This window comes from Cyanistes caeruleus, chromosome 1 (genome assembly GCF_971803275.1).
Source record: "Cyanistes caeruleus chromosome 1, bCyaCae1.hap1.1, whole genome shotgun sequence".
Taxonomy (NCBI): domain Eukaryota; kingdom Metazoa; phylum Chordata; class Aves; order Passeriformes; family Paridae; genus Cyanistes; species Cyanistes caeruleus.
In genome coordinates this window covers 114,313,128-114,559,105 of record NC_141701.1, presented here as the reverse complement: position 1 = coordinate 114,559,105, position 245,978 = coordinate 114,313,128, and the positions used below count along the sequence as shown (strand labels likewise).

At 40.7% G+C, this 245,978-nt stretch overlaps 2 protein-coding genes and 2 long non-coding RNA genes across 10 annotated transcripts; 2 read left to right on the top strand and 2 right to left on the bottom strand.

The window, feature by feature from the left end:
* Positions 1–7,821: 7,821 nt before the first annotated feature.
* On the top strand, positions 7,822–31,929 carry NR1D2 (nuclear receptor subfamily 1 group D member 2). Its single transcript, XM_086851465.1, has 8 exons — positions 7,822–8,157; positions 11,569–11,829; positions 13,746–13,834; positions 14,764–14,908; positions 16,508–17,124; positions 20,314–20,499; positions 24,295–24,505; positions 28,849–31,929. Exons 1-8 carry the CDS (start codon positions 8,142–8,144, stop codon positions 29,043–29,045), a joined length of 1,722 nt encoding a protein of 573 aa, XP_086707591.1. The 5' UTR covers positions 7,822–8,141; the 3' UTR covers positions 29,046–31,929.
* A 37,532-nt stretch (positions 31,930–69,461) lies between these two features.
* On the bottom strand, positions 69,462–220,985 carry THRB (thyroid hormone receptor beta). Of its 7 annotated transcripts, XM_086851436.1 has the most exons (10): positions 220,897–220,970; positions 190,445–190,474; positions 149,463–149,533; positions 114,484–114,548; positions 84,375–84,475; positions 80,410–80,557; positions 78,768–78,973; positions 75,865–76,011; positions 71,534–71,792; positions 69,462–70,097 (listed from the first exon to the last, which is right to left on the bottom strand). In XM_086851436.1, exons 4-10 carry the CDS (start codon positions 114,488–114,490, stop codon positions 69,856–69,858), a joined length of 1,110 nt encoding a protein of 369 aa, XP_086707562.1. In that variant the 5' UTR covers positions 114,491–114,548; positions 149,463–149,533; positions 190,445–190,474; positions 220,897–220,970; the 3' UTR covers positions 69,462–69,855. The 7 variants fall into 7 exon arrangements, with proteins under 7 accessions (XP_086707562.1, XP_086707540.1, XP_086707547.1 ...); XM_086851414.1 differs by lacking the exon at positions 149,463–149,533; XM_086851421.1 differs by lacking the exons at positions 149,463–149,533; positions 220,897–220,970 and adding an exon at positions 220,666–220,727.
* Positions 161,467–165,125, top strand: LOC147655839 (uncharacterized). The gene is made up of 3 exons (XR_015276630.1): positions 161,467–161,660; positions 162,853–162,882; positions 165,041–165,125. It is a non-coding gene; the product is annotated as an uncharacterized LOC147655839 (long non-coding RNA).
* Positions 220,986–222,085: 1,100 nt separating the features above from the next.
* On the bottom strand, positions 222,086–231,751 carry LOC111923481 (uncharacterized). The gene is made up of 2 exons (XR_015276616.1): positions 227,876–231,751; positions 222,086–224,620 (listed from the first exon to the last, which is right to left on the bottom strand). It is a non-coding gene; the product is annotated as an uncharacterized LOC111923481 (long non-coding RNA).
* Between the last annotated feature and the right edge of the window lie 14,227 nt (positions 231,752–245,978).

Here is a 245,978-nt window from a genome sequence, read left to right as displayed (position 1 = left end):
CTCCCAGTTCAGGGAAAAAAACCAATAAACACCTCCACACGAGAAAACTCCACCAAACAAACCAAACAAAAAAATGAAAACCCAGAAGAAACAGGAATTGTCCTTTTTGTCAGTGTCTGATATCAACTTTTGAAGAAGATAATGGATTGTGTCAGGGAATTCCAAGAGTATTTTCAGTCCTTGGAACTGCATTTGAAACTAATTAACTCTGTTCCAGCCAAAACCAGCACAAGACCCAAGCTGGGAGTTGTGTTTATTTGCTGATGTTCACGTAATAAGAGATGAAGTGACCATGATGATTTTATTAAAACTGCAAGCGCCTCACCAGGAGGTTTTGTTGGTTTGCCTGTGATCACTAGAAGGAATGAAAGAATTGGCTTCCTTCCCTCTTACTTGCAATGGTTTAGAGTCGAAAGTTCTTACTCTGACTTAATGCAGAGAGCCACTTTTGCTGCATGTGAAGCTGGTAGCTGAATCTGACTAAATGCACGTCTGCCTTTATTCACAAGGCTGATAATATCCAGCTCTGTTTCCATCCCATCAAATATGAATGGTCCCTTAGTAGGAATATTGTTGTGTCAGGAGTAATCTGGGCAAGTCGCTGAGGCATAACACAGCCAGACCCAAGATTCAGGACAGCCAGAGAGGTCAGCATTTCCACTGCTTGTACAAGTGCCAAAACTGCAAGTGCAGATTAGTTTGGATACACAGCAATGTTTGAACCCAGAGATATCCCACCAGTGTATTTCTAAGGCCCTACAAATATAATTTGGATCTCACGCTAGTATTTTGGGGTTACACCCTTCTGCTTTCAATAGAGTTATTCCAGATATATTATATCTGGAATCTGAGTTAAGAAGCATTGTGTACTTGCAAAGGCCTCAGATTTGTTTCTAGTAAGCTTTCACTCTTGCTACCAATTCCTTGCAAAGGGTTTTATGAGAGAAACTCCATTTGTTTTAACAGTTAAGTTTTTATAGCTGGAAGCAATTTTCTTTAGTGTAACATTTCAGGAGCCCTTTATGGCTAGCGATATTTCATTGAATGCCTGAAGATTGAGACCTAATGCATGACTTTATCATGTATAAAGCTTATTATCTGACATAATTTGGTGCATAGCAGGCTTATTTATTTAAAAGGTCACAGAATCATATTTCACCCCTGGTAATGGCATTTTTATCCATTTAATAGGTTTATCCTAAAGCATATTTATTCCTAATGCATTTTATTCAGAAGCCAGTTAATAACTTTTAACTCTTTAGGTTCTTAGCAGAATACAGAACCCAGCTTTTCAGAACAAGAGTTTGACCAGTTGGGCCTAATTCAGCAGTATACAAAGTCCAATTTGGAGTCCCATGCATCATCTTTTGATTGAAGTCAGCACCTTGAATCTGTAAGTCTCTTTTGGCCTCCAAGTTAGCCAGGGTGAGACAACAATCAGGGGAAAAAACACTGTTCTGTGTAGAGCCTGGAGCTGTCTTGGCTCTTGAGCTGCCAGCTATCCCTTGGGCAGTAAGTCTCAGGGCCAAAATGCGTTTTAGTTTACTTCCAAGAGAATTTTTTGACTAGCCTTTGTTTTGCCTAGATTTAAAAGGCAGTTCTCACTCTCTGGGCCACTGCACAGGGACTAATGGCACCTGTGATGAAAGCTGTTAATTTTCTACAAACTTGTGCTATTTGAGGCCCAGATGCAAGTCATATTTGCCTCTGTTGGTGACTGAGCTGAGTTTTCTCTGGAATTTTTCTTGTAAAATACACCAGTAATCACACTAAGCTTGTGCTGCTACAGAGGAGAGAAGAAAGGGTGGTACATAAAACCTTGCAGGAGCTGGGGCTATCATTTCTCTCTGTGTGTGCCCTTCATACAACCTGCAGAATTTCCCCTAAACAAGGAGAAGGCATCATTTGCATCTCTGCTCTGCCCAGGGTGAGCTTTATGTTTGTGTCACACTACATCTCTCCAAGAATGAACATAGCTTACAAATGGATAAACTAGATTTATGTTTTGGTGGCCTGGAGGCTTCAGAAGGGGAATGGTGGAGCTGAGCTATGAGAAGACTTCTGAAGCAATGGTTTTGATCTGGTGACAGCAGTGACACCACACCAGGGATGTCCTGGCCAGCACCATATCACGCAGTGCCAACATTATTGCTGCCAGCCTGCAGCTTAGCTAACTTCCTAGAGAGCATCCTAGGTGCTTTGAAATAAGGTGTTCTTCAGGACACTGTGATTTTATAAAAGAGTTGGAAAAAGGTAGAGGAAAATACAAAAATACAGACTTAGAAGGGTATTTATTACAGAAGACATCGGGGTGGGAAATGCAGTTGCCCCTGGAGAGGTTTGGGTGGTGGAGAGAAGGGACTGGCAGCTGTCACAGCATTAGGCAGCAGTCATATGCCTTCAATACAAGAGTGCTGATGCCTTCTCTGAGACAGCACAATGTATCAGAAATCACCTGTAGCTACGCTGTGTGAGTCTTTTTCAGTGGAGACAAAGGGTAGCTCCTTGTACATCCTTTGCACTGTCCATTATGCTTCTCTCCCAAATACCACATTTGTCCCAATCAAGCAGCGTACAGTCTCATCTTTGTCTCATTAGGTGATGATTTTATTTCTGGGTAAATAGACGATATAATGACAGATTAAGGAATTTATAGCACAAAAAGGAAAAGGTGGCCAGTGATATTACTGCCATATAAGATAGGCTTAATTAATGTAGAATTAATGCTTTGTCTTTCTAGACTAAAAGTCCAAGTCATCACCTCCCATTAAAATCTATAGGGGCAGATGAGGCTAGTGGAAATACACCACTGTTGCATGAGGTTTTTTCCCATCAATTTGACCAGCCCAGGCAACCAGTTGTATTACCCAAGTACGTGAAAAAAAGCACACTTGCAATAATGCTGGGTGAGAGAAAAAAGTGGCAGGGTTATGTGCTTCAGGCTATAAACTGACTGCTGAGGAGCTTAATCAGGAAGAGAGTTACCCTATGGGCAAGTTAGTATATGACTGTCTATTATGAGTTTTTATATCTTCCTCTAAGGCTCTGATACCGAGAGACAGGATGTGAGTGCAAGGGGATGGTTTGTGAGCCACATCCTCTGCTTGGTTATACTTAGCTTTGTGACTGCACCACTCCCAGTACCTAAGCTAGCTGCATTTGTGTCATGTAGGCATGTCCTAAATGGGCAGCTTTAAATTATTCTATATTTAGCTTTTGCTTCTTCCTTAAAGCATTCTGCACACATTCAGCCTATGAAGGGATGTGATGACAAGCTGAAGACCTCTGGGACCTCCTTATCAGGATTTCTTTTTGACAGAGAGAAAAAAGTGCACCAACTGAAAGAGTTAGAGATATATATGTTAAATAGGAATGGACAAAAAGTAGGGCAGAGGGTCAGAAAACACTGTGTAGGGCTTGACCCAAGCTGACTCTAATCGATAGAAAAATTTCCACTGGCTTCCAGAGGCTAAGATTAGTTAGATGAGTTATGGCTATTTATATCATTTAATGTACGAAAGAAGTCACAGTTACAGCTATCTTTATAAAGACTTTTAGAGGGCAGTATTTAAGGTAGTAACCATAGATAGCAAGTGAATCTTTGCTTTAAAGAAACTGGAAACGCAAGCATGGGTTTGCTATCAGTTGTCTCACCGAAGAGAAGTGTACTTGTATGAACTAGTTCCATCTGCAGTTTTGGAGCACAAATTATTCAGGACAGACACATTACTGAGGATTTCAGGAAGTTCTTGTCACACAGACTGACCAGAAAGAGTGACAAAGAATGTTACATGGAGGAAAATAACTTATATTATATGTAAGCCATTGTATGCTATAAACAACCAGGGGAGAGAACTTGAACTTAACTGCAGATCTGTGCACATGTCAGCACTGTTCTGAGCATCAGTCAAAAAGACAAATAAGAGGTTAGGAATTTTTTCCTGAGGTAACAAGAAAAAAAGAAATAGAAAACCTAAGGAGCTGTTATGGCATGAAAAAATGCTGCTCCTTGGCACTCTTCAAGTAAACAATTTTTTTCTCTCTGCAAAATTTATGTTTTGATCCAACTAATATTATTGTAAATGTGCCAGGCACTGAAGAAATTCAACTCATCCGAAAGCATAAGTGCCTTCTGAAGGAAAAACTTGTGCATTCCTGGCTGATGTGTGGATGTTTACCAGGATTAAGAGGGCCTCTCCACGGGGACAGAAAGGTGCAGACATTCAGTTCCAACCTGAGGAACCACCAGCATTTCAGGCCTGAGGAAAAAGAGTCATCGGCCTCTACATACCTCTGCTGAGGTGGCCAAAGTGCATCCTGTCCCACCATCCAGCTATCAGCTGCACTTAACATTTATGTCAGCATTAGTTGGTGCAACAGCATTGTGCCATCTCCCATCCAGAGGTAGCACAAATGGGAATCACTCTGCAGCCTCTGGAATTTAAACATGCTGCTTGAGCTGCTCCATGTGTGTGGGCTGGGAGGAAAGAGGGATAAATGTTTGTGTTCCTTCCCAGGGGTGGGAAGGGATTTGAAAAAGCTTTCTGTCCCATCTTCTGTGCTTCTTCCCTTCTTCTGCCCCTTCGTGTTTCAATGCCTCGCTTCAGTCTGTTCCCAGAAGCACAATTCTGCAGACAGCAGCAGCAGAGGCTGAAGGATTCTAAGGACTGACCAAACACACAAATTCCCAATCACTCTTCCACTGATGATTCAAGTGCCTGCACAGCCTTCAGGTTGGAGAGGTGCCATGCCACTGTGAATGCCAGCAATACACTGCCTCTCCATAATGCTAGGATTTGTTTTGCCCTTCATGGAAAACTGGATCACAGTCCCTTGTGAATATCCCCAGGGAATATCCACTGAGTATCACATCTTTAAGGGAATGTTATTTGCAGCTCAGCAAGTAACACTAGAGCTTTGGCAGCCAAGCTAGAGTAAAAGAGAAGCCCCTCAAGAAGAAGCCCAGGCACCATGACTTGGCCAACACTCAAAGCCACAAGTTACTATGCCAGGTGTGTGCTTGTGTGGGTTTGGAAGAGGCAGGCAGAAAGAGGCTTCAAGAAAAATTTGACCCTCTTACTACATTGACAGAGTGGAGTCTTCTTCCAGGTTAGAAGGCAAGATTAAAAACCTTGATGCTCTCTAAGACAGTTTTCTTTTTCTCCAAATATTAAAGTGCCTCTTGTGGTTTATTGTGGCAGTCCACAGCTTTGTGCTGAACAGCAGAACTAGAGCATAGGAGCAGCCAGGGCCATTTCTGAGACGTCCTTTAGAAACTCCAGGACAGGAGTCGCGCTATTTGCATCACATGGCTACCCACAGCCAGCTCGACCTGCTGGTCATTCTCAGGAAACACACACCTTTTGGTGCCCTTGATGTGGACAAAGATCCTGTGCAAGGGGGGTGGGGGGGGCATTATTTGCTTTTTGCTATACTCTATCCCTAAGAGAAGTGCTTGGCTCGTGCAAACCATGTGTGCGTGTGGAGCCACCTCAAGAAAGGAACCAGAAAGGATGTAGTATGGGAGCATAGAGAGCAGTCCTAGGTCTGGATGGGTTATTCTGAGATAGGAGAGAAGCAAAACAAATACATTCTTGATAGATAGATAGATAGATAGATAGATAGATAGATAGATAGATAGATAGATAGATAGATATAGATAGATGGGGGCTGGCTTCAGGACTGCCAAATGCAGCACCGGAGACAAGAGCAGGCTGAAACTGCTATAATGATCCCTGAGAGTCTCAAAAGTAGATGGTAAAAGATATTAGGGGCTGAATCTCTCTGGGAGTGACAAAATCATATCCTGGCAGTAAAGAGGATAGACTGAGATTGGGAGCAATAATGTGATGGCCTCTCCCTATGGCATCCTACGAACCTGCGTACATTGCCATTCTCATTTGTCCCGCCAGGCAGGAGCAGCAGCATTTATCCTTACCCACAAAGGAAGTGAACAAGCAGTCCTTCCCTTTATTGACCACTCTCAGGAATGGAGTCCATGCACCTGAAAACCTGGAGCCTCCCTTGAGCACCACAAATGGCCTGCAGGCCAGGTGGACCTTTGGTCTGAGTGCCAGTGCCTCCATACTCATCTTTGGGTGCTTCCACCACAACCTGCAAATTGAAGCCTTATCCAAAAGCAAAAGTTCTGTACGGTTTTTAAAGCAGACCTGGTGAACACCTGGGGTCAATGACCCACCAATTAATAAACGTGACTCAAACATCTGTTTTGCTAAAATCTAGATACAATATTAGAAATCCCAGAGACACAGAATACACAGACAGAAAAAACTTGCTCTCCTGTTGTTCATGATGTCCAAGCTAGTTTTCTAATAGTTTTCTAATAGCATTCTAATAGCACTAACTTCTCCTTTGAGTCCGTAGGCCAATTTCATATGTTGAGAGATTGTGATGGGCTAATATCAAATACATCTTACTTGTGCTCTGTCCACAAAGACCAGCAGCCAGGCAGAGGAGCGAAACAGAGCCCTGAGCACGGGAAGGGAGGGTGGTCTATCGTGCCCTATACCTGACCATGACCATGGCCAGGGCAGGCAGCACTGCTTGGCAAGCAGTCACGCAAGCAGGGACTATACAAGAGCCAGAGGGCAGCATGGCAGGGCTTAGGAAATGTAGTCTAAAGTTGGTATGAGAAGAACTGGGAATATGAGGAACTTTTTCTGTAGGAAATCAGGGCTGGGGGATGAAGGGTCTGGAGATAGTGATGGATATTGAGTGTGGACCAACAGGAAAGCTGTATGCCTCCAGTTGGTGACCATGCACAGAAAACTGGGAAAACTCACCCTCTTACCTTATTCAAGAAGCAATGAAGCTCACACAAACTGACCTGTTTACCTCATTTGAGAGGAAACTCACCCAAATCAGGAGGCAGTAAACTACATTTAGCCGCATTTAACCTCCACTTGTTAACCTAGTTTAACCCCACTGCCTCGCTCTCAGTCTGGAGGTCAATATAGTGCATGAAGCCACACATCTGCCTCTGAACCCTGCGGTCAGGGAGGGACAGAGCTTCATTTTGGGCTCTGTATTGGCTTAATGGAGAGTATTACCCTAGTTTCTGCTTCCTTTTTTGTTGTGGTGCATATTCTTCGTGGGTCTCCTTCTGGGAGCGGGAGAATGGGGATCCCGGTGGGACACCCCTGCTTTAGGTCCGTTGCGGGAGGTCCGTGCCCAGAGACATCACTGCACGGTATAAGGTATTAGAGGCTGGAATCGCTCTGGGAGTGACAAAAATCACGTCCTGGCAGAAAACAGGAGTGACGGAGATTGGGATCAACTGTGCGATGGCCTCTCCCTATGGCTGCAGAGGGAGAGACTGTGGCTGCAGCGGTGTGTGTGCGCTGCCGAGAGGGGTCTCTCCCGGATATTCCCTTTTCCCGGCAGTGGGAAAACACGCGGCTAAGAGGGCGCGGAGCGCTGACAGTTGGAATTGGGAGCTGTCAGATGCTCGTGTCGGGATAGGGGAGAGCTCGTCAGCTGCGGCAGTCACAGCGGTGGCATTTCCTGCCGGTGCTCGGCGGCGGAGCAGCTGACACGCACCGCCGCCCCTCACCGTGCCCCGCGGCGCCGCGGCCGCGGTGGGCGAGCGCCGCGCCGGTTGCGGCAGCGGCGGTGACCTCGGCGGGGCTCCCCCGCCGCACCGCCCGGCGAGGGCCGGGGGACCCCGCTCCTTGCGCTGCCCCCGCCGCCGCAGTGCCCCCGCACTCCCGCACGCTCCCGCCGCACGTGAGCGGTGCCGCCGGCGCGGAAAGTGTGTCACTGGGTGAGGGGGGCGGCCGGGGGCGGGGCGGGGCGGCCGCCGGGGCGGGGCGGGGCGGAGGCGGGGCGGGGCGGGCGGCGGTGCCGCACTCGCTCTGCGCGGCTCCCCGAGAGCGCTTTTGTTGTAAAGGGGAGGGCGCCGCGGCGGGGACGCGCACCCGCTGCTCTGACAGGAGACAGCGCGGCCGCCTCCCTCCCTCTCTCCCTGCCTGCCTCCCGCCGGCTGCATGTAGGGCTGCGGCGGGGACGCGGAGCTGGGAAGACAACGACCGAGTGGAGCCGCGCCGACCGGTGCCGAGCCGGGCCCGGCGGAACTCAGCGCGGCGCCGCCCGTGCCCCTGCGGGAGGAGGAGGAGGCCGCCATGGAAGTCAGCGCGGGTAAGCGGGGTCGGCCGCTGCGGGAGGCGGGGGGCAGCCGTGCGGGATAGTCCCGCGGGGCCGGGTGGGCGCGGGGGTGCGGGCGGGGGTCGGCCGGGGCGCGGCGGGGCGGGGGGAGCGCGGCGGGCGGCGGCGCTGCCCGGCCCCGGCCCCGCTGGTGGCCGGGACGGCCCCGCGCCGCCTCACATGGACCCGCCGGGCGAGCCATGTGCGCGCTGTGTTTACGTTCCGCGCGGCGCGCCCGCTCATTGGCCGCGCGGGGCGGTGACGCGCGCATTGCATAATAGCGGCGGGGCGGCGGCGCGGGGCGGCGGGCGGCGCGGACACGTGAGGCGCGCGGGCGGGCGGGCGGCCGCTGTTTTGGTGACCTACATTCGGGGCGGCGGCGGCGGCGGGGGCGCGCCGGGGACACGTGGGGCCGCGCCGCAGCTGCGGCGCCGGGCGGCCCCGCCCCCGCGGCTCCCGCGGCTCCGCCCCCGCCGCGGTGGAGCGCGGGGGGGGGGTGAGGCGGGGGGGCCGGCGGCGCGGCGCGGTGCGGGGGAGGGCGCGGGGTCGCGGGGGGACACGCGGTGCGGCCGTGTGCGGCGGCGGCGGCACGCGGCCCGTCCCGATGCGCGGGGGCGATGTTGTGTAACGGGGAGGGGGCGGCCCGGGGGCAGCGTAGGGCGGGCCCGGCTCTTCCAGCCCCGGCGCCGCGTGACCGCGGCAGGGAAAAGCCGCAGCCCCGGTGCGGTGGAATGGGGTGAGGCGGGAGGGCGGCCGCGGGCACGGCGACCGCGCTCCCCGCTGCCTTCCCGCTTTGTCAGCCAGGGAGATCGGCGGTGTCGGGGGTGCCGGCCGGGGAGCCCCTGCTGCCGCAGCGTCCCGGGGGCCCGTTGGATCGCCCGGCCAGTTCGCCGCCTGCTTCGCGCCCCTGCGGCGTTACCGCTTCCCAGATCTCTGTGTTAAATGAAACACCAGCGCGCTGCGGTGCCCCCCGCCCCTTCCCTAAAGTGAATCCCGCCAGGTAGAGCCCGAAGGGTCCTTGTCGCTCAGCCGGCGGTGCCGCCGCAGCAGCAGCAGCAGCGCGGCTCCGCGTAGCCCAAAGGACTCATTTCACCACCCTCCGGCAGGTGGGTTCCCCGAGGAAATCCCCGGCAGTTCACAGAAGCGGGGCTGCCTGCTCCACCGAGCAGCCCCGTAGCCCCTTTCTGCGGCGTGCCAGCGTCCGTGTGCACGTGTACGTGCTCCGTGTTGCGCTCTTTGTTCTGAGATGTCACCCTGTGCTCTGCGTGAGAGTCAACTTCTGACTGCTGACCAAACAAAAACAGGGTTCACGGGGAAGTGTAACTTCTGAAATAACAAAAAATACGGGGAATCGCGACTGTGACGCTGGCAAGACTGCCAAGCTCTCTAGGGTGCCAGAGCAGCCCAGCTGTCCGGGGCTCCTGCAGCTCTCGGGAGAAGAGGGGTGAAACTCCCCCACAGGCACACGCTTTCTGTGCTCCTCTGTGACATTGGCCTTACCCTTGAGGGAAAAGAGCATCTCTTTTATGAGCAGGGTTTAAAGATAATGGGGCGCGGCGGCAGCGTGGAGAAACGCGGAGTTCCCTGCAGGGGCTGCGCTTGCGTGTCCCGATCTGCCCCTGGCCGATAAGGATGGCGCCTGCAGAGAAGCCTGGTGCCTCCCTTGGACCGGGTGAACTGTGAGCTTTGACCGGCACCTGGCAGAGACGCGTGCGGCGCGGGGGGGTGGCACAGGCCTTTGTCAAACAGGTGCTGTCTTAGCCCAGCACGGGTGGCTGATGATACCTCGTTTCTCATGCCGTGGCTGAACCTATGACCCCATTGCCAATCTTCATTTCTCTGAAAACATGATCCGGAATGCGTGCTGTGCTGCGTGGAGGATTTCTTAAATAAAAAAAAAACAACAAACCAAACAAACAGTGTGGGAACAGCCCCCGTGGCAGGGTGCAGGGACGCTGGTGTCTGGGAACGTGAGCAGCAGTCTGTGTGTCCTGCACGTGTCACACGGCCCCTAAGTCTGACTTCTGCTCCCAGGCAGCTCTGCCAGGAGCTCCTGGGCTGCGTGCTCTTTAGGGAACCCTCCTGCAGAAGTTTCCTTGGTAGAAAAAAATGAAATGTTGAAGAGGAAGTGCAGCAGTTTTGTTGCTGCAGAGGTGCTAAGAGGACCGTTATGTCTAATAAAAAGTATTAAAAATTTCTAAGTCAGAATCGTTCCCCGCAAGCAGCGGTGTTTCCAGTGTTGTATAATACCACTGCTCTTATCTGTGAGGAGAGGATGGCTGATTTAAGATGCTACAGCCTCTGCCTACAGTGCCAATTCAGTTGATCAAGGACTCTACAGACACCAGTGCTTTTTTCCTCCAAAGGAAAGCAGTGTGTGGCCCTTTTAAAGTTTTGAATTCTTACCGGTGTGTGGAGTTCCTTGCTGCAATGTCCTGAGTCATCAGTGAAGAGAGTCTACTCTTCAATAGAGGCATAAAATGTAGAACATACTGAGTGTAATTTATTTAAACAGTTTCATGGCTATGGCTTTTGAAATTCTTGTGTGAAATATCAAATGTTTTTATATTGACTTTTGAAACGCTGAGTCTTGGAGACAAGCTCATATAAAGTGCAAACAATTTCTCTTGCTTATGAGCAAGAAGAAGGAGCCTGTGAGAAGCCAGAACCGCTCCCAGGTCTGCCTGAGGACAAAAAGCTGTTTCATCTGCGGGATTCTCAAGTGTGTCAGATTGCAAGAGGCAGCAGGACAGAGGCTGTTTGCAAATAGCAGCCTGGCAGTTGGAGTTTAGCTGCTGCTAGAAACGCTGCAAAAGATTGTAGTTGGACAAACGGTGTTCAGTAGGCTAACCAGACTGCAGTGCTATTTCCTTCCTTTGCCCCCGTCCTTTCTGCATCATGAGCACCTCCCAACCCTTCCTTTCTGTGCCTCTGGCACGTAGCCTGCATGAAGTCTTTCTCTCTGCCCTATTTCTGTCCCTAACCTAGCTTGTTTGCATTCTGGCTCCACAGCGCTGTAAGATCCTGTCTTTGCTCTGGCTCCAGAGGAGCTCTGCTCAGAGGGTGGCCAGGGAAACCCTCTCTGGGTCACTCCATGTCATGTCCCTACTGCCCCATCCTTCCAGCACTGTGGCTTGTTGCTCCGTCTTTTGGTTATGCCATTCCATCTCGGCCTGGACCAGAGGAGGCTGATAAGATGGGAGAAGGGGATGGGGCAGACTGGGAGGTCAGCCGTAGAAAATGAATGGAGACAAGCAAGCTTGAGGGAGAGAGGGAGGGAAAGGAGTGCTCCAAGGAGCACGTAATGGCTGATCTGGTGGTGCTGGGTCACGGTGTGGCTCACATGGCAGCGGTGCATGTCTGCTGGTTATGTCACTACGTGCTGCCTTTTTTTTCTTGCCTTAGGGGGTGTGATAGCTTACATCAGCTCTTCGAGCTCGGCATCTAGCCCAGCCTCATGTCACAGCGAGAGCTCAGACAGCGGTTTCCAGTCGTCTTCTTCGCCTGTACCATCTCCTCCAAACAGCTCCTCCTCGGAAAGCGGATGCAATGGCCGGAGCAGTGAAGGCTCTGACGGGGCGCTGAAGAGCGATCGGCTGGAGGAGACTATTAAAACAAACCAGTCGAGTGTTGCTGGTTTGACAAAAGGCCATAATGGAGTCACAAGTATGTTTGGTGCCAGTTCCTGGAAACACCATTTTCCCCTTGCGTGTAACAACCCTGTGTGTTACAACCAGGTTTCCCTTTGGCTTGTGGTGCAGGTGCATAGCAAAGCCTCCATTTTTATCTTTTGGCATGATATGTGTGGTAATACGTACAGTATTGCCATACAAATGCTAATATGATGGGGGTCCCATTGCTGCCGACTTCAAACAGTCCATAAATACAATCCAGCTTTACTTCAAGTTTTCATTAGTGAAAACTGATCCTAATAAAATCAAACGGTTAAAAAGAAGTGATGAAGTAAAGGTAATATAATCAGAAATTGCCTTCAAGAGTATTTATGGAGATGTCTTGGAAGTCTTGTTTCTCTGTTCTTTCATACTGTCCCCTGCCCCCTCTCTTCACCTTCCTCCCCTACACCCTGGTTGTGAGGAACAAAATAAATAAATTACCCGAGCATAATACTTTTATAACTGTGGGTAGAACAGTTACCTTTTGATTCCAAGTCATAATTCTGTGGATGTGAAAAATAAAATACTTGTAAACCAGAACTAAAGGATGTCCTTTTAAAATACATATAACAATCTATCTCTGCCTATTTACTTCACACTTCTTTTGGTAATCAGAAAAGATCAATTATAGAGAAGTATATTTGAACAGTTTTGGAAGGGCAGGATTTAGAATAAGTACTGGATGAATGATTCAGCAAGCAGTTGGAATTTAGTCTCTTAGAGGCTGGATTCTTTTATTGGCAGAAATGTTTTATTATTTTGGATTGTTAAGAAGCTAGAGTAAGTGTCTAATAGTTCTACCTCAGATAGGGTTTTGTTGTTGTTTTTTTGGTGGCTTTTTTTTTTTTGTGTTTCTACCTGAAGATCTTAGTAAGAGCTTTTACTTAAAAATTCTCTAGTAACTAGGTTTTTGATGTCAGGGCAGAGGATCCTGAAATGAAACCTGTTGCAAACTGTTCAGATAGATAACTTCTTTAGCTCAGTACTGTGTTTAAAAAGAAGAAAAGAACTAAAGTTGTGGTTTGGTTCTTTTTTTTTTTTTTGAAAACCTTAAAAAAATGTTTTAGTTACTTTTCTGGTAGAATATGTTTCTGTGGGAGTATTTCCAGCTGTCTCTGTTGGATTAAGGTAACTTTGTGGTTACTGAACTCACTGGTAGAATTCCCATTGGCTTCAGTGAAAACAATGTTACACCAGCACTTAGGACTTGCAAAATTTTATTGACAAGCTGAAATAAAATAGGTGGGGGGGAAAAACTCAAAAAATCAAAACCATGAGCATTTTTACAGGATTGAAAAGGTATTTTCAAGTTCAAGTGTGCAAGCCATTCTGGATGTGCAGTCAAATGAGTGGTCTCTACACATGTAGATATGGCTGAGTTACTAGTCCTAAATTGTTATCACATAGGTACAGTGTATGGCTAGTGTTGAATATATTATAAAGCGTCCTTTAGTATTTCTGGCTTTTAAGAAAAAGTGTTTCTTCTCTGTTGGGGAAACTGTAGCCTTTCATAGGCTTTCTTGTCCTGATGGAAAAAACAGATTGAGCCTGAACTTTGGTGGCCTAGTTAACTGAATGGTCCTTTTAAAAGTGCTTAAATGTAAGCAGACTTTCTTTTTCTGCTGCTGAGTGCAGTGCTACTCTGTTTGAAAGCCCAGTGAATGTGTGCTTTCTCCCTGTTCATTTTGAGTGCTTCGTGTTTGTCCTCTTTCTCCCCACCCTTGCACTGGTACCTTCTGAACTGTTCAGGGGGTTTGTACATTCATGTTGTCTGTTCTTCTGCTGTATTTTTTCATGTGTTGAACTGACCTGACATACTTCAATTTAAGTCCAGGTTTTAAAAGCTGGAAACATGTTCCTGCAGTTGTCATTGGTTTCTATATCCTTGACTTTTTTGTTTGATTCTAGAATTTAATGGCATGGTTCTTCTTTGCAAAGTCTGTGGAGATGTCGCTTCAGGATTTCATTATGGTGTTCATGCCTGTGAGGGCTGCAAGGTGAGCTATATTTCTGCTCACCTTTCTGCTGGTGAAATGCTCAAGTTCTCCCCATAGGGGAAAAGGGGTGATACTGCCAAAAAATTTCGGTATCGTTCTCTGTTAAACATGAGAAATTTCAGAAACTGTAGGGAACAGGCAAACCACTTAGGAATATACAGCATTTTCCAAACTCTGCAGTACTTTCTGTTCCCACCCCTTGTCCAATCCTGCCTGACTTGGAGCGCACAGCAGAGAACAAGATCTGGAAGCAGAGGTGGTAAGGACCATGTCACGCAAGACATGTGCATGTTAATTGCATTAAGAGATAGTGGGTGTGAGTTGTCACCTGGGCTGGAACACAGAACAAAACAGCTTTGGAGAAGCAATTCTTTACCACAGGGAAAGCCAGAACTAGATATGTATTTTCTTAATCTGTAACATTGCAAACGTTATGTTCTCTGTGAAGGGGCTTGTCAGCATAAAGGGTTGTGTGAAAAAAACACCTTTGAAGGTCATGTGGTGCAGCAGGATGGTTTTGTTGCCAGACTGCAGAGATGGAAGTCAAAATTGACTTTCAAAATGCATTATTTTGACTCCCATCTTTGCGCTTGATGTCATAGGTGTTTGAGAGCATGCCTTAGGAACTGTTAGTGCAGTGATAGTGGTAATATTTGAGACACTTTGCTCTTACGTGCTGACTATGCAGGGAACAACTTAACATCTTCTGTAATTAGAAATCACAGCTAGTTCACATTACATACAAATCACACACAGAGGGGAAGTAAGTCATGAGGAGTACCAAATTTTTAAAAATCTCTTGGGGCTGATGGCTCTGAAACAGCTGATGTGATGCAGTGAGGTTTACTGAGCTCGCAGAGATGAAACTTGGTGGAAGGATTTGACATGTGCTGTAATGATAGTTGTGGGGTTTCTTTGCTTGTTTACAGGGTTTTTTCAGAAGAAGCATTCAGCAGAACATCCAGTATAAGAAGTGCTTGAAGAATAACAACTGCTCTATAATGCGAATGAATAGGAACAGATGCCAGCAGTGTCGTTTCAAAAAATGCCTGTCTGTTGGGATGTCAAGAGATGGTACGTTCCTGTACTGAGCAGGGATCCTCTGAGAGGGAATCTGCTGCCCACCTCAAAAGCAGTTGCTGAGGGTCTTAATGGCAGATAATGCAGCCAAGCCCTTTTGTCAAGGAGAGGTTCCCTGTCTGAGAGCATTTAGTTCAGCTTGTCTTCTTGCTCCATGAGTGTCCTGGGGTGGTAAGGTGATACTGCAGGCAGCCGCAGAGCCATCCTCCCGCCCGTGGAGCTGATGCAGCGGGATGTGCTGCAGTGGCCTGCTAGAGGGATGGTTGTAACAAGTGTCTCGATTTTAGTTTAATGTTAAGACTTACAGCTGTATCCTACCTGAATCTTAACAAGACTCATATTTTTTTTTCTTTTTTTCTTTGTTTTTTCTGTTTTCTTTTGTTGCTATTGCTTTTTCAATGAAAGGGAATTCTGCCCAACATGATAGCTTTAGAGTAGTTACCATAGAACCTAAAGAGTTAGGTTTTGGGTGAGCATGTATCTGCTCCTTTTTTTTCTTCCTTTCTTTTGTTAGAGGGAGAGGAAAGGCAAGGAGGAAATGGCTATGTTGGTCTGTGTCTCTGACCACCTTGCTGTCTGTCCACTCCTCGTGACATTTTAATAAATAATGCTGAAATTGTAGTTCATTTGTCTGCTACAGCTTACTGCCACAACCAGAACTCTTCCTTCTGTTTCACTTTTTAATTTTCTCTGGGTGTTTGTTTCACAAGAACTAGGAATCTCAGGCTGTTAATAATTTAGTGGGTGGAGTGTTAGAACTTATTTTAAATAATTGTTCTGAGTTCTTGTCGTGCATAGGAGTTATTTCATCCCCTAGGCGCTTGTTTGCGCACAAGGTTGCACCTGCTCTAATGAAAGAGACTTAGTTACATTAATGATGGACTACTGCACGAGCATAATTACATCAGTCGAAACTGGTTATAAGCCCTTGTGCGGCTGCGGTTCGACAGGGTGGTAGAGGCAGTTGTAGATTCCCTAGGACAGGGTCAAAAGTGCTGCAGCCACAATGATGCCCATCCCCTTGCCAGCAGAAAATGTCCCTGTCAAGGCAAAGTTACCAAGAAAATTTCCCAAGGTAAGCTTCGCTCAGCATTGATTCTCTTGTTTTGGTAAGTTACGTAATTGGTCCGTGAGGACCTGTCTTGTAGGGCTTTTATGCAAAGACGGTATGAACTGTGTTTACATTCAGCTAATTGTCAGCTCATGAAGTTGTGCTGATTTAATAGATCCAGTCTTAAAGCCTGACACTTCTTCAGTTAACACAACTGCGTGTATAGTGAATAGCCAGGTTTGAGGCAAAAGGGGAAAAGGCATTACAGACTGAGTGCTTTAAGAGCTGCCTTCTCCCTGTGTGCAGACAATGGCATACATTTGTATTCATGCCAGTCCTATGCCCCAGAAGCTCTCTGACTTCACCAGTAATACCCCTGCTGTAGTATTGGTGAAGGCAGTTAAAATCTTGCCTTAAAAGACAGGATTTATATTTGGGCTGTGTATTTAGTGTGTGCATGCTAACACTTTCAGGACTGACTTTGTTTTTATTTATTTTTTTCCCTCCCCTTTCCATCACTATCCACTTCTCCACCTTGGTAGCTGTTCGATTTGGCCGTATTCCCAAGCGTGAAAAACAGAGGATGTTGATTGAAATGCAGAGTGCCATGAAAACCATGATGAACAGTCAGTTCAGTGGTCACTTGCCCAACGAAGCATTAACAGAACATCAAGACCAAGCACCTCAAGAAGATCTTCCCTCCAAGCCCAAACAAGAGCGAGAAGCCATCAAAAGCCCTTCTCCCCCTCCTAGTGCTGACATGGCTAAGGAGGAAGTGATCGGTATGGTCACTAGGGCCCACAAAGACACTTTCATGTACAACCAAGAACAGTCCCAAAACCCAGCAGAGATGATGCAGCCCCAGGGTGGGGAGAGAGTGTCAAAGAACAGCGAGCAGTACATCTTGAGCAGTGAGCACTGTGTTGGTGGCCTCGGTGGCCCTCAGTACCCTGAAAGGGAGCAGCACCTTGGTGGACAGTACAAAGGGAGAAGCACAATGCATTATCCAAGTGGGCACGCCGTGTGCTTCACAAACAGCCACTGCATGAACTTCAGCACTGGTTACACTCAGCGAATGTGTGAGAGGATCCCAGAAGATGGCTTTTCTCCAAACAAGAATACCACTTACTCTTGCAGCACTGCAGGAAGAATGCATCTGGTATATTGATATCAGTTGTTTGATTTGACTTACTGGTGGGTGTGATCCAGCTGTGCCTCAGTAATCAGTGAAGCTGCATACAATTGGCACAACTGCTGAAGCTTTAAAGGGTGACACAAATTTGATAGGGCAGATTGTGATGAAGGACAAAAATGCCTCAAGGTGTGAAGGATTTGAAATTGTACAAGTGATGGCGTTTCTTGGCTTGGTTTTTAGCTAACTGAAAGTAAAATGACATCAAAGAATATTGGTTGAAAAAACATCACGGGTTTTTTATGTGACTTGATTTCAAAATGAAAATAGGAGTTTATAAATTTCCCTTTTCACTGAGTCCTTTTGAAGATTTCTCTCAAATAATCTATACAGTCAGATGTACTGTATTTTCTTTAAGGGTATTCAGAGCAAATTTCTGGGGTCAAACCTCAGGGCTAGGATTTTAAGCCAGTCTCTACAGGCCATACTATGGGTTCTAAAATCTCTTTTGCAGGGCAGGCTGCTTTTTTGGTGATGGGGATTTTTTGATTTGTTCTGTTTTAATGAGGCCCACAGGCTATGTGTCCTTTTCACTGTAGAACATCCTCAGATCTGAACAGAGGCAGGAGGAAGATGCACAGCTAAACCATTGCAGAGAAGTTCAGGGTCTTTTCTGTAGTACTTACACAAGTGAGGCTCTGGACACACTTCTGGGTACCTTAGATGACTTTGTTAGAGCATTTTCTCACTGAATTCCTAACAAGGATGCTTCCTGGTTTTTTGCATATGGTTGTTGGTTTGGTTTTGTTGGGCTTTTTTTGCCTTTGCTTAACAGGTCCCTCTCATTTGCCTTGCACCTGCTGTTTCTCTGCCATTCAGGCAACCAGTTCTGTAAGCCCCTTAAAATAGATTGTCCTTCTCTTTATCACTGGAGCCGCCTGGGATGAGAGAACATAACATCCTCATTCTCATCCTGCGCTCCTGGTGTGAAGCGTGAGCCCCTGACCTTTCTGAAGTACTTGAGCTCTTGGTGTTTTTCTTCCTCCTTCTATTTTGTGAAGATCCTTCACAGGTTCTTGAAGACATCCAAAGGTCTCCATAATGAAGGTGCTGCATTTCCATGGGGGCTTTTTTGTTGGTTTTTTGGGTGTTTTTTGTTTTTAACCTTTCTTTGTCTACTGCATATGTAGACAATGCCATCCCTAGCAGGGTCTGACCTTAATTGCAGACTCCAGGCACTGCAACATGGCAAATAATAATTCCCAGCCTTTCTTTCTTGCAGGGAAAGTATGTGGTGTCACTACAACGTCATTCTTGGCACTCCTGAGAAGCAGAGGTTAAACCTGTCAGTATGGGCGGGCAGGGAGTGGTGCTGCCTTGCAGAACCTCAACCAGTCAGCTTGACCCGTGCATAGCAGCTGCAGGCAGGAGTTAGTCAGTGATGAGGAGACAAAACCAAATCCAGCAGAGCACTGCAGCTCCCTCTCCCCATCCCACATCCCTGATATGGATGAGGGTTTTGCCCAAGAACTCAATGAATTCAGGATCTGACCAAATGAGTCAGCAGCAATAAAGGCAAGTAGGCTCTGAACCAGTAAGGAAACAGATGTTCAGGGGTTTGGTCGTTTTTACTCAATACCCCTGTAACCAGAAAAGCAGAACAGGTCATTCCTGAAGAGGTTCCTCTGAAGAGAACTGGTGACTGTACAAGCTAACTTCTTCCATAAGAATCCTGACAGAGTTCAGGGAGTGCCTGGATGGCACTCTTAGGCATGTGGTTTAGTTTTAGGTGGTTCTTTAAGGAGCATGGAGTTGGACTCAATCCTTATGGGTCTCTTCTAATTTAAGATACTTTGATTCTTGGGCAGAGGTCTATCGAGGGACCACAGACACAGTATACTGGGTGTAGAAGTGATGGTTTCCCCTTGGGACTCAGTGCCTGTGGGTAAGGGTGTGCTGTCATAGAATGAGAAGTTCAGGCATTTTTTGTGTCCATTGCAGAGCAGGGTATTGAACCAGAGATTCATTATTTTCAGAGGGTACTGTATTTATAACAATACCTATGTGAACCATTGCAATATCACAGGCAGAGCAGTGGTTGGCATCTGCTGTCCTTCTGGTTGTGTGCCTAGACCTTTTCTTTTGCCAAAATATTATAGTCTTGTAATCTTAGGACCTCCCACACAAATAATTGCTAGGCAATTACCATATTCAGGATGCTCTGCAAAAACAGCACAGCTCTGAGGAATTGCTAATCTATTTCACTGTTTTCTCTTTGTTTTGCTGACATTATGTAGGATTACATACACCATTTAGTATACTTGTGAGGAATACTTAAAAGGAATTTTTGTCCTTGATGATGACAGGTGAAATGAATATTAAAAGGTTTAAGCTTCATTAAAAGATGTAAATTTTAGAAGCCAGAACTGAAAATATCGCAGAGCTTCTGGTTGGCTCTTGCAGAGGGAATTTATTGGCAGTCAGCCCTGACTGATACATCTGATCTCAATGTAATGGATTCAGACTTTCCTACAAAAAATTGTGGTATGTTTGTGTAAAAGAAAGAGCATTTTGTCATCTTGTGGCTGAGAAATACTGGAATACCAGTTCCTTGGTGATCCTCCTTCAGTGATACAAGTAAAAGCAAACTTGAAGAAGAGGGTTATCCTTGTAATGAGGGTGTAAACCTGTGACTCAGGAAACCAAGGCTGGCTTTCTTGCTCTGGTGTTGACATCTTTTTAGCTTTGACTGAAGCACTTCAGTTGCCTGCAAAACAAGAAAGATAGGAGAATGAATGCCACAGTGACTGTGAGATTGCAACTGATTGATTTTGAAATCACAATTGACTGTGAAATGAGAGAGATAATACAGTCAAAGAGAAATTCAGATGTCAGAGCCGAGCAGTTGAGATCAGAGAAGATAGCATGACCTTGGTTCTGTCAGGTCTTTCACAGTACACAGTGTTGTAGATTCCAAAGTTAAGAAATTTATAAACAGATTGCTAACAATCCCATGGATTTTTTTCTTGTTTGTTTTAAAGCAAGGGCAGGAAATCCAGTTTCTTTGGGGATTGACTGAGGAATACTGATCTTTTTTCCTCTGTGTCATTATTGCAAAGTTTTGTTGAATAATAAACATGGTACTTTTAAGTATTTGTCATTGTTTGGAATGATACCTTTAAAAGTTGTTTTCTGTCTGTGTTTTGCAAATATCAGGTCTGCCCAATGAGTAAGACTCCCCATGTGGACCCAAACAAGTCTGGCCATGAGATCTGGGAAGAATTTTCCCTGAGTTTTACTCCAGCTGTGAAGGAAGTGGTGGAGTTTGCCAAGCGCATCCCGGGTTTCCGAGATCTCTCCCAGCATGACCAGGTCAATCTTCTGAAGGCTGGGACCTTTGAGGTGAGACCACTGTGTGTATATTGCAAACCTGACAAGCTGGGCATCAGTCTGACCCTGTTAGAACAGAACCAAATAGAACTGGGTTACATCAGGCAAAACCAGCTTGTTCATGGATGCTCTGAGCGTTCTCTGAGGTGATGGTGTCCAAGGGATCTGTTTGGTCAGACCTTGGTGACCTCTTCCCTCCTCCAATGAGCTCAAAACCGCTCAGCCCTTGTATCCTTCCCTCTTCCCTGGGCATTAATAAATGCATAATTAGGGGTTTCTAGCTACCTTTACTTACTCTGGGGAACTGTACTGCATTTGGAAGGGTAGATAGATTAGAAAGCTGTCTAGTGACTTACAAGTTTTGTTGAAGAATGTGTTTACTGCTCTGCATGTCCTTCCTTGTGCCATTCTGCTTCCTGCAAAAACCAGAGTATCCAATCCTGACCAGTCACCACTTTGGTGGCAGCTTGGAAGTGTCTGAAGCTTCCATGTCCAGTGCAGTAGCAATGGTAATTACCTGTACTGCAGCAGCTCTGTAGATACTGTGTGCCAGCTGCAGCCTGACTTACTCTAGACTAATCCCACTAGGTCCTCGTGGTTAATTGCATCCACTTGTGGTCATGACGTATATGTGAATTAGTGGTATTAATTTGGAAATGATACCACAGAGCTTGGTGCTGTTTTATAATTAGTGACCTTCACTAGATGACCTTTACATCATGTTTTAGTTGCCCTTCCAGACCCTTGTGTCTATAGGACACCATACACGTTTCATAAATATTCAAATGTGAAATTTGAATAGAGAGGACACAATTCATAAATATTCAAATGTGAAATTTGAATAGAGAGGGTCAGAGGAGCCAAAGTCCCAAGTATTTTATGTTACTGTGCTTTTCTGGGGAGTGTAGCATTGGTGTGATGCCTTTGCTCTTGTTTACTTGATTTATTCTTTCAAGGAGAGATGTGGATTTTATATTTACCTGAAATGAGGACATTTCTCATGTGATGTGTTGAGTCTTCTGTCTGCATTTATACAGCCCATTTCTAAAATGGGTAATTGTTGGGTTGGAAGGTACAAGTTACACAGGAAGTCTTGTTGCCTGGAGTCTGTTAGTTTTCTTGTTTCTTCATTTTGCTGTCATGTATTTTTTCTGTTGTACTTATTCTTGGCCTTTTAATATTCATCTACAACTCCTGTAGTGAAGGGGCTGTATTTCTACTTCACTACTTTCACCTTACACAAAAATGTTGGTTCCTTTCTCTGCAAAGGAGGAAGAGGAGGAGGAGGGTGAAAAATTTGGCTTGAACTGTCCGTATAGCGTAAAGCCAAAGCTTCATGTTTTTAAGTGAAATGTTTTGTCTTGGCCTTGCTTCACCTGAGGCTTTTCTCAGGCCTCATATGCCTTTTTGCCAGTTACAAGCACTGCTGATAAGGAGGTTTCTATATCCAGGGGAATTAATAATAATGTATGGCTGCATGCCTGTCACTGTTCACTTATTTATAAGAAACATTAATGATTCCAGTTAGCGAGCTACAGCTCGTAGTTAAAGGCCTATGTGGAATCTTAGCAACAAGAAAAAAAAAGTAGGGCTGCAGAACAGTGGAAAAAAATCCACAAAAGGATTAATGAAACCATTGTAATAGAGGCAAAAGCATCTTGCAAGCCTGGTGCATCCAAGGTCATTTCTGTTTTCTGGGTAACAGAAGCAGGATATTCCAATGTCTGCATGTTAGCAGAACCCGAGTGAAAGTGCTGCCTCCAAGTCTGGTGTGGCTGGCTTGGCACTGTGCTTCTTAGCAGTTCATATTTGAGGAGTGCCTGTTCTTTGAGGGTAAGAGGACACATGGAGACAGTTTTGGTGCAGAAGCTGCACAGCTATATATATATTCACACACACGTAAGCTAAAAAGGTCTCTTAGAACTGGGAGTACTGGGGAGCTCAGTGTATCGTGGTGGCATTTGCATGGCTTCTTATGAGAGCCAGCTCAGAAACAGCAGTGAGCCTAAAATAAGGAACTCAACTGGTTTTGAGTGGGCCTTCCTCCACCTCCCCTCCAAATGTAGTTGATGGTAGAGCTAATAAGGCCCTTGGATCCCTTTGAGTAGTGACTCAGATTTGACTACAGCTAGTAGGAAAGTGATCAAGTAACCTCCAAGAGTGGAGGTTGAAAACGAGGTTTTTATGTACCTGTATTGCTATGATCAGGTGGTAGGACTGGTCAGGTGTATCCTCAGCGTGCACAAGTATGAGCCTGGTTTCAAGTGTAATGGGATGAATCAGTCCTGTGCTATGCCACAGTCCAAACTGTTCTTCCTTGTTTAGAATGGTAGCATTGATAAAGGTGAGGTCTTTGCCTTAGAATAAGTCAGCACAACTTCATGGGCTTCAGTTTTGAATAGCAGCACTAATCCTGGTTGCTTGTTATTTAAAGATGTTTCTAAAGCCCAGTTCTATAGGGAGAATACCGTTTTGAACTGAAAGGTTGCTGGATACCTGGTGGGTCTGTGCTAATGCACAAGTTCAGCTTTATCTGCCTGCCCTTTGCCTGGTTTTGTTGTGTTCTGATGGCTTCTGCATCTTGGTTTCTGCACTCTGTGCTTAATGTCATCAGAGCACAGATAGCTTAGCTGACAGAAGTGAATAGTATGTAGTGCTCTTGTGTCCATCAAAGTTGCTGCATGTTGTTTGGCTCGTAAAATTTAGGAGCAGGTAATGTAATGTGCATGAACAGCATTTGAATTCTCAAACATTTTCATTTGTTTTGAACACTCCTTCTGTTAAGCTTGTCAAAGGCACTAGTCTTTGAAAACCTGGTTCTCCTCTCACCTGTAGTAAACATTTGAATTAATGCAGTTAATGGGGTAAATGAGAAGAGACAACTGTCACACCAAGAGAATACAGCGAGTCTCAAGTTCTAACCAATGCCAGTTAGTTGGTTTTCTTCAAATAAGAAGGCTGTTCTGTGCAACTTAAACCTTGAAAGTGTAAATAAGGTTGTTGAATGTGAGTAAATGAAACTTTACAAGCCATTCCAGAGGGAAACATTTCACAGTACAACTGAGAAACCACAAGAGAAATGTCAGCCCAAAGGGGTAAGTTTAGCACACCTCAACGGCTCCAGCCCAGGTGCTTGTACCAAGGGGGTATTCCCAGCTGCTGCAGACCAGGTGCCATCTCAAGCTGTGCTTGGCCAGCCTTTTAAAAGCTCTACATGTGGCTTCTTTCTAGCAAGAGCTCATTAACATTCCTGTGGGTACAGTGATGTGGCACGTACTTTTCCAAAGAGTGCCTAGGGGGCCCGATCATCAGGTGGTGTAAATCAGCATTGTTTCCACAGAGCTGCTCCACTTTACTCCAAGTGAGAATCTGCTTCAGTACCTTCATTTTGCTCCTCATGAGTGTGGCCAAGAAAACTTCTCTTTTAATGCTCCTTATGCCTTTGGCTGTTGTGTGGCTTAAGCAAGTTGTCCTACTGCCATATTTATGAATGACATGTCTGTGTGGCTCAGGCTGTCTGAGGCTTAAATTTTAATTTTCTTGCCTTTCATATACTGTAGCCCCTCCCCTGCATCCACTCCCTAATTTTGTCACTTGTTTGTTTCTCTCAGATTACGGGGCTGGAGTTTGCCCTGTGTTTTGCAGCTCAATAGCATGCTGACAGTTTCTGTATAAAATGCTTACAGAATGGTTAATGAGACACTTCAAATGATGTTAAAATGTTAATTTTTTCTTTGGCTTTTCTAGAAATGCACCTATGTTTATCTGGTTTTGTTGTTCTTTTTTTCTTCCTTTTTCTCTTACCAGGTTTTAATGGTACGATTTGCATCTTTGTTTGATGCAAAGGAACGTACTGTCACCTTCCTGAGTGGCAAGAAGTACAGTGTGGATGACTTGCATTCAATGGGAGCTGGTGATCTGCTCAACTCAATGTTTGAATTTAGTGAGAAACTAAATGCCCTGCAACTTAGCGATGAGGAAATGAGTTTGTTTACAGCGGTTGTCCTGGTATCTGCTGGTAAGGAAAGAAAGTTAACTTGCACCTTTGCCAAAAATTGAATGTGACTCTCTATTAAAAATTTTCTGTAAAATACATACCCTGTTTTTGCATGTCTAAGTGCAGTTGAGTAGATTTTAAGATACTAGCAGCCCTGGTCTTTCTAACATTGCCTTTTAAAAAATGGTGATAATAGGCTTGTGTTTTCCTACTGCATTCTATTTAATGCAAAAACAAATTGCTGTCCCATGGCCATTTAGATGCTGTATGTCTGATTCTTCTAAGTTTCACAGGACAGCATCACTGAAATGACTCCTTGCTTGCACAGTTTAAGTCTTTGGATAAGGTGGTATTTTTGCTTCCAACTATTGTCGTTTAAGTCTATTGCGTATTTTACTTAAGTCTAAATCCAACAGTTTGATCTCTGCCTATGTCAGCAAGAAAGCCCTATCATCTGCATCGTGACTTCTTACCACTAAAGGCCTGCCAATCCACTGACATCTTCAGCAGCCTCCTATCTTGTTTCAGTCCCTGGATAGACAGAACACCCTGGCCCAGATTCAAAGAAGGATTAAGCACCTACTTCTGTAGTATTATCTCAAGCCTCAAATTAGGCACATTAGCTCTGCATATAATACCTGGAATGCAAGATGCAGAATCCCTGCTTGCTGAGTAGGAAGCTCTCTAGAGGTAGGTAGCAGGAATGCTTGCAGCACCCACTTGGACAATGAGCAAGCAGCTGGGGAGCGCTGAACTCTGAACAAGTGCACCCCTTTCACATGAGCAATTGACACCCTTGTGTTATCAAGGAGGGGCACCCAGGCATGGTGCTGTAGGCATGTGAGGCCTCTGTAACACGAGGTAGGACAGTTCAGTCTAATGGCTTTGTGCATGGCTGAACTGAAATGTCATGGCACAGGACAGGGCAGCTGTCGCCTCTATAGTTTGTAAGCTGTGATAATGAGCAGAGGGTGGCACAGAGTTAGCAAGCTTCAAGAGCCAGAACGAATGGCACTGTGAAGGAAGCATGGCACTATAATCTGAAGGAAATACAGAATCTGTTGATGAAAATGTTCAGGTAGCAGGGAGATACCTGAGGTCTTAGTTGCATTTCCAGACTCTGGAAATTCTTGACAAGAACTGGAGTCAGCCTTTAAAATAAGGTCTGACAACCAGGTCTCTTCCCTTCTTGTGCACTTCTAACTAGGCTTACAGCCATTCTTCTTGCTTGCTCAGCTCCTGGGTCCTAGAATATCTCATTCTCTGTGCCACCTGTTTTCAGACTAAGTGGCTGTGTCTGTTCTGTTAAATGTGCTTCTAGCACCGTGCCATTTCCCCAGCCTTTAAAGCACTGTGCTGATTGCCAGCTCCCAGCAGGGATTAGTTTAGGGATGTCATGTAACATGTACAGCACGTAGTGTCAGCCATGCAACTGGACAAAAGGAGAAGAATCCAGGCTTCTTGCAGTTGCTGAGGATTTTTCAGATCATATTTTGGGTATTATTGCTGCCTATCTTAGCTACCTCTATGGTCTGATCTGCAGTCTGATCACAGCCTTCCTCGACATCTTCACAGAATTTTATAGGATTTTATAAAGTACAGCTCTATTAGTCAGTGTTGGGGCTGTATTTCAGATACAAGGGTAACCCTGATGATCAGTGAGTCCAGAAATTTTCAGTGCAACTTTACTCTGTTATATGAGACTGGATTGAAATGCTACAGTTTTTACTTTGCTCAACTGAGTAAATGAGCAGGCCTCATGCTCAGGCAGGTACTGAAGAACAAAAGTGGCCTCAGCAGAGTTCCTGGGGAAGATGCTTACAGTGCAAGGGATTGCCAGGAGGAGAAGGTGCCCATAGAGCTGAAGGATTGTGGGCATGTGTTGATTAAACAGATCTTGAAAGACAGATCCTGCATCCCACTCTTTGAGGAATAGTGTAACCAAAAGAGTCATTTCCTGTAAGAGGGGAGGTGGCACTTCGTTAGAGATGAAGAGTTGAAGAACAGGATCAGAGAGAATGACATGGAGATGCAGGCAAAGGAAAAAATGCCATACATGTAAGAAGAACTGAAGGTGGAAGAAAAAGGCCATTATGACTTCTTCATCTCAGAATGAGTTATTCAAGAGAAGACTGAAAGGGAGTAGTCAAGATTTACATCAGTTCCAAAAGCAGAAAGCAGTGTGATTGTTGAATGCTGATTAAGTGATCCACAATATAAGGTTACCATACTGCACTAATTAAAGATATTTTTGAAGATTTTTAGTTGATCAAAGTTAAGAAAAACCAAAACCCACCAATGGAAAAAGAAATTAAATCTCTGAATACTGCTAGATGAGAGAAAGCTTGTCAGAAACACCTCCACTTAACACTGGATGAATAGCCATTCTTAGGAGGAGTATTTAGAATGTGCAGAAGAAGCAGGGGTAGTAGCAAGGACTACCTGTAACTCTGTACATCCTCTCCTTCCCCCACCTCCTTCATGTCATATGGCAAAGAAAGAAAAAGCAGGATGACACTTGGGTGGTGCTGAGGAATTATCTTGGTACCATTTCAGAATTAAAAGAATGCTTCACCTCTGGCTTCAGTTAGCTGGATGTGTTGAAGATGGGGGAGAGGTAGCAAGCTGGGTCATGGCCACTGAAGGAGGAAAAAGCAAGGCGGAAGCAAAGCTGAAAGAATGTGGTTTGTGCAGATCTAGAGACCAGATAATCCCTTAAGTAAGGGTCTTGCTTTGTGGTAGAAGAATATAAAGTACACACCCTCTATTATTCTCCCTTACTGGCATAATACTGGCAAAATCTTCTGTTGGCCACTGGGAGCAACTGGAAACAGACTGAGAGGGAGAAAAAAAGATTTGGACTACTTGAAGTGAGGAGGCTACAGTAACTCATCCAGCCAGGAGAGGCTAGGCTGCATTCTTCCACCTTCAGAGGCAAGGCAGTACTATCCTCACTGTACACAGCTCTTGTGAAACTCTTGTTGAGCATGTTCTGTGCAAATGTCATTGTACCTGCTCAGAATAGAGCAAAGCTTTTGCAGAGCAGGGGGTAGGCAGCAGAAGAGATCATTGAATAAAGGCAGAGAGAAGTCTTCTCACTCACGTTCTCTTGGACAGCAGCTCTCAAACCTAATGGACAGTCTTCACAGAAAAGTGGAATGTGTACTAATAACAATTGTTTAATAGTAATCAGAGCTCCTAATTGTAGAAGATTCTGGAACAATCTTCCTAAAGGAACAAAACACATGTAACTGCTTCGAGATGCATCCTTAAGTGGATTATGTAATATTTTTTCCTATAGCATTAGGGAACTGTGCTGAGTAGTCCAGGAGGACTTCCTAGACTGTTCACCTGAGCAATCTGATTGGATTGACACTGACAGCATAAGGAAGGGATTCCCACTCTGACTGTACGATCTGACTCAGTGTTACTCCAGAAAGCTGTTGTCATTCCATGTCCCAGTTCTGCAAAGTGCTTAAGTACATGTACACATCAAAGCACATTTCTGTTTATGCCAGTCACTCAGCTGTGTATGTGCCCTGCTGAATTTACATAGTGTTTAAGAAAAGAAGCTACAGTGTGGAAAAAACCAGCTACTGTGCATGGTTATGAAGTGAGATGTTTTACTTAAAAATTCATCCTTTCAAGCCACTTACTTAGGTTCCACCTAATGATACCAGGTGTGTTCTTAAATATAGCTGTCTTGAAAGAAATGCTCCAGGCATGGTGGGAGTGCAGTATGAGAGAACATAATATTTGTCTTGATGTTGACATTCTTCTTTTCCTCAGCTGGGAATTTTTGCGTGCATCATGTTTCATTTTGTAAGTGCTTCAGAACACGCTCAGAAATAGTGCCCAGTCTCATGAATGCTTGTCCTCCCTTTGCCCCTGAAAATCCCATTGTGCAGATAACAATTGTGGCTTGTTCTTAATGGGATTTCCCCCTCAAACCTTCAGTTTAAGTTTATGGTTTTATATCTAGCCTTAAGAAATGTTTGAAATTTTTACTTTCATGTGCTCTTTCTCCTTGGGTTGAAAGTTGTGATTCAGCAGCATATTTAAACATTTGCTTCGATCTGTCCTTCTCTGGAAACATGGGCTAGGCATCACAGAAATAGTGATTGAATGCTGCCAGTTTGGCATGAAGTTAGTACTTTGAAAAGTTAATGCTAAATAACCTTTGATTTAAAACTTCTGGCATAAGTATCTGATTTTTCTTGTGCTTGTTAATTTAGTGAGGGATTCTTGCCCTGGTTTTATGTTGCAGGCTACATATGTTCAGTCAATTTTTTTAGCCCCCCTACCCTCCTGTTTTTTAATTTCTCTCTCTCCCTCTCTCCCTCTCACCCTGCCCTTTTGTTTAGATCGCTCCGGAATAGAAAATGTCAATTCTGTGGAGGCACTTCAGGAAACACTAATCCGTGCATTAAGGACCTTAATTATGAAAAATCACCCAAATGAAGCCTCTATTTTCACAAAACTTCTTTTGAAATTACCTGACTTGCGTTCCTTAAACAACATGCACTCTGAAGAACTGCTGGCCTTTAAAGTTCACCCATAGGCCTTTAGGTCTCATTTGTACTTGGACTTGCCTCGTGTTAAACTGTTTTGTGCTAAAATATGTATTTATACAGTTGTACCATTTGTTGGAGAGAGTTCACAGACTGTGAACAGTTGATAGCTGTCCCATAACCATGCAATAAAGCTTTGGCAGGTGCTTTCAGCTGACGGCGGCGCAGCCTGCGGAATCCTCCAAGGCATCCAGGCCCAGCTGTGCCGCACTCCTGCAGAAGAGGCTGCCATGAGCCCGAGTAAATATGGACTCTTCTTTCATTTAGGAAAAAGAACCACCACTGCCCTCTCATGTAAACAGAATGCAAAGTAGCTGTGTATGTGCTTATGGAGCATGGAATGGGGTGGGAACAATTCTGTGCTAATAGGAAAATGGAAGAGCTGATTTAATTGGTCTTTCACTTATCTAATAGATGTATGTCTGTGTCTCTTGATAACTCAATCATGGTTTCACTATTGTTATTCCATTAAACTCGATGGAATGGTTTCAGCCTGCACCAACTCTTCACTGAGCGTGTGTTCATGCCATGTGTATATAATATAAATAGTTAAGTAGTGAGTGTTTATGGCTATATAAAGTACAGAGTTGTGTGTATATATGTGTATGTATATAAATAGTTCTATACATAAAGTATACATATAATTTCTTCACAATATTTTAAACTGTGAAGGAATTTAAACTTAAAACAGAAGGTGATCTATGGAAAGAACCAAATAGATGCACTTTGCATACTGCTGAACTAATTATCTGAGCATTTTTTAGAAAACATCAAATTTGCATTAATATGCTGTGTTTGTTAATTTAAAAAAAAAAAACAAAAAACCAACAACCAAGAGTGGCACTAAAGAGGCAGAGTCAGATTCAACTTCCAAAAGGGTTTCGTAGAGAATCTCAAGCAGAGATGGTTTGATGTGGCACTAATGAGATGGATTGTCCATTGCCACTGAGGTTCTTGTGTTCTGATAAAGGTTAAAGAAGCACCAGATGCTCTTCAAAAACTTCAGCACAGCCAGAAAGAAACTATCAGATGAATAGCAACGTCTGTCAGAAAAAGAAAAAATGGGAAAAATGTATCCATGGTTGCATTTGGGTGTATGTGTGTTCTGTGACTGTTTATTTCTTGCAATACGTCATTTTGCTGCTTCATTGCTAAATGAGAATTGAAAACAGAAATGTGAGATTCCCCAGTCTTTTCACCATTTGGGCTTTGTGGTTCCCATGCCTGTTCTTCTGGAGCTCTCCATTGGTGCGTGTGCATGTGAGCGTGTGTGATGTGCAGAGAAGGTGCATTAGACGGTCTGGATATTTTTATTTTATTTTTTTCTTAAAAAAACACCACAAAAAACAACCAAACAAATGGGACTTTTTTTGTTATTTATGCCAGTAGCAAATTACAAAGCAGATCCACGACATTTAAGATTCTGCTGCTTTTCTGTTAAGGAAAGCAGCTCTCTATGGGGTTTTTTCCATTTGTAGCAGGACCTGGCACCAGAAAAGAGAGATTAAAAGAAGTCAAAGCAGTTGTGTTAATTAGTTACGTTTATGTTTTGCTAATGTGGGAAGAAGATGCTCCATCATCCTTGTTCAGTTAACTTGCCTTAGAGGTAGCCCTCCGGGTCTCTGGTGTTTGGTAAAGCTACTCTTCAGAGGGAATCTGCTCCTGGCAGTCAGGGCCAGGACCCCGGGAGCCTTCAGCCTGCAGAGCTCCTGCCCACACCACGGTGGGCTGAGAGGAGCCCTCCTGCCTGTGGTGGAGCTGCAGCAGAGGCAGACCTGTGCCTGCTGCTCAGCATCAGGATCTGGCATGGGAAGAGGGAGGGCTTGCACCCTGCCGTGCCCCCCTCGCCTTGGGGCTGGCGATTCTGCCTCAGACAGGAGGAAGGGGCTGAGAGTGGGTGAGGCAAGTGCTTGATAAGAGGTGGGGAAAATCCAGCTCTAGCCTTGGCCAAGGAGCAGAAGAGCCCACTCTTTCCCCTCCTCTGCAGCTTCTGCAGGCAGGGCTGTCCTGCTTCAAGCTGCTTTAACCACTGGGTAATGGCCCCTCCGTACATAAAGTTTTGCTACCCTAATGTGCTATCAGGGCATATTGTCCTAATTTCTGTTAACAGTCTGCATCCTACCAGTATTATTTATTTGAGAGCTTCGCTGAATTATGCATCGAACCATTCAGACAGTAGAGAGGACACAGTCACACGGTTTTGATTATTTAGTTGCTGAAATGACTTCTTTTGTAGACCCCATTTTCAAACATGGAAGGTACAGTTAGCCCTTGGTTGTTTTGGGAGGGAAGAAGGCTTCTTACAGAGATTGCCACCCTACAGCTGTGTTTTGTGTTTCGTTTTATTTTTTTTTTCTTCTTAAAACTGTATTACTAAGCCTTTAGGAATGTATAACCAGGACTGAGTAATTACTGCTTATTAAATTTTTTTAGTTAGATTGACCATGTATGCCTATAGATAGATATTCTAACTTGTGCAATTTCATTTGAAATAATCTTCCTGTACATAATGGAAAAACTCACATAACAGAAAAAAAAGAGCCCCAAACAGATTGACTGAACAAAAAGCTGATTAAAGTATGGTTCAAAAGTGACCCATGTATTACAAACCCTAGCTGGACTCTTAAAAGAAAATCTAAATTCATTGTGTTAGCTGTGTATTGTGAGCTCTTCTTTTACTGTGTCACTGGTTATACACTTGTTAAATGCTGAGATAATAGACTTTCATGCCAGGCATTTGAGTACTGTAGATTGGGTCATTGCTGAAAGATTAATGTACTGTATGACTTAAATGAAATTTTTATTCTTGATTTTATTCTTGATTTTGTTCTTGTTTTAAAAGATTAAATATGGGCATTATGTCAGCAAGCTAAACTTGTGTGTCTGTGTTCTTTGTATTTCTCTGTACGAAATCTGGCAGGGAGGACAGCACGCTGGGATGAACAAAGCAGAAGAGATTCTCTTCTGGATGAGAACATCAGCTGCTGTAAGGTCACGGGGCTGTGCTGGGGCACAGCAGCAGGGAGAGCCAGCGTCTCCCTCTGTCCCTGCTGCTGCTCGGTCTTCCCAGGTGTTTGGAGGGGATTTCTGGTGCACTTCGTTTGCTACAGTTACAGAGCTTTTTTTGGCATGTCATTAAAATAGTTATTTTAAACATTGCATTAATATGGAGAATATAACTTTGTAACTGAGAAAAGGATAAAACGCTAAAGAATAAAACTGAAAAAAAAAAAGTACTGTTTGGTTAAGACAAGCCTTTGGATTATAAGAGAGGTAGAGAAAAAACAGAACAGGAGGGGCAAAGATCTGGTTTTTTTTCCAGCTTCATTTCCTACTTTAGAGTGTGCACTCTTTTAGGAGATAAGCTTCTCCAGGAAATCATGTATCTACTGGTATTTTTAAAAATATGCACCGAAAAAAGTTGAGCAAAATTATGACTGTCAACTGTCAGCACTGGAAAAAATAACAGCACAAAAATGCTAAAAATGTGCTTTTTTTTTTTTTTTTTTCCCCCCTTTTTTTGTGGCATGTTTTCTCTGGTGCCTTGTTTGCACATGGCTTTCCTTGCTGCCACAAAGTCTGAGCCCCTGTGAATAGTGCTACAAGGCGCAGGGGTTCCAGGGCCTGGGAGGCCCTTGGAAAGAGCTCTTTTCAGCTCTTGCTGAATTGCTCTGGATGGGCCACAAGCAATTCTTCCCTGTTTGGCTGCAAGAGCCTTACCACAGCAAATGGTGGGGGCAGGAAAGACATTTCCCAGCAAAAACATGATTCTCTTCCCCACTGTCCCAACCTCTGGGGATGGCAGCATGAGGCTGTGCCTGGTGCTGGGAAATTTGCTGGGCTGTGAGTCCGCGGTGCAGGCCTGAGTGTGAGTGTGCCCACAGCAGCAGCCTGGCCCGTCCTCACTGCACCGGGAAATGGTGGATGTCACAAGGGAAACAGAGCTATGAGCGTTCCTGTGTGAAAGTGTAAATTGATGAGGGTGTGGGCAGGCAGAGCCTCCTGTTCTGGCTCATGACCCAGGGGCCGTGCTGGGCGGGAGGGAATCCGCGTTTGCAGCTCAACCGCAGAGCACTTTGATTACAGAAACAGTTCCTACAAGGAAGTAATTGGCACTTCCTCTTCTTTGATGACTACAGCGAGCAGCTGCAAGAGCCTTCATCAGTGAATGCCGCCTTCTTTTTTCCCCCTTTTAATTTACTTTTTGTTTTATTTAAAGTGGAAGTTTGGAGTGGGGAGGGAGGAACATCCAGGTATGAGGAGAGCCTGGAGGCAGCCGGCCCTGGCAGCTGACTGAGCTGCAGTGGCAGCTTGTGGAAAGCACTGCCCAGGCTGTGCTTGCTGGGCAGGAAAGCTGGACAAGGACACGGGCACATCAGCAGCGAGAGAGGAGCTGAGCAGGTGTGTGGAGGCCGAGAGGCTGCACATGCCTGGTTATTTGGAGCAAAAATACCCATTCACACCAACAAACCTTTCCTCCGTGCAGACACTGCTCTGCCACACCAGGTTCCTTCACAGGGCAGTTTATACCTGCTGTAAATGCACACCCTGATTGTTTGTGAATGCACAGCTTGCACAGACACGGGGCTGAGCTGGTCTGTCTCCTGCCTGGCCTGAATTCCCACGGCGGGGTTTGCTCCCCTGCACTGCGCCCCAGGGCTGCCTTTGCCTCTGGCTGGAGGGGGATCCTCAGGGGATTGCTTGTGAAATAACACACTTAAAACTTGATGGGGGGGTTAATCCTCTCCAAGGGCCCTTCTATCTGCCCCCCGCCCCCCACCCTCAGTTTAAGAAGGTTGTAACTCAAATTCCACACAACAGCATGGAGTGCCACTTGTGAGATGGTACAAGGAAGGAAAACAACAATATGTCAGCAGCCCGCCTGGCCCAGGAGCTGCAGCTCAAAATGAAGCACATCTAGAGAGGCCTGCTGCTGGATTGCTGCTGTACAACAGCTCCTCTTCATCGTGTGTGGTGCTCCATAGGCCTCGTGCAGGCAGCCCTGGTTTAGCTGCAGTGGTAATGCTGTATGAAATGAGGCTGATGCTAGTGCTCTCTTGTGTGCTACTTTGGCAGGTTCGGTTGCCAGCACACAGCCAAAGGTTGTCTCTGACCTAGGCTGGAGACTGACTTGGTTCTTGCCTAGTCCCAGAATATGAGAGGATCTTGAGGAGAACCTCAAGTATCCTTTGGTCCCTTTTCCCTCTGCTCAGGCAGAAGCCCAAGGAAGCAACCAAGACCTGTGCACATGCTGATAGCAGACTTCTGTTTCTGCACAACATTTTGGATAGAGAAAACACGTGGGTAGATGGTGGGCAACCTAACATGCACCTGGTTTCCCAGTGGCAGACGGCAAAAATTACTTAACAATTTAACAGTGTTGCACTTCCAGGGTGTCTAAACCAGCACCCCTCAGGCTGGCTTGTGGTGCAGAGCTCAGTCAGCGCTGCATGAAGGATTTTTTTCTTTTCACCTTCTTATCCTTGCCCAATAGGAACCTCTCCAGCCTTGTCTCATGCTGCTTAACATGTGTGTGGCTTGGCAGCCCTATTTCCTACTGTGCAGTGTGCCTTTGCCCTCTGTGTGCCCATGCACAGGCTTTCCCTTGTTGAGAGTTTGACACGGGGCCAAACTGACCCCCTGCACACACACCTGCAGGGGCACATCTGTCCTGTTAGTGCCTTTATGAGAGTATGAGCAAAACTGCCAGGTTAATGCATCATGAAATGAATGCTGGTTCTTATACTTCACAAGGAGAATTCAGTCATGTTTTCCATAATTTGTGGAATTCATGGAAAGCTGCCAGATGGAAAATGTCCTGGGGGCAGGGTGGTTGACAGCCATCTGAACACAAGACAGCAGTGTGCCCAGGTGGCCAAGAAGGCCAGTGGCATCCTGGCCTGTATCAGCAATGGTGTGGCCAGCAGGACCAGGGCAGTGACTGTCCCCCTGAACTAGTGAGGCCACACCTCAAATCCTGTGTTCAGTTTTGGGTCCCTCACTGCAAGATTGACATTGAGGGGTGGAGTGTGTCCAGAGAAAGGAAATGGAGCTGGGGAAGGGTCTGGAGCAGAAATCTGATGAAGAGAAGCTGGGGGAGCTGGGTTTGCTCAGCCTGGAGGAAAGGAGGCTCAGGGGAGACCTTGTCACTCTCTGCAGATACCTGACAGGACAGTGTAGCCTAGTGGGGGTTGGTCTCTTCTCCCATGTAACAACAGGACAAGAGGAAATGGCCTCAAGTTGTGCCAGAGGAGGTTTAGATTGGATATTAGGAAAAATTTCTTCACTGAAAGAGTGTTCAGGCTGCCCAGGGAAGTGGTAGAATCATAATTTCTGAAAGTGTTCAAAAAATATTTTCATGTGACACCTGGGGACATGGTTTAGTGGTGGACTTGGCAGCGTTGGACTTGATGATCTTGGAGGTCTTTTCCAACACAAATGATTCTTTGAGTCTATAATTATTTACAATCATTTGCCCTGTGCCTCACAGAAGTTCTGTGCTACAATGCCAACATATCAGGAAGCCCAGTACTACCACTCAATGGCTGCTTGTTTTTAACACATCTGCATGCAGCAAATGCTGTGATAATACTGGGCACAAAAGTACCATTTTTTCATATGCTTCATTCATGGAGAGGTCCTTCCATTGTTTTCTGAGGCAAAGTGGGGTGTCACTTCTTAACTTCACATATCACTTTTTAACTTCACCATAAAAAGGCCTTTCTTGGTAGCTAAATTCATGTAAGCTCTGCACAGGGCTGTTCTTGCACAGGATCCTCACTTGAGCATAGGTGGGCTGAATTAAAGCACTGCTGCAAATAGCTAGGGGGATTGCCTGCCAGCAATACCAGGAATTAACTTACACCTGCAGCCAAAATTCCCTGGCATGAATGAGCAGGCTGTGGGCTCAGCCTTTGCTGCTTTGTAGGTGTCAGCCTCCCCTAGCTGCCCCAGGCACCACAGCTTCTGATCCACGCTCAGACTGAAAATCTGGCTCTGAGAAACCTCCTAATGCACTGAAGCCAAGACAAGAGCGTGCCTTGTTTGGGGGGTTGGAGGAGATGACAAACATGGGATGGGCCAGGATAATAAGGCTTGGTGACTGCATTCACAGCTAATAATTATTTTCAAATCATGGAGAAGGTCCCTATGTTTGCCTCTTCCCACCCGCCAGGTGTCTGCAGGTCTGTAACCAGGTCAGGATCTTTAAAAATAGTTCTGGGCCTGAAGAGCAAAGTGCTTGTTGGCTCTGATGTCCATACTGTGCTTGTCTGTGTGAGGCTTTCCAGTTGTGGCTTGGCCTTCAAACAGGCTCAGCACAACCCCTGGATGGCAGCTGTGGTATTTGCTCTGCCTCTTCACCCATCTTAGCCCCCAAAATGGCCAGAAACAGTTACAACAGAGTTAATTTTGCCTTAATGTCACAAATTTCCTTGTTTAGCCCTATCGCTTCATTAGAAATAAGAGAAATAAAACTGTAAGACCCTTAGAACCAGGACAGAGCTTTGTGTGCCTATTCACATATGTCTGCAGACATGCATACATACCCTCACTGTCATGTAGTTACTGATCACAGAATCACAGAATCATAGAATCACAGAATCATAGAATGGTTTGGGTTGGAAGGCACCTTAAAGATCACCTCAATGCATGGGCAAAGACGCCTTTCACTAGAACAGGTTACTCAAAGCCCCATCCAACCTGGCTTTGTACACTTCTAGAGATGGAGCACCCACGACTTCCAGGGCTGGGACATCCTGTTCCAGCGCCTCACCACCCTCACAGTAAAGAATTTCTTCCTAACATCCAGTCTAAACCTGCCCTCTTTCAACTTAAAGACATTAACCCTTGTCCTATCACAACACACCCTTGTGAAAAATCCCTCTCCAGCTCTCCTGTAGGCTCCCTCTAGGTACTGGAAGGCTGCTGTAAGGTCTCCCCAGAGTCTTCTCTTCCCCATCCCCAACTGTCTCAGCCTGTCTTCACAGGAGAGGTGCTCTAGCCACCTTTGTGGCCCTCGTCTGGACTCACTTCAACAGGTTTATGTCTTGGATGCAGTACTCCAGGTGGGGTCTCGTGAGTGCAGAGCAGAAGGAGAGAATCTCCTCCCTTGACCTGTTGGCCATGATGCTTTTGATGCAGCCCCGGTGCAGTGACTGCCTCTTGGCTCACAAACTGGCACGGTTTTGGCTCAGTAGCTAGTTCAGCCCAGTGACCCAACCACAGCACTTTGCACTGCACAAATCACCTGGTGTCTGCCAGCTGCTGAGGTTTCCACAGAGGGGAGATCAGCTTCAGCCTCGTCCTGCTGGGGTGCAGCCGTATTTCTGTGCCAGTGCTCTCCCAGCACAGCATGTGTGCATTCCTGCGTGCTCCTGAGGCTGGCTCAGGGACAGGAAGGTGTCCTCAGTCAGGAGTGTGCATCCCTTGGGAGCGTGCATCCCTCAGGACTGCGCATCCCCACCTGAGGCAGCAGCATCAGTGCCTCAGAGCCTGCAGTGCTGCTCTGTCTGGCCAGCCTGGCAGTGGAAGAACCTGAATGAAGGCAACTGCATGGCTGTGGGTCACATTCCTGGTGTTACTGCAGCTATGACTTCAAATGATAAACTGGCATGGTGAAGGCAAGGCCTAGAGGGGAGCAGCTTTAGTCCCTAGTCTGTCCTTTACTCCCTGTGTGCTCTTGGACACGTTGTGTTCCCTCGCTCTGCCCGAGCTTCCCCGGCTGCATAGCACAGTGCTTACCATGTCAGGATACCATGGCCTCCCATCCCATAATGATGGGACAGCTCTGACAGGAGCCTACGTCTTTCCCAAAGTACTGAGGAGCTGACATGCATTAGCAAGGGACCTTCCCGCCCTGAAACTTAAACATGCAGCTGCCAGGGGAGGCTTTGTCTTCTTTGGAGTGTCTTAAAATATACAAGATACAAGACACAAGAAAGAGCTAGACTCCAGGGGCTTGTTAATACAAGAGGACTTTATTGAAGTCTAAAAGGAGTGCCTTGAAGGAAAATGGTGTTTCTTGTATTAATAAAGTTTAATAGCAATAAGAAGAGTATTTGAAAAGGATTGCATAATTTCATTACATTTCCCTTAAATCTGGTGTTACAGTTTCAGACTAACCATATGTGTTCATGCCTCTCTGGAATGAAGTGTGGACAGTATGTTTCCTTCACATTTCTCTTGATGCAGGTACGACCGCAGCCTCCTCTGTGCTGAGAAGAGTTTTAATGTGAAGGTCTGTCTTAGTCTCTGTGTTCTAGCTTCAAATGGACAAATGTTTTCAGCACAAGCACTCCAGAGAGACCTGTATACACTGAGCTGCTGGGGTCAATTCACAGTTCAAACCATATTTCAAGGTCTAAGTCATTTTGTTGCTGCGAAAAACAAACCATTTCTGTCATTAGAGAGTGGTGATAAGGTAAGCTCTATTCAGCCCCCCAAAAAGGCAGGTGAATAAAGTATCATATTCCTCTGTTCCACTCACCTCTCCACCTAGCAGTATCCAGCCTGTGTCTCCCCCAGAAAACACTGGGATGCAATGGCTGGCTGTGCCACCCCACTTCTGCACAAAGGCCAGCAGCTCCCTCAAAATCCATCTTTATCAATCCCTTTAAAGTGAGCTGCCAGATTTTGGTCCACTGCAGCCAGAGATCAGAGACAAGGCCCCTGAACCCTTCCATTCATGCCACCTTGCTGATCCAAAAGGTGTAAGAATCACAGAATCATAGAATCATTAAGGTTGGAAAAGATCTTTAAGGTTAGAGGTTCAACCACTGACCTAATCCTGCCAGCTCCACCATTAAACCACGTCCCCAGGTGCCATATACACAGTTTTGTGAGCGTATCTGGGATGCTGATCCCACCACTTCCCTGGGCTTCCTGGTCAAATGCCAGATCACACTTTCAGCAGAGGAATTTTTCCTAATAGCCAATCTAAACCTCCTCTGGTGCTACTTGAGGCCACTCCCTCTTGCTCTTGCAAGAAGAGACTAATTCCCACCTGTCTGCAACTTCCTTTCAGGCAACAAGGTCCCCCCGAGCCTCTTTTCCTCCAGGGATGCTGCAAGAGGGGCTGTTCCCTCTGTAAGGGACTGGACTGGCCAGCTGAGAGCAGTCTTAAACCACAAAGGGAAATTTGTCAGTGTCAAGCCCAAAGCCCAAAGCCTTGACCAAACAGAAGCCACCTGCTTGGGGTGGAATCAGCTACTGCAAAGGGAAAAAATGCTGTCCTACAGGAGGGTCACCTCCTCATGCACAGCCTGAGCATGCAGGAGAAGAACTCTGTCCCCAGCCCACCACCACTGCAGACCCTTACTCTGAGCTCTTAGCTGGAAGGGTCAAAGTGCAAGTTTGAAAGAGACAAAAAGAAGCACCCGAAGGAGAGAGAAGCGAAAAATCCAGTGGATAAAGGGCATTCCCTCATCATAGGAATGTACTCCAGAAAACTTCACTTCCTTACACATCATTTACAGCAGCATCCTTTTAGTTAATCTCATTTAAATACCTGAATATTAACCTGTGGCTAGACCCTGAGCCGCAGTCCTGCCCGGCTGTGCTTCTTCCCCTAAAGGGAGCTGTGTTATTCCTCAGTATTTCTGGAAGGGGGCACTCTGTCTCCAGGATTGCAGCCCAGCACGCTGCTCTCTGCTGCTGGTTGCTGCTCAGCCCAAAAGGGACACTGTTAGGAAAAAATAAACAGTTCATATCCAGCTTTGAGACAGAGACATTAGAAAGAGAGGGATAAACTGCTGCTCTAGGGACAAAGATAATATAGAAGAGAATTTATTGAAATGTCAGGGAAAATGGGAATGACATAACCAAATAATCAAAAGGGGGAAAGAAAAGAAAGTATCTGAGATGATAAAAAATTAAAATGGCAAACACAGCACGACAAGGAGCAATTACCCTGGGCTGGAAGCAAAGAAAATGTACAGCACAGAGATATACAGAGAGTAGTGGCAGAGCGCAGCTCAAAATGAAAACAATAAAACAAAAATATAATTAAGAACAATTCAAGCCACCCAGATGCATTTGTAGTTCAGCTCAGATGCCAAATTCAGTTAATAACTGCTTCCAGCTGCTCAGCAATGCACAGCCATTTCTCACTGCAGCCTCTGCATCTGAGCTGGGCAGAGCATCAGCCCCACAAACAGGCACAAGCCCTGGAACACAGCAAGGCAGCAGGAGGGAATTAGGGGATGGGAAGAGCCCCAAATCACTGCTGAGCATAATTGGGATGCAGCGTGGTCTACCGAACTCCTCTTGTGGTGGGCATTTGGTGAGGGGAAGCGGGAGGTGTTGCAGCACTGGAGCTGGAGCATCAAAGTGATGTCTCTGTGGGGTCTCTGCCTGTGGTTCCTGCCCCACATCTCCTCTCTTGGCTACTGTTTTGCTGGTGAAAGATAGAGGCTGGTGTTGAGTCCTGTTCTGTACAGGGCTGCTTGCTCTTAAGGCTCACTCCTGCATCTCTGCTTCCTCTGGGACCTGGAAATAATAATACCAGACACCTTTACCTTTTCTCCTTTTCAGTTACTGGTTTTGTGGTTTTTTTGTAATTTTCCTTTTCCTGATTTTCTTTTTTTTTTTTTTCTTCCCAAACCCAGAAAGACACACAAGTTAGTTTTCTCCTGTTTAAACACAGAGATTCCACCTGGCCAGCCACTGAGTGCTCCTGCACACACACACACACACACACACACACACACACACACACAAATACAAACCCTCATGTGTGCACATGCACACACACAGTTCCAGCACCTGGGATTTGATGGAGACCCTCAGCTGCAGGCATGCAGGCATGGACTTGCAGCATGAGCACCTCCTAAGTTTCCCAGGGGATGATGTTGTTGTTGTGTAAGACAAAACAGTCCTCATATAATCAAATAACCTTTAAATCACTTCTGGGAGACATGGAGACCGCCAGCAAAACTGAGAACAAAACAAAGAGGCACAAGGGGGAGCTGGAAAGCATTTTTTTCCCCTCTCCATCCCCTTTTTTAATTACCATCAAGCCTAGTCTGTGATGCTTGAAATGCCTGTGTTTGTTAATCACAGCTCATTTGGTTGTGTAGGAAGGTATAAATAGAGTTTCATGTGTGACTGATGGGAGCTGTGAGCCAGCCCCCTGGGTTGTTTGCACTGCTACCATGAATAGCAGCTCTTAATGTGTTTATATGCCAAGCCCCAACTCCAGAGGATTCTGCTGGAGTTTGCTGTGGTTGGGCTTCAGCTGAGAGAAAGGAATCCAGCTCTGCTGTGTTTCTTCTCAGGTGCCATCTCCAGCAAAATCCTCCTGTCCCTGCCAGATGAGGTAACATCAAGGTTTACGTGGTGTCTTCTACAGCTCATTTTGTTTCTGCTCTGCCACTTGCCGGCCAAGGAGCAGAGACCCCTGCTCTGATCTTCTAGCACCTCCAGCCACACAGATCCCCTCCTTTCCTGACACCCCTCCTCACCTCTAGTAGCCAGCTGGCAGGTGTGCAGCCAGCTTCAGACTCCCTCCCACGTCCTGCTGCGTCCTGCCTGCCTTTTGGGGCTGCCTTCTTCAGTTCAGCTTGCCTGACTCAGGGCTGTTGGAGCTTCCCTGCCCTCATTGACACTTCCCTGCTTGTTGCTGATCCTCTCCCCTTCCCCTCCTTAATGAAAGTGCTCCCTTGCAGCCTCTCCCACCCCACCACCCCATGACACCCTCAAGAATTGGCCACAAAGACAACTTGAATTTGCACTGAGAGCCTGATTTGTGCCTGGGAAGCCCAGTAGCGATCAGTAGCATTTTATTAAAGACAGAGTGATCAAGAAGGAGAAAAGAATCAAGGGGTGATCTGCCATAAGACCAGAAAAATGGTTACCATGCACTGAACAGCGTATGACTGACAGCTCAGTAATGCCAGAGACGCAGCTGTGCCAGCCACAGCTTTCAAGCTATTTAAGCTGTCAACCATTTGAAGTATTTTGGTTTCTCTACCTATTGACTCAACACCAGGCTACTGTACCAGAGATCTCAAAGATTATCTGTTCAGGTGGGAGGGCAAGAACCCAGCTCTGCTCCATTTAACTCCTGCCAAGACAGCAGCTCTGAACCATGGCAGGCTTTTAGAAAAAGGTTGTAAGTGCATTTTCAGGACCAGTCTTGCATTTAAAATCTTCAGACTACATTGATCTTTAGCTGTGGGGAAACCCAGGTCCTTTTCTTCCTTGTTTACATATAACCCTGATTCAGCTTTGAGATGAGCAGTAGGTGCATAGGTAAGTCTGTCCCTCAGACACTCTGTGTGTCCCTGCTAAACTACTTGCACCACTTTGCTGCTGGTGGTGAGTGAGCCACGATAATGGCATTTTCATCATCTCTCATCTAAAGATGGAGAAGGAACTGAATAGACCCTGGCTGTAAATTTCTATTTCTCTGTCTGTGTCATATCTGAGCCCACAAGAAAGATACTTGGCTGCTGTGGGAGAGCTGGGGAGCAGCCACTGAACGACGGACAGGTTATGAATTTAATGACACACAAGGCAGCCTTTGCTGAGAACTTTACTGGTTGCACCCTTCCCTTCTGGCAAGGGATCTCCAAGCTGCACTGTTGTGTCCTTGTGGCTGCAGAATCCTCTGTGGTCTCTTGGAGCCTGGCTGCTGCTGTGTGGCCAGGGGGACAGCATCCCACAGTGAGCAGTGTGAGCTGTTATCTACGGTCAAAAAGGGGGATACTTAAACTCAGCCTCATTGCATGATTGTAGATGAGTATAAGAAAGCCACCAAGGGTTTGGAGCTTACGTGTTCTCCATCTGCATCGTGCTGATTGACAATATCATACCCTAATCCTGTGCCTGACAGAGGTTTTACATCAACAGGAAGGATTTTTTTCCTCCATCATGCCAAAACTATTGTGGACTACCTCAGATATTTCAACGCCCTCAGTGATAAATGTCCAAGTCATGGAGATGCTCAGCTATTTAGCAATATGTGTATGTGGCAATAAAGTTGTACAAGGCTAAGAATTCCTGCCATGTGCTTTTCATCAGTGTAATAGGAAGAATTATGTAGTCAATCAAGACTAATAGTGATTATGCATCTAATTTTTGTTCAGCCAAAACAACATCAAGGACAAGTTTTTCAAGAGCTCTTGACTATGGCAAAGAAGTGCCAGATCCTTTTTTTTTTTTTTTTTGGCTGCTACTCTCATTAATTAACATGATTTGTGCTTGCATTGTGATGAGAAGCACTTCAGAAAGATGCCAAATATAAATATAAAAATTAACAGCAAAGTGAGATCAAACTAGAAGGCACTGGTTGAGGGAGACACAGCTAAGTTTCCCCACACCATTTTTTATTTTGTTGACCCTTCTCTAGGGTCATAAATCCCTCAGAGAAGAGTAAGCCTTATTGCTGAAGCTGCTATTGTGTATGAAGGTTGCTGAATTATCCCTCAGCCTCCTTCCTTATCTGCAGAATATGTAGAACACTTTGAGGGCTGGAGTAGACTATGAAAAAAAGAAAATGCATCTGACAGTTTGGTTTTAAGCCTCTTCAAAGGTAATCTGTTTCTCTGAACTTTCTGAAACAACAGAACTGTGCAGGAATAATATTAAAACAAGGTTCAAAAGCATCCAAATCCCTCTTCAGACTCCAAAGGCCTCTTCAGACTACTGCTTGCATGCCACATATCCCTGAAAACCACTACATAGCTGCACAGGATCACATGCCCCTTGGCATATCCTGCAGCTCATAGTTTGAACCTTTGGAGCTGTAGCTCATCCATGAAGCAGTCTTTTTTCTAAGCCTTCCTGGCAGCCCTTCTGTGTGGCACCCCTGAGTAATGCAAACAACCCTCATTATCTTCATCAAGAAATAATAGATATAAAAAATTAACAAATTTTACTAATTTTATTAATTAAAATTTAATAATAAAAATTTAAAATATAAATTTAGTTCAAATTTAAAGAATTAAAATAGCTTGTTAATATCCTTTTCCTGTTCTCATTCTCTTCCCCCTCAGAAGCTCATATCTTCATCTTTTCAGTCCAGCAGCCTTAGAATAGTTGTGTGTGTACATTTTTTCAGACCTTATTCATTGCTGCTAAAGAGCATATTTTGTATTTGATAATAAGAACATAACATGGGGTGCAAAAACTGTTGAGAATGTTGATAATAATTAGCTGTGAATCCACATAATCTTGAAATGATGCACTTCCACAATGTAGGCATTCATCCTCTTTCTCCCTTTTTTCTCTCTGTCCCACATGGAACCTTTTCTGTGGAATAAGCACCGAGCTTGTCTTTTGCCACAGTAAGGGGAAGAGAACTTCTCCTTTAACCTGAAGCCTCTTATCCAGCACTCTTGAGATTTCAGTTCCTCGAGAATACATCAAGAGTCAAAACTTACTGATGAGAGGGAAGGGTAAAATCAGTGGGGGTACATAAAAACAGAGAGAGAATGAAAGCATGTTTACAGGCATCTTAAGAAACTGGCATTTAAAGAAATAGTGTCGATATGTTTTCTTGTCCTTCTTCATTTATTCATGATGCCTCCATCATATTCCTGGTGTTTTCAGGGAATTAATTTTGCTGTCCCTTTCTGGACACTAGTAGAAACCAGAGAATGGCTCTGGGCTGACACACACCCAATTCCCATCAACACTCCACCTGTCATATTTTTGCCTTCCACCATCTCCATGTGCTATGTCTCACATCAGGCATGAAGATGCCAGTCTCTTAAGGAGGCTAATCTTTTCCTGAGGTAAAACCTGTGACCACAATTTACCCAGGCTCCTGAATGGTTGAACAATAAACTTGTTCTTGGACTGAACTGGAGAGGTTATCTGATGTCTCAGACATCAATTACTGCAATGAGATCCTGAACCTACAACTCATAAGTATTTCTTCCTCAGTGTTAATTCATATCCATTAATGCAACACCCAAAGAAATCACAGACAAAATATCAGTGGAATTTATGTTACATGACCTGTGGAAGAAAACACCAAGTGTAGCAGAGCAGGAGCAAGCTTTCTGTCCCACATGGCTCACTTCCATGTCCTACCTGCCAGGAGGATACTGAAAAGGCAGAATTGGAGGGGTTCAAGACACTTCTGTCTGCCACAGACATAAAAAAGTGAATGGAGAATGAGGACCAGGCAGTTCTTTGTCTGGAAACCAGCAGGTTTTTTACTTCATTGCTTTTGCTCGTCTGTCAGAACATCACTCCCACTTGCAAAATACCTGTTCTTGGCAGAAGGAAAGGTCTTGCCTGCCCTGGGATTCTTTTCACTCTGTTCAATTAATTTTATTAACACCCTATAGACTCAGTCCTCAGGACTTCAGGTGAAAATGTTTCATCATTACAAGTGTTTCACAATAAGAGCCAAACAAAACCTACCAGTGTTGTGTGTGTGTTACTATTAATTACCCTGTCAGAAAGCCTAGGAAGGCTTGATAAAATGAACTGCATTAAATCCACCATCCAGAGGCATTCATTCAAACAAGCAAAAGTGACTCAGGCAATTGCCAGCAGTGTTGTATACAAAGGATGACATCCAATGTGACATATATGGAAGAGATCAGGCTGTCCTGCACTGCTCTAAAAGGTGTAAATATGACTCTAATTATTGTGCTATTTCTATATCATCAGTGCTCTAGGAAGGCAGAGTTATGTTATTTCCTTTTTGCAGACAATTTATCTCAACACCTATGCCCAAGATCATGTGGAAGATCCTGGGCTAAGGTGGGAATGTACTTTGGATCTCCTGAGCTTCAGTTCCATCTTCATCAACCCCTTTCTTGTCTCATTCTACATTGTGAGCAGGGTCTATACCTAAATGGCAACTACAGTGCACCACATAACTCAAGCCAGAAGTCAGAACAAGATGAGGGACAAGTGGCTAAGAGGTGACACAGGCTTTAGCCCTGAGTGTGCCTCCAGAAATGCAGGCAGAGAAGCTGGAGCTCTGGGAAAAGAATTCATTTGGGCTGGTTGAGTCCTGGGAACTGAATGAGAAACACATGAAGAAATCCCTATCCAAGGAACCTCCCACTGAACTACACTTCTAGATTCCCCTTTACAAACCATATATTTGAGACAGAACAAATATCCCTGTCCTCCCCCTTCAGCGCTCATTTTGTGACAAGCAGGTAAGCAGGGAAATGAGCAAGGTCAGCTTGGGAGGTGCAGTGCTGTGGGGAGAATACCTGATACAGGATGCAGTAATGAACATGTACTAAACACACAATGTGCTGTAAGACCCAAGTGCTCAGCTGATGTTCAAAATCTTTGTGGTGTAGGACTCTAAATTTTCACAACTCTCTACTACTAAAAAGTACCAGAGAGATACCAAAAATGTCATGGGAAAAATTTCTCTATTTAATCTAGCAAACCTTGTGAAATCAGAGGGATAAATATGAAGAAGTAATTTCTGAAACCTATTCACCATATAGTCTGGCAAGTTCCTTAGCTTGGAGTTTGGAGTAATTTAGATTAGCTTGAGCCCTGAAGATCCAAAGAAAACAACATAAAAACTCTATGAGCTTCTCAGAGCATTTCTGGAGTCCTCAGAGGGACAACTGCAGGCTTCATCCTACAGCCCCTTCCTAGAGACTGTCATTTTTCTCCTTGTTACATCTTGGCTGAGTAACAAGAACATTTCCAAGATGAGTCAGTAAAATACACAGAGCATTTTGAAGCAGGGCAATCAATCTGTTGAGAGGAATGTAACCAACATTTGTGTCACGAATACTGATGTTAGGCTGACAGGGAGATGCTGGTACCATCAGTCCTGGAACAGATACCAACATGGTGATGATGGGATGCTCAATTTGTCCATCCTGGGTGTTCTTGTGCTGGCAACTGAATGCACACTGAGCCTCCTGGAAACAAGTTGGACATGCAAGGTATGATCCCAACAGCAGGCTTGGCTAATTGTCCTGCTTCAGGCTGTAGTGATAAAGGGCACGTACCCATGGACAGCCGTGCTTACGTCATTATCATCTATTAGGCCTTTTCCCACGTTTCAATCCTCCTTTCTCCACCCTAGTCTCCTCCCAAATAAACAAGAAAACCCTAATTACTTTTTCCTTTTCAATCACAATCTGGCTGGATCCATATCCAAATTATGTACTTCTGATAATGATATGTAGATACTCTTAATCTTGCATGTCTCACCTTGAGTCGTGTGTGCAGTTTTGGGCACTACAACATAAAAAAGTTATTGAGCTAATAGGGAACATACAAAGTAGGGTCACAAAGATGGTGAAGGGCCTGGGGAGGAGGTCTTATGAGGAGTGGCTAAGGCCACTTGGCTTGTTCAGCCTGGAGGAGATTGAGGGGAGACCTCATTGTGGTTTTCAGCATCCTCATGAGGGGAAGCGGAGGGGCAGATACAGATCTCCTCACTCCCTGACAATGCCTGTCATGCCTGGCCTTTGCTGATGTCATGCCCAGTGGTTTCTGATGACCTGCTCAGTCACTTCAAAGGCAGGTAAGAGCACAGTCATCTGCCTGCAGATTTAGAAAACACTACGTGATTTTCAGGCAGCCCATGATGTCCACACCAGCTTGTGTACTGCAAGAAACATGGACCAGTATGAAACAATCCAGACAGAATTGGACTGATATCACTCTGGACTTACAGAAGTTCTGACAGGAGACCAGGTGTGCTAGGACTCATAGCCAGGCTGTATTTCAAAGCAGAGGGACTTTAAGTTATAAATGGTTCCCCGCATCAATGTATTGGTATGTCTGTCACAAAAGCTATTGTTTGTGCTGCACAGGTGCACAAAAACACTCCCAGCTCAGTGAATCGACCATTTGATGGAGAAGGACATTCTGAATGATGGAGGTGCAAATGTTCTGCCCCACAGCTGCCATGGTCTGATTAAGCACCCAGCCTTCTAGTCACAAATCACAGCTTTGAGACAAGGGCAAAGTTGGACTTTCCAAGCATCCACACTTCCACTTCCTTTGCCTTTTCTCTAAAATCAACAGACAAACTACCTGATGAAGAACACAAATTTTTGCAATTGCAGTACTTTTATAGCAAGGATGGATCCAGGAAAGACATCAATAAAAGCAAGTCCAGAGGAGGGCCACCAAGCTGATTATAGGTGTGGAGCATCTCTGCTGTGAGCATCATCTAAGTCTCCTTTGAAGCTCACAGAGAAAAAAAGATGTTTTCTTTATTTTATCAGTAAAATCAGAGGAATTGCAAAACTAGTCCTGAAATAGCCCTTTGGAAGTACAGCACTGCAGTTGCTGGCTCATGAAAACAATTCTGAAACCTGTATTATTAGTCCAGCCTCTTCTCCTGGCCTAGGCACCTATCTTGTCTTGACATCTCCGGGTTAAAATCCTTATTACTGTCTTTTTTCCCACAAAAAAAGAAAACATGGGGAATATTGCTAGCTTGTTCTAGAGCTGAAAACACTGTCATCATGACCAGTTCAGCAGGAACCACACTCATGGGAAAGATGGAGTGCAGGTGCTGTCTGAAGCCAAGGCTAGAGGCAAATCTGATCAGATCAGCACAGCTAGAAATGTGACAAGCCATCATTAGCATTAGGCGATCCCTTAGTTTCATTGCTGATTTCTTTAACAGAACTTGAAATAAAAATGAAATTAAGGAGAATCCCACACCTCACACCCCAAGTGGGCTCTGGGTCCTTTTCTGCCCTGGGTTCAGACCAGCAGCCAAGCCCTGGTGCTGGAGCTGGAGCTGGAGTGCAGTTCCAGCAGCTCCAGGCTCACAGGGCTGTGTGCCTGGCAGCTGCTCGAGGCACCTGCTGATTTCACCAAGGGTATTCCCAGCCCAGTGTGTTCCCTTGCTCTCAGCACAGGGCAGCCAAGGACTTGAAGCCATCCTTGGCTCCCAAAATGGAACTGGCCCAGAGGAGCTTTGATTTAACAGCAATGAGGAAAGCCTGGGGGATACTAGCTACTGCTGGTCAAACCACCAGTGGGTCATTAGCTGCCCACTGTGTCCCTCTTTTGTCTGCCCTTCAAAATGTCCCAAGCCTCACAACACTTTCTGATGTCCCAGGCTGCCCTTACATTCAGTCAGCAGAGTTAAGTGTGGGATGGGACTAACTGCTGTAAAACCTGATATACACAATCCAAGTGCAGGCTGTAGTTCTTTCCCCACACTTTTGCCAGCCATTTCAAGTGCCTTTTTGCTGCACGGTGGTCTGGCAGACTTGCTCTGACACATTCTGGAAGCCCCTGCAGACATCCTTATGCTATTTTTAAAAAAAACCACAGACTTCACTGCTACAAATGGAAGCTGAAAATGATACCCAGAGCACTGGCATCTTTGGGAGCAGAACTATTTCTTCACATCCAGTAAACAAGTTTTTACACACCAGATTAATTCCTCACTCCAGAGCTGCTCTCTCGGTGCTAACCCAGCAGAGGTTTCCCCACGTGGGCACCTGAACTGGAGAGCTTGAAGGGATTCCATTTAAGGCACAGCAGGGATTTCACGCTTTCCCTCTGGCTCCTCACATACAGCTCCTGCCTTTGAAGGCAGCCCCTCTTCCCACAGGCCACGGGGGGAACAAACCCTGCAGGTGCTGCCACAGCCCTCGCCAGGCACAGGAAGGCCGGTGTCAGGAATGTGCTCCCAGGGGTGCAGACAGAGGGAGCTGAGGGAGCTCAGCATCCCTCGGGAAGCTGCCAGCACCTCCTGTGGAAGGGGACCAGGAGCAGGAGCTGGCAGCCAGCCAGGAAATGCCTGTGGGAATCACCGTGAAGCAAGAGCCCAAAACAGGTTTGCCATCTGGGACAGGCCAAGAAATTGTTTTGGATCCAGGCAATAGGCCTGGCTTTATTTCCTGACGAAAATGGAAGGACTGGAGAATGATTCAAAATTGCAAAGGAATATGGGAACAGAGATAGCATCTGAATGAAGAGACCTTTTCCAATAGGTAGTGCATCATGAAACACATTTGGCAATGCAGGAAGTCTTTTTCTACTTGAACTCTTTTGTATTACCCTTACCCAATCCTTCTGTAAAGGTTTTAATTAAGAATATATTTTTCATATATAAATACCTCTTCATCCAAGACTGCATTTAAAGGTAGCCTGATGCACTTAATTTTCAGCTTAATTTCACTAAGTAGCTTTCCTTCAATACTTGCCTCTTGAGAGATGGCAAGTGCACAATTCACATGCCTTTTGGAGCTGCTGGGTCTTCACTTTCAGGGACAATTATGTGCACTCACAGTGCTGCAATGATGAAGCACTTTTGACAACACCAGCAAGTGGCTCAGAAGTTTCTCCTTTTTAAAAACGCAAGGTGTGATGGATCATTATACACTTAGGATGATTCAGGCCAACAAGGATCTGAACAGATTATGTCTGTGAAGGTGCCAGACAGAAAACTCCAGCTCTGTGTCACAGAGGCAACTTTCAATTAAGATTAAATAAACATTTACACTGACACTCTTAAGATCTATTAATCTGCCCTTCCAGTTGCCTCATCCTGGATATATCTTGGGAAAATACTGGAGTTACATTTCCTACAGTGCCCTTCTCTAGCCCTTCCAGTCCAATTGCCTGCCATTTACACAACTCTCCCATTGAAGCTGCTGTCTCTGAATGGTCCAAGACACAACTCACCAAGTGCATCCTGAGTTCAGGGACCCTTTGAACAGCAATGCCCAATGCACATGTTTTTTGGTAGCACACTGTAAATTGGCCTCTTTTCACTCCAAAAAACTACCTCCCAGCTCTGACCCTATTTTTTCCACACAAGAACCCTGCTGCACACACTTATAAATGAAAACAAGCCAAAAAAAAAAATAAAAATAGAGTTTTGATCATATTTGGAATCTGTAAACAACTAGAGTGTTTGTTGGGAGCTTTCTAGAAAGGCTTGGATGGGCCAACATATAGCTACCAAATAATCTCTGTTTAAGCCATCCTCCAGAAAGGAACTCATGAATGTATTGCTGATTGAGAATTCCTCTAAACTACTGCAGTTTGGGAATTTTAGCTGCAGGCCACATCTGTTTTTCTAAATAGGTCTTCTGAATTTTTTACTTTGTAGCAGCTGTTGATTACATAAATGCTAGTCGCACCACTGAACAATGGTTGTCTCTATTGAACTCCTCAGTAGATAATGAAAATAGACTGCAGATCTAAGAAACCCCATCTTCAAAATCCTCTGTTCTGCTAGGCATCTCCATTCAAAAGGTCTATCCTTTACTGACATTAATGTACCCTTTTTATGATAATAAGTGAAAATTGTTTCATGATTACTTCAAAAGCAGTAATTATGTTGTAGAAACAATGCCTAATTTCTACTTAGACTTGTTTACTTTTGTCTGGAGCCGTTTTCATTATGGAAACAGCATTGTCAGACTCTGGCAGACCTCTGAAATAAAATGAGAAGGCTCATTTCTGTTACTATCAACCCTGGATTTCACATCCAAGTGTTTCACCATCCTCAGCAGTACATAGTGGAAATTCTCCAAGGAAAAAAAGTTAGAATTTAATGAATAGCAACATTTTTAGGGCAGTAAACAAGTTGTATTGCAATCAGAAGGATAAGTATATTGTGTAGAATTTTCAAATATAAATACAGGTTAATAAAAGGTACTTAACAAAACATGGGATGACAGAATCATAGAAAAGTTTAGATTGCAAGGGACCTCTAAAGATCACCTAGTCCCACTCTCTGCTGTGGGCAGGGACATATTTCAAACTAGAGAAGCCTCTCATGCATTGAGAAGGGAAACAGCAGTTATTTATGTGGAGCCAGTCCTTGGAAGGACTATATTCTATATTTTTGTTTCTTCAGCTCAAAATCACTGCTGTTGTCTGCATAGCTTTTACAATGGTGTAAATTAATTTATTTTGTTTAACTTATTCTTGATTTACAAAAAAAAAAGTTGGTATTCTTTTTCCTTCTGTCAAGTTTCTGTGGGAACACATTTCATTAATCCAGTGTAAAGACCCCCCTTTGAAATACATGATGATACCATAAAGAGGGACAATCTCTTAAGTCTTCAATATGAAAAATTATGAGCAAATTAATTAATTAAAGCCTCTGCTTTAGTTCCTAATGTCACAGAAAGCCAAAACAGCATTTCAGTTTCTCTTCTTTCCCCTGCTCTCCTGTCTGTCCCCCTGCTCATTCTTCCTAACTCCTCCTAAACACAAAAAGTCCCACAGGCTTGGGGAAAAGAAAGGTTCTGCTGGATGTTACAGAACAAGTGCCCAGCACAGTAAGGGTTTTATGATACCGTGCCATTACCTTCATCCTAACACCTCCTAAACCTTCCACTGTTTTTTACCCCAACAACTGGGCATATCCCCCCAGACAGTCGATACTTCCAGCTCAAGTGACTTTCTACTGTAAGCCGATTTTTTTTTTTTCTAAGAAGATGGTGCTATATTGTATCTGTATTCTGGAACTCAAGCTACACGCTGTTGTGTGACACATGGTGCACAGTTGTGTGTATATATATATATATATATATATACATATATATATATATATATATATATATATATATTACAGGTGTATATATATGTAACACCTCCGTGGACTGTATGGAGTGCTTTTAAGTCAGAAACTTTCTTTTCCCAGCTGAGCAACGAGCTGGATCTGAAATGTCCTGTCCAATGTTAATCACCTGCATTTGTTGCTCCCATGATCAAATTCTTTGGATTATAACTGGAATGAAAGCATTTCTGTTGGATCTTTGTAACGGGAATTAGTAACACAGTCCTTTGTAGAAAAAGATACACAGATTTTTACTACTTTTGGTTATTCACCAATTTAGTGTAAATAGGTAAGTAAAAGATTAATAAACCTTCTCATCTATTTATGGATGAAATTCAAAATAAGAAAATACATGCAGGGGTTATTACATAGATCAGAAACTGTTGTTTCTTCTACAAAACTTTCTTCTACAAAATTTATTATTAATGTTTTAGCATATGCTTGTCTAAGTTCAGGAAAAAGCTAGAATGCCACAGATATATCCTCATCACGTGGCACTGTTTATATCTATCTATATCTATATCTATATCTATATCTCTATCTATATCTATATCTATATCTCTATCTATATCTATATCTATATCTATATATATCTATATCTATATCTATATCTATATCTATATCTATATCTATATCTATATCTATATCTATATCTATATCTATATCTATATCTATATCTATATCTATATCTATATCTATATCATCTATACACCCATTAACAACATTGATACTGTTAATAATTCAGTAGTAACATGTATAATGTTCTTTTATATAGATATATATATGTATGTATGTATGTATGTATGCATGTATGTATGTGGAGTGAAGAGAGAAACACAGACAACAAAATGTATATTTGCACTTCACTTTTTCTGGACTCCTCCATGGAATGTATATCTTTAAATTATCCATTCTGGATGCACACAGAAACCTGGATGCTGGAGGCACAGTGCAGTGCAACAAAGACCAAGAATATCAGTGATAATGCTCTGTGTCCACACTGGCAGCATATGAGTTAAAGGAAATCCTACAGCCTAAAACTGCTGGAGCTAAAAGTTCTCCAATGACAGTTTGATGCACTGGATTTTTGTGGGACCCAGTGCCAGATTTGTATTATTTTAGCTGCAGGTGCAGACCAGCAATCACAACAATTGTCACTTGGTGGAGCCAGATTTCTCTGCAAAGGGAAAACACAAGTGGAAAAGCTCTCCAAGCCAGGATCTTTAAACAACAGATTGGAGAAAGAAAGATGGAAATCAGAGGACTTACGTGTTTTGAGAAGTCAAAATTGTTACAATTCTGCTCTTGGTTACTCTGTCATAGCCTTGCCAGCTGAGGAAACAGTCACTACTACGCGTTGAAATAGGGCAGAAATGAAGTTGAGACACATTTGGGAATTTATGAGCAAACATGTAAGATGCAGCCAAAAGCTGTCACTTTTTCGTTTTGTACAGTTTAAACAAGTTCAGAATGTTGATGTTAAACTGTTGCTAAACTGATATGAAACTGATGAAATCCTGCTAGGTTTTTAAAATATATCTATGATTCTTTCCCATTTCTCTCTTAATTTCTCTTAATACAAGTAAGAAAGGACAGAAAGCATTTTTAGTATAACAGACAGAACAACCTAAGAGGAAAAAATGAGAGGATGCTAAACAATAAACATCTTCTCTACACTGTGCTCACATTAGCATGTCTCTTTTCTTGACCACATGCATGGGACATTTTAATTAAAGAAGTGTGATTAAGCAAAAGCTTCTCTGGCTTCTGATTTTCTGTTATATTTATTGTAATTTCTGTAACAGAGCTCAGGGAACTTGCATTACTCTCTGCCATCTTGCTTTTCAATGATCAGGAGATCATTTTATGATATTTACCAAGAATGGCCTGGGTTGAATGGGTCCTTAAAGATCCAACCCCCTTGCTGTGGGCAGGGACACCTTTCATAGACCAGGTTGCTCAGAGCCCCACCCAACCTGGCCTTGAATACTTCCAAGGGTGGGGCAGCCACAATTTCTTTGGGTAAACTGTTCCAGAGTATATGTTCTCTCTAGCATGTTTGTATCTTCTCATTACATAATTTTTCTCTGCACTGAATTGCTCCAAACCAGTGAGATAAGGATAGATGACAGGTCTGCTTTTGTGGGCTTGTCCTGACTGGCACATAAACAAAGTCTTACCTGTTTTTCCATACCTTTTTCAGACCTGTCAGATCCCACACATTGGGAACAGACTATCAGTTGGCTCCAGCCTGCTGGTTTTCTTCAAAATATATTAAAAATATATTGAAATAATTAAATAGAGCTCTTGGTAAGTGACCTTACCTGCCAGAAAAAGCTGGCTCAGTCTGCCCATGGGTGTATCTTACAAGCAGCACGGAGAAGAGAGGTCAGGGTCCCCCATCAGAGCACTGGGGACTGTGGTTTGGTGCTGACTTGGAAAGCCATCTGCTCCATGACACACTGGAGAAAATGATGGTCATGATTTTCAGACACTGGCCAGCCTGGCACACAGTCTGGTTTTAACAGGTGCTATTCTGTCCTACTAAAAGGTGAGAAAGAACAAGAATTGCTTGTGTTACAGACATTAAATTTCAAGTATACAAGCATACTGGACATTATAAGTCCTACCTTTGCTTTCCTAGGTAGTTAATTTACTCAATTATTTCTGCATAAGTCCCACTCTTTCAAGCTGGATGAGCACATGATCATAAAAACAAATTATATGTGATGAGAAATTTAATTTATTACTATGGGTAGCAACAGAACTTTTATGAAGAGTTAAAAACTACTGAGTTGCCTTTGTCAAGGAAACCAAATAGAACAAATGAAAGTTAAACAACACTCCACATTTTATAGAAAAGCAGAATTGAGTTAGAGATGAAAATTAGCAAAGATCAAAAAATGTGACTATGTGAAATAAAGGTGTGACTTTTCCATGCACAGAAGGGCAGCATCATCTCTCTTAATGCTGGAAGGTGGAGTAGAGGCAAGATGAAAATGGATCATCGGTTCTGCATATCTGAAATAGCTGGAAAGGTGCCCTGTGATGGCACAAGGTAGGAATTAGTATTTTCAACCAGCAAGCTGATGGTTTTACTCTCCCATCACGTGAGGCTGGAGCTGACAACAGGGTGGGGTCTGTGCCCTGGATAGGAGGAACAGTCCCACAATTGGCCATGGAGGCCAGGGAGCCTCACAGAGTCGCCCTTCAAGTTGGAGAGGTCTCCTATTTGTGCTAGGCCTGTTTGGGCTCCCCCACAATTTGGGGAATGTATTTCTGTCTTGGTGGCATTTTCAGAATTGAATTTGTTGAAGATGGAATTGATGAACAGTATTCCTGTGTGGTCCCACGGAGCTGACCACACCAGGATCTGGTGCAGGAACTCCAGACTGTCTCTGTCTCTTAGGTGCAGTGATGGAACGGGGTCAGTGGTGTCAGGTCATGCAGCACATTGAGTCTGGGCTTCAGGTGGGCTCACCTGTTGGACCTGATGATCTTGGAGGTCTTTTCCAACCTCAGAATTCTGTGATTCTATGTCACTCTCTTCTCCCAGCTAACAAGCAACAGGACAACAGGAGATGGCTTTGAGTTGCACCAGGGGAGGTTTGGACTGGACATTAGGTAAAATTCCTTCACTGAAGGGGTGGTCAGGCACTGGAACAAGCTGCTCAGGAAAGCAGCAGAATCACCATTCTTGTGGTCAAAAGACATGTAAAGATGGCATTTTGGGATGGGTTTAATGATGGCCTTGGCAGGGTTAACAGCTGGACTTGATGGTCTTAGAGGTCTTTTGCAACCTTAATGATTCTAAGATCAAAGAGCTGGAGACCTCGGAATGTTTGTGTGTCCCAGCCTTCAACCTGGCTTTGGAAGGTTTCTAAAACCCAGAAAACAATGATGTGTGGCAGTCACTCCTTTCTTCCCAACTCTCCTGCTGCTCCTGCTGCCCCTGCCCATTTTGGTTGTCTTGACCAAGCTGGCCAAGTGCAAACATTCTTGGCTACGGGGAGGGGATGAAGGTGTTGCTCCTTCCAGTGCAATGCCAGATCCTTGCCTCCAGGCTGTGCAAGAACTTAGTAGGAGCCTTTGTTCCTGGAAACCAGAGCCCACATGCTGAGCCTCAGCCAGCCTCCTGCTGAACAGCCAGGTGGGCACTGTGTGGGGCTGGGTGAAGAGCTCAGGGCTGCCCACCACAAACCCCTCAGCTTGGCCTGACGGATGACCAGGGAGGAGGCAGCAAAGACCGAGGCGGTGACAGGTACTTGAAGTCTATTCCCGTGTCTGGAGGGTCTGTTTAATATTCAGAATTCAGTAAATGGACATTTTCTGGCCTTTTGGGAACAACTTTGCTGTTCCTTTTCAAGCTTTAGAGGTCATATGAAACTCAGTATTCCATGGAGTTCCTTAGCTTTTGAAGCCTTAAACACTTTTCCTAGCGTTTTTGCATAGTTACATAATTTTAGATTTCTCCTCCCAAAGTGCAAAATAAGACTTTCAGCTGGACTACTTCTCTTTTCTTTTTTTTTTTTTCTTTCTTTAAATGGATCTCACATTCTCCTTTCTGAACATTCATCATTCTTATTGCCCTCAAGTCAATATTTAGCGTTTTCCAATCAGTGAATCCTCTTTAAACTGAACATTCAGGATTCCTGTGGTGTAGAAGCTTCCTGTTTTTCACTTTAGGCTCTCCGGTACTTTTTGCTACTGGTTTGGGCAAAGCTCCTGTATTTAATCTACAATCTCCCCAGCAAAACTTGTGAAATCAAACGATTGAGGGGAGGAGGCAGAAGGGTAAATATAAGTCAGTAATTTGTGTAACCTGTTCATCAGTCTGGCAAGCTCCTTGACTGGAGGTTTGCTATAGTTTAGATTAGCTGGATTTTTCTTCTTTCTCTGACTTCTGCAGTTTTGGCAAAGCACTTTGAGAAAGAAAATAGTTGAAAGAGAAGCTTTAATTTGGTCTCCCAAAGTTAATCAGGAATGGCAGAGATGCTTTCTAAAAGCACGTGCTGTGGATTCTGTCTCTCCATTCTCCTGCAGGGGAGGGGTTTTCAGAGTTTGGAGCTCATTACACATTGGCATTGTGCATAGAGGCCAGGTGATAAGGAATGAGAGGCAGCCTGGCTAGGGAGATAAGCTTTAGAAGATCCTATGGCTACATTTCCAAAGGCAGTTTCGTTTTGTTAAAGCTGAAGGTGTTAGTTTCTGAGGTTTCACACCCATGCTGAAGTCCCAGGATAAACTGCAATCCTGTATCTGAAGAATACCTGAACGGCAGAATCCAGGAAGTTGATGGAAAGAAGAATGCTTTTACAAAACATCTAATTTAGTTGGAAAACCAGCTCTGTCTCTAAACCGGTTTGAAATGCAGTCTTCCAAGCAGCCCAGTGCATTCACAAGTGAAGATCCAAAGGAAACAACCACCTGTGCTTTCAGTGCACTTCTCTGCCCAGACTCCTCAAAGGGACGAGCTCAGCCTGTCTCCATGGCCCGGTCACAAAAAGTGTAAATGATGCTGGTGTTGTGAATAGGACATGATTTTCAGGCAGAAAAATTTCCTCCCTCCCTCCCTCCTGCATGTGCTCACCAGCTGCGTGCTGTAAGAACCATGGAGCAGCTCAAAGAAGAGTGTGCAGAATCAGACCAAAACCACCCTGGTGTTTACAAAGGCTCTGACAGCAATCCTGGTCCCTCCAGACTGACAGCCAGGGGATATTTCTCAGCAGAGACATTTTAGATGACAAACGGCTCCCTGAATCTATTCATCAGCGTGTCTGTCACACAAGCTACCACTTATTGTCTAGCTGCAAAATCAACATTGACAGCATAATGCACCACCTTTTCCATGTGGGAAGAGTCCTGACATTTTAAACAACAGAGGTGCCAACACTCTGCCCTGCATCACAGCTGGCAGGGTTTGACCAGGCACTCAGTGTGCTAGGCTGCTGTCACAAAATCAGGGCTCAGGAAAAAGCACTTTATTTTGTAGCTTCATTTGTGTATGTGCATTGAACCTATGGTTGGAATGTGGTGTTTCAAGCTGGGTTAGCTAGAAAGTTGGCTTTCCAACCAAATGAGATGCTTTGCAAAGCCCAGTTCCTCTGGGGCTTTCCCCTGTTACACAGGCTCTGAGCAGAGTAAAACTGGCAAAAAAGCCAAAGTTCCCTCACTTTTTGTTAGAAAAGTGTACCACTTCTCAATGCTGTTATTCTCACTTTAGGAAAAAAAATAATAGATGTTTTATTCAGAAAGATTATTACTAAAATATATTTGGGGATCGCTAACTTACATGCAGTATTTCTTTCTATATCCACTTGATCTCTGAACAGCTTTAACAGCTTTTGGGTCTGAAGCCAAACACATCATCATCAGTTAGATCAGCTCTTTAAATAAAACAAACCTTAAGCTATTCCTTCTCTCTCTGCTTACTTGTAGTAGGCTATAGTTGTCATCTGTTGGTTACCCCATTTGCACTGAAAAATCATACTGATGCTCCAATGCAGAAGCAGTAGAAAATATTTCTGTATTGGACAAGGCATTTTACACAGATTTTTATACAGAGAAGAGAAATAGAGGGGTTTTCTTCAAGAAGTGGAATTTCAAAAGCAGCTTTAAGTCTTGGGTCTTATTAGTCATCAGTTTGCATTGTGCAAAAATTATTCCATCCAGTGGGTCTGAAGTGACAGAGTGAAAAAAGAAGGGGAAAACTCGGTACAGACAAGTCAGCACCCATTTCAGGAACATGATGGATGCTTAGAGGGAAGGCAACAGATTTCTAAATACAATGATACTAGGCCAACTTCTAAAACAAGTGCCAAGTGAATTAAAGCTCAGACTATGTTCTTATGGTCAGCACTAGACCACTCCAAATATGGTCCAAGAATAATGCAGTCCTGAGCTATCTCACAGCTTGTAAAAGGAAAGAACAGCAAGGTTTTCATAACTGACCCTTAACTCATGCAACAGGAAAGATCTGCACCCTCTCACAAAGAATATAAGCCTTTGCAGTACTTTTAGAGTGATGGCATTTCCAGTCTACAGAGAGCACTGGCAAGTAGCCAGAGCAACTCTCCTTCTTACAAGCTCTTGGCACCTGACCTCTGATCCAAGGGCAGCAGCTACTGCGGCACGCTGGAAAGGAAAATGCCCAGGAGTCAGCGTGTGCACGTGGGTGACATGTAGGAACAACCATCAAATGGCCAGTGCAGGCAAGTATTCCCTCTTGATCAATCTCTCTGCTTAAAATATACTTTGAATAGGAAGAGAACTTCATCTGCAGCAGAGATAAACAGCTGAGAGGGGCTCCTTTGACATTGAAGAAGTCAAGCATCTTGGCTCTGAGGAAGGCAAACATCTCCTAAGTCTCTTTTGGAGACTTCTGGAGGCCCAGAAGAAGGGAAATAAGCCTTACTTCCTTGATGAAAATTAAAATCTTACTGGGGTCAATCTCCTGGAGCTGTGGATGGATAAAAGTGCAGCATCACAGGTTATACAAATTATTTTGAAGCCTGGCTTATTAGTCCAGCCTCTTCTCCTGGCCTAGACACCTATCTTGTCTTGACATCTCTTGTGTAAAATTTTTATAAACATTTTCCACCATTAAAAAGGAATGGATATTGCAAAGTTTATTTTGAAATTGAAAACACTGTCATCATGCCCAGTTAAGGAAGAAACTTGTGTGGTAATAATGGAGTGTAGGTGCATTCAACTGTCTGAAGCCAAGGCTAGAGGCAAATCTGATCAGATCAGCACAGCTAGAAATGTGACAAGCCATCATTAGCATTAGGCGATCCCTTAGTTTCATTGCTGATTTCTTTAAGAGAACTTGAGATAAAAATGAAATTAAGGAGAATCCCACACCTCACACCCCAAGTGGGCTCTGGGTCCTTTTCTGCCCTGGGTTCAGACCAGCAGCCAAGCCCTGGTGCTGGAGCTGGAGCTGGAGTGCAGTTCCAGCAGCTCCAGGCTCACAGGGCTGTGTGCCTGGCAGCTGCTCGAGGCACCTGCTGATTTCACCAAGGGTATTCCCAGCCCAGTGTGTTCCTTTGCTCTCAGCACAGGGCAGCCAAGGACTTGAAGCCATCCTTGGCTCCCAAAATGGAACTGGCCCAGAGGACCTTTGATTTAAAGGGCAATCAGCACCTCCTTTTGAACACAGGGCTTTAGGGATATAGCCAGGAAATGGCTTGGCCTTGTTTTGCTTTTTAGCCCTGTGTAGAGTGCAAAGTTGATCATATGCACAGAGTCACAGTCTGCAGGGAGCTCAACCCCCTGTGTTTCTGGATGGAAGAACTTCCTCCCCTCATAACCTCAGTTTTCCCTTGGGCCCTGGCAGCAATGCAAAATTATAACTCCAGTGACAGGATACTTCTGATGAGAACAAACAAGTGAATATTGGGATTTTAGAACCAACAGATGACTATTTTATCACTACAGAGTTCTGTCAGAGAGTACTCTGCTCCTGAGCTTTGCAACAGGCTTTGGAGGCCACAGATCTGTCCCTGTTGTCACCACCCATTTCCTCCAGGCAGACCTTTGTGACCATCACTCCATCTCTGTAGCTCAGAACCTGGTGAGTAGAAGTCTGTTCTGGGGTCATTCATCCCATGTCTGGTGTCTGCAGGACTTCCAGAGGAGTCTCATGCCTCTGGGTACATTCCTTCTCCACACATGCTGCTCTGGAATGCTGGATGGATGTCAGGACCTGCTTCACAGGCCATTAGTGGGAGCTCTGGGAGGGCTCTCTGTTCCCTCTGGAAGAGAACAGTGTCTAGGACTGAGGTGATCAACACACGATAGACAAAGCAGGCACTGACTGAATGGAAAAGTGCCTTGTTCACTGTCCAGGCAGTCACAAAGGCAGGCTTCACCTCCAAGGGTCCCAGCTGAGCCAGCTCAGAGCGTGCTCAGCTGTTTCACTCCACGTGGGAGTCTCAGGGCTAGAGCCAGGATTGTGGGCACGGAGAGCAAGGAGCTCACTTTGGCAAGAGGGAGAGGTCAGCAGTTTTGGTGTGTGCTCTGGCATTCAGGAGAAGAACTTACCCTGCTTGCCCCACCATTTTTTGGGAAGTCTGAAAAATTTCCCACCACAGTCACAGAGCAGCCAGGCAAAGCCACCACACTTGTTCCCTGGGCAGGAGGGGAACAGAGCAGTGGGAGGGCAAGAAGACATCCAGGTTATCCCACCTCATCATGGAGGCTTTAAGGCACTGGTACCTAATGTCTGTCAGATCCCTCTGAGTCTGGATTTCCTGCCCAGAAGAAGTAAAGGAACTCCTGGCAACACAATCACATTGAGTTAGATGTTTCCAGCTCCTCCCTGACTCAGTCCTCTGGGAGGTTCATGGTTATGCCTCTTGCAGGCTCTCTGCTCCTCACAGTCATGGGTTCTGACCCACTTCACCAAGAAGGGCTGGTTTTAACTTGTGGGTTATGTTTCTGTCTCAGGTGCCAAACACTTCCTTGTGCCTTTTGTGAAAGCAACAGACAATACCTGTGAACCCTCCTACACTTTACTGGAGCAAGGAACAACTTCACTAAACCACCTCCTGGATTTCATCTTCTGTCATTATCTGACTCCCTCCCTCCCTCCCTCCCTCCCTCCCTCTCTCTCTCTCTCTCTCTCTTTGTGATTTTACTTGGGACATGTTTTCAGCCCTAACCAACTCCTGTTGCAACTTTATATGCACACAAAGACATGACCCAGCTTTCCTTTCCATTTTAAACATTACATCAGGCAGTGAAGCTCTCTGCCTCTATGGTTATCCCAGCAAAGACTTCTTCCCCTTTTTGTTCCTATTTCTGAGCAAGGAAATACCAAAGACCTTGCAGCCACATATTTTTTTCCCCTTTAAATATGGCTTGTGTTTGGATTTTGCAAAACTTCTTTTATTTCTTGTAACTAGAATATTTCTGTTCAGAGAAACACTGCTTGAAGCTACCCCCATACTCACTCAGCCAGCCTTTTGCAAATTCAAATTCCAATGAAATTCAGAAAAGGACTCATTCTGGGTTTTCTTTTGATTTGCTGATGTCCTTCTCTACTTTTTTACACTGTGTTTCCAAATACAATCCACTAAGGATTGTCTTGTTTTCCCTGTAGGTTCCACTCCAGCTCTGCACAGCAGGGTACAGAGGTCAGACCACTTTTCCAAGTTTGTAATTTTTCAAGGCACCACAAGGTCAGGATGACCCAGGAGGCATTTAATTTCTCCCTTAGGGACCTCTGACTCAGAGACCCCACAAACCTTTCATTATTCCTTGACCTTAGCAGCCTCAAAGCTCTCTCAAATGACACAAAGGAGCTTCCTCTGTTTTTTTTCTAGTTTTTCTAAGGGACTTCAGGCATATCATTGTGAGTACTGAGGCAGCTTGTGGCAGCACCTGCAGGGTCAGTGCTTCCACCAGGCATGGGCATGAGAGGAGAGATTCTCTGTGATTCAGTCTGGAAAGGAGTTTTCTCTACCTGGTAAACAGTAAGGAGGGCTGCAATACGATAAAACAGAATGGAGGGACTTTTGTACATACCCTTTTACTTACTTCAAAGGTGATGTGTTTGCAGTCACTTTTAATATGCAAATTTTCATTTTGGAACTACTGATGCTATGGGGAATACCACACAGCACACGTGACCATGAGTATGACACACATTTGTTTGTTGTTAGACTCTCAAGTTCACAGAGAAAATCCTTCAGACATGGCTCAGTTTTCAAAGACGGAAAACCCTCATGCACTGTCACCAAGTGGGCAAACAAACTGCACATGTGTTCACCAACAGGCTCAGGGTGCAAGAGGCAGCCCACAGGGCAAAAACACACTCCTGCTTTAGTGCCAGAGCTCCAGGGGAAGAGCTACCATCTCTTATGTTGTTCTCTGCAGTGATAAACAGCGATAAACATGTACTGAAGCAAATTCATGTGGCTCTCAGAATCCACAGATACCACACTACCTTTTGAAAAACAGATTTCACCACTACAAATGAAGCCTGAAAATGTTATACCCAGAGCACTGGCATCTGTGGGAGCAGAACTATTTCTTCACATCCAGTAAACAAGTTTTTACACACCAGATTAATTCCTCACTCCAGAGCTGGTCCTGGGGGGCCAAAGCAATCCATGTTGCTGCTCGCTTGGTGCTAACCCAGCAGAGGCTTTGGCAAGGCTTCCCCACGCGGGCACCTGAACTGGAGAGCTTGAAGGGATTCCATTTAAGGCACAGCAGGGATTTCACGCTTTCTCTCTGGCTCCTCACATACAGCTCCTGCCTTTGAAGGCAGCCCTTCTTCCCACAGGCCACGGGGGGAACAAACCCTGCAGGTGCTGCCACAGCACTCGCCAGGCACAGGAAGGCCGGTGTCAGGAATGTGCTCCCAGGGGTGCAGACAGAGGGAGCTGAGGGAGCTCAGCATCCCTCGGGAAGCTGCCAGCACCTCCTGTGGAAGGGGACCAGGAGCAGGAGCTGGCAGCCAACCAGGAAATGCCTGTGGGAATCACCGTGAAGCAAGAGCCCAAAACAGGTTTGCCATCTGGGACAGGCCAAGAAATTGTTTTGGCTCCAGGCAATAGGCCTGGCTTCTTCCAGGAGGGAGTGAAAGAACTAGAGGAGAAATCAGAACTGCAATGGAAAGTAAGACTAGAGAAAATGTTTGAATGAGATCTTCTCCAATAGGTAGGAGACCAAGGTACGGAAAGTATGAAAAGATGGGAAGCTTATTGCTCCTGTCACACCATCCCTGTTTAGACTGGGAGTGGAGAAGGAAAGAAAGGGCGTTCCCTTAAAAAATGTAATTGAGTGAGACATAAATCAAGAGTCGGTTCACTGGAGTAAATTAAGGCTGGCTGCTGTGAAGAGTGAGGAAGTGAAAACCTTTGGTTGGCTGCCCAAGGGAATGGAGGAGAGGAGATAAGATATGAGGTAGGTGATGAAAGGGATGCAGATACACAGAAATGTGAACCGGTTAGAGCTGATAAAACATTGTGCTCTAGGTCTTACTTTTCCCATTCCAGTGGCTTGGAAGTGTGAGACAGAGCTGACAAAAGATCCTGCAACAAAGAGACAGAGACACCAGGACCACTTTTCAGTTATAAGCTTTTTCTTTTTTAGAATTCAAGCTTACACAGTTATCTATGCCCACTATATTCATAATTACATTTTAATATCTGCATACAAAAGCTATGTAAAAATTATTTTCTTCCCCAAATATACAAATTTTCTCTTTAGATAGTTTAAAACATTTGTGATCACAGATTTTTTTTTTTAATATATTTTAGGCTGAAAAAATATTACCAATCTAGCATAACTCTTAACACTGTTTGCAAAAAAATACATCATCCAAGGTACTTTGTTTTTTACTGTACGGTGTAATGTTTGCCTTACCCTCAGGGCATGAAACTGATATAAAAAAATAAAACAAATAAGCAAAACCCACAAACCTCACAGACAAAGTAGAAAGTCCTCCCAACCAATTTCATAAAAACAAATAAACAACCCAAACCACCCTCCTCTTTAAAAAAATTATGAATGACTAATTTGATGTATTTATGAGCAAACTGAAATTGTAGAGTGCTAAGGAAGTAGAAAAAGAGAAAAAGAAATTACAGTATGTCAGCTAGTTCATGCCCTGATACTATCTTTACCAACATTAAATGTGTAATTAAATAAAGTGTCTTTTAATGTTTTACATTGTGCTCAGTAATTTACATAAATTTAATCCACACCTGGGTGCTGATGTAGATTTACATTTGATTGTCTTGTGCATAAACAAGGTTAGCTTTTAAAGAAGGTAAACTGTGCAATGGACAGTCACAAACAACTTATTTACCTGCACAATATTGCTTTTTGAAGGCGACATCAGTCAATGTGGATACACACAAATAATGCATACTCTTTGCATTTGCTAACATCTATACTAAAACTTTGTGATAAGGCCAAACCTTTTTTTGTTTTGTTTTTAATTTTAAAGCAAAAATATACCATAGTAAAAAAAAACAAAACCAAAAATGTTCTCATACCATTTTGAGTCTTTAAGTGGAAAATAAATCTCTATCACACTAGAATAAAATTCTCTCTATAAAATTCAAATACAGATCACTTCATTACTATATCAAAAGGAAACGTCTGGCAATCATTTCCAGATGATCACAATAACAAGACACATTAAGAGGTTCTGTTGCCTCTTCCTTTGTGAAAAGATAAATGTTGAACACTTTCAATTGCTCTCACAGTGAGAGGAAAACCTTCCTTGGTTGTGGATTTTGATTCTGTCAATGAAAAAGGTTTAGCCTTAGGAATGCTGGCTACATCTCAAAACCATAAGACTGATTTTTAAAATTTATGATTCATGCAGCAAGAAGTCAATATGACACATACAGATTAGAGTTCCATAGCATAAAAATACATCACTAGCAATGACATGCTCTGCTTGTGATTAACAGCCCTCTCTTGGCAGATTTCTGATATAAATGGTCTTTCTGGACAGTTTTTTTTCTCTTTCTAATACCTGCCTCTGAAGAAGCAAGCAGTCTGCTCAAGGATGATTTTGGACCTGGGAGGTCTAACTCTAACGTCTACATTTTGGCAGAATGTAAACAAAAATCATTAGCACGCACTATATATGTTATAATAAATATCACAACTTAACTGAGATTACACATGAAATGAGTATCTAAATGCACATGTTACTCAGGGAAATACCATGAATGGTGACAATCAGGTTTGACAGAAAAAACCTTCTGTGTAAGACCCACATGTGGACCACAAAGCAAACAAAAGAGCCATGTGGCACCAGCAGAAACAAGACTCTGGACTGCACTGGAAAGCACAAGTTTGTTATTTCACTCAGGAGTTACTACAAAGGGTGCTGCCTGTGGCACTGGTGTCTGCCACTGAGGTGGTCCCTCAATGGCTTGAGACCACTGATATTTAGAAGTACATCTTTGCAGAGCTAAGGTCAGTTAGTTTTGCTCTCACGATCACATAACTCAGCAGTTTGTACTGAGGAAGTAAAGGAAGTGACACAAAGTAAGACTGGTAGGAGATCAGAGGCCATTAGATGTCAGTACATCAGATCAGTCCAACTACGAGCTTGGCCTTAATTTTCAGATAGGGAATACTACTAACTCAGTCTGTTAGTTACTACTAGACTCCAACTTAACCTGAAAAGCTAGAAAAACATATTGATGTATGTCCTTTCTGCTTAGAGCACTGCCAGAACTGTCTAAGTCGGTTGCCTGAATTTAGGCACTTCAGTCCATCTGCAATCACCTACGGAAGGAGGCCTGATTTTTCTGAACCCTGACTAAGCACAGCTCCAATCTGCATTGGTATTTTGGAACAAGAAGAGATGTGATGCTTCCTCTCCTGGGTCTCACCTGCAACACAGTCAAAAGCTTGAATGCCTACTCGAGCTCACATTAAGCAAAAAGGTGAGGTACTTGCACTGGCTTCAGAAGGAATTTCATGCTCAGATCCATGGCAGAACAGAGCTTCAAAAGACACACACATTTCTCTTTTCTTTGCAAGTCACTGTGGGCACAGGCACTGATGCCTAAGCTTTTCATATATTTGTCATAGATTTGTAGCTTTGTAGATTTCTAATACATGGCTGTAGCTCCCAGTACTTTTCCTGTCCCTTTTCCCCTACAGTTTAGACCAATAAGATAACCTTCTAAGACATATTATGCTACATTCCTGAAATATTATTTAGTCTTGCCTCTTTAGCCAAGGATTAAAAAGTATTAAGCCAAGGATTAAATGGAGTCTTATTTCCTTTTACCATGTATCCTAGACATAATAAATATGGGGCTAGAAACTCAGAGTGGCTCCAAACCACTTGGTTTGGTTGGGCAGAACCAAAAGGGGGGGATTACTTAAATAAATGCTCTTCGAATTGGACATTATTGTTGAAAATGCTAATTTGTTAAACTTATAAAAATTGTAGAATTTATAAAACTTATAAAATTGTAGAAGTCCCATATCATGTGTACATGTTGCCATATTCACACCTGGAGGCCTCTAATTCTGCTTTTATATTCCTTGCTATATTAATATTGTCTCAAAAGTGTGTTGTTTTGTTTCTAGATTGTGAAGCCATCAATGTAAGTATGGGATCAGCTGCTTTTCTGAGTTCTCTATTACATGCTTTAAGTCCTCCATCAAGTCACCCCAAATCACGTATCCAAAAAGCCAGTTTCTGACTCTTTGTCCCCAGGACTGTGCTCTACAAGGAATTTGAATAGAGATGTTGTTTAGATACATGCTTTAAGATGGAGCCAACACAGCCAATAAAAGAGGTTCTACACCAAATATTTAAGAATTAATCTCCAATGGTGTGTCTTCACAGCTAGCTGCAAAAGCACTCCTAAGCGCCCCAATGTGTTTCATGTTCTGACAAAAAAACCCCTAAGTGATGACATTAGTGCTCATAGCACATCACAGGTGCATATGATATCAAACAACAGGGAGAACAAGATTCCACATCCCTAACAACATGCCCAGTATCACTCTAAATGCTTTATCAATGATGTAGAGAAAGAAGGGTAGAAAGAATTTAACTCCTGACACACATAAATCGTGTCCCATCTACAAGTTTTCCTGAGTATCCTGTTTTTATGAGGGGATAAACACATAAGATATGGGTTCAGATATGGGCCATGAGCTTTGAAAGCCAACACATCCAGTCTAACAATTTGCCAGGCAAATGGGTCAATAAATAGCAGAGAAAGAAACTGGTACAAATCAATGCACAACATGAAAGAATAGGGCATGAGGCAGTGCAAAAAACATGAACTAAGTCTCTGGTGCCCAGGAAGAACAGAAAGATGTTTTAGATGTGTCATACAAATTCAGAGGATGGTTTAATATCAAGTTTATAAAACCCAGGGACAGCATCCCTGAATGGAGATGGTGACAGAGAGGAACCTCTACCTACAATGTCCTCATCACTGGCCTCCAAACATTTCAGGACTGTGAGAACTGGCTTGCAGACTTCGGCAGCAGGACATTTTGTCATTGCTCAGTTTGGTTCCTGCTAGTGCAGTTAGTGGAAATAAATTAAAGGAATCAAGAGAGCATCTAGCCTAATGAAACACATACAGACACACCTGTAGGAAGGGAGAACTCAGCTGATTCACGCACACACACACAGGGTAGAGTCAGAGAAAAAGAGAGAGAGAAGATAAAAATATGGAAATATGTTTAAGACATCTGCTGAAGATTTGTAATTATATATATATAAAATTATATATATATGTGCATATAAACTTTATATATATATATATATATAAAACAAAGAATTACTGCTGAGCAACACTATCTGTATTACTGGGATAAAGCTCTACAGTCTTGACTGTTGTTAATAACATAGTTGGTTTCTGTCCCATCTGAAGATCACCCTATATGTTTCACTCTCCTTATCCTCATTCTACAGGAGCCCTCATATCCCTGAATAACTCTGAGACACTGCCTGCTATCCTGATAGAGAGCCTTCTCCCTCAGAGTGATGGATTTTCCACACACCTCAGAAAAAACAGACCCCTCCACTATCAGGAGAAGCAACTCAGATCAAATTTCCTTCCTCACTCCAACAAATCTTCCAGTGAAGTTTACCTGGAGTCCAAATTTAGTAACTGAAGATGTTAATATCTTATACACATGGAAAAAAAACCACTCAGTCCCTTCTAACACTCTGCATTATTTTAAGTACTTGATTTATGGGGCACAGTTAAACTCATCTGCAACTGCATCAGAGAATGATGGGAACATGATGATGATGAAGATCCTAAATCATAGTGGTAATTGTTACAATAGAAACAATCACAAAGACCAGAAATTTCATATTATGATTTGGTCAGTTGTACCCTGCAAAAGGAGGTAATACAAGACAGAATTGTCAGTGTCAAATTAACAGCTGTTTTATCCTGAAGGCAAGTTTATTTTTCTGCCACTTCAATCTCTCTCCCCTGTTTTCCAGGCAATAATGGGTGTGAGCTGGTGACCACACAAATGCTGGTGAATGAGATTGGTCTGTTCTTATTTTCACTGTTAAGCTGTCAAAGCACTCACATCAAAAGACTGAAGAACAAATTGCAATAGTCACAAGTACCCGCATTAAAGGGATGTTTTCATCCATGTGTATACAATTGCCCCCCAGTAACCCCAAAAGAAACCCCAAACAAAACCCCAGCCCCGTCTCAAGAAACAGAAGACCACGAAAGAAGAAGACCAAACAGGTGAGAAGAGCCGGGCAACGGGATGAAATGACAGCCAGTAGTGCGACGGGGGTGTAGAGAACCACTTGAGTCTCTCTAATCCTCAAACACTTCCAGGAACAACGGAGGGAACAGTTCTGTGGGGCACTCCACCTTCATGTGCAGGAAGCGGCTGGCATGGCAGGCTCCGATCATTCGCAGGTCTGTCACTTTCATCAGCAGTTTTGGCCAAAAGTGTGCAACATGGTGTTTTCTGTAGTTAATGTAGTGTTCGAACGCCAGGAGGAAACCCTCTTGACACTTTTCTATTCTCTCGACGCAAACAAGGCCTGGGCGATCTGTAGATACAATGCAGCAGAATTATAATTTTTATTTGCTTTAGCAAATGCCTGATTATAAATCAGGAAAAATAGGACGATTCTGATGCTAGGAAAGAAAGGAGAGAGACAGGGGGCATTCGTGGCTCTGCCAAAAACTTCTTTCACCCCAGTCAACTCACTTGTTAGTTCAATCCCTGTTAAAAGAAGAAGAAAAAGAATCCTTCCTTTCTTCATCCTTTGCCTGCTTTCCTCACTTAGAGTGTAGCTGTTTGGGAAGTGTTTCCTTACAGTCACTAGAGCATCAGATCCCTGATTTCAGCTAAGGCTTCTATCTATGTTTTTCTGTAAAACAACTAATAAAGAAACAAAAAAATATTTCCTTGTCAGATACCTAAATTGCAGTCACTTTCTATCTGTTTTCCTACAATCCGACCAATGGTTTGATCATGATTTGATGCCAGGTGAGCTGTTATGGAGCATCAAGGAACAGCAAAGGCCAAAAATCTGGCTGTCTCAACTGGCACCCAGATAGGCACTGGGAAAGCCCCTTTCAAAAGTCACTTCTCAGGAGACACTTCTGGGAAAGCAGGTCCTTTCTGAACTGCCTTCTGAAAGCCCTGCTCCTGTATTACTGTGTAGGGACCTAAAAATAAATCAAAATATTTTGATGGGGAAGATGAAGTGCTGTGTTATGATTAATGTGGAAACCTGTTTATCTCAGATGCAGTTAATGTTGTAAATTACTGATTGTGTATTGTTATTCAGTGCCCAATGTTCAAAGCCATCTTAAAATCTTGCCAAATCTGCCACTGCCCAAGAATGGAATTTCCTCTTTGGGCTGGCACAATCACTGGAAGCATATTTAAAAACATACTCAAATTGAGAAGGTTAGAAACTCTTTGGAAATCATAGGAAGTTGTCTGTGCTGCTTTTGTATCATGACCAGTTGCAAAAGGTCCCATCACAGGGAAACAGCACAACTCGTAAATGCCCATTAGGAAGCAATGGTGCTGTTAAATCGGAAAACAAGAGGGCAAGTCAAACTAAACATATGAGTCTGGTGGAAATGTGTATGAACGCTCAGTGCATGACATTACTCAGGGGAAGAGGGAACTTATCATAAGGACCAATGTTGCCAAATTATCCATTTTGCATTTAAGGCAAACTCTCAGAATCAGAACTGATTTTTTCTTGATGATCATCCCTGGCTCATTCCTAAGTACCAAATTAAGGAAGGTGTGTTACCAAAATAACTTTTATGTCCATCTCTCTGAACACCCTGAATTTTTTTCCTAGTATTCACCAAAATGAGAGGTTTTGAGAGAAAATTTCTCCCACATTACTCTAGTCAGCACTACAAGATTTAACCTACCTTATTTCTTCTATAAAGACGCTTGTAACAAAGACTAAAGAGTTTCAAAACTGTTTGGATCTCAGTATATTTCTGTTCTCACCTGATGACATGAGCAGAACAGCCTGAAGAAGGGCAACCTCGGTGTCATCCAGGTTAAATGAAGAAAGAGACATGCCCAGGTCAAAAATGGCATCAGACACTACGCCAAGACCCCCATTTTTCAGCTGGCCCCTTGTCACCGCCATCTCCCCATTCAGTGTTAAAGTCTCACTCTCGGGGTCATAGCGAACTGCTGCTCGGAGGGACATGATCTCCATACAGCAGCCTTTCAGAAGGATGATCTGGTCTTCACATGGCAGCTGCAGAAATTATAAACAGCAAAGAAAAATGCATGTTTGTCAAACTGAGTGGCTTTTACAACTACAGTAAATCCACAAGCATGAAGTTGCAGTTCACAGCCCAGGACACTGCCCCACAAAGCACAGCTTCCCTCCAAACATGCTGTTCTGCACAAACCCCCAGGATCTTTGTTCCTGCCCTCAGGAACTGCCAGCAGGTTAACATTCCCTGGTTAGCATCCCCACACACCCTCAGGAAATCTAGCAATAACACAGCTATTGGTTCCCTCAGCTTACAACTTATCACAGCAGAAAAAGCTATAATTGGGGCTGGTGCAGACCCAATGGCTGGTGCCATCCCAGTTAAGTTTACTACCAGCCATAATTATTTCTTACCTGACCAGAGGAAAAGAAAAACTTTTGGGAGGGTCTTTAAGAATGGACTGTGTTTTAAATAAAAGGAATTAAATACAGGTTTATATCTAGAGGATATACCTAAATCAGTGAAGCAGTAATTCTCACTGCCCATTTTAACAATAGAGAATTTATTAATCCATTCTTAATCTAGTAAGGCTGTTCTCCCTGAGCTCACTACATTATTGCTGGACAGACAGAAAATCTGTGATATAGTTACAGCTTTTATGCTGGTGTATAAGCTGTGATCTTCAGGGCACATGTCATTTCCATGCCATTTAACAAAGGCAAGCTGTCCAAATTGTTAGATGTAGGTCCTGTATTTACAGAGTATAACCAGGATGATGACACATGAGCAGAACGTGTTCTATAAAGCATGTCTTTATGTTCTCATAGGTTATTCAGTGATAACAAAACACACCAAGGCAATTTTGAGACTGTTCACATACATGAACAACAAGGGTCCCACATATGGAAGAGTAACACACTTCTGCTTGGCTTGAAAGGAGGCAAAAAGCCATTTATTTTTGATTTATATAGAATTATTATACTTACCTGTTTTGCAATTCAAAATGAAAACCCCCATGAACCATAGGTTTACATGGCAACAGTGTACTTGCAAAGCAAGTGCATTGATTTGGTGGGAAATGATGCAGAGCTACCTAATGCAAGTGGAAAGCAGTTCCCTGTTAGAGAAGAGTTTTAAGCAGAAAGCTAGCCATGGTCAGGAAAATGAATTGAGTCATGCAGCTACTTTTCCAACAATGCCAGCTTCAGGTGTGAATTGTTTAATACACAAGAAAATTGACTCATCCTGTTGAGGACAAATCAGTTTCCCTACAGATGACCCTCAGCTCAGCAGCAGTGTGGGGAAGACTGCACAGGCACAGTGGCAGTCTTGCTACCCAATGACAATTCCACTATTTGGCAGCAGAGACTGAAGCAGGGAAAGAAACAGAGTTTAAATAAAACTGAAACGAGAATAGATATGTGAGAGGAACCATGAAGAGATACTGGAATAAGCAATGGCAGTGAAAGAAAGGACATGAAAGAAAGGAAGTGAGAAGGGATAAGAAAAGAGAAATTAAAAAAACACGAAGCCTATAAATAGAAGGATAAATAGTAGAAAAGAAACAGATAATAGTAGAGAAGATATTTTGTGATGTTTCACCCATTTTGCATTAAAACTAAAAGAGGATTTCTCTTTCTGCTTGATCCTTCTTGAAACTTCTTTGTGGTAGTGGTGGTCTGCTTTTCTAATTCTGAAGGATGCATGGGACAACTGTTTCACAGATGCCAGGTCTCAGGTCTTATCTGCCAGTAGCAGGAGTTACCAGAGACAGAAGGCTTGAACATCAGCTCTACTCCCAGCTGTGCAGTTTTTAATGCTACCTACACTCATCACTTGACTGATGCTACCAGAGCATCTTCCAGTAGCTGGATCAACAAGTGTGATTGAAACTCTGCCCTGTGTTGTCCTTTCTTTTTTCTCTGCAGGGAGAAAAAGCACAAGGCAGGAATCTGAGGTGCTCACCCCTGCAGGACACATGTGCAGTGCAGCACCATGGAACTGAGCTGAGCTGAGTGACCTCACAGAGTATTTACACAGCTTCACTCACTGTGGAACCACTGATGTCTTGACATTTAAAACTCACATCAAACTTAATTGCATTCTCCTCAGTCTTCATCTTCTAAGTAGAAAGAAGAGCAGGAAGGAAACAACAGGAGAAATGCTGAAAAGCAAATGAAGTTTTCCTTATAGGTTGATTACTCTGGGATTGGATACTTGTTGTGAGGTAGGGGTCAGTGGGTGCACACACACTAAGCTGGGCACTCACAGTGCTTTGCTGGCTTCTACATGTGTCCAAAGATGTGAAAAAAAAAGGAAAAGTAGCCATGAAAATGTAAGCGACCATGGATGTTCTCTGTCATGTCCTTCTTTCATAGAGATTTACTTCCTTGTCAGACAGCTTCTGGAATTAGGAACTGAATTAATGCTCTGCAGGTCCTATGGAAAAAAGGAGTGTTTCTTTCTTGTAAAAAATCTACAGCCCACACAGCTTTGCATCTAAGAAAAAGATATGGGTTAAAAATCATAATGGAAACAAAGTCAACAGGAGGATGCCCCTTCAAAAAGGAGCAAACATTTGTCATTTTCTTCATGTTACAGCAAATGCTATATGACAATTCGGAGGACAGCTGTCCTATTCCTTTGTGTTCATGAGGAGCTGTCCCTCACCCTGCCATCAGATCTTGCTGTATATGGGCAGGTGTCAGATTTACACAGTGGCTCAGCTGCAAACAAAGCCTGTCCAGCTGAGCCACGTAACATACAGAGGTCATGCTCAATGATGCCTTGAATTCTTCATCCATGATTCCTTCCTAGCTCTGACACAAGTGGGCCCATAGTAGTCAGGAGGGGTAAGAGATGTCAGATGGGCACTGAAGTCTGTGTGTGACTGGCAGAGCTTTCTGAATTAAAAAGACTACCTTGGTATGTCACTGCAATTTCCCACCAACAAATGCCAGATCAGAGGAGACAGATTCCCTCAGATGCTAAATGCTGCGGGGGCCTCATGATCTATGGACATATTCCTCATATTTTAAAATCTTCATGCTTGACTACTATTTCCTGCTTCCTTGACTGATGGTGCCAGTGCAGAGGCTGGCCAGGGTGAGATATTTACACTATGACAACTATTGATATTTACCTCTTCTCATTCTGTACTTGCCAGAGGACATATATAGCTCTCCCTGACTGACTTTAAAGAAAAGTTGCCAGCCACAGGAGATTAAAATGTTATGGCTGCCACACCCTTCCTTCCTAGTAGGGTGTTGACCTCAAAGGGTGCAATGGAAGGTGTTCCTGCTGAGGGTAGGTTGTTGGAACCAGATGATCTTTAAGTTCCCTTCCAACCCAAACCATCCTATGATTCTATGAAAATTATTTATATTATTAAGACTGAAATATTATTTCAGGCTGCAGTAGTGACACCATTTATTAAACTGGAGAAAAAAACCCAACATTCAACCACTGCACCTGGTCTTTCAATGAAAATGATACCTTGGTACAAATGAGATCAGCATAAGGCCTCTGTATCCTATGTGCAACCAAGCCCTTGAGTCTATTTACTGTATATTTACATGTGATTATCTACCTGGAATGACAATCCGTTTTCATAGATTCTTTTATGCAAACATCCCCATTCAGAAAAACCAAGCCTAGGGAACCCAATGAGGTAAATGCTACTCCTGGACCAGGGGTACTTTCCTGAATTTGAAGAATTTCTTACTGCACAGACCCAACTCAACAATACTGTACCTGCCAAGGAACCAAAAGATACATAGGGAACCATGTGCTGGAAGATTTTATTAAACATATCAGCAATGCTTCTAGACAGTATATTTTTGTTCACTTGCTTGGTTCAAGGCCACCTCCAAAGTCATATCTGAGTCTCTAATAAACCACAATGACTTCCAGATTAACAAACTCAGGGTTTCAGTAATCACAGGAAAAAGAAAAGTCATGAAAATCCAGTTTATTCTAGTCCCATCGATTTTGAGTGTCTTTAATTTTTTAATTTTAGACACACTGAATTTTTAAGTTTCATGCCAGAGTATTTTGACTAGTTTTTAACAACAGGCATATAAATTGAGGAGTGCAAGAAAGTCTTCTTACCTCACAAAACATAGGCAACTTTTTGGCAAAATCCACCACTCTTGTAATCGCTGGTGTGATAATTTTTGTAAACTGGCTGAAGGCTTCTAAATCCACTTTCCCACCTTCTGGGGCATTAACTATTGGTGCCTGCCCAATATCTTCTGGCTAAGGATATAAACAAAGATATTTAAAGGAGCAGTCTGTCTTAGAGCAACTATTTTATACTCTAAAAAGTCTTTCTTGGTGATGGAAGATACACTAAAATAAAAAGCAACACTATTTGCTTTATAAGTAAACTCCATTTACATCACAAAGTGTGAATTTATTTGTAAGGCATTTGTGAAAGAGGTGACTGCACAGAGAAATGGGTGACTGGTATGCTTCTACCCATTCTTCATGGACAGCTGGACTGTTGTGCACACAATTTCTTCCTTGTGTCTCCATCTATGTATTTTATGGGTGCAGCATATGCATCTTTTGCTTAAAAAACACAGGCACATTTTTCCTTACAGGAGCTGAAAGCTTCCCTAAAAGCAAAGAGAATTGGAGAGACATGTTACCCCTGAGAAGATGCTGCAAACTTTTCAGAATTAGGCTTTCACCTACTCAAAGCTTGGAAAGTCTCCCCAGGACAGATTGCCAGGTATCACAGGGCCCTCCCAGGTAATTGCCAAGGCCAATTTTCAAAAGGCTAAACCAACTTATGTGCAAAGCTAAAACAACTTATGAGCAAGAACAGGCTAACCTAAAGGTGTGGTGAATAATGCAAATAGAATTTGAACTCATCTGGGTAAAATTTTAATTGAAAATTGCCTGTTGGATGATTTCAGCTCAAGGGTTCTCCAAATGAGAAACAAATCATATTTTGAGGATTTCAATAAGGATATACAATGAAATAGTTTGAAGCAGAATCTGTAATGAGTGTTTTTTTTAATCCAACTGCACTTGAACTTGTTTACCTGGTTTTTATGCAGCTGGTCAATGTTACCATGTATTTTAAAAACAGGCACATCAAAGCTGTTTTGTTTGTTACGTGTGGCTTTGCAATTACAAAACACCTGCCAGACACCATGGAGAGTTTTCATTCTGTTCCCATTAAGGTCAAAAACTAGATAAAATCCAGAGAAGTAGACCTTTAAGACCAATGGGCCCCACAACATTTATATAAGACACTTATACAGGGGAGGTGTGGAAAGTGCTGTCTGTAATGAGAACTGTGTTCAATCCCTTTTTTGAAGAAACACATCATAAAAGATCCTTCCACAGCTCTGTAACCAATCTGAATCCAAATCTAACCTCTTATAAGAAAAAACTCAGCAATGTGCTAATAAAGCAAGCACCAATTGTAAAGGAACAATGAAGAAGACTGGGCTCAATTATGTGATGGTTTCTACTAAAAAAACTCAAATAAACTAATTCCTAGGCTTTCTCCCTCCCTGAATCTTGGGTAACTAAACCACATTGTCTGTGTGCTCATGATAAACAACCTTCATCATCCAAGCAAAAAGACCAAATGCTTAAACCCACATGAACCATTGGTATGGAGAAAAAGAAAGAGCACAGCATTTTCTCAGGAAAGGCAAAGCCAGTCAGGAGAGCCAGCTAAAGCTAACACACTGGAGGGAAGCCCTATCCACCTACCTCAACAGGAGAAGAGGTGTGGACCCCAATGAAGTCCCTGTTGTCAAAGAACCAGCCCCAGCCACATAAGGACAAATCCATAGCTCCCGGGGCAGACTGTCAGCTTCTCCTGCTCTTCAACAGCTCATGTGCAGCCCCAACCTTGAGCTCCCTAGGTTTTGTCCCAAACCAGCTAATACCCAAAGAACAGCACTGCTGTCTAAGCAACCAAAAGTACTACTGCAGCTGCTTCTTGATCTGCTCACACCTTGCTCTGCAACACCCCTGGAAAGTGCTCTCTTGCTTCTTGCCAGTGATGACTGGGTGTGGTTTCCTGACTGTAGAGTACTATGAACATGAGCCATTCATATAGAAATTTAGATGGTGTCACTGGAATTAAAGAACCTCAACATTATAAAAGAGATCAGCTGATCTGAATACATATTTTCTTTTGGCAATTTGACAGTGAGTTGGAACTCCCATGGTGAATTACGCAGTAGGAGCCTAGGCTTGCAAAAAGATGAGTGTGCTCTATTTGATTTGGTATACACTGACTGTTAAAGACCCTTGTGTATTTCTGAAATGCAAAATGTTGTACAAGCACTTTGCATTCTGCACTTATTTCCCTTAAAAATCAATGTAGAAAACTCAAGTAAATCCTTTTTTAAGGTTGAGCATCACAAATTACCAGTTATTTTCTGACCCAGAGTTATGGGATGAAAATTTGTTTTGTAGGCGCAGTCTCAGTGGTATAGTGTATGTCTCATCCTGTTATCACTGAAATTAATTTTCTTTGCCTAATTTATTTTCATTAATGTATCCACCATTAACCAAAACAGGCAAAATCCCTGAGTTATTAACAAAAAATACCAGCTTTTATCTAGAACTTTATACTGTTTTAACATTTAACTTTCAATATGTTTTATGATAGTCCCTAATAAAGACAGCTATCCCTAGATAGAATATATTTTAAAAATACAGTATGCATTATAAACTGCTTCTGTTATCAATCAGGAGTGAAACGATTTTTCTACTCTTTCTTATCCTGGCACAATAAAAGTATCCAGCTGAGTAAGCCTTAACACAGCAACACACTGTTTATCTTTTGAAATACATGGTCTGATCAAACACTGAGGTTCAGGCACGAAAAATGAAGTAATAACTATGCAAAATCATCCTTTTTTCACAAACATCAGTAATCTGGCAATAAAATCTCTTTGGGGTTACAATGCTGGGAAGGCACTGTAGAAGAAAGAACAGAACCTAGATCTAAGAGCAGCATACAAGGCTACAGCCCTTACCAGAAATTTCCTTTTCTGCTTCCAGTGGCTTCCTTGTGCATTGGTGGCCACATGGGCTTCAGTAACAATTTTGATGAGCTCCCATTCCTCATCTGTTGGCTCTGGTTTGTGCCCAATGGTTTTCTGCAGCTCTTCTCGACGTCTCTTCTCTCGATTTTCTTCTATCAGCTTCCTCTTTGCCAACCTCTTGCTGTCATCCAACACCACTAGCAGGGGAAAAAACATAAAAAAACAGCAGGAAGCTCTTAAGACTGTCAGAACTTTGGTCTTTTCTGTGCCTGAGGTACCAGTTGCTTACAAACACCTTAACTAATCAGTAAGGAAGTACCTTGGCAAGATCCACAGTTGAGACAGTTCTCTTATTTCTCCCTTCAAACTTCTTTTTTTCAGAAGCCTGAATTTCAAGGAATGACTTATCCTCCTGGTAATGCTTTGTATACTGCCCTTGCCCTCAAGGGGTTATTCCATCAATAAAACTAAATTTTTAAAATAAATAATAATTTAATAAAAATAAAATTTATTAAAAATAAAATAAAATATGCAAAAGCTTTGTGAGGTGTCCAAGTGCTCCTATATTGGGAAAGATGCACTTCTGTTTTCTTTAAAGTCTTATCAGCATACTTACACTCACTGCTCTGAAGTGTAAAACATGTTCTTGGATGCTAGCAGAAGGTAACATGGACTGAAGAAAGGGAGCACTTACTCACAGAAGGCTCATCTACCTGAAGCATGATACAATCAGATCAACATGCCTTTGGCTCTTTCCTTAGTCCCCACAAGCAGTGTTCCTGCAGACCCATTACTTCCAGGGGCTCCAGATACAGAGGCCCCAGAGCTGCTCTGCTCACCACTTCACTGGTATCCAGCCCCTCTCCTGAAGGTCTATCTGGCCACAGTGAAACAGTCTCCTTTATTCTATTTCCCTCTAGACAGAGGGCACTGTTATACATTACATTAACAATGAAAATAGTAAGTTAGATTATTTTTCTGTTGTTTACTGGGCCTGTTTGCCTGTCAGTTCTTCTGCAAAGGATTATAATGGCAACAACCATGAAGGCACAAAGGGGATTTATATGACTTCTGGGGGTTTTATGTGACTTCCTCCTATATGTAGTAATTGAAGTTATTGGTGTACATCCCTGTGCAATGGCAGGAAAAGAAGACCCCTAAGGGTTAATCTTACAGCCATATTTTCTAGTTCTTTAGAATGAGAGTCGAAATCTTTGCAGCAGATAACTTCTTCAAGGCTAAAAATAAAACAAACAACTGCAGGATGACTCATACAATGACATTCAATTTCACATCCTCCAGAATTTTCTAAACAAGATGTTTTTATCTCAAGCAAAGTGTCCATCCAGATGCATTTCTCCCTCCTCTCCTCCAAAGAGTGAACATTCCTACTGTTATTCAGCTTGGTAAGGCCAGGAGAAGGTGCAGACCGATGAAGGATAAACAAAAAATTACAGCCCTGTGAAAGTGTCTTAATGCAATGAGTACAATTCCCTGGTACAAGTTATTAAAACCAGAAAAGGGCTGGCAGCTCTACTTGACTTTAACAAGCTTCATCAATCAACATACTTTAAGCAAACACAGACATTGAAAAAAAAAATAAAAATAAAGAAAACCAGGAAAATATACTTACAATCTGTTGCCATGCCAACAAAGATACATTTTTTGAAGCGACATTCCTGGCACTGATTTCTTGTTACTTTGTCTATCACACATTTTCCTTCATATTTACAGGAATAGGTTGGATGGAGGTTCTTCTGAATGGTTCTTCTAAAAAAACCCTAGGTTCAAGAAATAAATACATTGGAAAGCATTAGCAGTGAGCAATTTTTAAAAATTGGGAGCTACTTGGTTTGTTAGGCATGTACCTAAGTATGCAAGATAACACACTTCATTCCCTGAAATTCTCAAAGCTTTCAATCCAGTTTTATAGTGTTTGGCATTTCTCTTGATTTTCTGTAATGATTAAAAACATAGAGACATTTTAGATAAGTAAAAGTGCAAGTAATGCTATCTTGAGGCACAAATACAGATGTCCTACATGCCTTCTTGTAGTCTTATGCTTTACTATGTTAAATTTTTTTTGCATATGAAGTATTTAATTTTGAGATTTAATTTTGAGAGCTCTTATCAAGCTCTGCAATAATTTTGAAGGATATTAAAAGGCATATACATAGTTTTAATTAAAAAGCAGCTTCTGCAAATAGTAAGAATGGTGGTGTCTTTGTGCTATCAAAGGCTTGAGGGCGAGTAGTTTCACTCCTTTCTTTCCATAAAAGCCAAATAACCAACCAATGAACCAACCAAATCTGGGCAAGACAAAGATTTTGCAAATACAGTCTATACAAACCTTTGAGTTTGGTTCTAAACTCAAAGGATCCCTAATTTATAAATTATTTGTACTCCTGAGAAGCAGATTTAATTTGTATTTACCACAGAATTTCAAAAGCCCCATCACCACCAAAGATTCATCTATTTATATATGTATGTATGTATGTATGTATGTATGTATGTATGTATGTATCTATCTATCTATCTATCTATTTATCATAATACAGATCTATATGGCGAATTTAAACAGATTCTAACACCATATGAACTAATGCAATCCCACTGAATTCACTCATTTAAACATCTCATAAAACCTCCCTGTAGGTAACGAAGTCAAATAAAATTTATCTCTGAACATTATGGGCAAAATCCTGGTATTAATTTCAATATGATTTTTCTCACTGACTTTTGCAAGGGCTGGATAGACTCCCCAAGACTGCAAGAAATTAATAAGACAGGCTGTAAAGCAGAAAGTTTAGACTTCACTTTAATTTCAAGTTTCACCATTATTTGAGACTGTCTAAATTCAGCAATGCAGCTCAGGATTGATGCAGAGAGCACACTAACACCCTGGTCCTGTTTGACTGAGAATGGCTTTAGTTTTAGTCAAAACAATGGCAAAATTCAAGTGAGATTTTACCTTATGAATAGTCTCTTCAGTTTGGATTTTGTCTAATGAATAGACTCTTCAGTAGGCAAAAGGTCTGTTTTTAAATCATGTTAAATAACACCCAGTAAAATCTTACAGCAGTGCACAATTTCTTTTAACACAGAATGTTGAATTAAAATGTACAGATAAGTCTGTCTTTCAGCTTGTACTCCTAACTCCTGTGAAGACAATGAAGAGCCTTGTCCTCATTAGAGTTTTATCTTACGAGGTTCAGCTTGAGCTAAGAGTACAACTCTTTCTTCCTTAATTACGTTAAGACCTGAAATGTTAATTAAACGGAGTGGCATAAAGCCTGTGTGTGAGCCTTTGCAAGACTGGGACCAGTTGTGTTGAGATAAAATCCAGGAAATCACAGGCAAGATATCCTTATGTGGGGTTTGGAATAAGTTTCATACTCTCATCTTCTGAGCACCCGGTTTTGTTTCTGTTCTCAACTCTGTGATGAATTCCTAGAGTCAGAATCTGCTCCTCCCCTTCCTGAAGACCTAAGATGGCTGTGGACAACCAGGGTGACAGGGTTATCAGTAGTTATGGCAAGAGATGGAAAATCTCTTCTGGATGGAAAATCTACTGAATCTCAGCAAGTGAGTTTCTGTTTTCCAAACCTTGCACGGGATTTAATGTAGCTGTAGCTTTACGATGGCAAGGGTCTCCATCACCTCTGTTGGGACAGCCCATTTCACCTTTTCATTTCTTTGCATTTCTCTGAAATATTTTGCAAAAAACCTTCTTTGTTTATCTCTAGGTACATGTTAAGGAAGCTGCTCTCTATATCTGTCCAAACACTTCACCACAGAAGTGTTATTCTCATCAATAAAAGAAAGCACATTGTATTGTAGGCAGTAACTTCCTAAACTCCTTTACTACGTACCTATATAGCAGTATAAGCAAAGGATAAAGTCTGAAAAAACATTTTGGTGATGTCAGAACCCATTTTTATTTGTGTTTAAATTCCTCACAATTTACTCTTCAGAAATCAGGTGTGAGGATGAAAGCATTGATTATGCTTGTTACAAAACTAAAGTGACTTTGAGTGGAAGCAACTAGTAAACCTCAAATTAATCAAAAATTGTTTATATATATATATATATATATAGTGTATTGATAAAACATAACTTTGTTGATATATCATACAACTTGAAATGTATATGCAGTTCCTCCAAGAAATTAATTACTTTTTGCAAATTGTTATCTCGGTTCCTTGTGCACAAAAGTATTATTGTAAACTGTGCATCAGACAGAAGAACTGTATGTGAAGATAGAAGCAGATTTTTATGCTATGTCTCTAAAATAGCTGGTAGGCATAAAAAGAACTACTTGAGTTGAAGTAACAAAAACCTTAGCAGGAAAGCTGGCAAGAGATACAGCTGTTCAGTTGGGAGCTAAGTATTCTTCATAGTGTCACAGTGCTGTTTACTTTGCATTATATCTAAATTAAGTTGCATCCATCCATATTATGTATTGTTATCTGGTATTCAGGATGCAAATGCATAAGAATCACTTGCACAGCTCCACAGTCCTTTTTAAAGATATATGTAACTTTTTTCAGACATTGTATGTAAGTATATGTATAAAACCATTATATATGTTACCATGAATCTGCAGCATATAGCAGATATTTAGGTCTCCATGCATTTCATAAATATAACTTAGGGCAATGATGTACAAGCAAAGGAACTACTTCAACACAAGAGTTATTGTGATGAGGAGCTCTAAAGCCAATCCAAACCCAAAATCTCAGATTCAAATGTTCCAGACTTTGCAGATGAACAGAATGAGACTTTTGTGGCATAGACTCATGACACTAGTCCAAGACATGTGTGGTCCCATTTGTGTAGAAAAACAATATTTTTTTTATTTTCTGCAAGAAAGAATAGCTTTCTTACAGAATCTCAAGCTATTCAGGCAAATTCATGGCAGGGAAATCATGTAAGATATGCCTTATTCTGTTACTCAATTTTTTTATTTACTTGCCCAAAGCAATCTCTTTTTAAATTTAATTTTGCATGTAGTCTTGGAGATGCATTTTAGGGCTGAAAGCACATTTCAATATGCTTTAGTTAAAGAAATCAAAATTTTTTTGAAACTATTTTAATTGTCAATGTTTCCCAAATTGATGTATGTTACTTTAGTATGAGCATGTGGAAAGGATTTTGATTTTTGCTTCTTCACCAGGATAGTGAGAGGCACTGGAACACTGTTAATCACTACAGACCCTTCATGGCCATAAGCAGAATCTCAGCTATTGCATAAACAGCTTCAGTGGAGTAGTTGGGAACATGCTGATGTACTCTGGCTGAGAACATGGCTACAGAAACATTAAAAAATGGAAATTCAAAAGCTAACTGTTAAACAGCAGCAACGACAATCTAAATTTCTTGTTTTCTTTTCAGAAGCTAACACGACAAAAACCAACTATATTCCTTATGCATATAAAGAACAGCAGCATGGCCAGATAGGGCTTATCATCAGTACTGGATGTTCTTATTAGCTTCTAATCTGTCTTTATTTGATTTGACAGCACAGTTCAGGAAGTCTGTATAATGGAGGAGCTGGAGAGCTATTTCTGATTCCCACTTTCCCACCGTGCCATTTACCTTGCAACCTTCGCAAGTGATGCAGCGATAATGATATCCGGTGGCTTTGTCCCCACATACTACACATAGCTCATCCTTGTCTAAGTAGCTGGGTATATACCCTGCAAAGAAAAAGAGGATGTGGCATGTAAACTCCATACAAAATTATATGATTTGATATAAAAAGATTGTATTAAAAACAACCACAGATCTTGTCTACCAGTGCCATACTTCTGAACTCACTGAATTTCCTGGATAAAAGTTTGTACTGTGTTACAGAGTATGTATACTGTCTATAATATTTTATATTATAATTCTAATATAAATTATATAAATTTATACAAATATAAATTGTTATATAAATTATATAAATTATATAAGTTATATTATAATATAATATTTAATATTTACAGTCGATAATATTTTCTATTCTACAGACTGATTCAGTGTCTACTGGTCAAGAGGGAAAAGTTGGAACATGATTTCTTTCTCTTGAGTGAAATACTGCTTCAGAAAATATTCATTACTTCAAAAGATTTGATGTAAAATAATAAAATAGCAGTGAAAGCATACAATATATTTCTGTTCTATATATCAGAAAAACCCCAGGTTTCAGTGAGACTGGGGGACTTGGTAGTAAGAAATATTTACTGACAGATGGTTTGTTTCAAAGCAGAGAGGTACTGGCAACATATAGTCCAAGTTATATTGATCATGCCTGACCTGGACATGTTCCTCAGAATAGTTAACATAGCCTGAATTTAAAGTAAAATACATGGACATTCAAATGTGTGTGTGTGTGTACATGTATGCGTTAGAATGAAATTTTCTCTTCTGAAGTGGTTCACCAGATCCAGCCAGTGAAAATATTCCCGCTGTGAAAAAAATTGGCAATGCTTGGTTCCTTTCCCACAATGACATTTGTTTTGAAAACACAAACATATTTTCAATTTGAGCAAAAACCCAAAACAATTCTGATGGCAAGCAAAAAGTAATCGTAACGACAACTTTCAAACGGTAAAATACAAACCTTTCAAATCAATGTTTCCATGACAAATAACTAAAGGAGTTAAGGTTCATAACTTTACCTTCTGAAAATATCTCGCTGTGAAGATAGAGATCACAGATTCCCTTTGAGGGAAGTGCAACTATATGTATAACTGTGTAAGACTGTGGAGTGTAGTGGAGTGTAGTAAACAAAATCCCACAATGGCTGAGTTTTGAAGTCACTTTTGGAGGTCAACTGCTTCAACGCCCCTGCTCAACACAGGCCCATGCCCAGACAGCTTTTGGGTATCTCCAGGGATGGAGACTCTACAACCTTTCTGGGCAATCTGTGCAAGTGTTCTGCTTTGTCACCTAGTGAAAAGAAAATACTATTTTATTATTCTCAGAAGGAATTCCCTGTACTTCTATTTGTGCTCATTGCCTCTTGTTCTGTCACTGGGAACAGCGAGGAGTCTGGACCTGTCTTCTACAGTATGAGGAATCAGGTGTTCACACACACCCTTCTCTGCTCCAAGCTGAAGAGTCCCAGCTTTCCCAGTTCCTCCTCATAGAAGAGATGCTTCATCATCTCTGTGGCCCTTTGCTGGGCTTACTCCAGGATGTGTGTGCCTTTATCCTATTGGGGAACACAGAACTGGACCCAGCACTGCAGATGTGTTTCACTAGATTGGAACAGAAGGGAAAGATCACATCCCTCAAGCTGCTGGTAATGTTTTTCCTAAAGCAGACCATATGCCATTTACCTCCCTTGCTCCAAGGACACACTGCTGGCCTATATGCAACTTGCTGCCCACAAGGACCCCTCAAGTACTTCAGTGCAAAGCAGTTTCCTGCCAGCTGGGCCTCCACTGCTGCATTTATTTCTCCTTCCGTGGTGCAGAATTTGGCCTTTCCCTTTGATGGATTTCAAGAGATTCCTCTCATCCCATTTTTCTAGCCTTTATGGAGGCTGGTGAGTAAATCAGGAGAAAATAAAGAAGGCATAAAGTATTTGCATGGCCTAGTTTGAGTATAATTATGAGAACCTCAAATGATAGAAGAACACATCTCCCTCTTCTCTGAAACAAGGAAGCAGTAGTGCTGTGAAGCCATTCCTGGATACAGGCATCTCAGGTCTGCCAATATTCCTACTGATATCTGAAAGGGCCGTGGGGGAGCAATCTGAGATCTTAATGTTGTATCAAGCCAGTCTACAAGACAGCAAAAGACCAGTTATATTCAGGCTCCATTTCTCCATGATGAACAAGTTATGCTTGGCCATGTGACATTGAGGGACGGGACACAGCAGGGTTTCAACTCTAATTACATCACTGACTCCTAATAGACACTATGCCAGCGAGGGATTAGCAGAGGCTATTATCTCCATCCTGCCCCCACTCTGCTCACACCTGCCTCTGCAACACATACACAACACAAAGCTGACAGAGTGGGCAGAAGATGCAGCAAAGGGATATAGAATTTTCCCCTAAATTTATCATGAAGATCAATGGCTTCTTGTTATTGCTGGTAACTGGTATTCATGAAATAAAGTCTTTGCATAACATAAATAACATCCTCAAAAATTCAGTATCCCTGGTTAGCTTCCTCAATAATTGCTTCTGAATTAAATGTCTTGATGTTTGATTAGTTACACAAGCTAGTTAGTGCTGTTTATGTAATGGCAGCTTGTTCTACTGGAGGACCAGGAGGCCACTTGTCTAAACTGCTTCCTTAAATATATACAGTAGGTCCTGCATGTGACCACTGCTGTCTACCTCCTTCCTGGAGTTTTGTGACTTTATCCAATACAATAAACAATTTCCAGTCTGCCAGAACACACAATCTCCTAGGGGCACTCCTAGTCAGAAATTAAAAATGGTGTCTTTACATTGACAATTTTATTGCATCAGATGCATTAAGTGTCACCCACCTAAACTATGTAAATATTATGTTCAGTATTTCTGCAGATTGAGTCCATGTCACAAGGGAAGTACACACATGGAACCCTTCTAGTGATTGAACAGGAAACATGAATAGAAAAATCTTATTCCAAGAAATCACTGGCAACAAAAGTGTGCAATACACATATCTTTTCTATTACAGTTTTCTATATTTTTAACACTTCCAACAGCTAATAGGGTCAGAAGCAGCTAGACTGGGAAGATTGGACCTTCAGTAGTATTTTTAGCAGATATAATTCAGACAGATATCGCTGCAAAAGGAGTAAGTGGATTTACATTCAGTTCTTACAAACACTAATGTCCATTCTAAGTAATTTCTAGTAGTTGTAAATATCCTGTATGACCTCTGTATAAATTCAATACAATTTAATTTGAAAGACGTGCAGCTAAACAGACTCAGTACATTTTTTCTGCTTCTCAGAGTTAGAAACAGCATTAGCAGGAAAAAATTCAACACTGTTTTTCTAAACATGGTACCAACGTGGAAGAAATTAATAGTGCAGTGGAGATTCTTGGGGAAGCCATGGATGGCAGGCAGCAGAGTTCTCTGCTGGATGTTTTGAGGAGGGGAAGAACAACAGACTTGTCTCACTCTGAAGCAAAGATAAAAATGCCTATGCGGAAAAGCAGATGCTCTCTGGACAGAGTAACCTTGCTGCTCTCTTACTAAAGAAGAATGTCTGGTAAATCTCATGAGAACTTCAGGTAGGTACCTATTTCAGGTGGTCATAATTTATCTTTTATTTCTTGGTCAAAACCTTTTAAGTAAATAGCTAAGAGGAACTGTTCAAGAGCAACACCAACCTCACTGAATTGCACAAAAACCACCAATATTGTCCCTTGCTGTTTCAAGTCTGTCTGCTGTATTCAGCATCCTCATGGATTGTCATTTGTTGCATCCCGTATGATCCTCCACGTTAATTATCTGTCAAGAATGACCTAACATTGTTTATCCCAATGCCCACCTTGGATCTTTGTTCTGAGTGGAGAATAATGGCGAATGACCTTGATCCACCATGTCTGGTGTTTCCCCTGTAGCCTAAAGTAACTCCTATGGTTCCCAGACTCCCACCTGCCAGTCTGCCTAATCTTACTGTCTTGGCAAGGCTAAGCACACAGCAGGACCAGTTGCCCCTCTCTAGTATGCCATATAATCCATTATAGCCAATCTTGAGAGCGATTTAAATCACAACTGTAGCTTTGTAGAGGCATGGCAGAAAACAATTCCCTTCAACAGGAAAATGCACAACATGTCTGCCCCAAGCAGCCATAAGGATGGAAGGAGATCTGCTAACCTATGCAGTCATCTGAGGTACTCCTCCATTAATACTGTATGTATGCACTCTTGAATTACCATTTGCAGGAATGATGCCTTAGAGCACCATATATTACCCTCCACAGTGTAATGGGATGGAGAGACACAAAGAAGACACTCAGTGGCTATTCCTCCATGCAACAAGGCAAAGAAAAACTATTTCAATTATAACCAGCTCCAAAAAGTTATAGTGTTTCTTTTTCCTCTGTACCTGGTACACAGTAACAGCAACAACAGCAACTAAAAGCATATTTTGAGAAAAGTAAAAGAACCGATTTCAGTTTTGTTAAAGTATCATTGCACATACTTTATATCTCCAGGTCTGTACAGATAATGAGATACTTGCCTAGGGAATTAAACCACACATTAAAAAAATCGTAAAACCAAATGGTATTTGACTACCGAACAGGGATATAAGTAACACCGATGCAAACAAATTATGCCTGTCTGCCAGATGTTCATTATTAGCTTGTTCCTAACCCAACACAGATTTATAGCTTGCAGGCAGAAAATGCCATTTTTTTGCTATTGCAGGAAGACAGTTACATTTCAAGACCATTATTCAGTATTTTAATTTTCACTGTACACTGTCAGAGTCATGTATTAAATATATTTCCTGAAATGTTTCTTTCCCCCATCTGGTAGGCTTTTCATGACTAGAGACCACTCACTAAAATGAGGAGCTAGGATTTATCAGTAAGCTGGTATTCACTTACTAGACACTGCAGTATGAAAATGAAAAAGATTAAATTAATTACTACCTTGAGAATCCTCAACTATATAAAAACTGAAATGTAAATTTGTACTGCTGTTCTACTGCTTTCATAGTCACATTGAACTCTTTACAAATTATAAAAAATTACAAGGACTAGCCATACATCATCCTTGACATACTTGTGCAGAAAAAGCTTAAATGGAGTGTTTGTTGGTGAAAGCATAGAGCCAACAGAGAAAAAGCATACTCCATTCTTATTTGTGCTATTATCAACATTGATCTGAAAGGCTGGGCAGATACACTGATCCTTGTTTCCCACTTTCTTTAAATTACTCCCACCGAGAAAAATGGCTTATTTCTCCTTTGAACTTGGAAGCACTGAGAATGTTGCTGAGCAGATTCACACTTTTCTTGTTAGCTAATTGGCTTGCATGTCCTCAATTTTGATCTTCGTTGACATTCTTTGATTTATGAAATTACTAAAATTTAGCAAAAGATTCTGCAAAGATCGAATCTAAAACATTTTATAGTCCCTTTTCTCTCAATGACTTTTCAGTTCATTTGCTGTGTTCCTTTGGCTGAGTCAGAAACCTCATCAATAACTGTGCTTTTGCAGAGAATGTGCTGAGAACATTTTATCCCAAACTATGCTGTCACTTAAACTTCTGTGATCAGTACTGTACCTGCAGCCATTACCAGCAACAGGTTGAGGTTGACTTTGAGGGTCACATCATGCAGTTTTCCCAGCCCCCAAATTATTTAAATGTTTTTAGAGACAATATCTTAGTATTGCAAGAAAGTTACTTGTTTAGAAATCAAAGCTTTACTGAACAAAGCAAAGTATAACCTACTTCACTTTCTCATCCTTCATCTGGTTGTGGAAAGGTGATGAAAACACATTATTTCCATTGACTTTTGTTATGAAAGAAACGCAACTCCAAATGCATAATGATTTATGCAACGGATTATGCAATTTTTTCTTAGTTCTATTTCCTTAGATGGGTGGTCAAGAGCAAAATGAGTATTTTTAAGCCTCGAATAATCGTTAACATACTGGGAGCTGCTCTGCTGCAAAGGCCAGGATGACAAATTCTCAGCGTTTCTGTAAATTGATTATATCCACACACACTCCCTGCATTGATGAGGTGACATTTTGGCATAAACTACACGTTACTTTTTCTGAGCTATTTAGAAAGTACCCTAATGTTCTCACACTGCTGAGAATTCAGTTTGAGCTAATTCAGTTGCGTACTCTAGCACTCATACACTACATACTCTCAGCTGCACGTTAATTGCCTGAGAAAATATACAGAGAAATAATTGTGGCAAATAGAGTTATAAAAACAATAACAATAATAACAGCTTTCAAAGCCTCGTTCTCCCACCATACCAAGAGCCCTTCAAAACCTGGCATTAACCTCACTGGTATCTCACTGTTATCTCACTGTGTATCACGGTATCTCACTGGTATCTGGGAAGCAAGGTTAGCTGCAGGGATGAGAAGCCAGCTCTGTTACAGCCTAAACTCAAGAAATGCCCCCTGCAAACCCTTGGTTTGGGGGGCAATCTCTGCCTACTATTCTCTGCCCCACAGAATCTAAAGCTAAAGTCTAGCCTCACAGACACCTGTGGACATCTTTCATTAACATCGTCCAAGAAATTACCATGCAAAAGGGAAGTGAAAGCAAACTCTCATCCCAGTTTTAAACTTGCAGACATTCCTCCCATGCTGTCCAAATGTCCAAAACACTGTGCAGACACCAAGTGTGGGGACACTGAGGTTTCTGGATTTCTGTACATATTTCTTTTGTACCTTCCTAGCTGCATTATCTCTGCCTTGTCACTGGGTATGTCTCCTCACAGTATAGGTGGTGTGAGGAGATCCAGGGATATTTTTGCCTGTCTGCTCAGCCTCTGCATCGGGGCAGGGGGGGTGCAGGCTCCCCCTGAGCATCACCCAGCCAGCGGGCACTGCTGCAAGCTCACCAGGACTGGCAGCACTGTATGAGGGGAAAAATATTCCAGTTTAAGTTCTCTGCGACACAACTGAGAATACCACCTCGTTCTCACGACGATGAGCCTGTTCTGCTTATCAGGTTTCACAGCATTATGCAGAAAACAAAGTGTATCTGGCTGCCTGTTTCCTAGGGCAGGATCAGGTCTGAAAGGGCTTCCTTAATAAAACAATAAGTTCTTGCACAAATGTTGTGCTGTCACCTTTTAACAGCGTACACCAGAGAACAAAAGGTAATGGAGCAACAAGGAGATGTAAAGCTAAACCCACATCTCCACCTCTTGATTTTCTGGACTAGGATTCTTTTCTTTAAAAGTTAATTCTTTCATCAGCATTTCTGACAGATAGTCAGGAAATAATAGTTTTTAATGTACTGTAATAACTGAAGCAGCTTTCTGGTATTTAGAATAACTGGCTATGCTTTATAAATGCTTATGTTTTTTCCCTTAGCTACACATTGCTGGGGTCTTTGGTTGTTGTTTTTCAAGTTATTTTCTGAATTCTTTCAAAGTGACATAAAAATGGAGAAGTAATTAAATACCCTTTCACAAATTATAAGCTTTCCAACACATAAAATGCTGATTTTTTTCTTTCCAGAGGGAAAACAAGACTTTAACCATTTAGTAACTAGGAAAAGTTCTCATAGGAAATGAGTCCATGTGCTACTGTAAAGTACAATCTGATTTGAACAGCATATTATTGAGATTATGACAAATTTCAGGGGACTAACAAAAATACCAACTGCAACAATCAAGACTCCTCATGAACACCTGTTTAGGGACTTAATTTTGCTTTAATGGGCTATTACCAAGGCTTCTCTAACAAACTCACTCACTCCCCCAATCAATTCTGGATCAATACAGACACACATGCCCTGTGAAAAGCCTTCTGTTCTTAGGACAGGATTAAAAGATTCGTTAGTTTTACGATAGCTTGCTTAAAAGATAGAAATTAAAAAAAAAAAAAAAAAGAAAAGAGAAGATGCACATGTTCCACACAGTTTAGATCTCTTCTGCTTAACAAACTCAACATTTGTGAAGGTTTGACAGAAGGGAAGCCACTTTTTATTGATTATCACAGTAATAAGGCTCTAAAGAATCCCAAAACACGTTGCTCAGTCTCAGTGAATGATCAATTAAAAGCCTGCTTGAGAGCCGGCATCCACAGAAATTCACCGCCATTTCTTAGGGAAACTGAGATGGTAGAAAACAAGGGCATACAAGCTGTTTTTAAACACAATTCTGTAGTCTTTCAAACAAACAAGTTCAAAAACTTTACACAGGGCAGATGTCAGGTGTCTAAATACTGAAATGACTTAAAGCTCTGATCTAGGTGAACCAAGTATTATTCATAACCTTTAACATTATAAAAAATGTATTCCTTCAGTGACTTTGCAACAGCAAGTCTGTATTTTTTCTAAGTTAAGCCTGAGATAAACTTTTTCTTTACTCAAAAATAAGACATGGAAAAGTCTACAAAGGCTATGAATTCATTAATTAAAACCCAACAACAGATAAACAGCCTTAAAAAACATTTAAAATGTTGCACAACACAAAAAACATGCTTTATCCTCAACTACATTTAGCCTACAATTTGATCGTGTTGTTACAGCTTCCAAGAAGGATTTAAAAAATCATTTTCTTTATTATGAAATATGATGCTGTTCAATGTATAAAATTAAGACATTTTTCCATCAATGATAGAGGTTTGTTGCATCAAGGGTTAGTGAATATTTTCTGCCCAAAGGAAAATACTTGAGTTTTCCATGCAGTTAATAAAAATAAACAGTACACTTTTCACTACAAAGATACTTCAAAAGTAGTAAATGGTGTTTTCTTTATCTCTCTAGTTACATCAGATTCATCTGGATTTCAGAAAACTGCATACAGAATATCTGGTCTGATCAGAAAAGGACATTATTTTGCCATAACATACAGTTTATTTTTCTTCTTTAATAAAGTGATTTTAAAGACGCACAGAGAATGTATACTTTATATGCGTCAGTTTGGTTGCCGAGTTCAAAACAAACAACACTGAAAACATTTCCAAGTGTTTGCTAGTATTTTGGGCTCTTTTTAAATCTCCTTTGATTACTTGAAAGCAAAAGAATAAATTCTAAAAACTGACAATGATTTAACCCCTAGGGAGCAGACAGTGCACTTGTCTCACAAACATATTGATTAGATCAACCTTTCAGATGCAAAGTCATCTTTCTTGCATAGATATATTCTTGAATTTTCAGTCTTTTTTGCTCTGCCTGATCAGAAACTTGTGGTTTTCACTTAGAAGACAGTAACTCAAACACAATCATTTCCCGTACATATTTAGAGTCCTATTTTCAAAATCTTTCACCTGAGTTGCTGAGCAAACAGAGTTCACATTTACTGAAAACACTGACTTACACAGTTTGTATGTAACCAGAAACATAGCTTTAAGATGCAGAATATATAATGACGACATTTCAGGAGAGAAACTTTCTTATCGAGCTCACTGGTGAATAGCAAAGGAACTTAATAGCCCAGGAAAGCAGAAAAAAAAAAGCAATATACTTGCAAATGTCTCTTATATATTAAGAAAAAGTGCTTGGAAATCCTCATCGCTCACTGAAAACCTTACAATCACCTAGCAACCTATGTTACTGCTGCTTTCAATTTTGAACAGGCAGCCTTCACATTCAAAGATGCATCTGAGCCAACTGATGCAACTGTAAGTTTAAAGCAAAACAAAAACAAAAACAGAGATTATTTTTTTTTTGTTATTTAAATAAAATGCCCCTACCTTTCTTCTGAGAGTACGATGGCGATTGCACTTGAGAAAAAGTAGGTTTTTCTTCTGTGAAAAATTCAGGTTGGCTGTACTGATTCAGGGCCATGTCCATGTCAGAGTACTCGCTTTTAAACACGTTTCCAGGGTAACTACAGGTATAAGGCTGATTCACCGCCCAGGCCTGTTCCATATATATGTTGTTACTGTGCAGGACCTGAGCATCACAACTGCTGTAACCCTGATTATCTTCGATATATGTGCAATAATCAGTGGACTGCATGTAGCAATTGCTACCAGCAGCTGGGTGCACTTCATATATTTCTTGCATACAGTAGTTCATTTTGTTAGCCTATCTCAGCTTCTACTTTACGTACACACACACATGCATACACACGCAGGCATGCATACACATGGATCGGGAGAGGAGCAATGAATATACACCAACAAAGTCGACTGCAAAACAGCCCGTTTTACTTCGGAGCAGCACCTGATGTGCTAAAATCCTATTTATATTGGGACGGCTTGTGAACTCCCCTGCCAGTCAAACATATTGGGAAGCAGATTTATGACAGTCAAAGGTCTTAATCTGTGACTGTAAGTTAATTCCAAGGGAAGATGGCAGTCAGGTAGCAATGACCACCAGACAAAGAAGCGACATCCTGACAACCCTCCTGTTCCCCCGTTTGTCTGGAATAATCATTTTATAAACCATTTCCAGCCTTTTCCAATATGATTAGAAAACGATTACTAAGGCGAGGACACAGTTATGTCACTGTAGTTGTCAACTTAAGTGTGAAGAATTATAAAGACTGCTTAAGAACTCCCAGAGGGGATACGCTGAAAATCCTAAAATCAATAATCCTGTTTTTCAGCATTAAACCATAGAAAATCCAATAGTGCTGTGCTGATGACCCAAACAGAAGTCTTGTTTTACAAAATTTAGCAACTTAATCTGTCATCAGCTTTATTGATTTTGTTTTACAGAATTATATGCATGAATCTCCCCAGCCTTCCACACATACACAATCCTCCCCACTGCCTGGTAATGAATTTACGGGAAAGAGGCTTTTCTAAACTTCAGTGATTGCAAGAAGTAATTTCTATTGAGTTCAACAGGTGGGAAACTTCAAAATAATATAATCAGCAAAAAGAACACTGCTTAAATATTATCAGTAAGCTAATTGCTTTGCTGTTCTGCTTTGTTATCTTTTCTGTTTCAGTAATGAAGTATTTTTAGAAGGGCTTTTTTCTGATAATAGAATGAGGAAAGAAGGAACATTTTTTGCTCATTTTGGCTCACCTAGGAACTATGAACATGACAATGTCACTACAACAAAAACTGCACCATATTTTAATTGCTTAATGCACCCCAAAATTCTATGTTTAATACACCTTCTTTAATCAGTCATTCTTTTTTGATCTAAAAAAATATTTTACTTTTAACTTCTGTTAAAAGAAGTATTTTTTTTTAACTAGGAAAACCATGCTTTTCTTTTACAGCACAGCAAGTCAGTAACAAACTATCCCTTTCTAATATCTGTTCTTGTTATTAGCGAGCTGAGTTACTACTGATTTGATGAGAGCTTTCTTATTGCACTTACTTTAAACTATAGGATTGCCAAAATGACCGTGTAACTTGGCCCTTTTTCTTCTAGGATCTTAAGTATTCATCTAACAATCTTGATGAACATACTCTTAAATAGTCCTCAAAAGTTCAGTGCAATAGGTAAGAACTGGACATGACATGTTTGTATTTTTTTCCTATCTGATATTGCTAAATATTTCAGACTAATAAAACCAGCCAACAGAGAAACATGTACCTTCCAACATACACTGTATCTAACCTATCTAAATAAGCAGTTAGTGCCTAATTAACTACCAAATCCAGGACAAATCCTTCCAATGATCAGAAAAGTTAAAATTCATACTTGGAGTTCTTCTTCCCCCTCTAACTATAAAAGAAGCATCTTTAATGTGCATTTCTTATTAACTTCCTCATAAAATAATAATACATTTAGTAAGTCAAACTGAACTCTGTTGAGATCACTGCTATGGAAGTTAATGAAGTTGCCTCTAAAATGAACTTATTTTGCTAAAACTCTAATAATTTAAACATTTTATTTCATTAAGATCACAAACAGTTGTTGAAATTCAACAAATAAGACCCTAATGAACCCTCATTCATTTACCATTGTCTAACACAACAAATACCACTGTAAAATACAGTGTGAAAAAGCACACAATAAAAGTTAATATTCATTTTTGTTCAGTCCCATAATCTAGATTTTACAAACAGTGAGTTTGTCTGTGGTAAAAAACATGTATCATGAAGAATCTGATTTTTAAAATGATGGATATTCAGCACTTCATAAAAAATGCCTGTTTCATTCCAGAAATTCTACAACAGTTGTTTATACCGAGACCCCCAAACCATTCCCACTAAGGTGATGGGTTGGTAATACTGTAGTGTGTGTAACACACAGAGCTTGCTGAGTTTACTTCTCCACACTCCCAATAAAACATTCCCAAGTACAGTGCCTGGTTATTCATTTACCATAGAAAGATCCCCAGTACCGCCAACAGGAATTTATGTAGAGCTCCCACAGAGGTGAGGCTGTGTTTTACAGGTTAGCAGAGCACAATATCTCGATACTTTTACACCACTCAGAAAAGCTTTGGAGAGCTGGACTTTAAATTCTTAGTGAGAATTTTTACCATGTGGATTTGCTTTGTAAGCAAAGTCAAAATTCCCATTAATCTTTTCTTCTCTTTTTTTCCCCCCCTCTGACTGGATTTATGTTTGTTTCTGAAAAACTAAACAGAATTGAAAAACCTTGTGTAGATAGAGTTGTTCCAGCCAGGATGGCACCTGAGGAAATAGTAATTCAACATGGCGCAGCCTGTGACTTACTTTCTGTTCAAAAAGAAATCCCTCAAACATTTCTTATTTTCTATTGCTGTATCAATAATGCTTAGAAATGTGTCACATGTACTATTTTTGTCAAGAGTTCCCTTAATACCACAAGGACATGAAATTACATGAAACTGTGAAGGATGAGGAAAAAATGAAAAATGAATGTAAGACTTTTCCAACAAACAAAAAAAAAAAAAAAAATGAAAAAAGATGAACACTGCCAGGGAATGGGGATTCTTTACCTGTGATATGCTAATATTAAAGAGATTTATAGCTCTGCATATTGTTCCCTTGGAAACCAATCATTTCAAAGAATACTGCAAAGATTTTAAAACCTGAAATATTCCTAAAATATTTTCATTTTAATCTTTTAGAGTCCAATCCTTTAAGTTCATTTCATGTACACCTTTGAATTAAATTGTCTGATACAAGACAGTCAAACAGTGTCTTTATCAAAAGTTTGAAAGTGTAGTAGAATTATATTAACAGTTTTGCTTTCTTTTGTATTCTGATTTGAATATTCGTGTCTTTACATCATGTCATGTTGAGCTTTTGTTGCCTCCAGCAATTTAATATCACATTTTGAATTTTATTAGTTCACACATGTCTGATTATGTGAATACATGGAGGTTAATCACCATCAGAATAAACCCTTCAAGCAAACAGGCAAACAGGGGTAAAACAGAAATTTTGATACTGTAACAACAGAGGATCCAAAGCGTGAACCTTTCACAGTCTAAGGTGTTAGTCCATTGCTCTAAAAAAGGCAGGTATTACTTTTTGAACATGTGTCTGGAATGCCCCAGAGGTTTTTATATACTCACCCTGGTGTAAATCAGAAGTCTAGCGCAGTCAGTGATATTAACTAGGTAGGCAGAAATCAGGCCGAGAATGCCTGAGAGAGGGCTTCAGCAGAAGAGACCACCTTACACTACACCATTCAGCCCTTCATTAACTCCTGTTTTACAAATTATGACTAAGACTTTTAATTACAAACAATGAAATACCCCCATTAAGATGCACTTACTTCTCTAGTGACTTAGCTTGGTTACAAAACCCACCAAAATGAACCCACAGAAATGTTAAGGAAAGACAAAAATCCTGTGGATGACACTACAGCCTGGACACTACAGCCCAACCAACAGAGGTCCCTGAAAAAAAGAAGTCTCATGCAGTACAATTTAATCTGCTGTGGCATATTACCTGCAAGAGTCCTATTCTCCTGACTTTTTCCAAACTGTGCACCCCTGGTCTAGAGTCCTGGGTATCTCAGTGCTGCAGACAGGGCCCCTGCACGCCGTTCTAAAAGATTCGGCAGTGTCGGTACGTGGGAGGTATTGCAGAGCATTCAAATCAGTAAGGGCAGAGTGCCACTTCTGAAGGACCAAATGGAAGGATCTTACATTGGTTGCTGTTCAGACACTTCATGGATAAAAATGAATTAAAATATAGTAAAAAAATTTTGCACATTTAAACATGTACTTGCAAAGATTAAACAATCTGTTCTGAGCTACTCACAGTTTTGTATGCCTGTATTATCAGTTCCGAGTTTTGTAAAACAAATTTTTACACATTACAAAATAACCGTTATATTTCCTATTCATAGATTTTATTGTTGCCTGAATTGTCTCAGCCACCTCTGATGGTTTTGGGAAAGAAAAATGAAATAGATCACTGCTTTTCTGAGCAAACACAAATCTGCACTTTCATAACATGGGCTACATTCCAGACTGATCTTCCCATATCATAAGGAAAATACACTGAAAACTGCAACAGCTTTTGAGCAAAACTACTAATGTGGCTATTACAACACACGTAAATTGTCAAATACCACTATCTCAGTGCCAAACAATGAGTTACCATCTCTCTTTAATATATGTATTTGCACCACCTTATTCATTCACTTGGCACACTCTTACCAAAGATGCAAAATGGTCTCTCAGAAGTAAGGCTGTGCAAACTCACTGTTAGAGATTAAGCTAAGAAAACCTAAAACATCAGAATCCAAAATAAAAACAAGCATTTACAAAAACAGAAAATTAACTCCTCATGGTGTTTATCTTCTTTTGAAAACTCTACTTGTGACTAAATCATAAGGTATGTAGGATTATGGAATTCTAGTGCTGAAAAGTCACAACAGCATTTGACAGTTCCTGGAGTATGTCTCAGTGGAAGATAATACATTACAAAAATCATCATTTTGTCTATGCTGCATTTATAGTAGCAGTCAAAGGAAAAAAAAAGATAAATCTTTCTGACATAAAATGATTTCCTTGGGTTTGCAACAGATGCAGGAAGATTCAAACTAGTGGTACAAACCACAGGAAAATATTAGACAACAGCACACCTCTTTTCTCCACATGTACCAAGTTAGTTATTTCTCTAAAACTGTTCCTCTCACAAACCCCAGTGCACCTCGGTTATGACATGACACTAAATTTGTCTGTGACTCATAAAATGCCAGTATGATGTGCCTTTTATTGAAATACTTCAGACTCATTAGTCTGCTTGAATAACAAAGAATGTCATAGTTTATATTTAAATGTTCAGATTCACTACAATTCCAGTTATCCCTCAAAATATTTTCGACACCTTGAATAAATTTAGTGAAAAGAGAATGGAGCTTGCTCTTTTCTGATCAGGACTCCTCCAAGGTTTGTGCTTGCTTCTTCTCGCACTATTCCCGACATGGATAGGTAGCGCCCAGTCTCGTCAGAAAGGTTTTGCTGGTTGAGACGTCGGCCAACAAACGGGCAAACAAAATTCTTGAATAGTTTTGACAACTTTTAAGATGGTCCCTGAAGAAATATTACTAAGAGTAATTATAGACCTGTGACCCAGACAACCCAGTTTGTTAAGCCTCCTCATATATCATAATTGGAAGACCCTGTTAGCAGACATCAGTTAATTATAGAGCTTATCTCTTGAGAAAGTAATGGACAATACTTAAAACATGTACCTTTTCTGAGTCATTCCCTGCCTCAACTTCAAATGAAAACATCAAGTTAAGAAGTTTCATTTGCTCAGAAATAAAACCAAGCAGAAAACAGGTTAATTTAGCTTGGCATAACATAATTAGCAGGCTCCTGGATAGGACTGTCTGGGTTTGGTAGCCTCCTGATAGCCCTTAGTAAGACGTTAAAGCGATCAACACCTGACATCTGTTAGCAAAGAGGCATTCTGAGGTAAAGCACAACTAAATCTAAAGAAATCAGGTACTTAGACCAGTTTAACTTTTTCATGAGGTGATATCCTGCCTGACACTGTAATCTCTCTTCCTGGAGTGACGCAAAACTTAAGTAAAAGAAAACAACTTGTAATCCCCACCTCCCAATATAAAGTAATTATTTTTTAGGCAAAGAACAATGAAGAACTATTTATCCAAGTTTAAAGAGGAATAACTTAAGCGCTTCATTTGTGTTAATACCTTAGTAACTGTGATTCTTAAAAGGAATTCCTTCAATGCTGTGCTGATGTGAACAAAACAACCTACCTCAGAGAAAATGGTTTATTCTCCTGAATAGTGAGGCAGAGAATATTCCTAACAAGAAGTCCCACTTGAGCTCTATACATGCACTTACTGAGGCTCTGGGTATGGTTAATAACAAGAAAGAACGCAAACAACACAGTCATAGGTGAGAGCTGAACACCCTGAAAGTAGAAAAGAATGCTTTCTTTTGTCTTTTCATTTTTAATATATCAAAGATATGCTGTATTAAAAAAGGCCAGGTTCAGAAAAGATTTTTGATCAGCTTATAAAGATCATAATGAGAGAAACAAATGTTTTTTAAAAGCTCAAAAATAAGAGATATTATTTTGTATTACGCATCACACAGAAAAGCCGAGTAAGTACTAATAATATTGTCATAAGGGCTCTTCACAAAGCTATTAAATTAAATAGAAAACTAAAAACCACAATTACCACTGATGAAAAAAAAAAATTAAAAAAATGGTAGCATGAAAACATCCCCACATAATAATGCTTTTACCAATGGCCAAACCCCTGACAGTAAACAAAGACATAACCTGGTTTTGCTTTGTCTTGTGTTTTTCTAAATACAGCATTTTCTGTGCTCTGCATGACAATGTCAGTTACCTTTACACTTTTTTTCTTCTTTTTGGTATTCCTGGGCACTTGACATGATTTGAAAATTTGCTTTTGTATGGCCTGGCTGTAAAATTTTACTAGTCCAAGTTGAAGCATGTAGACATTGCGGAAGCTGCTGTCCATTCCTCTGGATATCATAATTTTTGAAGTGTCTTTTCCTACAGAAACGATTTTCTGTGCCCACTACATTCCATTTCTGATTTCTGTCAGGAAGGTGAATCAGTCTGTCCCACAACAGGAGGCCACGTCCTGGATGTTTGGCAAATACTGCAGGGCTACGAACTGTAGGCTTTGCCAAAATCTTGCTCAGGTGTGGAGTTTTGGAATGCAAGTGGTTCCCCAGCTCTCTTGATGCTGTGGTATTCTCGCACATCTCCACTGGACTGCACTGATACGATGCAGAACCTTTCAGCCATGCCCATTCAGCCACCATAGTTCCCCTTCGGTAAAAGTGAATATAAAATTTTCCTGTCTGAGAATCCTGAAAAAGCAGGCAGATCTATGTGGACAGGCTAACACTAGATGTAACTTTCACAACATCACAACTACAACGTGGGCCCCAGGGCAAGTTACCACAATTTATTGCCTTGCTCATATGATCATTTGAGGTCTTGTAGGTCGAGGCTGGTCGTGAACAATTTTCAGATACTTAAAACACAAAACATCAAGGATTCAGCCTTGTTTGACTTTGCTCTTATCGTAGGCTGACCTGAGGGACACTCTGTTACCTAAGTGTGACATTCTTATGTGGGCATGCTTAGCAGTTCCGCTTTTGCTACCTACTGCCTTTCTCTGCCTGTGGTCACAGTGGAGTATCAGAGATGCTAATTTTATCACAGGAGCACGGACACTTGGCTCCAGTGTGGATAATGAACACTACCAAAGCTGCATGATTTTATCCAATTGGTCATTGCTTATTGTTTAGTATAGAAGAAACTGAGATACCATTAATTGACAAATTTGTAAAACTAATATAGCCCGATTTTTGTTTCTGGGCAGCAAAACTAATTCAGTAGAAATTATCCATTAAAGATCATATTCTGTATTGAAAAAAATTATTTTATTTTGTATTATATGTAACAAAATTCAAATACAAAACAGCTGTTTAACTTCTATAAAGAAAATAGCACATTCCAGACATTTGCTGAAAGATATCCACAGTAGTTTTAATCATAGTAAGATTCTGCTGTTCTAATCAACCTAAAAGTTAATTTTACATACATTTCACTCAGTAAAGTAACATATTAGTAAGTAAGTGCATGTCAAGTCATTAATTTCCAGAAAAAAAGGAATCAAAGTAAACTGTGATTTCAGTTACCAGATCTATCATAATATTGCTGTTTCTGAATCCTTTGTCTTAGGATTTCTCTTAAGTGGAATATTGTTAGTACAGGACAAATTCAGAAAACTTAATCATGGTTAGTTTTAAATACTGTTATCCTATGTTAATTCCTGTATGTACAGGATATATATATGTTATTTAGTTTTAGATGTAAACACCTTTTTTCTGCTAGGAATACAAGCTCACCTGACATTTGAAGCTACAATTCCATTTATTCTACTCTATTTCAGCTGGACATGAATAACAAAAATTTGAGAAAGTACCTGGCATCATGGACTTCAGTGCAAAGGGCAGGTAAGTTACCTACATAATTTGCCCTTATCTACTTCCTTCTAGTTTTATAGATTCGCTTTAATTCAGACTTGATTTTCTAAGTAAAATTAAAAACTAACTCTAAATGCAGGTAATATGGCAAGAGAATATCACCTGTAGGAGGATAATCAGTTTAAAATAGAATACTGAAAGTAACTCAGAAGTACTAGGCAATTTAAAAAAATATACAAAAGAACAGAATAAAAAACTTTTGTTCATAATTTGAACACTGATATTCTCTTGACTTCACAAATTTAAGCTCAGAGGGAGAGATAGGATTTCTTTGGTAAGACCCTCTGGGAACTGAGAACTTCCTCTAAGATCTGAACTTTGATAACTCATTTTCTGTGGCACAAAGGGGAACTATGCACTACAACCCACCCTTCCTCTAGACTTTGCACAACCTCGAACAGCGTACCTGGTTCAGTACAACACTACTCTCCCTTGAGTTCCATCACACCCTAATTATCTCCCTGCATGGACGATAATTCATCTTCACAAAATGCATGTCAGGCATGTGAAATATATATTAAAAATATAGGCATTTCTATAATACACTCATAAATAGATCCATGCTTTATCAGCTACTTGAGCAGGACAGTGATGCAACAAAATTCTTGATCTTGTTTAGAAAAGTCAGTTATATATCCTCAGGTACTCAGGTCTTGCTATTAGTCCTCTAGATCAGAGATTCATAATCCAGGCTGTTGAACCTCATCAGGCAAAAATATCTATATCTTTCCCCAAATTTATCTTTGATATTAAGGGCCATCTTTGCTGTCTTTTAGCCTATGAGGATGTGTGTTACCTTTGATTTAATTAAACCCCATACATTCATGACCATGGTAAAAATACTGTTCCCCTAGGATTCAGAGAGGGTTGGCTTACAGATTTTCACCTTTAGCAAGGAATTTAAAAACCCTTCATAATTTAAAGAATAAAATCAAAACATATTTTCCAATTTCTTTGTTTGCAAAGCATCTGTGGGACGTTGAAATATGATTATACTCACATTTAAACTATGAGGAGAAATTGATTCTATTACAGTTTCCATCATTTGGAATTTACCCAAGCAGAGTTTACCAAGGCTAGCCAAACATCAAGAAGCTATATCTCTCCTTTCCCTTTAGTTCCCTCTGAAATTTGTCTCACTATTTTGTCTGCCATGTTAGCTACAGTTAATTTATTTTTACAAGTTTCCATTTTATTTCACAAATTCTCCTCAGTTACCAGGGGCTGAATTTCATATTCAAGTTTTGCTAGTCAAAGATTAAATTGCAAGGAACTACCACTGAGGGCTCTTTTCTTGCACTTCATATACTGTGGCACAGCATATGTTTATCTCTTAAATTACCATTCATCTTATTATAATGTTAAATTAGTTTCATGACAGGACCACATTATTTATTCTACTCCATTGGTTTTAAGATATACTGCCTGAATTTCTCAAAGTATTTTTAAATTTTTAAAAAAAAAAAAAAAATTAAAATTTTTTAACGAAAAGCACGGTTGAAATCTCCTGCATCTGCTCTTGGTCTTGTCAACCCAAAATCTTTGATAAAGGATGGTAATGTAACTTTGTCTCCACTCCTTACTTGTAGGAGAAGCATCTCTCTCTCCCTCTAGCTACTGTTAAAATGTCTATAATCAAGGCAGGAAGCAGTACAGCCTACTGGGTTGAACCATGACTAAAACCACAGGCCCTGTTTCAGAGTTAAGAGGGACTAACAAGCTGAGCCAGAGCTCTTCTCATCAAAGAATCATCAAGCAATTTCAAAATGCGCATTGTAGAAATAACAGGCATCCCAGCAGTCAACAGGTCAAAAGATTTCCTCAAGCTCCCATCAGAAGGTTTTTTTAAAGGGAACTTTGTTTTTATAGAAGGAGAAAGGTTTTAGCAGATGAACTGCCCATTAAGCTTTAACTAAAAGGATAACCAGAATTCTTTTATTACAGGCCAAAGCAAATACTCCTTAATAGGTTGGCCTGTTCTCAGACATGCAGTGTTATCTGAATGTCAGTATATAAAGGACTATAAAAAAATATGGAACAATCCATTTTTCATCTCAATTATATGGGTTCTTTTCCCAATTCTCTACTAATATCCGCCTTCAGCGATCAAAAGAACAAGATATAAAAAGCTCTCCCATTTTTAGTACAACTCAAATGGAGAGAGGCATTAAGTTGTTTCTCCAGAAAGATGGAAGTTGGTGGCCAGCCAGCCAGGAGGACAGTGCTTCCTGCTGGAATGAGCTGTATACTAACCCTGAACTCCAATCCTGGTAAAAACTCAGAGTGCACAAAATAGGACAAAAACCACCCTGAAAGAGTGCCTCTTCCCCATGCTCACAACAACTTTAGAGGCACTGCATTAAATTCCCACTGCTGTGCCCTGAGAACTACACTAATTTTCCTTGCTTGGGATCTGCCCTGTTGCAATCAAGGCTGGATTTGCATTACCATTATTACTATTACTGCTTTATACCACAGTAGCTCCAGTTAACAGCTAGATCCATAGGTGATGAAAGCTGCTGTGACCACACAGGCAATCAGTCCCTACTCCTCAGAGACTGACTACAATTGCTCACACTTTTTGGGGGAGTGCAAACATTTATTTTTCACCCTCAGCAACAGGCTGTCACTTAGGCAAAAGGTAAATTAACAGTTCTGGGCTGTCAGAGGATTGCTGTTTTCCCAGTTACAATGAGACTTCCTCTAACAACAAAAAGTTATTTTACCTTCCAAAACTGCTCACAGCAGAATTGCCACTGAAATTTCTCTCTATACAGTATTTCAATTTGCAGCTGATCAAAATAGTGGCAAGTAGGAAAGCATCTTAAGAGATCTCTGAACTGTCATTTACTTACTTGATTGCAAAACGTACATAATAAAGTTTTGCTTTTTGGGTATTTGAGGTTTACTAAAAAAAAAGAGCAGCAAAGACAAAAGCACTTGTTTGGATTTTTTTTGTTTTTCCATTGAAGTGTGCAAGCATATAAGGACACTGAAGTGGGTTGGCTTCAGAGAGATCAACTAAGGCAAATGTAATCAGGATTAGGACTGAGGGGTGCACAGTAGGTTGATGAAGCAGCCTAGCTTTGTATGGACCCAGTCAAATAACACTAGAGGATTTTTACTTGATGATTTGATGAGAGGAAAAAAGAAAAAAGCAACCAAGCTACAATTAAAGGACATGTCCCCAGCAAAGTTAACACCTGATTCATACTTTGTTCCAGCATTTTAAACCACACAAAGTGACTATAAGTAAAAGCGCATAAAGTTTTCATGTGTTTGTGCTGGGAAAGACAAAACCATCTGTGCAAGACAAGGCTAAGGTTTCATTTCTTCTCATTAATCTTGCTGTCAGTTCACAGCATTTTATTTTTCTCTCATTTATTTTGCATCTTCTCTCCTCTTCCTCTTTTGTCTCCCACCCCTCCATTTTCTCCCAAAAAAAAAGCACAGCATTTTCTCCTTACGCTTCCTTAAAAAAGAGGCAAACACCTCACAATCGAGTTTCACAACTTTTAAACTAGGCTCATATGATCACTGAATAAGCAGAAGGATGGAGCCCAGCTCACACAGACTAGCCAGACTCTTCTTAAATATGCAAATTCTGCCTCTGTAAAGGTGCTAAATAAAACCTTTGAGAACGTGTGTTTTCTTTCCTAAATTTTTAAAATAAAAATTACAGTAATAAAAATTACTGTGCCTATAAGAAAAAAATTGTAGCCAGAAAGGAACTGTAGCAGGTGGAACTAGCAATGTCTACTGAAACCATTAGGTGGTTTTCAATATTTCAGAAACATGTGCATATGTGTATGTTTGTGGAAGTAAACAGCCAGGGTTATTTAATCCAGGACTGTTGTCCTGCTACTTGCTTTAGCAGTGGCAATATTATAAAATATTTAAATATTACATTTAGAATATGGATTTCAAGATTAAATTTCAATATTTCCAATCTTTTGGACAAGTGTTAAATCACCATGAAAGAAAAGCATGCCGATAATTACAATAAACTTTGTAAACAGTTTCTAATGTGTAAGAAAAGGCAATATTAGGAAACTTGTAATAAACAGTGCAATAGCTTTATCCTTGATCTTGATATATCTTAATGAGCTTCTCTGTGAATCAGTGCACTTTTTGAAAACACACTAAATGTCCATTAACTTTTAAAGTAATAGTACACATATCAAGAGCTGGGGTTGACATTATGCTCAAATTTCTAAACAAGAGAAAAAATTAATCAGAGAAAAAGAACACCCAGAAGAACACAAAAGTTCATCTGTAAGTTAATCAGAGGCATGTTCTGAGCACAAAAAAGCAAATGGTTCAGAGTTCAGGGTTTTGGTATGTAAAGAGCTCTCTGAAAATCCATCCTTTGAGAGATGAACAGGAATAGTATAGACCAATATAAAATCTTGTAGCAGCTACAGATAAAACAAACTCACCAAAGGAAATGAATGAACAAAGCTATATAGGGAAAAGCAGCAAAATACCAGGACACATCATGGAACTAGAACGGTGGTGCTAACCAGTACAGACACATAGATGCTAAATGCATTCTTCTCTCTCATAGTTCTGCATGACACATGGGAATCAGTTTTTCTGAGATGAAGCTATACCTGAACCATAGGGCTCACCTGTCTGCTGTTCTCCAACAGGAGTCATAAGTGGATACCCAGGGAAGAGAAAGAAAAAAGCAAGCACATATGAGAGTTCTCACCAAGAGTATCTCAATCCCCAGCTACTCCTCAGCCCAAGGGACTGCCTGAGCCCTTGTGGCCTTTCTAAAATGTAGCAATACCCAATGGATCTCTCTTTGAACTACAGCCCAGTCTACCCTTGTGCACATTTCTTGTATTCACAACACTCTCTGGCAAGGAATCCCAGTCTCTGTCTCTTCATGTGCAGAACCACCTCCCTCTTTTTGTTTTAAAACAACATTGATTTAATTCCCCACAGACAGCAATCCACCTCTCCAGGGCTCATTTTGCAGACTGCTGTTTGTGTGAATATGGGAATGTTAATGGATGTTTACTCTCTTCATCTTGTGTTAGACAGTTCTTGTAATGCCTGGGAACCTACTAAAATAAATGGGAGAAGACAAACACCATTTTCAGAATATGGCTCAAAATACATAAACCAGATCTTCAAAAATGAGTAAGTTACAGTGAAACCATTTAGGAAATCACTCAAACTACTTCCACAAATCACTTCAGATCACTGCCACCTTTTTCTAAAATCCTGATTTGAATATTATTTTCCTCAAGAGCTTTCAAATCAACTCACATAGTCTTCCTGTAACCTCCCATTAGACCTTCCACTTCTTCCCATTGGGGAGTGGACAGCATATTTGGCTGCTGCTTGCTAACAAAACATTGGGGATATATGCACATAATTGATGCTCTTTCTTTTTTCAAAGTGGTGAAACAGTTTAAGTTATTTTGTTTCTAAAACAGCTTACAGAGATAGCCAGTATCTTGAAATAACACCTCCCAGTGAAGGACTGAGGTTTGAGTAATGGCCAGGCAAAACAAACAAAGGTACTTAGCTAGCAGTCTTTACAAATATGTAATTTGTAAAGACAAAAAGGTAAACAAACAAATTTTGCACAAACAATGCAGTCAAAGCTTCTTCAGAAAGAAAGACAAACTTGGATGTGAGGAGAGAATTATTTTAACTTCAAATAAATTCAAGCTCAATACAGGTCTAAACCATTTTCAGAAACACAACAAAGCAATAGTGAAAGATGTTTGTGTACAGCAACATTTATACATTTCCTTAAATATTTGTCTTCTTTTACAATAAGCACTCTAGCAAATCTGATGCTTTTAAAAAACATAATGAGAAGTGCAATTAGTGAATGTAAAAAGTATTTTTATACGGAAATAACTGGAAAATTCCCGATTGGATTGATCCCACAGTTTACCCACAGCTTTACAAAAAATTTTTTTCACAAAAAAAATTACAGTCCTTTCTATAGAGCCTCTGTATAGGGATCAATAGCAAGGACAAGCATTGTAAGCTCATTGCTCTGACATACTGTTATTAGAACTAAACAGCAGCTGTGGTCAGCTTTTGAAGATCATAAAATGGCAGACTGCAACTCCTATTGGCAAGCAGAGCCAAGAGCTTTATTTTATAGGTTATTGGAGAAGACTTAGGAAAAACAGAAGGACATTTTACTCCTTCTAAATAACTACTCTAAAAGCTTCTTGCCTGCAAAATGAACAAGTATTTTCTATATTGACAACACTTTGCAGTCCTCCTAACCTGATGCCAGTAGTGAAACACAGCTGCACAGTCTAAGAATTACACTCAAAATTTCAAACACAACAGTCTGCTCCCACCAGAAATAACGATCAGAAAAATTAGTTAACCAAAGAAACAGGTCTGGTTTAAAACTACTATAGAAAGGGACTAAATATACTGCTAGATCATTAAAAACAAAATAGAAAAAAACATATTAGCATTAACATAATGAAATGTACTTAAAATTACTAGCAAATGCTACAAAACTAAAAAAATACTGCTACTACAAAAAAACCACAACTTTTTCTCTCTGTTCTTTGTGAAATGTAATCATATCCCCCCCTTTTTTTCTTTTTTTAGTGTGTCATCTTTTGTGAAAAAAACAGCAGGTATTCATAAGTTGGAAAGAAAACACAATATATTAAAGAATTGCATAAAATTTGAAACATTACAAAAAGTCTCCTAGACTACTTTACTTTTATATTTATATAGCACTTTTACAAAGCACTTCCAAAAATATTAAATTTTGAACAAAAAAAAAAAAGTAAAATTAACCCAGTGTCTGTAACCTAGAACTTAGCAAGTGTGGTATTTTTAACTGCATATTCAGAAATACACTTCTAAGTAATAAGAGCCATCATGGAGTGATTCATAGCTTCATGCAAAAACATCCCACAATATAAATCTTGTTAACCTTTTGAAAATCCCCAAAAGATCATTACAAAGCTGCTGAATCCTGGCATTACAAAACCTTATATTAAAGTATTTACTGCCCTCCTAAAAAGTCCATTACTTAAAAGAAATAATACACTTGAGTTAGTTGGATTTTATCATGGTCTGGCAGGCAAGGAAGTGTCAGACAGTGATGTATGTCAAATTAAATTATCCTAGGAAAATCAGTATAGAAATTCAAGAGAAATAATTTCTCAGCTGACGTAAAACAATAAACTGTTCTCCACCTGAATTAATGTCAAGCTTACAGGTAATGAGCATTACAGTGAAAAGACTCATGAAGAAAATGTGGTACCTTTCCTATTCTATTACTTTTCCCAGTTCTTGGAAACTACGTGCAACACCCTTGGAGACACTGGCTTTCAAATGGATTTGTTGCACGAAAGCTGATTAATTTTCTTCTCCAAATGAGGAACCTGTTTCAAGAAACGTTGCATATTAAATTCTACTTACTGAAAATATGCATTTATGACATTTAAATTATATTCCCCAATGTAAGCACTTAATTTTATTATAATTCCTATCTTGATCTAACTTTATAGTCATTACCAAATAGAACAGTGTGGATATTTGAGTAGAAGCACAATGACTGAGTTGATTTTGAAGCTTCCAAGTAAAAGCAGAGCAAAACCCCAGCCTTACTGAAACCAGTGAAAGAACTGCTGCAGTTTTTACTGGAACCACTATTACACTCTTTACCTTCTCTCTTCATCTGCCATGAAGGAAAAAATTATGAGATTTACTGAATTCTACAAACACTATTTTCTAGATTTTAAAAACCATTCTTGAATTTCCTGTTCAGTTTTCACTCTAGTAAATAAAGTAGAGTAGAAAATATGACTCAAGGTTTGCCCTGCATTTTGGGAGCAAATATTCAGAAGGAAGCCTTCAGTGATAGCCATGGCCAAGTGAATAGTGATGCTAAACCAGAAGCTTAATTACAGTGTTAAAATAGAAAGAAACTTTTTAAATTATTTTACATATTTATTAATTTGGAAGTACTATTTTCTCAGTGAGAAAATAATATTACTATTCTATTGTGCAAATGTATGCACACGAAAGAACTTGTTTTATTGCTAAGATAGTGCTAATTTTATAATGCTGATGAAGTTTTTTTTTTCTCAAACATTACTCTGTGGACAGCAATTGTGGGTGTCAACTGTAAAACTGCTGATGAACTGTTGTTGCAGCCCAGAAAACAAATCATACCATGGGCTGCATCCAAAGTAGCGTGGTCACCAGAGCAAGGAAGGAGATTCTGCCCCTCTATTCCCCTCTCATGAGATCCCACCTGGAGCATCCAGCTCTGGGGTCCTCAGAACAGGAAGGACATAGATCTGCGAGTCCAAAGGAAGGCCACTAAGATGAACACAGGGATCAAACACCTCTCCTATAACAAAAGCTTGAAAAAGTTGAAACTGTTCAGCCTTGAAGAGAGAAAGCTCTGGGGAGACTTTTTTGTGGCTTTTTAGTACCTGAAAGAGGACTATAAGAAAGACGGGGACAAATATTTAGCCTCTTGCAACAGGACAAGGGGTAAATTTTTTAAGCTGAAAGAGGGTCACTTTATGTTAGACATAAGGAAGAAGGTTTTCACAATGAAGGTGTTAAAACATTGCAACAAATTGCCCAGGGAAGGGGCACCCCAGCCCTGGTAACACTCACATCAGGCTGGATGGCCATCTGAGAAACCTCATCTAGTTGAAGATGTCAAGGCTCATTGCAGGGGGGCTGGACAAGACCACTTTTAAAGGTTCTTTCTGACCCAAGCCATTCTGTGATTCTACAGAAGACAACCCACGTTTAATAAAAAAAATGTTTCAAAACAGAAAAGCTAAACTTTCAGATTTGCTTTGTTGCATTTAAGTGTGTGATGGCTCATCTGAAAACTATTTACTTTACCAAGGTTCAGTAAATGAGAACAGAATGCATCTATCTCAGACATAATACTTAAAGACATACTATGTCCACTTCTCCTGAAGCATCCCTTTATATCAATGTTTGGTCATCATCTATGCTAGTTGTAAAAAAAAACTGGTTAGGTAAGTCTTGACACCTCCGACTGGCAGAGGTGCAAAGGCAAACTGATAAAAATTGTCTACAAAGCCTGTAGGTCCAGCTTTTCACTTGTCTGCTTCTTAGAACATGAAAAACCCAATATTAGTTTGTTCAGTAACTATTGCTGGGTGAACTCTGACTGCATTCTCAGGAAAAGGAAGAATAGCTTTGATTTCACTAATTTAATATTTGTGTTTCAGTCTAGCTTTTTGCATGAAGATATTTTACCTCATACATTCACTCTGCTTTTGATTTTTAATTTTATTAACTTTTAAGTAAGGACTTCTATAATTCTGAAATCCTTCCATAATACTCATAACTTTGAAATTTCCAAAATAATTTTGGCAAACTAGAACCCTCTCTATTAAGACTGTATTAAAAGCTATAAGGACATAAAATAATCACATCAATATGTATTTTTAAAGATGAGATGTCAAAAGATTCAAAATATTTTTCTTATGGAAAATGCAAACGTACTAAAACCTGGCTTTACTGTCAAGGTCAGATTCTACAATTTCTCTAGATTGCACTAGAACCTGAAGGCTTTCAGGCAGTGCCTACAAGTGGAAAATACATACTGCAGTAGAAACATAACATATGGGGAGAGGAATTATCTATCAAAAATACAGAATAATACAGCCTGTTATTTTAGCCAGCTGGTTTGGTTTTGTATTAGAGTCTGCTCCCATATTCCAGTGACTCAGTAACAGAATCTCAACTTCCATTATCATTCATTAGAAAAGTACCCTTGTCTAGCTCTGGATCATGGTATTTATGAAGTTTTTATAGCGTTTGAAAGATTTTCACTGCATCCATGCTTGTCTTCACATTTACACTCATGTAGGGAATGTCATTCCTATAATCAGAAACAGAAAATATGAACTGCTCATAAAGAAAAGTGCTGGACATCTACAGCTGTACAGTCATCTCCATCTCAACCTTTTTTTTTTTTCCCTTGATGAAAATTTTCTTTGCACATTTTGTTCTGACGACTTCTGTCAAAAGAAATGCAGAAAATATAGGTCCTTCCAATTAGGCTTTGTGTTTCTCTGAGCTTAGCAGAGCTGCCCTGCCAGGGTCAAGTCCAGGGAGACAGGACTGATTAGAGTGCTAGTGGAAAATCTCCACAAACCCACCCTCCACAGGAAGCCACAACAGATAAGGTGAGGATAAAGTGGGTACACTGCGTTTCCTTCCTCATCTCTTGACATCACACAGCAGAAGCTGTTAACTGCTCCCTCCAAAGCCACAGCAATGTAGTAAAATGCCATAAAACACAGTTTAGCATGAGACAAGGGAGAGCACAACACAGAGCTAGAAGAGACAAAGTTGTATGCCAGTGCTTTAAACTCTTCCAAAACAGGTATTTGCCAAATGAAATCACCATGCTTAGAATGCCTGCAGGACAGTGCAAAACTACTCTAGCAGGGCCTGCCAATGCAGCCTAAGGACAGTAACTCCTTCCCAATCCTCATGTGGCAGTGATGCTAAGAGTCTGGCACACCAAACAGGGGTCAGTATTCCACTTCATTCCACAAAATGCCTCAATGCTCTCTGCTTCCTTCTTTTATTTGTCTCTGCTTCCTTGGTTAGCAAAGAAACCATAAAAAGACATACCTTTTCATATTAACAAATAATACATTTTACTATGAAAACATGTATTTACATAATACTTAGTTTCTTCCCATGAATTTTACCCTCTACCTCTTATCTAGAAACCTAAAGTCAGAAGACCATCTTTGTGAATGCAGCTGTTACCCCTTGCTGGCCAGTACAAATGGATGGGAGCCTTCTAGGAAAAAGGAAAAGAAAATTCATCTGCATAGTCAAGTAAAAATAAAGTGTTCCTTGGGCAAAACACCAATACAGGAATACAGTCTTGTTAGTGATGATTTTTCCTATGTAGCACATGCTGTTTTTTGCAGGTTTTTAAAAAAGTCCTATTTATGCATTTGGCTGTTGATATACACATTGACAAACAGTATCAATAGAATATTTTCTCAGGCAAATTGATGAATACTAAAACACATTCTGGAAGTCTGAAATTCTTTGGCCTTCTACATCACCTCTACATAATAAACATGTCTTTCTAGACACCCTGTTCTGGGATTAGATACATGGGGGGTTCTGACACAGCTAATTTATGTGTAACCTTCAGATGCTTTGTAACTGGCTGGGATAAGACGGTTAAGCAGGCTTAAAATGGTTAATGGTCAACTCTGGATCTTCAGCCCACTTGCAGACCTAGTCAGTAATTCTCTGAAGTGTACTTGGCAACCCATATAAAATAAGTTTGACTGTCTCATTTGAAGCTCAGGGGATATGTCCATGTTACAAAATAACTTACACCAGGAGCTCAAACTGTCCCTGTGCTGGCAGCCTCAATAGGAAGGGTGAAGTTGGAATGTGCATTCCAAACAAAACACAACTAGGTTCTGGAAGGCAAACCAAGGACAATGAAAGTTTCATAAGTGTTGGGGAAGATTCCTATGTGTCCCATGTCTCTATGATCTGGGTGGAGGAAAGATTTCCATTCCCAGCACCAATGAACTCAGAAATTGTTAAAGAAGCATTTTTCAATAAATATTTAGCAATAATCACTCCAGAAAGGCAAGAAATATTGCACAGATGTTCTTATTAAATATGATTACCTGACATACTGCTGGGAGTTATGGATATGTAATCATTCTCGTCCTTCTTCCGTCACCAATGTCACCTGCCAAAAAGAAGGAAAAAACCCCATGTAATATGTTCATAAATGCTTGTCTGCAGAATACCATTGACATTTAACCAAGACGGAACCTTCTGGATCTTGAATAGCATGGTCCATGTCTGATGGCTTAACGCATTAAATTCAAAGCACTTTCCTAAGCTACATGAGATACCAAATGTAAATCAGGTCCAAAACATGGTGAACTGGAGGGGCTGTGGTTAACAGGGACTTGGAAGCAATGTCTAAAGGCTTGTGCCTACTGATGCTGAAAAAAAAAGCTTCTGCCCACTTCATGGAATACTTTACGTAATTTTTTCGCAGAAGTTCCTCTAAGTCTCGTATGTGACTTTAGGAGCTAACTGGTTTCTGCTTTACAGTTTCTAATGATATATGCCCATTACTCTTGGGTTCAATAAAAATCGAGGACTCAAAGGAATTAGAAATTCTCTGTCACCATTACACTGATTCTTACTCAGTCATTTGAAACCCAAAAGTCTATTGACTTTTACAAAGTCCTGAGATGTAAATAGCAATTTTACTCATATGGTAGAAAACTAATCTACATGTACTTAACTCTTAACTTTTGAACAATGATGTCTTCTATTTTATTAACAAGACATCCGCAGCTGTGAAGAACTGAATCTTCACACACACACACTGATATACTAACTATTCTCTTTTTCTGTTTGGTAGCAAAGATCGAAGCCCTGCAAGCTAATTTGGTGCCAGGAGAGAAAGCCATGTATACCAGTTATGACAACATCCTTCAGCTGTGTCAGTATTTATACCAGCACTCACATTTTTCACACAGAAGCATCACAGGCAGCATGCCCTTGTTCAGCCATCCCTGCCCAAAACACAGTGCCCAGCTGGATGATCCCAGCTCGCTCCCTAGTTTAAGCACCAACAATCCAACCCAAGCAGAGACAATCCTAAAGGTATTACTCCAGAATAGCGACAAGATCTCATTAGAATTTTTAAGCAAGAAATCCCGGGTTTACAAGTGACCCCAATAATGCCTGTGGAAAACTAGTCTGCGAACAGTCACGCTCTCTGGAACATGGCCCTGTACTCAGCGCTGGTGAGGCCACACGTCAAACACTGTGTTCAGTTTTGGGTGAGTTCTACCTCACTTTTAGAAAGAACATTGAGGTGCTGCAGCATGTCCAGAGAAGGGTAATAAGACTTGTGAAGAAAACATGTCCTAAGAGGAAGGGCTGAGGGAGCTGGGGTTGTTTAGCCTGGAGGAGGCTCAGGGGGAACCTCATCCCTCTCTACAACTCCCCAAAAGGAGAATGCAGTGAGGTGTGACTGCAGTGAGAGGACCAGAGGAAATGGCCTTCAGCTGAGACAAGGGCGATTCAGAATAGATATTACATAAAATTTCTCACTGTTATGGTGCTCAGGAATTGGAATAGATGACCAGAATACCCAGAGAGGTTGTGGAGTCACCATCCCTGGAGGGGTTTAAGAGGTATCTGGATCTGGTGCTGGATGATGTGGTTTTGTCGTTACTGTGGTAGTTCTGGGCTGATGTTTGGACTGAATGATCTTAAATGTCTCTTTCTTGCTGATTCTACGAACAGAAAATACCGCTCTTTTAATGTTAGTGTGGAAGTGACATTTTAGAGAGGAAGTAGAACCTCTCTTAAATTGTCCTGATCATCATTTTATGGTAAGAAACTGGTCCTTGTTAACAAAATTGTGTATTTTATTTCTCTCCATCCATTCAGTGCCACAGCCCTGTCTCTGCTTCCTCTTGGCCACCGTTTCCTCACACAGGGAGCCTTTCCCTTGAAATCAATATCCTCCCCTAGCAGCGGGCTGAGCGTCGAGCGCATCTGCTGCGTTCAGGCAGGGGTCAGAAGGAGAGAGCAGGTGAGCCGCAGCACCGAGTAACTGATGTCCGTGGGATCACCTCAGCCCAGCGGCCTCCGCCACACCTCAGGCCCTGCTCACGTACACGCGGCGTGGGCGGGACGCCACTCGAGACGGGGTGTGAGGCACGGCGTGCTCCGCGCCACCGCGGGCTGGCGGCGGCCCGGGAGACACAGGGCATTGCGGCAGGGAAGGGGCACAGGGAAGTGGCTCAGGGAATCGCGGCAGAGAAGGAGCACGGCGAATCGCGGCAGGGAAGGGGCTCCGGGAGAAGCCGCGGCCTCCCAGCCCTCCCACAGGCAGAACCCGCCCGCGGCGCGGCAGCGCCCCCTGGCGGCCCCGCGGCAGCGCCATCCCCGGGCTTTTCCATTCACGCCGCGCCTCCTTGCTTTAACCGGGCGTATCTGCGTATCGCTTTAAATTAAATTAACTGCAACTCCAAAGGTCGTAATTCTTCATGATTAAAAAAAACCCAAACAAAAACAACAACAACAAAAACCCTCAAAAACTAAACCGAAAAATAAAGAACCAAAAGAAACTCCAGCGAATAACAGCACAGCAAACATCCCCACAAAGACACAAACACACGTACATCCCCCTACCAAATAGAAAAGTAAGTAAAAACCCAAAGAAATCCATAATCATAGATCCAAATCAATCCAAATCCGGAGCTGGAAGGGCGCCTCCAGGATAGTCAAATTCCAGCTCCAGGCCAACTCCAGGAATGGGATCCTGATGGGTCCCTTCCAGCTCAGCAGGTTCTATGATTCTGTGATTCTGCGGATGGCACCACGTGCCCGAGAGCATTGCCTCGGGCTCCTGGAGCTCTGGCAGGCTTGGGAACATGGCCACTTCCCTGGGGAGACAATTTATTTTGTCCTTTCTAATTTCCTAGTAATCTGAAATGATTTCTCCCTCTAGTATATTATATTGAATGGAAAGTACTGACTTCAGGATAATAACGTTCATTCTATTTGACAAGTAAGCACAATGCAAAACTTTAGTACTGAAGTTTTACAGAAGGAACTTCTTTATATGAGGGATGCAGAGCACTGGAACATGCTACCCTGGGAAGTCATGGAGTCTCCCTCTCTGGAGACATTTAAAATACACCTGCACATGTTCCTGCGTCACCTGTAACCTGCTCTAGGTGACCCTGCCTTGGCAGGGGGGTTGGAACAGATGATCTCTAGACATCCCTTCCAACCCTAACAAGTCTGTGAACTGGAAAAATATCCTCCAGCATATTGTGACAATGTGGTTTTTTTACCTTGTGTTTTCTCCCAAGAAAGCCACCTGAGACTTCATCTGGGCTCCTAAAAAAGATGTAATCTCTCTTTAATCTTATAAGGGAAGAGCAAATACTCTGCTTGCTATTTGCCATGTACAAACCACACGACCAGAAGGGACAATGCAAGGTCTTTCTTTTTGCTGCTGACATCTTGTGGAACTTCAAAATCCTTCACAGTCTGCCAATCCAGATTTGAGAGGATACAAAATTAGATCAGGCCTCCAATTAAAATCAGACTCTGACCCATCCCACCACGTCATGGGATGTCGTGAATCTCAACAATAAGCCATTTCCCAGAATTTAATTGTGGTTTGGTGACTCAGTGACATACTTGAAGCAAACAATTGAGTGTTTTAAAGAAAAATTCTGCCCCTCCTGTAAATAATTACTTACTAAACCTAAAATTATTGGTTTTGCACCAATCTATTAAAAGGGACGATAAAAAAAAGGATAAATACAATGTTCTTCAATGAATTCTGTATAAAGAGAAAAATTCTAGTTATCCTGGGAGTTTTGCCATTTTCCCTGATGAGACTAGGATCTGGCATAAAAGCAGCTGTCACTTGTGTAAAAAAACTAATTACAAAATAACTGTAAGAAAAGCTGGTCTTTAGTTTTGAAGCATTACACTAACATATCTGGCTTTGGCAGTCTTATTGTGTGCACCAGTTTAAAATGGAGAGTGTGCATCCTCTTTTTCCCCTCATACCTGCCTAGAGATAAAGTTTCTTGGAGCAGGTCTTGAAGCTGCTGTAAATGTACAGCATCTTGCCCATCTGGCATCTCCACTAGGTCAATTTAGCAACCGCCAAGAGATACACAGTAACTGAGCCCATTTGTAATAGCTGCTTTGTGATGATGATTTCAATTATCATTATCATGATTATTTAAACCATTAATTAAAATAATAATAAGTAATAATTAAAATCATAGTGATAATTAAAATATTTTATGATTTTAATAACCTTCCCAAATGTCTTGGGATCTTTTCTAAAGGATGCTTTTATACTGCATTTTCTATGCCAGAAGTAATTTCCTATTTTTCTTTCCAAGGAATGTGGCCCATAGATGGAAACATTGTGGAAATACAGAACTATTTATCCTTTTTGGCACATACATAGCACAGTCTTCTGAAGGCACAACACAGCTTCTGCTTCACATGAGGAAGAATATTAAGTGGCGTCTACATTAATTGTAGCCAGCTCCTCTTGAAGGCATAATTGTGTAAGATGTGGAGGAAATTGGGTTCTTTTTAAGAGTCTACAGCTAAAAAGTCCACGAGCAGGCACAAATGGGAAGGATGCGAATGAGTCACAGATGAGTCTCCACTTCATCAGGCCAGTAATGTCAGGGGGTCTTTATGGACACTGCAGAGTAAGATTCTTTCTTGCCAGAAGTGACACAGTTTTTATGGCTAAGCTTTGCTGACGTCACAGGGAGCAGGGAGCAGGCTTTGTTAGATGATCTTTTGTGTGCTGAGCACTTACTTTTTTTTCTGCCCACAAAAGAGCTACCCAAGGTCTCATGGTTCTGAGTCACAGTCCCTGAGCACGCAGCATCAATTCAGAGGGTGCTATCTCACATCCCCCATGACCTCCCTGCTAGAGTTGCAGCAGCAGACTGGGCACTGTGCTCCTTCTCCATCACTGACGTTATACCCTACTTTTTCTTTTCTTTTTTTTTTTCTTTTAGACAAGGTAGTCCTCATGATCATACTTGATATCTCAAATGAAAGCAGCAAAATGCATACTGCATCCTGATACGGAGTTTTGTTTCAGATCTACAGCCCTGCACCAGGAAAATAATATTCTTTTACTGCCCCTAAATAAATTTTTACGAAGAGACATCTTTGGAATCTTCAGCTCCTCTGACCTGAATAGGTATTTGGAATTAATTCTCAGGCTCTGGTCTCCAATACAGAAGCACTGTCTAGCCATATTGCCAGTTGCTACAAATCCTTACTTTTTCCATAATGAAAGGTAATTAACCAATTAGCATAATCAGTGTAGTTAGGTGTTTTCCCACTTTCACCAAGTGTCTCCTCCTTCACATGAATGCATTAAATTAACCAATGACTATGTAACAGGAGTTTGCCGTCCAGGGGAAGAGGGTGTTTTTGACTGTATTCTGATGCTTCAGATTTAAATGGTGGCTGCCAGTCTCCTCTGGGCCAGGGCCAGGGCAATTTTGTGGTTTGAATCCTGGTTCCTGTCCATACCATGAACCGCATACTTTCTGGAAGGCCTCAGGCTTCCCTTCCCACTGATCCAGCAGCTGCACAGGGTGGACAAGCACTGCTGTCTCCTGTCTCTTCTCGAGGCAAGAACAGGTGGGAAAAGCAATTTTGCACCTTTCAGAAGCAGTGACAAGCTGCCCAGCTCCTTGCTGGACTGCTCTTTGACATCCCTTTTCAGAAGCCAGAGGAAGGGCCATGGGGCAAGCTGGCTCATTTGCCAGTCCCTCCTGTAACCCTACCTGCAATTCTCCATGTCCCTGGCTTATCCCTGGCACTTTTACACAACCCTTGCCAGGAGCTGGGCTGCCTCTAGGGAGGGAAGAGGGATGGGCTGCTGACAGACCCAGGGACGGGGGGAATGCCTGTCCAGGTCCTGGGAGCTGATGAGGACACTAAGCAGGATAGTAGAGCATGTAGGTTTTGGAACCGGGCACAGGGGGAATGCTCCATCAAGGAGCAAGAGCCCCAGGACACCAGCCCCTCATGCCCTGCCATTCCAGAAGTTATGGCACTTCTTTTTTTTTTCTTGGGAGCTATCTTGGCTTGGGGGTGTTGAATTATCTGAATATATTGTTCTGTAAACTCCGTGGAAGTTGCTCTCACTTTTAAATTCATCTTTGGTGAAAAATCCAGAGTAGCAACTCCACATCAGGAAAAAATACAAAGTAGCCCACAGGCTGTTTTGATGCCTAACTGAATTTTTAAATTTGTTTCAATATTGAATATTAAACAGCAAAGCAAAATTAGTATTTTGGAACAAGTTATACAGAGGATTTTGCAAGTTATACATATTCAGTATATAATGTACCAGACCATTGCTTACGGTACATGATATATTTATCATGAGCAAGCAGTATTTCCTCCCTTGCAAAACATAATGAACAACTGTGCATTGCATGAGAAATAAAAATCTGTCTAGTTTCCCAAATATGCTTAATGAAAAGCACCCATAAGAACTAACTTGTAGGCACAAGCTCAGAAGTGGGCTTTGACTCATGCTTTTTATTGCTAGTATATCTCAACTCACGAGGACACAAAAACATGCAGCAAAGCATAAAATCAAAACCACAGTGCACTATCTGTATAAACATTTGCAGTCTATCCTGACACATAAGAACAAAAAGGCAAAGAGCTATTGGGCTTTTTAGTAGGAATGTCCAGTAATTCTGTGTAATATCCTCCTCACACAGATTCAATTCATGCTCGGCTCTGTGCAGGCATCAGCAGATTTTTTTACAGCACAAAAGCCAGAAAATTACTACATGCAGACAATAAGTGTCATAAAAGATAATGGTAACTTCCCTGTTTAACAAGTTTTTGAAATGTCTTGTGTTTCAATAAGCAGATCTGCAGGATAAACACTACTGAATTAGACAGACAAACTGATTCTTTCTGTAGTCTCATTGTAGTAAGGCTTTGGATTTCACATATGGTTTGCAGGACAGCCTGAATGATAAAGTTGTTGATTTGAACATAGCTACAAAGAAAAAGAACTGGCACCGCAAAATAAAGTAATGCAAGATAGAAGTTGTTTTTGTGATTTCATCAAAACTTAATGGCTTACTGTACTGGGGTAAATATATCTTTATATAAGTGAAAAATATAATAATGAATTATTATGCATGGAAAATATAATAACGCATTTCTTCATAGGCAAAAAAGGAACAGAATTTTAGTGTGTCTGTTGGTCTCCCAGTAGCCTGAACAGATTAGAAAAGCAGTTTCATAAGTATCATTGAAAGAACACAGAGGGAGATTGTAATATTACCTTTAAACTACCTGGGCTTCAAGCAGAAAATGGAATATGTAATTCTCCTCTTGCCCTGTACTTACAGAAATGAGTAATTTTATCTCGTTTCCAGGGTATCTCAAATCACTTATTATCACAATCTGGAGCTGCTGACTGCCTCTAAGATGTAAAGGCTCTAAGAAATCTACTTACATTCAGCTTAACAGTAGGTCAGCATAATGGGCTGCAGCCTTCACTTTGCTTCCTCCCCTAGCAGAAATGCCAGCTCTCCAGCACTTTGCTTTGACCTACTACGTGTGTACACAGGAGGGCATGAGAGGAGCACAGAACTGGAGACAGCCCTGTTGAGCCACTGTTCTGATAACCAGGGTCCTATTGCCTGTGAGTGATTTTCTTAACATGAAGTGTTACTGCCTGAGCTAGCCAGCTTTTAAAACAGCATATGTGATGTTTATATCATTAAAGATTTAAGCCTTAATTCACTAAGACCTCTACCAACTGAAATAAATACTCACTTGAGTGAGGATCCTGGAGGGCCGAGAATAATAGAAAAGCGAAGAGAGTGTTACACAAGAGATCTCTAATTTGAGTGATAATTTTGTGGTTTTGTGAGATACTTCATGGCTTTTGTGTTTTTTCTCCAGCACACGGGTGTTCCATTCAGACAACAGCTTTGACATAAAACTTTCCTTGTTTGTCTGTTTTGTTCTGTCGATTCAGGAAATATTAGCCCTCCCTGAAATTTCAACAAGGGACAGTTTATCTTCGATGCTAATTTCTCTTATTACTCGCTTAGAAGTGTATATTAGATGAAGGCTGTCTTGAATTACCTACCTACTCTGCAACTGACTGATGTTAGTTAATCCCAAAGAAAATAAATTTCAAAGACTTTTCCTTGAAACTGGTGAATTTCCCCCCTTATGATGGAATATATAAGGAAAAGGAATATATTCTAAATGTCAAGAGGGGAGGTACCTGGACGAATCTCATTAACACGAATGCATTTTGTCAATGCATCTTATATATGCTGTGCCTAAAAAATCAGTGAAGCAGAAATTAGTATGTTCTAATCTACAAATGTCACTCTGAATAGGGATAAGTATTACCCTAAAGATTGGTACTGGCATTTGTTTGAGCTATTTTCAGGGATTCAGATATGAACAGCAGAATTAATTCAGCTTTAGGCCTTCTGCTTTTCTTTAACCAGAGCTTCAGAAAGTCACCACTTAGATGAAAAAATAAATTCCGCAATGAAGAAAAAATCTAAATGAAAAATTGTATTGCAGGCTTCGAGTTACAGTATGTAAATATATAGAACTTTGCAGAAAACTTTGGAAAACAGAGCAAGAGATGCTTTTACAGCTATGGATTTAGCTTCATGGGTTTTGTCTATTGTGTGACTTGATGAGTTTCCAAATTTGATTCTGTTTTTCCTAAAAACTGATAGCTGAATTGCCAAACCACCGATTTCTGAAATGTTAGACACAGATTCCAGACCTGAAATATATGGCTTAAACTCAATTATAATTGGAAAAATTTTTGAAGGAGTTGATTTTCAACAAAATCAAAGTAACAGACCAGAGCAAGAAGTAAGTTGTTTTCTGAAGTCTATATCCCTAGCCAGCAAGAACTATGGTGGGTGAATAAAGTCTAGCTAAGAATCTATGCAAGATCCTTTCCATGAGTCAAACTGGCAGACCTGGAGCCTTTGCCTGCCACTGCAGAAGTGCCTCAAGGGAAAAGGGCGTCAGAGGGCTGCTGACACTGTGACACACACCAAAAGAGGACAGTGCATCCCTGGATGTGTAGGTTCAGGCTTTATAATCAAGCATTAAAGCAGAAAACATCCCTGAGGCACACTGAAAGCACACCAGAGACATAAAAAAGTATGACTAATAGAAAGGGAGGGACAAACATGTAAAGTTAAATGATTGTGGGGCTGGACTGACAGATATCTGTTCAGAGTTAACTATGGCTTGATGAAACGATGAGGAAGTGAACACAGGATAGCCATGCTCTAAAGAGAGCAAGGAATGATGGAAGAATGTGACTGCTATGGGAAATTTGGTCAAATTACACTAATGGTTACTGGTGGACATGTAATTAGGTTAGCAGGCAGCTATATTTAAAAAGAAAAAATCATGCCTGGTTTTAATTGATATTTTGAAATGGAAAACTTCATATTGCTATTTCTGAGGTTCACCCAAAAGCTTATTTTTCAAAAGAAAAAATTCAATGACTTCAGTAAAAATTAGACTCAAATTGGAGAAAGCTTTCTGCAAACATTCACTCTGAAATTTCAAAATACAAACCATATGTTTCATAGATACATAAATACATTTATAATTATTATAAATAAATAAAGAGTTTCAAGTTACCTGGCAATAAGCTAGTGGTCATAAAATATTACCATATTAAACTATGTAAATGACCATTTGCTTCTGGTTTTGGGCAGACAAAAGTCATGGAGAGAAGGAATACTGCTTGTAAAAATGAAGCAGAAGCTCTTGTTTCACTTTTTTTTTTAAACAGAAAATTGCTTGTACCCTCTGTAATGGCTTTGTCTGTATAACCAGCACTGCATGTAGTTATCTGGATTCTGGATTTCAGCTGAGGATTTTCACAGCTCAGAAGTTACCATATTCAAAGTCCTATTCCCTTTGAACTTTTTCTTTCTTTTTTCTTTTTTTTTTTTTTTTTGGTGAGCAAACACATTATGGCATATTCCCAACTAAATAATTCACTGATTTAATCCTTAAGGCAGGCAGACTTTCCTAAGAGTTGTGTTCTAATCTCTATCACGTCTTACACCCTTTTTTCAGACCTCACTGGGGGCCCAGTGCAGAATGGAGAGGACAACTACTTCTTCTCCAAAGAGGTACATATATTTACATTAAGTACAAACATCATAGATGTGTGCCTGCTTTTGTGTGCAGATTGGAAATAAATCACATAGCCTAAGTGTTAACAATGGCCTTTCAGTATGTCTGATAAAACAGAGATTTCTTCTTATTTTTTTAGGCCTCTCTTCTTGTTTGCTGCCTCATTTACAGCTAACAATAATAGAATTAGGCCCAGAAATTAAAAGAAAAAGTTTAATCGCTGATGATTTTGCTATCTCTCCCAAGCAAACAACAAAAGTCCACAACCTTTTAACCTTTTCCATCCTATTTGCTAATTACTTATTTTCTAATTAACCCATTATGCATCTGTCAGTGTGTTTTAAATTAAATCACTTTAATTGCTAGTAAGTAGGGTTTATTTAGTTCCTGGTATGGCTGTACGGGGTCATGAGTGGGGAGCTGTTGAACCACTCTGAGTTACAGGTGGCTCTGCAAAACTGCTGAAGTTGCTGAAGATAAAGAGGAGTTAAGCTGCTTTCCTTAGGTGATCTGATTTTAATGTCTAGTGGCATATTTCTAATGGATGAAAGTTTACTGCAAATACAGGAGGGCATTTTTTATTCCTAGTATGTAGATCACATTGGGCATTAATTTGTTGCTTGAAATAATTTTTAATAAAGGAATAATTATGCTAATAGTTCTTGAAAATGCCAATACCACAATGCTTACTTTGCTGTATAGCACAACTCTTTGAAATGCAACACAACTATATTAACAACCAAATTTCAAAGTAAGAGAATAAAGAAGGCCTAACACATGGGATACAGGGAGTTTTGAGTATGAGGCTGACAGTCAACCCATTAAAAACCTTAATGCAAAACACTATAAAAACTGGTGATAGCTTTAAGGATAGACATAATGTTTAATTAGGACAGACATAAAAGATTTTGTTCTCAGTAGCACAGCCCCCTTCTACCCCTTGCATGACCTGACTCGCTTCACTGACCCTGCAGAAAACACCCACTTTTTGCTGGGTTAGTTTTGTGCTGGGTTAGGGAGCTGAATTATCTCTGTGAGGTGCCTGGTGACCACCACAGCTGGCACCAAGTGGCAGGAGAGCACAGCTGCTCGGAGGCAAGGGGAGGGAGATGAGGTTCACCCTGCCTTAAAATGGCATGCCAGAGGAACACAGGATGGGTTGATGTTTTTTGTAATAAACAAGGGTATTTATGACTCCATGCATTGAAATTATTTTTTAATTGTTCAATTATTTCTGAAGCTTTCTGAAATACCTTTGAAGACTGTTAAGTCTTGCACTGTGAAAAGAAAACCCCTAAAGACAATGTAATTCATTAGAAAACTTTCTGTGTTTAGATCCTTATACACGGAAGAAAGGCACTTTTTAAAAAGTGCTAGTTGTATGTTCTGGAGAATGACAGTATGAACTGGTAAGGTCAGTCTTTCCTTCAGCACTAAGTAAAGCCATAAATCTAGTGCTACTGAGACATGAGAATAAATTTCCAACAACAACCCAAGTCCACATCATTGCTAAGTTACCTAAATGAAACAGTGGGTCAAATAAATAATAAAGACCACACACAGGAAAGACTTATCTTACAGAGTTAGCTAGCTGAACTTGCCACACAAGCTTTGTTCTGAAAATTTGTGAACAACACCAAAATCCAAGGCCAGCCTAGATGTTAAATGTTTTCTTCAGTATTTCTATCAGAAAAAAGTAAATGTATGAAATCAGGAATAAAATGAATAAAAGTATAGAATAAATGAAGTAGCTTATGGACACACCTGAATAGTAACCCATCCAAAAGACAATCTTTCTGAGCAGTGAGGAAGCTGCAATTTACCTCTTCAGCTTGCCATGTCATCTATGTATTTCACCTTTGGCTATAGGCTACCAAGATATGGCTGGAAGATTCTTGTGCAGCATTTTGTTGCTGCCAGATTTCTACTACTGCATTGACCCTGATGCCCTCCTCGCTGATCTCAGTAGCTCCACACCTCCACAGGCAGCATGCCTGGGAAGCTCACCTTGCCAGCCCCCAGTCTTTGTGCCACTCCTCAGCAGAATACCCCATCCCTGCACTTGCTGTGACAACACTTCCACTGTGAGATAGCTCACAGATGCAGAGGAGCAACATGAGGGGCTGCAGAATGATGTAAACAAAAACAGGAGACTTAATTTTGTAACAAGGAGCTTTTGGATGGCCTTCAGGGACAGCAAAGCCTATCTGAGAGAAGCCAGGAAAAGCTCCACAAAATATCTGCTGTACAGAGAGTGAGGATACAATCAGAAAGCTTACATTTGCTTATAAAAGGTAAAGAATCAAAGATGCAGCAACAGAAGTGCAGTAAGACTCAGAAAGCTATTTCTAACATTCTGAGCATGCTTTAATATTATATGACCCATCATAAAATGATCCATATTGACCTGTCCTGAGGTGATGAGCCTTTGGGAAGGTATTCTAGAAGCTTAGACTGATAGAGAAAGCCAAACCACCGAAAGAAATGACAGCTTTAAGGGTGGCCTGCTTGTAGGTGCACAGAAGCATAGGTCCATGCTGGAGACAACACACAAGGAGTCCGAGCCTCTGGAAGGCAAGCATGGAAAAATCAAGCAGGGGAAATTCCACTGTAAGGCCCTGTTCAGCACCACCTGCTTCCCCTGAGCTGTGAGTTGCACATTTGAAGCCATTTTGCTTTCCCTGGTTTGTCAGTAGTTGGCTTAGATTTTCCAGTTTCACTATTGCCTGAATTTAACCCCTATTTATGACTTAGAGCATGTATTTATCAAAGCAGTAAAATTAGGGGTCTTGAAAGGGCAGAGGGAGGTCAGTATGGAAGCAGCATCCGCCCAGTGTTTGAAGCAAAACCCTCGTTTGAGCAGATGCACTTTCCCCAGAAAGCACACCAAAAATCACATGCAGAAATCTTATCCACCTCTTTTATTAAGCTCATGAAACTCTCAATATTACAGTGCTTCATGATGGCTCTGTGACTGATACACCAAGATATCAATCCTGAGTTTGTTTGCTCTCCTGAGACAGTGGGATGAGCCAGGCTTTTCTTTGAATACATAATTCTCTCCTTTCTCCTCCTTTCCAATTTTCCAATTAATCTCACCTTCTGTTCTAATTTCACGTCTTGTTTGTGTAACTGTGCAACAGGAAAACTGGATGTTGCATTTCATTCCTGAGAGGCTCCACTACCAAATGCCAAAGCCATGGCCCTAATGACTCCATCTCTGTGCTGCTCCTGTGCATCTGCTGCCTGACAAACAAACAGATCTTGAAGAACATAGCTGCAAGCAGTGGAAATCACCATTCAAGGAAAACTTTGTTTTAAGACACCCAGCAGAGATGACTTCAAAGGCTAGCAGGAAGATGCTGAATCCCACCTGGTATGGAGTGCCAGGGGCAAGACCGTGATGAAGCAGAGAGTGCTCCCAGAGGTGCAGCACACTGAGCAGTTCCAAGGAACTGAAGAGTTTTCTGGTTAAAGCCCTACATAAACACACTGTAGTGGTAAGGGATGGAAGATACAAAGGACTAAGGATTACCCAATGAATTTTTGCTGCTTATCTCAGGAAAGATTTCCCTGAAAATAAAGACAATAAGGAAGTCAAAGAGAGTCAAGAGAGAAGCCACAAGCAAAATGAGTCCCAAACACAAGGCAGATGCAAATCACTACTTTTCCAGTAGATTTCAGTCCTCCATTTAGCACCATTTTTATTTAACTAATACACAGTTTGATTTTAGCCAGACACTCAGAGACAGTTTTTATGCCACTCACATCAATCAGGAGAACCAGAATGGGAAACCATCCTTGTATTGCTGATACTGAGGCTTCCCATGATTTATCTTAGCAGCATCACATGGATATTAAAAAGGACAGTGAAAATACATGATCTTAGAAGTGATATTCCACATACTTCCCACCAGGCTTATCTGGAAACATGCTAAAATAAGCATCAGAGATTTTATTTTCCTGTTGCTTTCCATAGTGTCTCAAGCAGAAAAAAATTGTGAAAAGCAACACACCAGTCTAAATTAAGGATGTGGGCATTTTCCCATCTAGTAATGGGAAGGAGCTATCCTATCACAGCAATTTTAGAATTAATAAGTTTCATAAGTATTAATAGATAGATCTAATCTACATTCAATGGTATCCAAATTACCTTGTGCTGAAAGAACAAGTTCTGTATAATGAAGAGAAACAAACGAAGCTCACAGAAAAATAATTAAAGCTAGGGAGTTGCAACGGGAATTGGAGTCAGCAATGCCTCATGTTGTGTGTTGAAAATTTATTCTTACAGTTACCCAGCTTCCTCACCCATAAGGTGGAGATGATAATACTCGCTTCAGTTCCAACAGTATGCCAGTAAGATCTACAGATAAGCCATCAGAACTGCTATTATTAATATCATATATGTTTGGCATGCATTTTTTACTTCAAACATGCATTTCTAGTCTACTCTCAGTATTCACTCTTTTAGACTTCAAGAAAGTTATTCTCAATTTATTTACAACATTTGGGCATATTTCTTGCCCTTTAATTCTGTTTTACAGCTTATTAGTTTTATGGGATTCTGTTCTCTGTATGATGTGAGAACACAGGAGCGGAATGATTCAACTAACATCAGTTTTACCAATCAGCCAGATTTAACAGGCTATTTCTTGTTGTATCCTATAAACACAGTGAGCAGCCAATCTGATAGTTAATGATGCAAACCATAAGCAGAGGTAGTGTTTTGTGCCAAGTTCCAATATGTGGAGATTGCAAAAGCTCATAGTGAAATTTCTGTGGAAAAAAAAACCCAGCATGGATGATTCTGTTATTTTGTGCAATTCAAAACAGAGTATCTCTACTATGAAAACCAGATAGATTAATTCAAAAAACCCGAAGATATTGACAGAATGAGAGAACACGTTGTATTGTTCACGGAAGGTATCTGCAACCAGCTGCAGGAAAACTTTATCAGAACAGGATCTCCAGATTTATTTTCATGCTGTGCCATCCACTAAGAGACTTTGGTGTAAATGACAAAGCAGTTTGCGTATATGGGAAGCACAAAATGTACTAGCTTCTAGAGAGGGCTTATTTTTTAGTATCTGTGAAGTTGTTGGAGAATCTTACATAAGAAGTTATTTATAATGACATAAAAATAGAATTTTCTTTGAGGTATCCTATCCAAATTATAGAAAAAAAAAAAAAAAAAAGACTTAAGAAACAGGATGAGATGTGTTTTTAAACCAGCCTTCTTTTTTTAAAAAAAAAGAAACAAACATCTTTGTAGGTCTCTCAGAAGGGAGACCGGTATACTAGAGCATTTTCTGAACTGGCATAGAAGCTACAGGGGATAGTGGACTATAAAATGCTGTCCTTGACTACATACAGACAGTAAAATGAAAAAAAAAAAGTCTTAAAAATTCAGAATGAAATAGCAGAGTTGGCAGTAATGACCTGATTCACAGTTCCTGAGTGCTGGAATTACACAGTACTGGATCATTAGAAATGCCTCAGTAACACAGACATTTCTCCTGAACAAACTCACATCGCTACAATTCATAAATCTGCTGGAATTTCATAACCTCACTGGGCTTTATTTCTCAGGTATTGTGGTCAACAGCTATAGCCAAAATATGTGTGTCTCTTCCAGTTATCTTTTTTTCAATCATATATCCTTTTTTACATTTTACAAGTATTTCTTCATTTTGATTTTATTCATCCTTACACTTTTTTATAGAATAATGGGCTATAATTCATGAAAAATCTGCTCAGCTGTAGAAATAAGTATTCTGTTCGATCCTTTATGACAGATTTAAGATGTCATTGTCAGCTTTAGGATATCTGTCTGTATTAGTCATCCTGCCAGCATTAAGACAGTAAGAGAAAAGGGTCTGATGGAAAGCCCATGTAGCCAAGGGAGTCTTTCTACTGACATCAGCTATTTTGTAACATGTTCCTCTAGCGAGGGATTAGGACACAAAGAAAAGCTTCTCATGCCAAATTCTGTACTTCTTCATTTGCACTCATTTCCATTGAGCAGGCTCAATAAAGTCTACTGGGACTGTCACTCCTGCGCCCTTTATACAGGTTTCAATGATTTCACTGATGGGTGAAGGGGAGCTTGCCAAGAGATGGCCACAGACAGGGCAAGGGGAGGGCAGAGGATCTGCTGGGGCATGCAGCCACACATGGCCATCAGGAACAACTCTGTCACCTGAGGCCAGGTTTACAGGGTTGAGATGGATGTGGAAAAAATTGGATCAAAGTGGGAAGAAAAGCAATTAAGGGTTGGTTGTTTATTGGGGAGGAGACTGGACTGGAGAAAAAGAGGTACAAGGGCAGCAAAAAGGAGGGTCAAGAAATGGCTGAAGTAGTAACAGCAAACACAAATGACATTAACCAGGGCTGCTTGGGGGTAACAGTGAAGTGGGGGTGCACTTGAGTACTGCAGCCTGTTGTCCCAAATTGGAACAACCAAGCCAGCCTGTTGTTCTGAGCACATCATATGTGCCGACCTGCTGGCACACTCAGGAGGACTGAGTGGGATGGGCACAGGGGAACATCCAAGGCGGATGGATCGAGCATTTGGTGTTGTTGTGGTGGTGCATGTACCAAGCCTGAAAGCACCAGCCTCTTCCTGACCTTCTCCTCACATGCACACCAGCAGAAGGAAACCCTCTCCCACCAACACTGCGTCATCTCCCCGAAATGGCATCAGCTAAATTGATAAAGGCGCCGGCACTTTTCCATTGGCATAGCTTTGTATGTATTAGGGGCTTTGCCAGGATAATTTCACCAGCTAGGAGGGGAGGATTATTTTTAGATGTCTCTACACAACATATGCATGCTGGAAAAATCATCTGAAGTCATTTCACTGCTTGCCTAGTCCCAAAGAAGGAGTTAATGTCTTCAAATTCAGTAAGTGGAAGAGCAGGTAATGAAACTGAATTGCCCATTTCTTCACAAAAATGCTACATGAAATTATTGAATTCTTACATTGAAAGCATTATTTTGGAGATAATAGGGACTTAGCTAGAAAACTAGGCAAAGTATCTTCCCTCCAAATTGTTTTTTTCCCTGGTGCTTTTCTAAAATAGCCTTTAGATATTTTTTTCAGTTTGTTTCATACAGAAAAAATTTTCCTATATGTATTACTGCCTTTAGATATAGCACAAATTATCCTTAAAAGGAGTATAAAGTGTATTATCCTCACAGATAGCAAATCCAAATACCTCCATACAGAGTGTAAACTACTGATGTTGAAATAACTACAGCTTAGTTTTCCAGCAGACAGATGCTCTGTCTTTGGGTGCCAGCTGTGCTTCTGAAGTTTAGTTCAAATTCTGAAGTGAGATGCCAGAGAGCAAAAAGAAATCATATATGAGAGTCATTATCCTCAAAAACAAAAGGGAACTCTACAACTCTCAAAGAGAACTAGACAAAAAGAAGAAAAAGGGGCTTGCTCATTGAGGAGAAGACTTAATAAAATTCAGAGACCAGTCTGCAGAAAGAAATCTGATTTCCTCCACACCATGACACCTACAGTAGAGATAAACCCAGAAATGTCACTAAATATATTAACTCTTATTAACGACAAGGTTTTTTTTTATTAAAATCTGTCCCATTTTTCAGAGACAGTGACTGAATGTCTACTGAATAACCACTGAAAAATGTCCACTTGCATTCATAACACATTCACAACTTAGCAAAAGCACTGTTCAATGCTACAAAATGCAAACAATTGCACAAAGATCAGCATAATACTGGAGAATCCAGGCACTCCTAGGAGGAATCAGATTTGGGATGTTAGTCATTGCCAGCATATTTCTTGCTTGGTTTAGCTACTAGAATATTTAACAGTACCATACATTTTTTATTAATGTTCTCTCAGGAAGACCAATATTTTATACATAATGTGTTTGTTAATAGGGAGAAGATTTTAAGCTGCTAAACAAAAAGTTTTATTTGTTAGGATTTGTTCATCACTGAAATAGCCAAGAATTTGGAAATAGATCAACCTGCATGCAGTGTCAAAAATCACATTTACAAGGTAAGTAACAAAAGAAGCTGTATGTCTTTTTTGTTGTTACTGCACAGTGGGGAAAACTTCTGATGTGCAGGTAAAACTTTTTTTTTCTTAATTAAAAGCTATTGAAATTCCCAACAAATTTTAAAATAATTAAATCAGATGGAAAGAACTTGCACCAATTTTATTTTTAAAAAAATTATGATGAATATATGGGCAGATGACTTTCTTAGTGGTAATCACAGTTCTCCTGGTCTTTGGTGTAACACTCAGATTTTACTTGAGGCCCAGATACAACATTTGGCAGCTGTACACAAGAATGATCTCAAGTGAAACCCTTTTTACAGTTATTGTCAGTTCCCTGTTTCAGGTGGTTGAATAAAGACAACATTCACCTGAAATACTTTGACTTTGCAAAAACCAAAAAAACAACAAGCAGAGTCTGATCCTGATCCTGTTCTCATTTCACTCGAGAGAATTTTTCTCTACCCACTGCTTATATTCTTTCATGGAAAAGCAGAGATAGCTCAAGGCAGCAGGCAAGGTAGGCAGCAGCCTGGAGCAGAAAGCTGCCTACACCACCCTGGAGAAGAGGAGCGCGGTGCTCATTTGCAATTCCACAGCCCTCACTGGTGCACTGTCTCACAACTCAGATGCACTGCCTGAGATCAAGGCTTTCAGTATTTCACCAGTGTATGAGTACCCACTGTTTATAAGTATCAGCTGCTCTGGAGATGGACAGCCGATTTCTGAAATATTCTTCTGTCTTACAAAATTAGTACTATCGTGTAAATCATCTGAAGAAATCTATGTTTTTACATCCTCACCAAATGAACCCTCACTTGATGCTGGGCAGTGCTTGTTTCTCTCAGTACTTTTTCACAGCTGGTGGATGTTTTGTTTTGTCTTGTTTTGTTTTCTAAATCCATGTAAAACAACTCCAGACTGATTTCAGTTCCACGTTGCACAGATTTCTCCCAGAAAAGACTGATAATTTTCTTTCTGTGTTTTCAGGGAATATTTAAATATTTTATATAAAAAGAAAAACAGCTTCAGCAGAGAGACCCACACTTTGGCTAATTCTACTTACCTACCAAGGAAGCTCACAGTCAGAGATCAAATCAGACAAGATGAGAGACAGAAATAGGAAAGCCTCAGTGCTGCCAACCTGCTCTGTTTTATATCAGGCATTTCCTCCTGGTTTTGGGAGACAGGGAGGGACACAACTTGCCTGGCTCCAGAACTGAGCACTGCCAGCCCCAACTCACCAGCTTAGAGGTAAGACTTTGCTTCCATTCCTCTCCAAAGCATGTCTCATTAGGGGCAGCTGGAAGGGGTTTGTGTATAAGTGCAATAAGGAACACCAAGAATTAAGCCTGAAATAACCTTCAAAATCTGAGAAATAGGTGTCACAAAGCAAAATCTTCATGTATTTACCTACACAGGAGGTAAATACATAAGTAACAAAAGAAGCTGTATGTCTTTTTTGTTGTTACTGCACAGTAACAACATAGTAACACAGTACTGCACTTAGCTTTTTGATCTCAAATGAATTCTCTGTCTCTCCAGTGTGCAGGTGCTCATCTCCTTGAAGGAAGGTAAGTTAAAGCACATACTCAGTTTGTTAGTCTTCTTTCATCCCACTTCATTCCTAACATTTAATCTTTCTGGTCTTCCTTAAGAGTTAGGAAATATAAGAAATCAGTGGGTGTTTTAAAGCACTTTAGATGCCAAATTATGAGTTGAATGGTTATAATATGTGATTCAATTCAAATGAGTCTCTTTGTGTCCTCACACTCTCAAGATTATCCAAAAGATTACACTTCCTTAGAGCTGTCTGTATCACAAAATCAGAAACTTTAGATGAAAATCAGGTATTTGCAAAGTATTAGTCAGAAAGTATTCCAAGTGTCATTAGCTTTCCAAACTACAGCATTTAAAAAACAATTTCACCATTACAGAGGAAAACTTAGCAGGAATCTATTGATTAGAAAACATCAGAATTAGTATTATTTAGTTCCGGGGGCTTGTGTGATAATGTTTTCTTGTTAAAATGAGGTAGATTGTTAAAGATCAGAAGATTACTGACAGGGACTTGAACAAGGACAAAACACCCTTTTATGTTGCCAAGTGAACAGGGAACAGTTTTGGAGGGGAGCATATTCTGATCTGTTTTCCTATATGGGAATATTTTCCCAAAACAAGGTCAATGGCAAATTCCTCCTTTAGGGCTTCAGTCTGATAACAATGATCAATCCCCAACCATTTGCACAAATCCTGATTTGCAAATAGAAGCCTGAAGTTTTTTTCACATCTATTCCTGTGGCTGGTTGCACAGGATTTTCCTATCAGTACAAAGGTGCATTGCAGACTATGTGCTAATGCTCTCCCTCCTTCTCTATGCTGTTCTGACAAGGCAGTGTTCTGGTAAGGAAATCTGGGCTCGTTAATCTTGCCAATACTCTGCACCGTGTCATGCGCTGCTCATTAGGAGCTACAGGCACCCAGATTGTCTCAGCCCATCAGTTACAGAAGTTACAGGAGCCTTTCCCATCTTGCTGGTAATAAAGACATGAAGTCTGCCACTATCACAATTGTCTTCAGAAGAAGAAAAGCAGCAAGTGCTAATTAAAGGAGGTGCCACAGTAAGCTGTACATTAAACATCATTCAGAATGAACACTGGAGTGTGAAGGATGGAAAGCTTGCTTCCTTTTTTCAAGACACATAGCTGAAAGTTAGACACCGAATGACCTCTCTGAAACAATCTGCATCTATTTTCCCAATTTCTGTACAGTGATGAAAAATCCTTAAGCCATGCATTAAGAAATTAATTGCAGCGTTCAACAGGCTTTTAGCATTTCAACAAGTTCAAAGTTTGTTCTTTCAATGCAGGATCAGCTCCAGTCCAGCAGTGGAATTACTTCATCTGTCCATATAAACTTGCTGTTGTAATTTGTGAGCAGGAATTGCTTAAGTGCAGGGTGAAATAGTGAAGGACAGTAACAATCTAAAGGGGTTTCTTCTTCCAGGGGTTTATACAAATTTTGGTATACTAGCGGCTACTACTGTAGCACGTCTCACCCGAGACAAAGTGAGCACCTCACCAGTTGTGACTAAAGGAGATCAGCCAGGTGGTGTATCTCTCCTGCAAACCCAGTCCCATTTATGCCAGCTTCAAACACCACACCTACCCCAGGAAACATCTTATATTGCTCATCTCTCCCTTTCTTTCAAGCGCTTTTCCCAGTACAGGCTTGTCTTACTACAGACACGACTGTCAGTGTCCTGCTAGACCCACAAGCAATGCTGGCTCTCCTTCACAGCTAACTTCTGTCCATTTCACAAGAACTCTTATCATGATCTTCCCAACCACCTTTTAACAAAATTAAGCAACTGTGCTTTGCTAAAACCTTACTTAGAATGCAAGCTTCCCATGCCTTTGGAATTTGTTGATACTCCCGTCTAGACTGTCTCTTGTTGCACATTCTCTCTCCTACAATACTAAACTGGAGCAGGTGCTCCACCTGGGACCTCAGCAGGTCAAAGTAATTATGCACATATTTTGCAGTCATTACTTAGGGCAATCTACACATTAACTACTCCAGCTTATTCTCCCTGAAGTAAGTCTGCTTTCAATTTACATTAAACTATGCAGCGATCATAATGGAAGAGAAATAAAAGCATCCATTCACGTAGCTCACCTGGAGTAGCTGCTCTGTCTCAAGTTTTGAAGTGATATTTTTCCAAACTATTATCATCAGCATATGCACACATGCAAATGTACACATTCCCCCATTTTAGACCTGATGTCTATATCCATCCATGAGATGCATGAGATTGTTAAACTTCCAACAGTTCTGCACTTTACTGAGAGCTACCAAAGACAGAAAATGTCAGTGAGCATTTCTGAAAACAAAACTTAGCTTTGTAAGATCATCTTTTTCAGCTATCTGGAAGCTATCAATATTTATTTTATTTTTGTGATGGACATTTTTATTATTGTAATAGAGTAGATGTTGTTCTTGTTCACCAAACAATATATTTAAATGAAATATTAAATGTTATTTTACAGGACTAATCAACACATCACAGCATCAATTTTCATTCACAGTGCAGAAAAGGTCAGTATGCAAATTGCAATATGCTAAAAATGGATCTGCTCTGCGTAATGCCCAATCAAGTTAGTGAAACTACATCCTGAAGACAAAGTTTGGCTTTTTGTTTTACCTCTGATATTTTGAATCTGTTCTACAGACTAATGCGGGATTCAAAATGTCAGGGAGAAAAATGAGAAATTAAGCAATGTAGAAATAACATTTTCTGTCATTATGCAGAATCTATTTATACAGTAGAAATCTTTGCATTACTTTTTCTGTGGAAAAAAACACTTTTGATTATCCATTGGGTTTTCTGCTTTTAATTTCAATCTTTTTCTATTATCTATTTAAACTTATGTAAATTGTAAAATTACTTATTATTTCTATATACATATTAGATGAACCTTAGAACAACATTAGCATCATTTTTTTTTTCGTTTTTTAAATCAGGGAAGCAATGATAATAATCCTTTAAGCTGTTTAAATACACCTATATAATTCTGAAGAGTGGTGTGGTCAGTGTGATCTCAAGTTTTTTGTAGGTGACAAAAAATATTGTAAATTTTTTTTTTTTTGTCAGTAATTATGAAATTTTAACATCATATAAAACCATAAGTAAAATGATCCAAAGACCGATGACTTTCATGAATGCATGATTAGAGTATTTTTCTTCTCTTTAATATATGAGATCTTCAGATGGATGGGGAGGGAAAAGTAGAAATCATTACTTGCAGTGTGCGTCACACACTTCATGTGCAAGTTTGTAACCAAGAGAACAATTGAAATATATACAAAATATGTAGCAGTTATTGTACCTGGAAAGTACCTGGCAAACTGGTTAATTTTGCATATTTATGGCCACAATACTGGTGCTTAGTACCTAACAGGCATAATTTTTGCTGGGTAAAATTGCTCTGGAATAAATGGAGGATTTGATAGGTACATCAGTTATATGTACATACATCTGAATCCACACCTTCAAAGAGTCCTTTGGGACTAACCCATTCTAGAATAAAACATTATGGAAGACAGGCATGTTACAGCAAAGTCCCCAGCAAAAGTATCTTTGTTAAGGAGGGCTTCTGTTCAACATAAAGCGGTTTACATTTGTAATTTTTCCCAGCTTGAAATTTCATACAGGCATCACTCCTTTTATTTTTCAGATATGGTCTTGGTGTTTTCCTTTCTTAATTACCAGTAGGAAACTCCTAGATGCTTCTGTCGAAGTGTGACAATGTAGGTAGGCATTAGTCTATCTTCACTTGTTTTTCATATTATAGGGTTTTTAGATAATGTCAGAAAAACATGCATCTGAGGATGGAAAATACTGTGATGGCATACATGTTTTAATACTACAGACATGAAAATCTGACAGGTCAGAACAAAGACCATGTTACTTGGATGCAGTCCTATGTGAGTGAAACATGGAGAATATGACATTTTTCTCTGTCCCCTTCCTAAAAATTCCCTATGTTTGCTTTTGACATATGGTGGGCATTCAGCTGTTACCTTTATAAAAATCTATTAGACACCAGCACTTTTTTCCTAAGTGGCCATAAGTCTCCTATGATTGCAATTCTTCTCCTTTTAAAGATAATAACATTTATTGTGATTGATTTCCTCTGCCATTGTATTGCTCAGTCACACTCAGTACTGCAAAATCCTTGTACAATTCTTCCCAGTTGACTCAAGCACCACCATCAGGCTTTATTAGTTCAATATTAACCCCTTTTTCCTTATGTTGGATTGATGCCTTACAGGATTCCCCCACTGTAAAATTTGATTATTTACTACCTATTGTTTCTTAACTTTTAACCTGCTATTAATTCACTAAAGAGTTTCCCTTTAACAGCTTTTAGCAGCTTTAATTCTTTATAAGCCTTCAGGAAAGAACCTTATTAATAACTTCTGGAAATTCAAGTAGATTAAAACTAGATCATAATTTTTACCCAAATCATTGCCTCCCCTGAAGAATTGGGTAGACCTGTGAATTTTGACCTCTTCCTGTTAAGCCAGGCCGTTTAGCCTGCCTGACAAACAACACAATCCTAAATTACAGTTGACTCCCTGTTCCCATTCATTTCATGCTGGAGCACTAAACTGTAGCTGTGGTTTGAAAGCACTCATCCTGACCAGCTCTCTATGCACATGTGACAGTCTGGCTGTCAGAAAATTATAAGTTCTGAATTGTGGAAATTTTTTTTACAAGACTGTTATTAACCATATCCAATTTTTATTTTCTTTTATTTCTCCAATGCAACAAAAATGAATGAGGCTATGGGAAAGAGGAGAAAGCTCTTGAAAAGCAGAAGGTAGCTTTCCTAGAGTTCTCTGCTAAGGAAACCAAGAAGCCTAATACCAATGGAGTAGCCCAAATTGAGGGCTTCCTAGCTCAGAAGGGACCTCAAACTTTCAGGGGAGAGAGGAGAAAGACATCTCCAATGCAAGTCCCTTAGGAAACAGGTGATTTCGCTTGGTGCTCCAGCATCGTGATAAAGCAATTTTGTCACGGTGTACCTGACACTGGAGCAGTAGGTATCATCATCAGCACTAGGGCTGATGATTTAATTTTGAGCTTTTACTACCATGTCTAGAGAATTTTGGCTGTCTGGTAAAGTGGACAGCAGACACAGGCCAAAGTACTGTCATTCACACCCAGTTTTATGGTTTGTTTTTTCTCATGCTGTGACATGAGACACAAATAGCACAAAGGTTTCTGTCTGCTTGAACTGATAAATGTAGGATTCCTAATACAGAAGAAAAAATCCATAGTGATATTACCAAAAGTATTGCAGTGCTTGTATTTTGATATAACTATTCAAATATATTCATAGATACAAGTATATGTACACACAGAAAAAATGAGAAAACCCTTATGCTTTACTTCAGATAAAAATTACAATTAGTAAAATAGTGAAACAATAGTGAAATGGTGAAAATGGCTCACTTGCAACATCCTTTATGGAACTATGATATCCTTTTAAGTGATTACTTTGTTACAGATTCATATAAATAAATTATAAACAAATGTGCTAGTGCTGCTAGAAGGAGTATTTTTTCCTGGTTTTGTAACTAACATTTTACAATATAATTCTTATGGCTCAGTCTTGGTAAAAACACTTGAAGGCAGGGATATAAAAGCCACAGCCACTTTTCCTAAAGATGTTTTCCAAGCAAAATCCAGGCTCCTGTTCCCTGGATTCTAACACTGGCAGGCAGTTACTTTTCCTGTAACAGGCTGAGCAAGATCCCAAATCTGAAAAAATAACAAGCTCTAAGGATATTCAGGTCTAGAAATGCATGTTCCATGAGAACTTCGAACTAACCTTCAACTGTACATACATTTTTAAAGAAAGTGAAAGCAAGGTCTGAGCAAATCTAAGTCCAAAATTGGAAGCAGAGGGGGAAGGGAAAAGCTTCCACAAATTAAACTGTTATACGCTACAGAATTTTGCACAGATGCCACAAATAGGTAGCTTAGAAAACAAAAGAACATGAAAGAGTTGAAAAGTGAAACAAAATAGGTTTAAAGAGCCAAGATTAATCATCTTGCTTTCCTTTGAAAAAGAGCATTCCAAAACGGCATCACCAAAATGCAAGTAAGATGCCACAATAAAAAGACTTATTATGTACCAACAAATACTTAGTGTTTGAAGAGACATCACAAAAAATGCATCACAGCCTTGAAATAGATATTTAATTCCACAGACGGTCCTTAGTTTAAATGGGTACAATGAAAAGTGGTTTAGATGTCATTTTCTCTGTTTAATGCACAAAAATAGGCATTTAAATTTCTTTTTCTGTGGTAACAAATCTAGAAGAAATAGGGTTATGCTTTTCTTTGTACATCAATGCATACCTTTGTTACACTGACCTGAAATAATTTTTATCCTATCTCTTTGAGCTCCATACACAAATATCAGAGAGGCAAATATCACAGATAAAAAATGAACCTGGTTTAGAAACAGAACTTCTGCCATGACGTGTCACAAAGGAGAGTTAACATTTTTGCTTTCCAAATAAAAAAAATTAAATACCGAAACATTCTTTGAAATGTTAATATATAATTCTTTAATAGCATCCTCAGAGACTTTCCAACTCTCACCTAATTTGAGGGTAATAGGTTACAGCAATTTTTATTGCTCCACTGGACATAATTCTTTTTTGGTGTGCTTTTATGTGATGCCAAAATTGCCTGAGTGCATATGAGTAAGTTTAGGTAGAGGGAGGGGGTTGGTTTGTTGGTTTGGTATTTTTTTTAAGAACATGTACACATTTGAAGGAATGCTTTTGCTTTCTGCTTTGGTTTTTAACAAGCAACATTTCTGACCATGCACCGTCTCACTATTGTTTCTCTCTGTACCCACTGCATCTGCTCTGCAGAACTTCCCAATTTTATTTTTTTCCTGTAAATCACATTGTATTTTGTACGCAAACCTTACACAGAACAGAAAAGAATGTAATGAAATGTCCTCCACAGCCCATCACAGAGCTCTGATCTGCATGTGAGAAGGTGGCAGTGATCTGACCCTGGCTGGGCTCTGCGTTTGCCTCTCCCTGCCCTGTTCTGGCAGAGGAGAGCCCAGAGGAAAACTGCTGGCTTCTTTCAAAAGACTCTCCAAGTGCCACATCTTGAAAAGCATAAAAAGGAAACTTACGCATTTAGAAACCCATTTACTGGCTGTAGCAGAGCCTGAAAAGCAGCAACAGAGAAAAAGCAAAGAGAGGACTCACCAAGATACATCCTGATGTAGGGGGAAGAGTTTTGGTAGCAACCGTCAATAGTTTCTGCTTCTCTCCTCTTTTCCTTTCTCAGTCCCCCCCACTCCTAATTTCCCCATTTAAGGGAGAAAATAACAAGGAAGAAGAAGCCAAGAGACTTTCATGACATAAACAATAAGGCCTTCCTGTGCCAATATTTCCTTTAAAAACACTTGCCAATAAAGCTCCTGGAGGCCAGCAAGAGAAAGAAACGCCGAAACAGCCATGACATGAACTTGGCATATTTTCTGACTCACTCACTTCCCTTGAGACAATTCTTCCAAGAGAATGTTGAAGGATAATGGGAAAAGAAAATTTCTTCCAGCGAAAAGGACTTCAGCTGCCCGTGCATACAAGAAAACTGCCAATTAACTTTATTTCTGTTTACCTACAGCCTTGCTCACACAGCCACCTCCACTGACATGTTTCCTGACTCACACACTCATGTTTGTACGTTCATCTTGTGAGTCTGGTGTCTGAGGCAGACAAGGAGATTTAAAAAAAAATTAAAAATCTGAGAATCCTTGACTCCAAACAGTTTCTGAACAGCAGAGAGAATGATCAATAAATGATAGAGGGTAGCCAAATACTTGGCTGCTTCACATATTAAATCCATATTTCCCTTTTCTTTATCCCTGCTATTTATACTTCTTTTATAATTTCTCAGGGCCAGACACACTAGTCTATAAAACATTAAGAATGCTCATATTCAGATATCTATAACGAAAGATTGTCAAGACTATTGTGTCTCATCAACCTATCTTATTTTGAGTAATACCATGTTTTCAAAAATAAATGGCATGTTTCGAACCAGAAATTAAAATCTCCTTGGAAATCAGCATCTTACATGCACACACATTCACTCACTCACTCACTCACTCACTCACTCACTCACTCACTCACTCACTCCTGGGGTGCAGCTGGCCCCCCACCTGTGTTTTGTGGGCAGGACAGGCTTTGGCTGTCTCCTCTCATGCCCTCATCTTCACTTCCAGCGCAGGGGACCTTCCCCAGAAGGCTGGAGCCCAGCTCCTCAGGGGGAGCACAGGCAGGAGGCAGACCAGCCCTGTACTGATTGCAGGGGGCAATGTGGATTCTCCTCCACCACGGCATCACAGTGGCTCCCACTCTTCCAAGGGCAGGGGAAGGCTGGCAAAACATGTCTCTGGCCAGGCTGTGCTCCAGGGCTGCCACCCCTCTAATGCCAGACCGGGCAGAAAACCCCCACCTCAAGCCAGACCAAGCAGAAATTGTTGTTGCTTTGAGGGAGAGCTGTTTGATTACCAGCCCCAGTATTGTGAAGGGGGGACACCACCTCTTCCTTCCACATGTGCCTGACTCAGGGGAGCATGCAGGGCCCCACCTGTCCATGCCTCCCCAGGAACCTTGCACCCTGTCACTGCATGAGCTTGTGCTCCCTCTCTGTTTCTAGGAAGGCAGAGGGAACTGCCAAGTGCTCGGCTAAGGGCTCTCATTGTTGCTGGGGTTTCTTTGGTTTCGCATTCAACTCCTTAGATTAGCATCAGAGTATCACATATCAAAATAACCACTAGTGAGGATTTGCTGGCCTGCTCAGAAGAGAGGGTTCACCATGCCTACAGCTGCATAATTTTACTGTAATGTAGTCTGATATCATACACCCCTGGTTTCTACTCTCTAATAACCTGCTTGCAGCTTTAGCACTAGCACTTATGCCACACTCGCCAAGTCCTCAGACTCTCCTCTAAGAGCCCTCCGACCCCTGAAGACGCTCAGCGATCACAGCTAAACCAGTGCCACCATATTGATTATATGTGGATTTTTTTTCTCATTTTAGTCATTTTTGGGGCATTCCTAGCTAGTACAGCTCTGCTAATAAAATATATAAATGGCATAGGATGCTATTATGGATACAAACTACATTAGGAGTTACCCACTGGCTCACCTTTACTTCACCATGACTGCTGGGCACCCTGTCAAGTCACACACAGACACACACCCCATATGATTATTTTTTTCTTAAGCATCTTTTTCTGCTCACTTACAAAGCTAACACTGGTTTGTTTTTAGGTTTGTTTTCAGCAAAACCTGAGAATGTATGTATTTTTTTTTGTAACACCACCAGGGCAAGCCATCTGTGGTTGGCTGGCAAACTCTGAAATTCAGGGCTGGGGCAGAAATATTTAGGAGTCAAAAAAAGCTGACTTGCTCAAGAAATTAAAGCCCTTCTGACAATCTTCCAGAGAGCCCCTGAGGAAAAGGGAGGGAACCAGAGAGAGACTCAAGGAAAATGGATGGGAGCCCAGCATTGAGATTCACGCCAGAATGGTTCCTGGCCAAGAAGGAAGGTTGGCAAGTAGACAAATACAGGCTTTCATAGGCAGCATTGTAAACAAGACATTAAAAATATTAATCCATTTAGATTTCAAGCACTGAGATGAGATTTACTTGAGAAGCAGAATTATGCTGGTAATGGCTCCTCAAACATTTCAGCCGAATGTCAAAATTTTTGCTCAGCTGTATCAAGTGAAAATACAAGGAGCTGTTGACACTACAATATTCAAACATTCAGTCGTACGGCTGGGCTGGAAAAACACAGAGAAAAGCAAAGGAATGCAGAAACTCAAGCCCTCTCAAGGAAGCTGCATCCACAAATTATTTTTACCTTCATTTCTACATAAAAATAATAAATTGAAGGGGTGAAATATTTTTTTTAAAACCAAACTCCCTTTCAGAAATCTTTTCAAATCAAACATAAATTACTTCTACCAAAATACTTTGCTTCCAGGTAGACATAATCATGTAGAACAGAATGTCTTTCGTGTGAAAGAAAGTTTAAGTAAACTTTGAACACCTAGACTTCAAAAAGTTTCTTCTCTCCTGCAGGAATCAGCATGTCTCCCCTTTTCCCTTTAGAAAACATACACTTATTCTAAATGATCAACTATTTGAATTTGCTTTTTAAATGTACTGGATAAATAATTTCTCACCAAAGCAAACAGGTGCTCAGGAAAACTGAAGTAGAGAAATACATGCTTTTTTGGTGGACGTGGGAAGTGTCATGTCACCTTAAGCCTGTCACCACCAGAAGACTCACAAATCTTTTACTGACTGGTGAGCAGGGGAGTGCATGTCAGGAGAGGCCCACAGAAAAGATCAAGTGCCTTAAACAATGAGAAGAATATAAGCTGCAGTTACTGTATGGGATTCAGTAATTCAGTCAAGCATCAGAAGATTCCCATATTGGGTTAAAGACTAATATTTGTTGAATTATTGAGGTTGATCCTGCATACAAGTCCATGTGCACTGCCTGTGCTCAAGAGAGGTCTTTTTCCCTCTCTCAGTAGCACCAACAATCATTGTAAAATGCCAGACACAGAGGAACTGAGGTATCTTCATTCAAAGTATTAAGAGTTCGAAATCCTCATTAGCTTTGGTCACTTAAAACAACACCCATGTTAACTTAGTGAAAAGGACAGGAAGGAAAGCATCCCATCTCTTGCAACCTAGGATATACCATACATCTCCCAGAATTATATTTCTTATAAGGATCTTTAAAAAAAGAAAAAAAATAAAAGTAAAAAGAAAAACAAAACAAAACAAATAAACCCAAACAATCCCACAAAAAAAAAAAAACAACAAAAAACCAAAACCCAAAAACAAAACAAACAAACAAAAAACACCACAAAAACAACAAGCAAAAAACCCCCACTAAGCTCTTTCAAAATTATCTTAAGCTCTCCACACTATCTGAAATGGAAGATTTGAGCAAAGGAAAACCTCAAAATAGAGTTCAACAAGGAACAATTTCATTCTGCTTAAGAATGAAAAAAAATATATTAAAGTTTAAAGAATCTTCAATTTTATAACAGTTTAAACATTTAAATGCAAATTAAAGTAGCAACACATGAATTACAGAAATTCTGTAGCACTCCTATATTATGAATCATACTATGAAATTTGCTTTCTGCACTCTCAATGGAAACAGAATGAAATACTGGCATCTCAGGGATTTTGAAATGATATACTAGCAGCACATTTAATAGCATCAATTTTAATAAGTTAGCATCCTATCTCAGATGCATATTCCAAAATGTTCTAGCTGAAGGTATTCTTATGCAAGCTATTTGCCTATTACATACCACAACTGGTGTAACTTCACCATCCAGGGAGGCATTTTCATCCCGTGGAAGGAGAAGCCATTAGGGAAACGCTGCTTGGCAAACAGTAGCTCACACACTGAAGCTGCAACATTATCCTGGCTTTCCTACATATTAAGCATAGGACTATGTTCAAAGTAAACATGCGGTCATAATTAAATAATAATTATGACTAACATTTGTGTAACACCATTCATCCAAATAGTTTAAAGCATTAGGTAAATCTGTAAACAAAAGGTCTAATCCTGCACCCTTTACTCACATAATGCCATGCATCAAATGGGCTATGTAGATCTTGTCTATGCACAGACCTAATTGTTCTCAATTAACTCCATGTGTCAACACTTATTCCAGTGCGTCGTGTTCCTGTTTAGCTTAATTCTCTCACTGCTTACTACAGGTGAATGTACTGTTTCTACACTCTCACTGATTTAATATCACTTCTACAGACACTTTCCTACATGGATCCCACAGGGCTTTTAAAATATTAATGCATCTTCACTTCTCCTACACACTCCTAACAGGACAAATACTCTTTTATAGATGAAGAAGGTCACTTTTTGCTACTACACTTCAGGGACTGACCGTCACATCTGACTTGCAACTGTAAACCCAAGACCTACACTTGCTATTCTCATACCTTAATCACACAAACAGCCTTCTTCATCCATCATGCTCCAGAGTAAAACCACAGGAAGCGGTAAGAACAGGGGAAAAATTTTCAGTTTCTAAAGAAAAAAATATATTCACAAGCAGACATGCTCAAACCACGTTCATGCATCTGTAGACAAATGTTGTCTGTCGCAGAGAACCAAAGTTTCTAACTGCAAAGAAAAATAAAAATCAGGAATAACCTGCTGGCAATTTTGTGTCAGTCTGCCTTGACAGTCAAGCAACTGGAGAACAAGGAGAGAGATCAGAAATACCTGAGTCAGGTTTCATTTTGGCCCTGCTATGGACAGTTAGTTAAGTTCTTTGCTTCAGCAGCAGTGTCTGCAAGTCAAGCCAAATCACCGCTTTCACTTACGGATCTTTTGAAATTCATGAAAATACCTATGGCTCTTTGAAGACAAATACTGTTTACCAGCACCAGCTGACAGTTAGCTTTTAGCATTTTTCATCTTTTATCTTAAATTTTGCATAGAAGAAAGTCACTGCCACAACCCACTCACATCACAATTTAGTGTATTTTCCTTCCAATTTTAATTCTCCTTTGCAAGACATATAATCAATTTTAGCTCTTATGTGTATTCCATGTAACTTAGGCATAAATCTGATTTTTTTTTTTTTTTAGCACCAAACAAAAGCACTGTAAAACATCATTGACTGCTGAACTGTCAATAGAGCTCACACCAGCATGGCAGTAAAGTAGGGTGTGTTTTTCCTTTTGTAATTTTCAGATGAGTTTAGACATTTCTTCAATGTGTTCATTCAAAAAAAATGCAACAAAACAATAATTGTCTCATCTAAGCATAATGTGGTTGAACCTGAAAAGAATCTAGTGCCACAACAGCAGTCCCAACTAGAATACACAATCCTGAATTGCAGAAGGATTTCTCATGAATTCAGAAAATGCTGCACAGTAGTTAGCTAGTAGAGACACAGTTCTACAGCTATGCACTCTTAGTTCCATATACAGACAACATTTGTGGACCCCATATGAGTGAAAATGTGAATATTAATGGTTTAATCCACAATATGTTAACAGCTCTGTTTTAATAAGCAGTGAAAAGGACATGTTTATATTAAACTGCATTGTCTTCACGTCCAAGGGAGGGGATGGAAAGGTTTGCTTCTCCCATCAGTTGTACACGCAGCATCTGTCAGCAGCACAAATGAGCAGCAGGCAGGTGAGTTCTCTCAACCTGTCCAGCCAAGAAAGCAGTAGAGGTGCTATGCTGTCTCTTGCCAGGACACCCAGGACAGTGCTTCTGCTCAACAGCACTCCCTCATCTACTTCTGTAGTGCCTAGGACAGGACTGCAGCAGTGTGAGCCAAGCAGTCTTTCTCCCTTCCCATGGATCGGATCTCGACAGCTGTGCAGAGACCATGCTTAACATTGAGCCAAGGCAGAGAAACCAGGAGCAGCTCCATTCAAAACTGGGCTGTAGCTCCCTCTATTCCTTATCTGCTGCCCTTCTTCTGGGGTCAAGCCAAAATGAGCCCATAACCCTGCTGGCAAGAGCACCTCTGGCACTGCTCCACATCTTCACTTACAACAGGGGCGGACAGCACAGAGCCCAGACAGGGAAAGGATCCTGAGGGAAAATGAGTGTCATGCTGCTGGGCACCACGGGGCTGCCTATAAATACAGAGACTCCCAATGCTACCTCTTAGCAAATCTGTAATCCTGGAGAATTTGTTCACAGTAAGCTGAAAACCACGCCACACAGGATACAATTCACTGATGCACCACTAAGCACAGCACTGGAACAATTAGAGCAAGGCTTTGATAAGGACTTCTTGTGGGACTGAATTTCAGCCAGGAGGGCTAAGAAACTATCTGAAGTGAAAATGAGCAGTACATTAAAGGAAAGCACACAGGACAAACAAGCTTGGTAGTTTGAATTTCCAGAGCTGCTTATGTGTGAAAACCAATTATCAGATTTGACACAATGGCAGGATAGCCCATGCTTTCGATTCCCTTGCAGTGGTAACTGCCATTTGCTTGGAAAGCTCTTATGTTTAATGCTAGAAATGCAAAATCAACTCTGCCTGAGATACAGGGTATGACAGTTAAAACAGACAAAAAAGTTGTAGTTAACATTATGGTAGGTTATAAACTGCAGTATCTCAGGACTGTTGCTGTTAGGAAAAGCAGCAGCTCCAGAGGATAATAACCATCTCAGACATCTTAGCTGAATGCCCATGAGTCACTATTGGCTATAAGTGCATGCAGAGAAGATAATAAAAAATGTTCAGGGACAGAAAGCAAGTCAAAACATTTTCTGAACCTAATTAGTACAAATGAAAGTACAAACTTTTATTTCCCCTCAGTTTTTAAAACAGTCACTTCTTGTTCTGTAACTGACTCTCACTATCAATTCCATCATTTATTTATCACATGACTCACAAACACACACTAGTACTATCCAGGTTTATCATACCACTGATTTTAAAATTTCATACACTGCTATTTTGGGGCTCTTGCATCCCAGAAGACGTAATACTCCAAATGTTTGCAAGCACAACATGAACATCCCCATGGTAGATCTTCCTGAGATGGAAGTAAATACAACAAACAGTAAATATGCAACTAATACCAAAACAGTTCTTCAGACCTACCAAAGCACTGCTTGCACTCAACACCAAACAGGCAGAAGCCATTCTTTTAAGAGACATGACATTTCTGAGTGTAAAACACTGAGCAGCTACCGTGGAGATCCTTTTCTTTGTCTAATTTCACTGGCTCTGATAGATTTTCTCTGGGCCCAATGGAAAATGACTATGGCGATTTCTTCAGGTCGCACATCTGAGCATAGCATGTCCATTACTCTTCTCAAAGTAAACTTTGAAGAAGAATTTCATTCTGGGATGTAGCAATCAAGAAAAAAATCCACCGGCATCCTCAGGAAATTCCTACATCATTAGGGTGCAGCAGAGGCCGTTATCCATAAAGGAGTGGCAATTCTTGGCTATTTGTCATTGAAATGCTGCTTACCATGACACCTCAAACCTTCACACTGAAAACTTTCATGAAGGACAATCTGATCAGACCTTTTCATTGGGTGAGTATACTTCAATTTGAAGCTGATAATAAGCTTACTTTCCATTGAGATACCCCTTTCTTTACAAAAATGTATGTAATCTAAAAAGGAAGCCTGAAAATTAGCCTAAATTTTAAAATAAAGTATAAAATGTGATTTCCTACCTTATACCTTCATCACCTTCTAATAAATGCCATGCAGCTGTGGGAGGGCATTTTCAGAAGGGAGGAAAGTCCTAGGAAACAAAATGCTTTTAGTAGAATTCTGAATGGTTTCATTGAGTATTTTTAGCTTGGCCTCTTCAAAAGCTCTGCAAACATTTGCAAAACTCTAAAACAGAGCCAGGCTTATGTCACTATCTTTGGTACAAATAATTTGTTAGGAACTATTTTGTTCTGGCACAAGGATATATCAAGAGAGGATGCGAGAACTGGCTTGTTTTCTTTTGGATTAATGTTGTTTGTCAACTGAAGGTGTCTTTATGTGGAAAGAGCAAGGTGCCAAGAAGCACATTTCACCATGCCAAAATTAAAGGGAGGGGCTCAGAAACAGTCTTTTATTACCTAATTAGTTTTATCAAATGACACAGATCAACTAACAGGAGATAACTAATAGGAAGAAGGGGTCTAATGAAAAAGTAAGTTACCAGCTGGATGCTCTCCAGAAAACAATTATCTCCCCTAGGTAAACAAGTACTGCTGTAGGGAGGTCAGACACAAAACACAGGGAATGGAGGTCTTCTCAGGATACCAAGCCTTGGTGGAGTTGAAATGGGTGAAAAAAGTAGTGGGATAAACTAGACTGAGAAGAAGGGATGATTTGTTATTAAAGAAGCAAGTATCTTCAGATAAAATTATTCCTATCTGGCCTACACATAGCCCACCAGTTGTTTTTTGTTGGTTTTTTTTAAACACAAATCAGGCACAGCCTGCCAAATTAATATCCTTATTCAAAATGAAAATTAGGACTACAATAAGAACAGCCACGTTCACCTACTCATGAGCAAATTACCAGAATAAGTTTTTTACAGCTTACAGGGAAAATGGCAGTTCATAGATCTTATTTTTAACTTGATTAGCCCTTAAAACTGGAAAGGATTATCACAAAAAGAAATATGTAGTTTTAGATGATATTCTGCTTTATCCACAACAACCAAATGTACCACAAATACTTATATTTCCTCTCCATTATTTTCCCAATTGCATGAACTAAACTAGCCAAGCAATTCAAACTCATGTGGCTCCCATTCAGATTACATCAACTTTAAATTCCTAATTTGAACCATACTTTCATGATTCCCATTATTATTTGCTTATCTGGGGTATACCTAAAATATGAAAAACTTATCTGATTATTTTAGCTGGAAAAGTAACACCAGACACATATAACAGCACAAAGACATTTAAGAAACCTTGCTAAAAAAAAAAATAAAACTCTAAAAATGAGGATTTAATTGATTAAAGACTTGTGCCCCCCAGCAGCTTGAAGAGAAGCAACATCAATTTTTATGAACGTTTTAAGTGATGCAATGGGGGAGTTTTATTATGCTATTCTTTCTTTTCCTCTTCCCCCTCATCCATCACCAGTTAATTTGAAAACAGACAGGGCAAGGAATTTATGGGAAAATGCTCTGTCTCTTGGGATCTCCAGTTCTACCTTTATTGCAGAGCAGTGGGAACCGCAGGAGAGTTTCATATATCCTTACTGTATGCTCCAGCAAGGACTGCTAGACACAGAACTATGAAAGGAACCTAAAAGTCAGTCCCTCTAACTGGAAATACCAACCACTGCCATCCCAGAACTACGTCAAGATTGGGCAAAAGATGTTTAATGAGGACTTGGCACGTCCTGGACAGGGCTGAGCAGCACTGCTGGGAAAGAGCAGTCCTGTTAGCACGCCTTTCCCTGCCTGGAAACGTGGAGTTACAGAACAAGTCCCAGCTCACATAAAACACCCTGATGACCCCACTTGCAACTGAGAACACCTGCAGGGACAGAGGCTTCAGCCTGGACTTGAGTCACTGATCCAGACTGTCATGACCCTTTCTAAGGTCATCCCCATCAGCCTGCTCACGGAACGGGTATCCCTATTCCTCTGTGTCTCAATGGACTTAGTAGGGTATTGGACTGTGGGGACCCTACAGTAAGATAGCCCAAAAAAATAAAAGAGCACATTACAGGAATGCAAATCTGTGAGCTCATGCAGGTATAAATAGAAAACAGATTTAGTTGAGGAATAAAATAACCAGCAAATGAACTCATTTCATCTGCCATCCAGCTTTAAAGCCCTGCAAAGAAAAGACTCTAAGATTCATAGCCTTCACAAGATTCCAAGTGACTCCGCAAAGAGTGGGGATTCTCTGCCAAAACCAGCCAGTCTTCACTTTCCTCCAGAGTCAGTCCTTGGCTGACAAGCTCTAACCACTGTGATATCCAGGCTTGCATATGGATGAGGTCACTGACCATGATCAGCACATGAGCATGTGTATGGCAGATCTCCATACATATGAGAGCCAGCTTTTCCCCTAACGTGTGATCCTTCATTCCCACAGAACTGGGCAATACCATTGTAATCCCTTTTTATCTCTCCCTGCCCCACTACTGCCACCTTCTTCTTACTATTTCCATTATTTCCATTTACTCTGGAACAGACTCCAAGGCATGGTGCCATTGTAAAATCCTCCTCAGCTCTGCCCACCTTGAAAAGACTGACAGAGGAGGAAAAACTGGCCAAGCCATGACAGTGAGCAGAACCAAAAAAGTAACCACTGCCACTCTCACCATTAGCACCTGGAGATTCATTCAGCCACCTTCTTCTGAAAGAACCTGCCCGAACAACAAATTACTATTTTAACTGCACATTTTTTCTCTCACAAAAGGTTTCTAGCAGACTTTGATCATATGTCCTGTGCAAAGATACTGGATTTCTGAATTTTTTGCTTACTTTTTTTATTCTAACCCTTTCCCTCCTGTGTGCCCTAAGCAACAAGCATCTACTCTACCTACCAGAGAACTAAGTAGCAGAGATTCCCAGACTCAAACTCCTAACTCTTTTTACTGCTGGCCAGTGATTTTCTGGTTCACTTAGGCCACTTAAATTTATACAGTTCTACCGACAACATTGTGAGAAGACTCCTCCCACAAATGGGTGTATATCCCAGGGTACAGCCAGCGCAACCTCCTGAGATCACCATTCCTCCACGCCTACAGCATTCCTGCAGATGGCTTCTCTGAAAATTATAAGCTTTAAGTTAATGTTCTCTGCACACCACCTTCCTTCTCCATGTCTCCCTGGCAAGTTTCAGCCTTCCTGCCCAAGCGTCCCTTACATCAGACTTGCTCTGGTGGCACAATGTGAACCCATCAAAACAAACAAGCTGAAGGAAAGGTGTCCATGCTTGCTGCTGTTTTTCCATAGCACACTGGCATTTTCCATCTGGTCCTAGGAGTACTCAGCCTAGATGCACTGCATCGCCAGCCTGAAGTCACAGTAAATACCGAGACTCCTCCACACACACAGAGTTGGTTTGGGAGGCATACCTGAATATAGGAAAAAAATTATTATAAGGAATGTGGGCAAGACAGGCCATCCAAACAAGAAAGCTTCACTTGACCAGATCACTGACCTTGCCTAAGAATGCAGAAACTGCATACAGGAAGAGTTTTCTGTGCTATTCAAGCTGCAGTTAACACCCAGATTCATAAGCTGTCTTCCACAAGAAGCTGTGTGTAAGGTCAGAAGGCAATAAATCATGCTGCATTATGGATCAGCTTATTGTTTAGGACACACACATGCAGAAATATCAAAGGCCTTTTGAAATTAGCAGTGAGTAATTATGTGAGGCAAATGTAATGAAAACACAACAGAGTTTCCTAGCTAGGGGTAGAGAATATTCAGCCAAAGGCTTCCTCTGACTCCCACTGCAAACAACGCAGTATGGAAATAAACAAAATTATGTATTAGGAGAATGAAGACTCAAGGCTTTGCACTAACTTATTGTTTTCCTGAACCATTAAATTGCTAGACAGCTTTCTGTGTCACAATAGCATTTCAATTACTGAGCGCTTACATTATAAATTTGCTGTATGTTTTTTAGGACGGACTAAAATTTTATAATAATTAAAACATGTCTAACAGGAACAATTATAATGGATAACTGAGCATTTGGTCCTCCATTTGCTGTCATAAAATGCAATCTACGCAAACAGATGATAAGCAATTAACAGGCTTAACACCACATGCGATTAGCTGCAGTCATATTTAGATAGAGTGATTCTTATGCATGTTAAGTGGATTATTTATTTAAGTGATATGCATTTCAGCAAAATACACTGGATGAGAGTGTGTGCAAGCTGTATGCATGTTGAAAAGAAAGTGGTCTTGTGAATTCAATACACACAGGTAGGAGCTGTGACACAGACAGTTACTAAGGATTATCCAATGTATCCTATAAATCTGATTTTCACTTGCTTATAATTTTGCCAGACTAATAGTTTGGGCTGCAACTTTCCACACTGGATGCATGGTTCAAGTTATTTTTTTCTCACACATTAACCAAAATGGTTCAATTATTTCCAAGACAGAAGCCAGGAAAAAGAAAAAGGCACTATTTCGCAATGAGAAAATATTATCTTCAAGAATTCAAATATCCCTCTTGTTTTAAATAGAAGAAAGTACATTTTACTGGGAAGTGGCTCTGGCCAGGCCAGTTAAAGTCAGCTCAAACGTGATGACATGCCAAATTTCTGCAAACTTGTGAGAGGTGCTAGATACTGTGTTTAATGCTGGCTTCCAGTGGTGAGCATTATCCTCATGTGAAGAAAGGAAGGTGAGATGCCATTGCTGCCAGTGCCACAGCCCAGATGGAGGTCAGGAGTACAGAGAGTGGGACCAGGCTGACTCAAACTCCAGCAGAGAAAAACTGCTGGAAAGAGGAAAAATAAGGGATATCTGGCCCATACAGACCACTTAGGCAGAAGAGAGTAGGATCCCCTGAAGAAGAGATTAAAAAAAGAAGAGGATTGAGCTGACTGGTAATGAGTTTATGATGAAAGGAAATAGGCAAGGTCATGGGTGGGGTACAGCACTTGACTTTGCAAACTCTGTTTGGTGTGTGTGTGTGTGTGTGTGTGTGTGTGTGTGTGTGCAGAACTTAAGCAAGAATAAAATGCACTTAAATAATAACTTCTAAAGTCAGAAACATACAACTCAAAGGTAATGTTCTCAGATATTGACTAAAACATACTTCTCCTAAATATTTAGGTAACTCTACACAGGTATCCTGTGATTGAAACATCCCCAAAACTGCAGTCAGAAATAAACCTCTGTTTATCAGGAAAAGATCCCTCTTTTTAACACGAATATAAAAATGCACCCCCTGTTTCCATGATTAGAAATGTACATATAAAAATGAGAAACATGGTCTGAGGTACCTCTTACAGCAATCAGGTAGATAACTTCACAGAGTTTTTTAAGGAAACATGCCTTTGAAAGTCTTCCCTGTTTCCTTACAAATCCAGCTACGTACAACTTCATTTCATCAGTCCTGTGGAGAGGATGCTGGAGCTGCTCATCACAACACAGAACAAAATCCTTTGGAAGGTCAAACTGTGTGTAAATCTTGTAGCTACTGTGTAGCCTGGCCCACACCGCCTTTTCCCCAGCCGTAGTAGCAGCAGAGAATCCGTGTGGGCAAAACCCCTGTGCCTGTGCCTTCAGAGCAGCCACAGCTCACACCCTGCCCTGGTGAGTTTGCTCCACCACAGCTGCACCACGCCAGCACAGCCAGGGTCAGAAGGCAGTGGCAAGGACAGGGCAGCCCTGAACTGCTGTCCTATGTGGGCAGAGAGTGGGATGGGTAATCTGGGAGAACTTGCGATGGTTTTCACTGATTTCTGCTGTGATTTTTGATCAGTAGCCAAGTGTTGGTTAATTATTGACCTTTCTTGTGTTGGTTGCTCAACAGAGAGAGGGTATTGCGTGTACAACTACACCACAGTCTGGAGCTGAAATTGAACAAAGTAAGACAGAAAACTTCCATGACTGGGGGTTCAAGGTTGTACCCAGTGGTTAGCCTTTGAAAGATACACAGATTTTTTTTCGTTCAATTTTCGGCTCACTCTCTATCTCACTCACCTGTTCTCCTTCCAACAGTGAATTCGACATTGCACAACTAGCTGGTTATGTGATGAATTGGTCCTAAAGGCAGCAGATGGAGAAGAACACTGGCTGTTCAGCTGCACCCTGCTTTTCTTTCTACCCCCTACAGTATTATTTATTTCCACAGATAGAAACTTTAATATCCATTTGTAACAACACTATTTTCATGGATTATATCCTTATCAATGCCAACTTTCCTTCAGCAAGGAAAATCACCTTCTTCCAGGAGAGACGATTTGCAATTTCATAGTAAGAGAGGCATCTCTTAAGTAGTAGTTCTAATTTTAACAGGACAAAGTACATCTTGTTTTACAAGGACAGTGGAGCCATTACACAGCACACCACTACAATCTTTTCAGAATGCAAGCATTTCCTTAGAAGAAAAACAGATCTCATTCTCTGTGAATTATTATTTTCTTATTAAGAACCGAGACATATTAGACCTTGCCATACCATGCATTTGACAAATTCATAAAAGCAAGAGATTCTGAAAAGTTAGAACCTTGAATTACTTTCTTCCATCATTTTAATATAAACTATTAGATAACATTTGAAGAATTTTAATGGCAAAAAGGAGCACAACCGAAAATTCACAAGAGAGGTATTTGTCAAAGACAGATCATCTACTCTCCAGTCCTGTTTCTCCATTGCATAAGCCTATTTCCTTTTGTGCTGGCTGATGTGGCATATGCTCCCAATAACACAGCAGAAAAATGGCCTTGGTGGACACATAGCTTCTCCTCCCCTTCAGTTCTGTATGTATTCAGTCTTAATACTTGTCTCTGTGATTATCCCTTCCCTACAAAATTAACTCTAGACATGACAGAGGAATAAAAATATAACTTATACAGCAACTTCTTGATTTATATATTTGATCTAATTGCTAAACAGCCTGCTAGAAACTTGCTAGATCTGGTCCCAAAATTACCATCAACAAACTATGACAAAATGTGTGTTGCTGCACATAAAGAGAAAAGAATTGCCTCAGAAAAGCAACACAAAGCACCAAGTGAATTGGAAAGAGTCTGTGAAAGGCAGAGGGCATGCACTGTAGCTCTTTCATGCTCTGGTTGGTTTTTGTGAACTTGATTTATGTATAATTAACCATTTTTTCCCCTGCAAACAATTTCATTTGAAGCTGTGCTATCATTTTTACCCCCCATTCTCCTGCCACAGCCACATAAAACAGTCCAGTTTAACATGATGACAACTGAAACACACTGCCACAGCAAGAGTCCAAACTTGTGTGTTTGCATAAAACCCCACTCTCATCTCCCTCCTGCTCATCCTATCATCACAAGAATGAAAGAAATTCATAAACTGTAACTCTCATCTCTAATAGAGCCTTGGCCAAAATTCAAGCTTGATAATTAATTACATTCTGTCTCTCCAAATTCCCACACTAGGCTGACTAAGAGAAATAACTCTTCCCCGCCTAGACAACAACATTTTATATGGCTAATGGACAGAACATTTCACCTCCAAGAGAGCTGGGAAGTTAACTAGAGAAAAACAAGAGACACTTATAACACTTGGATAAGACGACAGCAGTAGATTAAAGTACCGTCCTAAGTTTTTAGTGTATGTCAAACCAAAAGAAGTCATTGTTCTCTAATTACACTTTCTGTCAGAGAATAAAAGCACAGATGATCATACAAGACAGGCAGCTGTGAGGAAGGTGTCTGAGTGACTATAACACAAGCTGAATAATTTGGGATAGGAGCGTATTTGAGACAATTCAGATACAGTTATGAAAAACTGATAAATAAGTAAGGTAAAATACATTTATGTATAGCACAAGACCTCAATAAAATACAGAAGGCATCTAAACCATTTCATTCTGAAGAATATGAAGCATTAACACTACACCATGATCTTAGACAGCCATAAAACAAATCACCAGCTCATGCCACTATTCAGTAAATTACCAATACATCAAGAGAAGAAAACTATTATGATACCTGTACTGCACACATAACATAAACTACTCATTGCCTGGGGATTGTAATTGGACTTTTCTTCTGAGTTTGACATATGAACACTGTAACCTTAAGCAGCACACTTACAAGATTTTATTTATTGCGTATTTCACATGTATTTGTAAAGGACTTAATTAAGTTCTTTCCCTTCTGGTACAAAAGGGTGTGCATCATGATTGAAAAAAATCACAAGGCAAGGCTGGCATGAACAGTCTTGCTTGTATTGTATGACACTTCACACTGACAAAAACCAGTGCAATTCTTTCTGAGTACTGGAGTTATCATCAATAAAACCTGCATCGTCCTTCCTTAGTCTGGTCTGCCTCATATTTGCTGTCCATCTCCGTTCACTGTTTTAAATAATATGATAATATGAAAATAAGATAAAATGTAACTTTGAGGCTGTATCCATGCAAAAACAAGACATTAACAGATGACATAAACTACTTTTGTATTGCTCATATCACTATGGAGAATATATGCAGTGGATGAGACAAAAGCATGGGACTGTTCTCCAGCTACCTGATGATAAATCTGTTTAATTAGGGTTTCTAAAAACTTTTCTACTTCTAAACCAGAAGCAGAGTAATTTCAATCCAGTTACACTTGAAAGCTGGTGTTGGAATAAGTATTCCACTCATATTCAATATGTAGGGCATAAACCCTCCAATATTCTTATACAGATAAGGTCCAAGTCACTACAAGCGTAACAACCATAACATACACTCATGTTCTGATGCACCCTGTGCATCCTCTTGAGATGAAGAGGCTCATGAGGGGAAGAGGAGGGGCAGGCACTGTTCTCTTCTCTCTGGTGACCAGTGACAGGACCTGAGGGAATGGCCTGAAGCTGTGACAGTGGAGATTTAGGTTGGATATCAGGAAAAAGTTCCTCACCCGGAGGGTGTCTGGGCACTGGAAGAGGCTGCCAGGGATGTGGTCACAGCACCAAACCTGACAGAGTTCAAGAAGCATTTGGACAATGCTCTCAAACACATGGTGTGACTCTTGGAGATGGTCCTGCACAGGGCCAAGAGTTGGACCCTACCCCCACATCACCATCAATGTACTGGGCAGAGATAGAAGAAAACAGCTCAGGCAGAATAATTAATGTCATCAATTTTGCACAACAAATCAATCCTGTTCACCAGCAGAAATGCTGGGTCATTACATATTGGCTGAGTGAGGCAATGAAACCTCAAATCTTTTTGAGTACAGAAATGGTAAGCAGAATGTGTGTTTCATTTATTTTTATTTCATGTGTTGACTTGGCAGTAAGTATAGAATTTAACATTAATTCTTAAAAAAAGATAAAAAATCAATAGCTGCATATCTTAAGCTTACACACACACAGAGAAAAAAAAAAAAAAAGAACCCAAACCAAGAACATATACACAAACTTGTACATCACTTTTTAGAATGGATTATCACACAACACTCTTACAAGTACGGTCATCAATGTTATGGTTTTCTTGCCCTCTCCACATTACTTTCATCTAGGGGAGATTTGCAGCACACAGTACAAGAGCTCCAATACTGATTTCAGTGTAAAAACTAATGGAAAGCATCCCAAATCTTAACACTGTAAATCACACTTCCTCCTCTTGGTCACAAAATGTAATTACAGCTGAATCCAAGCACAACACACAAATTGTTCTCACAGTGTTTTGCCTGGACATCAAACCTTTCATCTACACATCCTCTCTCCTTACATATTTGAATTTAGGTCTGAAGCCTCCCCATAATACTCAGCTAAGAGAAATAGATTAATTATCATTGCATCAGGGGACATAAAAGAAGTTCTTTACTTCTTTACCAGTTCTTTAGCAGTTTGAAGAGGATTCATATAACTGCTTTTTCAGACAATGTACTGAACAGCTCCCTCACTCGTATCTGACAGCTCAGAGACATCCTAAAGGGAATTTGTGCTCCTAAACTCATGATGATGAAAGTAGCCTCAAAATAAAGTGCAAAAGCTGTTAATTCACCAAGCTACCCTTAGCTTTAGCTGGATACCCTGAGCAGGAGGAAGGGAGGCAACAGGAGCAATATATGCACTTCCCTAAAAAAGGCATTTAGGATAAGTCTTCTCAAGATCAGACCTATTCTCAGAGCTTATGCAAAATAAAAAACACCTTAAAAAGGGGAAAAGAGTCTGTTACAATCCCATTTATCAGCTCTCATCTAGGTGGCCTCTTAAGAATGCTGGACTTTTACAAAGCATTTAAAGGAATGACGGATTGGACTATCATTTCATAAGTTATGGAAGTCACATCTCTTAAATAATCAACTCATACATAGATCCTGAATGTACAGATACGATATAGATATACTTTATAGGTACATTACACCACACAGATACTCATCTACTAATCCTGACTGATTGATCCCCAGCTTCAGCATGCATCCCAAATCACTGCAGAATCAGGACTTTATTTAGCAGTTCTGCCTGCATCTCTGAAATCTTTGGTCAAAGGTCCTAGTTGTTCCCAGAGCTGGAAGCAACCCTTGAAATCTGTCACAGACTTGAGGAACAAAGACCAAACTGCAGCATATCCTCTGGGTATTAGAAGAACTTTTGCTAACCAGTAATGCAATATTACTGTTTCCTTGCAATGTTTCCTTAGTTTCATTCAGTAGCAGTAATCATGGAGGTTATAGCCTTTGAGCTTAATTTTTTCAGCTGTTTATGAGCTTTACAAAACATTGAAGATCCTCTACCTTTCTCAGAAGGTCTTGGGACTCCACATAAATATGGTGATAATTAGGTCAATACACTAATCTGAAATAAGGACTGAGACTTCAAAACTTTGGAAGGAAATGCATAAAAAGAGCCCAAAACATCACAATGATAACAATGAAATTCATTACAATAAAATGGCCAGTCTGCTGTTCTAAGATTTCCAGACCATCTGAGATATTGCTGAATCTTAGCAACTTAACTAGCAACAGTCTGATGTAAGTGATACGAGCAGGATTAAAAAGCTTTTTTGGTTTCAAAGAATAGACTGGAACATCACCTGGAGAAGCAACTTTTTGGTAATACAAACCTACTGGTGATTTTCATTTACTACATATATTTTTAATGTGTATGATTCAGTTCACCACTTCCTCATTAATTTTATATCCTTTGTCATGGACTGGCTGGTACCACTGTAAAGCAAAAAGAGAATCAGTTTTGCAGATTTTAACTGAAAGGCACCTAGTAATAAAATAAAATATATGAACATCTGGATCAAGAACATCTTGAACAGGATTTTAAAAATGGCTCACACAATACAGCCATTAAATTACAGAATTACTGAACATTACACACATTACAGAAATGTTGCTTATATTTTGCTTTACTGACATGGTAAATTACCAGCCTTGTTCACTGTAACACACACTTCTCAATTATCTGTTCAGATTTATCAGCATAACTGGATTTATTACACACATGTAGACACCTGTTTTATAAAACCAACCAACTGTGCCAAAACGACCATGCTGGAATCCTTTGGATCTCATCCAAGAGGAAACGCTTTGAAAGTGTCGCTGAACTGCCCTAAGAACCCTTCAGTTTTATAATGAGGATATCAGCAGCCAAAACAGAAAATAATTTATGATTTGTTAATCTCTGCATCAAAAAGACTAAAGAAAAAATACTATGTTTTTATCACTTGGCCATTATTACACATCATGAAGACCAAGACTAACAATTCTTTCCTTGTGAGAAGTGGTTTGTATCTTTGCTGTCAATCTACAGGAACACTTAAGTTTTATTTATGACAGACGAAAAAGTAAAATGCAAAAGGCTGAAAATGGAAAAAAATCTCAAATTCTCATACAAATTCAAATAACACAAGGGTCTCCTGACAGAAGGGCTTTTTTTTTCAACTGCCTGTTTCTAAGTACCACTCCAACATTATGAGGTATCGAAGAGATACCCTTCCTTCGAGGGCCACTGCTGGAGGCCAAGGGGGACACCCTCTGTGACATCTCAAGTATCACTGGGCATCAGCGTGTTGGCAGCTGAACCGAGGCATTAATTACATCCCCAGACAAGAGGCGACAATCAATCAGAGGCACGCTTCATGATTCACATTTGGTGTTGAAAAACCTTCTCTGTCAGGACTCTCGTGGGAGTAGCTAATGACAATAACCCATGGGGGATTCCACACATGCCACACCACCAGATTAAAGGATGCTTCCAAAAGGTTTCTGTGACTCTGCCTACTAAGGTATTTGTCTTGATCATTGCCGGCTTTGGTGCTGTTGTAAATGGGCTGGCCAGGATCCTTCCAAGTGCAACAGTCCAATAAAATTAAACAAAGTTCAAAAACTGAATTAAATTTGCTTTTACTTTTTCTTAAACCCTTCTGACAGATAAAGTTTTGATCTAGGTCATCTCTGTGGTGAACAGATGACAATCCACCAGATAAGTTTCAGGTCTTCTCCAGCTTTGAAGTTCAGTTACTCCAGCTCTACAGCCAAGCTCTCACACTAACCCAGAAATTCCTTAAGAAATTTTCAGTGATTAAGAAGGGTGTGCACATGCAGAGGAGTTAAAATCATTGTCTCCTGGACAAACTAGTTAAAACAGCCCCTCTTCACATTTTAACTTTAAATACTTCACTCCTATGGTACCATCACCTGTTCCAAGTCAGAATTGTTCAAATAGAGGAAAAGAGGGAAATACAGCCTCGTTATGGTGTGGTGCACTGGTCTTTACCACATATTCCAAATTCTTCTGGTAATGTCAAAAAAGGATGCTAAGCATCCAGAAATTGTGTCAACAATGTTGTTGCACTGAAGACTCGGCAAATGGATTTCTCTGTAGAAGTTCATGAGCATGGAAATGTATTTCCATTCCTATTAAATACGAAGATGCTTTGTTTACTTAGTACTGAACTGAACAAGGAACCAATTCAGTCTCAGGGCAAGACTGATTTCCAGAGGTCTTGAAAAAAAACACTTCAGTGGACAAGTATTTTGAGGTCTCTGTGTATGGGTAGAGTAACCCCAAGCCCAGGAGAAGTTCATAAGGAAGTGAAGACACCCCTGTGGTATCGTTATTGCAGACTGAGAAAAAAATGAGAGAAGTGGAAAAGATGATTTTGGATAAAATATTGTTGAAAGCAGGTGTAAGAAATCTCCTCTAAACAGTCCTAAAACAGGTTTAATGGTAGAGCTTTTTTTCTTTAATTCCACCACATTAAGAAAATAAATCTCTCCTCCTCCTCCTCTTTACTCAACATTTGTGAAGATTGTAAAGAGCAAATTTTAATACAAATAAAGTGACCACGATAAAGAATGATTGTTACATATTAACCACTGAATAATCCACAGATAGCAGTGACATATATCTAAAAATGATATGCTTCAACCTTAGGCAAATAAATTCAAACTTCCTTTTTTTCTTTTTTTTTACAGTGCTCAAAGAGGAAATCATTACCGATCTAGGTAAATATTTCAAAGTCCAGTTCAGTTAAGAACTTTACTTGAATTTTAGACTTCAATTTGCTTTTAGGCTAATTTATCTTATTTCTCTCCATTCTCTTCCCAAGCAAGCCTGTATATTAAAATTTCATGTCCTTTTTTATACAATAATTAACTGAAAAATAGAAAAGAAAATGGAAAATAAAAAGAAAAAGTGAAAAAGGAGACCAATATGATGGTAAAAGAGAAAATATGAGCAGGCTGCCTCTCACTACAGAGATTTCTTTGGAAAGCTACCATACACGAATGAAAGAGTACCATTATTAATAAAATTAGCAATGAATAATCACAGGTCTAAGAATTATCATTATCTGGTTGTGCTTGAGCTAATAAGTAGGAGTACAAAACATATCATTTTTGAATGGCACTGTCAAACAATTTAAAAATATTTTCACGTGACTCTTAAGAGTTTTGTGGAAACTGGAAATGGGAGGATTTTCTTGTCAAGATTTTTTCTCTGTTGTGTACACGCAGTAACTACACTTCAGTAGTTCTGCTGAATAATTTCAAACCTGGTGTTTGCTATAAAACTCCAACTGCAAATCTGTGAACTTCTCAAAACATAAAAAGAAATAAGAAAACTGAAATCAGATACTTAGCAACTCCAAGGAGACCTTTTCCTATCCCAACAACTGCAGCTTACATGTCATCATAGTCACAATATAATTATTGTTCATTTTGCACTTTTACACATGGGGACTATGTCAGAAGCCAGTAGCCCTCACTCCCAACCTGTTTTCTGACATTCTTAATCCTTATAATGTAAGCTCCTAGGACTTCCTCAAGAATAGCATAGCAAAAATTACATTAATACCTATTAAACTAGGTAACTAAGTTCTGGTCACAACAAAGATTTTATGCATTTTCATAGAAATTTATATATTTCCGTAGAAAACAACTTTTTATAAAACTGTCAAAAGTTCACTGACAACAGAATTCTGTAGTTTATTTTTTTTCTTTTCATTAAGAAAATAATCTTTTGCAGTAAATAACAAGATAACACTGTATTAATCTGCGTTACTCAGTTTATTTACTAAGGGCTATTCAGCTCTTTGTTGTGAGATGAATCTGCATCCTTATGGCTATCCAAGAGTCATGCTCAACCTTGACACCTAGGAATGGTAAATCCTAGAAAAAAGAAAACTGGAAAAACCAGCAAGATGTGCCACATTTCCAACACCATCAGGGAAAGTTAATATAATCATAGCAAGGTCAAATATGCTCATGGTTCAAGCCTAAATCAAACCTGCAATTTAAGCAGCCCTGATCTAGATGTGTGGAAAAGGTAATAAGTGAACACTGCTCCCTTTAACTGCTTAGGGCAAAAAGTATTATTGCATTCCCATTTACTCTCCTTTGTAAATAAATCAGTCTCAAAAAATTATCTCCATTTCAGCAAACTCAATTTGATTATCTTCCCAATAACAGTGAAAGCATTTTTGTCAGCTGCAACTGAAACAACTAAAATCCAAATACTAAAAACTTCAGTAAAAAATTCAGGTTTTATATTCAATTACCTGGCAAGTATCTCAAGAGCAATAGTAGTCTATTTCTTGCTACAGGATGCAGAAAATGTACATCTACATAACACTATACAAAATCACACGTGCATAATTATTACTATATCTATCACAAAGCGCCTTTCAGATCACTGTAAATTTTTAATGAGGTAATGAAATTGCTTGTAGAAGTACCAACAGATGACATAATATACCATTACCCTACTGATGTATAATTTGAATGCTGTGCAACCAAAAGAGGTCTGTCATAACAATCCCACACAATACAGAATAGTCAAATGCTTTATTCTTCCTGTCAAACAATTAACTCCTTCTATTTTATTTCTGAAAATGAGCAAATAAATATTTTTGCAAACTTGCAACAAAATGACCTGGAATTCAAATTTCTACTGGACAAATTCATAGCTAACATCCATAACAATCCAAACAACTTCTGCTGTAGAATATAATAATTAATTTGGGGGGGAAATTAATTACTAATTATTGATTAATTTTAATTAATTTTGGGAAATACTTAAAAATCACATGCCCAAATAGAAGATAGAGTCTCTGTAATGCTTGCATTGGATTTATTTTAGTCTTGTTTCCCTTGCATGAAACAGCACAGTTTCAAAAGAAAACACCAGGAAACTTCTGAGCTTCAAGGACAAAAGCTGGAATCAGACATAAAAACAAAAGCAGCATTTTAGTTTCAGAGCTTTTCAAAAACCAACTTTGCTCTGTGTTTTCCTTACAAGCTGCTGACCATGGGAAACATGGTTATTTTCAACTCTACTACTGCAGCAAACAGCTCTGGTGATTCCCTCTGAGGTGCTGCTGCCACACTGGGATGGTGTCTCCATTTTCCCAAAAGTCATCCCTGACTCACCATCACCATCTTCCCAGGGGTGGCAGAGGTTGCCCCCTCTCAGCGCAGCCACCGGAGCTGCCTGTGGGCTCTGTGGGATTCCTCAGGAGCAGGGGGATTCCAGCAGCCCCTGCTCCCCAGCCCTCCTCACCAGGGATGAACTTCCCAGCTGCTCTGTGCACCAGGCACAGGAAGATCACACAAGGATGCTCAGCTTGGGGGAAAGACCTGGAGCACATCACGCCTTGGTTTCAGCCTGACCACCCAGGTGTACAGGAGACAAATCCAAGCCATATTCTAGCACCTAAGCCTAAAACACCCAGGTCGTGGTTCCACCACAAAGTGTAATAATCACATTGCTGCGGGAGGTAATCACCTCTTAACATAAGGACCCCATAAAAGTTATATAATGGAGACAAGAATCGTTTCATGAGAAAATAAAGAATAAGGGGGAATTTAAAATTAACCTGACTCTGAACACTAAAGAAATGCTGTGCTTTTGTTCTTCCTTTCCTTAAACAAAATGGCTGTGGACAGAAGGACCAGCACTATCAAGAAAAAACATCTCTTACATGATCGTGAGCAACAAAACTCTCTTGGCAGTATTTAACCAGTTCTAATCAGAATAGTTTTAAAAAACCCACAAAATCAAAAGCCAACTCGCTAAAAATCAAATTAAAAACCTACCTCAGAACCAACAGGAAGTAGTACCATCCCAGTGAAGTTCATGGTTACAGCTTTTAACTCAACTATGAACTTTCCCATTTATTTCCAGCACCGAGTAACATCCTGAACTTAGCAGCACTGATTTTCACTACTGGTTCCCTGCTGCAATGCTGTTTTCTAGCAGAGAAGGAATCTTCAAATCGGAAGTATAGCACATACACAGTGCAGACTTCAAACAAAGGACCATTGTCACAAAGAGGAGCCTGTCATGAATAATCTCGTTATTGCAGTCATGAATGATCTGACTCACGGAGCGTCTGTAGCGATGTTTCAGGCTACAATCACTTGCTTTTACACAAAGCACACCTGGCTATTTCACACCCCTCCAGCAAAGAGATGCTTAGTAATGTAATGCTATTTGGTTTTATAAAAAGCCTCGAGACAGTACATCCAGAGTTAAGAGGAAATTATTTCTTCTATCATTATGTGTTTCTCTTCCCCTTCTTTGGGAAAGGGGGACACATACCCCACATGTTTTGCTTTACACATTAGGATAGAACACTTCAGATACTTCAGAATACAATCAGTGAAACCTCACAGAGCCCTAAGCACCTGATACTCAACTCTGGATACTCAACCCAGCTGGGTGGGCAGCACCCACGGGTCACCTCCATCACTCAGGTACCCAGCAGAGCACCTGCCATGGCCATCCCTGTGACACTGTGGGCACTGAAACTCCTGCCTGTCCCAGCAAGGCACAGGGACACAGTCACTCACACAGGGGGAAGGGAGGCTGCCCCATGCCAAGGGATCTCACAGGCCCTCGGAACAATCCTGCTTAAAAAAACATGCTGGTGACACAGCGCTGCACAGGAACGAAGCTGGATGAGCCCTGCTGGGGTAACGTCAGTTTTCAGGGTCCTACCAGCTTTGGAGGGAAGGTCATAATTCTCAAGGATTAATACTGGAAAGTAAACATCTAGTTACATAAATATTCACAGAAGGGGGAGGAAAAAAATGGTGCAAGGAAGTCAAGCTACATCCTTTATAAACAAAAATTAACTGCAGAATTCAACTTACCAAACCTTTGCCAGCCCCAGGCAGCCTGGGCAGGCAGGAGTCCAAAATGTGATAAAATTATTATTAAAAAAAATAAAAAAATTGAAACTTATGAGAATACACAAGTGTTTCTTAATAAGGCAAATTAAGTTTCTTTATGAGGATATTCCCAAGATGAACACACATTTTAACTTGAAATAGAGGGAATGTTTTGTTAAAGCATTATGTAGATGTGGAAGCTGATTTTACATAACTCAGTTTATCAGAGAAACATGTTGTATCTTGCTGTTAAAATATTATAGAGATAAAAGGATAATAATTGAAATATTTGCATATGATGTAGTACAAAGAAATAATGTATGTGAACAGACTATTTGTTGTCATATTAGCTTCAAGCAAATAAGGAAATAAGGGTTGATTTATTACTGTGTGTCTGGGGCTGTAGGATGGTAAAATTCTACTGACTGTAGTTTAAATAAAGGTCTAGAAAAATAATGGAAAAAATCCTATCAATAATTCAGGACAAATTAATGGTACAACATGAGGTCTTTAAGTTTATTGAAATAATTAACAAATTTACTTTGTTTATTCATAGTATTTAAAGGACTGACTTCTAGCTGGAATTTCTTACATCTTCACTTTAAAGAACTGTTGACATGTTGAGGGTTGCATACGGTACCCTTCATAAATAACAAACTAATTGAATCAGTTGTTCTGCAAATTTTGGCAGCACCTCTGCCTCAGGAGCCTGGCGCCCAGCCTGGGGTCCTGCTGCTGCACCCAGCCACATCTCCTGGTGCTTTTCAGTTTGACTTTTGACCCCACTGTTATCACTGTGACCCCTTCCAGAATCTGACAACTCTGATTGTTATCTCCCAACCTCTACACTTCAATGAACTGAAGATGATTAGGCTCTCCCATTGCAATGCTGGCCCTCCTCAGCTAAAACAATTTTCTTCCTGGTCTTGTGCCTCACTGCAGCAGGCAAGGTGAGCAAAGAGGAGAGGAGGAGGAAGGGAAAAATAAACTTCAGTATGCACAAACACATATGTGTACACGCATATGCATAATTTGGTATATAAACACATACTTAAGTATACACGGGATACCTAAAATAAGGCTTACAAATATGGGATGCAAATATAACCAGAAAATAAAGGTGGAGCCCTGAATCCACAGTCTCATCACTGCTTTGGCTAATGACTCCAATTTTTGCTCCCTTTTTGTTGAAGCTCACTGGTAAATCAAATTCAACAGCTTTGGTTTGATTCAGGAGGTTGGTTGCACCCAAAAGAAAGTCTGGTGACAATTCTCTCCATAGCAGCCGATGCCCACCAAGGGCAGCAGGAAAGGCTGTGCCCACTGCTGGGCTCAGTGCCAGGCAGCAAATGAAATGATACAGAAAAAATTATCATATATCCTTAGGTATATGCATAGTAGGATCATATCTGAGAGCACTTAAGAGATTAAAGAAATCACTTTTAAAATAATTTCAGCTTTTTTTTTTTTCCAGAGATGGCAAGTAGATTAAAAGAGTGTTTATTTCAAGTGCTATAGCTAAGGCTCTACAATTCCATGTATAGATATCCCCTAGGGAAAGAATTCCCTTCCGTAATTGAAACCAATCTACTGTAAACAGATCAGATTAAAACCAAAATGAGACATTCTCAATGAATTATTAGACTGTCAGCATATTCCTTCATAATTCCATAGGTATTTTGGAATGACCATCCACAGATAAATAAAAGAAAAAGCAAACCTCAACTATGCATTCGTAACTATTTTCTCATTCCCTCACAATAATAAAGTAATCTTCCATAAATGCCATGGAATTACAGCATTTTAGACCTCTCAAAAATAATGGAAATGTTTCTGGGAAATAGTAATATTTGTGGAAGTATTGGCAGGCTATTGGTGTATTCATGTTTAACTTCAAAATGAAAAATTTCAAATTTTAAAACTTGTAGAAGCTTTGGTCTAAAGTTTCTTAATGTCATGCTACCAAGAAAAAACCTGTACACTCCAAAGAAAAATTGCTGACATAGTCTTAAATCCCAAATAGCAGCAAAAAATCCTGAACCTAAACTAAATAATAAATTTTCTAAAAATAAAATTATGATGAGATTTCCTAACTTAAGTCATTATTGGTGCTAAGACTTGCAGTGTATTATGATTATTAAGCAGAACACAATTTTATCTGAGTGTAAAAGTTTGGGACTTTCCTCATATGACCTTCCTGGCATACTGCCAAGGCTCAGCTCTTGATGACATTTAATCCGAACATAATCCCTGAAATCTCTGTGCCATTACTGGGTTGCATGGGAATGATTCTCCGACAACATACACAGAATTGTGCCGTAAATTTTATTTTCAGCTCATGGCTGCTCCCCTTCCTTACCAGCTGTTGCAAATTATTTGTTTGAATAAAACTAAATAAACGATACCTTTTATTTGCTATAGAACCATATGATACCTAACACAGAAAACAAGTCCAGCACTTCTCATTTCAGTTGGTTTTCTACTGATGACTGCCATATTTTTAAGGGAGTAAACTCCAAAAAACAAATGATGCTCAGCAGCTGATGAAAAGCCTGGGTAATGAGCTGCAGTGGCCCGAACAACCCCGTTGACTGCAAACAGGAGCAAGACCACACTGCAGCAGTGGGTTCCAGCTGAGGGTACTCACACTTGACTGCGGTCTGAATGAGCAACTGCCTTTACAAAGGAAGAATACACTTAAAAGAGCTTTTTTCATATTCCAAGATGCCTCTGATCTCTGAAGCCAACTGTCTTTTTGTCATGAATGCTGTGAAAAATCACAGTGTCCAAGATTTCCACATCTGTGATTTTTGGCACTTGCGCAAGGGTAGGAACTGAATAACTGATGTCTGAACAACACCAACAAAAATGAGGCAGCACAGAAATTTGTCCCACAGGAAAAGTGTAGAAAAGCCTCAAAATCACTGCAGCAAGGCAAGCATGGATCTCCCCTTTGTTTCCTTCGTGCTGGGGATTTCACAAGTATTTTTCTCCTGCATTCCCTGCAGGAAGGAGCTGGGCAGGCAAAGCAGCACTGACTTTAATCTTACTAATGCAGGTCCTAAAAGCAGTGAATCATACAGCAGTAAGAGCTCCAGTATGGGACGCAGAGACCTACCCATTGACCTGCATACTTAGTTCAGCAACAATCTAAGTGTCATTACAGTTCATGGGAGCTAACACCAGCCTGCCTACATTTGCTGTGGTCCAATTGCTGCCTGAAGCAATGATTGGCTCTTATTGAGATTTCTTGTTTGAGTGTTTTGATCTTGAGTGATCCCCAAATTCTCCCTCTCCTAAGAAAAGTAAGTAAATAAGATGAACAAGAAAAATAATTATTCCCTGAAAAAAAAAAGCATAAAATTATAACAGATAAAGCAGTTTTATGTTTTTTTAAACTCTTAATTTTCAGCAGAAAGCTTGTTTTGTTCAGTGGGCTTTTTTTCCCCTGTACATGAACCCCTTCTTAGAAACATCTTTCCTACACAGAGTTGACCAAGTTACCAAGGACCATAATTCTGTTGGAAAAGAGAAAGTCCTCTAAAGCACACATAAAAGTTTATTTCATTACTTCTAAGTTACTTCTAATGCTAATCTCTTTATACATGTAAACAAGTATCCCATTTCAAAGGTATTCCTTGAGGATGGGGTGCAGAGGATCTCTCAGTTCTCCTCTTTAAGAAAGCTGAACTCCAAGGAAAAATAGGAACTAGTCCTCCAGTCCTTTGATTCCTGAAACAGAGTAGGCTTGATCCAACCAAGAGCCACTTAAATCAATGGGGAGCTGTTAATGTTTGGTTCAGGCCATGTAAGAGTGAGAAATTGAGAAACATGTTTTCACCTGGCCTTCATCCAGGCACAATGCCACCACTAATGAACGGCTGCTATAACGAGACCTTTTGAAAGGGTCATATGCGAGATGAATTAACGAACACAATGTAAAGCTCACGTCCATCTCAAAGAGGGGCACAAAAATCACTGCAGTTTACCATAAATATGTTTAGGTGTTCTGCCTACTGCCAAAGGAATCCAACGACAGGGAAGGGCAAGGTCTGTTTGCAGTGCAGTCCTCCCCTGGGAGATGCATTTCACGGCTTCCAGCCAAAGCCTCCAAAACGCCTCCAGGGTAGCAGTTGGGCTGGAGCTGCCCCATCACGCCCTTCCACTGCAGCCGGATTTGCCTATTTTTGCAGCTGGCACCACCAAAGGCTACAGAAACTTGTAGTCAGCACAATCTCTTCCAGACTGACTTTTCAGTCTCTTCAGCTAATGAATATGGAGAGGAGTGCACAGACTGGCAACAACTGTTAACAGAGTTTACACAGGAGACCCTGCACCTCTTGCAGCCTTTATTTTTCCTAACAATTTCTGTGACTGTCACCATCATGGCTCTCACTAGCCTCAAACCTGCCCACCAGTTTGTAAAAGCACCGTTTCACCCAGCACTAACACAACAAAATCCCTTTTGCTCAGTGTTTCTAATCCCCTTGATAACAGCGCTGTACACAGATTGTCACGATGAAGAAACCTACACTGGTTAGTCCAGTGACTCAGCAGTGGTTTCTTCCTTTGCTGCTCCAGTGGCACCAACAACAGGCTCAAGAGCTTAAATCTTGATGATAGATACAGGCTCACTATGCAGCTAATCCTATCATTTTCAAGACAAAAACCCAAGTCCGTGCAGCCTGTAGCTGCTGTTGATGTATGTGCTACAAACATCACACCATGTACTACCTAAATGAAAAAATATTTGCAACAGTGGGTAAGAGGAAGACTATGGTTTTAATAATATCTCCATTTGCAACTGAAAATTCAGGCACTAAAAATGTAGTCAGAAGGAGAGCAATTAAGGTTTATAAAGAATATTTCATATAGAGGTGCACCTTATATAGACAATTTTTGGAAAAACACATTCAGCCAAAGCATCAGCAATGCTCTGAAATTCAATGATCCCTTACACAACAAAGAATTGCAGAGGGCTCCACAAACCAGAAATCCCACAGGGGAAAGTAAACATTCCCTATTTTCATGTAAAGTGCAACAAACAAAGCCCAAAGAATGAATTATAGGTGTGAAATTAAAAAAAAAATCCCTGTGTGCAAGCAAACGTACAATCTGTATGTGCAATCGTCATGACCCTGTGTGATAAGCAAATACATACATACCAGAACAGCAATTACTTATCTAACTTGCTGCTGTGGGCCTGTGACAACACTGGCTAAGTGAGCTCCTGCTGTACCTCTGTGTGCAAATATGCTGCACGATGGAAGACCACTCTCTGGAAAGCTCACTCGGGTTCAGAGGGACTGGTTTTGTTGTGAACTGGCTTGACATAAAACTTGAGTTGTGCCCCTAACCTGACTCATATTTAAAGATAAAAGATCTTATCACTATGGAAGTGTTGCTGTAAGCCTGAGCAGATGGCCCACAGGGAGAAGGAGGAGGTGGCTTGATGTTTTTGTGGATAATAGCACCTAGCCATGCAATGAGGAAGCAAAAGTTTGTATTTCAGTATCTTCCGCAAATGCTAAGAGTGAGAGAGACTGGTCCTAGTGTGTAAAATATATCAGAATCCAGAGGCTTGGGGAGAAAGGCAAAGCCAGTTCCAATCCACACCTTTACACCGTTTTCCCCTGCAAAACATGGTTACCTCTTCAATAATGCCTGTTGAGAACAGTCTCTCTCCCACGCCATCCTGCCACAGCTGTCATCTGGGAGTGTGCTAGTTGGCACGGACCAAAATCATGTCATGGAATGTGCTAGAAATTAAACAATATGGACAATCATAAGATACAAGTCCTGGCCCTGATTAATTTACCCATGCAGACAAAGAAGTGGCAAAGTAAAGTGGAAGTGGAGTCTTTTAAGCCCATGGCTGAAGTTAAAATACAAACATCAGAAACAGGGTGGCACAGCAGCACCAAAGATTAAGACTCCAAAGTTTATCCCCGTAGCCACAACATGATCGTGTTAGCGCCATAAGAAAGCAGGAAGCACAAATAACTTCTAAACACAAAGTCAAACTTTTCTCTGAAAATAAAGAGGCCAGAAGATGAGTGCTGCAATAGATATCAGGGTGCTGGCAAAGGCAAAGTGTGAAATGGATCCTTTCCAGTATTCAGTTTAGGAAGACAAACATTGTTTCACAAATTCACTGTAGCCCTGCTTATTTTCCAAGCTCCTTAACTCATGCCAAAGGGCCTGGACTTTCTGAACATCCTGTTCTGTTTCCTCCACTGCTAGTCTTAGTCCTCAGTACTAAATGTCTTTACTTCAGAGCCCCCTTTTCTATCATTTTATTCCAAACTCCTCCCTCTGTAGCTTTTGTATTTTACCTCTGGGTAAGAGTAAAGACAAGCAGATTAATGAGAAGTCTGAACAGCACATTAAGTTACACCTATTTTAAGAGTCCTTCTCAGTAGGCATCTCAAGGCGCTGCATAAAAATAAAATTACATCAATCACTTTTAAAACTAACAAGAAGCTTGCAGATGCTGGCATGCCTCAAAGCATAAAGATTGATGGTTAAATGAGTCCAGGATTCCCCAGAGTCTCAGAGTCCCATGAACACAGACCATTTTATCTGCCATTTGCTGGATGCAACAGCAGTCTGCTTGGATGTAAAGTGAAGGAATCTTCATGATGGCCTACTGGCAGGAAAAAATATTTCTGCCTGATGAGGGCAGGAAAACAGTTTTAGTTCATGAGTAGTAGCTGGCCATTTTGGGGATTTCCTATCTGACAAGCAGCAATGCCTCCTCCACCTCTCAAAGATGACAGAACACATTTCTGCTCCTGTCTTTGCTCCTCCAGAGCTGCAATAAGTCCAAGGTACAGGTGGTCTCATGGCAATGACTACAGCAGCACAGGCTGGGGCAGAGACAGGAACATCACCTCTCACTCCATCTCATCACATCAGCTCCCAGACCTGCTGCTCTTGGGACCCCACTAACACCACAAGGAAGGGTACCATCACCTTGACATGTCTGAGGCACATCCTGGGCCCAGCTCATCTGCCCCTACAGGCACAGCTCCTGGTTGCTGGAAAATGACGCAGGAGAAGCGTTTCTCTTGGTACAGAGCCACTGCTGCCTCAGAAGTGCCAGGAAACCTTTTGCTACTGGTGATGTGCGCACAAAACTTGTCCACTTGTCCTACCTGTTTCCAACTTCTTTGCCGTAAGAATTCCCATCTTGCTTCCTTCCTGTTCCTTCCCACAGCAGTGTTTCAGGCTGAGACCAAAGCATGCAGGCAGAATTACAAGAAATCAACTGATTTCCCTTAAATAACTGCATTTCTACATTTCATCTGTCATTTTGAGCAGTGTACAGATAATCAGCAGGTCCTTACAGACACTTACTTCCCTTTCTTGAGACACTTCAGGACAAAAGAACCATGTGATGCCCTTGCAGCCTCTTCAAACAAGTAGTGCTGGAAGACAACTGTGGCCTGCAACCCCTAACAAACAGTAACAGGGCTTACACTACATTCAACCCTACCTTAAATTATGTATCTATTAACACACAAAAAGGGGGAGAAGGACCTAATAGCACAAAATAAAACTGCACAGGAAGCTGCAGTTTCAACACTGAACTCAAAGCTGAGGCCTGAGGGCCACCAAAACTTAAAGCTATTCCAATTACTTTGTGTGCAGCTGAGGTGATCAACAACACATCAATATTGTAAAACTAATTAAATTAGAAAAAAATAAAATTGTTACAGGCTGCCAACATAGTGAGTTTTGTGAAGAGTATGACTTTAGTAAGTTAGCAAAACCAGAGCTACCATCTTATGAGGGGGACATAGAATAACATCAAAGAAGAACAGGAGGTCCTGAAGGATACTGGAATCACATTTTGAAGCCAGATAAGGAATACATACACAAACTCAATCAAACAGACAAAGCTGATGCCATCAGTGAAGGTCTGAACAGACAAGACTTCAGCCTCACACTGCTCAAGTAAGGAATACTTTCCTTACCATCTGGCTTAGAAATCACTTGGATTCCACAGTGGCCATATAATGGCCAACAGGAAAGCAGGGAAACTATTTTAAGTAAGCATCACTAAAAATAAAATGGGATATGCAATGGAAGCGGAAAAAAACAGGGGTCAGTGATAAATACAGCATAGAGATTTTTCTATTTACAGTATTAAAGCTATTTATATTTGAAAGTTTTCATTTAGAGACATGGAGGGCTTCCACATTCATCAGCCTGGTATATATTAAACTACACAGTATTTATAGAAATACATAAAGGCCAACAAAAATAATAAGAAAGACATTAAAATTACCTTCTTTCACAATTTGGGGTTGTCAATTCACATTCACATGGAGTCACACACAAACAAAACACTTCCCAATATTACACTAACATGCATTTTGAATGCTCTACATGAAATCCTGCTCCAGCAAGAGGGCAAACCAAGAAAAAAATAGTGCAACAGTTTGACACATGTGACACAACACTCCCCAGAGACAAGCTCCTTCAGGTGAACTTGCTGTGTGGCCATGATTTCCTAGGAAGCTGAACCAGGAAAGCAGCACTGCACCTGTGATGGAGACCATGGAGAACAGATACAACATCAACTATCAACAATCTAAAGGGCAGAACTGGAGAAGGCTTTGGGGACACCTTAGATCACCTTCCAGCACTTAAAGGGGTCCTACAAGAGATCTGGAGAAGGATTTTTTACAATGACATGCAGTATAAGGACAAGGGCTTTAAACTGAAAGAAGGTAGGTGTAGTTTAGGAAGAAATCCTTTACTGTGAGGCTGGTGAGACACTGGAACAGGTTTCCCAGAGAAGCTATGGATGCCCCATCCCTGAAACTGTTCAAGGACATTTTGGATGAGGTTTTGAGCAACCTGGTCTAGTGAAAGACCCAACCCAAATCACTCTATGATTGTATAATCCTGTAACTGAAGAGGAAAAGATTCATGACTATAGGATGACTACTGAAAGACTGATGAGACGCTGGAGGAGAACTGCCAAATACCCTGCACAGTCCTTTCCAAAAATGCTGCATTTGGCTCTTCAGAAGGTAAGGCATTTGAAAGGAAAGTGCAAATCCTCCTGATCATCTCTGAAGCTACTCACAAAACTCATGTTGTGCCTGGTTAAGAACAGGTCACATACACAAACCCATTTAGAAAATGTGAGCTGAGATGAATGCTGCTTCTATAAACATGAATGATCTAACTTTAGTTTCAGAGTCAATTGACTGTTTTCTGCTAAAATTGATATCTGTTACTAACTTTGTTCATGTGTCACCACTGTTTATTTTTATTAACCAGCTTTCCTCTGTACCAGCCCCTTCCTTATTGTATTTATCAAGGAACTATCTTATCACGCTCTGGGTGTCACTTTGCTAGCCTGTTCTGCTAAGATAAAGGCTCTCAGCAATGCTTTTCTTGCTGTTCCTGTTTTAGTTTAAATCATTCCTGAATTCAAAATCCAGAACAACACATGAAATTTCATTTTGCACATTTTTCTACATTAACTGCAAAGTTTCCATGTCTCCATCACCTTTACATTACACCTATTCCATAGATCTATAGATTCTAGATCCATATTTATCTTATCTGCTTAGGTCTGGAGATTTGCCTTGTTTTTACACATGTTTAAAGAACTTTAAAAAATATTTTCTCTACTTTTAAATTTTTGGGTTTCTTAGTCCAGCCCAAACCTTACCAACCACACAACCTTGTTTCCTTAATTTCACAGCCTGCCCTTCTGTGAGTTGGAGTGTTATTTATGACCCATGTTTGCTTACGCTTGTAGAATATTTAAATGGAAATAAGTAAACGCATGCTTATTACAAACTTACTTTGTATCACCAACTCTTGTACAATGTCATCCTACTCTGTGAAAACAAAATCTGGTGGCACATCAACATCACAGTTCGGCAACATTTTAAAGAAGAAATCATATTCGCTGCCTGTCACAGCTTGCATCAAATATTGCCGATGTCCTAAGTTTCTAAGGGATTGCATCCACTGAGCCATTTACAGCTCTATTTCTACAAGCAAAATAAACATGTCCAAGAATGTTGAGGCCAACTGGCACAGAAAGGTGCCATGCTAATAAAGTCTATCACCCTCCAAAACAGGCTGGTTGCTTTCAAACTGCCTACTGGGAACAATCCCAAGATAACTTACCTTACCTGGGAATAGTTCAGGTGAGTTCCCGTAAGTATGCACCAAACTAGGCCAGGGACAGTCAACAGTAGATACATTTAATTTCCAGGTCCAGGGACTGCTTCTAGTCTCATTTAATTTACTAGTACAGACATGTCCATTGCATGAAGATTTTTTCATGCCTGCGTGACCCTGAGTTCCTCTTGCCTCTTGGTACATCCTCATTAGCTTATCATTCACCCACCTTCCTTCTCAGAGACCAAGGTAATTCTACTAAAAACACACCAGCCACAGATTTTAGGAGAGTTTTCTCTGGCTGGATATATTAATCTTTGTTTTGTTCCAAAAGGGATTCTGACATCTTTGTCTCTAGTTTCTTCTCCAGGACTGTTTTTAGTTTTATCTTTCCATAGTGTTTCTTTGGTCTTGGAAAACAAAACACTGCTCTTTTCCCAGATAAAGTCTGCTGACAGATGTTCCTTTCCACCTAAAGAAAATGAGTCTTCAGACTCACACACTTGCATCTTTCTCATGCCATTAGGAAACCCCATTTTCATGGGGTTTGGGTTTTTTTTACTTCATTCCCTGGTGTTGCCCAACTACCTTAAATTTGCTGTCCTCAGTTCTTTAATCACATCCTTCTTCCTTCTCAGCCTCAAATCTCTACTTATCTCCATCTTATCCTCCTTTTTTTTTTCTGGTGTCACTCTTCTTTCAGTCATCTGTTTCTCACTTTTTCCTCCTGAGTTCTCCATCATAACACATCAGTCTTTCACTGGATTTCTCCACTGCCAATTAGTGCCAGCTTCTATGCTGTGATTACAGCAACATGCAGTACGTGGTCAGCTTCCTCAAAGACCTCTCCCCTTCCAACTGCTATTTTTATATACAGCTGTGCATTCAGATCACCTCAACTGCCTCTTCTACTCCCTCGTGGCTTTTGCTCCCTGCCTCTAGCTGCATCTAAACTACTTGGATATTCTCTCTCCTGACTTCTGTCAGGTGACATTTCTATATAAAAATAGATCTATCAGGTAACACTGAAGAAAGTAAATCTCCTTCTGTTCCTGCATCCAGTCTTGGTGTCTCCTCTGCTATCTTTCATTCAGTCCTGCATCACTGCACATCCTTCCTTATCTCTGCCTTCAAGGAAAAATAAATAGCGCAGACAAAACGCATCCAGACTCTAAATTTTCATTAAATGCTGGCTTCCTCTGACCACTTGTTAGTTCAGGCAGTTACCTGCCTGAACTAAGCTCTCTTAGGTGCAACTAGCTGTGGTCAAAGACAGGAAACCTCCCCCATCTTCTTCAGCTATAAGTTTAATCCACTGAAAATTGCAAATTGGTCTTGCAAACACCAGGGAAAAAAAAAAAAGAAAAAGAAAAGAAAAAATAAAGAAAAGAGAGAGAGAAAGAGTAATTACAATGTAAGGCAGGGATTTTTGTACATGAAGCTTCACTAGAACTTGAAGAAAAATGGATGCCTACCTAAGTGAAAGAAAATGAAAGAAGTAGCGAGAGGAATTTCATGTCAGAGATCACAAATGCAGTTTGAATAATCTTATTTTTCTGACACAAGGCTAGATACTAACAAATGACTCCTCATGCTTATGAAATAGAAAAAAGAAGTTTACATGAACCTCATACAGAACATAGTATTTTGAATATAATACTCTGCAAAACTGGAAATGATTGCAGAAGCATGTGGCTAAAAAGAAAATACAGTTCAAAGATTTAACAAGGATATCTTTCTGCTAATCAAAGTACAGACTCCAACCCAATTGATTATTCCCATCAAAGTATGAAATAACATTAAGGGCTCACACATCCTAAAACGCACTTTATTGTTTCTTCCCCTTTAAACAACACAGATTTAATAGGACAAATATTAAGGAGAGAGCTTCAAAGAGCATGTGGATGTGTAGGAACAGAGTACCAAGAGAAGTTCCATCTCAAGTCTTTTACTAAATAAAAAAAACAGCACTTTGTTTTCAGAATTGGAAGCTTATCAGTCTCACTTTCAGTGCAAGACTTTCCTGCATATCCAGGCATGCAAGAGAGGAGCAGCAATGAACAGCAGGTAAGCCCTGTGCCCTTAATGCTTTGGTTTATCTCCAGAACTTAAAATCCAGCAATGCTACTAAATAAATAAGGCCCACTGAGACACAAACAAAGAGCATGCCAAGTGTTTTCATCTGAACAAGCAACAAGGCATCAAATTTAATTGTCAATAAGTGGGAGGATTTTCAAAGATGCAAATGGACAATAAATGCAGAGTTCAAAAGGTATTCAGGGTTGGCCTAAATGATCTAATTGCTGCTGTAAATCTACAGTTCCTGAAAACTATGAAGTCTCCTGCACTGTTGTTCAAGATTTTGGAACATGTATCCACCATAAACACTATACTAATTACAATTAATTACATTAATTTTCACGTATAATTTACACAAAGGTTCTCCTAAAATGAAGCAGGCCAAGAACACATCCAAAGAAGTATTTCCTCTGCTAGGGCATAAAAGCATGCTGTGGTACCTGGCCTCTTGATTCTGGATCTTGCATAAAACCTATTAAAACCTTTCTGTCAGATCACAGTTATCTGTGGCCTCTGTTACAAAGTACAATGCAGAGTCTGATCCATAGACCCTGTGAAAATAAAAAACAAACAAACAAACCACCCCAAACCAAATAAACAAACAAACAAACCACCACGCCACCCCTGAAATATTTTAGCTGGCTTTAAATTAGGGTAATTTTTACATTAATGATGCAGGCAAAGGTGCAGTCTCTGACCAGTGCTGCCACAAATATTTTTTAGAAAGCTATATTAGAGTAAAACAAACAAGATGCATCAGAGCAAAAGCCTACAACATTAATTCCGTACTTGACATAAAATGTATGGAGCTAAAACATAGCACAAGCCTTTCACAGTTCCTTCTAAAACTTCAGAAATCTTCCTCCAAATTCCCAGTGTTACTTTGACTTGCTTTGAAGACTAAATCTTTGCCAGAGGTGCTGTATAATTGTTTATGTCTCATCTAACCTGAAGTGGAAGCTGAGATTCAACAAATAAATATGCAAATATCTCCTAGTGATTTGTACTTGCTAAATATAATCCAAATGTTTATTGAGATCCTATTTAACAATTTCCCAATGGATGCATTTCTTGCAACAGATTAAATGACAATAGGATCAGAAAGCAAACAGTACAGGGCTAAGAAACAAAGTCATTCTGTTATGAAAAATATTGGAAATAGTGTGCTTAGCACAGAAATGTGACTGACTGGATCAGTATTCAACTACTTTTCACACAGTTACATCAAGGAAAAACATTTTTCCCACCAGTGGAAGAGTTTAATTACATGGAGTGCGGGAAAAAGAAAAGAAAAATCTTCTGTGAAAGTCCTCTTTCACTGCTTTAAAGTGGTTATCTTAGAATATGTCAGCTGGACAAACCAAAAATACAAAAATAAGATTAAAGATAGTGTATCTTCACCTAGCAATCGGTAACTATGTGTTCCAGCCAGAGAAAACACTGGGAAAGCTACTGGAGGAGTTTTCCTTTGGCTCAGGGAACAGATGAGCAAGAGTTCTCCTAAGGCATTACTTACAAAGCCAAAAGCTGTTAAACTCAGCGGCGGCTAAAGCAAGTTACAACACAGTCTGCTCCAGACTGTGTGGACAGAGCCAAGCTGCAGTATAATAACATTTAGGGGAAAAAGGGAGCAAGCAGAGAAAACATACCTTATGGTTATATCCCAAGCCTGAACCAGATTCATGGAGCTCTCTCAAGCAAGTCAGAATATGGATGCAGAAATAGTTTTTTTGCTTGAAGAGTGCTTACCTACAGAAGCACAGTTTCTACACTGCTATTTTCTAGTCTTTATGCAACCAAGTTTTCAGTTCCCAACCAAGACAGACACTTTATGTGGAAAACTATGCCACTTGCCATTGTCGAGGAAGACTTCTCCAGTCCAATAAATCACATCTTTCCTGACATGCATTCTCTCTCAATTAATCAAATTTTTTCTCTATGTCACTTTACCATCCCAAACATTTTGATCAAACCATTCTTACAGAACTGCTTTCTCTATGCCCCATTCCAATGTGAAATCTCTCACTTCATCTGTCCTTCCACATTTCTCCATGTCCATGGTTCATTTTCCTTTTGTTTCTCAGAATTTCTGTTAAACCACATGAAACGGTGCATAAAGACTAGAGGGAAGTTTACAAAGCCACTGAAGTGAAAAACAGGCTGGAATTCTGAATTAAGGACTGGTTTTTGGTCAGCTGCGCAGTTCTAGCTCATTACATAAGAATGAGTGTAAAATCATTCTGCAGCTTCAAATAACTCCTATTTGTGCAATTTCCACTTCATTTAAGAATTAGTTGGAGCATCTGTACTGGCAATTTAAGGAAGGCAGAAGAAGTTAAGAGGCTCTAAAAGGTTTTGATACAATGACTGCAATATTATCAGAACCAGCATTTAGGAACCTGGTTAGGATTATTTCCTGTGAGGGTGGTGGGGCACTGGAACAGGTAGCCCAGAGAAGCTGTGGGTGTTCAAACCCTGGAAGTGCTCAAGGCCAGGCTGGATGGGGCCTTGAGCCACCTGGTCAAGTGGAAGGTGTCCTTACCTTAGGCAGGGGGTTTGGAACCAGATAACCTCTAAGGTCCCTTCCAACCCAAGCCATTCTATGATTTTATGATCCCATAAGAACAAGAAATCACCTTTTTCTCTTCTGTTATTATTTCACGTTCCTTTAATTATTTTATTTCAAGGAAGCAAGGGAAAATAAAATTTAAACATAATTATGAATTCTAGTACATTTTTAAAGCAGTCCCGTGTTTAACCTCTGTCTCTTTCCATATGTGAAAGCTGCAACTACAACCAGCTTTTGGAAACAAAGTGCATCAAATCCTCCCACGCAGAGCTGGAGCACACCAGGGTCAGCCTGCCATTTCCCCACTGAAGACAGGACTTGCAGAAAGAAGTGAGCACTCCCTGTCATTTTCACTTAGCTTTTGCTGCCAGCAAAGCAGGAGCTCCTCCTATAAATCTAAGTATTTTCCAATCAATTTGTTTTCAGAAATGGAATTTCGGGCCAGAAAAAGCACAACATCCTGTATCTCAAGAAAATCAGAGCTGGTGAACATCTGCACTGTGGTTATTTACCTGGAAAACTTCATGGGTTAGTACTGTCAATTTATTTTAAACCAGCTCTACACTGAAAATTTTACTGTCTTGTATGTCTTAACATTTTGCAAACTCACTCTGTATCCGGAAATGTAAGGCTCTCTGAATCAACCCCAAGCAGGGGGTGAGACTAATAGTGTCTACAATTAGCTTCTTAATATAAAGAAAAGCAGAAATGTCAAAACTTGTCATAACTGCTCAATAGTATTCTCTCTCTGTTCTATACATCTACTACAACTAAAGGACTGTGACAAATTTTAACCTGACATCCTCAGAGTCAGCAAAAATTCAGTACTACTTTTCCTTTGTGACAGTCAGACATGGAAGGGAATACTTTCCTTAATTTCTGGGTGAACATTAGAGAAACCTACTTCTTTTCTGTGAGGTGAACATGCATTCAAGTTTCACTTCAGAACACACAATTTCCCTCCTGAAATTGTATTATTTTACCTTTACCCCTGTTAGTTCTTTTCTGTGATTATTAAATCAAAAAAGGATGATTGGTTTTTAAATTAATTTGTGAAAGGACAATGAAAGATGCTGATGCTAGAAGGATGGGAATGAGTTTCTAACAGATCAAAAGAGAGAGAGCACTAACAAGTAGATGTGTCCTGAAAGATTTTCTTAAATGCAAGCATGATGACTGTCTCAAGACTGATCCATTGCAAACATCTCTGCCCATCATGGTACCAGAGAAGAGCTCTTACTGACTCTGAGCAGAAAGGGAAAACAGCAGTAGGAGCTTCATTCAGTGGTTCACATTTGAAGAAAAAAATAAAGTGGGCTCCATTTAGTCCTTTTTCCCTCTGCAGATAATAGGAGGAGCACAAAATTCAAGTGCTTGCCTCCCATTCTCCTGTCTGACAAGGACCATGAGAGCTTTCGTAGGAAGCCCACAGAGAACTCATGTCCTCCAAGGGTCAAACTCTGCTACCGCGCTTGACAGAGCAGCTGTTAAGATAAGAAATATTCCCTGCACAAAATATTCTTTTCTACTACAAAGTGAAGCCCCAGTGGATGACATAAGATCATGGAATTAGAAACTAACCAGTAAGTGCAAGTCTATGGAGTCACCAGACTGTTCCCTTCAGTCCCTGAGTTGGGCTGGCATGGTTGAAACAGCTTTGTGACTGTAAACAAAGCATGTCAGGCTGCCTTTCTTCCTTGTTTTTTGCTTTTTTTCAATGTAATTGTAACTGATCTAGTTCACCATACAACTCAAACCAACAAAACACTCTTTTTGGGTTCTTTTCCTCTTTTGGGGATAAGGGCTTTTTAACTTTGAGATAAAGTATTCTCTGTCAGGAGCAAAATCAGCCATCAATCCTGGCTGGCTGGATCTAAAATCCATTAAAAAAATCTCTCAGATATACATGCATTTTACTTTGGACTTCCTGCTAGATTCCATTTGCACTTACTTGAGTAAAAAGTTGGAACTTCTCTCCCTGCCTGAGGGAACCAAAAATATTAGCGTGGATTAAATATTTATTTTGTAGCAACATGAAATCTATCATGCTACAAAAAATTGTTTTGAATGATACCTCTTGAGCAAGACTGCAACTTATAGCTTTTCTTCTTACTAAGCTAAACATTAAAAAAAAAAAATAAAAAATACAGCTGGTCCAAGAAAATTCTGCTTTGCTTTGGCAAAGCATCAGACAGCACCTTCTGGTTTGCCAACAAAGGCAGAATCTTATCTAACTGTGGGATGTGCTTGGATTTACTACCTATTAGCAAAACTCTTAAGAAGCACTGAAAGGTTCCAGCCCCTTTTACGTATTCTCAGTCAAATCTCATTAGCCTCATGCTCTCAGTTTGCACACAAAAATATAGCAGTCTTTTCCCACCTCTTAGGGAAAAAAAATAATAGGAGAGTGTTAAATCTCATGTTACAAGGACTTCATTACTTTTACAAGCTATGCTAAATAATTAAATGCGCTTGTCAAATAACTGATTAGAGAACATTTTGTGCCTCGGTGTATGTTTTTACTGCCTGTTTACCTCAGATGACAAAATAAAATCATTCACAGGATCTCCTGCACAACAATTGAGACCTTAAGCTTAGAGTGGAGAAGAGCTGTGGGACCATTCTACATAGGATGTGATTAAAGAAAGAGAACTGGATTGAAGCCACAGATGGGGAAACTGAAACAACAGAACCAAAGCTTGGTCTGAGGATGGTGCTGAATGAGAATAACCTAGAAGCAAATCTAGCTAATGCCATCTAGATCCCTAGTAGCTTCTAGACATGTGTTTAATCCTTGAAGAGAGGAAAAAAGGCAGGGAATACATATTGCCTAGAGAGATTAGGACTACTATTATTCAGCCAACACTGACTTTTCCAACCTTTATTCTCTTATCCATATTTTCACAGTAATATATCATGGGGGTGGGGAGGCTTTGACTAGTACAATTAGCAGGGTACAGCCATCTGAAATATTCTGTAATTAACTCATCTATTCTGTAGATGGAGGATCCCTCAGGTCTGAAATAGGGGGGCGATGTGCAATAGGGCAAAGGTCAAACAATTACACAAACAACCTACCCCTCCACCACATCCATAAGGCAAGGCCATTTCTGGAATGTCAAAGACAAAGAGAATTTCTGACACAGTGCACGTTGTCCTACCTGCCTCTCTTCTCCACAGGCAGGTCTCTGGAGCCCATTCCATCCACTAAGATGATCCACACAGTCAAATGAAGCAGATGTACTCAAATGAGCAGCTGTCTCTCCCACTGATGGGAATTAATCTGTTTGGCCATCCTGGCAATTTTTCAGATGCACTCCTCTAAAGGTTACTGAAAACCAAAAATTGTACGGCTGCAAATCCCTTCTGGTAGCAGCCAGACATATGCTGAACCAGCCTGCTGCTACCAGAGCCTCATCCAGTCTCCCAGGGCTGCAGCAAACAGCAGGATCTGCTGTCCTGACCATCACTGGGATGTTCAAGTGGGACTTGCTCAATGAGCGCATACACGCAATCTGCTATTTTTTAAATGTACCAGTCACCAAAAGCCACATTTCCATTAAGCGGGAGAGAACATTCCTGATGCTCCCGTTCTCTCACGGCAGCAGAATTTCCCTGAACTGACACTTTCTGCAGAGCTCTGTGACACTGAGCACGGCATGCCTGGCTCCCATCTGAGCAGACACTGTGAGCACAGCGTAAGCACCAGGTACTCCTTTACACACCAACTTCTGCTCCAGCCTAGCATGGGCATTTAAAAAGTTTTTAAAAGAGTATATTTCTCTCTTGGAAGAGAGCAGCAAGTTACCCAGGCAAAATCATGGATTCTTGTATAGGGGTTATTAAGTAAGCAGAGTGCAGGAAACAAGACTGAAGAGGTTTCAAGTGCAGTAAAACTGAGCTTTTAAAGCAAGTGCAGTTCTTAGATACAAACAATTGATTTGGGACTAGCAGTGCACTGGAGATGTGCCACAGGAACTCCCCAGACCTCAACACAACTGCTCTTTTCTGTCTTCTGGAATGCTTTTACAGCATTAATTGCCTGATCAGAAAGAAATGCCACAGAAACCCTCAGTGATAACCAAGGTCAATTTTGCAGACTTGTGTGCCACTGTCCAGTAGAGGCACTTCTTCTGTGGTAGAAAAGACTGTTTTCTTTTACATCAAATGACTTAGCCATGAGCTTTCACATCTAAGGAAATAGCAGCAATACGATGTCTCAAATACATTACTAATGGAGAGGGCAATTTTCTTCCATGGCACTGCCTCCTCCACTCCTTTTCAGAACTGAAGTATCCATTAAGAGTGACTCACTGGTTGCAAAAACATGTGAAAAAGAGACATCCTGAAGTTTGTTTTTAAATACTCTCCACAGTCAGTATTATGGCTATCAGGAATTTGTGAAAACCATAGGCATGCAACATATTTTCAAGAGACGTGGTGCAGAAGAGAAACCTCATGCTAAAAAATCACAACTATTATTGCATAGCAACCAAGCAAACATGTTTGATTCCTGACTAACCAAAGTCTTCTCTCCTTTCACCACAGCCATGAATCCCTAACCTACTAGCAAGGGTAATTAACCATTTTTTTATCTTTTTCCAGCATCTTGTCCTCTTCTTCCTTTCTCTCTTTCTTGGATGTCCATGAAAGCTGGTGGAGACTCCACGTGGAGGGACGCAAACTTGCTTACCTCAACCACCTTACTTTGGTTTATCAAACACAATACTATCTCTCTTCTCTGCTTTAGTTCTACTATTGGTTTAGTCCAATATTTTTTTCCAATTCAGGTCTAGGCTGCCATGTGTAAACCATAAGTAGATGTTGGTCCAGGGAGGGAGAGCAGTAGGGATGGTCAGGTACCAAGTGCAAACTACCTGCTGTTAGGCTGGGTATCAGGTATTCTGGGGGAAAAAATATACTCTAACATTCCTGGGCTCACTCTTGAATTTACCCTGGATAATTTTATAGAAAAGCCTTTTCAAAGATCTTTCTACAGAGCTAGAATTACATGAAAACTTTCCTGACTAAGTTTTTATCCCCACATATGGCCAGGAAAACTCTTAGCTGTTCTTCTTGTCATGCTGCTGTGGAATTACACTGAACATTTCTGTAACAAAAGCTATGCAACCTAAGTACTGTAGGGTGACATAATTCTGAGCTCAAGTTGATGGATTTTTCCATTTGCAAGATTTTGCACAGTAATTCCTGATTAATTCTGAATGGTGAAATTAATGAGCTTATCAAAGTAACAAGAAAGAGCCAGGGCTATTCTTGTTCACCACTGTGTTTCTTCTAGTATAAAATTACTTTCTGATCTATTTTAATCTCTTTTCTATTAAAAGGATTTGCTGCCTCTTACCCAGTAAGACAAGAATACACCTCCCTATAGGTGAAAAGAACTGAAAGATGAGTGTCCTCCACTCTCAGTATTCCATGGAAGTCCCAGAGCAAACACACAAGTTACTACTTTTTCAGTTTTGGGGAAAGCAGATTATTTTACCCTAGGAATTCTACATAATCTGCTAAAAATGTCCCCTGCCCTTTTACACATAGGGATATTAAGAGTGGCTATAGAAGATCTCGTGTTAAAGACAATGGAATTATGCTCACTGAGTAACTGAAGAAAATGCTGAACTCATTCAGGACTTTACTTGTATCATAGAAGGGATGCAATAAGCATCACAGAAAAATTATTGTTTTTCACTGAACTCAATAAAAAAATGCAAACCACTAAATAAATCAGGTAAAATATTAGAAGATTATGCAGAAAGATGTGTTTGTGGGCTGATCAGACAAGGGCAGGAACTGGCTTAGTATTGTTTCATGGGCACACAAAAAAAAAGCTCAGCAGCACTGAGCATTCACCACCACATCTCTGCAAGGATCTGTTCAAAGACTTTTCAACCTTTCACCACTGAAACAAGAGTGACCTGCTCCACCTCAGATTTTGGAAATTCTGTGGCAGCCTGTACCACATAAGAGCCTTTGTTGGTGGAGATGTGGATTTAAAAGGCCTGGAGGAACTCTTATGGTAATCTGGTCTGACTTCCTGCCTGGCACAGCCTGTAATACCTCATGCAGCAATTTCTTTACAAAGCACAAGAACTTGTAACTCTACTAGAAGATATTTCAGAAGCAGATCTAATCTTGATTTAATTACTCCAAGTGATCTACCACATTCCTTTCCAAGCGTTTCCAATGGTTAATTACACCCACGGTATCGTAATTCCACCGTGAACTCCTCTTCCTTATCTTGCCATGTTTTTGTCTGTTGGAGCCCTATCCCATCTCCCTACATCCCTTGATATTTTTAGATACTAACCACATCACACCTCAAAATTCTCTTACCTGAGATAAATAGTTTGCCTGCTTGGCAAACCAAAACAGGGATTCCTGAGTCAATCGCACAGCATCTGCGGCGGTGTACTAGATATAGCTCCTGACTAAAGAGACTAAAAGAGAAAAGTCAATTCAAATGTGAGGGGAAGGCACCAAACATCTTCTTTAACAAGCTTTTCCAGCTTCTGTAGCACCCATTTGTATGACCTGGAAATTTGGGATGAACAGCACTGTGACCTGCATAGCTTCATTTTCAACCTAGCTGATAAATTCTAGCTCAAACTGGATCAGTAGTTACTAAACACTGCAGTTAACTTAGAAAGAAAAAGATGGCTGATGGCAGGTGGTTTTCTACTGCCCATATGTCAAATCACATAAAAATGACCTGGTACTTCTGCAGGCACTGCCAAGGCAGAAATCCAGGAGTGAGCAATGTACACCCTAAAATACTTCCAGCTGTGACTCTGGTAAACAAAATAAGTAAATTTCCACTACTGCTGTCATGCGATATTACTTAGGCGTATTACTTAGGTATTTGTATTACTGTAGCATTCAGGGGCTCCACATAAGGCTCCCTTGTGTTGGGTGATCAACTACAGACACAGCAAGTTTAATTCATTTTTGCAACGTTTGCCCAGTGCTTGTATGGCTGAGTCCTGGTAAAGAGACAGGAGGACTTGTGTTCTTCCTGGATCATGGATGCTGATGAGATCAGTGCACAAAGACTGCTCAGAACTGGAATTTCTTCTGGCATTTACTAAATCCCTGCACTACCCATGTGGTTCTCAACACACTATAAAGTTCCTTAGCTTCATTAGCCCTATTCCAGAAGGGTTTCCAGTCCTTCTCACTGATTGGATGAAAACCAGCAGCATCTTGCTGTCTCAGAGATGTATTATATAAGCACACACCTTTGTAGCTGCAAATAGATGCACATACTCTCCATGTACCAATACAAAGTAAGAATTGCAAAGATAGTCCACTATTTACACCACCATTTGTTATGACACCTCATTACTTTTTCACAACACTACTGTTTTTTCCATTAATACTTCACATTTCTACTCACTTGTGGTTTCTAGCAGTTTATATTTTGCATAGCTTAAATGCTTTTTATTTTCAAGCTTCCCTCTTCCCTATTCCACGAATGCTCCTCTGCAAACTGGGAACACAGTTTATGCAGACATATCAACTTTTACTGATGTCAACAGCTTTTAAAAAAATTCTTTTGAACACCCTTCCATTTGGAAGCCATTTGACTTGAAACAGAAGTATGAAATCCAGCAAACAACTCTGCAAAATTTTACTTTAAGCACTGATACAAAAAACCAAACCAGGCAAACATGGGAGGAAAAAGCAATAACCAACAACATTTCCCTTCCTTGGAATCCTGAGAATGACTATTATAATTGAAATATTAACTGTGACAGAAAAGTAACTATATATTTTTGTAATGCCCTGAACAGGTTCATACTTCAGCTGCCTGTCAGAATATCTTGCTATTGTACACCTGGCTTTGTTATCTGACATAGATGCTTCATTTTCTAGGTGACACACCACATGAATGTCAGCATCCTCACTAGCAATGGAAGAAATAGAAAGATAAAACCACTTTTTTAACATCCCTTGCAGGTGGTAGTATATTGAAACACCTTCTTCTGCCTTTTGCCCATCTAGCAGATGATACACAATCCATTTGCGAAATGCAGCTGAATTATGTTTTATGTAAGGAGAAATACTCACTCTTGGAAGAGTTCACCCCTCCTTTATTTATTTAACTAAATAACTCATAAACTCCCACCACCACATCTCAAAAAAAACAAAAACCTGTGACCAAACTACTTATTTTATCAGCATATCCTCTAGTATTTCATTTTCAAACTGGAAGAAAATGAAGATTTCCTTATCTGCGTAGTGAAACCTATAGCATCTGCTGAAAAACATTTACCTGTTAATTCCTTACAGGCAGTTTCCAAATCTATGAAGGCATCTTATTATGACTGAAAACCAAACAGTGGTACAGTAACAACAACAAAAATTTAAATGTTGTTAGACTCATTCTGCAATACTGTACTCTTTCTTTTTTGTGCTTTGACATACTGACCCAAACTGGCATCTACTAATGAAATGCTGAAATCTACTGGTCCAGAATCTAGCCTAAAATGCTGAGTATACTTGTTAAAATTATCTCAAATTAACTTGAATATCTTACTAAAGTGGAATAATTAAAAAAAAATAAAAAAATCTTACCTTATTAGAGCTTCATTTTCTGTTCTTTCACTGAAAAGAGTAAAGAAATCTATATTAAAGATCCATTTGGTAAAAAGAACCTTCTGATGTAACTATTTCAGTTTCACTCCAGTTAACACCAAAACGAAAAGGTTCTTTTTACGTAACTGTAGTAAGTTTGTTATTTTGCAGAGTTAATCATTCTCAACACCCTGGAGTAGAGGTCTTTATTTATTTGCCATCTTAATTAGCTGTTCTGAACAAACGTTTCAAATACTTTGGAAATAGCAATACATACAACTGATCTCATCAATTCACCACCTAAACTACAGGCTAATTAAACACATTCAGTAGGTTTATTTTCAATTCATGCTGCTCATCTCATGAACAGTATTTGTGTTTGTGTTCCCATTATTTTTATTGGAAATTTGATTATTATAGATCAAATATATATCCTAATATATTAATATATTAATATAATATAATATATATTTATATCTTATAACCCATTATAAGATAGGTTTGCATTGCAGTATGCCCATTCAAAGAGTTTCTCAGCCTGGAAGTTTTTTTTTAAAAGTAGCTATTTTCTGCTCAACCCTCCAAACAGGTAGGGTCAGTGGCAGTTTGGAATAATGAAAGGACAGAGCCATTTCAATAAACACCTACTTCAACTCAGCCACTCTTTATGACACATTTGTCAACAATTTACCAACCCACATCACAAAGTCAAAAAACAAAAAAAGCTTTAAGAGTATTCTGGGAAAGTCCAGGCATAACTCAGAACAATCAGTTAATGTTGAGGCCTTCAAAATTATTAATTAACCTTTCATTCCTTCATGAATGAAATTCCTTTTTTTCAGTCCTTTACAACCAGGGAGAACTATCTGCAAGCATAAGCATTTTAACTGGGAATGGGATTCTGGAAACTCTGAAGTAAACGGGTATTTTTTGTCACCAATGTAAGCAAGAACAAAATCACACTTTTTCTTATTTCATTTTCTCAATTAGCATAATCTACAGCATGAAATAGAAAACAAAAAGGCAAGTCTAATAAAATCTGACAATTATTAGCAGTATTTGTTGAAAAGCAGAGAAAATCATGCTGAGTCACAGGCAAAGCATCTCAACCTCTAGCACATTCTGTACACTTCATTAGCTATCAGTCAGGATGGTTAGAGATGAAGAGAAAACAAGGAGAGACCTTGTTCATCTTTGCCAAGGACAAATTCGAAGCTTGACCTCAAAGCATGCAATCAATGCAATGGTTGAAGAGATGAATTCTTTTCTCTACAGTGAAAATACTGTGATTTGGGGGACAGCAGGGTTAAAACAGAGTCTTCTAGGAATGAATCTGTCAATCTGAGGGAAACAAAGCTTAGGAGAATGGCAGAAGTGCCTCTTCCCTTCATTTAGAGTATGGTCACCTGGTATTTTTGAGAGTCCTGAAAAATGAGACTATTTCACAAATGGAACAGGTAAACTTAGAGAAACATTCCTGGAGTGCAGTAAATCATTGGATTAACCACCCATTTTGAGAAAAGCCATGAGATCCTATTTTTGTGAGTCAGCTCATAAGAGCTGACATTTACAAAGTCTGATATCCTACAACAGAGTACATGCACATGTGTACCTTTAAAGGAAAAAGAATAACTGTAAGGTCATTTAATTACTTAGTCAAACACAAAATCCTCATAGGTTTCGTTTTTCTACAGCTCCCCCTGATAATCAGCTATTAAAAACATGTATCAGTACCAGATTAGTTCACATTTACCTGTCAGGCTTCAGGTGTGGGTCACCCACAAAAGGTAATTTAAGAAAAATTCTGCATGCAGGAATCAAGGGACGGAACCAGTAAGTATTTTATCACTGGATGCTATGCAGGGCTTCAATAGGATTGAGTGGGATTTATTACAGCACGAGCCAAATCCTTCTTACTTTTCTCATGCAAAACAGCCATTGAAGCTAGCCAGAGTGCAACTGAGGACATACTGGATCCCTGATTCTCTATTACTCACCTGTCACAATACTACTGCCATCCCCAGCACAAAGTTTCTGGGACCAGAATGGCTCTTTCTGGGAAGGGATAGGAGTGTCTTACAGGCCAGCCTGTTTTAACCATAAAGCAGGTACAGAAGCAAGTCTGAAGAAGACTAAAAGTCATCCTGGACTTGTGACAAGATCCACAGTTTTAAAGTAAAGTATTTCTATGCTAGAAACACTCAGCACAAGCTGCTTTGAAGCATATTTAACGCATCCTACATACTTTTAAAAGAAGAATGAAAGCTTACTTTGGCAGGGTTTATGACTCCCAGAAAAAAAAAAAACCCTAGCATGCTTAAAAAAAAAATTTGCATAAATTTTCCTTATCTGATCTAGCTGTTGATAACAGGACAAGCTACAATGAGGTTCCATGAGCACCTCCTGTCACAGGTTCTCATGGGCCCTGCTGCCTGTCCAGGCCAAAGGTCTCAGCAGACATTTGTTCAAGAGGACCCATTACTATCCATAGTAGGGAGCAGGAAGCTTCTAGAAGATCTCAGGAGATCTGGCTTTTATCCAAGTGGAGATAACCTCCACTCCAGTGTGCCCAAAACAACACTGGATAAGCGAGGTGAGGTTCAAGCATTCAGTGGTCCCTGCAGAAGACTTATCAGGCTTCCTGCCTTATCTGCCTCAGATACCTGGGCAACGAATTTAAAATTAAAATATATCTCCTGTTAACTGCTTGCACTGCCTTCATGCTTAATGCCTACTTCATACTTAGATGGAGGGGGAGAGTGCTACAGGAAAAAAAAAAAAAAAAAAGCAAAAAAAAAGTAAAAAAAAAAAGTAAAAAAGTGAGGACATTTACATTGCAATATTCAGATGTGTCATTTTGCTAAGCATATGCCTCTTTACAGTAAAAACTATACTTGTTGCTAGTCACCAAATGTGTTAACTTTGGACAGACTTTAGGAGGATTCTACCAGACTGCCTCAAAGGCACATCAGTACCATTAAGTTAAACTAAGTAGACAACTGTCCACACTCAGTGACAAGAGGCTCTGTAAATTCAACAGTGTATTTATAATTATCCTTTCAATCCAGGTGCCAAAAAAAAAAAAAGAAAAAAAAAAAACAACATCTTTTTTCAAGTTCCATCTTTTTCAGAACAACTTAAGAACCTTCCCAGATTCATTATATATTTCTATATTATAATATATATTATTTATATATTATTATCTATTATAATTAATTAACACTAAAAAACCTACTGATAGAGATTGTTAAAACAATGTACTGTGCTACTGAAGCTTTTCATGATTTTTCTTAAGGAAGACTCACCACAGACTTGTTGTATCACAGCAAACCAATACTGCTAAAATGATCAGACAGCAGAATAGATGTAGATGAAAATTTCCTAGTTTAACACACAGAAAATTCCTGACTGCATGGAGTTGTACAAATAAAAATGTTCCTTTTTGTTTCAGTCATTACTATTACACCTTTTTCGTTGCATGCTGTTTAGCAGAAACTGGAAAACTGAAGGTAACTAGAATATTGGTTTAACCCTTAAAAGGAATATACCAAATTAGCTAGAACAACTAATTTCCATATGATCCAACACTTATCCAGTACATACTAGGAGAAAAGACATCCAGGTGCTCTTCAGAAAATTTAGATATAAAGTATATATTCTGCCTAAGTCTTTGAACAGATATCAGATTAGGGATGAGAGCAGTACTTTTCTTCTTATACTTTTCTTCTTATCCATCAAATCCCATTCATCCTATTAAAACTTACTTTCAAGCTCCTCACACCCATCACACACATCTTCATTTAGAAAAAAACAAAGTTACCAAAAGATGGAAATCTATTCAGCCCTCTAGACAGATTCACCACAGAATTTTTTTCAGTTTACTTTTCTAGTCCCTGCAGGATGCTCTGGTGTTCAGAGGGCCACAAGGAGACTGATTGAACAAAGTAACTACAATTTCCTTTTTCACAAAAGATCCCAGAAAGCCAAGCAGGCCTGAAAAAGCCAGAGAGTTCTTATTCCATCAGAGCCAAGGAAGGAAAAACAAAGGGGTGGGGGATGAGCAATCCTGACCAGGAGATAAATTAATTCTTAAAGCTGCTTCAGTAAGTCTGGCTTTCAGTTCTTCAGTTTAGCAGTTCCCAGTCAGAATGAAAAGCATGTCAGTGGAGGTGGAGTAAAAAAAGCATAGAGGGGAAAAAAAGACAGCAGGGAAAAATCTCACTGACCTCCCTCAGCAAAGCTCTTCCTCAAGATGCAAGGAACTCTGCTGGCACAGAAAGTTAATTTAATTCTTCCTGCCCCACCAGTCTTGACTCAAGGCCATTTGATTTCACAGTTCCAGTATCTGCAGTAGTTAGCAAGTCATGCCATGCACTCTGCAGAGCAAAAAGCCACGACTGCAGCATGCCAAAGTCTGATCTGTGACAGGCATTCCCAGTTCTAGAGCTCTACACAGCGTGCCTTGGATCGCTTGGTGCTGCGAGGCAGGAGAGAGGTCTGTGTGCTCTGGGACCTAGGGATGCACCCTGAGAATGTTTACTACCAGTACAATGCTAAGTGTAACCAGCATGCAGGTGTAGGCTCTCTGCAGGATGAAAGGGCAGAAGAAAGCCTGTGTTTAGATTGGACAGCAAGAACAAGATCATAGCTGGGAGGCAGAAAACTCATAAAATAGCTCCATTTAGAGCATACATACAGATTAAAAATTAACCACTGTTGCCAAAAGACTGCACATAACCCCACCCACAGCTATACCTGCCTATGTAGGGACTGCCAAATGCAAGTGGAATATGTGCTCTGCTGCCCCACCAGCATGACCAGCCAAGAGCCACCATCTCACATCTGTCCTGATGTTTTCCCCAAGAAAGTGCCCAAGAAAGAGACACCATTTATTGCTCTTGATGACCGGCTGTCATAGAAATCAGGGACTTTGTGATTTTTTTGGAAGCTAGTCATCCTCCTGAGTCTAAGAAGTCAGCAAAGTAGCTTGACCCAACTGTTCAGAGATGAAATAATGTGGAAACAAAAATCACCATTGCTAGTGCTGTATGCTTGTTGAGACCATACTAAAGAGCTCAAAGCTGCTTTACAGAAAATGCTACAAAAATGCTGTCCAGAAGCTATTATCTTCTCCAGTAAATGATGAGTCCACAGACAGTATTGACTGCTGTTTTGCCAGCATTTCCATTACAATTCTCTGCTTTAATGAAGAATTAACAAGATTAAATACACTTTGGTTAGTAGACCTTTGAGTTCTATTACAGTATATCATATTTACATTAGAAATATTAATGTCACAATTCTTCTTGACTTTGAAAAGTACAACGATAAATTAACTTACCTTTAAAACAAAAACTGTACCAAAAATAATTCTTTAAAATCTTCAAACTTATTCTACTACTTTTTTATAGAAAAATGACGCTGTTTATGCCATTAAAAAGTAAAGCTAATTCATTTTTGTAATGTAAGAATTAATTGAATTCAAGAGAACTAAGAAGATCCCAGAAAAGGGCAGCTATTCTCTCTGTACATAACATAATCATATGCCCTAAATCAAATTATTTTCTTCCTCTGAAACATATTTAAGGATGTCATCTCCATAGGGCCTGGTCCAGTGCCACAAAGCACAATGAAGCACGCTGTCGCTGATGAGAAGCCTTGCATTCCCCTTAGGCTTGAAAACCTTGTGTAGGACCAAAAACCATCAGGATGTTGAAAATAAGCCTTTGCAGATATTTTTAAATTATTGATATTTGTCAAAACCTAAAAAAAACCCAACCAGCTAATAGTCAAATCTAAGGGGAGCCTTCAAGCTTTATATGCAACATATGATGACGGTGATACAGGAAGTTTTGGGAATTCAGGGATATTCATTCCACGTGTGTTTAACCATATACTGCAACTACTGGTGGAAGGCACCTCTTCTGAGATTGATGGCACAAACAGCGCCCTGGAATTTTCTCCCCTCCTCTGCCAACTTACTGAAGAGGAACCCAGGGAGCAGAATAGCTGAGACAGCCGAAACAAGGTTTCTTCAGCCATTCAATCATCCTTAAGCTCAGACTGCTTTACACCAGATGCCTGATTTTAATCATTGTCCATATGTCTGAGTAAGCATAAAGAATGTACTGCAGAGACAAAACTTGGGCCTTCACACTTTTTCTCAGAAAGCATATACTTTTCTGTGTATAATCATCCCACTGACAAGTGAATGATTATTATTTTCTTAATTGTCCCTGGTTTATCTTCTGTGAGATGGCCTAATTAAATAAGCTAGTATCTTGAAGGACAAATGTACAATAAGTATTGCTGCAAAATATCCCCAGCCAGTAAAGTTCATTATTGAGTCCTAGAATAAAACACGACAGACTTTGTTATGTTGTCTTTTCCAGGGTGTCACTACCAACCCAACACATCCTAGAACTTAATAAAGCCTGGCAGCCTCCAACTCATGATACATCCAGAACACGTATTTCTCCCCCCACTGCTTTTTTTAATAACTGGTGCTGTTCTGTTCTTCTTGGGATGGTGGATAACAATCATCACACCTGCACACTGCCATGCAGCTGTCAGGGTAATTCCATCCAAATTAAGGCAAGCCCCATGACAGCAAAGGTTTAATACATGGGGAGGAAATATGGTGAACTGGTCTGTAGCACACTAACAGCTCTGAGTTTAGGATCTTTTTATGGTTACATTTTTTTTTTTTTTTTTTTTTACTTTTTTTCTACCTGTATGGCATGTGCCCTCATTTAAGTCCTATGTATAGCATGTGTCCCAGTAAATTGTCCCAGTGCAGTTCAGAACTGAGGCACAGACTGCACAATTTCAGCAAGAAATGGCCTTAAGCCCTGCATGCTGCATACTGAGAGCTATGAAAAGGACACAAAGAATAAATAAAATGGAAATCTGACATTTGAAAATCACTGAAAGCAAGCTTAACGAGAAGAGTTATTTCTTCTTATTTATGGTTCTCTAAAGATTTTAAGGTGTATTGTACAACATTGTTGTATGATCATCAGGCCCACAGTTCTGCTGGGAAGCATTTTTCAAATGGCAGTTTTGGTTGCCAATATAAGAAGCAGACAAAGAAACAAAAACAGGTATTTCTAAAAAAGAGCTTTGGAAAATGTCTTCCTGTGCCCAATATATAGAGCAAATATAAATTTTCACATAAACTGAGTTATATTTCATTAGTGTCTGCAGCTGCCTAACTTTTCTTTATCTGTGGAGAGGGAGTGGAAAACATTGCTAGTGACAATGACATCATCTGCTAGTGATAACCAACTATGAATAAATTCAAAATCTTGTTGAATCAAGGTTTTCTGGCTAAGCTAACAGAATAAAAGCCTTAAGAAACTATATTTGCTTTATTTTCTGGAGCTAAGGTCAAGCATGCTGAAGCTTCAGTAGTTTTTTTTTTTTTTGAAAGGGGCATTAGGGCTAAACTCCAATTAAGAGACAAACTGACTGAGATATTTGTTTAGGAGGTATGTAGTAATGTATCAAATCCATTCCATTGGAATTGCCTTTGTGTTTATTTCTACCAAAGGAAAACAGAACAAAAAAAATCTATCAAGGTATTCAAATTCAAAACTGGATTCATGCATGTTGAAAACTTTTGAATGCACAACTAGCAGGCAAGGGGAAAGTGGAATTTCCCTCACTTTGGATGCTCCATAAAAAAGGCTTAACTTACACTTCTACATTTTCAGAAAGATGGTGGTATTTACTTGTTTCTTCCAGTATATCACAGATAATACTCAGCTGTTGGGTTTATGAGGTACTTACAATTGTAACTCAACAGATAAATCCTTTGTTATAAAGAGAGAACAAATAATGGGGATTTACAAAGCTGTAATTATACTGAGAGGGTTTATGCTTAAGGATGTATTAAAAGAAATACTATACACAAAATAACTTTTTTTAAAAGAAATCCTCTGAGCATTATCACCGCTTATAGTAAGGGCTCTTTTGCCATAAAAGGGATTTTAAATGTATTTTGTGCTAAAGGATGCCCGCAGAATCTGCCAAGCTCCCCTACGTAGGCTGAAGTTGGTAGCATATACCCGTTTTACGGTTAGCAAATGATGATGAATGAGCAGAGCAAACCTTGAGCCCAAAACAAACCACACTAAAGGCAGATGATGCACTCCAGCAACCAGCCAAAGCACGTCAGCTGCTGCAAGCCTTGGCAGTGAGCAGAGCCCGAGAGGTGGAGCGTGCCGTGCCCAGCAGCCGCGCTCTTGGTTGCGCGACAGGCACGAGCAGGGCGAGGAGCACACCCCAGCCCCCTGAAAGAACAGCAGCACCAGTGATAACACCCCTTAAGTAACACACCACCAGTGCCTTTGCACTGGTCTGCCTGGTCATGAAAGGCACTTGGACACCCAGGAGCAGGATGCCCTAAAACACAGGGGATGTAGCCAGTATTTTGGACCTCCTGTTTCACCAGCAGCTTCCTGAGGACAGGTGTTCCTCAGAGACCTGTGGCTGGTTGCACAGCATTCCACAGGAGACCCACTCCAGTTACAGCCGTGCCCTGAGGACGCTTTGAGGCTGGCTGCCAGCCAGCTTGTCCCAACAGTGAGAAAACACAAAAGCAAAGATGACTTCAAGCATCCCACTGTCTGAATTAAAGATGATGTTAGGTTTCGCTTCAATATATTCCATGATCAGAACGTAGCTGAGTAGTTATTTTACTATATGACAAACATTTTTTTTTTTATTTAGTAATGGTCACCAGTTTCCACTCTTGTTAAGTCACAATGATTTCTACATCTCCTCACAGTAAAACATGGAACTGGGAATCACAAAGTTAAAACACTTTGTATAAATTTATTCTGAGATTGTTTTGACTGTAGCAGCTTATTGGTAAACTCAAATGGGAGAATCTGACCGTTATTCAAGAAAATACAGCAAACAAAATTGGAATTACTTTACCAAACCTCTTCTCTAAGTTCAGTGATTTATTTTCCTAGTTTTGATTTTTTAAAATAACTGATTATTGGTATCAGTAACACGCAATTCTGTATTAGATTTTTAAGGTTACACCTGAACACATTAGAACAGTTGCTAGTGCAATGTATGACCAAAAAATATCCACTACTTCATTATTAATTGCTTCTATAGAGACAGGCACTATGATTAATTAGATGGTCAAGAGAATTCCAGATCCATGCAAAAGACACCAGTTGCACTAGCAATATGTTTCCCAAGTATAACCTTTTCTTTTTAATATACTAATTACAGTGCTTTGACTTCTGGCATGGATCCCTGAACCAGTCAGGGCTGCAGGAAGGCAGTGCAACAGGAATGCACAGGGAATAAAGTGGTAGGAGGCACTTGGAGCAAACCCAAGGCTCAAGGGAGCTGAGTGGTCTCAATTTGACTGGAGGAAGGAATGGGTAGCATCGCCTCTACTATCCCTCCACATCAGCATAGAGCTGGTGGTGATAGGAGGTGCTCAAAGCCTGCTACAGAGGAGACAGACAGGGAAAACAGGGGACAGAGGTTCATAGTCTGATCCCTCTGATGCATGAATCCATGTCCATAGGCAATATTAAGGCACAAAATATTCTACTTTCGCTCTTTTCCATTTCATTCAGAAAAAGTTTTCGTAATTGTTTAGTTTCCTGTTTAAAAGGAAGGAGTTCAAGAAGTGTTTGGACAATGCTTTCAGGCACTTGGTGCGATTCCTGGGGCTGTCCTGTACAGGGCAAGGAATTGGAGGCCATGATCCTTGTGGGTCCATTCCAGCTCAGGATATTCTGTGATTCTATGACAAAGCAAGTGAATTTAACAGCTAAATTACAATGGATTATAAAGCCACATTTCCAATTTTACAAACCAGAAGAGTTTTTGCTACACATAATATTTCAACTTTGGTGTTTGACTCTGAAATCTAAAAAAAAACCAAACAATCTGTGATTTTTGTATTTGAGATCAGTCATATGGACTACGTAATGGAAAAGCTCTATAATTTATCTGAATCATTATTTTATTTTGTTCTCTCGTGGTTCCAATTGTTCATTGTTAATTAGATCCAGCCACAACAACTCATTGTGCAAAAGGCATACTCTGTTTTAATCAAAATCTTGGACAGCATTTTGGATGGCATCCTTAAAAACTTGGACAGAACACTCTGTGGTTTCCTCACCGATGAAGAATCAAAATTATTAACTATGAACACATCTTCCACTGGATGCTGACACTTATTATCAGATTACTTGATGAGCAGCTCCTTGTTTCATGAAACTATTTTAGACTTCCTTCTGTTTGGTCTCTGCTTTCTTCACTCAGAACACTAATGAACTGAAAACCTGACCCATAGGACACATCCATTATGAACTCTTAAATAATTTTTTAATTTCCATTTTATGCCATGCTGAAAATGGTGCTGTAAACATAAAATATGACTGTGACAGTCTCATCTATTTGAAATCAGATCTTTTCATCTATAATCTTCAACTTATTTTCCTAATTGTTTTAGCATTTAAGAGAAATGGCCAGTGTTTGGGAATGAAACACACCAACAAGCTCATGCTTATGGACTGTCTTCATAGATGTATTCTGGGGACAATGTACTGGTTTAGACTATTCTCACAGGTGAAAAAAATCTGAACAATGTTTCCTTGGCAGAAATTAACACAGCACACCACTTTTCTCTATCAATATATAAATTGTCATTTGATGAAACTTGATTTTGGTGCTGCTGTTTTAAGAACCTTTGCTAGGTTTTACATCTTGCTCTGTAAGATTTAGTTTTTTCTTTTGTGTCAGGCTGCTCAGCAAATTCCCATCAGAGTGAGTCCAGAGGAGGCCAAGAAGGCGATAAGAGGGCTGGAGAACCTCTCTGATGAAGACAGGCTGAGAGAGTTGAGGTTGTTCAGTCTGAAGAGGAGAAGGCTCTGGGGTGACCTTGGAGCACCTTCCAGCACCTACAAGAGAGCTGGAGAGGGACTTTTAACAAGGACATGCAGAGACAGGATAATGAAGAATGGCTTGAAATAGAGTAGGCTTAGATAAGATATTAGGAGGAAATTCCTTACTATGAGGATGGTGAGGCACTGGAACAGGTTTTCCAGAGAAGTTCTGGATGCCTCAACCCTGGACATTTTTAAGGCACGGCTGGATAAGTCTTTGAGCAACCTGATCAAGTGGAAGGCATCTCTGCCTATGCCTAAACCATTCTATGATTCTGTGATTCCTTGAAACAGCCACAAAATCAGTGTTTTAAGGGCTGTAAAGAGAAAATTACAGACGATTCAATACTGCAGCATACAAAACAGCAGAACCTAACATGCTGTCTAGCCATCAGGTATGCCTGCCTGCTTTCCCCTTGCATTAATACAGGCAATAATAATACAATTGTTTTATAATAAATGACATTCTATCATAAATTATACTATCATCAGACTGTATTACAAAATTACAGGTAGATGTAAAAATCTGTTTGATTTTAACCTAACTTTTTCAAACTATTTAAAGCTTTAAAACACAGTCTGGAAGGAAATCTAGTAAGCTCAGTTTGCACAGACCAGTGGTGATTTTGGATGCCTGGGCACTTTTCTGACCAACTGAAAAGTCTTTAATGAAATCTTGTTTCCAGTAAGAACTGAATACCATCTTTCAGATGTTTTAGGTTACGCACTCTAAAATGGCCTTATGCCAAATCATGAGTCACTTTTGAAAATTTAAGATCCTGTATCTAGTATCAAAATCCAGCAAAAAAATAAATTCCTTAATTATTATCAGAGTAGCACCATAGTTTGGAGAAAATGAAAGACCACTTTGACTAGTTTCCTTCCTAAAGCAAAATAAAACACAACAGCTGAGCTTTTTAACTGGACAGTTAAAAACAAACAAATAAACACAAAAATAAGCCTCTTATTTTAAATTATTATTTTATTATTTTATTTCTTATTTTATTTCTTATTCTTATTTTATTATTTCTTAGATGGAAGAAAAAGTATTTTAGATTGGTTAAAAAACTTAAACAACTTCTGCCTGTGTTTCAGAAGAGAAATCATAATAGCAATAACAAAAGCTTGTCTCCTTTTTTTGACATGGTACGTAATGCTACATCAGCCCATTTTAAGCACTGAGCCCCAAAAATTTTAAACTAAACATATCATATTTCTACCACTGAATATAAATGCTAAGGATCAAAATTCCCCAAAATTTACCTAGCAAAATTAGCATAAGTAGCAGTTTGCCTGTACAACACTTGAAGAATTAACATTCCAAAACTCTTAAAACTCTGCTTTGCCCTGAGAAAGGACACTGAAAAGCAGAGACTGATGAAAGAGCAGCCTGCTTCCTTGTCACACAACTTTTATATCTGTAATTCCAAGCAAGTTCTGCAAAGTGACTGACAGACATAGAGTTTCAGGAGGAAAAAAAAAAAACCCAACATAGCTGAAATTGTGTTGGTTGAATGCTACGGCACAGCAGACAGCAGCTCTATATGCCAGCACAGCAGGAAAAAAACCTCAATTGCTTTTAATAGACAGGCAGTTAGTGCAACTAGTATAATCTGGAGTGACATTTTCCCCTGACTATTATGTAAGCTGAAAGCTAAACTTGTGCTTTTATACAGTATATTGCCTATCTTCAACACACTGCCTGCCTTATCAGGTTTCTCTCAATTTTAAAGGTATTTTTGTAGCAAAGAAGGGAGGACTTATCACATCTTTGAGATTCCTTCTTAATATCCTATTTTCTTCCATTCTGCGTTCATGCTGCCACACAGACAGGCTTCAACAGGAACTGTTCTTTGTTCAGTTAGCATGGTTCATATTCTATGTCTAAAAACCTCTCTGAGAATTTTAACTCTCTACAGAAAATAATATAAAAGGTAACAAAAAACCCAGCAAATTCAAAGAAAAGAATAAATCAAAAGATGAAACAAAGAAAAGATGGAATTAAGAAACTCAAGGGCAGACAATCCATTTTACCAGCATCATTCCCTAACACCTCTTTTTCAAAATTTCAAGAAAAGAAGAGAAAAAGCAAGGAAATGGGTAGTTAGAGACATCACCATTTTTATATCCCAGGCATCTTCCAGAATGTGTGAATGTCTACCTTCGCAACAGCAATTATCCTTGACAAGATTTTCAAAATGGCACTCAGCAGCAGCCTTAGGGAGATCAGAACTTCCCACAGAAGGAGCAAAACAGATAAGACAGACTTGTTCTGCTAAAGCAGGAGTTTATGACTCCAAGATACTTAAATTAATAACTATTTCCCCATCTTTCTGTCCATCTAACTACTGTTACTCACCTCTGTGCTGCCCCTGGATAAAGCTGATAACTTAATCAGTAGCCCTTTCAAGACAGCCAGTTCTGATAGACTGACTTGTCTTTACTGTATTTTGATAGACAAATAAAGCTGTCTAAGTGCCAAGGACTCTGCATATTTAAGATTCACTTCTCAAAGAAGCGAGTGATTAAAATCTAGTGATTTTGCAAGACAAGTTCATAAGGGCTATAAATACAACACATAAGCATCAAAAGGCCTCACCAGCCAGACATCTGAATACCAGAAAGAGACACAAGGCATAAAAGAAATCAAACCTTCAAAAACAGCGTACCAAATTGATTAGGCAACACTGGAAGAATGAGTCTTACAGGAGACACTTTATTGTGTATATGTGGCAAACACGTTTATGATTTCTCTTAAAAGACTTATCTTGCATTATCCTGGTAGTTCTTCGGGAGTTCATGTCCCACCTGCCTTTCCTGTGTATCCCACAATAACAACACTGCCTCCATTAGAAGAATGTCCCTTCCAGGTGCATATCACCTCCTGAAAAGGTACTAAAAATATCCTACTGCAATGCTTTCAGAGCTGCATCATGAGCAGCAATCCCTGACTCTCACAACCTGAAGCAGGAGCACTCAGCATATATGCACAGAAAACACTGCAGAGCTTGTTGGCCCACCTATGGGTGCAAGAGAGGTGCTGACCACTCACCCAGCTCTACAGACCGTGATGCAGGCTGCAAATCTCCCTCTCAGTCAGAACTGCAGGTCTGCTGAACCATCCCACTGATCTGCCCCGTGCATCTGACAGAAAGCCTGCTCCATGTGAAGCCTTCTGCCGGGAGCACCGAGGAGGACATGCTCCCACATGGCACCTGCCATGCCCAGGAGGTACCAATACCCAGCTCTCCCCTGACACAAAACCCTCCCATAGACAGACCAGAGCCCATGAGCACCCCTGTGAGCCAACCAGACACAGGATCAGAAAAAAAAGTTTGGAAAAGCCTTACAGGAGGACAGAAATCCATGAAACTGCTAACAGATTCCTCATGCAGGAAGCAGTGACTGGAATTTCAAATATGAAATATATCATCTACCCTATACCAGACAATGCTCTATGTTTTCTATTGAAATTTAGTACAGGGGCTAACAAGACTTCCTATGCCCACTAGCTGGAGAGGGCTGTGAAATCAGCAATGGCTCATGGTCTTCCCCTTTTCAGAAAGTAGATTCTGAATGAGACAAGCATTGGGAAAACAAGCACCTTAAGCTCAGCAGAAAGGGATTTTTTGCTCACTACAGCAGCACAAAAACCAGATGGAAAGGGGCATATTTCCATTTCGCTTTCTTTGCATTGGTTCTTCTTTTATACCCGGTGCCAAGCTGGTGAGGCTGACAGCCATCTTCATTTACCTGGCAGAAACCAGCTGCAGGTAGGGTTTTCACATTATGACAGTCCTGCTAGCATTTTCCCTCTAATTATTTTTGTTCAGTATTCTACTCTCCAGGCCCAAAAGGAAGGAAGAGCTTCAAACACTTGGAAGAGGTGCCTGCCCCTAAAGAGAAGTATCCAGAAAAACTGCAATTCAGAATTGGAAAAGCCTAATGTCTGTTCTACAGAGGTTTTTTTTGAGTCCTGCATGCAGAGGAGAGATTTTCATTTATCAGGCAGCAGAAAGGGAAGGGCTTTCTACCAGGGGATTTTGAAATTCTTGGTCAAAGGTTAACTTGGTTTTTAACTTCAAAGCACAGAAAAACAGGGAGGTTGAAAGAATACAGTAAAACTTCAGAGGGATATAACCAACCTGAAGCCAGGCAATGAAGGCACGTAAAGCTGCCTTCTGTGCTACACCTTTCCTTGCTCTTGGCTTCACAGGCAGTTCCTAAGAAGGGAGAAGGCAAAGTCCGTTTGGGAAAGTTTAAAATATAATCAGATTTTTCTGGCTGGCGGCACCAAAGGTGGAAAGGCAGTTTCACTAATTAAGGTCTGAACTTCTGCTTCGACTTCAGTTTTTCATAATGCTACTAGATATTTTAAAATATGGTACTCATTCATTGCAGGGTGCAGCACCCGCAGGGCAGTGAGTAATGGTTTTACTCTTGCTTCAGTACTGGCAGCAGCATGTTGGACTGGAAAATGAACCTCTATTTCCTATCTATTTTTATAATCAGTTTATCTACCATCTCCTTAATTCTTACCCCCATATGCACACTAGAAACAAAACATTTAAATCTCAGTACTACGCTGAAATACATTCACAATGCTGCCATTGACAGCTCACCGGCGACACTGACTTGTAACTGAGGACAGCATTTGGCCCCAACCAGTACATCTGTAGTCTGTATGAAAAATTCATGAGCTAAATCTTTTCACTTCTTTTATAAATAGGAGACAAAACGAGAGAGTCATCACTTAGTCAGCCAGGGAATGATTCAAAATCTAAACCTAGGATATAATGTTAAGGAAAGGAACTGGTAATAGATACAAAGTATATTTTCTTCCCACAGCAGGAAAAAGGACAAGATTGAGTTGTTCTATTTTATGCTGGCTTTTTTGTTGCTTCCATTAATTAGAAATGTATACAATACTTACTAAACATAGTAATAAGAGACCAGACACAAAACACAAATCTGTAGTATTATATGCCCCGATACATTTTGCTGCAGCCCTGAAGTCATACATGTTACTGAGTTCTGGTTTATTTGCAAGCTTCCCTATTTCTCAAAACACAAACATTACTTCTGTATTTTGTGACTAGCTCTGTGTTATGAGGTGATACTAGCTGAGGATGTGACAGCTGGCAGGAACTTTTGAATCGAAGGGTCTCTTTCTGACTGATGCATACAGAGCTCTGTATTAGCTCTCACAAGATGCACTGTTTACTAAAGATGATTACCCACGAGTAAATAATGAGTCATGATATCCTCCAAAAAGCAAACACACAGAGTTAAAGAATGATTTCTAACATGGGTAACCAAACAGCACTGAAAATTGAATCACTTAGGTGCATCTGTCCTAATTAAGTGTTAAAAACCAGAAAAGCTATAGAAAATAGCCATAATCACATAAAAATCTGTTGGAAGATCTTGAAAAGACTGTATCTCTTTTCATACGACTGTAAAGCACCATTTAGAAATGGGTGACATACAAATAGCTAAATGCAGTCTAAAATATATGCAGGTACAAACAGAAAAGGGATTTTTTATTTGGACAACAAACACAAACAAACCATGGCAATTTTGTCATTCTTGATGGATTATTACTCTGTCCTTACAAACAATTCAGACCAAACATATTGGAATTTAGGCAAGAAAGCAGCACAAATTTAACACCACAATTATAATAGGGATGCAAACTGCTCATTTTTATTATGTGTTATCAAATGACTTCCTAGCACTTCGGGAATTTAACATCAGGAAATTCACTTCCAGACGATCACCAACAGTGGTGAAATAGTCTCTCCTTCATTATTGCTATTTCCATATGCATCTTACTTCTAATGCTACCTTCTACATTTCTAAAACCACCACTAGGCTCCAGAAGTTCCTCAAGGGAATATGATGACAGAATGAAGATTATGAAAAATAGGCTTACATCCACTATTCACCTGTAAGGATTTTGCTGAAAATAGTTTACTCCCAGCCACTCTGCAGAGCCACCCAGACACCTGTGAAGCTCATCAGAAGTTTTAGAAGACAAATTAAATTAAATCTAGTGATCCTTCTGACTTTGCAGCAGCTAAGAGTGGTAGCTCTGGAGTAACAACAGGAGTTAAAGACCATAAACACACTGTACTGGAACTGTGACTTCTTATTTAATCTTCTCAAATGTTTTCTCGTAAGAACTATACTGTAATCAGCTGGATTCTTAAAAATATATTAATAAAAATTAAAATTTAAAAATTAAGAACAATAAGGATTATGAATATAGGAATACCAGTTATTAATATAGGAAAAACCAAGCACCAAAATTGCTTTCTTTGTGAACACCGCCGTATTAGAAAAAGATCCAGTTGAAATGGGCATTGTCCAAACGTTAAGACTAATGCTCTTTACCTGACATGCTATGTTTTGAAATTATGGATGTCAGGATATATTTGAAAATTTCATGAGGATGAAAGAGTCCCATTAGATGTCTTTACACTGCTCTGCCATGACACCCCTGTTCAAACCCAGGTATGACCACCCCATTTTGGGGAGTGCTGCCCAGCTGGGGTACCAAGCAACTAGAGGAACAAAAAGCTGTAATTCTGACATAGAGACAGGGGTGCTTTTCCCCCTTTCTTCCCTGTGTACTTCTCCTAACTCTTGAATTTTTTGACCAACCTACAATCTTCACATACTTAGTTGGATTTTCTGAGATTATGTGATTTTAAATCAAAGTTTCACAAAAGCTGTTGTAATATTTTAAACACCATATTTTTTTTTTTTTTTTTTGAGAAGAACCAAACAGCCAATGAGATGGCCAACCACAGCATGGATCTCACAACCTGCCCTGCAAGTTTTATAAATTACAGATACACTTTTGAATTAGGGTCGCATAAAACCTGCAATTCTGCAAGGTCATCCTCCTTTTCTGGCTGACTGGTGATTGTTAAGATCACTGAAAAGGCATCAAGTAGCTTTATCTGTCAATGTTCCCAATAAGAGAGATGGCACTTTTTCCCTGACAATCCACAAACCTCAAAATACTACCAAAAAGAAAAGGAAAGGAAGAAAAGATCAGTGCAATGAGAGCACTTCAACTAGAATAAAGACTCCTTTAGGGCACTTTAACTTCCAGTCTGAAGCTTAAAGGGAAAATTAAATAAAATCTAAAATGTCACACAGCGCTTACAAGATTGCATATGCTTACTTCAGGCAAATACCACTGAATCCTATTTTTTCTGCATCTTGCTTTATATTATTGCACATGTTTAACTAAAGAAAAATATCACACTTAGATAAAGAAATACTTTAATGTATTTTCCTTTCTCCTTTCCATGATGTAAATGCCCCATACTCTCAGTGTTGTTACACTAGAGTTAAATTAGGTCAAAGGCATTTAGTGTTCAAAACCAGGACATGTCACTAATACCAAAAATGATCATACAACATAGGACTTCAGTAGCTGCCTACCCCTCATTTTACTAAAGTGTTATCATTCTATAAAACACAGTTGCTGGTGCTTTACACAGCTTAATTCCTATCAACCACTTCCAAGGTGTAATACCTTCACACATGGACCAAAGTATAGTATGTAAATCCACTAGATAAATTTTAAAAACTCTCACATTCTACAGTAACCTTCTACCAATACTTTCAGTCAATACAGACAAGGTCACTAACAGATGTATGCAGACTTTGCATCACACAGTCTTTTCTAGTTTAATTCTCACTCTCTGTTATTTTTCCAAATCCCACCTGAATTCTTTCATATTTAATCTCTTCTGGTTAGGAAAGAAAGAATAAGTAAGGAGCAGTACACAAAAGGGAGTGTGTTGTTCTGGGACTGGGCTTGTATGAGTTACATGAAAACAGCAGAAAACTGAGAAGAGCTGGGATAGCTGTAGCATGACGCCATGACCTCTGTTTACAGCCACAAATTACATCAGCAAAGTGACAGTGTTCTGTGTGACCCTGCATTGCCTAATTTTCTCTTTTTTATCATTACTGTGCTTGTCTTCACTTTACCGATCCTAGTTACTTCCTCCAGTTTGATAACGGTCTAACCAAACACATATTTCTACACGTCCAAGCAGAAGACCCAATTTTACTGTCAACACAGCCAGATCAAAGCAGCTAACCTGTTATGGAAACAGCAAAGCCAACACCCTAATAATGCCCCAATTTCTTCTGTTAACCAAAGAGATAAAATTATTCTTAATTAACAATGTGTAATTCAGCAGAAACATAACTTGAACATAAGTGCTGAAAGAAAGTGAAATTCATTAACTCAAAAATACAATGCATTTAGTCCCAGAAATTCAGCTACTGATCTACAAAATGTTCAGAAGATACACAAATACGTGCTATGCTGCACATCCAGAGATAACAAAACAGTACAGTATCTTAATTCAGTAGGTTTTGCTCTATTTGTTGAATTACATAATGTTGATTAGAGGACATTAGCTTGGATTACAAAGGGAAGAGCATTAATTGCATTCAGTATCAATACCACTAGCTAACTGACATATAGGAATATAAGAAGCCTTGAGTTTTCACAAACTTCCACTAAGTTTTGAGTGAAGATATCAGTAAATAAGAAATGCAACAATATTCAACAATGAGATTCCACATTATGACAGGAAAAAAAAACAAAACAAAACCAAAACCTAAGGTAAGGGTCTGAAGAAAAATACGTGAGAGCATTGTATAAATTTAATCCCTAAATCAACATATTAGACTTGCCATATACACAGATGCAGATGGCTGGGTAAACTGATTCCAAATTTAGCACTGTAGATAAAATTACTTCCATCTTAAAAACACCCTGTAAGCAGATCATTTTGCTCACAAAACTGTTGAGCTTCGGAAAACAGCAAGCTTGTATCACCTACCTTTATTTTTGCTTTTCTCAATTCTCCAGCCATAATAGCCACTGAAGACAATCCCATTAAGTTTCATTTAGGAGTCCTGACCCCGACTTCAAACATTGCAGGAAGACATGCATTTATTGAACATATGTAATGTTGACCAAATTTCAAAAATCATTGTTGGGATCATGGCTTTTTTTTTTTCTGACATATCACTTCACATAATCTGCCTGTAATACTCACTGAGACTTTTTCACACAGAAATGAGGCAGTAATTCCACCTCTTTGATATTATTAAAAAGGTAGCTTGTTCACCACTATGAACATCATTGCAGAAAACACATCCAAGTAAGCTAACTTGGTGGTGGTACTGTACCACAAAGACTGCTGGCATCTGCTGGCTATAACTTAGTAGCTCAGATTTGCTATGCTGAGACAGAATATAAAAGGTATGACACCAGACATCATTTTTTCTGACTCAAAATGCATCGACCAAAAAAATGCAAAAAGCATGCAACAAACACAAATCCCTGAAGATTATCCTCAATACAGATAAGCTCAGCAAAAGTTAAGCGATTAAACTCTAACTTCTGATCTGTCCATCTGCTTTCCCCACTTTGTCCTGCTCTCCATATGGGAAAACAGGTGAGGTCTTGAATTACTCATATGTAGCTCTGTAGTTTTGCCCACACCCTTCTTCCTGTTACACCATCGCCCAAGTGTTGTGAAATCTGGAGCTCCTAACAGAGATTGCAGATCTTCACACAGCAATAGGTAAAGCTCAGTCCTATCCTATCACATGCCTTGCAACATCTGCCAGGTTGAATCTCTCAAATTCTTCCTGCCTAATGCTCTTTCTGGGTTTAATTATTCCTTCTCTTAAAGAAGAAAAAAAAACAAACCTGACATTGAGGTTTCCACAATCCTAATTTGCAAATTGTTTCAAGCTCTTTTAGATTAGATTACCTTCCAAAGAAACTACTCTCATGTCCCAAACACAGACTGTGTAGGGCTCACAATGCCTTTGCTTCTTTCAGCTGCCCATGTTCACACAAATGGCTTTCACTCTCTCCAGGAGGTCTTTGAAAAAGTACAGGATGTTCCACTCATCCAGAGCTATTTAAAGGAGCAAGACCTAAAGAAATGTTGACAAGATTAGGCATGATGTATAAGGAAACACTTAGCAAGAAAACATTAGAAAAGAAAATCAGACCGTAGATTTGATCTTGTAGATCTGTGCTTCAGTGGCAAAGGTCTCCCTTTACATATCTTCCTTGTACCATCAAATAATTAATTCAGCTGCAGACTTGTGATCATCAAAATGGACTACAGCTATATTTATAGACAGACACATTTTGAAGAGGCTGAGGTCAAGTTAATTTGGCTTGGAGTTGAACTTCACAAAGAGGAGTCCGAGCTTTTTGTCTTATTGCGCACTATGTTTGCGCAGCCGGCAAGCAATATCCTGCCAGCAATCCCATTCCGTTTTCCTTCTATCTTGATCATAAATTGCTGATAAGCTTTCCTGCTAGTCCTAAACTAAGAAAATAAAGTACATTAAAAATATTGAGAAATTAATTTTTTTCAGGAAAAAGGCAGCCTGCAGTGTTGTTGTAAAACACAGGTCAAACTGATGTGAACTTTATTATAGGCATGAATTTCTTAGCTGCCATTTGTGGAGGAGCTCTATCTATGAGCAAAGGTAAAGACATGTCTGGTACACACCTGGCTGCCAGCCAGTGTCCACACTGGTCCCCACAGGGCTGCCTCATGAGTAGGTGTAGCAGTAATGGGAGAGGGAAGAATGCTTGAGTTCAGGTTTTGTGGCTGCAATTCTGCCACTTGCTTTCAGAATTCGGTTTTCTTACTAGAGAGACAAGTAACCCTAGAAAGAGACTTCTGAAAAAGCACAGGGAGCCAAACTGGACAGAAAAGGTCTAGGGAGAAGGGAGGGCAAAGGTTCACAGAGTAGTCTGCTTATGTAAATTTGGTCCTTTACATTTACATTCCTATGAGCAAAGTATAATCAGAAAATTACTACTAAACAGCAGGCAAGTCCTGGCTCCTTTTTAAGCCTATGATTCTTTCTATGGGATCAAAGGCAATGATCCTGAGAATTTGCCTCTTATGTGCAAAGGTGAGAGCATAAATTCTCAGATTTCTAAGTTTTAAGCAAGCTCATAGCTCTGATCTGTGCATAGAAAATGTGTTTAGAGCACCTTTTAAAGTTACAGAGACGCTTCAGTTGTTTGGTTAGAGAGAAGCAATATAATTTGTTCTGTTAATTTGGTATAAACTCATAATTTTTTTTTATTCTCCTGAATGTATTACAGGAAAGCCTGGCAGACCAGCTTACTTTGAAAGTATGCTCTACACTTTCCATTGAATGAATCTACCTTAAATTATTTTGTATTTCGCTCAGCTCTATCAAAGTGAACTGCAATTCTCTTTGAAAACCTTTTCAGAAAGTTTCGGTCAAGGAATGCCTGAGGATGGAGAGGACCTCTGCAGACTGTTCAGTCCACCACCCTGCTCAATCAAGCAGGGTCACCTGGAGCAGGTTGCCCTTGACCACGTCCATGTGTTCTTTTAGTATCTCCAAGGACAGAGATGTCACTGGGCAACCAGTACCACGAGTCCTGCTATTTCTGCAGAAGTAGCAAAGGAAATGTTTGAGGTTGGGCTTTTTTCTGTATGCAAAACTTTAAATTCTTTTTCTTTCAACTACTCGAATTCTATTCCTTGGAAGAGATCCAGAAACTTGGCATGAAATGAAGAAATTAAAAGGATGAATCCTGCTGTACCTGTGAAAATAAAAATCTATTCAAAAAGGGAAAATGGGGGAGAGGGGCTTGCCTAAGTTTATTTGTGCTTCACAAACATTTCTTGTAGTATTTGAAAAAAACCACATTTCATCCAGATCCTCGAATTTACAAGCTATCAGGTATTTCAGAAGACATGAAGACATCTGAAAACAGAAGGGAGCACACTCTATATACATATGGTTTTCTGTATACATGGTTCCATGCAAGGAAAGTGGCACCGAATAGAAGCCACTGCAGAGCAAAAGCAAGGAGACTTGTCCATGTCACTGTAAGAAGGATGGAGAAATGAGGATGGCTAGCTCAGGGAACTGCCCTATAGAGACAGCATGACCAGAGCCCTTCCTCCATCGGGAATTATAGAACCCAGCACTTTCCCCAGGTCATGCTATTCCCACTCGTGCCTAACCTCCAAGCAAGGAAAGCCCTTCCCAAAACTAAAAGCGTGCTTTGATATGAGGTTTCTTGAAGAGGTAACAGTAGAAGATCCTTCTGCCTTGCAAAACACACTCCCACCATCCACCCACTGGAAAGTCATGGCCAGAATGGCTGCAAGCACATTCCCTGCATCCTACCGTGAGAGTGGCAGCGGGTGAGATTCATCTTCCCTGGGCAGAGGATGAAAGCAAACAGGCTTCCTAGGAGGCCTGACTATGAGAGCAGTCTCTGGGTTCTCCCAGAGTTCAATGCAAATGAAAACAGCTGCCATCAAGATGGTATCTTGTGCAACAACCTACTCTGCAAGAAAGAAGGCTTCATGCATTTTGGAGGCTACAGAGGCTATCACCATTTCTGTCCAAGTCTCACAGCACGTGTCAGTGCTCACATACACAGCCAGCAGAACTGCCAGGTAGGGGTGCAGGGAGGGAGATACCAAATGGCAGTGGGACTGGGGACAAAAAAAACCCCAAAGAACTCAATACTCAGAAATGCAAAAAGTCAAGAAGGCAAAAGCACAGTTCTGGGCAACACAATAGCAAGTGGGGCTCCTGTCATTATTTTATCCCTTCTGTTGGCAAGACGACCCTGTAAAAAAGAACCAGGTTCATGGCAGCTGCCTTCAACATCAGCTAGATTCAGAACTGAAGCAACTGACAGGACGTTCCAAGGGGAAAGAAGGTCAAGGATGCTATCTCCATCCATAAGACTCTTCAGAAAAACGAAATGTCTCTAGTATCCCTCTCCCATTTCTGGCAAAGGAGAAAAGTGTGAGGTGTCTGAGGCATGGGAGTGGGGGCAGGGGAAACAGGAGAAGCAGGAGAAATAAAGAGAGCTAAACAGTTTGCAACAATTAAATACAATGTTGGGTAAACAGGTTAGATACCTTCATGGCGGCAGAGGTGATTTTGAGCTCAAAATTCACAACCATTGAAAAATTACTGTTAGACATGTATAATGCACAGGCAAGGACCACATGCTCACAATATTCCACATAACCAACTGCATTCCCTGTGATCTGATCCCAAGCTTCCTGGTTTCAAATAAAGTTAAGAGAAGGTACAGTTTTCAAGGATGACAATTATTACATAGGGCTAAACACCCTGAAAAGTGAAGCAATCCCATCCATGAACTCTAAACCTCAGTTTACCTGCATATAATCAAAGACACCTGAATTAAGGCTGCATATAAAACCCTCATTCTGGTATTTCTTCTCCTTTCTTTAACCTTAATAATCAGCAACTTCTGCAGTAAAATTGTTGATCCAAGTTCTCTGGCCCAAGCTGTTTTATTCTGGTCACACAGAGAATTTCAATAAACTAAATCACTTCAGGAAGTCACATCAGTGAATCAGGCACAACACAAAATATATGCAGTTCAGCACCACATAGGAAGTACTCTGTGTTCCAGACACAATTTTCTCTGTATTTTTAGAAATAAAATTATACTGTAATATCTAATTGAAGCAATTATTTTGCTTTAAAAATTAAACTTGTCACAAATACTCTGCAGGGGAATATTCTTTTAGTGCATATGTGCGTGGTCATGTATATTCTGGAATTACATGGCTACAACTCTGTACAGATTCTTTTCCTGTTTATCTAAGTGGATAATGCATTTCACCTTATCTTTTTTTAAAGAGAAAAAAAGCAGTATGGAAAGACACCTAACTTAAAAGACTCAAGATAAACCCTTCAATTTCCTGAAGGGAGGAACACAGATATTTTAAGCCTTATAGATAAATGCTACAGGTCATAATTATACATTGAAGCATTTTGCATACAAACATGCCACATTTGAAAAAAAAGACATATGAAATATTAAAACAGAGCCAGGGACAAGTTAATAAATCATGGGACTAAAACTATTTTAATATAAAGCTAGGAAACAGTATAAAGTCATATGAAAGCAAGCCTACCTGACAAAAGTTGCAAGAAGCTAGGCAAATGGAATGATTTTGTGCTAAAGGTCAGAGGCAAAAACAATGCTAAAGAAGAAATAGCTTCAATTTATTAGTGCTTATTCTTTCCACTGGTAGGAAACCAAGCAGCAGCACTCCATACCTGCCAAAGTACAGCTGGGCTGGAGCACATGGCAAGGAGCTGGCATAGCAGAATCAAGAAAAAAAATGCAAAATCATGAGTGGGAGGTGTGGAGATAACAGGACATTACCAGGGGCCAAGGTGCAAGACCAAGTTAGTGGAAGAAAGATGTGAAGGTCTACAAATGAAAACATAAGAAAGGAGAAGGCCCACAGTTCAAGAACCTTGTATAGATGTAGATAATGACAGCAAACGTGACACACGACTCAAGGAAGCCAACTCGCAGTGCTGATGAAAACAGCTCTTCTTACCCACAGAAGTATATTTTTCTTGTGAATGTTTGGAAAATGGTTCATCCATATGCATTTCACTAAGATATCAGTTAGTGAGCAATTGTTCAAGGATCCAACTACTTATGTAGTTGACAGATACTTCTAATTTTCTTCAAAGAGCTCCTTTATTTTCCTACACCACAGCTGTTGCAAAGCACATCTTACTGTCAAGCAGCACTGGTGCTGTACCTGTGGCATGCAGCTCATGCCAATCAACTCCCATAAAGTATTCAAGAAGATACTCAAACATCAGCATCAAAATAAGCAAAAAAATTAGCAGGTGAGCAGAATGAACTTCCACCCAAAATAAATCATCATTGTGTATGCAAATATCCAAGTGATTTGGTTCTACGTGTACCAACTTCACTCCACTCAGTAGAGGAAAGACTTACATTTGGTTTGACTCTAAATTGATGAGACATTGATCTTCTTGCTCTGTTTTCTACCTTACTGTTAGGCAGTTTGACAATCAGTCCTTTTATTTGTTCCAATGGAAAAACAGAACCCTAATTTATTGGGCTAGGTTCACCAGAGGACACAGAACAGTTCTGTAGTCTAGAATGATCACACTGCTTTCATGCGTATAATCTAATTATAACATAAGAGTATTTGCCCTTTTAGTTCATCGGTAAAAATTATTACAGATTCTCTCTATTTAAGACACTTCAGGATATAAAGTATTTTTTAAACTGTGGTTTAATCCTTTATTCTTTCACTAGTTCACTAGTTTCACAGGATATTTAATTTCTAATAAGCTAAAATGGGTTAGAATAAATTGAGATTTTTTTATGACCAAAAGCATTTAAAATGGAATACTCAAGTTAACTTTTGTATTTCAAAAAAAAAACCAACATTTTATTGCTTTCAATTTACTCCTCACTAGCTGCAGGCTTACATGCACTTTGGCATTGTGACATTACACTGAAAAGGTTAACAGCAGAAACAACTTTTCCAACCAGTCTTTTTACTTGCATTGTCCCCCTACCATGACCATATTTAAATTAAGTAGCTGTGATGGATAATGGAAACAATCTCATTCACGTGTTGTGAATTAAATGAGAGAAACAACTTATGCAAGACTCAATTACTTTATTCAAAATGTCCTCTTGGACCACATACAGCTGATGGAATAACACAGAATTAAAGGAATACAATTCTTTAATCTTTACACAGAAATTTATAGTCTGCCCTTGATTTTAGTGACGAAGGTTCTCATAACACATGCATTGTTTGTTTAGTTATCCCTGTACAATATATAAAATCCTAGCTCATCCCTAAGAAGTGAAGCTATTTCTCCACTGCACCATTACTGAAACATTTAAAAAATGTCAGCAGCATTGCTGCCACACTAGTGGCCATGTGAATTATTCCACTAACTTTTTTTATGGGATAAATTAAGCCAAGGAGTTCCCTGGACTAAGACTTCCTCACCCACCCAGAGGCATTCCTTCAGTTAAGCAGATAGAAGGAAAGTGCCTTGGTGACTTGGCAGAATTCTGCTGTCATACACCTGAAGAGCTACCATAATAATAACAGCTTTTATTTATTTACTTAAAGGGGGCCATGCAGGAGAGAATCTAGAACTACATACATAGCCATTTCTGATATCTGGAAAGAAGGGAGCAAAAACAAACTGTGGAAATAATAGGAAAAACCTTCCTGATTGATCCTCTGACGCTTTCCGACAGAGAATTCACATATTTAGATCCTGGCCATAATCTCTGCAAGCCCATGGCATGGATGTGGTGCCTCAGTGCCTGCAGTTAGGTGGAGAGCACCCCAGCAGTATCTCCACCTTTCCCCCAGAGGCCAGATTCTCATGTTTTAGAAATCCCACAGGAAAAAGGACAAGATGGAGAAAAGATGCAGCACTGCTACCCTGCACCTTGCAGTACAGCTCTGCTCTCTGCCGTGACAGCTGTCTCTCATTTAAGAGCAAATTAATTTGGCTGAGAAAATTAGCACTTTCCAAGTCCTAGAAGGAAACCCAAGGCATGAGGGCTCACAGTAACTGTGCTTCTCCTGCCTTCCCTCATCTCAGCCTATTTATCTGAGCTTCTTTCACATGCATGCCTCTTTTGCCTTCTTCAACTTTCAGTAACATGCAAACTCCAAATCAGAAAACCAGAATTTGATGGTGGAAAGATAATGAGCTCCAGAGTTTCCTCTTCCAAGGAGCCAAAATTCCTGGTCTCACCCTTCCGGTGGCAAATGAGATTCTTGCTGGAGGACGTCCTCCCCCAAATCAGGTGGATATTTTTGAGGTTTTGTCCCTTGACTCCCTTCCAAATGGAATCAAATTTCAAGACAGGCTACACTAGACAATAAGCTCTGACAAACTTCTATGATTTAAGTTTAGCAGTCCTTCTCCTCCCTACTTTCTCTTGGCTGGGTTTTTACATATAGCCAAGAGGAAAAATCCTGCTCACCACCAACAACAGGGAAGCTAGGAGAGGATATATGCCTACCACAGGTATGTGTTGTTCTGCAAGGTTCTTCACAGAACACCAGTATCTGTTACCACTAACAACTTTCTCCCCTTCACATCTGAAAGGAAATAAAAAAAAACAAACCAAAAACAAAAGGCAGCAAACAACCATATACTGGGCAAGGGAAGTACAACATGGACATCAGAGAAAGCATGTCTTACGACTTCAGATGTCCCACTACTACTGCAAGCTCTTTGAAAAATACCTGAAGAAACCTGTCTTCAATGTAAGCAGCCTTCAACAGAAGCACTTTCACTTTTTCCAAAATCACATATGTCATCCTCACATAACAGCAAATGATCAGATAATAAAATTAATGCTGTAGCATATAGGAGAGTGTATAAAAACACCACCACCTTCTATTAAGCAAAAGAAGATTCTCACAAAGAAAGAGACAGCACACAAAAAAATTGACTTTACATAATGACTTGGATATGCAAAGAATTTCAAAAGGACTGAACAATTTGGAGTAGCCATGATATGCTCAGCACCAGCTCATACAAGACTTTATCCCAAACCTGTAAAAATCAATGGCAGATTTTACGTCAATTCTAACAGACTTTGCTTTGAGCCCTTTCAGTTCTGGAAATCAGACTCCACAGAGTTAAAAGCAGATAAAAGCCACAGTTAAATCCTGCCTTTTCCAACATGGAGCCATAACACATTTGAATTTCCATCCAGCAGCAGTGCCCTTGGTTTCACAACTGGTACGTCAGGACTAGATTATTCCATCATTAGCAAGTAACAATGGAACACACCAGCTCATCCAAAGGTCACCAATTCAAATAAACTGGAAGAAGGCTGAGACTAATTTAAGGGTCCTGGGACTAATATGAAGGGTGATTTCATGCCAGTTAGTGGAAAAGAAAAAAAATCCTTGTCAGGAAGGAAGTAGGCATACACAGTTTCATGTAACTTTTGTTGTTATTGTGCCTTAAACAGCTGTTATATGAGAAAGTGAAGGGCTATACTTTCCAGTGATTTACTCCAGCTTCTTCTCTTTAAAAATGCCCATACGTTCATATAGCTGTTTTATTCAGAGTTCAAAGTAAGGGAGAGAACTCAAGACTCTCTGTGAGGCAATGCAACTAACCAATGCAACTGCATTGATTATGGTAAAGTCTCCTGAAAATTACCTTGTTATTACAGAAATTCCTTATTAAAGAGCAAACTCTTAGCTCTGTTGTTTTGGTTTTTCTTCTCAAATGTTTATTCAGAAGGGAAAACAGGAACCAGAAAATCTAGAAAATTGTTTCAACACACAAGTAGTACTGAACTATAAAAGGAAAACAAGCCATTTTTTATAAAAATATCCAGTCTATCAATTATGCAAACATATATTTATGACAGACTAAGTTTTGCAAATAAACACTAAATATGTTACTATAACTAGCAGATGGCTCAGTTCGAATGCACGAATTTTGTATTAAGTTAAAATACTAAAGCGAACACGGCTTATACTGTAGAAAAAAAAAAAAAAAAGTCCCGTTTGCCTTCCTGGTCAGACCTGATATTTATTTTACAGCATTTTTAACCTGTGTTTCGCCTTCCTCCATCCGGATCACACGGGGGAAAACAAGGTTTCGGGGGACCACGGGGCTGTGGGGCTCCTACCACTCACCAGAACAGGTGCGATCCTTCCCTTCCTACCGGCACCTGGCTTCGTGGGGCTGACAATTCTGCCTTTTCCTTTTTACTCGCGCGCTGCCTGATCAATCCACCCACTACTGCTTCCAAGCCTTCCTCGTCTATATTTAGTTAACAATTAACACATTTGGCTCTTTAACTTCGCGGATTTCTGTTGTTGTTGCTGTTGTCGCCGCCGCTTTAGAAAGTCAAATAGAAAACTTCAACGGATAAACTCTTAACGGGGAAATACCACCTATGCTGCAAACATAAATAAATCAGGAAGCGCCGGCAGCCGCCGCTCCCCCCGCCCGGCCCCGCCGCCCCCCGCGGTGATGAATACCGGCGCTGCCGCGGCTCCGTCCCTGCCCTCCCCGCCGGGCCGCGCCGCCGCTCGCCCCCCGCCGCCCCCGGATGCTGCTGCGGGCGGGCGGGCGGCGCCCCGACGGGCCGGCGGAGCTCTGTCCCCGACAGCGTTTGCGCGCCGCTGCCGCCGCTCTCTCTCCCCGCCGCTGACGGCTAAATATAGTGAGCGGCCGCGGAGCGCGGCTCGGCTCCCCCGCGCTCGCCCCGCAGCTCCCCGGGGGCGCTCCGGGACGCCAACCTGCGGAGCCGGCACCCCCTGCTCGCCCACGCCCGCGGTCGGGCGCGCTGCCCGCCGAGCGGCAGCCCGGCTGGCTCGGGGGACTTACCGGCGGCGGAGCGCCTGCCCCGCGCCGCTCGCCGCCCGCCCGGGCGCGGTGCGGTGCGGTGCCTCTCGCCGCGTCCCTCCCGCCAGCCGCCGTCTGGCTGCGGACGTGACCTGGATTCCCCCCGCCTGCGCCGCCGCCTCCCGCGGGGCCGCGCACACGCCGCGCCGCGCTGCGCCCCCCCGGCCCGGCCCGGCCCGGCCCGGCCCCGCCCGCCCCGCCGCCACCGCTCACCTCCGGCCGCGGCCACCCGACCCGCCTCGCCTCGCCGCGCCTCCCCGAGCGACGCGCGGCGGAGCGGAGCCCGGCGCCGCGTTACGCAACGCGCCCCGCGGCCCCTCCGCGCCGCGGAGAGGGTCGCCGGGAGGCGGGCGCGGGGCGGAGGGAAACCGCGGCGGAGCCGGAGCCAAAACCGCCCCCGGCGGCCACTTGTAGCGCCGCTGGAGCCGGGATCCCCCCAGCCGCGCCGCGGCCCCGCGGGCGGTGCCCGGCAGGGCGGGCCCCGGGGCGCCGGCAGCGACCGCTTCGCCCCGGGGGCTCGGGAGGAGAGGAGCGGGCGCGGCGAGCGGCTGCGGGCGGCGGGACAGCCGCGGAGCCGCGACCGCGGCGCTTTCCGCCTAGGATATTGAAATGCCGTGGCCGCGGGTCGTCCTGTCGGAGGGACACGGGCACGGCAAAGGAGGAGGATTCCCCGTGGTCTGAGGCCGAGGGCAGCGGCACCCGCTAACAACTGTGCCGCGCCTCAGCCGCTGGAGTCGGCAGCCAGGGCAGCCGCGGCTCTGCGCAGACACAAAGTTAAAGGGCTTGTTGATGGCACGTCCTGCATCCGGCTGGATTGTCCCGCTGTTGACTCGCACGCTTTTCCCATGGGCTTTGACAGGCACACCCTGCTGCGGGGCCTCTGTCCCAAGGGTGCGGGCAGCCTCGGCGGCTGCTCGTGGCTGGCAGTCTCCTCTCTTCAGGGATGCCCGGGGAGGGCTCTCCCCTTGCCCACACATCTCTGAGCTTGGGGAGCCAAGGGGTCAGGCTTACCCAGCCGCCCTGCTGACAGCTGATCCATGCAGGAGTCAGCAGGAATGAGGTGGCTGTAACCACTCATGACAGGAAAATGAAGACTGATGGGCCTCTGGACTACTAAACCGGGGTAAATTGGGTCTCAGAAACATGATCACCCCACCTCAGGCCAGCACAAATGCTGCTCCTTGCTCTCAGCAAGGCAAGCAGGTCTGGGAGCCTGTGTGTTTCCTGGCCTTCAGTCATGCTGATAAGAATGTTCTCAGAAAAAGATGACAGTACATCCCCACCACCCATCTCTAATTCCTGAGGCAGGGAAAGCAAGGAAGAAGTACCCCGAGTCTCATTAGCAGCTATCAGCTTGAGCAAGTAAGATGGCGTCTGAAGTAACAGGCGTGAAAGCAATAGCTACTTGAAAGAATAAGATCGGTTTGTTTTTCCTTAAGGAATTACAGGAATATTAAAGCCTTCTTGCAGTTATAAATCATTTAATGCAAATCATTTAATCCAAACAGAATTTTTACAGGCTCATGAGGCTCACTCATTTTGCCAAGAGTGAGTCATGTACAAATAAAATGAAACCAACAAAGAAAAGAGCTCTCATACCATGTGTATGTGGGTGATCCTTTGAAAAACTTGTAATTATTTTTTTAACTCTACCACAGCCAGGAAGACAGGTTTGTAAAGCAAGAGCAGACCTTGATAGCTGTAGCCTATCCACATGTACTTTTTCCTTCACTCAGAAAGTAACACAACAGGTCCCTTGTCAGGTTAACAACAGTAATACCTGTCTAATGTATCAGCAGTCCCTCAAACGCCGTGATTTCAAACCCAGTTGTGTGCTGACATACTAAGGCAGTGAAAGACTTCTCAAAAATATGAAAATAATGTTAAGTGATTAATACTTAGTAAAAGATTGCAGTACGCAGTTAATCCCTCGCTTACGGGTTAGTTAAGGACTTGAGTTAGACTTCATTCTTCACTCCCCGTGTCATAAATATGTGCTGCTAAACACAGAGCACAGCATGAGCCAGTGGGGTGGTGATGCACTGCTCTGAAATGACTAAAATGCAGGGACACAAAGCCATGTGATGGTGAGAATGGGAGCCTTAAAATGTGTCATCATCCCCATAGAATGAAACCGACACTGAATGCCATTCACTGATGGCAACAGCAAATATTTGTGGATACCGGAGAGGTACCGCTTCCTCCTATATTCTGATGCCAATTCCCTGCATCTTTTGGAATAGATATGTCAAAGTATCTCAAAGTGTTTCTCTAGCCACCTACTTTGCATGAGGACAGATGCTCCTGGCTCCTCACATGACCACAGTTTCCCTTCCATCTTCTTAGGCAGAAGATGATATTCGCATATGATCTGTAAGTCCCCAGATTTGGGAAATCCAGGACCCTAAGCCCTCAGTAACTTTCAATATCAATGCCCTCCCCCAGTGCCTAAAACACCACTCCTATTTGGCAAAAAGAAAGGTCCTGTTCTCTTTGAGTTCCAGGGATGTGCCGTGACTACCATGCATTCACATAAATGCTTTTCTTAGCAGCCATGAAATGAGGTTTCAGTACAACTGCAGGACATGTCAAAGAGCCTCTGAAACCCTGCGGTATCTGTGCTGCCTGACCTGGAGCAGGCACGAAACAGGGAGGGAGGAGCAGAGGGAGGTACATATTTTGTACCAGGACAGAAATGACAGCATTTTCCCTCTCTGAGAAGCAAAGTTCAGGTCATGTACAGGCACAATTTCCCACTGCATCAGTAATGCACAGCCTGTGATTTTGTTTACAAATGCAGGAGTCAGAAACTTCCCTTCAACCAAAAAAGCAGCCTAACACTGACCTCATCAAATGCCTGACAGCTGGACCAGGAGTGCCTAGGATGTAATCCAGCTCTGAGATGAACTGGAAGAGAATCTGTACGCCTTTCAGGGCATAGTCAATGAAAGCATAATTCTTTCTTTCGCATTTTAACACAACAACTTAACTTGGTACCTTGGTGGATTTCAGCCTTTATCCTTTATTGCTCTCAATTTACTTTTCCTCTTAAGTAATTTTTGTCTGGCTTTCACACCTCAGGGCTGGGCAGGCAGGAAAGAGCTTTAGTTTCTTTGGGCTCTCTGATGGTAACAGACATGGTACATCTGACATCAGCTGCCAGATTTCCTTGTCACTGATTGGTTTCTTTTGCTCTACAGATCTTTGATTTTAGGGTGGTTGTTTGGCACTTCAGCTCTGATAGAAATGACTTAGTGTTTTTCTCAGAAGTACTACACACCTCACCTGTTCCATTTTTAATTTGTTTGTACACAAGCAGGCAGAAAGCACAGGCAATGAAACATGAGCTAAGCTGAATCACTTGACCACCTAGCACACATTATCTGGTGGACAGGGGACCCTCTAATCACTTTCTGAAGGACGATCTTACAAGACATACAGGTTTTCTTTGCTATTTCCCAGGCCTCTTACTTCCTGAGTACTATGGTGCATGAGGACACGGTGATTAAAGATGAAAATAATCATGGTAAAGCAGCAGTTTAAAAATTACTCCAGTCTGCTGATTAAATGAAAACGTCACCTTTCGGCAGACAAAGAGAGTCCAAAACATTTTGTTTCCAAAGTGTTAAAATGAATGTGAAAATCAAGAAGCATACATGTCCCTTTCATTTTTAGACTACCAGGAGTGAGTCAGCACAGCAGGAAAGCATCCTGTGTGAGTCCCTCTTTAAATGATGGATAAGCAGTGCTTATACACACAACAAAACTGATGGACAGTACGTGACCACAATGAATTTAGATTAACTTCCATTTATTATTAATGCTAGCTGAGGCCAATCTTCTCTAAGTGCCATGAAACACTTCAAAACATTTTGGTGTTAACTGCAGGTATTTGGCCAACATCCTCTAGTCTTTGTCTGGGGCAAATATCCATTTCCTGAAAAAAAAAAAAAAGAAAAAAAGAAAGGAAAATAAACCAGTAGTACTATATACTGTTTCTTTTCCACTTTGTTTTCCATTTTCCAATACAGTGTAATATATGTCTGTTCCAAGATTTCTGGGGCATATAAAAATAACCTCATGTAATAGTACTTTGCTTTTGTGCGTAGATCCAGTTCCATCCTACCACCAGAATTCAAGGGGAACCAGACCGGATGTGTGAGAAGAGAAATGAATGAAAATTGAGACAAATAGGAAAGAAAAATAAATAACAAGAAGGAAAGAAAAAGAGAGAGAAACTAATCTGGAGGCACACTCTAACCTCCAGCACACAGTTCATATCCATTTTTGATCTGTCATGAAAAAACACAGCAGGGGTTTTTTTTTCAAGTTATGCGAGGTTGCACATGGCACAGGAAATTAGTGCTCAGTCCACACAACCAAATGAACATGGGCAAAAATACCAAAACTGAAAGAAAACAGTGAGATTAAATAATTATCAAGAAATTATTTTTAATATCTATATTTCTAAATTGCAGCATGAAAGTATGGGGAAAAACAAGTCTCAGCTCTCCTAGACAGAAGCCAGCTTCCAGACTAAACAGGAATCTGTGTATGTTCTCTTCTTATTGCAAAAGCTGTTTTACTAAAAAAAGGCTATTTGGACTGTTATCAAAGGATGATGTGGAGGTTCAAGAAAGTTCAAAGCAGATCAGACAATTTATGGTCGACAAGTCCATCAATGGCCAATAAACATGATGATGCAATCCAGTGAAATTTCTGGTTTAGGAAATTCCTGTATCTTCTGACTGCCAGAAGTTAAGAAATCCTACACTTGTTCTATTTCTTCCAGTCTTTCTGCAAGCTAGATAGGCTACTGGAGTAAATAAAACCACCAGTTCATTCTTCTTATTCTCTAAACAGATCATCAAGAACATTCTCGTCCTAGTGCCATCTGTGATGACTTTTTTAATGAGTCATGGCTCCAAATTTCATGATAGTGGACCTAGTTTGGATTTTCCAAAAATTCATACCAGAAGTAATTTCACATTAGCAAATTAATATTAATGCAAAAAGTAGATGACAAATGACTGGCTTCAGTAGCTCAGATATGTAGCTTTTCCTTCATACCAAATGGAATGGTCAAGGAGCACACTAGTAAGGACAGCCCATCAGACAAGAAGAAACAGCATTTAACTGGCCTGCAGAAAAGCCTCTAGTTTGAAGTGGTTGTGGCAGCACCAAAGGCTTGCCACACAGTTCCCTCTCAGCAGTGGACAAGAGACACCTCTTTTGAGAAGGCCCAAATGAAGGGTGAACACAGCTGGGAGAGAAGGTGGAGTGGGAAGATGTGTAGAGGTCCTATTGAAACCAGATCCCTTGTTCCAAGCCGCAGAGGTTTCAGTTAAAAGATTAGGGCTTGGAAAGGCTCCTTCAGTTGGAATAATTATAACTTGGTTACTCTGAGGCAAAGCTGAAACACACTGGGGAGAGTCTTGATTTTGGAGACCTGACAGAAGCAAGAGTTTTGCAAGTTCTCTCATTCCTAATCCAAGACCATATGGAGCTCAACTACCAGGTGGGTGGGTGTATTAACTGAGGGATCGTGCAGCTTGTCCTATTCTAAATCAACTTGTTCCTCATAAGCAATCATTACTATGGAAAAGAGAGCAAGAAACATAGACATGCTGGGAAACAACCTCCACCTTAGAGTAAAAATAACAAAATCTAGGAATTGAGATGGCACCTTTCTACTAAGTTCAGAGCAGAAGGTAGAACCCTGCTATCTCTGCTCTGGAGGAGATGAGTTCATCTACTCATTTCAGTAAGTAAAAACATGCAAAATAATGTTCTATAATCTTCCCATTCATCCTGCACTCTAGCTTTAGCAGTATTTTGCTAAACTTTATTTTAGCAGGCCTAACACATGCAACAAATGAGATCACTTTACCATCTTCATCCTGAATCCATTCATAGCTGAATTTCTGGAAGATTTTGGAGATATGCACAGTGTTTTCATGGAAGTATTTTGGTTCCTAAATTCTCCTAAGAGAACTGGAACACAAATATTACCCTGGTGCTAGCAGCAATGCTGTAATAAATAGCGTTATAATCCTATTAGTTTAGAATGGGCTGCCATTTTTTGCCCCAAGTGTAGCACATAGTGTAGTATATATACCAGCTCAGTGTAATACGTAGATTTTCAACAGTCATATTTTAGTAAATGCAAAATTAAACTCAATTTTCCTGACATACAAGAGGAAAGTGTCCTCTGAGTGTGATTATGGGCTTCATGTTGTGGTATTTATGCTAATAGTGCCTGCAAAAGGAACAGCTCCTTCTCCTAGAAAAGCTGATCTGTCAGGAATCCTAGAAGATACTTTGGAGGCCAGCTTGAAAAATCTCTCTGTAGGAAGGAAGAGGGAGGAAGGAAGAGTCCTACTTCAGTCAAAACTTTGGCTTTTCAAGTGACCTTCAAGCACTGCAGCAGAGTGTCAGTGTTACCTGGTGTGCATAAAGCTTTGCAGAGGGAAGTGCCTCAGTAGAACTCTTGCCTGACTGCTAAAGAGTAAGTATAGCAGTTCATGGCACAGCTATGCACAGCATAGCTACACTTTTTTTTTAGATACCTGGTCAGCTGAAACCCAGTAACACTGAGATTAAAAACTTACTTATAAGAATAATAAGAAGTAGTATGGAAACACCTACAGGTCCTTCCTGATGTGCTCAGACCCAGGGCTATGAACTCCTGGAACAAATTAGAAACTGGCACTACCATAATAGCTGGGTACCTCATTTCTTTAGGATACATTTGAATGAGCAAAACATGAACAAACAAGCAATGGATGAGACAGATAAGTTGCTAATTCCAACATGCAGGAACCTCCTGCTTGTTAACTTATCCACCCTAGTCAGTCCTCTGACTGCAGAAAAAAACAATCCTCCAAATCTATACTTGTGTACCAGGGAAATAAACAAATTATAAATGCACAGAGACAGGCTGAACCACTTGCATGTTGTTTTTAAATTATCTTTATGAAAACGAGAACCTGGGGAGGAGCTGGGATGATTAGAAACTGATGACGGCATACACTACCAGCTTTTCCTTCCTCCAAACACATCATTTCTTTAAACTCACTAGGTCTTCAGACACACCAAGAGCAGTTACTTATTCTTTCTAAAGACTTTTGGAAAGATGCTACTTAAACTTCAAGCACTGTGAAAAAGAAATAAACATTTCAGGAAATCTTACCTGTTTAAACCATTTTTTTAAGAGTCTAATGATTTTTCAAAAATAACAATTAGAATTTTGCCAAAAGTATCACTACAAACCAGAATTAAAGTGTTTCCCCACCCTGATTATAGAATTCCTGAAATAACATAATGATAACCTGAATGGACTAAATTATTTTTAAAAAATGTGCATTTACTGTTCACTATAGCATTGTTTTTCATCATTCAACATTGAAAATGTTCATTAATAAAGTAGAATTCATTGGTTGTATAACAATTCTGGTGCAAAATCTTCTTTTTGAAACTCTAATTGATCCTCCAAATGAGCTTTATTAATCATTGATAGAAAATTGGCAAAATCCAACCACGTACTTGGGCAACCTTTCAAAATGTCCAATTAGGTCAAATCAAGAAAGTCCTAGAAACCAATTACAGCAGCACTTCTATGCCAAAAAATCTCATTGTACTCTGAAACAACTGCAACATTATAGGAAAAAAAAAGAAAAAAATCAACCAAAAAAAAAAAAGCAAAACCCCTCAGTGTTTCTCTGGTTATGCATCTGAATTACCACCTCCATAGAAATGTGCCAAACAGCCACTCCTTGAACTACATCAATTAATGATATTTGCTCACAAATTTTATTTATCAGCGCCATAAATGTCACCAAGCAGTTCACCACAAGGAACAGTGCCAGCCAGCTCCTTAATCTGTCAAGCAAACATTTGCTCCCCTTCAGCATTTTTATGTACATCTCATCTCCAGTGCTCTAATTGCACGTGCATACAACGTCTCCACCTTTTTTATGAGTTTCATGTGTTCTGTATCTCACCTGCGTGTTTGTACATTAACAACTGTGTTGACAATGTGATAAAAATAATCTTGGCGGCAAGAACAATAGCGACCTTTATCTAACTTCTCAAGAATGTGATCTTTGCTTCGGCAGAACTTCTGCACGTACAGCCCTATGGTGCTGGTGGGCTGTTTGAGGTGTGTTCTGCTGCCAATCCTAATCCCACCACCCACAGTTAAGAATTAATTAGGACTTGAAGATGCCAGAGGGAGGCAAAACAAACAAAAATAGCATTTTAATTAACTGCAAACAATAATTAGGATTTTGCATTATGTTTAGCATCTGTATATTTCTGTACTTACTGCAGTGACTCTGAACCTAATGAGATCATCCATCTAAATCCCAGAGGACTGGACAGATCTCAGATCCTAAGCACATCTCCTACAATATCTCAAAACAGTAAATAACTTGTTCATCCTTGCTGTGAAGACCAGTAATTAATTTTTTGTTAAAAATCACTGTAATTGAAGTTAAATCTATATAACCTGGCCATACTAAAGGAGAACAAAATATTCTCACATACAGTAAATACAGCCTGAGTTTCCATTTCTAGATGTATACCTGTTCTGCTATTTCATAATACAGTGTTCCCTACTTTATCATACTTAGTTACTTAGTTGATTAATTATTTATTTATTTACTTATTTCTCTTATTTCTCTTTTACTTTTTTATTAGTTTGTCATTATCCCAACAAAATTAGGAAGCTGGTGTTATATTTTTGCCAAAGTCATGAAAGTTATTTGCAACATTTTCCACTCCAATGCTCTTTAATTGCAATGTTGAGACTCAGAACCCTCTAAAAGACCTCCTATGTATTTTAGTTACTCAGTTTTCTTTGTCATTTGATCTTGAGCTGGCTAGTTTACAAACAGGGTCCCAGCAGTTGATCTCAACACCAAGTATTACATTCCCTTGACTCGTGCCTGACGCAGTTAGCTGCCATTCAGAAATCAAATTCTTTAACAAAAATCTCCTTACCTTCACCAGGAGGGCAGGTAAAGTTCCTGCAGTTTTACTTTACCATGTTTTTGATAAAGATTAACCACCAGGACCTATTCATACAGAAGAGAGTCAAGGGCTTCTCTTGCGCCTGTCTCTAGAAACCTAAAGGAAAACACCTCTCTGAAGTAACCACATGGTTTTTGTGCTTTTTGTGTTCTGTTGTTTTCCAAAAGCAGCTAGACCAAACCTCTTAACGTATATTAACTGTGGCTAAAACCTTAATTCACCAAGGAAGAGGACAGAACTCATAGTACCATTTATATAACGCAGCCCCAATATCTCATTTGAATTATAGCCACTATATGTCAGGCAAGTGCAACCTTTTAGCTAATATGTTGAAAGCTTCGTGTGGATCCTTTTCTTCCTCCCATTATTAGTTTATTAATCCATTAATATAAAAACCAGGAAATATTTTATAGATCCTGCATATCTCTATCTGTCTTTCAGCTTAAGTTTCATAGGTTCCATGCGTTCTCCCTTACATTTTGCTAAACTTGTAGGGACAGAACTGATGAGGAATAGTATTGTTTTCCTCTCCGTAGCACACTTTTTGAATTGCAAATGAAATAATTGTAACAGAAGTATTAAGAACTTAATAAAAACAGTAAAAACCAACTGGTCCATAATCAGGAAGCCAAGGTCAGACCCAAGTGTAAAGTTTATGTCAGGATGTATCCTAATGTAAGATATCTTTTGTTAGAATGACTGACATTATAACTGATTGCAAATGGGGCTGAATTGCTTTGTTGACCTGGAAAGGTCAGGAATTTTACTCTGTTTTTCCTCTAATGTTATTTATGTAATGCCTTTTCTTTAGCTGTCTATATTCTTGGAACTACACCACGTTGTTACATTTGTCCTCCTACAAAAGCTTTCCTTCCTTTTTATTCACGGTTTGTTTTGGTTTTTGTTGTTTCTTTTTTTCTGTCACGGTGTCAAACACCCCATTAAAAATGCTACATTTCCTTTGGGTAGATAAAGAAATCAGTTGCCCCCTTTCTTTACATTAAATGCTGGTCTGTCATGGCCCAGAAAGCCCAGCTTGGTACAGGATAGCTATTAGGCTGTTCCTGGTCTGCAAGACATCCTGTAGCACAACATACCTCATAGTTGTGTACGTGCTGCTGTACAAGAGTGGCTGAACCTCAGCCCTTATCACAGTTGCCCCTTCTAGTTGGTAATACTTCCCAGGAAATCACCTCACACTCTTTTGTCTTTCTTCCAGGTATATATAAAATCTGTTTTTTCTGTCAGTACCTTTGGTTTCCAATGCCTCATAAGAGAGTTTCAGGTCTTCCTCCTTAACTTTCTTGGCCTTGCTTCTGACATGCCCCTGTCATGGCAAATACATCATCCTGTATCAGCTGTTTTCCTGCTTAGTCCTTTTTCTGGAAGTGCAACCCATAATACATTCAAGAATTTCTCGGGTTTCTCCAGAGTATCTTCATGTGCCAAGAAAATAAAAGAGTAAGTCTCAGGGTCTGGGGTTCTAGCTTTAGCTGCCATCCATGTAGCAAAATGAGCTCCCAATTCCTTAGGACAGCAGTGTGGCATCTTCACCTCACATATAAGTCTGCAGAAACACCTCTAGCCGTTCAACTATCTACTTATGCTCTGTTTCCCAATCTCTATTCCTAATCCTTTTCTACAATTTTCCTGCAAGCTGCCTCTCTTTTTGTGTCTTACTTGGGTTGATCTCCAGATTGTGACATTTGTCTGATGAAAATTAATGTAATTTATCTCCTGCTTTTCAGCCACTTTCTGAGTAATTCTATCCCATGTCCTTTCTGTTTCTCTTAAACTAGTCAACTTACTCCAATATTACTTTCTGAAAATGTTTGTGTTACCTGGAGCATGCACTTAAATTTCTATTTAATAGGATATTTCCATCATTATCAAAGACATTTCTTTTGATTTAACCTTTTTTTTCCTGTCTTTTTTTTAAAAAAATTGCTAAAATCCATTGCTGCTTTTTCCATGAAAACAAAGTATTGTTGTATTAGCAGGTTTTCTTTCTTTCTTTCTTTCTTTCTTTCTTTCTTTCTTTCTTTCTTTCTTTCTTTCTTTCTTTCTTTCTTTCTTTCTTTCTTTCTTTCTTTCTTTCTTTCTTTCTTTCTTTCTTTCTTTCTTTCTTTCTTTCTTTCTTTCTTTCTTTCTTTCTTTCTTTCTTTCTTTCTTTCTTTCTTTCTTTCTTTCTTTCTTTCTTTCTTTCTTTTTCTTTCTTTTTCTTTCTTTCTCTCATTTTTAAGAGATTCCTTTTTAAATCTGAGACAATATGTCTTTCTTAATTTCACTAATAAATCCTGATGCTATTTTCCAAGCCTTTTTTCCCTTTTTTTCCTTTTTTCCTGGCCTTCTCATTTATTCTGTTCAAGTTTTATCTCAAGTGCTCAGTATAAATTTATATTAGAATCTGTCTATTTTCAGTTTATGTTCATTGATTCAATGAGAGAAGCCAAGACCTTAAACTTTTGTAGCCAAGCATGCTGTTGTGCTTTAAATTCTTAAGCTAATCTTACCCCTTTTGGCAACTTTGCCGGCATAGATTGATTCTACAAACTTTTTTTTTTTTTTTAATGATACACAGTATCTCTCTGTTTTCCTTTGCCACTGGTTTAGTGCCTCAATACCCTGCAGTATTTTCTCTCAGGTATACTTTCTGAGGGGAAAGAAAAATCTTTAACGTGGGGAAGAACTGTGATTTGATTATCACATATGTTCTGCAAGTGCTTGCATTTTGTTGAGGCTCTTTCTGCTTTTGGCTGTCTCCTGATTGCCCCAGGGCACGGCTGTGCCATGCTGCAGGACCCAGACAAAGCCCTACCCCTAAAGGACGAAGATTGTGCTGTGGCAGAGATGCAAGACAGAGAGCCAGGACATGCACTTTCCCCTCAGCTCTGCCACCTGTTGCTGCAGGACTTAAGCCGCTCCTTATTCCATTTTTCACATTATATTGTTTGTTTGTTTACATCACTCTCGCAGAAGCATCCCACAGAGCACCCCATGCAACTTTATAATTTTTTCTATGAGGGGTATTGACTTCACTCGAGTAGGAGCACAGTAGCACCCATTTAAAAAAAAAAAAAAAAAAAAAATCTGTTTCAAGATCCTCTGTAGTCACAAGTACGATTAACAAACAGCCTTACTACGTTCGCAGAGAGGTTCTTACAACTTGTCTCAGTTTGTCAGCGGGTCACAGAGTGCAGTCTGGAATGATAACACACGGCCGCTGCCATCTGTGACCCGAACTCCCCAGGGCTTCCCAGCCTTCTCCCGTCCCAGCTGAGCTCAGCGCTCCCACACGCGCCGCGCAGGGAAAGCGCCTCAGTTCCCTAGGGAGCAGCACGGCCCCTCCTGCGAGGGCTGAGAAGTTCCCAGGGGTGGAATGAACTCTGCAGAAGCAGCAAACACGACGTAGCCCTTCCTGGAGCCCATTTTCTTCCCGTGTAGCCAGTAAATACGTCTGGCAAAGCGCAGGGCCGGAGGACACTCGGCAGCTGACGCTGCCCTCGCCGCTCCAGCCCGGTCCTCGCCGGCGCGGGGAGCCCGGGGCCGGGAGGGGAGCCCCGGCAGCCCGGGAAGGGGAGGGAGCGGCGTAGCCCGGGCGGCGGCACACCGGGGCCTCCCCGCCGCGGCGGCAGGCCGGGCCGGGCTGCGGGGGCGGCCGGCGGCGCCGCTCCCTCCCGGCGCCTCTCCATCCCCGCCGGTGCTCGGCCGCCCCGGCCCAGCGCCGGCACCGGAGCGCGGCCCGGCCCCGGCCCGGCCCGCCTGCCGAACCCCCGCTCGGGCTTCCCGCCCCACACGCCGGCCCGGGGCAGCTCCCCCGGCCCCGTCCCGTCGGCCGGCGGGGAGAGCGTGCGGGGCGGCCCCCGGGGAGCGGGGAGGGACGCGGCGAGTCTCACCTGCCACAGGCGAGCGCCGAGCGGGAGGCGCCGGGGCGGCTGCGGCGCTTCCTGCGGCGGGAGGCGGGCGCTGTCCCCGGGTGACCCCGCGGGGGGGCGGCTGCGGGACGCGGGGCCGGGGGGGCCGGGGGGGCCGGGGAGGCCGGGCAGGCGGCTCTCCCTGCGGAGGGAGGCGGCGGGGAGAGCAGAGCAAGCAGAGGAGCGGGGCCGAGCGGCGCGGCGGGCGGGGAGCGCTGCGGAGCTGCTCGCCGAGATGGCGCGGAGCGCTGGGCACGGCGGCGGGGACAGCGCACGGTCCCGGAGCTCCTCACGCCTCTCCCGAGCGCTTCCGCCGGCTTGGCCGGGGACGGGACCCGCGGCGTCCCTGTCGCTCGGCGGAGAGAGGCCCCGCCGCGCCAGCTCTCGGCGGGAATGCAGCCTTTCTGCAGCGCCAGAAGTGCTGGCGAAGGAGTTGTGTTAATTGCGGCGGGCTGGAGCGGTGCGGGCGGCTCTGCGGTTGGCAGCCAAGCGCCGAGGCAGCGCTCAGGGCTATCTATCGCCGCTCGGCGCCGAGCCCCGCTCCGCAGAGCCGCCCAGCAGGGCAGCAGAGGGTTGCGTAAGAGCGGCCGCTGCGCCCAGGCTCCTTGGACGTGGTTTTGCAAACACCTCGTGGGCACTGGCTGTCTTACAGATAGCAAAGAAGCTTATTTGTTGTGGGTTTGTTATTATTATTATTATTATTTTGTATTTGTTTTTAATTTTTTTTTCCTTCGCATCACTGTTCACCGGTGGCCAGGTGTGGAGGCTGACCTACAGAGCTGCTTAAATAAAAGTCCATTTAGCTTATAGGTTTTCAATGTCTTGCTTCTTTCTGTTTTTCACTCCTCTGCCAGCAATTTTTACATGTGATAAAGTATAAAAGGAAAGAAAAAGACACAAGGACGTAGTTTAGGTATCACAGTGCTGCCTGCATTAGAATTGTAGGAATAAGAGAAAGCACCTACATGACTCCTATTAGTGAATGCAGTTAATTTGACTAGACAGCCTCATAATATCACAGCTGAGAGAGGAGAGCGGTTCAAAGGCGGTAAAAGGATTACAGCTCCATCCCAGCTAGTATTTAAGCTTCTAGAACACTATTACCCTATAACGTGATTCTGCCCTGAAAATGGGATAGCACGTGCTGACTGTGTCTCAGTGCTTTCTGCATCACATTTCCACTCAGCTTTTATGTAAAGATGTTGTCAGTGAATTGCAATCCTGCAAAGACAGTTGGTATTTTCTTTTCAAGTAATAGAATAACTATTTAAGATCAGTGTGCTGAAATACATTAAAATATAACTTCTGTACACAGTTCAGAATCTTCAAGTCTTCACTAAAGAGGAACTGTACTTTTTACTCAAAAGAGTATAAATCCTCATAATCCAGGTGAAATGTGCTATGTATTTAAACAAACACGAATTTGGTCCTGACTCCTGGCAGCACACTGCTGGAGGGTCTACCCATATCATGTTTGTGGATCTATCAAATTCAGAACCCACTGTTAGGATCAGCTGTCTAGAAAAGTTTCAATGTATTCTAGAGACCTAAAGAAGGACCATTCTTACTCTAGAGAGAAAAAAATAATATATTTTAAAATATCTAGGGCTGATGAATTGAATTACCTTTATTCATTTTAATAGGAACTTAGAGATTTTCAGCTAGCAAAGATACATGTCCTGTAAGTCCAGTTGCTCTGTATAGAAGGAGGTCTATAGGCTGGGACTGTGATAAGCCAACAAAAGATACTGCTGCATGTTTTGTTAATGAGAAAAGGCAAGGGGAGTGATGACAATAAAATCAAAAGATCAATGACAAAGGAGCAAAGTGAAGGCAAGTAAGGACATAAATTTCACCTTAACATAGCAGGTCAAGGGAATCAAGCTAGATGTTTGATAGGGGTATGTAGACAGGAGCACAAGGAGGGACAGTGACATCAGGAAAGAAGAGTGTCTTCAAGACCTTTCCTGAGATACATTTTAAGTTCCTGCAGTTTGTTGTTGTTGTTGTTGTTGTTGTTTTGCTTTGTTTTGTTTTGTTTTGTTTTGTTTTGTTTTGTTTTTGTGGAACCTTTATAATTCTATCCAGCAGCAAAAGAATGGATCTAAACTATACAGGGTTTTACTATTGATGTGGTTTTATTTTTCTCTTTGCTAAAGGACCAGATAGGATGACACAACTGGCTGGAGCTGAGAAGAACTGGGAAGCATGTTAGAGTAGACAAGGCTCAGTGTAATGAACAACAGTGTCTGGAGCAGGATCTGCGATTTCGCTATTCATGCCTTTTTTTTTCTTTCTCTCCCAGAGCAATGGAAAGAAAAAAAAATAGTAATTGAAATAAATTGGAAGGCTTTGATGTCTTAGGATTTAAAATCCAAAACCAGCTCAGTTACATGTGGCAAATCATTTTTGGTTTATCATGGGCTGTGGATTACAATAAAGTTATGTGACTAGACTGTCACACTATTTTCCGTAATGAGGATTTTTTTTGAAGTATACAAACAAAAATTACTAGAATTGTCTTTCTGTACTTGCTTACCAAAAAAGGGATATCTTCTCCTGCAGATTTTGCCCTTAACATTTTGAGAAGGGTGAGTCTACTGGAAAAATTCCTAAGCAGACAATGCAGCCAGACGAAGCAGCTGCTTGATGGACGCAGGCATTATTTGAGTTTATTTGAGCCATTGCAGTGCTTTTACCATTCCAGCACACAGTAGCACCTACTTTGCAGTGTCATATGAACTTGAAGGAATTCACAAATACCCTTGGTTTTCAAGACCTGAATTTCATAGAAGCCCATGTAAAAGGCAGACATTAACTTTCTGAGACGGTGGCTGTTGCTCAGTTTGGAAGCAACCACCTCCCTGCTCTGGGAGCCCTTGCTGTGGGAGGGTGGCCAGGGGGGGTTGGCCAGAGCTGTCCTTGGTGGGGGCCACCAGGAGCCAGGTGGGCTCCACACACAGCAACTTTTATGATCTTCATGGTGGGGAGTCCTTCAGAATGTTTAGCAGAAGGTGTCCTTTTAGCTCTCCCTTTTTTCTTGCACTTCTGTATGTACTTTTACCCAGTGCATTCTTCATGTTTATTACCAACAAGTGCCACAGATAGAGCTATCTTTTTTGTTGTTGTTGTTAATATCTGCTAACACATACTGTTAAATTTTGGAAAATTTGTTAGAAAATCGCTTATTTTAAAAATTACTATTTTCCTAAGTTTAAGTTCTCTGAGTGTTTTATCAGACTTCTTAGATGACTGCCTAAACTTCTGGTAGATTTCCAGCTTTCCCATCCATCTGTTCAGTTGAAAATAACATGAATTGAATATTCAGCTTGTTCTTTAAGTTGTAGATTTTCAAGGACTGAATCTCCTTTAAGCAGATAAATGCAGCTGCTGCCTTGCCAATTTGTGACATGATTTCATTCTGGATATCCCCACTGTTTCGCATATTACTGCCAAGGTATTGGGACTGACTCATCTTGCACTCTTATGCATTCTAAAGCAAGGCTTGAATTTGAGGTTTCTCGTTGGAATTACTTTTTGCATATTATTGTTGTTAGCCCTATGTTTACTATCATGCTCAGTAGTCCTTAAGCTCACCTTTCCAGATGGTTTTGCATGTCTGAGTGGACAGTGAAGATCTAAGTCTCTAGCTGAACAAAATTTCAACATATTGCTCTTGAGCCATTTAGTATCTCGTAGTCTGGCTGCCTAAACTTTTCTGTGAATCAGTAGTAACCCCAAAGCATTTAATACTTTGCACTGTCATTTTTGTTTATGCACATTCTTATAAAAAATTCTGGCATCTCTGTTCAATACAGCCTCGTTCAATGTTAATCATCAAACAGAGTATTTTATCTCATTTCACTTATGCTTTATCTATGCATGCTACACCTGGATATAAAGCTGATAATAATTTCCTTCCTTGATATAAAACATTTTATCAAGCTACAATAAAATAGAGCAGAGAATATCAAATGCCTCTGTAAAATGTGTGTGGTTTATATCAGTATTTTTTGCTATTCAGTTTTCCTCTGATGATTGTTTTTAGAGTGTGCTGATACACATTCTGGAAAGTTAAAGTAACAACAAATAATAGAAAAATCATGCATGGCAGAAAAAAATATGCATGAACAAGGGCAAGGGCCCTTTTCTACAGCAGTAAAAAAATCAAGCCAGTGTTTATATGGAAAAAGATGAGCTCTGTCTTGCTAAGATCAGGTGCTTCAGTCACAGGTGAGATCACCACAGTGTGTACTGGAGCTAGGAGTAAACTAGCTATCTCTAAGCCAGCAATGATCCTGTGAGGGAAATATCTCATAAAGTTCACCTGGACAAAAGTTTCTGCCATGAGCTTTGCCTCAGCCAACTCGCCATATGAAAAGACTTATCCACCAAGAAGAAATAAAGGAGCAGACAAATTTTATGTGGGTCACTTAATGGACTTTTCTGGTATTGTTATTGAAGGAATATAGGCTTAAGAGTTTAAAACATTTGGGAAGGGAAAAGCCCTCAAGCTGTGCAGTGGCTCTCATCCAGAAAGCGTGGGGGCTGCCTGGACAGCTCCTGTCCTCACACAGCTCTGCCTTGGCCATTGCTTCTGTCTTCAGCCTCATAACCCTCCCTTTCACCTCTCTATTCACCCCTTTCTCTTCATATGATCCCCAGTGAAATCTGCAAGAGGTGGTATTAAGAGCCTAACTAAACCCCTAAGTGATCTGGCTTTTTGCACCTGCAGGAAAGCACAGCTGTTCATCTGTCAAAATACGGACTTCAGAGAGTTCAGATAGTAAAGAAATGTGGGTTTGTGACGTTTCCAGTAGGAATGTATAAAGCAATTTCATTACTTCTTTCTGATCCAAAGCACACTGAAATTTCCATTGCTATCCTTCTGTGGTTTGAAATCAATATTAGGCATGTGGTGGTTGAAATGGCAATTTTATTCAAGAGTTCTTCTGTAGTAATATGCTGTCATACATGTTCTGAGTGCCCACATGGCAGAAGTCCATATGGCATCCCCTTTTAAGCACATTATATATTATTATATAAGCAATTATATATAGATACACTTCTTATAAAACCCTGCAGGAGCAGTAAGGAGGAAAGCCTTTCAGCAGAAACTAATTCTAGGCTCCACTGTTTTGCTGGTGGGTAAGGAATCAGATTCCCTTAAGGGAAGACTTTATTTGTTCATTCACACTGGGACCCAGTAGGGAGCAGAGTCCTCTGTAATGGGAAGACAGAGGCAAAAAAAAAGAAAAAAATCAGCCACTCCTTGTGCTTGATTCTATTTTCTGCCCACGTTAAATGACCCATGTAATGAGAAAAGAATTGTTTAAATCAAGTAGTACACAAGCAGGTTAGGTCAATAACTATTGATAGCTGGCAGTCTGAACTGGTGATGAACAAAATCGGTGTTGTCATTTCATAACTTTTTTAAAACCATTGCAGCCACAAAAGCACTTCGTAGAACAGATCAATTCCTTTGATACCTGATGATTAACACTTTAAAGATCCAGAGAGCCTTAGTGTGGTTTTTTAAAAGCCCAAATGCCTCTTGGGTTGGCCAATGGAGAATTGACAACAAATATAAGATTTTAGCAGTAGTACTTCAAGATTATTTAAAAAAAAAACAAAACAAAACTAAAAATCAACAACAAACTATTGAGGCTTCTTGAGATGTACTTTTGAGAAAATTAATTATGCATGAGTGTATTCTTTTGTCCTGACTCTCCTACTTACTGCATTGATTTGCTGTGAGCTTTTAAATTACCTTGCAGATTCCACAGGGTGAGAGCTATGACTGGGTTTGCATCACACCTAGCCCAGAAGCATACACTTAGGCTTGGAAAATGGCATTTTTACAGAGTGAAAAACAATTATTTAAAAAAAAAAAAACAGTGAGAAATGTGCCTTGTCAACTCTTTCAAACTATGATACAGAATGGATGGCAGTCCTGACTTCTGGTTGCAGCCACAGTCCAGCAGCCCCTGTATTTTGTAAGATGTCTTGTAAGCAAGCATCAGAGGACATGGTGACACTACTCTGATTCAATGGGAATGAGGTCTCTTCGGGTAGGACATCAAGGTGGTCTGTGTGCAAGAGAGTATCAAGAGAAGAAAAGGCTTTTCTATATAGTACACCATGCCTTTCTGTCTTTTCAGAATCTTCTGTTTCAGGTCATGTCTCACAAAATGTTATTTCTTGACAAATCTTACCTTTTTTGTTACTATTTTTACAGGCTCCATGGACAATTAGTAAATGTTTCCATGGCAATCATCGACAGCTTCTCATGGATGAAGACAGATTTTAGTATTCATAGACAAAGACTCCATTCTTCCTTTCTGGTTTTAAAGTATTTTTAAGGCTAACCAAAGAGGATCATGTAGGAGTGTGCTCTGTTATGGTAACAATACCACTGTGAGGATATTTAGGGAGGTCCAAGTTAAAAGTAGTCTATTAATATCTTAAGCAGCCATGCTAAAACCACATTCAGATGAGATCAGAGTGTATGCAAATCACTGGGTTTTCTGCTGTAGAAATGTCTTATGTTCTTCTTTCCTCAACTGAAGCTGCTATCAGAATAAAGTTAAGACTCCCCTGCCCTTGCAGAGCACCCAATTCTCACTGGCCCCTGATGTCTCCTGGAACCCAATAATAACTATGACAAAGTAACCTAATAAGGGGCCAAAAGTGAACCAGAAAATTATCTTAGGGTCAGAGACTCTGTGAAACTACAAATTCAATTAGCTCAGTTGTTTCAGAAAAAATCCTTTGAACTGTTCATATTCTAGGATAGGAAGGCTGACTCTGATCCGACAAGAAAAACTGACACCTCACAGGTTGAATTTTTGGTCTGTGCCGAGATCAGTGCTCTGCTAGGATGGATATCTGGGATGTGGATAAAACCCCACCTCTGCCCTTCAAAATAGGGTTAAATGTTGGAACTTCAAAGAGGACTAATAGTGTGAACCCTGGTACGGTTATGGATGGACTCAATTAGTGTAAGAGTCAGTAATTTCATTTATTCATTTCATTTCAGACAAACAACATGCAGTGAGACACTGCACAGATATACTTAGTTCTCACTTTTGAAGTGCTCTTGAACAATCCACAGGATATGTCCTGGAAATGAGGGCTGGAGAAACAAACAAACAAAGGAAAAGCATGTCAGGTTCCTTGACAAGTGTCAAAAATAAAAAGCCTGGTCATTCCTCTTCCACAGCAAAATCACTTGATAATTTGTCTCACCCTTTGTGAGGAGGAGAAAAGGACAAATTGCTGACACTCACTGCAAAGTGAAATTCTGACTGCCTAACCATAATAAGCCATCCCAAACTCAGAATTTTGACTGAAGTATTGATCATATTCATCAATTATTTGACTATTTATGTCTAAAAGTAAAAGGTTTCTCTAGCAACTTACCTTTCTAACCATCTTATTAACTTAGCTTTCTTTTTTTTCATTTCATGTAAATAAGAGATAACTTTTTGCAAGTACTGCATATTATAAATAGTCCTCCTTGACTGCCCTGCCAACATTCAGCACACAATCAGAAGGGAAACATAAATTATTTCTGAACCCATGGTATGGCGTGTTTTCCAGAACTACTGCAATTTTTATGATTCAGCAGGCTCTGCAAACACGCAGGAGAGTTATTTTGTCTCCCATGTCATGGGTGAGTTAAACCTTTATGTAAGATCAATTCATACTGGTTCTTTAGGCCCCTGTGTTTGCTGTTCAGGAAAGCTGAAGCGCAGAAGTTTGTTGTACTTTACCAGCAGTGACGTGGCAGAGACTGGTGCGCTAAAAACACAAATTTTGTTTGTTCTTAAAAGTGACTTAAACACAGATGAATCATGCCATGCTTTTTTAAAAATGGGATTTTTTTCTCTGTGATAGAATGACTTTTTATTAAGGTTGCAAAACTGGTGAAACCACTTCTTCTTATAGGAACTGCTGCAGACTGCTGTGTAATCACAAGCACCCACCTGAAGCTTACCAACAAAAAACTGAAGAGTCTTAAATTTGGCTGCACAGGCTGTTTGACTTCTTAGACCAGTTTGTTTCCTTACTCAGAGCTGAGTATTAGAACTCTTTATATACATGAATGTGTATTTATATTCATTTGAAAAGGCACATAAAACTCTCTAAAATATACTAAATATATACATGTACATAGATATAGATATAGACATAGACATAGACATAGACATAGACATAGACATAGATATAGATATAGATATAGATATAGATATAGATATAGATATATAGATGTATTTCATGAAAAGCAAATGTGTTTCATCTTCTTCCCAGAGCAGTTTACACAGGTGGACCTCTATATTGAGAGGGACTTAATATTCTAGAAATATAAATGAATAGATGTTGTAGGAAATTTACTGTGGAACAGAATATTAGCCCTCTACCAGCATGTTATAGCAAAACTGTGTATCTACTGTTCAGCATCCTCCCATGTGTGTACTGGAAAGTTTGCCTCGAAAGATTCAAACCTGCATCACTTCCAGCCCAGTTTACAGTAGGAGGTACCTGTGGTTCTCTTGAGGTGATGCCAAGTGGCAACACAGTGAAGGCCAGTGGCATGAGACTGAGCACCAAGGGATTGAAGAAATATTGGTAGGACTGCCTTCCTCTGTGTCCTTGCACAGGCTTTTAATTCACTCTGTTTCTTGTTTTCCCTGAGAAAGAATAGGAAACTGTATAAAAGCAACATACAAAACCAAATAAATACTACCAATTTAATAAATTTAGGTGCATTTTCAGTCTGGTGCCAGAATCTAATATGTAAATAAATCACTGAATTAAAAGAGCAATCAAATGCACCACAGTATTTGCACAGCAAAGACAATTGAAACAATTTGAATTTTTGGAAGTTAGCCCTACTTATAATATTACATAGTGGTGAGGAACCAAGGTAAAGTCAGCTCTGGCATCTATTACCTTACTAGACAATAAACAAACAAAGCCTTGTAAACAATCTTATAAACACTTTAAAACAAAATACACAGAAACAGTCACAGAACATCTGAACAGGGTGGAAACAAAGGAATTACGTAATAATTTCAACACATAATTCTCAAATTAGATCTGCATGACATGCTACTGTGGTTTTTTCATAGTAATAAACAAAGGTTAATACTGACAGCAAATGATTTTCCTCCATACTCAAATTAGTATTGCAATATACTGTTGCTGCATTTCCAAATTATTAAGAGTATTTATTACTAAGAAGACTGCTACAGAACAAAGCGAAAAAAGACCAAAGGAATAATATTATTTCTATGCTAAGCCCTTTTGGAGGCAGATTTTATAATTGTGACTAAGGATACAAACAATTTAGCAGTTTCCACCATTCAATTCCCTCAACTGATGTTTATTCTAAATAAATAATTCTTCAGTGTCTGTGTGTGTTTTCTTCTCAAGTGTGGGCTAAACAGAGGCGTAGTTAAAAAAATAGCTCCCACATTGACTGCAACAGGCTTGAATTTCACCCAAGTGATCTTAACCCAAGTGTGCATCTCTCTGTCTGTAGAAGCACTGCTGAAATTCCAGTTCCTTCATTTAATACTACAAGCAGAAATGTAGATAGCGGGTTAAATTTCAACCCCACTGAAGTTAGCAGCAAGCCTCCTGCTAGCTTCACTTACATGTACAAAACACAAACATATGGCTGAATTAGGAACAGAGGAAAGCAAGGAGGAACAGAGGAAATTCTGTCAGTGACTGAAAGCAGAGTGGGTGGGCAGCACCCAACCCTGTCCACACAGGTTTCCATTGTAGTTTTCTGCTGGACTGGAAGAACTATTCCTTCTTCCACCAAAAGCACTGGTTTGTGTCTAACAGAGCAATTACTAGCTTCCAACATATCAAGAGAACAAGGAGCTGGAACAGCTGAAGGATACTCCAGCATCTACTGAAGGCTGTGAGAAGCCTTCAGTAAGAAGGTGAGGTGGAGAAAAGCAGTGGGGTTCCTGCCTGGAATGAGACAAATTCAGAGTGACAAAGCTCAGCTGATTTCCATGTTGCTGTATCTGCCCACTGCAGCAATGGCATTATCCCTAAATCTGCCCACAGCTTTTGACAGTTATGAGAGAAGAAGCCTCTTCTTCTTCTGCAGGCTTGTAAGACTCACAGATATGCTATAAGAAGTCCAGACAGAGAAATGGGTAGATAGATTTTTAATATTGCTGGTTTTAGATTATGTAAGAGCTAGGGCTTCTTGGGACTCTCTTATTTTAAACAAATGGTAGATTACTTTTTTCTCTTGCATGCATAAAGCTGTGTCATGACAGAAAAATAAACACATGGTTGAGAGATTTCTTGAACTCCTGTATGGTGGTTAATTTTTCAACAGTTCTTTTAATGGCTTTGAGAGCATAATACAGCAGAATCCACGAAGAGTCAACTCTCACTGTCAGTTCTTCATCACACTATTGAAGAAAATCACATCTAACTTCCAATATTTTAATTTTTAGCTATATTATTTCCCCATCTCTCTCTGGTCAGCTTTTGATGAATTGCAGATCTTGAATCTGTTTTTTAAAACCGTCTACAAAAGCATGTCTTTTTATGCCATGTTTGCATAACTCTCCATCTGACTAACCTGCTAAATTCCTTGTCCCAAAAGACATACAGAAATGACCCATTTTCAGTGGTGTGCCAACTGTATACTTAAGGACTGCATAAATCTGCCTAACAAACCACAAACAAACCCTGAACTACCTCTTGATAACCCCTGGATTTTTTTATTGTGTTGGAGTGAAGCTTTTTTTTTTTTTCTCCCAGAGCAATGGGGGAAAAAAAGAAAAAAAAGTAATTGAAATAAATTGGAGGGCTTGATGTCTTAGGATTTAAAATTCAAAAACAGCTCAGTTACATGTGGCAAATCATTTTTGGTTTATGATGGGCTATGGATAACAATAAAGTTTTCATACTGTTCCCAGTGGCCAGCTATTCATATCCCAGACCCAGCAGTGTATCTGAATCACTAGCATGCTTTTTGGCAACCAGGGAAGAAAGATTGCAGGCTGAATGGGTGCCAAGATGGATGTATAATGTGGGCCAGTTCTCCAGGAAAAGTCTGCTCCAGCCTCACAGAGTGGACCAGACATTCAGCAGTGCAATTTGAGGAGCTGCAAGGGGGTGAGGGGGAGACTGCCTGTGCCTTCGGCAGAGCTTCCCATTGCTTTCAAAGGCGGGGCAGCTTCCTATAGGATCCTGCAAAAGTTTGGCCATTGTTGCTGCAGCCTCGGTCCATGTGTGTTCATGTTATTTGTTTGCCTGGAGGCTTGGCAGTTTATTTTGACTCCTGCTAGCTTTGCACAGACCAGAGGAAGTGAAATGGTTTCTGTTATTTCTCTTGTACTGTGTCAGAATCCATTGTATGTGTGCGGAGCTACTGAAGACGATCTGATTGCCAAGTGTTTCTGGTGGCAGAACTGCTCATTGCAACACACTGGAAAAACAAGAGAAAGAATCCAAAATGACATTCAGCTCCTTAGCAAGTTGATAGAGCCAAGTATTGGCAAGTTAATACATTAGGACTGAAAAGGGAGATAGCTTTCCTTTCCACTTGTAAATTTGATATGTTTTGTCTGGAACAAATTAGAACAATATAAAAATATAACTGGATCGTATCAGTTTTCTAGCATCACTTTTTGGAAAATAGATTTGTAATTTAAGGTGCTTTGTAGTGTCTGGGAGCACCAGGAGCTTGCCAGTTCACCATAGTTCACCATCGGGTTGCTTCACCACAACCGAAAGCTGAGGAATACAAAGTCTTGTTGATCGGGTTACCTTTTGAAGCTTTATTTATTAATCTCATTATGCAGACTTGTGAGAACATGGTGGGAGAAGATTTAGATGGGGAGGAAGCTTTTATCTGTGTAGTAAATACAAATAAGAAGATAACATTAAGCCTCTCAATGGGTCCTGCTGGGCGGGAGGGATGCTGCACCACCCCTCAGTAACAGTGCAGGCTATGGTTGTTCTTGTGAATAGAAGCTTTGTGTTCAAAGAAAAACTGTATTTAAAACCAACTCATCAGACCCAAACAAATTATTTTACTAAACAGAGTTGTTTTGTCCTTTGTATTCTGAGGGAAATGGGTCCACAGTGACTGGTTTTCATAAAACCGTTTCTCAATGAATATAAGAAGTGTAATTCCAAAAATGTTATGATTTCATCATCTTCCCTGCTAGAGTGCTCTTCTGGACACTGGATACTTCAGGCTGCCAGCAGATCAGTGAGCTGGACAAAGTACTGGACAATGACCCAAAGGAGAAATTTAACTGAGTTAATAAAGACAATGACTGAGAAGTTCTGGCAATAATT

Excerpts from the sequence above, each read along its gene's own strand:
- NR1D2 (XM_086851465.1), top strand. Across the intron at positions 17,125-20,313 it reads CTGCAGGAAGAATGCATCTG|GTCTGCCCAATGAGTAAGAC; the intron begins GTATATTGATAT and ends TGCAAATATCAG. Across the intron at positions 24,506-28,848 it reads GGTTGTCCTGGTATCTGCTG|ATCGCTCCGGAATAGAAAAT; the intron begins GTAAGGAAAGAA and ends CCTTTTGTTTAG.
- THRB (XM_086851449.1), bottom strand. The coding sequence starts at position 101,566 with ATGGTGGCTGAATGGGCATGGCTGAAAGGTTCTGCATCGTATCAGTGC. Across the intron at positions 78,974-80,409 it reads TGTTGGCATGGCAACAGATT|TGGTGTTGGATGACAGCAAG; the intron begins GTAAGTATATTT and ends TTCCCCTGCTAG. Across the intron at positions 76,012-78,767 it reads AGCAGAAAAGGAAATTTCTG|CCAGAAGATATTGGGCAGGC; the intron begins GTAAGGGCTGTA and ends TTATATCCTTAG.